The 241,865-nt window shown below is 54.7% G+C and overlaps 4 protein-coding genes across 20 annotated transcripts; all 4 read left to right on the forward strand.

The window, feature by feature from the left end:
• The first annotated feature begins 21,566 nt into the window (after positions 1 to 21,566).
• On the forward strand, positions 21,567 to 90,550 carry OSBPL5 (oxysterol binding protein like 5). Of its 12 annotated transcripts, none has more exons than XM_082409652.1 (22): positions 21,567 to 21,690; positions 59,417 to 59,573; positions 60,812 to 60,894; positions 67,075 to 67,155; positions 67,427 to 67,528; positions 68,586 to 68,846; positions 70,266 to 70,350; positions 72,316 to 72,487; positions 72,883 to 73,075; positions 75,071 to 75,255; positions 75,868 to 75,949; positions 76,548 to 76,646; positions 77,070 to 77,166; positions 78,151 to 78,249; positions 83,553 to 83,650; positions 84,130 to 84,219; positions 84,311 to 84,447; positions 84,881 to 85,066; positions 85,304 to 85,430; positions 87,042 to 87,183; positions 87,621 to 87,723; positions 89,437 to 90,550. In XM_082409652.1, exons 2-22 carry the CDS (start codon positions 59,438 to 59,440, stop codon positions 89,573 to 89,575), a joined length of 2,697 nt encoding a protein of 898 aa, XP_082265778.1. In that variant the 5' UTR covers positions 21,567 to 21,690; positions 59,417 to 59,437; the 3' UTR covers positions 89,576 to 90,550. The 12 variants fall into 12 exon arrangements, with proteins under 12 accessions (XP_082265778.1, XP_082265783.1, XP_082265779.1 ...); XM_082409657.1 differs by having other exon boundaries at positions 68,643 to 68,846; XM_082409653.1 differs by lacking the exon at positions 87,621 to 87,723.
• A 2,265-nt stretch (positions 90,551 to 92,815) lies between these two features.
• LOC309636514 (tumor necrosis factor receptor superfamily member 10B-like) lies at positions 92,816 to 105,664 on the forward strand. 2 transcript variants are annotated; one of them, XM_082409691.1, is made up of 10 exons: positions 92,816 to 92,968; positions 94,063 to 94,150; positions 95,038 to 95,166; positions 96,434 to 96,551; positions 98,032 to 98,111; positions 102,846 to 102,944; positions 103,306 to 103,344; positions 103,456 to 103,481; positions 104,329 to 104,628; positions 105,379 to 105,664. In XM_082409691.1, the coding sequence occupies exons 1-10, from the start codon at positions 92,915 to 92,917 to the stop codon at positions 105,430 to 105,432; spliced, it is 987 nt and encodes a 328-aa protein (XP_082265817.1). In that variant the 5' UTR covers positions 92,816 to 92,914; the 3' UTR covers positions 105,433 to 105,664. The 2 variants fall into 2 exon arrangements, with proteins under 2 accessions (XP_082265817.1, XP_082265818.1); XM_082409692.1 differs by having other exon boundaries at positions 96,437 to 96,551.
• Positions 105,665 to 112,726: 7,062 nt separating this feature from the next.
• CARS1 (cysteinyl-tRNA synthetase 1) lies at positions 112,727 to 160,943 on the forward strand. Of its 2 annotated transcripts, XM_082409665.1 has the most exons (23): positions 112,728 to 112,829; positions 121,208 to 121,456; positions 125,540 to 125,631; positions 126,504 to 126,592; positions 127,058 to 127,154; positions 127,571 to 127,669; positions 128,504 to 128,653; positions 139,577 to 139,717; positions 139,917 to 140,005; positions 141,589 to 141,710; positions 145,380 to 145,492; positions 145,905 to 146,033; positions 146,291 to 146,420; positions 146,503 to 146,606; positions 146,990 to 147,087; positions 147,261 to 147,450; positions 147,969 to 148,037; positions 150,213 to 150,294; positions 156,298 to 156,378; positions 156,926 to 156,993; positions 159,498 to 159,557; positions 159,954 to 160,037; positions 160,632 to 160,943. In XM_082409665.1, exons 1-23 carry the CDS (start codon positions 112,805 to 112,807, stop codon positions 160,764 to 160,766), a joined length of 2,496 nt encoding a protein of 831 aa, XP_082265791.1. In that variant the 5' UTR covers positions 112,728 to 112,804; the 3' UTR covers positions 160,767 to 160,943. The 2 variants fall into 2 exon arrangements, with proteins under 2 accessions (XP_082265790.1, XP_082265791.1); XM_082409664.1 differs by lacking the exon at positions 121,208 to 121,456 and having other exon boundaries at positions 112,727 to 112,829.
• Positions 160,944 to 171,543: 10,600 nt separating this feature from the next.
• Positions 171,544 to 238,249, forward strand: NAP1L4 (nucleosome assembly protein 1 like 4). 4 transcript variants are annotated; one of them, XM_082477695.1, is made up of 18 exons: positions 173,799 to 180,200; positions 180,439 to 180,516; positions 194,010 to 194,040; positions 194,488 to 194,546; positions 203,329 to 203,428; positions 206,314 to 206,455; positions 214,527 to 214,613; positions 216,065 to 216,196; positions 219,888 to 219,959; positions 223,541 to 223,599; positions 223,895 to 223,910; positions 224,428 to 224,567; positions 225,776 to 225,921; positions 228,152 to 228,198; positions 228,603 to 228,722; positions 231,313 to 231,342; positions 231,787 to 231,843; positions 237,135 to 238,249. In XM_082477695.1, exons 1-18 carry the CDS (start codon positions 180,125 to 180,127, stop codon positions 237,171 to 237,173), a joined length of 1,431 nt encoding a protein of 476 aa, XP_082333821.1. In that variant the 5' UTR covers positions 173,799 to 180,124; the 3' UTR covers positions 237,174 to 238,249. The 4 variants fall into 4 exon arrangements, with proteins under 4 accessions (XP_082333824.1, XP_082333823.1, XP_082333821.1 ...); XM_082477696.1 differs by lacking the exons at positions 223,541 to 223,599; positions 223,895 to 223,910 and having other exon boundaries at positions 173,801 to 180,200; positions 228,152 to 228,174; XM_082477698.1 differs by lacking the exons at positions 173,799 to 180,200; positions 180,439 to 180,516; positions 223,541 to 223,599; positions 223,895 to 223,910 and adding an exon at positions 171,544 to 172,181 and having other exon boundaries at positions 228,152 to 228,174.
• The last annotated feature ends 3,616 nt before the right edge of the window (positions 238,250 to 241,865 follow it).

The raw sequence follows: 241,865 nt of genomic DNA on the forward strand, positions 1-241,865 counted from the left end.
CTCAGACCCAACAGGAGGCTGCACAGTGAGGGGCCGGCCAGACACCCCCGGGGCCTGAGCCGGGGAGAGGTCCCCGTCCTGGGCCGAATCCCCAGGGGTCTACAGGGGTCAGGAAGAGCACAGCTGCAGCTCCTGCTGCCCCTGAAGTTTGGGAGCGAGCAGGATTCCCAAGGTCCACCAGGGCAGCCTGGTAATGCCACTGCCGTGTCAATGCCACAGCCTAGTGGACTGACTGACTGCCAGGCCACCGCCCCGCAGCCCACCTGCAGCGCGGGCGGGGCTCCCAGGGGCCCCTCCAAGGCAAACAACAGCCAGCAGCCTGGCCATTCCCCGCGGGTCTGGCGGCCCGCACACCCTGGGACAGCAGAGGCCACAGTCACAGAACTCAGCGCCTCTTGCCGCGCCTGGGGGCTGACCCACCGCTGGCGCCGGCGCCCTGCAGCCCTCTGCAGCCACAGGCCTGCTCTTTGCCGTCCTTGTCAGGCGTGTGAAGGGGAAAGTAGGTCGGGCCGCCTCCTGGCACAGACAGGGCCTGTCAGCTGCCTTAAATTACAGCTCACCCCACCCAGCCGGCGAGACCTGTCCCCTCCTTCTCTTCCTGCAGAGACTCTCACTCATTCTTCTCCACCCTGACGGGGTTCCCTGCAATGTCCAGAGGGCACGGGACACAAGGTGTGGACCATTCCCCCACTCCTTGGAAGCCAGCCCCCTCCCCTTCTCGAGCAGGGGGCGGTGAGGGGAACACCCACCAGTGGAGGTCAGCACATCAACGTGGAAGTCATGAGCGTGCCAGGCCCCCGGCCCAGGGCTTCCCACACACGCCACACTGAACGTGTGGTTGACCGGCCTCTGCAGCCACATTACAAGGCAGTGGGAGGAGGACTGGAGAACCGCACGGGCTCCACGCCAGCCTGGAGCAGCCCCCCCCCAAGTCAAGACGGAAAACCAGCAAAACCACCACAGAGAGCTGGGGGGTTGGAAGGCGGACCAAACAGGAGGCTGCCAGGAGGCCTCCCTGGAGGAGGTGGGTGGCCCAAGGCCTGCAGATCCCAATAAGCCCCCACCCCTTTTCTCCTGCACCTGAGACGATTCCGCTTTCCTCCAAGATGGAAAAGGGGCTCTTTCTGTTTGGCCAATCACAGGCCACGGGGTCAAAGGCCAGAGTCACTCCTGTGCCACCAGCATCAGTGCCCTTGGGACACCTGCTCTCCACCTGAGACCCCTGTCAGAGCCCCGGGATGCCTCGATCTTCCCACCTGCACGATGGGTATGTATTAGTTTCCAGGGGCTACCGTAGCCGAGCACCACAGATGGCAGCTTAAACAATAGACATCTATCCTGTTGCTGTCTGGGGGCTGGAAGTCCAAGACAAACGACAGGTAAGGTTCCTGTCGTAGCAACAGGACATCTGCAGGGTTGGTTCTTCTGGTCCAGGCCCCTCCCCCAGCTCCCGGTGGTTTGCTGGCGATCTCTGTGGTTCCGTGGTTTGTAGAGGGATCACCTGATCTCCACCTGGTGTCCCAGACTGGCTGCTTCCTGCAGGAGAGCTGAGCCGGCAGGTGTTAGTTGCCTCCTGGTCGTTCAGTGGGGCTCCCCTCTGCCAGACCCAGACCCATACACCCACAGGGGGACTTCCGGCCGGTTATAACAAAACCAAAAGACTCGAGCCCTTTGAGAAGCCCCTGGGTGGTCCAGGCTCGGGCCACCGTAGCCCTGGACACCGAGGCAGGACCAGCCTTCCTTGTTCTTGGCCCAGGGGATATGCCACGAGTTTTTCCTGCTTCCCCATCTCTCCCCAGAACATCTTCCTTTCTTCCCAGCAGGGGTCACCGTGGAGCAAGGGTTTTGTCGCATCTCCACGTTTCTGGTGCCAGCACGGGGAGAGGTGGACTGACGGAGGGATGGGAGGACAGGTGTGGGGAGAGCTGAGACCCGAGCTGTCCCGGCTGGAGCCAGAGGCTACCATGTCCACGATGTGACCGCCCATGGATGGGGAGCTGGGGCAACTCTGTGAGTTAACGAGTTAATGAGGATCGCTGTGAAGGACCAGCACTGGGGCTTTCCTGCATCCTGACCGCTAGGATTAACGGAACGTTAATGGAGTACCTCCTGCATGCCAGGCACAGAAGCCCGCCCACCGGCATTCCCTCACTTCACCCTCCTAAAGACCTGGACAAGAAGGTGTGATTAAAATCTCTACAGATGGGGGAGACTGAGGCTCAGAAAGCCTGAACAAACTGCTGCATTGTCTACTAGACCGGCCTTTCTCCACCCCCTCTCCACAGCTATTCTTTTTGGGGGGAGATGGTGATCATACATTCCTTTTGGATCAAAATGATTCAGCTTTTGTTCCCCAGTAAGAATGCAAAGCTTCTTAATGAAAGATTTGCGATAAGCCACTAGCAATCACTCACACCCTAGTATGAATTAGGAGGATGTGCTGTTAGGACCAGTTTGCAGCAGAACAGGAATCAGAGCAGTGGCTATCCAGAGGCCCTTAAGCATAAACAGGGAACCCCATCCTGGATTTCAGAGGGGGCTCTCTAGGTAAAGGGTACACCCTGCAAGAGAGCCCCGGAAAGCAACAAAAGCCCAGCTGGCTGGCCCAACAGAAAGAGGAAAGTCCACCCTCAACCCTGCCCACCATGGGACAAGGAGTAGCTGGCGTGGCCGCCGAGCTGGGCCCCTGGTGCTGCCCTAAACATTCCCTACACTCCTGTCTCCAAGGGGCCTGGGCCACCCTAGTCCTCACAGACACACATGCCCTCAAAGGAGGCCATCTCCATCCCCCAAGGCCCTACACCTGGGGCTGGGGTGCAGGTGACCTGCGGGAGGGCCCCCTTCCTCCCACCCCTCTCGCTCACCAGAAACGCAGAGGCCTAACCTCCGGTGGCGGGAGGGCAGGGCTAACAGTTCCAACAAGACCTCTGCCCACCTTTCCTTCAGCCTCCTGTTTGTCAGAAAGGATCTCACGGAGGGTCCCTACAGATCTACCCTGGTCGGAAAGTGCTGGAGAGACCACATGGGCGGGTGGGAAAGGGTGGAGCTGGCCGCAGGCCTGGGGGCCTCCCTCCCAGTTGCCCGGTCGGGGCCCCCGGCCATGCCCCCTTGTCCACACGGCATTGGGGCAGTGTGGCCCCCAGAGATTCCAGGGCAGTGACTTTCTGGGGCAACAGACCCCCGATGGGTCCCTTGACTCCTCCATGAATTCCTCCCCGCCTCAGGTCTGGAGCTGAAATCCCGGTGGCCCCCAGGGGTGGCAGAGATTACTACTCAAGTGCTTTGCTCCAAGTGACCTATTTATCTGGTAGAGAGGCAGGCGTTGGTGCATGTGTTGGGGACAGGGGCCATGTGCCCTCACCCACTGGACTTCCTGCTTCTGTGAAAGGAGAGCCACCGGGCCATCCCCCCTCCCCTGCTCCTTCCATTCTGAGACCCAACCCTCTGGGGGTCGGGGAGACTTCTCAGCCCAGAGCCGGAGTGTCCAGCGCTCGGTTCCCTGGGCTGTGGCCCCGGCTCAGCGGAGGAGCCCACCACGGGAGCTGAGTCACTGAGGTCCTACCTGCCACGTCTGGGGGGGGGGTTGGGGGCTGCCCCAAGGGACCCAATTCATCCTTGCAAGTTCTCCACCCCACTGTGCATTGGCCTCACCTGGGGCGCTTGTAAAACTCCTGAGGCCGAGACCCTGCCTGCCCCACGGCCAATTAAACAGGAATCCCCGGGGACGGGAGGGAGACCCTCTCCCTCTGCAGCTCGGGGAGTGGCGGGGGGATGGTCTGGGCCGCGCCTGTAGAAGGGGTTGAGGCTGTTGAGGGGAGGGGGCTTTATGGAAGGAGGCAGGGGCTCCCAGAGCACAGGAGGCCGATGACCCGACTTGGAAAACAGGCCGAAAATAAGGAGGAGGGGGCAGAAGCAACCATGGGGGTTGGGGGGCTCTAGGGAATAGCCGGTCAGTTCCCACACAGGCCACCACCCTGCCACATCCCACCTCCCCTCGCCCCCTTGCTCAAGGTCCGAAGACCCCGCTGGTTGCCAAGCTACGGACTGAGCCAGGTCCCTGAGGGAGGAGGGGAGACCCAGTGGGGAGGCAGGTGCTGGGGGGCTGCTGCACAGCTAAGAGGTGCAGAGGTCCCCCTCCCCGCCCCACGTGATCCCCGTGCACGTGGATGCTGGTGCCTGCCCACCCATGGAGGGCAGATTCATATTTACACAACAGGCGTGGACAAATGGAACAAAACCTCCCCAACCAGAGCAGGAGGGTAAAAACTCCCAAGGACACTGGGGTCCCCTCCGCTCTTCCCCATGCCTGCTGGACACTGAGCCCTTCAGACCCTGACAGACAGACCCAGACAGACAGGCAGCTGCCTCCCTGGGGCTCACAGCCACATCCGCTCAGCTCCAGGAGGCTCGGGGGAGGTGACTGAGCTGGGGGATGTCCAGGAGGGCTTCCAGGAGGAGGCGAGGCTGGAGCCAAGTGGGCTGAAGGAGGAGTGGGCTTACTAGTAGAAGCGGTGCAGGCTGGGAATTGTGTGGCCCTGTGGAGGGGGGCACCAGGTGCAAGCAGGGCTGAGGGGCGTGCCCTTCCAGTTGTATAATTCATTTTCCCTGAGTGTTCTTGGCTCACGTGCAAACCAGCCCTGGAGTTTAAGCTCCACGCTCACACCCCTTGGCTTCATTCTAGGAGCGGCAGGTTCCCAAACAGCTCTGCCCATTCCCTTCCTCTCTCAGAGCCCCGCACGGTGCTTCCTTCCAGAACCTTCTCTTTCTGGTCAGCTGCCCTCTGGATCCCTGGACCTTAGGTTGACTAAGCATAGGATACTGACACCCTGGTCCCCTCCAGAAACCAGTGGGTCTCCCCAGGGACCCTGGAATCTGCATTCGGTGGCTCTGTGCTGGTGGGCCCCCAGATCCTTATAACCGAGGCCGCATCTCTGCAGCCCCACGTGGGAGCGTGTCTGGTAACCAACGGGCATCAGCCCTTCTGAGGAAGCCAGACCGGTGGGTGGACACAGCTGCCCCACCAGGCCTCTGCCCATGTGCAAATATTTACCAAGGTGGGTACGCAAAGACCCCCAATACTGCCCCCACCGCTGATCACAGATGCTTGTAGTAGAGCCTAGGGCCTCGTCACACTTTCCCAAGGTACGGAAAATTTCCACTACTTAGAGTGAATAAAACTGGAGTTCTTATGGTTAAAGCAAGGGAGCAGACCCTACATTGGCCCACCTGGCCCAGCCCAGCCCTCTCTTTATTCTTTTATGAGTACATCCACAGTCTTCAAACACTAATGTAGCAGATGAGCTAATTTTTCTGTATGATTTGCCCATTATGTTATAAAATTGCCGTCTACTCCAAAAATTGCATTTCACCGCACAGGATAACGTCTGTAAGTGGCCTGTCCTTCCCGTCTCCCAGGCAGTGCCACTCCCGTAGACTTGACCACTCATCACCTCTCGGCAGCAGCGGTTTCCAAGGACGACCCAGCAGCCCGAGGCACCTGTCACCCACTCCTCTGTGGGGAAGCGGATGCAAGAGAGAGACCCCGGGCAGCTAGGCACGGATGCTGGGGTCACGGTGTCTCCAGCAGCCGATCTCACTGGGGATTTCAGGCTGTGCCATCATGTTCGCCTGGGCCAGAGGTAGCTAGCACTTTAACTGAATTTTGAAGCCCACCGCACCGCCACCAAGATGCGTGGCAGTGCCTGGGCCAGCCGTCCTTGCCCAGTGACAGGACAGAACCGCTTACCCCCTGGAGCTAAAAGCGATTGACCAGGCAGGACGACAGCAAAGGAGGCCACAGCAGACGCACAGGGTGTCATCATCAGACACAGCTGCAGGGAGGCGGCGACGGGGCCCAGCCAGGTTCCCAGTCTCCTCCGTGTGCCCTCAAAGGACCTTGCCGAGGACCACCCTACTGGACCCCCCCACCCCTACCCAGGCCTGAGATCCACACCCGGAGGTACACGGCTCTGGCTGACGCCTCCCAGGGAGCTTTTCCCCCTCGCCCCTCAGGAAGGCCCCGATGGTCCCCCTCCAGGCTCACCCGCACGCTCACTGTGTTGCGGGTTCTCCAGAGAAGCAGAAGCAGTGGGATGTGTGTAGGTCCGCGTAAGGGGACACCAAGTGTAGGAATGGGCTCACGCGGTTCGGGAGGCCAAGTGTTGCATCATCCACTGCAGTGACGTAATACAGCCCGAGCCTGAAAGCCCGCGAACCAGGAGGCCCGGTGTCCGAGGGCAGAAGATGGACATCCCAGCTCTAGAAGAGGGTGACTCCGCCTGTCTCCCACCTTTTTGTTTTATTCGGCCCCGATGGATGGAATGACGCCCGCCCACATCGGTCAGGGTGATGTCCCCTCAGGGCGCAGAATCAAATGCTAATCTCTTCCAGAAACACCTCCCAGACACACCTAGAAGTCATGTCTTACATCGCATACGTACATACATTCCTCCAGCCAGGGGTCCCCAACCCCGCGGTAGCAGTCCGTGGCCTATTAGGAACTGGGCCACACGGCAGGAGGTGAGCGGCAGGCAAGCGAGCAAAGCTTCATCTGCGTCTCCCCATCGCTCGCATTACCGCCTGAACCGTCCCGCCCCCGCCCCTCCCACCCGCCGTGGAAAAACTGCCTTCCGCGAAACCGGTCCCTGGTGCCAAAATGGTTGTGGACCGCTGCATCGAGCTATCTGAGCAGCCCTTAGCCCAGTCAAGCTGACACATAAAATCAGCCTCAGGGTGGGCATTTGTGACATCTTTTCTTCCCCACCTCCCCCAGCCTAAGAGCACCTTGAGGACGCAGCTGTGTCTCGCTCCTAAGTGTGTATAGAACAAAGAGCTCATGAACAAAGGAACGAATGAGCACGTGAGTGCGTGAAGATGTGCCACGATGGTTAAACGCATCACGCATTCCACGGCGTCGTGTATGGTCTCCATTTGCATTTCCCTGATGACTAGCCGTGTTGAGCATCTTTTCACGTGCTCATTCGCCATTTGTATATCTTTCTTGGAACAATATCTATTCAAATCCTTTGCCCACTTTTTTAAAATTAATTTTTTTTTTTAATTTATTATTTGGCTGCGTTGGGTCTTCGTTGCTGTGCACAGGCTTTCTCTAGTTGCAGCGAGCGGAGGCTACTCTTCGTTGAGGTGCGTGGGCTTCTCATTGCGGTGGCTTCTCTTGTTGCAGAGCATGGGCTCTAGGTGCGCGGGCTTCAGTAGTTGTGGCACGAGGGCTCAATAGTTGTGGCTCGTGGGCTCTAGAGCGCAGGCTCAGTAGTTGTGGAGCACGGGCTTAGTTGCTCTGCGGCATGTGTGATCTTCCCGGACCAGGGATCGAACCTGTGTCCCCTGCATTGGCAGGTGGATTCTTAACCACTGAGCCACCAGCGAAGTCCCCTTTGCCCATTTTTGAATCAGCTTTTTCCTGCAGAGTTATAAGAGGGTTTTTTGTTTTTTTAATCTATTCTGGATATTAATTCCTTATCTAATTTGCAAATATTTTCTCCCATTCCATGGATTGCCTTTTCACTCTGTTGGCAGTGTCCTTTGATGCACAAAAGTTTTTAATTTGATAAAGTCCAGTTTATTTTTTCCTTTCATGCCTATGCCTTTGGTGTCATATCCAAGAAATCATTGCCAAATCCAATGTCATGAAGTTTTTCCCCTGTTTTCTTCCAAGAGTATTATAGCTTTAGCTTTTACACTTAAGTCTTTAATCCATTTTGTGTTAATTTTGTATATGGTGTGAGGTAAGGGTCCAACTTCACTCTTTCACATGTGGAGATCCGGTTTCCCAGCACCCTTTGTTGAAAAGACTGCCCTTTTGCCTTTTATTTATTTCTTTTAAAAATTTTTATTGAAGTCTAGTTGACTTACAATGTTGTATTAGTTTTAGGTGTATAGCAAAGTGATTCAGTTATACACAAATACATATATATTCTTTTTCATTATGGTTTATTATAGGAAATTAAATATAGTTCCCTGTGCTCTACAGTAGGAACTTGTTGCTTATCTGTTTTATATATAGTAGTTTGTATCTGCTAATCCCAAACCCCTAATTTATCCCTTCCCCGCCCCCTTTCCCTTTTGGTAATCATAAGTTTGTTTTCTATGGAAAAGACTGCCCTTTTCCCCTTGAACAGTCTTGGCACTCTTGGTGAAAGTTTTTGGACCATAAACGTGAGGGTTTTTTTCTGGGCTCTCTATTCTAGTATGTTGGTCTATGTGTCTGTCAGTACCACAGTATTTTGATGACTGTAGCTCAGTAGTGAGTTTTGAAATCAAGAAGTGTGAGGCCTCCATTTTGTTCTTTTTCAACATTGCTTTGGCTATTCTGGGTCCCTTGAGATTTCATATGAATTTTTGGATGGATTTCTCTATATCTGAAAAACAGCATTTTGATAGCATTGCGTTGAATCTGTAGACTGCTTTGGGTAGCATTCACATCTTAGTGGGTAATTCCTTTCTGCCCCGGACCCCTTCCACCTGCTAACCGGGCACAGAGTCTGAAGGCAGACAGGTCACCGCGGAAAAGCAGATCAAGGGCTTTTCAGAGTCCAGACCTGCGCTGCCCATCAGAGCAGCCACTGGCCACACAGGGCTGTGTAAACTGACACCCTCATGAGCTAAAATTCGGATGTTCAGAGGCACGAGCCACTCTAAGCATCCGGCAGCCCATATGGCCAGTGGCTGCCACCTGGCTCACATAGCGTATCAACATTTCCCTCATTTCAGAAAATTCGGTTGAACGGTGCCATCCTAGATGTTTTTAAGTGGCAAGAGGCCCGAGGCAGAAATGTAAAAATCCCAAATCTGAATGAGCTGAGATTGTTCCCACAAAATAGGGCCACAAATAGAAACCAAGGCCACTGTGGTCAGTTGTGGGAAAGCAGAGCCACAGTGCTGGACGGGTGTCGACTGCGGGGAACATGTTAGGGAGTGGAAAGGAGAGGGTGTGATGGGGGCTGGTGGTGTCTGGGCAGGGCCTCCCCCCCAGCCCCCTCCCACCCCGAGTCCATCAAGGCCAAGCCAGCAGCTGCAGGCCCAGCCCAGCCCCTCGTGCAGCCACGCCAGGAGACCCAGGCCCTGCCCACCCCCCACCCGAGTAAACACTGTCCTCGAAGGCCCCACCTTTTTCTTCAGCAAATGGATTGGTGAGGAGCCCCCCTTTCCTCCTGTGCCCCCCCAGGCCACCACACGCCCCCTCCTCCTGGCCAGCAGCAGGAGGTGTTGACAGAGCTGGCCTGTCCCAGGACCCCCCCTACCCACACCCCTGGCACCGCAGCTCCGGAGAACAATGCCTGGGCAGGGCCTGGGCAGGGCCTGGCCACCCGGCCTCGGCTGCTTATACCTGCCCCTGGGAACGGAGCCAGAGTCCGAGCCAGGGCCTCCGGGAGGACAGCCTCACGCACACACGGGGCCAGAGTCCTCTGGAGAGGGCCGGACAGGGGGCCCCTTGGGCCTGTGGTGACAGGGGAAGCTCTCCTCCCAGCCCAGCACGAGGCCATGGTCATTTCCCTGCCAGGCACCCTCTCTCCAAGTTCCAGGGACCTTGAAGACACCCAGCATCCATGCTCATCCAGCTCCCGCCCTGCCCTCTGGAGGCCACCGGCAGCCCCCCAGGCCTGCTGGCATCGGCAGGCACCCTTGTCCTGAGCTGGCCCGACGGCAGGTCGCACCAGCCTCGGCTGCTAACCGACGTCTCTGGGGCCCACCCCCAAGTCCTGGGAGCCATACCTTCGAGGGCTTGGATTCCCAGCCCCACCCTGGCAACGAGACCCCAGGCACACCAGGAACAGAAGCGTCTCTGGACGGGGCCAGGTCTAACCCTACACACACTGAGCCACCGCCCACCTCTGTGCGCACCAAGCCCATTCACACACACATCCCTTTAATGTACAGGTTGCCTTTCTTTACTTTCAAGTCGGTGCTTACCATGTATATATACCTTTTTCAATGCCCCATTGATATGTTTTTCTGAGGTGTGATTATATTCTGTAAAGCTCAACCTTTTCAGTGTGGGTTTTGGTAAATGAATACAGTTGTGTATCCACCACCACAGTCAAGATAGAGAACAGTTCCAACACCCCCAAATTTCCTGGCGTCTCTTCATGGTCAGTCCACCCCCACCCCCAGCCCCTGGCAAAACTGATGGGTTTTCTACCCCTAGACTTTTGCCTTTTCCAGAATGTCATATGGATCCTACAGTGTGTAGACCTCTAGATCTGGCTTCATTCACCAAGCAGAAGGTTTTGAGATTCATCCATGTTGTTGGTGTATCTGTAGTTTGTTCCTTTGATTGTTGAGTACTTTTCCACTGAATGGACGTACCACATTTTTTTTACCCGTTCGTGTTAAAGAACGTTTGGGTCGTTTTAGTCCTGAGCGATCATGAATGAAGCCACTATAACATTTACACACAGGGTTTGGGTGGATGTAAGTTCTCATTTCACTTGGGGAAACACCCACGGGTGGAACGGCCTGGTCCCACGGTCAGTGTATGTTTTCCTTTACAAGAAATGGCCAAGCTCCTAGCCAAAGTGGCTCTACCGTTTTGCATTCTCTCCAGCAATGCGTGAGGGTCCTGCTGCTGCACATGCTGGCCAGCAGCAGGGATTTATTGTCTGTGGTGCTGGTGGTGGCTGTAGTGGTAGTTGTAGCCATTCTCACGAGAGGCAAGTGGTATCTCATCGTGGTTTTCACCTGCAGTTCCCTAATGATCAGTGATGTTGAGCGTTGTTTCACGTGCTTATTTGCTTATTATCTTCCTTGGCAAAATGATTGTTCAGATCTTTTGCCCATGTTTTATTGGGATGTGTATTTTCTTAGTATTACATTTTGAGAGTTCTTTATATAATCTGGATAGCAGCCCTTTATCAGGTATGTGTTTTGCAAACACGTTCTCCCTGTCTGTGGCTTGTCTTTGTATTCTCTTAACACTGTCTTTGAAAGAGGAGAAGATTTTCACTTTGAGGAAGTCCAATTTATCATTGTATTCTGGTACGGATTATGCTTAGGACTATTATATCTAAGAAACCGTTGGCTAACCCAAAGTCACAAAGATTTTCTCCTATGTTTTTTCTAGAAGTTTTATAGTTTCACATTTTACATATAGGTCTATGATCCATTTTGAGTTAATTTTTGTTTAGGGTGCAAGGTATGAGTCAAGGTGTGTGTATGTTTGCATATGGACATCCAATTGCTCCAACACCATCTGTTAAAAGAATTATCTTTCCTCCATTGAATTGCCTTTGCATCTTTGTCAAACATCAATTGACCATATATGTGTGAGTCTGCTTCTGGACTCTCTATTCTGTTCCATTGATCTCTGTGTCTATTCTTTTGCCAATACTGTACAATCTTGATTTCTGTAACGTTAGAGTGAGCCTTGAAATCAAGTAGTGTGAATCCTCCAATTTTATTCTTTTTCAAAATTGTTTTGGCTATTCTAGTTACTTTGCCTTTCCATATAAATTTTAGAATCAGCTTGTCAATTTCTACACCAAAAAGTCCTGCTGGGATTTTGATTGAGATTGCATCGAATCTATTGATCAGTTTGGGGCAAACAAACATCTTAACAATACTGAGTGTTCAAACTCGGGAACATGAAACGGAGCAGGACCCTATGGTCCTTGCCCGCCCTGCACCCCATGTCCTCAGCCTGTCTTTTGTCTGTGGAAAAAATTCAGCCAAAGAATAAGTTTAATCAGAGAGGCGAGAAAATGCAGAAACAAAGGAAAACAGTCAAAGGAGACCAAATAATAATAATTTAGTCATTAAGCAAAGTCATGGACCTTTAGTTCCTCCTCAGGGGCTAGAGATAATATTCTGAGCCGTATCCTGTGAGCTGACTTGTAGATCTGAAACGCCCACAAGGTGGAAGAAGTTAACTGCATGATGACCAGGCTGTAGCCATGACATAAGCTGCCACAATTCCGAGATTTGGCCTCAAGGAAATGGGAACTAACTGACCCTGGAACTGAAGACTAACTGTACTTAAAGCAATCAAGATGACGCTAGTCAGACCACCTCATGATTAGTTTCAAGACGACTGTCAGAGCTGACCGTGCTATGTCTGCATGTAGCCCCCTCCCTCTGCCTATAAAAGCTCTTGCCCACTGATTGTCTGCGGGGCGAGTTGGCCTTTGGACAGGAGTCCACCTTCGCCTTCCCTGCCCCCCGGTTGCCAGCCCGCAAAATAAAGCAAACTTCCCTTTCCACCAACCTTGCCTCTTTATTGGCTTTTGAGCGGCGAGCAGCCAGACCCCACTTTTGGTTACATAGTATGTCTATCCATTTATTTAGGTCTTATTTTATTTCTTTCATCAGTGTTTTGTGTTTTCAGCAGATTTTTTGCATATTTTATTACATTAAATTTAAGTATTTCATGTATTTTAGTGTTATTTTAATGGTATTATAGTACTGATTTTTTATTTATTTTATTTTACTTCCAAGTATTCATTGCTAATACATAGAAATACAGTTCATCTTTGTATATTGACCTTGTATCCTGACATCTTGTACGACTCACTTACAGGTTTTTTATCTGTCCTTTAGAATTTCCTACACAGACAAATGTGTCATTTGTGAACACAAACAATTTTATTTCTTCCTTCCCAAGCTGTATACATTGTATTTCCTTTTATTGTCTTATTGCACTGGCTAGGACTTCAGTATGCTGTTGAATAGGAGTGGATAGAGTGGAGATCTTTACTTTGTTCCCAATCTGAGGGGGGAAGCATCGAGTCTGTCACGATTAAGTATGATGGTAGCTGTGGGTTTTTCACAGATGCCCTTTATCAAGTTGAGGAAGTTTCTAATACTAATTTTCTTAGAGTTTTTATCATGAATGGATGTTGAATTTTGTCAAATGCTTTTCCTGCATCCACTGAGATGATCATTTGGTCTTGCTTCTTTGGTCTGTTGCTGTGGCAAAGTACACTGATTGATTTTCAAATGCTGAAGCAGCCTTGCATTCCCGTGATGAGCTCCAGTTGGCGATGCTATGTTTTCCTTTTTATATGTTGTTGGATTGGATTTGCTAATAGTTTGTTGAGGATTGTTGCATCTATATGCATGAGAGTTCATAGTTTCACTCACCTGTGAAGCACCTGCCTTGAGCAAGGTGTGGGGAGACCCACTGGGGAGGAGGTCAACTCTGACCTTAAAGAGCTCATGTCTGACCCCCAGGGTCACACGGATTGTCTGACCTCATTGCAGAAGATGATGTGGCTCAAAAAGGAAAATGTGCTTCCCATCGGCTATCTCTCTGGAGTCTCAGTACTCCTTGAGAGCTGGGAGGTACATTATCATCTAAGGACAAGGTGGGGGTGGAGGGGACTGAGGCACCAAAAGATCAAAGACATCTAGCTGGGGGCGGAGCCAGCGAGAACCCCGACTCCTATCCCAGCCCCTGCTGACTTAACTGCCTTTGACTGGAAACCTCTGTTGTGAACTGAATGTTTACGTCCTCCCAAGTTCATATGTTGAAATCTTACCCCCCATGTGATGGTTTTAGGAGGAAAAGAGGTCGTGAGGGTGGAGCCCATATGAGTGAGATTAGTGTCCTCATAAAAATGACCTCAGAGAGCTCTCTCTCTCTCGGCTGTGTGAGGATACAAAGAGAAGGCGGCAGTCTGCAACCCAGGAAGAGAGCCCTCACTTGACCCTGACCATGCTGGTACCCTGATCTCAGTCTTCCAGCCTCCAGACTGTAATAAATACATTTGCTTAGAAGCCACCTCATCTGTGGTATATTGTTATAGCACCCTGAGCTGGCTAAGACACCTTCCCTCCCCATCCCTAAGGCCATAGGCTTGGGTGGATATCTGTTTTTCTTACTTTCAAAATATATCTGAATCTACCCACCTCTCCCCACCTCCGCTTCTACCATCCTAAAGTAAGACTGGACGACACAAAATCTTTCTAAAAGACACCCTGCCTCCATTCTTGAACCTCTATATCCAGAGACATATTTTTAAATCAGATCATAACATTCCCTTCTCGGAACCCCCCTGCAATGTCGTTTTCATCACAATCAGACTAAAATAAAACTCCACACATGGCACAGAAAGCCATGCATGAGGGGCCCCTGCCAGTCTCCATGGCCTCACCTGGTACCCCTTCTCCCTCACTCTACCCCCTGGCACACTGACCTCTGGCCATTATGTGAACACACCAAGCTCTTGCCTGGGCACCTGCTATTCCTCTGTCTGGAAGATGCTCAGCCCCGAGGTGCCAGGGTTCAGTCCTTCACTCCGCACAGGTCTCCTGCTCAAAGGTCCTGTTCTCAGAAAGTCCTCCCTAGCCACCCTCTCCAGAGAGCCCCCAACATCCCATGCCTCCTACCAGCCCCTTACACGACTACCTGTACTTCATAGCATGGGTCAGAGCAGGGGCTGCCTTGCTAGGGTCTGCCTTCATGCACTTGTTTTCCATCTTTGTTTGTGAGCAACATGCAGGCAGGTGCCTTGCTTTCCCATTCACAGTGGACTCCCCTGTGCCTGGAACACTACTTAGCACTTAAGATATGTGCCATCAATATTCAGTGAGGGAGAGGAAGGATGGAGGGGCCCACTGGGAGCATCCCAAGTCCGAGAGACAGAGCTGAGCGGTGGTAGAGGCCATGCCCATCTCTGCCGTCTCCTGCACAGGCCTGGCTCATCCCCCCCCACAAAGTCTCAGTCCCAGCAGCCTCAGTCCCACACGGAGGAGGGGGGCCATGCCGATGGGGGCAAGCATTCATCTGGTGGCCCTCTTGCAGGCACTGGGGCAATGTTTTCACATGCAACTCACCTGCACCAAGATGGGCGTTATTTCAACGCTTGCTCTACATGACTGAGAGGATTAAGATAGTGTGGACAGGCACCTATCCCCGTGCCTGGGGCTTAGTGGGTGGTCAGTAATCGTAACTAGTATCGTTACAAATATTCCCGACTAGCAACTAACAAGTGGGGACTAAGCAAGCTTGAGCAACTTCCCAGGGTGTCCATGGAGCCAAATAGATTGGAGTTCGGAGCCCGCTCTGTCAGGCGATTTTGTTTAACTTGTATAAGCCTCAGTTTCCTCACTTGTAAATATGGGTAATGATGCCGACTTCATAGAGGTCTCTGGCAAGTGGAGATAATGACTATATATCACTTACTACAGTGCCTGACACATAGCAGATGCTCAACCAAGGGTAGATGTGATCGTGATGATAATGATGGTGATGGTGGTGGTGACACTGGTGGCGTTTGTGGTGCGGTGGTGATAATGATGGTGGTGATGGTGATGGTGATAGTGGTGGTGACAGTGGAGGTGGTGGTGATGGTGGCCATGGTGATAAAGATGTGACAGTAGTAGACCAACAGGTGAGGATGGCAAAGCCTAGATTCACACCCTGTTCTGACTCCACTCCTGTTCCGGCTTTTTCTGGAATCTTTTTACTCCACCTTCTGGCATCCTCTACATCAGTGGTTTCCAAAACTTTTAGTCTCAGGATCCTTTCCATTAAAAACAAAAATTATTGGGGCCCACAAAGATTATTTGTTTCTGTTGCTTAGTCTACCAATATTTACTCCAAGTTTTAAAAAATATTTATTTACTTATTCCTTTAAAAAGAACAATGATAAGCCCATTATGTTGTTAACACATTATTTATGAAAACCAACTCTCTATTCCAAAGTAAAAATATTTAGTGAAAAGAGTAGCATTGTTTTACATTTTTTGAGTCTTTTTAACGTCTGGCTTCGCAGAAGCCAGTTGGATTCTCACATCTGCTTCTGTATTCCATGTATTGCAATATCACACATATGTAGCCTCCAGAAAGCTCCACTGTTAAGTTGTGAAAAAATAAAGGTGAAAAAGGAAAATAGCATCCTAGTATTTTGCTAACAGGAGCTTTCATGTCTTGGACCCTCGCAGGGTTTTACGCTCCCACTTTGAGAAGTGCTGCTCTAAGACCCTCCAAATCGAGTGGAGGCGTTCTCAGCTTCAGGTGTCCCGGTGTTCCTGCAGGGCGACAGAAGCGCCCCGGAGCCCACGCATGCCCCAGTGCAGACTTGCCATGTGACCTGGGTGATGACCTTCCCACCTCAAGCTCTTGGTCACCTTTGCATAATATTGCTGGGCTTCTCCGAGTTCTGCCTGCTAACCAAACCCAGCCCACAAGAGGGACTGGTTGGTGGCCGGTGAGGGGGAGCAAGGTCTGAGACCACCGCCAGACCCAGCCCTGGAAATCTGCAGAGCATCCATCCAGGACGAGTTTCCACATCTTGAGAAGAAAGGGCAGCGTGGCTGCTCCGCACGCAGGTTCCCGAAAGCAGATCCTGCCGCGGAATCTTTTCCTTTGTTTCCGTGGCATCAGGCAGCAGCCCCAGGCCCTCCCCCAGATACCGGAAGGGAGAATGTGCCAGAGTCCCCATGGTCCTCCCAAAGTTAGGCTGGAGAGAGCCAGCCCTCAGCCCCAGTGTGGGCTTGCCAAAACCCTACGCTTCGGGATGCTCCAGGCGGGCTGGAAAGGCAGCCCCCGGCCAAGGCTCAGGGCTTCGGCTCCGGGGGAAAGCCCTCACCGCCCTACCATCCTCTGTAACTGAGGGCAGGGGACAGGCTTCTGGCTTGGGGCTCAGAGACAGGAAGGGGCAGAGCCTGGATCAGCTGTAGTCCACAGCTTTCAGGACCCCCGAGGCTGTGTCCTCAAACAAAGACTCAGAACAAAAGCACTTAGAACAGGGAAGAAGTTCAACAAACTTTGGTCTGGCTCAGCAAAGCAGACCGCAGGTCTTCAAAGGGAAAGCAGATGCAGGATGCCCGAGGGTCCCTGTTGCAGTGGGCGAGTCGTGTCCCGCAAACATACATCCGTGTCCAAACCCAGTACCTGTGCGTGTGACCTTATTTGGACATACGGTCTTTGCAGATGTAAGTAAATTACGGACTTCCATACGAAATCCTGGATTATCCTGGTGGGCCCTAAATCCAATGACCGTATCCTTTTAAGAGAAAGGAAAGGAAAATTCGAGACAGGGACACACAGAAGTAGAGGACTGTGTCAATGAGCCAAAGAAGGGGGTTGGGTGAAGAGGGGCCGGTGTCAACTGAAAAAAATGCACAACCTAAAAGTAGAGAACTGTGTTTTATTTGGCGAACTTGCTGAGGACTTAAGCCCAGGAGGCAGCCTCTCAGATCGCTCTGAGGAACTGCTCTGAAGAGGCAAGGGAGGAACTAGGATGTACAGGGGTTTTTGCAGCAAAAACCAGGTGGCAGGAACATCAGAAGACTGCTGTTAATGAAAGAAAAACCAGACATCTCAAGTTAATGAATTTAGCGCTTTTCTATGCATGGGAAGATGCAAGATTCTGGGCTCATCGGAATCGTTCCTCTGATGGCAGCTCAGCTCTCTGGGGCCAGCATCCTGCTTTTCTCCATCCTGAGTCCCCTCAGGGTGCACAGTCGGGCGGCTGAGTGGCTGACAGCTTGGTGGCTGCGACACCCTTTGTTTGCTGATATGGCAGGCGACATTCTTTGTCCACACCACGGGAGCGAGCTGCCCCTCCTCTCCGGGGAATGTCCACCTCATTGGACCTCAGGGCATTCCCCAGGCACGTCACCCCCCACTCACGGCAGTGCCTACCACGGCCCACGCAGGAGGGCTAGAAGCAGAGGCTGATGGCCCGGATTTCACCTCCGTGAGCACGGGGAGGTCTGGGTGCAGGCACGGTGGCATGTCCGATGGCATCCGGCACCATGCGTTCCCCACGGCCACCCAACAGCCACTTCAGTGCTTCCTGTAAAGTCCCTGGAGGACTTGCCCTGTAAATAACATCTTCCTGTCCCTCTAGGTAGGAGATCAAGTACTGGGACCACGAGAGAGGGAAATTCCATGTCTTTATCTTTATTTACCATCAGGGGTTTGCCTGAATCAGGGGTTTGGATGTGACCTTCTGGAGGACAGGTGTGTGTGTGCATGTGTGTGTGTGTGACACAGAGAGACAGAGAAGCAAAGAGACAGGGAGAGAAAGAGACAGAGGGGAGAGAGAGACGGAGCCATCAGGCAGCCGGCCTGCTCAGGAAGCCCCAGCCCGGTGTCCACGTGACTCAGAATTCCAAAGGGAGATTCTCCAGCTGAATTGCACAGGTTCCTCTGAGAAAGAACAGAAAACAGCCACTGCTCGGTCCCCACACCTGGCTTGGTGACTCAGCCCGGGAAGACATCACCAGACAGCGTCTCCCCAGCCAGAGGCGGAGGGACAGGTCTGGGAATGCAATGCCTCCCTGTGGGAGCTGAAGCCACAGGGTCAGGGCTGGAGGACGGCTCTTCCCCACGTGCCCAGCCCCGAGCGCGGGGAGGCTACAACTCCGGGCGTTTAGTCCTGCCTTGGCCACTCCCCAGCGGCCTGGCCTGGAGGCGGTCACTTAACCTCCATGGGGCGGGGAACGGTGACCCCGTCACCAGGCGGAGGAGGGGACGCAATCCCGCAGGCGCAGAAAGTGGGGACACGGTGCCCGGCACAGGACGAGCGATGGATAAATGCCGCGATTGTTTTTACGATTAGCTGCTGTGCTCTGGAGACCTCCACATACCCCTCGTGGGGAAGTTATCTCAGCCCTGCTGCACAGCTAAGGAAACTGAGACCCGGGCGCTGAGATGTTCTGGAGTTGTCCCTGAGAGTCTAGTCACACCACTGGGATGGATTTGCCCTCGGGCCAGCAGGCGACAGCGGGCCCAGGCTCACCTGCCCTGGCTGAACCCCTGGGCCACCCTGCTGCCACTCTGGGCCCAACTAGGAGTCGGGGATCCGGCTGCATCCCTTACTACTTGGGGCTCAGTTTCCTCATCTGAGAAACAGGAGAAATAGTCACTGCTGCTTCCGTTGGCTCGGCAGGTGTGAAAGCACCTGGCACCTGCCTGGCTCGGGCCCCCCACCCCAGTGGACCTGCCCAGCCAGCGCTGGCCCTGCAGGGGTCCGAGCCCCCCCAGCCCACCCGGGAGGCGCCCTCTCTGAGACGGGCGTGTGTGTTCCAGCATGTGCTGGCTTCCCGCCCTTCCCAGTGAGGCAGCCGGTGCAGCAGAAGGGGCAGGGCCCCCCAGGGGTTCCCCTCTGAGCCTGTGGGTCTTCATTAACGGAGTGGCAGAGCACAGAGGCTCGGAGCACGGCTCTGGAGCAGGCTGCTGGGGGATGACTTACTTTCGGCTCTGTGCCTCTGTTTCCCCACCTGTAAGATGGAGCCTGTCAGGACCTGCCCTCTGGGACTGTGGGGAGGATTCGAGTCCATATGTCTAGAGCCCCTTGCCGTGGAATCGGGGACAGGGCGGGGGATCCCTCAACAGGAGGCTGTGGGTCTCCCGCAATCCCCACGGACCGACCACCCAGAAGTAAGGAGCGACCCTAGCAGTGACAAGTGCGCTCACTCCAGAGCAGGGTTTCTCGGCCTCAGCACTACTGACATTTGGGGCCTGATCCTTCTCCCTGTGGGCCACTGTCCTGGGTGTGGATGGGTGTTCAGCGGCCTCCCTGGCCTCCACCCACTAGATGCCATTAGGACCCCCAGCTGTGACAACCAAGGATGTCTCCGGACAGCACATGATGTCACCTCCAGAGGGGAGGCAAAACTCGCCCAGCTGAGAACCACCGTTCTCCAGACTTGGATGGAAACAGTCTTAACTTTAATTGTATTCCGCCTGAGAAAGAGTAAAGTTCTCTGTATTTGCAAAGGCACTTAAAAAAAAATCTTACCTCTCACAGACAGATCGTATGAATTATCATAAATTCAGAACCGAGTGAGAAGCCAGTGGCTATACTTCAGAAACGGTACCAGCCACTTCTTCCCCTGGGTTCACTCGGGGAGCCCGTCCTCCCACCCCGGGGACTCACGGCAGCCTGCAGGGTGAGATGCTCTTGTGCCCCGCCCCCCTTGACAGGTGAGGAAACCTAAGCACAGAGCTTCACGAACTTGCCCAAGCCCCGGCAGCTCCTAGGTGGTGAAGCCCACCCAGTGCGTCCCCAGAGCCATCACCAACAGCCCCCGGCTCTGCCCATCTCTGTGCCTTTTCTGTCCCATCCCTGCACTTGGCCACGTGTCCATTTGACCTCAGCAGTGTCATTTCAAAAACTCAAGCTCGCTTCAAACAGCCAGCATCAACAATGACTGGAAACTTTCCCTACTTTGGCCCTGAGACCTCCACCCCAGGGGACAGAGGCTTTGTTTTCTCCCTCAAAGTCCCTGTGGATTGGCCCTGACAACCAGCCATTGGCCAGGCTGCCAGCAGCCGCATCCAGCTCCGTGCAGGGGCTTCAAAGGGCATCCAGGCAGGTCTCGTTGGCCCCGCGTTGCACAGACCCTCCCCTGAAGAGGCGGAGGGGTCCCACCCTGGCCCTGAGCATCTTGTCTGAGCAGTTCTGCATCCAAAGGCCTTGCAAGGTGACTGTGGGGTGGGACCGGTCCTGGGGGTGAGCCCAGAGCCACCGAGGCAGCACACCCCACCCCTTAACCCGGGGTGCTTTGACGCCCTGGGGGAACCACCACCTGGCCCAGTGGGGTGGGCACGATGCTGAGGTTGCGGGCAGTTTGGTCCAGGGCCACCACGCGGCTGGCTGTGGCAGAGCTAAGGTAGGACTTCCTGCAGCCGCGCCCCTGAGAGCCTGCTCCAGCTCGAGGGGCTGGAAGGGGCCTCCCTGGGTGGCCCCACGCCCCGCCTGGTGGTCAAGCTGCACCCCGCTGACCACCAGTCTCAAGGGCTGCCCTTAAGGTACTCTCCACCCAACATAAGGTGCTGGGGTTCCGCTGAGGGTCAGTCCTGCCCCTTGGTCTGGGATGCCTGGCAGTGGGTGGGCCCAGCTCCAGCTGGTCTGCCCCTGGGGAACAGTGGCTGGAGGAAGCCCCTGCAGGCTCTGCAGACCGAGTCCCAGGGCACCTGCCTACAGGCGGGGGGCTGGGGGAGAGCCCTTACCTCCTCGGCTCCTACCTGCGGATGTTTGGCGGAATTAGAGTGTCTCATCTATACAGGAAGGCTTCAGGGGTCTAAAAAGGTCCCTGGGGGCAGGAGGGGTGAGGGGAACACACAGGAGGAAATCCACAAGAAGGTGGGCTCCTGGCCAAAAAAGAAAAATCCTGAGAAAGAGGTGCAGTGAGAAACATGGGTGTGGGGCAGGGGTCCACACGTGGGACCAGGACAAAGGGCTCGGGTTTCTGGGTTTCCTCTTGCGTTCTGGTGGCTTCCACCTGGGAGAGAAATGGTGACAGTTTCTTGGGCTGAGAAAGAGAGGGGGTCCCCCCCCACTCTGGCTAGGGTGGGCTGGAGGCCTGCAAGAATCTGTGATCATGTGCCCTCCCGCACCCCTAACCCATGGAGGCTGACCCCACTCACCACGGCTCGCTCACCCCGTTTCCGGAGGAACGTCCGACCCCCGGGCGCGCCGCGGTGCGCGGGGGCCGCAGAGCGCGCCAGGAAGAGGGCGGCGAGGCAAGGCCGCGCCAGGCAGGGACTGGGGTCCCGGCGCGCCCGCTCCGCTCGCCGATCCCGCCCGGGTTTTGCGGCCGCCGCGCCCTCCGCCCCTCCTCCCCGCCTCCTCTCCTCCCTCCTCCGCTCCCTCCCTCCGCTCCCGCGGTTGGATCAGTCTTCTGGCATTTCCTGCAGCCGGGCCGCGCCGCCAGCTGAGCCCCCGCGTGCCCGGCACGGCCCGGCCCGGCCCGGCCCAGCGCGCCCGGCTTCTCACGGTAGGAGCGCGGCTGGCGGGCAGGGGGCGGCGGGGGATGAGGAGGGGCGGGGAGGGGCCGAGGAGGGGGCGGGGAGGAGGCCGCGGCCGAGAGGGCCGGGAGCGTCCAGCGGGCCGCAGGGGGGGCTGCTGAGGGGGCTGGGGGAGCCCCGCGCCGGAGTCCGCAGACCCCCGGGACTGGGGCGTAGCCCGGACGACCCCGACGGTAGCCGGTGCTGGGGAGCCCCGACCCGGCCGGTCGCTCGGGGAGCCCGGGGTGATGCGGCGGGCGGGTTGGAGCGCGGGTGGGGCCCGAGTGTGGGGAGCGGCGGGAAACCGGGCTCCCCAGTTTTGGGGCTTGAAGGAGCGGGGAGGAGAGGGAGGTTGGCTGGGTCTGTGTCCCCAGCTCCGCCCAGACCCAGGGGGTCTTGAAGGGGCAGGGTCTGCGGGAAGGGGACCTGCTGCCTCTGGATGGGGTCTGGGATTAGCGTCTGGCCTTCCAGCTTGGGGCTTGGTCTGTGTCCACAGAGTGAGGGGCTGCGTGAGCTGAGGGGGAGGACCTCTGCTGTCACCCACCCCCCGGACCCTCCATCTCTAGGCCACTGAGCCCCTAAGATAGGGAGCCTTGGAAATTGTTCAGGGGACGTGAGTCTACATGAGGATACTGTGCACTTGAGGATTCCTGCGGGTCAAGGGACGGTGGGATGTGGGGGTAGCGGGCTGTCAGCAGCCCTGGGGGCCAGCCACTGCCACTTGGAACCCCCAAACTGGGCTGTGTGCTGTCGGAAGACCCTGGAATTGGGATTCTGAATGGCTCCTGGGGGTGTGAACAGGTCCCACCATGGGGAGGTGGGCTTCTCTGCCCCCGCTCATCCTTGGTCTGAGCCAGGCCCAGCCCAAGCAGCTGGTTGGATTTCTGCTCTTGTGCCACTTGGGGGTCTGTCTACACCAGAGATCTTTTATATGTGTGTCTGTCTGTCTGCCTGAGCCTTCAAGGTACCTTTCACACCCTGTGATGTTCCCCCAGGCCAGTTCCAGAGGCAGGCCCGGGCTGTCACAGCCTGGGCCGTGGGCACAGCCTTTGGGTTGGATGTGTATGCCCTTGGGTATGTGTGTACCAGGTGGATCCGGGCCCCAGACAGCAGAAACCCTCCCCTCAACAATGGCAGGCTGAGTGGTTTGTCGGGTGGCTTTTACCCACTTTCTTGGCTGTGTGAGGCCTTGCCGCTCCTTGAACTTGACAGGCTTTGCAGGCAGCTGGCAGTTCAGGGGCGTCAGGCTTCAAGCTCCAGATCCGCAATCCCATTGTCTGCTTGCACGCGTGTGGGGCAGGGCCCGGGGTGCCAGGAGGGTAGGCACTGAGTGTGTCTGTCTGGTCTGTCTTGCCAGCTGTGTTTAGAGATGGTGACAAAGCAGATGGGCCAGGCAAAGGCCATCGAGTCCGGGCCTCGTCCTGGGGAGGGTGCTGTGCAGATGTGGACCCATGGGCGGTGCTTCCTGGACGCCAGATGGAAGCCCCTCCTTCCTGGGCCCGGCGGTCAGGCTGGCCTGAGTTGGGCCAGGGATCAGCTAAGTCTCCAGAGGTTTGCTCCCGGCTCTTTCCAGAATGCCGACTGCAGCCCCTCCCCTAGAATGGTCGGTACTGTGCTCAGAAGTTCCGGGATCAGTTTCTCTCCTGAAATCTCTCTTCCTGGAAGCTCCCTGAGCTGTGATAGTCATCTGACAAGCTGCACTTGGGGGTGGGAAGAAGGACTGCGTGACAGGCCAGTGGTTTGAAGACTGTGGTGTGTCTTTGGCAGCTGTATTTGGGGGACTTGCACTTTCTGCTGATTCTGTGCTTAAGCCCGTGTGGGCGCACATGCATGCCTGCATCGTGCAGACACACACATACAATGCACAGGTAGACGAGAACTCACCCCAGGTGATGGAAGCGTGCCTGCCCCCCTTCCCATTCATTCAGGGGGCAGGTGTGTGGCCACAGCTGGGAAGCAGTGTAGCTCACGGTTACGTGGGTGAGACCTGAACCCCAGGACTGGGGGCTGTGCAGGGGCGCATGGAGTGTGTCAAAAGGATCCCCGTCGTCTGGACTTGAAGGGAGGTGTCGAGTGCGGGTCCCACCGTGGGGTCCACGGGTCGGGGGAACCGCCTGGCGGCTCTCAGGAGGCGGAAGCCCAGGTGGGCGCTGTCAGGGGTCGGGGGCCAGGGGTTGGGAGGCGCAGAAGGACGGTGCTGTTCCTCGCGACGGTCACCAGGCGTGCCGCTCGCGGCTGTCACCAAGGAACGGAGTATTGCTGTCCGTGCCGGATTTGCCCCATGAACCTGCAGGTCGAGGAAACAGAACTTAGCACGGGGGATGAGCTCTCCGTGGGTTTGTGGCTGCCCTTGGTGGCTCGGCAACCTTCACCAGCTCCCCAGCCGTGTGAGCAGATAAACGTCTCCAGGGGATGGTCGTGGTGGTTGAGGACAGAGGACTTGGACTTTGGATTATGTGTCCTCTTAGTGTCACAGTTGCTCCAGGCCAGGGCTCCTGTGTGCCCGTGGGTGTGAAGTTGGCATATATTGGCGTCCATGCTGAGGGCAGTGGGCACCCGCTGTGTGGTCAGGACCTGCCCCATTGAAGGCCAGGGCTTGGATGGGACTGGGGTCTGGGACACAAGGTCTCTGGCTTAGAGTTCTCTGTCCAGTGAGGTAGCTGGGGAATAAGCTGTCAAGGTTAAGAAATGCTGCAGGACCGAGATGTGGGGCTGCCTGGAAGTGCCCCAGGAATACCCAAGAAGGGAGTCCCTGCGCCAGCATCACAGACCCTTGGGATTCAGAGAGGGCGGCTCGAGGACCATTGGGAGGGGCCTCGGAACCACCGGGCCAGGCCCCTGGGGAGGTGCAGGGCCATCAGAGAATTGCCAAGGTTATCTGGGTCATCCAGCCAGTGAGAGACCGTTGCCACCGCTCAGGACATGAGCCTGGTTGGCCTGCTTCAAGGGACTCACAGGGCCTTTGTCGAAAACCTCAGAGCCAGTACTTTGCTAAACTCCCAAGCCCACCTCACACCCACTCTTCTCTCCAGACTGGCCTCTGCTCCTGACTGGAGCCTCCATTCGAAGGTGCTGGGTTTCATTTTCTTAGCCCTGTGATCCGTGCATTTCTAGAACCATCTCCATCCTGTATCTGTTCAGTCGAGTGGGCGGGCGCTGTTGGCACACGGGTCGTCCTTCACTCATTGCCTGGATGTCTGCTCGGGGCTCTGTCCCCCGGGCCTGGCACACAGTAGATGCTCATGTGAAGCTGTAGAATTGCCTTCGCCCCGGGGATGCCCCATCCTGCATCTCCCTCCGGGTCTGTGGACCTCACCAGCATTGACAGGCAGGACACCTGACCAGCCCGTGCCCTCTGTCCTAGATGGATAGATGTGAGAGTGTGCAGAGTGGCTTACCTGGGAGGAACGCCTGATGTTCACTGGGCGAATGGAGGTGGCCTAGACTGTCCGGGCCCTCTCTGGCCCTGGCTGGGATGAAGGGCTGCAGGGGGTGTCCGGGCCTCACAACGGAGCAGCTGCCCCTATCCCAAGGAGAGGGATATTTTACAGGCTTAATGAGCACATGAGGAGGGGATTTGGGGCCGCCCCGTCCCACAGGCTGCTGACCCTTGTGACCAGCTGGGGGTCACTTTCCCTTGTCCAAGGCCAAGGAGGGGTGGAGACGGGGAGTAGGCAAATCCCCAGGAAGGCAGAGGGAGGGGATGGCCCAGCAGGGACGGGCCAGGCTTCTGAACCAGGAGGGAGGGAGGCTGCCCGGTCCTCGGCCAACAGTGGGCAGGGGCGGTGGCTGGCTTGGCCACAGCCATCATGAACCCGTTTTCAGTGGCTTCCACTCGAGGAAAGGCAATCCGCCAAGGGGAGGGATCACGCGGCGTTATTGATGTGCCCGCCTATTGGGGTGAATGCGGCGCAGGGGAGGTGGCTTAAAGGGCCAGGCCTGCGCGGCGGCGCAGGAGTGGGGAGGATGGGGCGGTGGGGGATTCGGTGCCCACCTATTGGGGTGAATACGGCAGAGTGCATTAAAGGGCTGGGGGTCTCCCTGGGGTCTGTCACCGGGGCTTCGCCGAGGCTGCTAGGGCGGCTCCAGGTGGCTGTGTCCTCTCCCGCTTCCCCAGGAGGCCAGAGGGAGGGTCCGGAGGGTGAGCAGCTGGGACAGGAAGGCCGACTGCCTGCCCTGTAGGATGAACCTCATCCCCGCCCACCCCACTCAGGAGTCACCCAAATCCAGCCCGGGGTGGGGGGAGTGCGCACTGTGTCTGAGGTCTGCAGACTTGAGGACCAAACGTTCTGGGTCAGAGAGACCAGGGACAGGCTTTTCGTTATTTACCGACATGTTTACCGAATGTGTTTTTATCCCTTTGCTGCTTTCAGAGACAAGAAGGGTCTCTGGACCCGGGGTGGGGCGGACTTCACGGTCAGTCCTCAGCCACCCTTGGGGTGACACCCAGGGGTCGGGGGCCCTTGCAGGTCCTCCCATGGGCCCTGGGCTTGTGGGCTCCTCACCGCAGCCGCAGGAGACAGGGGATGGGGGCAACCCCACGCCTCCCAGTTGGAACCTAAAGGCCAGTGTGACATCTGGGGCAGGGCTCTGAGAACGTGGTCGGGGTGGCCGTGGACAGAGCCCCTGCCCGTTCAGGACGCCTCTGCGTCCACCTCTGCAGTGGCCCTGACCGAGGCCCTCTCTGGGTCAGCACTCAGCCCCCCAGAGCGACAGGACAGGCTCTTCTGCGTAACCCTGTTCCCGAGGGGAACCTGGATGCCCACCTCCCCCTCTGCCGGCTCGGCCTGGGCTGAACTGAGCAGGCCCCTGGTGCCCTGGTACAGGCCTGGGGCTGGAGGATGGTGCAGAGGCTGGCCAGGGTCTCAGGCATTGATGGTGTCAGGGATCACGGTGGATTTGGAGGCCAGGCCAAGGAAGCGGCTCAGGGATTCTTAACCCCAAGTCCTGGGGCCAGCAGTTTCTCTACCCCCTAAAGCTCTGTTTCCCTCTCTGTAATCTGGGCCCACAGCAGTCCCATGAGAAGTCACGAGACGGGTGACCATCGGCCCCGTGTTGGTGACTCTGGCTTAGCTCCTTGTGGGTTAGGAACCAGACCTCCTTGTAGGCCCGAGGCCAGGCGCACGGTAGGGCCTGGGGGTGCTGGGGAGGGGAGGGGGAGCTGGGGCTTCACATTAAAGCCCAAAGATGAGCTCAGGTGGAGTGAGAACCCCACCCCCAGGACTGAGAGCTCCAGCCCCCAGCTGACCTTTAGCATGTGCCCATCTCCTGGGCAAAAACTGACCCACAGAAAGGGGCCTCGGTCCTGATGCTTTGTTCTCTGGCTTCAGAGTGAGTGCAAACTCTCACCTGAGCCCTCTCGTCTCCCCTGCCCAAACAAAGCTGAGGTTGAGGTCCAGGGGCTCACAGGGTCCACCCAGCTCCCATTAGAGAGGCAAGGAGACTGCAGCCCAGAACACGGCAAGACCACCGTGCTGTCCTCACTGGGCCTCAGTTTCCCCATCCGTAAGGCTCCCCGATCCCTGACATCCTGTGTTCCACATTCCTGTGCCCCCCAGCCAGGTGGTGATGGGGCAGGAGCTGGGAGGGAAGGGGCGTCCAGAGGCCCAGCTCATTGCCCGAGGCCCAGGTTCTCTGGAGGTCTCAGGTCCCCAGCACCTGCCCTTCCAGCTGTTTTACAGCCTGAAGCTACACAGCAAGTTTTTGGTGGTTTTTTTTTTGAATTTTTGAATTTTATTTTATTTATTTTTTATACAGCATGTTCTTATTAGTTATCTATTTTATACACGTCAGTGTATACACGTCAATCCCCATCTCCCAATTCATCCCACCCCACCACTTTCCCCCCTTGGTGTCCATACGTTTGTTCTCTACATCTGTGTGTCTATTTCTGCCCTGCAAACCGGTTCATCTGTACCATTTTTCTAGGTTCCACATATATGCGTTTATTTACGATATTTTTCTAACTTACTTCACTCTGTATGACAGTCTCTAGATCCATCCACGTCTCACAGCAAGTTTTATACGGAAAAAAGTTTCCACCAATTTTTAAAAGTGTGAAAGCCACAGGAATTCTCTGGCGGTCCAATGGTTAGGACTCCACGCTCTCACTGCTGGGGCCACAGTTCAATCCCTTTTCGGGGAACAAAGATCCTGCAAGCCACACAGCACAGCCAAAAAAAAAAAAAAAAGGGTGAAAGCCGCAAGACTGACGGTTGGAAATCTCTCCCCCTCTCCCTCAGGCACCACACATGACTTCCTGTCACCAAAGCGGCTGCCTGCTGCTGGTCCCTCACCCCTGCCTCCCTGCAGTCTGCCCACACTGGCCACCCGGCGTGAACCCTTTGTAGAACCTGGTGCCACTTCTGGCATCCTCCGCCCCCTCCTCCTGGAGCAGAGAGAGAGCAGCCCACTTTGAAGGAGCCCTCGCCCACTCCAGCCCACCCACACTGTTTCCGCTTTGGGCTCCTGCAACAGAGCACAGGTGGCCCCTGCTCTGAGGCCTCCATGCTGCCTCTGGACTGCAGCCGCCCCTGAAGGGCAGGACCCCTGGAAGGGCAGAACCCGAAGGGTAGGACCCCAAAGGCTGCCAGGAAGAGACCCAGCCCTTGGTCCCACGAGGCTGGGTTAGTTTGGGTTTGCAAGAAGATGACACCTTGACTCAGAATGGAAGACTTCAGCCCCACTGTGCGATCCTGAGAGTGAGGCCGCCCGGGGACAGGGCCTGGTGGCTGATGCATTCCAGTGGCCACTGTGGGTCAACCTTGCTGGTCAGCAGGCTGGCTCTGGAGGCTCCCAGGGAGGGGGGTAGAGGCGGTCCCCTCCAAGGGGCAGTCTCAGTGCTGGGCCTGGCCATTGGGACCCCCTCCATGCCCTGCATGCAGCCGTGCAGCTTTCTCTCCCTGGCAGTGGGCATCTACCATCAGCAACAGCCAAGGCCCGTCCTGCAGGAGAACCTTCCAGCTGCCCAGAGCTGGCCAGGCTGGGCCGGGTTTCCTTCGCCTCATCAGAGGGGAGAGTTTCTCAGTCTCGGGGCAGGGCCCTGCCCTCTGCTCTGCTCTCCCAGATTGTCAGGCGCTCACCCTGATGTGACTCAGCACCTCTGTGCCTTACCATATGCCGATCCCTTGCCTGGAAAGCCCTCCCTCGGCTCCGTCTCGGGCGCTGACCCTCGGGCACAGTGGGGTCGGCAGCAAGCTGTTGTGCAGGGAACACCAGGCGCCTGGCCAGCGCCGCCCTGGCCAGCACTTTGTCTGTGGGCCCTGCATGGGTCCACCTCACCCCTTATCTGCCCTTCTTTTTTTTTTGCTAGAAGATACTATATTTAATATTTTAAAGATTTTTTTAAATTGAGGTAACGTTGGTTTATAACAGCATGTAAGTTTCACGTGTGTATATAATGTGTACATTGTATTTCGAGCTCTGTATACACTACAACGTGCTCACCGCCGAAAATGGTCTGCATCCGGTCCCATCCTGTTGATCCCCTTTACCCATTTCGCACCCCCGTGCCTCTCCCCCCTACCAACCACTGCTCTGTTCTCTGTATCTACTTGTTTGTTTGGGTTTGGTTTGCTTTGTTCGTTCATTTTGGGTTTTTTGTTTGTTGGTTTGTTTGTTTTTTGGATTCCACATGAATGAGATCCTACAGTATTCGTGTTTATCCGTCTGACTTGTTTCACTTAGCATAGTGCCCTCGAGGTCCATCCGTGTTGTCTCAAATGGCAGGATTTCGTCTTTTCTGAGTAGCCTTCCGTTGTGGACACACCACTTCTTTGTCCTCTCAGCCCTCTTCTCACGGGCTGGGGTTGGGTCTCCAGGCGGAGCCCCAGGCCAAGCCCTCGCCTCCTTCCACTTGCTGGGAAAATGTCACTTGTTTTCCTGGCAAGTCAGTGAGCTGCTGCTTCTGTTTGTTTGGTTTGGGTGTTTCGTTTTTAGGCGGAGGCAGGCGGGTCGCGGGAGCGCGTTAAGCCAGATGCCCGAGTCTGTAAACAGCGCCCCTGGAAAAGTGCTCCTGACCTGCCGTGGGGGCTCTGGAGCCACCCGTCTGACCACATGGACGCCGAGTGGCGTGGTGGTTAGAGCGTGGGCTCAGTGGGAGTCCCCCCCAACTCGGACACGTCACTAGCCAGGGGGCCCTGGGCAAGTCCCTTAAGCTCCAGGCCTCAGTTTTCCCATCTGTGAAATGGGCATGGCAGCGCCGACCTCAGAAGCAAGAGGAGGATATGTTTGAAGCCCAGAGCCGGCCCCCAGAGATGCTGCAGCCTCCGGCCCTCATCTGGCCAAGGCTCTGCCAGCAGGGAGGAACCATCTCCTTATCACTGATTAAAGCTTTGATTAATGATTAATGAGTGGGAAAGATTTACACATAGAAACCACAGAAAAGAATAAAACCGATCCCGCCTCATCAAGGTCCTGACCTCTGGCTCTGCTTGCTTCAGGCTGGGAGCCCAAAGTTCCAGCGCAGGACAGGCCCCTGACCGCCCTCCCCCCGGGGGTTGCCAAGCTGACATCCCAGCGTGTTTTTGTGCTTTTGCTATATATGGATGAATCCACAAACAAATACAGGACCCTTTGGCTCCTTGACAGATGTCGCATGACTGCCGCTCTCCCTTCACGCCCCTGCTTATTTCCCATAACTTCGGAGTCACAGAGAAGTAGCAAAAACCCATGTACGCAGCCTTTTGCAACTTCTTTTGAGCCATGCAGTTATGAGTGCCTATGCCTCGTTCACTATCCTTATTTTCTATAAATAAGTCAGGACTTATTTCCACTCTTCTGTCGAAGGACGTTGGGTTGTTTCCGTCTTATCCCTGGAGCATGTCCTGCGTTGGGTCTCCTGGGGCACGTAGACGGGTGCTTCTCTGGGATATTGGCCTGGGGTGGGTTCTCGGGGTCCCAGGGTGAGCATGTGAGCAGCCCACTGGATGTGGCCAAGCGGCTGCCACTGATGCCCCAGCACACATGGGGGGAGCCGGCCTTTCCACTGGAGCAGATGGAGAAGGAGGGCACCCAGTGAGCGAGAAGTAACAAAGCTCCAAGCACCGGCGTGGGGTGGGGCGCTCTTCCCAGGACCTGGCCCAGGTGGCTGGGCAGGGGCCGCGTCTCGCGGTAGGGCGGGTTCCTTGGCTCACCGTGCTGCCTGGGGTTGAGACGACCTTTCTTAGCCAGTCCGTCGACTCTCCTGGCCTTGGGGACCCGCCTGCTGTGTCAGTCCTCTTGAATCCCACTGGACGGACGTCTTTCTCCCCACCTCTGCCTGGGCTGCAGGCTGAACATCGACTCCCAAGGGCACGCGGAACAAAGATGTTTGCCAGGGTCTCCCAAGGGGTCGCTCAGCGACCAGCACGTTCTGTTCATTAAAAACAAGAACTATATGTAACATGATGCCTGTAGTTGAGGACTCTATTGTATAATTGAAATTCACTAGGAGAGTAGAATTGAAATGTTCTCACCAAGAGAAAGTAAATACGTGAGCTGATAGATGTGCTAATTAACTAGGTGGGAGGAATCCTTTCTCAGTGGAAGTGTATCAAATCAGTGTGATGTACACTTTCAATATTTTACCGTTTTATTTGCTGATTATACCTCAATTAAGCTGGAAAAAGAAATAGGCTGAACCTGAGACAGCAAGGGTTCGGGAGGGTGGGTCTGGCTGAGGATCTGCAGGTCCTGCCTGGAGCTGGTTAGAGCACAGAGGTGCCCAGCTTGAAACACAGCCCCACCCCCACATGCCAAAAATGGGGCACAGATGGCAGCCAAGTCCCAGACCACGGTATTTCCACGTGGCTGTTACACAGAAGCAGATCACTGGCCGGAGGGCTGCCGCCTGGTTGTCTGGTCTCCTGGGGCCTGGGTGCAGAGACCATTGGTGATGCTGGTGCACCAGCCCTGTGGGTGCTTGGGGCCACCCTGGTCCACAGCCACCAGCTGGAAAGTGGCCCAGGCAGGATTTGGGCCCTTCTGCCTGGCATCCGTCCTGGGAGAGAAGCTTCATCTCCTCCATCCCCCAGGTACGGCCAGGGAGATGCCCCTTTTCCCAAGGGTGCTGACCCGTCCATCTCGGGGAGGCCTGCTTATGTGCGTGTATAGGTCAGCCAGGGCTGCTCTAATAAACACCATAGCCTGGGCGGCTTAAACAACAGACATTCATTGTCTCCAGTCCTGGAGGCCGGAATCCCAGATCCAAGCGTGGGCAGGGCTGGGTCCTCCTGAGGCCTCTCTCCTCGGTGTGTAGATGGCCGTCTCCTCCCTGTGTCCTTACAAGATCGTCCTTCTGTGTGTGTCTGTGTCCTGATCTCCTCTTTTTATTTATTTATTTATTTATTTGGTTGCGCCGGGTCTTATTGCGGCTCGCTGGCTCCTTAGTTGCAGCAGGCGGGCTCCTTACTTGCGGCACGTGAACTCTTAGTTGCAGCATGCGTGTGGGATCTAGTCCCCTGACCAGGGATCGAACCCGGGCCCCCTGCATTGGGAGCGTGGAGTCTTATCCACTGCACCACCAGGGAAGTCCCCTGACCTCCTCTTCTTATAAGGAACCCAGTCCTGTGGGATTAGGACCCACCCTAGTGACCTCGTCTCACCTTAATCACCTCTTTAAAGACCCATCTCCAGAAACAGTCACATCTGAGAGACTGAGGGTTAGGACTCCAGCAAATGAATTTGGGGGACACAATTCAGCCCTGACAGTGGGTAATGGGGTGGCCATAACCTTGGGCACCCAGCACAGTGGGAGGGCTCATCAACAGATTCCTGGGCTGCGATTCTATTTTTATTTCCTGTGAGGCCCACGTGTTTGCAGGGAGTAGGATTTTAAGGCCATCAGAGCCTTTAACACCCATAAATGTGCAGAAATGTTTTCAGATTTCATGCCCTTGAATCTTGACTGTTTTATATCTGCCCGGGCACCCTTGGCCAGCATTTTCAGCGCGTGCACCTGGGATGGAGCCAGAGGCCCACACCACACGGTACGAGATTCACACACACAGACCCAGTTGCGCTTCCCTGGGTCTGAGCGCCACCTGTGGGCAGGAAGTCCAATCAGTCGAGTCGTGGGCGTTTGTAGGGTCAGCACGCCTGTGGCCGTCAGGTCCTGCTGCCCTCTGGCCTTCCCACCTGACAGGCCATCCTCTCCCGGCCACAGCCTCCCAGGCCCAGATCAGTTTCCCCATCACCATTGCCCGCTGTCCAGTTCAGCAGACACCCTCTGCGGTGGCCCTTGGGAAACCAAATGTGGCCTTTCCTTCAGGCTGGGTGGGCAAGGGGCACTGCAGCAGTGGGCCATTCGTTCTGACGCTCACAGACCTTCCTGTGCCAGCAGCTGTGTGCGGAGTCCTGAGCGCTGGCCGAGTCTGCCCTCCTGCCCTGTCCTCTACAGCGCTGGCGGGGGTCCTTCCCAGGGGTCCCCTGCCCCTCCCTGTTACCAGACCTGATGGGTGCCCGCTGGGCGCCGCGTAGGGCCCGTGGAGACTTCCACCCAGAACTCAGGAGCAGGTGCTCAGCTGTTGGTAGCAGGTGCTGTTTCAGGAGGTGGTCCCAGGGGTACCTACTAGGCCTGACCTTATGGGCTTCCTACTGAAGTTCCAAATGCAGCAGAAAAGGGAGGAAAGACTTCTTCCACGCCAAGTGGGTCCCTGAGGGGCTTCCCCCATGTGCGGCCACCACCAGCCCCGCTGAGCGCCCCGCCAGCTCATGCCCCCGCCGTCCACCGGAGCTGCAGGCTGGGCTGGTGGTCAGTTTTTAAACTACAGTTTAACAAATAATGGGAGAAAGACACACAGGCAAATGACTCCCCTCCTGCCTGTTCATTATTTTTAAACTGTGTCTGCTTTTCAGTTTATTTTTAAATCTCGAAAGCACAAGGAACATGCTGTTTATCTCCGGCAAGCCTGTTGTCTCCGACGTGACCATTCATCACTTCCCGGCCAAGTCTGGGGCATCCTGCCTCTGGCCGGGCCCCAGTTGGCCTGCTGGGCAGGAGTAACCCCCTGGAGCCCATGGACCCCGGACGCCCGCGCCTTCAGGCCATGGGGGCCTCTCCCTGACCAGGGCAGCTTACCCGGCTCAGCACCTGACCTTTAAAAACCTTATCGTGTTCAGGGGAAATCTTTCTACAGTGCTTTACCCACATGATGCCTTGCAGGCTTAAGGTATAAATGAGAAATAATTTAACCCTTTTCCTGGCGACTTGGGTCATTATACGATTAATTTTTTATAATGCTTAACATTTTGTTGAAGGCTCTTGAAATGATCTAGCTCCTTTAATCTTTTTTTTTATTATTATTTATTTATTATTTATTTTTGGCTGTGTTGGGTCTTCGTTTCTGTGTGAGGGCTTTCTCTAGTTGCGGCAAGCGGGGGCCACTCTTCATCGCGATGCGCAGGCCTCTCACTATCGCGGCCTCTCTTGTTGCGGAGCACAGGCTCCAGACGCGCAGGCTCAGTAGTTGTGGAGCATGGGCTTAGTTGCTCCGCGGCATGTGGGATCTTCCCAGACCAGGGCTCGAACCCGTGTCCCCTGCATTGGCAGGCAGATTCTCAACCACTGCACCACCAGGGAAGCCCGCCTTTAATCTTTAAAACCACCGTATGTGGTACGTCCTGTTACCACCCCCGGTTCACAGATGGGAACGCTGAGGCTCAGAGAGGTGAAGAAGCCTGCCAAAGTCACCCCCCGCCCTCAGTGTGGTACATGACAGGCCGGGGTTGGAGCCAGCTCACCTGATGGCGCTGCTGTGACACCGAAGCCCTGGAGGGATGCTTCCTCGTGCAGGGCTGTTTGTCCCCGTGCTAGAAGGCCCCAGACACCTTTTCTTAAACTTCTTGCTGGAGGGGTTGCCAGTTATTTCCTTTCTTAAAAAAAAAACTTGTTTCTGCTTCAAGTCCAACCTTATCTAGGCTGGACTAGATGAAGGAGATTGTTAGAAATGTGTGCAAACCAAGAGTGAGGAGGAGCTGAAGCAGGGCCGAGATGTGTCAGGGAGTCGTGGGCAGAACTGTAGCCGAGATGCTCTGTGATGCTTCCCTTCGCGGCTGCTGAGAGGCTTGCTTTCGTCTGTGCTCTGCATCTCGTTCAAAACCCAGTAGGGGGGCTTCCCTGGTGGCGCAGTGGTTGAGAATCTGCCTGCCAATGCAGGAGACACGGGTTCGAGCCCTGGTCTGGGAAGATCCCACATGCCACGGAGCAGCTAGGCCCGTGAGCCACAACTACTGAGCCTGCGCGTCTGGAGCCTGTGCTCCGCAACAAGAGAGGCCGCGACAGTGAGAGGCCCGCGCACCGCGATGAGGAGTGGCCCCCGCTTGCCGCAACTAGAGAAAGCCCTCGCACAGAAACGAAGACCCAACACAGCCAAAAATAAATAAATAAAAATAAATTTAAAAAACAAAAAAAAACCCAGTAGGGCCCCTCCGGGTTGTTAGCAGTAACCGATGGGTATCAAGTACCCACTGGAACCCAGAATTTCGGGGTATAGGACAGGCACCCCCTCTGTTCAAACTCAGGACAAGCTGTGAGGTGCCTGGCAGTGCCATCTTCCAGTGTGAAACCAGGGCTTAGAGACGGTCCATGCCTTGCCTGCTCCGCCAGCTGGTGAGTCCAGAAGCCCCTCGCAGGTCGGACACTGGGTGCCCCAGATCTATTGAAAGGCAAAGGAAGGGAATGAGGGGGACCGCAGATTAAGAGACTTAGAAGGGGGACTCGCAGTTGGACCCTCGGGATGCACCCTGGATGATGAAATCGTAAAGATGAAGGTGAGGGTCTGGGAGGGCCGGCGGCGGGGCCGTGGCCGGAACTCGTGCCGATGGGCTCCTGGGGTGACTGGGCAGTGCTGGCTTCTGACCTGGGTGATGGTGGCAGAGTGTTTGTCTAGAGAAGCTCATGAAGCCGAACGTCTGTGTGGTTTTCTGTATTTACATTTTATTTTATAATAAGTGAAGCTTATAAAAGAAGCTGCTCTGGGTGGAACCCTGGGAACGGGACCCGTGACAACCCAGGCCAGGTCCCTGCTCTGGGTGAAGGGACCGCAGGGGCCTCCTGACCAGGATGGGACCCTCAGAGCAGCTTCCCGAGTTCCACCTCTGTGGTCCAAAACCATCTATACTGTTATTTTAGAACATGGTTAAGTCCACCCACTTATTTTTACTTAAATAAATGTGTATCTAAGAGAAACTTTAAATTGTTGCTGCAGTTAGAAAGTCTTCCTCACATGTAATAAATAGCAGGTAATATAAAAATGCACAAGCGAGCGCGAAACACCAAATTGTACCATCGGTCGCTCTCCTCGTTTTGTCTGCAGTAGCTTTGTGCCCGAGGCTGCCCTGCTTCTGTTAAGTGGAGAGATTCGCGATGATGGAGCTACAATGAAGACCCAGACTTCTCTCCCTTGACACCGTCAGGAGGCTGGAAAGAGAAGTGAAAACAGAGACGCTTTCCCACTGAGACCAGTGGTGACTAATGCACCCCTGCATCACCTGGCTGCATCCGGTGTCTGCCCACGTTTTAGAAACGTGTGACGTGCTTATTTCAGGTCTGGCTCAGGACGCAGAGGGGGCTTCAGTGGCCGATTCGAGGGGCTTTGAGAGCTGGCTTTTTCCTAGGAGTGGGCAGGGTGGGACGGAGACCCTGCCGCTTGGAGACTGGGAGGTGACCTCAGCAACGGGGCCGCCAGGGTGCCCAGCGCAGTGTCGCCGCGTTGCCTGGAGACCCCTCCCCAGGGACGGGCTGGCATCTGCCGAGTCGTGGGCTCTTCTCCAGGGAACACCGGCTTCCTCTGTTGGGTTCGTGCCGGGATGGTGTGCCCCCCCCCAGCCTCGCTTCTCGTGGGGGACAGACAAGGCAGGGGCTGGCGTGGACGTGCCCCAGGTGGGGAACAGGGAAGAGGCGCCCAGGTCAGCTTCACTCGAGGTCTGCACAGTCTGCTGCGTGGAGCAGTCACTGTCCTGCAGTTTCAGCAGTGCCCAGGGGCACACGGTCCCCTCAGCGGCGTCCTTGAAGTGTCCACACTCACCTTTGGTTCAGGCCAGTCTTGAACCCCTAGTGTGAGTGTCCGGGGCGGCTGTAACAAAGGACCACTCGTGGGACAGCTTTTTTAAAAAAATATTTATTTATTTATTTGGCTGCGTCGGGTCTCTAGTTGCGGCACGCAGGATCTCCGTTGCCGCGTGAAGATCCCGCACGCGGGGCGGCTTTAAAACGACAGAAACTTGTTCTCTCCCGGTTCTGGAAGCCAGATTCTGAAATCGAGGTGTGGGGAGGGCCCGCTCCTTCTGAAGACTCTGGGGGAGGAACCTTCCTGCCTCTCCCAGCTTCTGGGGAAGCCGGGCATCCCTGGACTTGTGGCCGCGTCCCTCCAGCCTCTGCCTCTGTGGTCACCTGGCCTTCTCCTGTGTCTGTGTCCTGTTCTCCTCTTATAAGGACACGGTCACTGGACCAGGGCCCACCCTGCTCCAATGCAGGCTCATCTTCACTCGGTCACATCTGCAGAGACCCTATTTCCAAAGAAGGTCACCTTCACAGGTCCCAGGGGTTGGGATGTCGACATACCTTTTGGGGGCGGGGCCACATCCTACCCGCTGCACCCAGGAGTGGGTGGCCACGGTGGGCAGTGGCCAGGAGCTTGCTGAGACTCCTGGAGACTGGTTGAGAGCTGGGCTCTGACTGACCGAACGGTGGGAAGGAGAGGGGATGGCACTCCGGAGACACAGGGGTGACATCACGGATGTGGCCACGTTGTCCTCCCAGCGATCCTGGATGCGTGGTCATGGGGGCTGCCTTATTATACAGATGAGATCGTTTGGGCCTCTGGAGAGGCAAGGACCACTCGGGTGCCTGGCTGAGCTGGGTGTGACTGCTGGGGAGACCTCCCCGCCAAGGGATGGGACGTGTCCTGCTTCCCCTGGACCAGCGTTTGTCCAGTGAGCTCTCACAGCACCCACACCCGCGGGGCACAGGTCGCTGGACCCCGGCATCAGGAGGTGGGACATCGTGGTCCTTGGCCTCCTGGCCGCTGACCTGCCCCTGAGACATGAGCCCCTCCAGGCCCACAATTCCCTGGGTCCTGCTGAAGCGGTCAGCCAGGCCTGGGTGCACCGGGCATGCCCACCCCCGGGCCAGGTCCTTGTTTCGCGCTCAAGGGCCCCTGGTTCCTCCCCTCCTGCGAGGCTCTCAGCGGGTCCCAGGCCCTGGGGAGTGAACCCGGGGAGAGCAGCTGTGCTTGTGTCACCTGTGTTTACCTGGGAACTGAAAAACACTCTTTCAAAAGAGCCTCTTAGAAGGCAAAAAAAGTGCCAGCTCCTTCCCTGGGGCCCTGGGACTCTGGTTCCTGAGGGCAACTCCTGGCTGCCTGGCTGCGGGTAGGAGCTGCCCTGGGCACGCCTCTCCCTGGTCCTGCAGCCCTTTCTGCCCAGACCTGGGGCGCTGGCACCCCGGGCAGCAGGGACCACTCAGGAGGCTGGGGTGACACTAGCGGGGGAAACGGCTGCTGATCGTGTTCAGAGGCCTACGTCATCGTGTGGGGGGCAGGGGGTGAGCACTCAGGGTGGAAAAGGGGGACAAGGACCTCGCACAGTTGTGTGCCAGCACCTGGCACTTAGGGCACACGCGGCAGGGCCCAGTGACCAGGCTGGCGGTACCCCAAGCTGCCTGGCGCCCGGCCAGGGCAGTGACTGCCCATTGACACGTCGGCGAGAGCCGGGTTATTTTGATGATCAAAGAGGAAGAAAGGGAGCAGGGTTGGGGGCTGCCCTCACCTTGGGGGCACACGGGCATTCCCGAGGGCTCGAGCCACCCGACCCGTTGGCCATCGGCTCTGGTCAGCGCCTGGCCTCACCTCTTGATGGTGGGGTTGCCCCCTAGGAGGTCCCAGAGGACGTAAACCCAGGAGCCTGGGAGAGGCTGCAGTGCGCGCCCGACCAGAGTGGGTACAAGCGTGCTGTTTGGCCGTGAACCATCCGTACGGGCTGCGCGGGCTCCGAGCCGGCTGACCGGCCACCCGGCAACCCAGCGGGCAGGGCCGAGGAGCGGGGTCCTGGCGGCGGTGGTGTTGGGGAGGGGAGTGACGAGGGGCTTGCTGCCAGAGTTCCCTGCCCCAGCACGTGTCACAGCGCCGTCCAGGCCACATGTCAGGGCAGCCTGCTGGAGAGGTGGTCTCCGAGGGGTGACCGCCCCCAGCCCAGGCTGGGGGGAGCTAAGGGCAGCACCCAGGCCCCCGCCCCCAGCCTCTGCCAGGTTCCCGGCTCGGGGCCTCTGGTGGGGTGTTGCTGATCTTGGGGGGCTGTTGTGAATCAGGGGATACGCCCTGGACAGCCGGGAGACCCACATCATCAGGCCGGAGCCTCTGAAAGGCCTAGGGCAGGGCTGAAGGGCCCCAGGCTGCTCTGCAGTGGGCGAGGCCGGGGGCCCAGCCGCTGGGGGTCCACGCTCTCTGGACGCTGCAGCCCACCGAGCGGCGGGCACTGGGGACCCGCGGCTCTTCTTCCTGCTTGTTACGTGGCTAACTCTGAATCTGGATCACCTCGAGGCTCTAACCTTCCGCGTTTCGGGGAGGGCGCTCTGGCTTTTCCCCGGGGTGCAGCCTCTGATCGGCTGGCTGTCACCTTTTCAATGTCCTCAGAGGCACCTGGCTTGTTTTTAGTCTTTTAAACTCTGAGCCTTGTTTGGGGGGTGGGGTGAGGATGAGACTCTAATATTATGTGAATTTCTTCTCTTGCTTCAAGGCTTTTATTAAATTCTCCCTTTAAGCTTTCAAGAGAGAGCTTTGAGCCTCTCCCTTTTGACTCTGTATCATGGAAAATGTGAAATACGAAGGCGGAGAGGACGGCGTAACAGAGGCTCCCTCGACGCCCCGCTGTCCCCAGTGCCGACCCCGGACGGGCGCCGCTGCACCTCCTCTCCCCGAACTCGGGTTTAAAATAGAGCTTCGTGCTCACCTCCTGACCTTCACCCCCCCCACCGCATCCTCCTTCTTTAGCCGCCTGCCTTCATAACCGCTGTCAGAGCACGTGTTCAGGGTGGAGGTGTCCCCAGGTTCCCCTGCAGGTCTGTCTGTGCGGGGTTTCCAGGACAGGGCCCCGTGGCCATCCACACACCGCGCTGGGGAGCAGAAGGCAGTGGGGAAGGTTCTGGAAGGTCACACCCACCCCGGACACCCCCGTGACCTTGAGGAGCTCCTGGAGGGGTCAAGCCCACGTTACCCAAAGACCCTCAGGAGAGACTCCAGGCGCTGTTTCCTCCCTGCCTGGCGGAGTCCCGGGATGGGCCTCTGGGCCGTGCGTCCGCAGCCTCTGCCTCTGCTGTGCTGCCCCACATCCCCCCTGCCCCCAGTCTGTTCATGGCCCCTTGGAGCAGCTCTGAAGGTGGAGAGGTCACTTCCTTAGTCGGCCGAGTCTGGTTCCTGAGCGCCTAATGTATACACATCCCACTCGGTCAGATCCCCCCCACCTCCGTCCCCCCCCCCCCCCACCCAGGAGCATCACCGTTAGTACCTGCTACCTGCCAAATGCTCCCTGGGCACTGGGGCTGCAGGGACAAGCCGGGTGCCCCACCTGGGGTCCTGCCCCCAGGAATGGAGGAGATGCCGCAGCAGAGGTTCTGAGACCTGGGCGGGGGGGTGTCGTGTGAAGAACAGGAGACGAAGAGCAAGGATGGGGGGAACAGCCCAGGGGAGTGGCCCCAGGCCAGACACCGGCCCTGCCAGGTGCGGGGAGCTGAGGGCCTCTCGGTGAGGCTGGGGCGGCCGTGGGCGTCTGGAGAGCAGGCTCCGGTCCCCTCCGGCCTGGAGGTGGAGGGGCCATGCAAGTGGGGGGAGCATGGGGTTGTTGGCTTCCAGAGAGGGGGTCCAGCTGGGCAAGAGGGACCCCAGGCCTCCCCACGCTCCTCCAAGGCCCTCGGGCCACCTGACCTTGCAAGACCACGTTCCCCCGAGTTCCCCGAGTCCGGGACAAGAGCTCCTCCTGTCCCCTTGGAGGCCCAGCATCTCTTGCTTCTTCTTGTTTATTTTCGGGCTGCTGACAGCTCTGCTGGGGGCGTGCTCCGCAGTAAAAGTGGCGCGCGCTCTTCGTGGAGACGCAGACAAGGCAGAGAAAGTCGCATGGACTGATTTGCACACTCGTGGGTTGACGGTTTCCGTCACCGCGTCCTGGAGTCGCTGAGGCACAGCCCACTCCTCGGCATCCCTTTCGAGTCCGCAGCGTGGTCTCCGTGGCCACGTTTAGCATCCGCTGCACCCACATCCCCTCGTTTACTTGGCACCTACCTGTCGACGGGTATTTTCACTCCTGAAAATAGCCCTGCAGAGCGAATCCTCCCACGTGTCTCTTGGCACAGATATTGATTATATGGATTTTACGCCCCATAGTAAATTTCTGGAAGTCGGATCATTAGCTCAAGGGACGCTCGTGCTTGACACTTTGATTCACGCTCACAAACGACCCTCCAAAGAGGCTGTGTGCCTGGCCCTCCCTCCCTCCCTCCCTCCCTCCCTCCGTCCATCCTCAGGGCTGTGTGCTCATGGGGTGTCCGCTGGGCTGACCCACAGGGCACAAAGGAGCAGCCTGAAAGCAGGGTGCTTCCCGCCGACCAGCAGACCATAGTCTGTCACCCTGGGCCGGCCTCGGTCTGTGACTGGCCCTGCCTGAGCACTCAAGGTCAAGTCAGGTTGACCAGCAGGGGCAGGAGCTGTGCTCAGCCCTTGGGGACACAGCGTGTAAAACACATCCGACCCCGAGGGCTGCAGCCGAGCGCCCCCTCCTCCTGGGACCTCTGCCAGGATCACCTGGGCCCCTCCAGGCCCCTGTCCAGCCCTGCCCCTGGAGCGGGCCTGACCAGGCTGGCCAGACCTTTGCCACTGGAGAAGGAAGGCTTTGCTGAAGCTGCCCCGAGGGCAGGCTGCCTGAGGCTCGGCTGCAGGACGACACCCGCCCCACCCCGTGCCCTGGGGACCCCGCGAGTCGTACACCTGGTCACACACGCCCGGCATCTGTGCAGAAGCCACCTTTCCTGTGACCGCGACTCATTTTTCTCACTTTAGAGCTGCGGGGAGGGCTGTGCCCGTGGAGTCCTTCTCCCTGAAAACTGAAGCCTGGGCAGGATCCCCAGGGGCAGAGCTGGGGCCTGGACCCGCCCCACCACCTGGCCTCCCCCAGCCCCGGCCCGCCGTGCGTGCCCGTCCCCTCTCTGAGGAGCACGGTCCTTACTCATCCCTGGGCTTTGCGGGGCACTGGAGCAACAAGACCCCTCTGTCCTCAGCTGAGCCGCGTCTAAACTCTCAGCTCCCCCCGCAAAACAGGGGCGCGGGGGACACATGAGCAATAGAGGTGCCAGGCCCCCTCGGTTTATGGGCTCCACGCCCCTGATACTCTCGCGGTCCGTGCTTCTCTGTGCCAGGCCCTGCAAAGGCCAACGCCATCCTCTCCCAGGCCTTGGAGGGACCCCAAGATCAGCCCCCTTCCTGAGGAGAAACCTGCCTGCTCCCCATCACCACATGCCGGCGGCCCAGCGGTTCTGCTGAAGACACATAACCCAAAGTGCAGCGGAAGCTGAGGGCCCAAACCAGCCAGACGGTGGGAACCAGCCAGACGCCCTGTCCCCGGGTCCAGCAGCCATGCCCGTCGGGGGCCCCGGGCACCATGTCGCTGCAGCCCAGCCCCCTCTCAGGCTGAGGTGGCCACTTATATCTTCTCTCCCCTCCCTTGCAAGGGCCCCCAGACCTTTAGAGACCCCTTGCCCCCCTCCTACAGGGCACACTGCTCACCTCCCGGGCCTCCACCAGCTCCAGATGTCCGTCCGGGGTTCCCCGATGTAAGCGTCAGTTAGAAATGATCATCGGTTGCTCTGGGCTCTGGGGCCGAAGCTGCTGGGGCTGGCGTGACCCAGGGGGGCAGCGGGGACTCCCCAGACAGCCCTCAGCCCACCCGAATCATCGGGGAGCACCGCTGGGCAGCGTGACTTTCCTCCAGTTATGACACAAAGAAAGCATGTGATGGACCACCGCTCGTTCCAGAAGGGCCACAGGCCTGGGTTCCATTCAGACCCCGTCAGCCCCGGGCCCCCCTCCCTGCCCAGACCTCGCCTGTAAAATGACACTCGATTCTTGCCGGGTCGGGGTGGGGGGCTCGAGTCTGTGATAGTGCCTTGAGAAGTCGGCCCCCGAGAACACACCCCTCGGATGCTCGGGCTCCGGGGGACACGGCCCTTCCCAGCCTCGGGGTGCCCACCCGGTGCTGGGCCGGAGCCAGAACAGATCTTCGCAACCCTCGAGAACCCTGGTGGTCCAGTGGTTGGGATTCCGCACTCCCAATGCAGGGGGCCCCGGGTTCGATCCCTGGTCAGGGAACTAGATCCCACATGCCGCAACTAAGACCCGGCGCAGCCAAATAAATAAATAAATACTAAAAAAAAAAAAAAAACAATAGGAAGCAGCAGTTGGGGGCAGGACCAACTTGCTGGAAGGCTCAGGGTCGGGGGGTGACACCAAGCTGAGTGCTGGGGCCGGTGCCAGGTCTGGAGGGGGGTGTCGGGCAGCGGGGAGGCACCGCTGGCCCAGGGACCCGGGAGACCAAAGGCAGGGATGCATGAAGCTGCCTGGCATTTGGGACCTGGTACTGGGGCTGCCTGCATGGCAGGAGAGCTGCCACCTCCCGGGAGCTCGCTGGGGGCTCCATGGTGGAGGGGCGGGGGCGCAAGGGTCTGAGGCTTCATCCGGGGATGGAGCCCTAGAAGGTTAGTCAAGGGGGTGACAGGGTAAAAGGTGGCTCTGCTGAGGGTGATGGGACGGTGGGAGGAGCTGATGGGTGTCGGCCTGACCCAGGTGAGCAGGAGGGGCAAGCGGAGGGGACAAGGGGACGAGGACCACTGGGACTCCTGCAGGCCAAGGGGAGCACTGCGTACCTTCCCGTGGGTGGCCGCAAGGTGCTGATACGCCTCATCCCCACCCCAGGTCTCTGCTGGGCTGGGTGCCCCTGAAACTCCCTGCAGTGAGTTGAATGGTGACCCCCAAAAGATATGTCTAAATCCTAACCCCCAAAGCCCTGAATGCATCCTTACTTGGATTTAGGAATTTGCAGGGGTAGTTAAGGGAAAGGTCTTGACCGAGGTCATCCTGGATTATCTCGTGGACCCTAAATCCAGTGATTTCGGAGAAAGGGAAGGAGAGGGAGGTTTGAGACATGGACACGCAGGGGAGGCCACGGGAAGACAGAGGCAGAGACTGAGGGATGTTTCTGTAAGTCACAGAGTGCTTGGGGCCCCCAGAAGCTGGAAGAGGCAGGAGGGAGTCTCTGAGGGTGTGGCCCTGCCGACACCTTGATTTCAGACTCTGACCTCCAGAACTGGGAGAGAATCCGTTTCTGTTGTTTGAACTGCCCAGCCTGTGGTCCTCTGTTCCGGCCGCCCCAGGACACTGATGCAGCCCCTCTCTGTGGAAAGCTGTTAATTCTCTCCAAAAAGCCTCAGGACCAAGTGAAGCTGCCACTGTCACTGGCCACCTCTACAGTCAGCAGGTGACAGGGGACAGTGGCTGCTGTGACCTCTAACCTCCAGAAGGAAGAAGGCCCTTCTGGGTCCAGCCCTGATGGGTAAAGCCACCAGTCCTTCTGTCTCCTTGGACTGGCCTTCACTGGCTGGGGGGCAGAGGGGGGATGTCAAACCTCCTCCCCAGTCAGAAAGGACAGCCTGGAGGGGATGGCCCTGTGGTCTCAGCATGTGGGCCCCTCCCACACATCAGATAATCCAGGAGCCTGACCTCTCCTGGGGCCAGGGAGGGCGCCGCCCGCGGGGGCTGGGACGGGGCTGTCTGTCGAAACCAAGGGGAGGTGTTTTAGGGCGAATGATGGGGCCCAGAGGGAGCGCCGACTGGCAGGCTGGGTCCCCTGGGGCGTCCCCGAAGGCAGGCATAGACAAAGGGGCAGCAAGCTGCCTGGACAGGTATCTGTAAAGCTCATCCCGACCCAGAGGGACACGTTTGACCCCGAGCCGGCCTCCGAGCGGTCGCTGTGTCCCCCGTCACGCTCGGTCTCACTTTTAGCTGTCACTTTATGCTCACGAGGCGCCCGATGCAGCTTCACGCTTTAGAGCTTGTCATTTCATGGCGTGACCAATGTGTCAGGGGACAGACCCAGATTTAGGTCTCAGAGCTTGGAGGACAAGCCCTGCCTTCTCACCTCTCCCACAAGGCCATTTCTCAGCCCCAATGGCCCCGGGGAGCCCTGACCTCGGGGGTCGTCGGGGGTCTCTGGACCCTTCTCCAAACCTCAGTATCTCCACTGGACAAGGCACGGTGGCAGGACTCGGGCTGGGCGGCCGCCGCTTCAGTGTCTGGAGAACGGATCAGGCGTGCTGACTACACACCTGGTGAGAGGGCCGTGGGTCCACTCCACGGAGCTCAAGATTGACCGGAGGCTGGCAGGGCCCCTGGCCACTGTGATTATGATCAATGGAAATGTGATAAGTCCTGAAATTTTGACTTTTTTTTAAAGAAACAGCGTCCATCATCACTTCTGCACAGTGCCTTCTAGACGGTTCCTCTTAATGAATTCAGCATGAATTCCTTTTCATGTTGAATAATATTCCGTGGTATGGATGGACCACAGTTTGGTTAGCCATTGATCAGCTGATGGGAGTCTGGGCTGCTGCTGTTTTTTGGACATGTGTGTGCACGTTGCTTGTGGATATAGGTTTTCATTTCTTGCTTGTTTCTCTTTTGGTCTCTTTGTGAGCCCTTGGCATTCCCCCCCAACCCCAATGTCTCGTGGTTCAGGCTGATGTCACACTGACACTTTGGCACCAGGAAGCCGGATGCTCTCAAGTGGGGTTTGCTTGGGCCCTGACAGTGGGCTGGAGGGTCCAGTGCGCAAAAGGGTCTGGAGGCAGGGCCGGGGGTCCGCAAGCTTGGTGACCACATCCCTGAGATGTCAGGTCACCTTCCTGGACTGTCCCTACCGTGGCAGGACAAGGAGGGGGCCCTCGGCCCAGTGCCAGCTTGGTGCTGCCCGACTGGCAGGGCCACTTTCTCCGCCAGGCACATGACAGCTGACGGAACGGGTTTCCCCAGAAACCAGCAGGGAGTGGCAGGTGGAGGCTGTGACTGGGAGGCTCACAGCCTGACTTGGGGGTCACTGGGTGGGGGGCTGCCCCTATTGGTTAGCCCAGAAGGGCCTGGAAGGCAGGGCTTCCATCCCCGCCCCAGCAGCTGCCCGCCCAGCGGGTCAGCGGTGAACAAGGCCTTGAGCTGGAGGCTGGAGGGGCGCCAGGAGCCGTGCAGGAAGACCCCGTGGGCTCCAGCCAGAAGTGCAGACAGCCCCTCCCCGAGTTAAAACCTGCGGGCTGGGCTGCAGGAGGGCCAGGGCGGCGGAACAGCGCAGAGTAGGTGCTCACGGATTGGGCTGCAGGGGGAGTGGCAGGAGAAGCACAGGATGTGGGGGAGAGAAGGGCGGCCCATCCCCCCAGAGGGGTCCTGGGCTCTTGCAGGTGGCGGGGCCGGGAAAGCTGGGGACATCGCGAGGAGGCAGTGGGCTTCCCTGCTGTACGGACCTGCAGCCCAATAAACGTTCTCTCTCCGGAGTTCCTGTTCTGGCTCTCAGGGCAGTCCCAGCAGATGTGGGCAGCCCTTCCCCTGGGGCTGATGCCGGGCGGGGGGTCGGGGGGCAAGCACGCCTGCCCCGGATGAGCTGGGAGTCAAGGGGGCGGTGCCACCTGGCCACATGTCCCCGGGTGAGTCAGCTCGCCCTTGGGGCCTCAGTTGCTGCATCTGTAAAATGGAGAGAAGGCGGGAAAACGGAGCACTGCAACGCTTGCGGTCTTTTTTGCTTCCAAGACCTAGGATCTTCCCAGGCCCTGGACAGGGTTGGAGGCCGGCAGGAGGGGAGGAGGGGCACGGTGCCTGCCGCCCACCTGCTGACTCCTCAGTGCCCTGCAGGACGCGATGCAGGGGTGCGTGCGCCCTGGGGGGAGCTGCCGCTGTGTGAGGATTGGGACCGTCCAGCAAGAGGGGAGTTTTCAGTTTATGCAAGGATTCGCCCTGGACATCAGAGACGCCAGGCCCCCTCCTGCCCTCTCCGTGCACTCAAGTTGTGACGAAACCCCCCAAAACCCGACTCCTGGAAGCCTCGGTGAGCCCTGCACCCCAGGGCTATGTAAGAATGAGCTCCAGCCCTACTGGAAACCCCACTGGGCCAGTGCTGGGTGGGAGGGTGTCGGGGGTCCATGTCCTCCCCCAGTGCAGATTCTCCTGGAGGAAGCCGGGTGCCGGCCATTCCCAGGTGAGCAGGAAGCCCGGGGTCTTCGCCCTCTGGTGCTTGGGTCCTGAGAGCCACGTCCCATCCTCGCCAGGAGCAGTCACGACAGGGGCGGTGTCCTCCCACTCAGTGAGTCCCCCGGGGCTCCCCGTGAGCGGGGAACCGGCTCGTCTGAAGGCTCAAGGGGAAGCGGTTTCCCCTAAGCGAGCAGGCTGGGCGCACAGGAATGGGACCAAGGCTCTTAAGGGTCCCGAGAGACAGGTCATTCCCAGTGAGGTTCTGTTTCCCCCTCCAGCCTCGAGGAGCAGGGGGGGCGGCCCAAGGATGCTCGGCTGTGTCCGGGGCAGAGAGGGTGCCCCGGCCCTGGATCTGGAGCTCGTTTCCTTCAGAGGAGAGATTCAGGGGGAACAGTTAGGAAAGGAGGTTTCGCCCTCCATCCGGACGAGGCCAGGGAGGGGTTTTGTGGAGTCCGAAGCCAGTTGGGCATTAAAGAGGAAGCGATAGAATTGTATGTTAAGCCAGGTGGCGTGGCTTCTATCGTAAGTGTTGTTTGTTTTTTTTTAAATTTCGGACTTTTTTAAAAAATCGAAGTATAGTTGATTTACAATGTTGTGTTCGTTTCAGGTGTACAGCAAAGTGATTCAGTTTTACACATATATATTCTTTTTCAGACTCTTTTGTGCTATAGGTTATTGCAAGATATTGAGTAGAGTTCCCTGTGCTATGCAGTAGGACCTTGTTGGTTATCTGTTTTATATATAGTAGTGTGTATCTGTTAATCCCAAACTCCTAATTTATCCCTCCCCCCCTTTCCCCTTTGGTAACCATAAGTTTGTTTTCTCTCTGTGAGTTATCGTGTGTGTTGTAAATAGTTGGTTCTTGGCATAAGTTCAGTTATTTTAACCCAGACTGTGATCACGCTTCTCTGTCTCAGCCCTCCGGGGGCTACAACGTCGACACCAAATAAAGGGGTGGCAGCCGCGTGCCGGGCTGCACATCCTATGGAGCGTGGGAAGCAGGGAGGCGGATCTGCTTCCCTGAGATCACATGCTCAGTTTTCCCACACGTTGTGCAAAGTCTTTTCCACCTGCAGTGTGGCCGAGGCTGGTTTGGGACAAAACTGGGGTATAATTACTGCACGGCGTCTGCCCGCCCGGATCCCCAGGGCCGTCGAGCAAACCAGCTGAGGAGCTGGCCACGGGCCCAAGCGTGCACACCTGACTCTCACATTTGTGTTCCGTGGCCCCGTGGCGGTGTTCGCAGTCACACTGGTCTTCCCAGCTCTGTCGGGAGCCCACCTCTCAGCCTCAGTCCCCCAGAGGGCTTTGGTTTCCCCATGGACAGCTCCCCGGAAAGGGGACTGCGCTGGCTCTGTCCGGCCCCACGCCAAGCCTTCCCCGGCCCCGGGCATCGCTGCGCTCCTGATGTCAGGCTTATCTCTTCAGGGCTCCGTGCTGCGAACGGTAGTAGTTCATGTTTGTTGGTGCTGCTATGCTAAACCCTCTGCGAGCCTTGTCTCCACAATAACCCTACGAGGGGTGCTGTCATCAGCCTGTTACAGACGAGGAAACCGAGGCACTGAGTAGGTGCGTGGCTGGTCTCCCCACCCCGTGGTGCTGCCTCACCGCCGGCTACACCCGTGCTCTCATCACGGGCCCCTGTGCTGTGTAGTCAGTGATCATAGCAGGAGGAGAGGGCAGCCTGACGTCCGGGTGTGTCGGTCAGGGTTGTCTGGTGTGTGTACCTGTAGACGTATAATCTATATGTAATAAACATGTATGTATATATAGAGAGAGGGAGAGACTTATTGTAAGGAATTGGTTCGTACCGTCACGGAGCCTGAGCCGTCTGAAGATCTGCGGGTGGTCGGCAAGCTGGAGACCCAGGGGCGCTGATGGTTTACTTCCACCCCAAAAGCCAGCGGGCTCGAGACCGAGGAAGCGAGCGGATGCTTCAGTTCAGGTCTGAAGGCAGAAAATATCCAACACCCCAGTCCGAAGGCATCAGGCAGGAGAAATTCTCTCTTAGTCGGGGAGGCTTGGCCTTCTGTGCTATTTAAGCCTTCAGCTGATTGGACAAGGCCCACCCACACTGAGGAGGACCATCTGCTTCACTGAGTCGACTGATTTAGATGTCAGTCTCATCCAGAAACACCCTCCCAGACACACCCAGTATCGTGTTTGACCAAATGTCTGAGCCCCCATGTGGCCCAGTCAAGTGGATGCATAAAATTAACCAGATGCCCTTCTTGTGACCTCCTTGGTCTCAGAAACGAGGTGCCCACGGCCAACCCTGGGCTGCCGCAAGCCTGGGGGATCAGGGAGCCGGGACGCCCCAGCCAGGCCCCCAGTCGCCGGCTCGATGCTGTACAGCATGGTGGGTGGGGAGACATTGCCCGTCTCTGGGGGTCCAGGCTTTCTGGGTCCTCGGTGCCCCTCTCTCTGGTTGGGGAGGGCCCCGAGGCCAGGCCGAGCTGGTGGACACCGTGTGGGAATTATGCTCCGTTTATGTCCCAGAACCAGCCTTGGGCACAGTCCAGCTGGGGTATACTTCACGCGACTTGTGGGAAAAGCGGGCATTAGATTTCCGTGGACCTCACGCACCCGAGAGCACAGGACCAGGGGCTGCTGAGAGTGGGTCCTGCGAGATCAGGCCCTCATCTCCCCTGAGCGAGCCAGCGTGCGCCCCCGACCCAGCACCGAGCAGCCGGGGGCCAGGCTGGCTGGCATTTAAGATGACCCACCAGCGAGCCTGTGAAGGTGGCACGTGAGTGAGGACACCTTTTCTTGGCGAGAGGAAGGGTTTCTCCGCACTCAGAATTGGCCCGGGTCAGCCGGGCTGGGGTAGGAGGGAGGAGACGGAGGCTGCATCCCTCCCGATGAGGCTGAGTTCCTGGTGCTCGTGTGGGGTCCTGAGCAGGTTTGGGGGCACCCTGCCGCGCCGTGCTTCAGCCTTCTCAGCCAGCAGACCGGGCAGCCACCTCCCTGCAGGAGCTACAGTGTTGCCTGCTCAGGTGTGGCCAAGGTGCTGGATTAGGGGTGCCTGACCCAATTCCAGGGACGCTGCAGGGCTGGGGCACGGGCAGGGGCTGGGGGCGAGGAAGGCTTTGCTGCACCCACGCCTCCAGATCCCACCACCATGACCTCTGTGGGAGACCTGAGCCTTTTCAGGGGTGGGGGCCCCCCACCCAAGTTGCGGGGGGGAACACCGCTGAGTCTCTTAGGGAGCTTCTAGGTGCTTTCAGGAGCCCACCCGCCTCCGCGCTCGCTCTGCCTTTTCCTGGGCTGTGAGCGCCTTACCTCCCCTTCCCCAGATGGCGGTTGTCTGAGCCCCACGTGAGCCCCACCCTGCCCGGAGCTCACACCATCAATCACCCGAGGGACACAGAGGAGAGCTGGGCTGTGTGCACCCTCCCCAGGTGGCACCACTCCCCGGCGGCACCGCCCTGGCCCTTCACGGAGCATTCCTTTGGGCCACCCCTTGCTGAGACGTGCAGGGCAGAACCCAGCAGTCTGACCAAGGAGGGCCCACTGGAATCACCCCCTCCCTTTTTCTGGGGGCTCACTCTCTGTTAATACAGCCCAAGATGGTGGGTGTTGCTCAGGGAACCTGGGCCAGATTCTCCCCTGCGGAGGGAGATCCTTGACAGAGATGCCCTGAGGTAGACCCCCGGCTGTGCCCATTCCCACCTTGCAGAGCCCAGGACCAATGCCCCCCTCCGGGGACCCCCAGCAGGCTTCGGGCCCACCCATCCGCTGGCAGCCCTCCTGGCCTCGGTTCCTTCTGTTTACTGGACGACTGCTCCTCCAGGGGCTGCCGCTCTCACCTACCTAGTTTTCAGGCCCACTCAGCGCCCACCCCAGGGCCACCAGGGCAGGAGCAGCTGCGGAAGGTCCCATGGGGGGAGCAGGGGGTGGGCAGGGGGAGAGGCTGAGGCTGGAGGGGTCTGGAGGGGAGTGCAGGCTCACTTGAGCCCCTAGGATCCCCTCAGGGTCGGCGATGACCCACCACTTCCCCTCTTCTCCCAACCCCCTCCACGCCCCTCCCTGCCCGCTGGGAGGGAGTTTGGGCCACAGCAGCCCCTGGCCCACTTGGTTCTCCTTTTCTTGTTGGAATTTCCCGCCCAGGCTCGGCCCTGCAATGAGGGAAGACGGGCAGCCGTGGGGTCCAGATGGCGGGTGCCCATCTGTGGCCGAGTGCCCCCCAGGGCAGCCACCTAACTGCCGTCCGTCAGCCGCCATCACCCAGGTAGGCGGCGGCCTGTGGGGCGTCTCCCGGGCGAGGGGTCACGCAGGGCAGAAGCCCCACTGGGAGAGCCAGGCCACAGGGGGTGTCCGGGAGACATCAGCACCCCTGGGAGAGCCCCCCAGCGTGTGGAGGACTTCAGGTCAGCAGCCAGCCCCACAGCACAGGCAGTGACTCGGGCATGCGGTCACTCCGGGGCCCAGATCCAGCTGCCTGGTTCAGATGCTGGGCCTGAGGGTGGGCAGCCCCGACCCTCGACCCTCGGCAGGCCCATCTCCTGGGGTCTCCTGCCCCCGCCCCCCACGTCGTCCTCCCCACTGCCCTGCACTCCCTCCTGGTTGCACATCACCCGCCCTCTCCCCACCCCCTCCCCGTCCCAGGGCACTGCGGCCAGGATGCAGTTTGCGTCAGAAACTCAAACTCTCATTTGGGACAGGTGGGCGGGCAGGGTCTGGGTAGGACAGGGTGGGGTCAGGCCTGCAGCGGGGACCACATCCGATCAGGCCACAGTGGCCCGGCCTTCCTAGAACTGGGCGGGAGGGGCCTGCTGCAGAGGAAGTGGCAAGTGGGCAGTGCCCAGGCCAGCCGATCGTGGTACTGAGTGTGCCAGTTGGCCCCGTGTCGGTCAGGAAGCCAGGTGGGCGGGTGCCAGGGCCTGGCCCTTCCCACAGCCACGTGATCTGGCTGAGTCAGCCGAGAACACCCAGGCAAGGCCTTGAGCAGGGCAGGCCACTTCCTGCCCCTCTCCGCAGGGCTGAGCCACTCCGAGGTGGCCTGTCTGGGAACTGTCTCTCTGGGGGAGACCCGACTCCCACCACCTCCCCCAGGATCCCGTACCCACTTCCTTTCTGTCCCTGCCCTCAGCCATCTTCAAGGTGCACGGGGACTGGGGGCTTGAAGCTGTGCCACCTCGCGGGGACCCGGGCATGGTTCAAGCCACTGGACCTCAGGCTGGTCTTTTCTGCTCTTGGGACCTCTTTAAAATGAGATCTGCATCTTTAAAATGGGATCATGAGATCTGCTACCCTCACCTCTCCGATATCATAAGAATCACATCAGGTGGAATAATGCATATGAAAGGGCCTGGGACGCGTCAGGGGTCCATCAGCACAGGTCCAAAGTTCTGAACACTGGTCTGGACCCGTCAGGGATGCGCCCACATGCCAGGGTGTGCTGAAGGGGCTGCTGCTCCCATGGGGGCTGCTCAGGCTGCCCAGTTTGAGCCCCAGATGCTAGGTCCAGCTGGGGGACAGTAGCCAGGACATGTTTCTGGACCCTCATGAGGGTCCTCTTGGCAGGGACTTCATGGTCACTAGCCTTGGGACCTTAGCAAGTTTCTGGAATGCAAATGTGTGGTGTTGACATGATGGTTGCTGTCCTTTAACTGATGGCTACTGTCCTTTAACTGATGGCTGCTGTCCTTCCCTGGGATCTGCTGACCTCTCCATTGGGTGTGCAGACAGAGAGCCAAGCAGGTGGGTTCACATTGCTTCATCCCTGAGCTTATCTGTGATTTCAGAGCATTTTCCCCCTCGCCTTTTACAATCCGTTTCGTTCAAGCAGAAGTGAGTGCACTGTGAGTGCAGGCACATTGGTGGTGGCCGGGCTGCAAGTGCCTGCTTCTCCTGCACCCACCAATTAACAGAGAGCACCCCGTGGCCCGAGCCGCATCTCCCCTGCCCAGGAACCCTTGCCCTCCTACCCTCTAGCACAGCTGGGCCAGTTGTGACACTCAGCCACTGGTGAGAAAGCTAACCAGGCAGCCAGGAACTCACACTGGGTTCACCGTCTCGGCCTCTGCAGGGGACTTTGCCACCCCCACTCAGAGGAACCCCCCCTTTACAAATAGGGGCTCAGAGACGAGCATGGCCAGCTGAGGCCACAAAGCCATTACAGGCAGGGCTGGACCTTTTCCCAGGCTCAGAATCGTCTCCCCCACCTCCACGCCTGCAGGTGGGATGCGAAGTGAGTCCGGGATTCTGTTGGATTCCTTCTCAGAGCCTCAGCCCTTCCCAACGAGGGCTGCAAGCGGCTCAGCGGATTCTGGCCCCAGATAAGCGGGCTGGGCATCCTGCCTGTGCTGGCTGATAAGGCACCAATGACCTTTCTTTACAAAGATCACATTGTTCTGGCCCGAAGGTGGGCCTCTGGTGGTGGAGGGAGGGGACAGCGTTTAGAGGCAAATAACTGCTCAGAAGGCAGCTTCCAGTGGGGGAGGGGAGGGGCAGGGTGGGCTCTGTGCAGCTCTCCAGGCCTTGATGTTGGCCAGGCGGCCTTGGCCCGGGACAGAGAGCTTGTCACCTACCAGGTGCCCGAGCAAGTGCTGGAACTCAGGGACACAGGGCTGGCCCGGGCAGGGCCGAGCCTGACCTATACCCTGTCTACTCTGGGCCAGCACCACGTGGGACCCGTCTGCCCCCGACGCTGGGGGACCTTCATGCCCCAGAAGGGAAATGGAAGCCGAGGAGCCTGCCCAGGCCGTGCAGGGTGAGGGCGGCCAAGCCGGAAGTCGGAGCTGCCTCCCATCCTGTGCTCCCCTACCTGTCCCCCTCACCTCCCAGGTGGCCCGGGAGTGGCAATGGGGCAGGAGGAAGTGGGGAGCCCTAAGGAAGGGGACCAGGAGGCACCTGCGGTTGACAGGACGGCTCCTGAGCCGGGGTAGAACTTGAAGGTCACCTTGTCCAGCCCCCTGTTGCCGGGCGGGGATGCACCCAGACACCACCTGTGGATACGTCCCCGCTGTGGCTGCAGGACCCTGACGGCTACTGGCAGTGATGTTTCACTGAGGCCCCCGTGGTGCCCATCAGCCCGGGCATTCTGCATCCTCGGGGTGCAGGCGGGGCATAGGAGTCTGGAGCAGGCTGCAGGGAGGCTGCTGGGACTCAGAGGACGCCGGGGAGGCGGGTCCGGCCCTGGATGCCCGGACAGCCGCCACCTTGCCCGGAGCAGGGCTGCAGGAGGGGCCCCTGCCCTACTTGCTCTGGGCCCCCAGGGCTACTCCCTGACCCGCGACAGCCCTAGCCCCTCTCAAGCCCCCTTGCCAATGTGAGCTAATTCATTCTGGAAATGCTGCCTTGGCCCTACAGGTGCCCAGCTTGAGTGGGCACCCGGGGGTTCAGGTAGTCGAGGAATCAGCTGGGATGTGCCCCACAGTGGAAGCCCAGCCCGGCAGGGAGTTACCGCATGGCCCGAACTAAGACACGAGGGGTGTGTGCCTCGGGCCCCAAGACGGGCAGACGTGCTGCCCCCAAGAGGGCTCTGGGACCGGCATCTCCGCTCAGAGCCGTGCCTGGCGTCGGGCAGTGAGTCTCCACCCCAGGCCCAGGTTCTAAGTGCTTCCTTTCCCAAAGGTTTGGTGCCTGCCCCCCTCCTTCCCGAAAGGCCCTTCGGGGTCTGACTTTGTGGCGGCCGAGAAAGGCAGCCGCACAGGGTGAGCCAGGGTCAGGGTTCCCTCTGCGGGGACCAGCCGGGAGGAGGAGGGGTAGAAGGCCAGCCCTGCCTCACCTGGAGCTTCGCAGGCCAAGGGGTGGGCCCGCCTGGCCGCCTGCCTCGATGGGGAGGAATGCTCCCCGGCCGCTCGCTCAGACAGACAAACCTGGCGCTCCCAGCGGCAGGGGGCTTGTCCCCAGGGGCACGTGTGCCTCCAGGGCTGGGATTCCTGCTTGCTGGGTGGGCCACGAGGGCTCCCACAGCAAGCCACAGCCCACCGTCCCCCAGAAGTGCCACCACTGCCAGGGCCTGCAGGAAGCTGGCCACATCTGCGCCCTAAACCCTGCAGGTCAGCGTGGGAAACGCTGCCACGCCTTCCCAAGCCCCGAGGCTGGCTTGGTCTTGGGTCTGAGCAGGGGCTGCAGCGGCTTCCCTGCTGAGCTCCAGGCCTGCAAACCCCTCCCCCGAGGCTTGGCCAGGGCTGGGCAGTCCCAGGCCACAGACACCCAGTGACCTTCTCCCCAACCGCCGCCCCTCCTCCTGCTTCCTGGCCTCCACTATGAGCTCCCCCTTAGGGGGCCCAGGGGTCTCTGGGCTGGGGCCCCCCTCTTGCTGAAACACCCGAGGCTCCCGCACAGGGATGTCAGGGCCCCTCACACTCAGGCCCCCTCACATGCTGTGTTGGGGACCGTCTCACTGTGTCGGGGCGCCCTTGGGCTCCTTCCTCCAGGCCCTGCAGTGTCCCCTCAGACACCTGGACTTCATGATAATAAGGACCAAGTGAAGCCACAGCCAAATGTCAAATCAGCCTCGTTTATGGCAGCGGGGGAGGAATTTGGGCAACTGTAGACTGAGGGCGAGCTGTGTACAGACGAGCATCACCCCAGTAACCAAGGGTAACGGAGGGGTGTTACTGTGGTCGGGGCACAGGCCAGCCGTCAGAGGTTGGGGAGGCCAGTGAGAGCAAGGCACATGGCGGCCCGAGACGGCTCAGGCGGGCAGAACCCAGGCTCCAAGGGCCCAGGGCTGGGCCCAGAGAGAGCGTGCCCTGAGCCCTTGGGCAGCTGGAGCCCAGGCCGGGACAGAGGGAGAGAGCTGCCCGCCGTGGGTGCGGTCCCTGGTTGCTGGCTCAGCCTGGGAGTCTATTTCCTCATCCACCTGTTCTTCTTTCCCTCCCTCCATCCTCCCTCCATCCTCACGGACTGGCTCCCATCCTCACGGGTCTGTGCTCCCTGGGCTACGAGCCTTCGGCTTTCCCTGCGGGGTGCAGAGCAGCAGCCAAGGGCATGGTCAGCCCAGCATCAGGTTGGCGGTCCTCCCGGCTTGGAGCCTCCAAGGGTCCGCAGACCCGCCAGGTGCCGGGTTCCTCCTGCCTCCTGCCGGTGCCTGGAGGGCAGGGCCTCAGTCCTCGGCTGCACCAGGCGTGGCAGGAGGCCTGGGACAGGAACCCTCACCAGGGTTACCGTGGAAATCGGCCCCCAAGCTGACGCTGGCCAGAGGTTCCTCCCCTAACCCGCGGAGAAGGAGGAACGAAGCCCAGGGGCGTTTGCTCTGCTGCCTTCATTCACCCCGGGCTCTGGGGTCCCCAAGCCCCGGAGCGGAGTGGCGCTCACGCCCGCTGCAAGTCCCTGCTCCCGGCCCTGGGGAGACGCAGCAAACAGGAGGGACAGTGCTGTCCCCTTTCCTGGAACTTGCATCCTGGGGTGGAAGAAAGTTGACACAGAAGAAGGAATGCAGGAGCGACACTCCAGCAACTTGGACTGTTCCACGGGGATGTGGCATTGTGTGAGACAGAGGGGTGGCAACCTTCTGGGAAGTGACATTTGAGCAGAGAGTGGAATTTGAGAAGGACCCAGCCACACGGACGGACGGAGATGTGGGCGAAGGCGTTCGGGGGGGAACGTCAGAGCAGAGGCCCCAGTGGGCACGGGCTCAACATGTTCAAGGAACATAACGGGGGCCAGTGTGTCTGGGGCAAGTGGGTGACAGAGCCAGGCAGGGAATGAGGTGGGAGGAGCGGGCAGGGGTCCTGGATGGCCTGGAAAACAGGGACACGGAGACAGAGGCCGGACTGTGCTCTAAATGCAGTGAGGAGCCTCTGGCGAGAGGGGCCCTGGATTTAGCTCTGAAATGAACGAAGCAGCATCTCCCCCTCCTTGACCCCAAATGAGATCACAGACAGCAGCCAGGGGTGGGCATTGGGAAGACTGAGGGGCTGCGTGTACACCCTGAGGCCTTGCCGAAGGAGAGGGGCCACCTCGCTGTCCGAGTGAGTCAGAGGGGGGCCTTTGGGGGCCCGCGCCTGGTCTGGGGTGTCAGGACACAGAGGGGGTATCCACGGGTGCACGCCGGCACTGCACTCGGATTGGTGGGTGTCTGTTCTGGACCAGCTCTTCAGCCATTTGGATGTCACCTCTGATGTGTCTGATTATTGGGCAAATAGGAAGGAAGGGGGGACGGGAAATCAGGCTGCTCTGCTGACAAGAGAGATTTATGGAGGAGGGAGGGAGGAGAGTTTTGATGGATGGATGGATCGATCGATCGATCAATGGATGGATGGTTAAATGATTGGATGTTCGGGTGGATGGATGGATGGCTAGGAGGTTAGATGGATGGACAGATAGGCAGGTGGGAAGATGGGTGGATGGATGGATGGATGGATGGATGGAAAGGAGGGAGGGAAGGTGGAAGGGAGGATGGTATATATGAGCAGATGGTGGGGCTCACAGACTAATGAGTCCCACTGGTCACTGGTTGTTAGCTGTGCTGGGGGAGAATAAAGGCAGCCAGTGACCTCTGTGCCCTCCCCACCCTGCCCTGGTAGAGCCGGGGCACATGGCCAGATGGGAGAGCTGAGATGTGTGGGCAGGAGCCCCTCTCCGTGCCCCAAGTTTGCAAGACTCAACCCCTAAGAGACATGCAGCTCCAGGTGAGGGAGGCCTACCTGTGTCATTCCTCATCACCCGTCCTGGGGCCCCCAGGGCAGGAGCAGGTCTGACTCACCTTGGCTGCCAGCCGGGTGCTTGGAAGATCTCAGCTACATGAGTAAGAAGGCGGCGGACCTCCTCTCAGGTGCTGGCTCCCTGGCCTGAGACACACCTGGGGAGTCAGTGAGTGACCACAGGGACTCTGCAAGCAGGGCCTGGGCTTCCAGACGCCCGCCCCCTCCTCCCCCGCAGTGGGTTTGCTAGAAGCTAAGCTGAACTGGTGAGAGGGGGGACCCGGGCCAGGATTGAGAATCAGCCTACTTGACTCAAGCGCAGCCGTCGCCAATTAATAGCTGTGCGACCTGGGGCCAAAACTCCCAACCTCTCTGAAACCAGTTTCCCCATCTGTGAAATGGTAGAGGTAACAAGCTTAGCCGGGTGACACGGTAGTGATTAGAAAGGGAGGGGCCCCTGGGCCCACTGCAGCCTCGGAGCCCCCCTACTCTGACCCCTGGGCAGGGAGCACAGAGGAGTTCCTGGGGCTGCCGACAGAACCCTGGGCCACCCTGCCCACTCCTGAAGCCCCGCCCGGATCCACTCGCCCACCTGTCACAACAGGAAAGGCTCTGTGTGTCTGCTGCCCCGCCCAGGAAGGCCCAGGGCCAGGGGAGAAAGCGGGGACTTTGTCCTGGGCTTGGCAGGAGGCCACCGGCCCACCCGGGAGGCGGCAGGAGGCACCCCTGGGCCTGGAGAAATCGGTCACTGGGCCTTTATGCAGCACGTCCTCAGGCAGTGGAAAGAGCCCAGGATTCAGAGCCGGAGTTCCTGCTCTGCCAACGTCTGCCAGGCCGTGACCACAAGGCTAGGCCATCAACTCTTGGAGCCATGATTTTCTCATCCATAAAATGGGCTGACGTCGGTGGCGCAGTACGGTCCACTGGGAGCTGCTTGCCCCGGCCCCACTCGGGGTGGGGCTGCAAGGGGGCAGGAGAGAGAGGGAGCTGCCTCTTTCCTGATCTGGGCAGACCGGGGCAGTGGCAGGGCTTGGGAGGGCACGGCAGGCACCTGAAGGACTGGCCGTCGGGCTCCCCCCGGGCTGCTGCTTCTGTTGGGAGCGGACGCTGGTTTGGGCAGTGCTGTGAAGCAGGAAGGTGATGTCTTGGGCGGAGCGTGGACTCGGGTGCACCTCACCATAAGCACACCTGCACTTCCTCTCCGAGTTAAGGTGCTTTGGGTGCAGGTATCAGAAACCCAGCCGAGGAGCTGAAGCAGGGGAGGGCAGGAGGCGGGGTCTCGAGGCGTCCTTAGGCGGGATGGGCAGGCCAGGTTCAGGAACGGCCCCAGCCTCCTGCCAGCTCCCCCGAGAGCTCTGTGGCCGCCTGTCTGGCCTGCCTGTGTCCCCCTCTCTGGGCAGCTCTTGGTCCCCTCCCCCGCGTGCACAGAGCTCCATCCCCTAGGGGGGGAGGTGTGGTGGCCCGGCATGGGTCAGGGGCCCACCTCAGCTCCATTTCACCATGTCCAAGGTCCTACAGAGCCGACTTAGTGCCGGGCCGGGGGGGCAGGGGGTCCTGCCACACCTGTGACAGCCAAACTTCCAGCGGGGCTGGTCCGGGCCTGGCTTCTGACATGGGCCCTGGAAAGCCTGAGCTTGGCCGTGCAGCCTTCCCTGGGTGACCTTCAGGCCCCTCGGGCCCTCGTCCCATTTCTGAGACGTCCCCTGAGTGGGGACCTGACTGTAAGACACGGTGGCCCCGGCCACTCGGCCCTGACTCTCCGGCGTGTCTCTGGTCCCCTCGCCGGGGCGGGTGCCGGATGCCCACCTCCAGGCCCCAGGCTGCCCCGGCCTCGGCGTGAGGCGTGACCAGTGCTCTCCCCTCCTTCCTTCCAGAAGCCCCCCAGCGCCCACGCCATGAAGGAGGAGGCCTTCCTGCGACGACGCTTCTCCCTGTGCCCGCCCTCCTCCACCCCTCAGAAAGTCGACCCCCGGAAACTCGGCCGCACCCTGCTCTTGGGTGGAGAGAATGAGCTCGACCCTCTGGGTCCAGGTCAGCGTCCACACGGGAACCCGGTCACCTGGCACGTGGGCCACGGGCGGGGACAGCTGCCGAGCCTGGGCCCTCCTCAGCTTCGAGGCCCAGCTGTGTGGCCTCGGGCAGGTCCCTTTCCCTCTCTGTGCTGTCCCGGTTGGGGAGGGCGGGCGTCGGCCTTGCTGTGCTCACACCCCAGCCCCTGGTGCCTCCAGGTCAGGATGGTTCGCCCCTAGTCGTTGCTCCTCCACTTCCTGCAGGGACCTGGCAATAAACCACCAGCCACAGGGAGCGGGCGGGAGTGGCCGTCGGGCGGCCTCAGGCCTCCTCTGAGACCATCACCGTCTTCTTCCTGCCCGTGAACCTGAGCTTTAGAAACCTGCTTCAAAGCAAACGGAGCTATATGGAATCTAAAAAAAAGAAAAAGGTTCTGAAAAACCTAGGGGCAGGACAGGAATAAAGATGCAGACGTAAAGAATGGACTTGAGGACACGGGGAGGGGGAAGGGGAAGCTGGGACGAATTGAGAGAGTGGCATGGACATAAATACACTACCAAGTGTAAAATAGATAGTTAGTGGGAAGCAGCCGCATAGCAAAGGGAGCATCTAGAGGGGTGGGATAGGGAGGGTGGGAGGGAGACGCAAGAGGGAGGAGATAGGGGATGTATGTATATGTATAGCTGATTTACTTTGTGATACAGCAGAAATTAATACACCATTGTAAAGCAATTATACTCCAATAACGATGTTTAAAAAAAAAAAAAACCGGAGCCAGGCATGGGCAGCCGCTCCCCCCAGGGTCGAATCCAGACCCCTCACGCCCCCCTCCCTCCCCTCAAGCAAGCTGGAGAGGAAGCCTGCCGGGAGGGGCGCGGGGACAGTGTCCGGCCACCTCCCTCCGAGAGCCCAGCACTGGGGAGCAATGGAATTCCAGCCAGCGGATTTGGGGCGTGGGGGGAAGCCAGGCGAGGTCTGGGTACCCTGAACTGAAAACAGGGGGCCTGTCTTACAGACCCCAGAGGACGTGCCACACCAGCACCCAGGGCACCCGGGCTCCTCCCAGCGGTGACACCCCCTCATGACGCTGGCTGGTGTTGATTAGCTCTCTGGTCCCGCAGCCACCGCCTGGGCTGGCTTCCTGCCCCACCCAGGCCAGCCGTGCCCGGTGCCCGTGCCTCGCCTGCCACACACTGGGCAGCGGCGGAGGGGCTGCCCGGCAGCGTGCCCCGGTCCTCATGCCGGCCACTCTCTTGCAGGGAAGGACATGCAGCCCAACAGCCCATCGCCGCCCAGGGATGAAGGGCCGCCGACCCCAGGCTCTGCCACGAAGGTGCCACCGGTAGGAGCCCGGCTGGGGGAGGACCCGAGGCAGGGAGCCTGCCCTGGGGACGATGGGAAGTGGCTGGAGGGAGGGGGCAGCAGGGCCGCCGGCCGAACCCAGCATTCCCAGCCCTTGGCTCTGAATCAGGGAGGCTGCTGGGGCCGGGGACGGAGTCACAGAGCTTGTGAGTTGTTTATCAAAGCCGCCTTCTTGAGTAACACAGGTCGGGGATGCAGGGCCCGGAGAAGGCTGGGGCTGCCAGGGGGCCTCAGGGACAGAAAATCATGGTAAAAGGAGGCCCCGGGCTCTTCTGTCATAGGGAACCCACCCAGTATGAGCGCATCCGCCCTCTGCCTTTGTCTGTGCTGTGCCCTCCACCCGTGCGCCCTCTCCAGGGCAGCGCTGAGTTCGGGGAAAGGGCACGCGCACACACAGATACACACACAAATGCACATACAGACACACACATAGATACACATACACACACAGATACACACAAATGCACATACAGACACACACAGATACACATACACACACAGATACACATACACACATAGATACACACACACAAATGCACATACAGATACACACAGATGTACACACAAATGCACATACAGACACACAGATATACATATACACACAGATACACATACACACACAGATACACAAATGCACAGACACACACACAGATATACATACAGATGTACACACACACACAAGTGCACATACAGACACACACAGAGATATACACACACAGATACACACAGCTGTACACACACAAATGCACATACAGATACACAGATACACACATGCACACACACAGATGCACAACATACATGCACACACAGATGCACACACACATGTACACACACATAACACACATACACAGAGATGCACATACACACAGATGCACACACATATACACATACACAGATACACATACACACAGATGCACACATATACGCACAGATATACACACACAGATACACACACACACACACACACACATCCCACGTGCTTCCCAGCCCAGCGCCTCTCAGCTGGGGCCCAGCCGTGCACCTCCAGGCAGAAGCTCTGGTCCAGGGAGGGTGTGGGGCCCCAGGTACAGGTGCCCGGTTGTAGACACGCCCTTCCTTCCCCCGAGGGCCTCAGGCCAGGGGAGCCACGGCCCCCCGGATTGGAGGCCCCGGTTCTGGCGGTGCGGCTGGGGGGCTGGGGGCACATAGAGGCCAGTTCTCCCCACGCTGGCTGCCCCGCGAGACCCAGAGTGACAACTGCCTCGCTCCTCGGGGACCCCATGCCCTCCTCTGTCAAACAAGAGGTGTGTGGCGGTCCTCACGGTCTTCCTGTGTCTGCTTCCGGCGAGGAAGAAACCAGACCTTTCATGGGTCCCCCCTCAACCAGCGTTTCCCCGCCTCAGTCCCCAGGGCTGCCGGCTGCTGGGAGAGCAGTTGGAGCGCCTGCATTTGTGTGTGTGGAATTTTTTTAATTAAAAATTTTGTTTTACGGTAAAATACACAGAACAAAATTTACCATCCTAACCATTTTTAAGTCTACAGTTTAAGTACATTCACATTATTATGTCACCATCACCACCATCCATCCAGAGAACTTTTTCATCTTATAAAACTGACACTCTGTCCCTATTAAACACTCGCTTCCCACCCCTCCCCCAGCTCCGGGCCCCCGCCGTCCTACTTTCTGTCTCTATCAATGTGGTGACTCTAGGGACCTCCCATGAGTGGAATCACACAGTATTTGTCCTTTTGTGTCTGGCTTATTTCACTTACTATAATGTCCTCATGTTCATCCAGGTTGTAGCTGGGTCGGAATTTTCTTCCTTTTTAAGGCTGAATAATATTCCATTGTGTGGCTGGACCATACTTTGTTTATCCAGTCATCTGTCTACGGACACATTTATTTTTCTGAGACACAGATTTATTTCATGAAAACATGGTTCTTCCTTCTACAACCCAATAAAACATTAAACCCAATAAAACCATAGCAAATTGTTGTCAGGAACACTCAGTTCAAATTTCAGATTTCACCCATTCAGAAATGATGTCTGGGCATCCTCTCTGGGCAAGGCCCACACCGCTGTAGGTGCTGGGGATGGAGTCGTTGGATAAAACAAAGTCCCTCTCTCCTGGAGCTTATGTTCTAGAGGGAAGACAGGCACCAGACAAAACAAGTAAAGTCTAGAACACGTCAGAGGCTGAGGGAGGAAAGAAAGGACAGCTCTGGACACCCCCAGGTTCTTTTTTTTTTAACAATTTTTTTAAATGTATTTATTTATTTATTTTTGGCTGCGTTGGGTCTTTGTTGCTGCGCGCGGGCTTTCTCTAGTTGCGGTGAGCAGGGGCTCCTCTTCGTTGTGGTGCACGGGCTTCTCATTGCGGTGGCTTCTCTTGTTGTGGAGCACGGGCTCTAGGTGCACGGGCTTCAGTAGTTGTGGCACGCAAGCTCAGTTGTTGTGGCTCTCGGGCTCTAGAGTGCAGGCTCAGTAGTTGTGGCACACAGGCTTACTTGCTCCGTGGCATGAGGGATCCTCCTGGACCAGGACTCGAACCTGTGTCCCCTGCACTGGCAGGCGGATTCTTAACCACTGCGCCACCAGGGAAACCCACCCCCCAGATTCTTAAGAGCGACTTGAGACTGTTCTAAAAGGCACAGCTTGGGGAAAGATACAAACTCTAATATATATGAGATAAATATAAAGTATTTAATATATTAATATTAGATATCATATACAATATAATATAGCATGATACAGTATAATATCATGTAGTGTATAGTAACATATCAGATATGTAATATACAAGCAGTTCTTTATGTATATACTCACACATATGTGTATATATATTATATAGTTTTTCCATGAGATAAAATTCAAATAGCACAAAATTAACCATTTTTGATGAACAATTCAGTGACATTTAGTGCATTCACAATATTGTGCAGCCATCACCTGCAGCCAGCACTCTGCTTTACCTCTCTACGGATTTGCCTATTCTGGACATTTCATATAAACGGAGCCATGCGATGTGTGGGGTTTTGTGCCGGGCTTCTCTCCCTGAGCCCCACCCAGGCTGTGGCAGGTGTCAGTGTCCCTGGATGGATGGACCACAGTCGGCTTGTCCACTCATCAGTGGGGGGACATTTGGGCCGTTTCCACTTTTCCGCTGTTGGGAACAGAGCTGCTACGAACATGCGTGTACAAGTATCTGAGTCCCTGTTTTCAGTTCTTTGGGTTTATATCTCAGAGTGGAATTGCTGGGCCATCATGGTAACTCTGTGGCAAGATGGAATTCTAGAAAATTCTGTAGTTGACTTTTGGGGGAAGTGCCGAACTGTTTTCCACAGTGGCTGCCTGTTTTACTTTACAGCCCCACTGGCAGAGTAAGGGTTCCCGTTTCTCACATCCTCAACAACACTTGTTTCTGTTCTTTTTTAAACGCAGTAGGTGTGAAGTGATGTCTCAGTGTGGTTTTGATTTGCATTTCCCCGATGCCTGATGGTGATGTGCATCTCTTCACTTTCTTATTGACCTTTTGTAAGTCTTCTCTGGAGAAACGTCTTTCCAAGTCCTTTGCCCGTCTTTGAATCAGGCTGTTGTTGCCTTTTAGTTGCTGAGTTGTAAGAGTTCTTTCTATATTCTGGATACTAGAGCCTTGTTAGCTATATGATTGCAAAAGCTTTCTCCCATTCTGTAGGTCGTTCTAAATCACTTTTTTAAAGGAATTTTTACGTTTTTGGTCAGACTCCCGCGTTCATGGTTCTGAGCAGCGTGCCTCACTGCTGGGGGTGCTGCGTTATCGCCCGCTGTGCCTTGAGGTTCAGTGGCCCTTGGGAACGAGCAGGAGGGGCTGGTGGGCCTGGGCGAGGTCCCCAGCATGGCTCTAGGATGCAGGCGTAGGGGCAGTGTCTGCAGCGCTAGGCAGGGGCCACAGTGACCCGGCCCAGTGGGCCTGGGGGGCCCCAGGAGCAGAGGGTCGCAGGGCACAGGCACTCCATCCCGACCACCCCCCAGCCCCACCGTCCCCAATTGCACCTCTCTCTTCCTCTGTTGCCCCAAACAAGCTCCTTTCAGCCGCATCTGGTGGAAAGCTGGGCGGCAGGGAATTGGCAGAGGGTTTATTCATTCATTCATTCATTCATCCATTCATCCAAGATGCTCACCGAGCTCCCAACTGCTGGTGCCAAGGGGATGCTGGGATGAAATCAAGCCCAGTGGAGCTCTCGACAGTAAGCAGAAACGTCTGTGTGGCTGTAATTGCAGGAGAGGCTCAGCCGGCCAGGGGTGGCTGGTGTCATCAGGGTCTGAAGCCAGCAGGGTGGGCAGAGCCGTCTTCCTCCCGGGGAAGCAGCTCAGCGGGGCCTGAGGAAGGAGCAGGGGTGGCTCAGCAACAGGGAAGAGCATTCAGGCGGGGGGAACAGCATGTGCTAAGGAAGCTGGGGGCACCAGGCGCAAGAATCCCAGCTGCCCGGGCGCTGGGGGGTCAGCCCAGCCCCAGAGGCCTGTCACCCGGGCTCCTTCTCACCACTCCCGCTTCAACTCAGAGGCTGCTTCTAGAGCAGAGTCCCCCAGGCGCCTCGCCCCATGTCCCTGTCTTCCTGGGATCCCGAATGTCCTCACTTGTCTCAGAGAGTGCACTCAGAGTGAGACTGCCCGAGTTCAGCCCCAGCTCGGCCCCTCGCAAGCTGTGTGACCTCTGGCAGGTCCTGAGCCTCTCTGTGCCACAGCCCCCTCACCTGCAGGGCGTGGGTCTCAAGAACGACTGAAGCTGCGGTGGTTCCCGTGCACACACATGCTCTCGAACCCCCTCTCTCACCCCCCTGTTCCCTGGGGGTGGCCTGTCCCTCTGTTCTAACCCCAGCACCCGAGGCCATGCCTGGCACGTAGTGCCGTGGGGACAGCCGGTCCCCGGGACAGTTCCGGCCGCAGCCCTGCCCCTGGCTCTGCAGCCTCAGGGGTCACTGCACCTCTCTGTGCCTCAGTTTCCTCATCCATCGGATGGGGTAGTAACTGGGCCCGCCTCCTGGGTGGTCGTGAGAGGTAGGTGAGCAAAGGCAGTAAAGACCTGAGAGGACCTGGCGATGGCGGAGTGGTCAAGAGCGTTGCCGAGACTGCTCACCTCGCGCAGGGAGGGAGCCGAGGGCCGTTGGCCTCTGGTCCTGCGGGCCTCCCTCCCTTGCCTGGAGGCGCGGGGTGGAGGCACTCAGCCCGGAGGACGAGCAGGGCAGGCAGATTTCTGCACAGGACCAGAAAGGGAACGTTTTAGGCTCGGCGGCCACACGAGCTCTGTCGCAAGAACTTGCCGCGGCCGTTAGAGCCAGTGCAGCCACGACAGCACGCCAACAGTGGGCGTGTCCGGTGCCACGATAACCGGATTGGTGGATGAGGAAATCTGAATTTCATCATTTTCACATCTCGCGTTGATTTTTTTTTTTTTCCCATCCCCTTAAAAATGTAAAACCCGGGACTTCCCTGGCGGTCCTGTGGTTAGGACTCTGGGCTTCCACTGCAGGGGGCGTGGGTTCAATCCCTGGTCCGGGAACTAAGATCCCACAAGCCACGCAGCATGGCCAAAAAAAAAGTAAGCCCCATTCTGGGCTCACAGGCTCCACAGAAGCAGGCCCGTAGCCTTTAGTCCTGGCTTTTTCTCCCCACTCCCCGACCCCGGCCTCAGTTTCCCTGTCTGTTAAAGGACCGAGGCCCCATCCGCTCCCAGATCCCTGGATGCAGCTGCCCGGTGGGCCTGGCCGGCTGCGCCTCCTCCCTGCAACCACCGGGGGGCTCGGGAGAGGGCCTGGGCATTGCCCCACCCAGCGGCTGCTGTCAGGGCACTAGGGATGGGGGTCCCCACCGCACACGTGCGCCCTCCCTGACCGGAGGCGGGGCGCCAGGTGGTGGCTAAGATGGACGCCTCCTGGGCCCCACGGGAAGGGTCATTGCCATGTGCCCAGTGCAGGCCCCCAGGGAAGGGGTCCGCCGCAGACACGCCCCCGGTGACCCACCCCAGCTCGTGTTCACGTGCTCACCTCGTGAGGCCTGTTCATCCCCCCGGGGCAGGGAGGGGGAGGGACGCCTTTCTCCCACCTCCTGCTTCCTGCGCCCCGGCACCACCCCATCACCCCCTCACCACCGCACACCTGTCCTCTTCTCCCCTCCTCCAACAACTTGAGTCTCTCTTGCAGGCGGAATACAGGCTGTGCAATGGGTCCGACAGGGAATGTGTGTCCCCAACAGCCAAGGTCACCAAGAAGGAAGCTCTCAAGGTAGGCCCAGGCCTGGGGAGGGGGCACGGTGTGTCGTTTGTTGGATGAATGGGCACCCCAGCCAGTGAGGCCACACCTCCACCCCAGCCTGCCAAAGGGAGGGGGACAGACTGCGCCCTGGCCACCTCCACACCCCCTCTACCTGTCCTCTCCCTGCCCCCCTCTTCGTCCCCCGGCTAGACGGTGGAGGCCCTCACGAGTAGAAGGCCCCCCGGGGAGGGCCAGCCCAGGGCCTTCTCCCCTGACCCACCCGCGGGTGCCCTGGGCCCAGGCACAGAAGGAGAGCTACCGCCAGGAGAAGAAGCGCGCCACCAAGCAGCTGCTCAGCGCCCTCACAGACCCCAGCGTAGTCGTCATGGCCGACAGCCTGAAGGTGAGCATGTGTGTTTCCCAGCGTTGGCCAGGCTCCCTCGGGAGGCCTCCCCCAGGGACAGCGCAGGGTCGCCGGCCACTCGGGACACGGTTAGGCATGCTGGCTGCTGCAGATTGTGTCCTGGGGCTGCCCTGACGAATGACCACAAGCTGGTGGCTTACAACGACCAAAGATGATTCCCAGGTCCAGAGGCCAAAGTCCAAAACCAAGGTCCTGGCAGGGCCAGGCTCCTTCCCAAGGCTCTAAAGGGGGGTTCTTCCTGCCTCTCCCAGCTTGAGGGCCCCAGGCATCCCTGGTCTTGTGGCCGCGTCCCTCCAGCCTCTGCCTCTGTGGTCACCTGGCCTTCTCCTGTGTCTGTGTCCTCTTCTCCTCTTATAAGGACACAGTCACTGGACCAGGGCCCACCCCGCTCCAATGCAGCCTCATCTTCACTCGGTCACATCTGCAGAGACCCTATTTCTAATTAAGGTGGGGGGCCCTGACCTGCTGGCGGGGGTCCCAGAGTGCCCATAGAGCCCCCTGCTGGGATACAGGAGGGAGGTGAAACTCGGGCTTTGGGAGGAAGGACCGGGGTTGGGGTCAGAGGTCTGTGTTCAGACCTCACTGAGGCAGCGGGAGATTCCCTCGCTCCCAAGCTTCGGTTTCCCCCTCCGTACAGAGGGGGTAGAGCTGCCGAATCCCGGGGCTGCCGCGAGGGGCAGAGGAGACAAGGGGACCAGGGAGCCTGGGCGTCTACAGAGCCCTGGGCCCACGTGGCTCCTTTTTTCTGCTCCACAAAATTATGAATAAAAAATTAAGTACAAAAGTGAATATTTAGGATGAGAAAAGAGATGATCACAGGTTTCAAAATCACAAAGCTGACAGTTGCAACAGTCATGTCCGATTGCCAGTTCCCCCCAGGGCCCTGGCAGGGCCTTGAACTTGAGCTCCGTGAACTTCACCAGTAAATCTGGCTACAGCATCTTCCTTTGGATTCACCATCATTCAGAGTTCCTGTTAAACACTAAAGAGAACTCTGCCCGGAGCCCAAAGCCCTGTGTATCTGCCCCTCCCCCAGCCGTCCAGATGCCCCTGGGTCCCGGGCAGGCATGGACGGCAGCGCCCCTCCCCCCAGATCCGCGGGACCCTGAAGAGTTGGACCAAACTGTGGTGCGTGCTGAAGCCGGGGGTGCTGCTCATCTACAAGACGCCCAAGGTGGGCCAGTGGGTGGGCACGGTCCTGCTGCACTGCTGCGAGCTCATTGAGAGGCCCTCCAAGAAGGACGGCTTCTGCTTCAAGCTCTTCCACCCACTGGACCAGTCCGTCTGGGCCGTGAAGGTACCGCAGTGCGAGCCCTGGGGCTCGGGAGGGCCAGGCAAGGAGAGAGCCCCCAGGGGCAGGTGGCTGTGTGGGAGGAGAGCACAGATGGGCAGTGAGGAGGCTCATCCTGGGGCCCCAGCGGCACGGAGTCCAGAAATGGGCTGACAGTTCCAAGGGTTAAGTCACTCAGTGGCCAGGGGATCAGATGTGGTCACTGGCCTTCTATGTGGAACACGTGCGGAGGTTGGGGGCGCTCAGGGCCTGGGGGCCCCATGGGATGAGATCACACCTCGAGCCCTGTCCAGAGCCTGAGGAACGGGGCCATGGGAGGGCAGCTGCTCTGAACCCAGACCTCACGCTCATAACCTGGGGGCTGCCCAGACCAGGACCAAAGGAGGTCAGGTTGCCAAGTGAAATCCTTAATGCCCAGTTAAATTTGGATTTCAGAGGAAGATCAAAAAGTTTTTTTAGGGACTTTCCTGGTGGTAAAGAAAGTCCGCCTTCCAATGCAGGGGACGCGGGTTCAATCCCTGGTCGGGGAACTAAGATCCCCCATGCTGCAGGGCAACCAAGCCCGCGTGCCACAACAAGTTTTTTTAGGGACTTTCCTGGTGGTAAAGAATCCGCCTTCCAATGCAGGGGACGCGGGTTCAATCCCTGGTCGAGGAACTAAGATCCCCCATGCCGCAGGGCAACCAAGCCCGCGCACCACAACTAGAGAGCCCACGCGCTCTGGAGCCTGTGCGCCACAACTAGAGAAGCGAAAACCTGCATGCCACAACTAGAGAGAAGCCCGTGCACTGCAATGAAAGATCCCGCATGCCTCAGCGAAGATCCTGCGTGCCACAACTAAGACCCGACACAACCAAAAATAAATAAAAATAAATAAATAATAAATAAATCTTTTTTTAGAAAAGTTTTTTTAGGATAAGTATGTCCCAAAAAGAAACGAAATTGAGTTATTTGTAGTGAGGTGTATGGACCTAGACTCTGTCATACAGAGTGAAGTAAGTCAGAAAGAGAAAAACAAATACTGTATGCTAACACATATATATGGAATCTAAAAAAACAAAAAAGTATGTCCCAAATATTTCATGGGGTATACTTATACTATATATGTAATTTTTCTGAGATTCAGATTTAACTGGGTGTCCTGGATCTGCACATGCTGATTCTGGCCACCCTAAAGTGGGGGGCTCGGAGCTGGAGAGCCAAGGGTGGGACCACCAGCTAAGAAGAGGGACAGAGCACCCCGCCCGTTCACCTCTCTTGCTGCCTGCCACGTCTGCGTGGCCAGGGGCCTGACCCTACCTAGGGGTCCTGAGGCCCCGGAAGCATCCACGCGTGTCTGACTGTGGGTCCACATGACCGCACGACCTGTGTTTCCACCCATCCCTGGCCCATCCCTCGGGTGACGCTGGGTCTCTGCCTCTCCAGGGCCCCAAAGGTGAGAGTGTGGGCTCCATCACACAGCCCCTCCCCAGCAGCTACCTGATCTTCAGGGCCGCCTCCGAGTCGGACGGTAAGTACCTGCCTGCCCTGCTGGTCTCCATGGTGACCCCACCTGAAGCACCCCTCCCCTTGGCGGGATTTAGGCCGGGTGTATGGGGCCCCGGTTCGGACCCCTCCACCGCCATCCAAGGAGGCAGCCTGGTGTCAGGGGACAAGCCCGCCATTCACCAGCCCCCTCTCTGGAGCGTCAGTCTTCCCCGTGGGCAAAAGATGAACCGTAGCACTGTCTCCCCAGTTGCTATGTGAATCTGATGACCTTATTTAAAAGCAACCAGATAACAGTTACTGGGTGCCAACCACGTGCCAGGCACCACTGAATCAGCAGATACTACTGTTACCATCCACGTTTAACACATGCAGAGATAGGTTGGGTGAACTGCAGATGTGAAAGTGCTGGAGCTGGGGACGAAGCCCGGTTCCCAAATCAGCGCATGTGTTTGGAGCGCCCTCTAGTGGCTGCCATGAGTAAACGCGGCTGCCCACACGCATACCCACCGCCCCATCGCCAAGCCCTGAGGGCCGGCGCCTCCCAGGGATCTGGTGTAAGACTCCCACCCCACCAGCGGTCCAGGGCAGGCAAGGCCCTGCCCGAGGCAGCCTGGCCTGACCACTGGGCTCTGGCCCTCCCGGCTGGGAGTCTGGGGCAGGCGGCCGTCCCTAAGGTGCCACGCCACCCCCTGGTGGCCAGATGCTGCATCCACGCTCCAAGGGGCTGTCCTGAGTCGCTTGAATGCCACCCTCATTTCCCCAGCCCCCCACTCGGTGCCAGGCCCCTCGTGGGTCCTGGGATGGGCTGGGCAGCTAGTGCTCCCATGGAGCCTGCTATCTAGCGCGGGAGAACACCAGCAAACCAGCAGACAGGGCCAACTGGGCTGAAGCATAAGCTGAGTCCCTGATGGGGTGGGGGGCCATGGTCAGGGAGGAGGGGCGTCCACAGCCCCTGTGGGTATCAGGGTGGGCTTCCTGGAGGAGGAGGAGGAGGAATGGGCTCAAAGGATGCATGCTATTTAGGATGTCTAGTCCCTTGTGGCAACCACAAAAAACGCACGTCAGGGCCCCAGGCCCCACTCAGCAGGTGTGGGTTTCCCAGCTCTCGCCTGCGGGTTCTGCTCCCATGAGCTCCCCACCTTCCACCGCCATAAACTTTCAGCCCTGGCTGAAAGTTGGAAGCTTGGTATCCAACCAAGCCTGCAGTGAAACCCCCCCGCAGGACGCCGGGTGTCCTCCTGAGAACCAGGAGCCACCATCTCTGCAAGCCCCTCCTCCGCGATCCCCAGCACGCCCCTCCCAACGCCAGGCCCCAGGGATGCACCACAGAGTTAGGGAAGGAAATTCACTGTCTCCAAGAGGGTCACACTTTAAAGGCTTGGAGAAGGAAAGAACCGAGTTCAAGGTCCTTTAATCCCAGGTCCAGCCCGCGGGTGGCGCACCAGAAGGGCTGCAGGGCGCTGAGGACAAGGGCTGGGGGCTGGAGGCGGCCGGCTCTGTCCACCCCACCCTGCCTCCCCGCCCGCCTGGCCCTCCCCTCCTCCCGGAGCTCTTCCAACACCAGGGGCTGCCTCTCTGCGGCCTCGGCTCAGCAGCCCCTACCCTAGCCTGCCACACCCCCTCCTGCCCTGTGCTCCAGGCCAGGAAAGCCCTCAGCGCAGAGGCCCCCTCCTGCCCCGACCTGTGGGGGCCAGTTTCCATCAGGGAGGGCCCTCGCCCTGACGCCAAAAGTGGGAGCTCGCAGGGCCTCTGGGTGCAGAGTGGCCTGAGCTTGCTACGCGTATGACCTTGAGGGGGTCACTTACCCATCCTGGCCTTAGCCCTTGTCTGTAATGTGGGTGACTGACAATGTGCTGGGGGGGGGGTCCGGCGGGGGGCTCCTTGTTGAGGAACGGAGGGACGGGGGTGGGCAGGAGGCTCCCCAGTGCGCAGTGGGTGCCTCCCCAGCTGGGGGCTGCTCATCGCCCCCGCCCCCCGCCCACTACAGGCCGCTGCTGGCTGGACGCCCTGGAGCTGGCACTGCGCTGCTCCAGCCTCCTGCGACTCAGCGCATGCAAGCAGGGCCGCGACGGGGAGCCCGGGTCCTCGCCAGACGCGTCACCCTCCTCGCTCTGCGGGCTGCCCCCCTCGGCCGCCATCCACGACCAGGACCTGTTCCCGTGAGCAGGGGCGTGGCGGGCAGGGCCCAGCCCCTCCCGGGAGCCTGCTGGTGACTCCTGGGCCCGGGCTCTCCCTGGCACCACCGCACGGGGTCTCCTTGTACGTGGGGAGGAGATGGGGGGCAAACGCCGTCGAGGTCTGGCTGCCCAAACCCCAGGCCGGGAGGCAGGCCTCCTCCACTCGAGGTGGACCGGGGCGCCTCAGGGTGTTCGCCTGTGAACTGGGGCTTATAGTGTCAAATGCCCATCGCTGAGGCTTTTCAACACAAGGATGGCGCTGAGGCGCCGAGCAGAGAGGGGTGCCCCGGGGGAGGGTACTGGGGGGTGTGCCCAGAGGTGGGCGTGCCTGGGCGTCACCTGTGACCAGCAACCCACGGGCGCCATCCCCCTTCCAGACTGAACGGGTCCTCCCTGGAGAACGACGCTTTCGCAGACAAGTCAGAGAGAGAGACTGCTGGGGACTCGGATAAGGAGACCCAGGACCACAGGCGGAAGGCGCAGAGCGGGAGTGACCAGTCGGAGGCCCCGGGGCGCCCCGTGCGCAGGGGGACCACGTACGTGGTGCAGGACCGCGAGGAGCTGGGGGAGGTGAGAGCCCGCCCTGCCTGGAGCTCGGGCGCCGCCCGGCACCGCTCCCCGCATCCCTGAAGCAGTGGAGGCAACGCCTGGCCGTCCCCTCGGGGAGAGCTCGCAGGGTCTGCTGCACCCAGAGGGCCAGGGAGACGGGAAGGCCAGGATGGCCGGGACCTGGGGAGGGCCGCGGGGCTCTGGCGAGGGTGGTGGGAAGGCCACAGGGGAGTTTCAGGTGGCGGTCTGCCGGGGTCCAGGTGAGACTTTCAGAAAGTCCAGGGGCAGAGGTGGAGCCGGGGACCCGCTAAGGAGGAGCGTTGTCTGGACAAAGCTGATGGCGCCCTGGACCTGGGTCGGGGTGGGGAAGGGAGAAGGGGTTCAGGGCGCGTCCAGAGGCAGGCGGGCAGGAGCCAGCCTGACGGCGATGCCACCCGTGAGACGGGCGCTCGGGAAGAAAGAGCTGGTGGCTGGGGGTGGGACCAGGCTGTGTCCCAGGCTTGGACGTGCAGGGGAGACGCTGCTGCACGGGAGGGTCTGGGGCTCGGGGGGCCGTCGGGACATAGGGCTTGGGTGGGCAGCCCAAGGGGCCCAGGGGCCCAGGCACCCCAGCCTTCAGAGGCTGAGCACAGATGGGGCTCCGCAGAGGAACCCTGGGAGGCATGGCAGGGAGGGGAGGGGAGGGGTGGTCTCAGGGGCAGCTGTGCTGGGAGCTGGAGCAGGAGAGACAGGGTGACACGGGGGTGGTGGTGACCTTCACCAGGGCACTTTCGGTGGAGAGGAGGGGCAGAAGCCAGAGGGGAGGGTTGGAGGGAGTGCGGGTGGGATGGGGGGTGCAGGGGATTCCCAGCTGCGGCAGCTGTGCGCGCCCCGAAGCTGGCCTGGACATCAAAGCCGGGGGCCACAGCCTCGTGGGGGTCAGACGTGACCGCTGCCTCTGGGGGCTTCCCCTCCCCTCGGTGCCCAGGCGAGCTGTCCAAGCGAGCGCCACTAGGCCTCCGCCACAGCTGTGCAGACACAGAGAGGCAGAGTGACTGCCTAAGGTGGCCCAGCAGGGTGGTGATGGGCCCTGATGCAGGGCTGGCTGCTGGCACCCGATTCTGCTGCCTCCCTGGGGGGTCAGGGGACGGGGATCCACAGCCAAGTCTAGCCACACCCCAGGCCCGAGGCCCTGGAGCCATAGACCGGGGGGGGGGGGGGTGGTCCACGGGGAGGGGAGAGGGGCTTGGCGTTGGCCCGGGAACTGCGGCTCGATGGCACTGCCCGAGACTGGAGGGTCCCCGATGCACAGCCCTGCCTGGGAGCAGCTGCCCCACCAGCCAGCTGTCTTTAGACAGATGCAAGGCGCTGTCTGAGACCATTCTGCCCACCGAGGGTTTGCTGCTTGGTGTGGCCTGGGAGATGGAGCCCCCCACCCCCCGCCCTGCCTCCCTGTCGCCCTGCCCCCTCGCCCCCTGCCCAGGCAAAGCCCAAAGCTCCGGGGCTCAGTCTCTCTGTGGCACGTGTTTGGAGCCTCGGTGGGGGTTAGACGTCTCAGGGAAGAGAGGAGGGGTCCAGGGCGGCCCCCTCTAGCCGTGCGATCCCGGACAAGTGAAGACCCCCTTCTGAAGGGGGTGCAGGCCTGAAGCACCTGTGTCACCCCATGAAGACAAGATGGGCTGGGCGTGGGAGGAGGTCTCCTCGAGCACGTGGCACCTGCTGCCACGGCACAGATCATGCAAAGTCCACAGACAGGTGTCAGCAGCCACGGTGGATGTGCGCCAACCGCGGGGAGGGCCCAGGTCGGCCAGGAACAGAGGCAGACGGGAGCCGGCCTGGGCCAGCAGCTGCCCCTCGGGCCTGCTGGCAAATGCAGGGCTCAGGTGGGGCTGGGACAGGCCCGCTGGGTGTGGCGGCCCGGCCAGGGGGTACGCCTGGCCGCCCCCTCTAGCCGGAGTCGCCGCACCATCCCGCCCGCCCCTCCAGGCTCCCCGCCCGGCTCTGGCTGCAGCCTGACCGCGGTCCCTCTGCCGGCAGCTGGGCGAGGCGTCGCAGGTAGAGACGGTGTCTGACGAGCACAAGAGTCTGATGTGGGTCCTGCTGAAGCAGCTGCGGCCGGGCATGGACCTGTCCCGCGTGGTGCTGCCCACCTTCGTCCTGGAGCCCCGCTCCTTCCTCAACAAGCTCTCCGACTACTACTACCACGCCGACCTGCTCTCCCGGTGAGCGACGGGGAGGTGCCCAGAGACCCCCCAGGCTCCCTCAGCCCCTGCCTGCCCCACAGAGTGTCCTCAGGGTCCCCAGGAAACTGTCCCTGAAGCCTCTGCCTCCAAGGGGCCCGGCCTCCATGGGAGGAGCTGGTGAACAGGGAGGGCGGGGCAGCCCCACGTCCAGTCAGGGCCACCGTCACAGGTGAGCCCAGCACCTTCTGGGCACCTGAGCCCTGGCATTGGCGCCCTCAAGCTGAACAAGGCCGAGGTGGGAAGGCGGGCTGCAGGCTCAGCAGCCCACGCAGAGGGAGCTGGGTGAGGGCGAGAGCATCCCGGGGGCTTCCTGGAGGCGGCATCCTGCCAGCCTCGAGCCAGCAGCGCCCTCTCTGCCCCAGCACTGGAGCCACCCTGACATTTTCCAGTTCTGTGGAAAACCCGATTCCCCGGAGTGGTGGGGGAGGGTGGGAAACTCCTCCTTTTTGGGGGCTGGGCAGCTGGGGAGGGGCCTGGGTTTTCAGCAAGTGGATGGAGGTTGAAACAGAAGGAGAGAGGGGGCTGGGAAAGGGCGGAGGTCGGCCCAGGTTCCCCGACCTGGAGTGAGGGCATTCCCCCACCCCATCGCAGGGCTGCCCTAGAGGAGGACGCCTACAGCCGGATCAAGCTCGTGCTGCAGTGGTACCTGTCCGGCTTCTACAAGAAGCCCAAGGTGAGAAGCACCGACCGGGGAGGGCGCAACTACAGCCCAGCCCTGCGCCCTGGCACCCGACCCCACCCAGAGTCCGAGGCCATCCCCTACCCCGCGTGACCCTGAAGGATCCTGGTCGTCCCCACAGTGGTCCCAGGTCCTCAGAGATGGGGGACCAAGCCCTGACTTCCCACCCAGGGAAGTGACTGAAATAGCAGGGCTGGAGAATTTGGGCTTTAACCTGAAAGGTCATTAGAAGCCACAGGGGGCTTTGAGTGGACTGTGCACTGGCTTCCCCTGAGGTCCGGGGAGAGCTTGATGTGGTTAGGGTCTCACGTGCCCCTCAGAGCCAAGAAGTGGACAGGGCACTTCGTGGGCCGTCCCCCCAGAGTGTAAACCAAGGGTGAAGCATAGTCTCCCCAGAGCAGGAGTGGGGCGCTGTTCCCAGATGCCGGTGGGAGACTAGACATCCCTTCTAGAGACCTCCTCCCTGCAGGTGCCCGGGGCTGTGGGCAGCAGGCAGCCCCTCTCGTTGTCCCTCGGTCCACACCCCGTCCCAGCTGGCATCTGTGCCCCACCCCCAGCTTCTCACACAAGCCTCTTTGTTCACTGCCTGCAGGGGATCAAGAAGCCCTACAACCCCATTCTGGGGGAGACCTTCCGCTGCTGCTGGTTCCACCCCCAGAGCCACAGCCACACCTTCTACATAGCTGAGCAGGCAAGGGCCCCGGCCACCCTGGGCTGGCCGCTGGGCTCTGCAGCGGACGGGGCCCCGCAGTGGGCAGGGGGCGTCTGACCCCCAGGCACGTTTCTGGGTGGCCCCACCTTTGACCACTGGAAGAGCTCTGGCCTCACTGCCGCCGGCGGGCATTCTCCCAGGAGGCGCAGGCACCACCTCGGCTGTGACAGCAGAAAGTGTTGCCTTAGGGCGGGGGACAGCGCCTCCCATTTTCCTGGGGGGATGCGGGGATTGCAGCCAGCTCCCCCCGGGGCCCCAGGACTCAGGCCTGGCTTCCCTGGACGTTGGGGATGAGAGATGGGGACTGCCCTCACGCCTGCTCCGGGGACTGGGAGGGATGTGGTGGGGGACCGGGCCTGCCTGCTGCTGGGGCCGTCGCAGGAGCCGCCTCTCCACCCACAGGTGTCCCACCACCCACCCGTGTCCGCCTTCCACGTCAGCAACCGAAAGGACGGCTTCTGCGTCAGTGGTAGCATCACAGCCAAGTCCCGGTTCTACGGTGAGGGGGGCTCCCCTGGGCCTCGAGGAAATGGGGGGAGGACTGACCTGCCGGACTCGGTGGTCACCAAGACCTCCCCCGGTGGCCATGTTCGTGTCCCTCTCCGCCTCTCCTAGCCAGGGACCACGAGGGGTAAAGTGCTCAGAACCTGGGGTCAGGCAGAGCCCTCCAAAGCCCGCTCCCCCCGGCCTCTCATCCCTCAGCCGTGGAGTTTGCACGGATGCTGGGAGGATTGCGAGAAAGAGCCACATGAAGGTGCCACCTAGAGCTGGCTGTCCAGTTCAGCACCCCTGGCCACATGTGGCTATTTTCATTGATTCAAATGAAATAAACCTTAAAAGGCAGCTCCGCAGTTGCTCTGGCCACAGGGCAAGTAGCTACATGCTGCATGGGATAGAACAGTTTTATCATCACAGGGCATTCTGTCGGGCAGCAGCCCTCGAGAGCCTGGCACCGTGGGTCTGTCTGCATTTTTCCGTCCTGTCGACCTTCGTATTGTTCTCACTGGTGGGCAGGTGCTCTGAGTGCCTCTGTGTGCCCAGCAGACTGCAGAGGGCGTACAGGCTCGGCCCACCTTTTCCACCCCTGTGCTCCCGTCACTGACTGTGGCTGTGACTCTCAGCCCTGAGCGGGCCGTACCCGCTCTCCGCTGGTGTTTACAATCAGAGCAGAGGCCCTAGTTTGAAAAGGTTCGAAGCCTCCACCCTAAGAATCCCTGCTTTTTAGTAAGTGAAATAAACATGAACACATGGCAACTTAGGTAACTCCTCAGGATGAATGACTTGTACGACCTGGACGGGGCCTTTACAGAATCTGAGGCTCAGAGAGGTTAAGCGACCCACCCACAGTCACACAGCTGGAGGTGCCTGGGACTCTTTCCACCTGTTGGAAGGGATCTCAGGTCCTGTGACTTGGGGTGGAGGTGGGGGCCCAGGTCCCGAGGGTCCGTCTCATCTCACTGGTCCCACTGCCCCGTCTCTGCAGGGAACTCACTGTCAGCTCTGCTGGACGGCAAGGCCACCCTCACCTTCCTGAACCGGGTGGAGGATTACACCCTTACCATGCCCTACGCCCACTGCAAAGGTGAGAGGCCATGGTACCCCCACCCTGGAGGGCAGAGCCCAGGCCAGCTCCCTCGGGAGAACACCCTGGTTCTTGTCTATTTGAAGGTATCTTATTTGACCCTCATTTTTCCATGACTTTTTAGCTGGGTATGGAATTCCAGGCAGACTGTCCTCCTCTCCTCTTTGGAAGCTTGTTACCACCTTCTGATTTCCACTGTGGTTGGTGATCAATCCGCTATTGGCCTGTTTGTTACATGGTCTGCTTTTCTCTGTAGCTGCTTTTAAGATCTTCTCTTGTCTTTGGTTTTCTGCAATTTCACTGTAGTAGTTCAAGGTTTGGATTTCTTTTTTTTTTTCCACTACAATGCTGTGTTAATTTCTGGTATACAGCAAAGTGATTCAGTTATAGGATTTCTTTTTTATTTTTTAATTAATAGACTTTCTTTTTTACAGTGGTTTTAGGTTTACAAAAATTTCAGCAGAAAGTGCAGAGAGTTCCATATACCCCCCCATCCCAACACACACACACACACACACACACACACACACACACACACACACACGGATCCCCTACTGTTAACGTCTTGCATTGGTATGCTACATTTGCTACAATTGGTTAGCTGATATTGACACGTTATTATTAACTTAAGTCCATAGTTTACATTAGGGTTCACACTTTGTGTTGTATAATTATACGGATTTGGACAAATGCATGTTTCTACCGTTACAGTATCACAGAATAGTTTCACCACCCTAAAATTCTCTTATGGTTAGACGTGAATAGATGAATTCACCTGTTCATCCCTCCCCCCCCCTCCCCTCAACCCCTGGTAACCGCTGATCTTTTAACTGTCTCCATAGTTTTGCTTTTTTCAGAATGTCATAGAGTTGGAATCACAGGGTATGTAGCTTTTTCAAACCTGCGTCTTTAAGCAATATGCTTTTTCAAACCTGCGTCTTTAAGCAATATGCATTTAAGATTCCTCCATGCCTTTCGGTGGCTTGACAGCTCTGGATTTCTTTATTTCTTCTATTTGTAAGGGCTTTTGTTTGTTTGAACTTTTTAAGCAGCGATTTCATGGTTTTGATCAAGTGTGGAAGTTTTTAAGCCATTATTTTTTAATCCTGCCTCACTCCAATTTCTCAATTTTTTTTCTAGAACTTCAGACATTCTGTGCCCTGCATCTGACATCTTTTATGTCTTTGTGTTCTAGATAAGTTCTTTAGAGCTACCTTTAACTATGATTAACCTAATATTTAACTCATCCACTGAGTTCAATTTTGAAGTTTTGGATTTTTTTCCCCCTAGAAGTTCTACCTGATTCCACTTCAAACCTGCCTGTTCTTTTATACTTGTATCTTGTTCCTTGATCAAGTTCACAATTTCTTCTCATAGATCTGTAAACATCATAAACGCAATTGTTTTCTATTCTCTATCTAGGAATCCTAATATTCTAGCCAGTTTGCCACTGTGTCCCCACTGCCCACAACAGTGAGATTCTGGATGAACATTTGTTTAGTGGATGACTGTATATATTAAGACCTTGAGATCCTAATTCTGCTGGGGATTTTCGCCTATACTAGGCTGTCATGTATAGTAGGCTGTTTCTGGGCCACACAGGAAGTTTCAATTTGAGTCCCAAACTCACCTTACAAATTGAAGGCCCGGGATGTAGGGGGTGGGGATATTTTTAACCCCTAGAGCTCTGCCCAAAACAACTGTTTCTTTTTTTTTTTTTTTTTTTTTTTTTTTATTTATGGCTGTGTTAGGTCTTCCCTTCTGCGCGAGGGCTTTCTCTAGCTGCGGCAAGCGGGGGCCACTCTTCATCACGGTGCGCGGGCCTCTCACCGTCGCGGCCTCTCTTGTTGCAGAGCACAGGCTCCAGACGCGCAGGCTCAGTAGTTGTGGCTCACGGGCCTAGTTGCTCCGCGGCATGTGGGATCTTCCCAGACCAGGGCTCGAACCCGTGTCCCCCGCATTGGCAGGCAGACTCTCAACCACTACGCCACCAGGGAAGCCCACAGCTGTTTCCTTGACTCTCCTTTTGCTGAGAGTATAGCGATGTGAGAGTCCCAGTTTTATGGAAATGTCTCGGAACACACTTTCCTTGTTGCTCTGGCCCAAGCCCCTCTGTCCTGCACCCCACTGGACACCAAGGGCTCAGGTCAGCAAAGTCCTCTCTGCTTAGAGGGCAGATGCTCCTCTTCCTCTTTCTCCCCCTCCTCCTTCTCCCCCTCTCCTTCTTGTTTGTTTTTTCTCCCAGAACATTGCCCTTATTTTCTGGCATGCCTATCTGTTCATCAGTGCATTTAAAAGAGCATTACTTTTTCTTCAACTTTTTTTTAATTGAAAACTTCAAACACGTGTGGAAGGACGGTGACCCCCCCCCCCCTCGCAACGTACCCAAAACACAGCGAGCACCAATCTTGTTTCCTTTATCCCTGCACGCCTCCCACCTCATTCATTTGAAGTAGATCACAGATATCACGTCATCTATGCGTTTCACAGAGTGTCACTAAAAGATAAGGATTCCCCTTCTTAACCACAACCGCGAGACTATCATTACACCAAAAATTTTAAAAAAACAAACAAAACTCAAGGCTCTTTCCCTAATACCATCAGACATACAGTCAGTGTTCAAAGTTCTCTGATTGTCGTAAATAAATGTATGTTTACATACGTACATACACACGTATGTTACGATTCACTTGTTTGAACAGGATTCCAGATAAGGGTCACGCTTTGTGCTTGGTGTGAACCTCCACCTTTTTTTCCCTTGCACTGTATTTGTGGAAGGAGTAAGGTCATTTTCTTGTGGGGTTTCCTCTAGTCTGGATTTACTGGCTGCGTCTGTGGTGTAGTTGAACGTGTTCTCTGTAAACTGGAAGCTGACCTCGTCCCTGGAGGTGTGATCACTTTCAGGCACAGTTTTTCCAACAAGACAACAGTAGGTGGCTTCCCATCTTCCTGCCGTGAGGTTCGTGACGTCGGGTTGGCTCCATGCCTGTGATCTTACGCGGCGTGGATTCTCAGCTCCTGGTCCCTCTAACCTGGTGACGGTCCATCGCTCCTTCATCCAGCCAGCAGGCAGCCTCCTGCAAAGAGAAACTCGCCCTCGCCTGCCATGTGCTTACCCACTAGGCCAGTACCTGTAGGATAAATGCCAGAGTTCTTCAAAATAGTAATGAGTTTTCCTTCCCCTGCCCCTGTCTCCTCCAAAGGGGATCCTTGGTGAGGTCGTTGTTGCTTTGAGTATTATTTGATCAGAACATGCACGGTCGATACAGAACATTCCAGCTAGAACTCTACCGCTGCTCCTTTTGCCATGTCGGCCAGCGGGAGCCCTCAGATTGGCCCCTGTGTCCTCTGTACCCAGCCCGAGTGGCCTGCCTCCTTTTGCCGTGACCCCGGGAGACCCGGACGTCTCCTGCTCTAGACCTTGAATCGGGCATTTCTCCTGGGAGACCCAGGTTCCTCCCAGTAGGTAGTGGTATTTAGACACCATTGTCTGGAGACGAGGTCTGCTTCCTACGAGTGGTTTGATCATCGTTTCTAGGGCTTTCGTCCAGTGAGCTGAAGATATAATCTTTTTTTTTTTTTTTTTTAAGATTAAAACAGGTGAGTTCGCACTGACATTTCCAATCCAGATTCAAGACAGCGGGTCTTTTTACGCCCCATTCACCTCACGTGTGAAATGTCTCCCCCCACGCCGGAAAGCCGCTTTCCGTGACCTCACCACGCTCGCTGTTTGTCCTGGCACCACACACAGCACTCAGAATGACACTCAGCCCCACCAGCAACAGGGCGATGGCTGAAGGCAGCATGGGCTGTGATGCCTGTGCCCCTTCTTGTCCTGAGTCGATCCCTCTGGGATCTGTAAGGTCATCAGATATACCCCTCTGGGATCACGCCCACTCTGGTCTTCTCTTTCATTTCACTTTGGATTTTTAGGAATTGCTTTTTTAACTTCGTTTTTTAAATAATTTTGTAAATGAAATATGTACCTGGTTCCAAAGTCAAAACTACACAACAAGGTATAGACAGCTCTAGGGTCTCTCAGACCTCCTCCCCCACCCCCCACAGCAGAGAATCGGGCCCTGCACACCCGGCCCTGCAGCTGCTTCTCTGACTCCGCGTTGGTGTGTCCTGGAGAGACACCAGAGCAGCTCAGAGGCCCGACTCCCTTCCGTGTAGCTTTTCCAGCCTGTGCACAGGGGGATTTGGGGGTGATTCCAGCCTTTCTGCGATTTCAGTTAGCTTGTCTTTTTAAATTTTTTTTTTAATTAGTGCTAAATCTTTTTTTTTTTTTTTAATAAAGTTATTTATTTATTTTTGGCTGCGTTGGGTGTTCGTTGCTGCACGCAGGCTTTCTCTAGTTGCAGCGAGCGGGGGCTACTCTTCGTTGCGGTGAGCGGGCTTCTCACTGCGGTGGCTTCTCTTGTTGTGGAGCAAGGGCTCTAGGCGCGTGGGCTTCAGTAGTTGTGGCTCACAGGCTCTAGAGCACAGGCTCAGTAGTTGTGGTGCACGGGCTTAGTTGCTCCGCAGCATGTGGGATCTTCCCGGACCAGGGCTCGAACCCGTGTCCCCTGCATTGGCAGGTGGATTCTTAACCACTGCGCCACCAGGGAAGTCCTTTTTTTTAATTTTTGAAAGACTTATTTTATCCCACATCTCTAAGTGTTTTCAAGTGAGAATGAGCCTTTCTTTCTTCCTTCTCCTTCCTTCCTTCCTTCCCTCATTTCTTTTTTTCTTTTAGAGTAAGCCCTCCATAGGACCAGAAATAGAAGACTCATGCTTTCCTTCAGTAATTAAAAAATATATGTATTAAGTTAAAAAAAAAATAAAACCACGTGGGCCCGTCCTGGGCGCAGCAGTGAGCGGGGAAGATGCAGGCACCCACATCGGGGCAGGAACCGCGGAGCGGAGTGACAGACCTTGACGAGGGTCTCCCGGGGGCAGTAGGGCTCCTGGGAGCCTGGAACAGGGGCTGCTGGAGAAGGTGACCTAGTAGAGGGTGGGGGTGTCTCCCAGACTTAGCAACTCGCATGAGCAAAGGCCCTGGGGCCAGAGACCCTGTTCGCTGCGGGGAGCTGGTCACTGCGGAATCAGGCCCGGTCACGGGCTCTGCTCACCTAACAAGATTCTCCTCCTCCTGGCAGCACTGCCCCCAGAGCGCCTGCCCCCTCCCTGCTCCCATCTCGCCCTCCGGGCCCTGACAGGGGCCTCCCCGGCTCAGTGTTGCTGGGTCAGGACTCGGCAGAGGTCTGGGGGCTCGGCTGGCCCGAGGGTGGCCCTGACCCCCCGATGCGGCTGTGTTCCAGGCATTCTCTATGGCACCATGACCATGGAGCTGGGCGGCAGAGTGACCGTCGAGTGTGAGAAGAACAACTTCCAGGCTGAGCTGGAATTCAAGCTCAAGGTAGCACTGGCCACAGCACCTCGGCCACCCAGGGGCCTTGGGGGGCGTGGGGCTTGGGCCGGGGAGAGGCGAGGCCTTGGGGGGCCCCCTCCTGCCCTCTCAGTGCCCCAGGGATGGTTTCCTGAGCAGGTGCACATGGATGAGCAGCTCCTGGCTTCCCTGTAGCACAGCGGGGCCCAGAGAGGGGAAGGGGCTGCCCACAGGCCACACAGCAGAGCTAGGACAGGCCCAGGCCCCTTCCCCACCACGGGGCACAAAGGCCTGGCGGGGACCCAGCACCCTTGAGCTCAGGCTGGGCCGTGGGCGAGGGTGGCCACCTCCAGCTTCAGTCCCGTCCCAGCCGGCCCCCCATGCACTGGGGCTGGGAGCTCACCTCCCCGCCGTGAGGAAGGGGCCCCTCCTCCCCAGCTCCACGAGGGGGGCGTGGCTGCCGCCCTCACCGGCGTCGTGAGGGCATCGTCTCGGGTGTGTCCCCGCAGCCCTTCTTCGGGGGCAGCACGAGCCTCAACCAGGTCTCCGGGAAGATCACGTCGGGCGAGGAGGTCCTGGCACGGCTCACGGGACACTGGGTGAGAGGCCGCCTCCGGGCAGGCGCGGGTGGGCCCGGGGACAGCAGTGGCCACGGCCGGCACCTCTGACCCGCCCGGCCGTCTGGGGCAGGACAGGGAAGTGTTCATCAAGGAGGAGGGCAGAGGAGGCGCCGAGCTCTTCTGGAACCCGAGTGAGGAGATCCGCGGGCAGCGGCTGAAGCGGCACACGGTGCCTTTGGAGGAGCAGACAGAGCTGGAGTCGGAGAGGTGAGGCCCGGGCGCCGCAGGACCCCTGACCCCGGCTGGGGTGGCCGGGCCGGCAGCTGCTGTCTCCTGGATGCACGTTCCCTGGATGTCCCTGGCAGGGAGGACGGACCTGAGTGGACCCTTCTTGGCAGAGGACACGTCCAGCCGTGGGCAGCTGGAGGGAGAGCAGGGGAGGCCTGGGGAAGAGCAGGCTCCGGGGCAGATGACCTGCAGTCCACAGGGAGGGCCCTGCTGGTGGCAGGTGTGCGTCCAGCGTAAGAAAGAACCGTCTCAGGGTAAATCAACAGTGCCCAGGAGACCCGGGCACCCTGAGAGGCAGTGAGCTCCCTGTCACTGGAGGCAATCAAGTGGAGGTTGCTCTGAGGCTCCCCTCTAGCGTGAGGGGACGGGACTGCCCAGGTCCCCCAGCTCAGAGCGTGTGCTCCGCTCGCAGGCTCTGGCAGCACGTCACCAGGGCCATCAGCGAGGGTGACCAGCACAAAGCCACACAGGAGAAGTTTGCCCTGGAGGAGGCACAGCGGCAGCGGGCCCGAGAGCGCCAGCAGAACCTGGTGCCCTGGTCGCCGCAGCTGTTCCAGCTGGACCCCGCCAGCCGGGAGTGGCGCTACCGATACGAGGAGTGAGTGCTGGCAGAGAGCGGCCTGGGCCCCGCCCTGGGCTGGGTAGCAGACCCCCGCTGTCCTGGCCCTGGGTGATGGGGACGGAGGGTCACACAGGGGCTGCACACAGGTGCAGGCAACGGTCACTCCCCTGAGGGTCTCCAGTCCTGCTGGGAGGCTGAGGGCTGGGCCGGGATGGGGCCCCCTCACTCCGAGGGCCACCGCCCCTGCCAACGGACACTCTCTGGACCCTCCAGCCACAGCCCCTGGGACCCCCTGAAGGACATTGCCCAGTTTGAGCAAGACGGGGTCCTGCACACCCTGCGGCGGGAGACCATGGCCCGCCAGACCACCTTCCTGGGCAGCCCGGGGCCCAGGCACCAGGTCAGCACCACCCCCAGGGCCCCTGCTGGGTCCCTCCAGGTGTGACCCCTTGCCCACCCTCACACCCACCTGCCTGGCCCCCCTCCTCTGGGTCCCCCACCCTGGCACACTCTGACCCACGTCCTAGCAGGGTCTCCTCTGGCATCCCCCTGCGTCCCTGCCCCGCCCTTCCCTGCCCAGCATGGGGCCTGGATGCCTGGATTTGCAGGACACTCAGTTCCCAGGGCACCCCGGTGTTCAGGGCACTGTGCCGGAGTGTATGGTCCTGGCCCATCACCCCCCAGAGCCGCCCTCTGCGGTGCGGGCAGCACGTTATCCCATTCCACAGATGAAAAAAATGGAGGCTCAGGGCAGCCCAGGGATTCGCCCAAGTAGGAGGAGGAGGCGGCGCATTTACCCAGATGCCTGGGCCTCAAAAGTGTGGGAGAGAGGGTGGGAGGCGCGGGGGAGGGCAGGTGAGAGTGCAGGTGGGAGGTTCCAGGAGACACAAGGAAGGAGAGCTCCAGACAGAGGTGCCTTTTGAGGGAAGCCTGGAGTGGCTCCCACCACGTGGGCAGGTTCCACGTGTGGAACAGCACCCGCTACACCAGCTGGGCACCCACTGTGCACACGGCCGGGGGGCACGGCCCACCCGGGGCAGGGAAGGGCGGACTCCCCATCTTGCCCAGGGGCCCCAATTTTCCCAGCAAACAGGGGCCACAGTATCTCACCAGCCACGTGTGTCCCACCCACCCTTCCGCCACATCCCGCGGCCCCTCGGCCTAGACCAGGTGGCCCCAGCCCCTCGCACACGTGTCCACCTGACATCCTGCATCCTCCTCCTTCTCTTCAGCCCTTCCAGTTGGCTCGGGCCCCACCACACCCCTAAACCTGTCCCTGCGGCAAAGTCCACCTGGGTGGACTGCCCCACTCTCCATCTCTGTCTGCACCTCCCATCGCTGACCCCACCCCCCAGCGCTGACCCCACCCCCATCAGTGACCACACCCCCAGCACTGACCACACCCCCATCTCTGACCCCACCCCCAGCACTGGCCCAACCCCCCATCGCTGACCCCACCCCCCATCTCTGACCCCACCCCCCATCACTGATAACACATCAGAGCCACAGGGCCCTAATGCAGAGCGTCCAGGCACCATCCCGGGCCCATCTGTTGGACACAGGCCTGCTGTCACCTGGCCACTCCTGTACTCAGGGGGCTTGTTTGAGGCCGGCCAGCCTGGGGGTCCCTCCACGCTGGGGGAGCCCTAGCTGTCAGCTCACACACTGAGCGGGTCCCTGGCCCCACCCCCATCATCTCCGCATGTACTGGGCAGGACCTCGTGACGGTCCCCAGGCCGCCACAGAGGGACCAGCAGTCTGCATTACCCCTGAGGACACTGAGGCCCGGGGGGAGTGAGGCTCTAGCCCAGGCAGGGCAGGGCCAGACCTCCTCTGTGCACCCAGAGCCAGCAGTTCCCTCCTCTGCCGGCCACCTCCTCTGGAGCTGCCCTGGCATAAACCCACCACCACGTCCCCAAGGCCAGCGACACCCCAGCAGGTCGCCGAGGGCACAGCGGGCGCACGAGGGTGCGGGTGAGCTCCCGGCCACAGCTGCTCCATCTCCCTCCAGGGGTCTGGCCCCGACCGGCGGCTCCGCAAGGCCAGCGACCAGCCGTCTGGCCACAGCCAGGCCACCGAGAGCAGCGGCTCCACGCCCGAGTCCTGCCCGGAGCTCTCTGACGAGGAGGAGGAGGACCGTGACTTCGCTCCGGGTGAGCCCGCCTGGGCCACGCCCTCTTCAGGGCGGGCGGAGAGAAGCCCAGGGGCAGATGGGGCTGCGGGAGGGGGCGGGGCTCCCGAGTCTGCACTCAGGGGGCGGGGCCAGTGCGAGGGGCGAGGCCGGGCCCTGTCCACCTGTCTGTGACTCTCCGGGTTGGCTCCTGCCTCTCTGCCCCCAGCCCTCAAGGGGGTGCCTGTCTCCCCAGCTTGGTCCCCGCCTCTGGGCTAATCAGAGGCCAGCTGAGCCCGGGGTTCCCTCTGGAAACATCCCTCGGCACCACCTCCCTGTATTATTAGCTTCACCTGAAGGCTCCTGTGAGGTGGGACACGGCCCCAGGACCCCACCTGCCGGCTCCCCAGACATCCCCGCTCATCCTCACTTCTCCCCCACCACCCCGTGTTCCCTTGTCCGCCGGGTCCTGCGTCCCAGGCTGCGAGAGCCCGTGCCCTCGGTGTGGGAAGGAGGCGTGGCGGCTGCAGTTGCTGCACGAGGGGATCCTGTCCATCCGGGAGGCCCAGCAGGAGCTACATAGGTGGGCCACGCTCGGGGGTCCAGCCGGGGCTCCGGGTCAGAGAGCAGGAGAGCCAGAGCCGGCGGGGGGTGAGGGGAGGCGTTCACCTGCACTGTCACTTGGGCTAGAACCCTCAGGACTTCAGGCGGTCTGGCTGCTGGGCGAGGACAGGGGACCTCCTGGGTTCTGCCCTCTGCGAGGGGCGGGCAGGGCAGAAAGCGGCGTGTAAACAGGCTGAGCCGGCAAGGAGGATGCTGGGCCTGGCGGGGGTTGATGGAGGCCAGGTGAACCAGGGCAGGGCTGCCCGTGCTTGTGGCCGGTGGAGCAGACGGAAGCTGGAAGGAGGTGCTGCCAGCACCGGCTCCCCCGAGGATGTCTCCTACCGCCCTGCGGTGGCCCCAGCTCCGAGAATAGTGGGTCCTCAGGCACAGCTGGGTGAGTCATCTCGGGGAAGACTGGGAACACACTGTTTCGCTGGCACCAGGAGGCAGAGCCCTGCTTGCCAGCTCTGCCCCAGAGCCAGGCTCCTGGCTCCAGCAGGGCTGCAGGACGCCTGGCCTGTGGGACCTCGGGCTGTCCCTGCCTCAGTCTGCCCATCTGTGAACTGGGGTGACAGCAGGGGCCCTGGGGCAGGAGGAGGATGGCGCAGAGGGCTGAGCTCTGTGCCTGGCACCCCGCGAGCACTTACCCAGCTGTTAGCATCGGAGCCGCCCTCGGAAGCCTAGAATTTCGTGCCTGTGACCCACCCATACGTGGCATAGAGGCGCTTCCCACCTGTTTAGCACCCCACTCCACTGCAGGCTGTGTGGGGCCCAGAGAGGGAGAGGAATGCTGTCTCCATGGTCAGGGAGGGCTTCCTGGAGGAGGATGCAGGTGGGCGGGGAGGAGCTGCAAAGGGGGAGAGCAGAGGTCAGCACGGAGAGCAGAGGCCACCACAGGTGGGCCACTGCCGGGAGAAGGGCGAGTCAGGTGAGGGGGCGGAGGTGGTGGAGCTGAGCCCAGAGGCCGTGGGAGCCGGGAGGGTCGGGGTGGCCATCTAGCACCACAGAAGACTAGCTGCAAGGCAGGTGGCCGGGAGAACCGCCGGAAGCTTCTGCTGAGGTCCAGACACACACTGACGTCAGAGTCCAGGGCGGGGCTATGGGTTTCCTGGGCTGCCATACAGAGTACCACAGGGAAGCAGCTTCAACCACAGACATTTACCTCTCCCAGTCCTGGAGGCTGGAAGTCCAAGATCAGCGCAGGGCTGGTTCCTCCTGAGGCCTCTCTCCTTGGCGTGTAGACGGCCGTCTTCTCCCTGTGTCCTCACGGGGTCGTCCCTCTGTGTGTGTCTGTGTCCTGACCTCCTCTTCTTATAAGGACACCAGTCCTACGGGATTAGGGCCCATCCTAGTGGCCGCATTTTACTTTATTCACCTCTTTAAAGGTCACATCTCCAAATACAGTTGCATTCTGGGGCGCTGGGGATCAGGATTCCAACAGAGGACTTTGGGGGACACAGTTCAGCCCATAACAGTGGAGGTGGGAGGGAGGATTTAAGAGGCCCAACTCCCCCAGCCTTGACACCCCCCCCCCCCGCCTCCCTGGAATGTGTGCCCAGGAAGCGCAGTGCAGCCACTGTGCCCTGGGTCCCTCCCGTAAATGAGCCCTCCACCCCCATGTGCACCCCGGGGCAGGGATGCGCCATCCTGCCTGGGCTGGCCCTGGCTGAACTGCGGCGCCCTATCGTTCCAGGCATCTCTCGGCCGTGCTGAGCTCCACGGCACAGGCCAGGCAGGCACCGGCCCCAGGCCTCTTGCACAGTCCCCGCCCTTGGTTCCTGCTCTGCGTGTTCCTGGCGTGTCAGCTGCTCATTAACTACATCCTCAAATAAGAGCCCTTTGGGGACGGCGCGGGCATCGCCTGCAGAACTCGGGCGGCCCCAGCCTCCTTCCCAGGCACCTAGCACTTTAAGCCAGCCCCGTGGAGGCAGAGACTCAGCGAGCACGGCCTCTGTGGACAGAGGGGCCCACGGCGGCACAACAGCAGGAGGGACCTGGGGAGCCACACGGGGTCCTCCCGGGGAGGCGCTGGCCTTACTGCTGAAGCCAAATGCCACATTCGTTGTGCACTGCACTCCCTGGTGACCTCGTCCCATCATCCCCGGTCAGCCTCAGGGGACTGATGGCGGAGGGGCAGGAGGGCCCGCAGGGCTCTGGATGTTGTTCCCCAGCAGGGGTGAGTGGGGGGCTTTGAGGAGCAAGCCGGGACCCCAGGTCGTCCTTGGGCCTAACACACAGGCCATCCCTTCCTGAGACCCTGCCCACAATGGCCTGGAGGGGCCACAGGTGGGCTGGGGGTGCCAGCTGGGCTACTTTGGAGAGGGCGCTTGGGGCTTTATTCTGCCTTTGTGCTGTTTGGACCGAGCCCAGTTCGTATACCTACAGGACCCGCCCCACTTCCCTCAGCCAGGACGTGCCAAGCTGGGGCCGGCACATGTGAGCACGGCGTGCCTGGGGGCAGCGTCCCCGGCCTGGAGCCTGAGTTGGACACTTTGCTCAGATTGATGCACGGTCTTCCCCTCCCACACGTTTTTAATAAACGCAATCGCAATATTTTAGGCAGGCTGCAAACAGCGCCTGGCGTCTGGCCTCCATTCCTGTGTCAAATGCCAGGGTGTGTGTGTGTGCGTGTGTGTGTGTGTGTGTGTGTGAGCATCTGCACATATAGATACACACGGAGCCTTAAACTATGTTGTGGCGGTGTCATCTGAGCTGATTGTCCAGTTTATGTACCCATGTTCTTGCCCTCCCCCAGTTTGGGGACATGTCTTTGCTCCATCCCTTGAAATAAACAGACACACATATTGTGTGTGTTGTCTTCTTGGGGAACTTCTGGAAACTGGCGGGGGTGGGGTGTCTTTCAGGGGAGAAACTCAATGCCAGCAGAAGCTGTCTGGGGCTGGAGGGGCCCAGGGAAGGCTCCGAGGCCCTGAGGATGGAGGGAGGAGGTCCGTGGAGGATGGGGGTGCAGTTTGCAGGGAGCAGTTAGAAGCAGCCCACCCTGCTGAGCCAGCGTCAGGAAGCTGGGGTCCTGTCAAACAGCCGCTGAGCCAGCTGAGGACACGGGAGGGGCGCTGCCCACCGGGGCCTCCAGGGTGGCCCTCAAGCCCATTTGGCCCGGTCCCTTCTCCACAGTTACAGCCCCCTCCCTGCCCTGCTGCCCCCAGCCCAGCCCTTCAATTCCACTGTGGCCACCATTCCCGGTGCTCACAAACACCAGGGCCAGGTGAGTGGGCCTCCCTTTTCTGGGACAGCCCAGGATGCCCCTGAAGGGGAGGGTGGGGACAGCTGACCGCAGACACCACGCACCACAGTACGGGGAGACTGCAGCCCAACCCTGACAGTACGTGAAGGATGAAAGACACGGAGAGGCCGCAGGACAGGATGGACTTGGACTGGGGCCGAGGAAGGGGCAGGTGGGCACTGCCATCCCAGCCCTCACGCCTGCACTAGGCAGACGGGACTCCCGGGATGCCGCATCGAGGGCAGTGCCCCTAGACTGGCTCTGGATCCCCATGTGGCTGTCACTCCCTGCTGAGGGTGGGTGCTTTCCAGGTGGAAGTATTCTGCACCTTGTTACTGAGGCAGGCTGCTCTGGACCGGAAGCCCTGGGCCACCTGCCTTGCACCCTGGCCCCTTCAGAGCCAGGCGGGGCCACCCTGCTGCAGCCCGATCCACCAGCCCCTCCAACCCCCGGCCCCTGCAGCCTCGGAATCTCCTCCAGAATTCTCTTTATGTCCTTGGTAGGCCAAGAACTACTCTAAATAACAAGGAAAAGAAAGCTGGGTGGGCATCGTCCCAGGGGAACAGGTGACCAATGCCCAGAGAGGTGGTTGCAAGGGCATCACGCAGCACCTCCGTGCAGTAAAAACCTGGACAGGTTTCAGGGTCCATCAGCCAACTCTTGGGTGTCCAGATGCTGGTGGTTAAATCTAGAATGATGTAGGGTCCAGAGCTGGGCCTCCCACCCTCACCTCCACTCAGCACCCATTTCCCCGCCCCATTGACAGTGTGCCTGGCTTGGCTCCCGGGGCATCTGGGCGGGAAGAGGATGTTGCAGCTGGACTAGGAGAGTGGAGGCTCAGGAGGGCCTGTGCTAGGGCCCCACCTCACCCTCTAGGAGACCCAGAGCAGCAAAGAGAGAGGCCGAGGAGATGCACTTCCTGGGGACACGGTGACAGTCACCTCACCTTGTCACCTCCTTGGGTGCACAGCCAGCAACCTCTAGTAGGAAGAACTCCTAGCAGAAGCGACCTGGGTCCCAGGCAGGGCTGAGGGACTCAAGCAGCTGAGCGGGCCCCCTGGAGTATGGGATTCCGGGTGGGGGCGGGGGACGTCGGAGGAGGTTTCGGAGATGAAGGGGCGCGAAGCCCCCTGTGGATGTGCCTGGGCTGTATCCTGCTCTCCCCACGAGGGAAGGGTCTCCTCCCCTTGAATCCCTCTCATCCACCTCACCCGCCTCCCTCATCAACGTCGCTCCCGCGAGCAGCTCAAAAGATGCTGTGGTTGCGGCGGGGAGGCAGAGACAGACGCTCGGCGTGCGGCGGCCACCCGAGCCCAGGTCGGAGCCCCTGGGGCATCTGGGGCCGAGGGCGCAGGAGGAGCGGAGGGCGGGGGGGGAACCGGCGGTTGGCAGTGTGCTCGCCCAGGAGGGGCTGGGGAGGGGGGCGTGGCAAGCGAGGCGCTCCGTCCTTTCCTCTGCGGCGGGATCTGTGCAGACACCCTGCCCTCCCCCGCCCCCTCGGAAGCGACTGGGCAACAAGTTAAACTTGGGGGGAGGGCCGGGAATGGCCGTCCCGGCGGCGCCGAAGCCCGAAGCCCATAGGTGGCCCCGGAGCGGCGACGGCCTGGGCTGAAGGCCTGGACATCCGAGGCGGGAGGCGCGGGGGCCAGGGACGCGCAGGACCACCGGTCCCAGACGTCTCCTCCGCGTGGCCGACCTACGGGAATCCGGGAAAGCGGAAAGTACCGGTTCCAGCAGGGAGGCGTGGCAACTGGGAGGCGGAGCCCGTGGGTGGGGCGAGGGGAAGGCCGTCCCCCCCGCGGTCAGAAGCTCCCCTCCGATTGGCTGTGAAGTCAGAAACTCCTCATCGAATGGGACCCGGGGGTCGACGGGTAGTCACGCTTGGAAGTGTGACCGCAGTTGTCCGCTCGTCCGCAGAGGCGTCGCGATGGTGCCCCGGGAGCGCGCTGTCCTGGCGGTGCTGCTGCTGTTCGCGGCGCAGGTGGGACGGCGGCGGAGGGTCTCCGGGGAGGGAGGACTCTGAGAACGGTAAGGGGGCTGTGGCCTGGGCGCGCGTCCGGAACAAGGATGACGCGGGCGGCGGGACATCCCGCATCCGGATTCCCATCCCGAGCAGGTCGCAACGGGAAGTTTCCTGCACCCAAAGGCCCAGGCGGGGCCGATCCCGCTGCACATCCTTGGTGACTGAGCGCGGGGAGCCCCAGTGGAAGGAGGTGGGGGGGCATGCGGAGGGGCGGGGCTGCGGAGGGGCGGGGCTGCGGGCGGGCTGAGTGTGTGTGTGTGTGTGCACGTGTGTGCACATTCAAATATATAATACAAAGATGTACACGTTCAGATACACATACACACTCAGATCCCCGTTCCCAACCCATAGACAATATCCTTTCTTTTTTTTTTTTAAATTTTATTTATTTATTTATTTATGGCTGCGTTGGGTCTTCGTTTCTGTGGGAGGGCTTTCTCTAGTTGCGGCGAGCAGGGGCCACTCTTCATCGCGGTGCGCGGGCCTCTCACTATCACGGCCTCTCTTGTTGCGGAGCACAGGCTCCAGACGCACAGGCTCAGTAGTTGTGGCTCACGGGCCCAGTTGCTCCGCGGCACGTGGGATCTTCCCAGACCAGGGCTCGAACCCGTGTCCCCTGCATCGGCAGGCAGATTCTCAACCACTGCGCCACCAGGGAAGCCCAGACAATATCCTTTCTTAACACAGTCTATATGCAACAGGTGAAAAAATTAACTATAGACTAGAAAAAATCAAATACTAAATTCCAGAGGATTACTACCACAAAGGGTCTAGTTCTGACCATGCAAATAAAATAGGCGTCCACCATCGAAGTAGTCAACAAATCCACATGCATTTGGGAACTAAAGAACATATTCCCCCCAAATAATACTGCTGTGTATCGCGAGTGGAACAGCACGGAGATGCTCCCCCGAGGAAGCCCACCCCGACGAGGGAGGCAGTGCTCCGGGTTGGCGGGTGACTGCCACTCCTTGTTCAGGGGTCTCCGTGTCTGCTTCCATCCGGAGCAGAGGCATCTTTTGATAATGCCAATCTTCTCTTTCTGATTGAAGGTGACCATGGCAACCGGGGAGACCCGGTGTAAACCGGGCGAGTATGAGGTTACCGGCCTTTGCCGCTCCAGAAAACTCTGCCCGGCTGGTGAGTCTGGGACCACTTACAGAGCCTTCCGGGGCAGACCCCTGCCTGGGAGGAGGGAGGCCTCAGTCCCTTTGAGCAGAGCTGGGGGCTGCCTGTGGGGTGGGAGGGCCTCTCCTGGGCAGCTGCCCAGTGCCCCACCTCTGCACCCACCTTGGGGGCTCTCGTGTGAACAGAGTGGTGTGTGCTTGTTTTGAGATGGGTGAGGTGAGTTCAGCAGGGCTTGGAGGACAGAAGTGGGGATGTGTGCCCAGGCTGGACACGCCCACCTTCCCACCCGCACCCCATCCACACTCAGGTGTGCCCACGTGATCAATGAAAGTCCCTTCACGGCCTCCTCTTGTAAGGGTCCAGCCACACACCTGTACCATCACCATGGGCATCATCCACTCACACACACCTGCACACGTGCCTCATTTTATCCGGGCAAGTGTGCCTTCCGGGCTCCTGGTTCAGAGACCAAACGCCCAAAACCTGGACACTCAGCCCGTATCCTCCCCACACACGCCTGCACACCCACCAGTACACACACTACATACAGTTATGCACACACATCCATGCATTCACATGCACACCTACGTGAACCACATGTAGGAAAGAAAGGGACACGGTTGGTCCAACATGAAATCTCGTGACCTCTGCCCAACATCCACATACTGCGTGGCATCAGTAAAAGCCAAGGGGCAATTCAGGTCCCCGGTTTCTGGGACACCTGTGGCCTCGGATCAGTCCAGAATGTTCCAAGGAGAGGGGTGGGTACTGTGCAGGCGGTCTGGCCTCCAGGTGCCTTGGGACCTCCTCATGCAGAGGCCTCAGAGACCAGGCGGGGTCTGCGGCAGAGCAGGACAGCCCTGGACACCCACCTCCCCTCCGTGTACCACCTGCCACAGGCCACTACGTCAGCGAATACATAGACCAGGACCACAGCATCGGAGACTGCAGGGAGTGCGAGTCTGGAACCTTCCGGGCCCACCCCAGTGAGGAGAGCAGCTGCGTGCCGTGTTCCCAGTGCCGGGAGGGTGAGTGGGCTGCCGTCCAGGCAACGTGCCCCCATCGACTGGCCCTGTGGGAACCTCCCCAAAGGAAATGATCACAGAGGAACACGGGGATCGGGCTGCCAGAGCAGGCATCACAAAGTGCTTGTTTTTATCATGACGCTGTGTGTATTGGCTAAAGAATCAACCTACAGGTCATTAGGATTTCAGAGTTGCTATGTGTAAGGACGATATACAGAAGTTCTTCTAAATCTCTGTATATCGGTGACATTGTTTTTTAAAATGTAATTGAAAAATACCACTTGCATTAGCAAAAGAAAACCAAACAAACAAGATTCTTTGGAATAAATCTAGCAAAGCATGCATAAATGTGTAAGTGAACAAACAACATTTAAGGAAATCTAAATATGGAGAGAAATACCACAAGAGAGTAAGCAAGAAGGCTCAACGTTTTGTTGGGGGTTTTTTGGGCCGCACGGTGTAACTTGCAGAATCTTAGTTCCTGACCAGGAACTGAACCTGGGCCACAGCAGTGACAGCGCCGCGTCCTGACCACTGGACGGATAGGGATCTCCCTCAGTGTTTTCAAAGTATCAGTTTTCCCAGGAATGGTTCTTAGATTTAGTGCATTGCCAATGAAAATCCCAACAGAACGTATCAACTTATCATGCCATACACCTTAAGTAGATACAATTTTTATTTTTAAAAAGTAAACTATCCCAATAGGAGATTTTATAAAAGTGGCTATGCTGACAGTTGCCAAAACAGCTTCCTTCTTTCCTAAAGGGGGAAAACAAGACAGCACACTGGCTCCCCCAAGTACTAGGGCTCTGTACAGAGAAACAGTTCAGCAGTGTGATATTCACGTGGGGGTGGACAGTGGGCCCCGTGGAAATAGCCCCGTAGATGTGAAATGTGGGGTGTGGCCCCAGGACCGAGCCCGTCACAGGCGAAAGGGCGGAATCCCCCCGCGATGCTGGGAGAGACCCTTCATTGTCCACACCGAGCAGAGCTGTTCTGTTCTTCGTGGGGCAGACGAGATGGGCAGAATGATTTGGGGGTGTTCCTGAGCAGTTGGCCCTGTGCCCCAGCCCAGATGGCTGGGGCACCCACGGGCCCCTCCACAGACGCTCCAGATGCAGGGGATGAGGTCTGGCTGGTCCCCGTCTCCATCCCTGCTGGGGAAGGAGGGGGGTGAAGATTCTGAGGCTTTGACTGTGAACCTGGACGTGGCCGGCGTGGGCGGGACAGAGTCCAGGCCCCGGTGACTGACCCTCGGCCTTCTCTCCAGCAGATCAGGAGGTGGTGACTGAATGCTTCCCAACCAGCGACCGGCTATGCCAGTGCAAGCAGGGCAGCTTCTACTGCGACTCCAAGCACTGCACGGAGAGCTGCTTCCGGTGCAAAAGGTGTTGGCCTGGGGTGTGTGAGCTGAACAAACAGGCCTGGGCGTGGGTTCCCCTCCTCCATTCACTGCCTGTTTGGCTTTGGGCCACTTATTCTTCCGCCCCCTTCCTGGAGCCTCCGTTTTCCCGTGTGTAAAATGGGGCTAATGGTAGCACCTGCCCCATAGAGGTGTCCTGAAATTAAGTCAGACAAGTCACCTGGATGTTTCCACCTGGTGACGGACTGGAGTCAGTGCTCATTCCTTCCTTCAGGTGTGATCATGAGCCCCGCTGTGGCCTGCAGGTCATATGGCAGGCCTGGCGCCCCCAGCCATGGTGGAGACCGTCCCAACACCTATACAGTGACAAGCCCGTGAGGGACAGAGGGGATGCTAGAGACAGGTCTCTAGAGCAGAGGCCCCGTGAGGGAGGGAGGGAGGAAGCTCCAGGCAAGGAAAACCACAGGCAGAGAGGACGGGAGTACCACGCCCTGAGGCAGGGTGGGATGCCCACTGTCACCGTAAGAGTTTCCTGGGGCTGCTGTAACAAAGCACCACAAGTGGGTGGCTTTTAATAAACAACAGAAATGTATTCTTTCACGGTTCTGGAGACCAGAAGTCCGAAATCAAGGTGTCAGCAGCCCGTGCTCCCTCTGAAGACTCTCAGGGAGGAATTTCCCTCGCTTCCTCAGCTTTCCATGTTGCCGGCAGTCCTTGGCGCTCCTTGGCTTGTAGACGCATCACTTCAATCTCTGCTTCCGCCTCCAAGTGGTCTTCTCCCTTTGTGTTTGTGTGTCTGCATCTTCACGTGGCCTTCTCTCTGCCTGTGTACAATTGCCTTCTTGTAAGGACGCTGGTCATTGATTCAGGCCCACCCTGATCCAGTATGACCTCATCTTAACACGATTACATCTGCAGAGACCCTGTTTCCAAATAAGGTAGCATTCTGTGGTTTCGGGTGGGCATAGATTTTGGGGGGGCTTTGGGGAAGACATTTACAGTGGTAAAGCCACTTGTAAAATTGCTCACATTTGTAGACTCTTAAATACAACTCAGACCATGTTAAACTGTTGGCTCGGGAACCGGACAAGTCCAAAGTAAGGACTGCCCTCAGGTCTGGTTTGATCAGGGCTCTGGCTTCTCTGGACTTGCTTGCCTGTCCCCTTCTCCATGAGCTTCATCTTTAGGCTGACTTCCCTCTTGGTAGAGATATGGCTACAGCAGGTCCAGTCCTCATAGCCACACACATCTCTCTCCGGGAACAGAGACAGAGGGAGGCCCCTCCCCTATATATCAGAGAATCCCCAAGCTTTATTCTCATTGAGCCAGTTTGGGCCAGATAGCCCGGGAAATGCCAGACACTGATGGCCTGAAGCCTGGTGGGGCAGCACAGGACGCGGGGCCGGTCCCTCTAACCCCTGACCGGTGGGTTTTAAGAAGGATGCTTTGGGCCGGGCCTGGGCGGGGAGAAGTAATCCGCAGGGTTTCTTTATTCTTCCTCTCAGGTGTGAAGACAGCACCATCCTTCAACCCTGCAACGCCACAAGGGATACAGTTTGCACCGTAAAAATTCATCCAGAGGCTGGTAAGGGTCTGATTCTGTCTCTTAAATCCATAAAAGTAAAAAGTTGAGGCTCTGTGGGCCCTAAGGTCCCTGTTGTCACAACTCAGCTCTGCTGCTGTTGCTTGGCTGTGTGTGAATAAAACTTTATTTATAGCAGTGGGCAGTGGGCGGGATTTGGCCCATGGGTCACCGTTCATACACTCCTGTCTTGAGTAAACAAATAGAATCCTTGGGGACAAGCTGTGGCTCTGCCATCCTTGTCCCCATGTTGGGGCCGTGTCGGCTCAGGCACTATTCTTTTTTTTATTATTGAAGTATAGTTGATTTACAATATTGTGTTAGTTTCCGGTGTACACAAAGTGATTCAGTTTTATATATATATATACATACACATATTCCTTTTCAGATTCTTTTCCATTATGGTTTATCCCAGGATACTGAATATAGTTCCCTGTGCTATACAGTAGGACCTTTTTGTTGGTCTATTTTATATATAGTAGTGTGTATCTGTTAATCCCAAACTCCTAATTTATCCCCCCCTCATCCCCCCTTACCCTTTGGTAACCATAAGTTTGTTTTCTACGTCTGTGAGTCTGCCTCTGTTTACTAAACATGTTCATTCGTGTCGTATTTTTAGATTCCACAGGTAAGTGATTTCATGCGGTATTTGTCATTCTCTCTCTGACTTACTTCACTTCATGTGATCATCTCTAGGTCCATCCAGGTCACTGAAGATGTCTTGCCCATTTTTATATTCGGTTGTCTGGGGTTTTCATTTTCTTATTTTTGATGATTATTTATAAACATTGGTAATTATTTATAAGCTTGGGATACAAGCCCTTTGTATTGGATATCTGCACCCACCTCTGCCCCCGAGGGTGCCTTTTTACTCACTTTATGGGGTCTCTTGTGGACAGAGGTCCTTCATTTTTTTTTTTTTTTTTTTTTAAGAATGTTTTTGCTTATTTCTTTTAAATTTTATTTATTTATTTATTTATGGCTGTGTTGGGTCTTCGTTTCTGTGCGAGGGCTTTCTCCAGTTGTGGCAAGTGGGGGCCGCTCTTCATCGCGGTGCGCGGGCCTCTCACCATCGCGGCCTTTCTTGTTGCGGAGCACAGGCTCCAGACGCGCATCCTCAGTAATTGTGGCTCACGGGCCCAGCTGCTCCTCGGCATGTGGGATCTTCCGGGACCAGGGCTCGAACCCGTGTCCCCTGCATTGGCAAGCGGATTCTTAACCACTGCGCCACCAGGGAAGCCCCGGTCCTTCATTTTAATGAGATCAAGTTTGTGGCTGTTTTCCGCTATGGTTGGTGCTCTTCCTCTCCAGGGTGAGAAATCTCTGCTCACCCGGAGAGAGTATTCTGTTATGTGACCTGCCAGCAGCTTCGTGGTCTTACCTTTCTCTTTTTCACTCTGCATGAACCTGGAATTGGTGTTTTGCGAGGTGTGAGGTAGGGGTCTAGGTTCAGTGTATGTTTTCCCACTGCACATATCGACCACCCCGTTTTGTGTTTTGAAGACGATCCCTCCCCCGCCCTCAGTGTTACTTGGTCATAACTGAGCGCCGTGTCCATCTGGGCTTCCTATCTGTCTGTTCTGGGGCCAGTGCCACTTTCCTGCCAGCCTTGATGTTGGAGCTGAAGTCCCCCTTGCCTCCTTCCACAAGGTCATCAGGCCACCCTTGGACTCAGCACATCCACTGAGATTTAAAAATCAGCTTGTCAGTTTTCTTCTGTTTTAAATAACAGGCAAGGACCTTTTTTCTTTAAATTTTTACTGGAGTACAGTTGGTTTACAATGTGTTAGTTTCAGGTGTACAGCAGAGTGAATCAGTTATACGTATACATATATCCACTCTTTTTTAGATTCTTTTCCCATATAGGGCATTACAGAGTATTGAGTAGAGTTCCCTGTGCTATACAGTAGGTCCTTATTAGTTATCTATTTTATATATAGTAGTGTGTATGTGTCAATCCCAGTCTTCCAGTTTATCCCTACCCCCCTTACCCCTGGTAACCATAAGTTTGATTTCTGCATCTGTAACTCTGTTTCTGTTTTGTACATAAGTTCATTTGTACCCTTTTTATAGATTCCACATATGAGTGATATCATATGATATTTGTCTTTCTCTGTCTGACTTACTTCACTCAGTATGACAATCTCTAAATCCATCCATGTTGCTGCAAGTTGCATTATTTCATTCTCTTTTATGGCTGAGTAATATTCCATTGTATATATACCACATCTTCTTTACCCATTCATCTGTTGATGGACATTTAGGTTGTTTCCATGTCCTGGCTATTGTAAATAGTGCTGCAGCGAACACTGGGGTGCATGTATCTTTTTGAATTATGGTTTTCTTCAGATATATGCCCAGGAATGAGATTGCTGGATCGTATGGTAGTTCTATTTTTAGTTTTTTAAGGAACCTCCATACTGTTCTCCAATATGGCTGTACCAGTTTACGTTCCCACCAACAGTGTAGGAGGGTTCCCTTTTCTGCACACCCTCTCCAGCACTTATTGTTTGTAGATTTTTTTGATGATGGCCATTCTGACCGGTATGAGGTGATAGCTCATTGTAGTTCTGATTTGCATTTCTCTAATAATTAGTGATGTTGAGCATCTTTTCATATGCTTTTTAGCCACCTGTATGTCTTCTTTGGAGAAATGTCTATTTAGATCTTCTGCCCATTTTTCGATTGGGTTGTTAGTTTTTTGATATTGAGCTGCATGAACTATTTGTATATTTTGGAGATTAATCCCTTGGCAGTTGCTTCGTCTGCAAATATTTTCTCCCATTCTGAGGGTTGTCTTTGTGTTTTGTTTATGGTTTCCTTTGCTGGGCAAAAGCTTTTCAGTTTAATTAGGTCCCATTTGTTTATTTTTGTTTTTATTTTCATTACTGTAGGAGGTGGCTCAGAAAAGATCTTACTGTGATGTATGTCAAAGAGTGTTCTGCCTGTGTTTTCCTCTAAGGGTTTTATAGTATCTGGCCTTACATTTAGGTCTTTAATCCATTTTGAGTTTATTTTTGTGTATGGTGTTAGAGAGTTTTCTACTCTCATTCTTTTACGTGTAGCTGTCCAGTTTTCCCAGCACCACTTACTGAAGAGGCTATCTTTTCTCCATTGTATATTCTTGATTCCTTTGCCATAGATTAGGTGACCATAGATGCGTGGGTTTTTCTCTGCACTTTCAATCCTGTTCCATTGATCTATAATTCTGTTTTTGTGCCAGTACCGTACTGTCTTGATTACTGTAGTTTTGTGGTATAGTCTGAAGTCAGGAAGCCTGATTCCTCCAGCTCCATTTTTCTTTCTCAAGATTACTTTGGCTATTCGGGGTCTTTCGTGTTTCCATATACATTGTAAAAATTTTTCTTCTAGTTCTGTGAAAAATGCCACTGGTAATTCGATAGGGATTGCATTGAATCTGTAGATTGCTTTGGGTAGTATAATCATTTTCACAATATTGATTCTTCCAATCCAAGAACATGGTATATCTGTCCATCTGTTTGTGCCGTCTTTGATTTCTTTCATCAGCATCTTATAGTTTTCTGAATACAGGTCTTTTGCCTCCTTATTCCTAGGTACTTTATTCTTTTAGATGTGATGGTAAATGGGATTGTTTCCTTGATTTCTCTTTCTGATCTTTCATTGTTGGTGTATAGGAATGCAAGAGATTTCGGTATATTTATTTTGTATCCTGCAACTTTACCAAATTCATTGATGAGCTCGAGTAGTTTTCTGGTGGCATCTTTAGGGTTTTCTATGTATAGTATCATGTCATCTGCAAACAGTGACAGTTTTATTTCTTCTTTTCCAGTTTTTATTCCTTTTATTTCTTTTTCTTCTCTGATTGCCGTGGTGAGGACTTCCAAGACTATGTTGAGTAATAGTGGTGAGAGTGGACATCCTTGTCTTGTTCCTGATCTTAGAGGAAGTGCTTTCAGCTTCTCAGCATTGAGTATGATGTTTGCTGTGGGTTTCTCGTATATGGCCTTTATTATGTTGAGGTAGGTTCCCTCTATAACCCACAAACACTTTTGAAGGCTATTATAACACCAGAACAGAAGGCAGAATGAGGAAGGGCCTGATCAGAGAATAAAGAAGAGCCTTTAAGCAGGACAGTGGCACCACATGAAAGACTCGCTCCTTCCTCCTCTGTCCTTGGTGACAGATTGCATCAGGATGGCCGAGCGTCCATGGCTCTGATGGGCCCGCCCCACCCCCCGTGTCTGTGCGTCCACGGCTCCTGTCGGCGCTGGGAGCTTAGCCGGGTGAGACGGAGACACCCCAGTGGTCACGCCAGAGGTCTCCCCAGGGTGGACCCTGCCCTGTCCCTTGGGCCAGCGTGGCCCGGCCCTACTGCCATGAGGACTGGCCATCCACTCCCTCCTCCCAGCCTCCTCCGGGCTCTGCCTGCTGCTGACCCAGGAGTAAATCCTGCAGCTGCGACCACTCACACCTGAGCCCCATCCCAGGATGCCAGGGCCTCTTGCTGCTCTGCTGGCAGGTCAGACCTCCTGCTGCTTCCAAGGACGTGAGCAACAGCCCAGGGCCTCTGAGCCCAGGTCCTGTCTGAGCCTGTCGTGCCTTCTGCTGGGGAGGTTCGTGGCGACAGTCATCGAGAGAGCACTTCGGGGCCTGGAGAACGGCGGTGCTGCCACCACGCCCGAGAGCAGCACGTCACTTGGATGAGGTGAGCGTGCCTGACCCTGCGACAGCATTCTCCGTTTTGCCTCCTTGCAGGAAACCTAAAGTGGTTGTGGATCCTCCTTGCTGCAGCTGTGGTCCCTTCCATCGCCATGGCCATCATCACCGCCACCTTTCGCCACTATAGAAGAAGAGGTAAATCAGAGTCACGTTGATCCTTGAGGAAACCGGGTCAGCAAGAGCGTCAGGAGCTCAGAAACGGGGGCCTGGGGTCAGTGGTTCCTGACGGGAGCCTCTCGTTTGAACACAGCTCTGTTCGCTTTCCATCTCGGGGGGCCCCGCGTGTGTCTGAGCTCGGAGCCGCCTGCTGCGTGCTCCCCGACGTGCAGGGCTTGAGACCAGAATCGCAGGCGGCTGCTGGGGACGGGTGTCCAGGGTGCCGGGGGCCGGGAAGCCAGGAGACACGGGTGCAGCTCCAGCCAGAGGGTCTTGGAGGAGGCGGTCCCTGGGTGCTAGGGAAGCTTACCAAGTAAGTGCCCCTCCTGTGTTTTCCCAGCTGCGTGGTTTTTCCAGTCGGTTGTCGGTTTTGTGAAACGTAAGTCCACTTTCTTGACCTTGAATTCAAGGCATTTCCTCTCCCCACAGAGGTCGCTGTAATAGTTAATATCAATTGTTTTCAGTTCTCTCTCTTCTTTTTGATTTGCAGAAAATCCAAAGGAGCCAGGCAGCCCTGTAAGTATCACCCTGGGATTTGTCCAGGGAAGCCCCAGGAGGTGGAGGGGTGGGGGGCAGCCCCAGGCCTTCCCCACTGCGTCCACACTTAGCCTGTGCAGTGGTGTCTGCGCCCACCTTAGCAGAGCCCTGGAACATGTGTGCTGGAAGACTTAAATTCTGCTGAGGCACAGGGGACAAAAGGCTTTCTTTTGTTTCTTTTGTTCAAAAAGAAAAGGTTGTTCTTTTCTTTTTGTTACTATAATCATATCCCAGGGCTGCTGAGACAGATCCCCGTAGACGGGGGGCTTAAAACATTAGGAGCTTACTGTCCCACAGTTCTGGAGGCCAGAGATCCGAAATCAAGGGGTTGGCGGGTTTGGTCCCCTTGGGGCTCTAGGGGCGGGTCTTTCCTTGCTTCCCCTGGTTGGGGCTGGACTTGCTTGGCGCTCTTTGGCTTATGGGCGCGTCACTCCAGTTTCTGCTGTCTTCACACAGCCTCTCCCCGTGTGTCTCTGAATCTCTCTCCTTTTAAGGGCACTAGTCATAGGATACCGGTCCCACTTTTATCCAGTATGACCTCGGCTGAAGAGACCCTATTTCTAAATAGGTCCCATTCACAAGTACTAGGGATTAGGATGTGGATATATCCTTGGGTGCCCACCATTCAACCCACCACAGGCTTCTCTTGGGATCCCCCAAGGAGTCGGTGGCAGAGCAGGGACCTGACCCCGTGCAGTGTTCCTCTCTAAAATTGCACAGGCCTTGCTTACCTATCAGACAGTTGGCATTTCTTTCCCTAAAAGTGGCTTGGGAAGGGCCTGTCCTGCAGGCTCCTGTCACCAGAAGAAATGACTTTGTTCCTTAGTCACCTAGAAGCAGCCAGCCCAAGGAGATGCAGATGCCCATTGACCTTGAGAGGGGCCAACCAGCCCCTGGTGTGGAGACCAGGCCGCTGTCGGAGGTGGAGGACTCAGCCCTGGCGCCCGAGGCCAGGACCCGCCTGGGGCCCTCCAAGGACGCTGGGGAAATCTTTGAGCTACAGGGGCTGGGGGCCGGAGGAAGTCCAGCAGCCCCAGAGCAGACACTACAACAGACTCAAGCTCCCGAGGCCCCCAGGCCCCCAGGCCAAGCAGAGGTATCCCCTTCCCTCCACAGCCTGGAGCAGGTAAGTGGACCGTTGGGAGGGTCTGAATGATGACCAAGGCCCTGCTCGCTGAGCGCTTGCTGCGTGCAGGGCTCTGTGTGGTGCTCTTGCGGAGTTCTTGTCTGAGTTTCCTGAGGCTGATATAACAAAGTCCCACAGCCCAGAGGCAGGGAGGGGGGTGTTTAAACATCAGACTTTTATTGTCTCATGGTTCTGGAGGCTGGAAGTCGGAGATCAAGGTGTCGGCAGGGTCACTTCCCGCCGAGGGCTCTGAGGGAGAATCTGGTCCAGGCCTCTCCCAGCTTCTGGTGGTTTCCGGCAATCTGTGAGGTTCCTTGGCTTGGAGAAGCATCCCCCCATCTCTGCCTTCATCTTCACGTGGCCTTCTCCCTGTGTGTGAGTCGCTCTCCAAATTTCCCCTTTTTATAAGGACCCCAGTCATATTGGATTAGAGGCCACCCTAGTGACCTCATCTTAACTTTATCGTGAGCAACAACGCTGTTTCCAAATACGGTCACGGTCACAGGTACTGGGAGGACTTCAGAACCTTTGCGGGGACACAGTTCAACCCATAACCTTCCCCAACCCTACCTGCTGTCTGAGGGTGTAACAGGGAAGAGCCAATTCTGACTCCATGTTGGATCTGTTTCTTTGACTTTAGCCTTTGCTTTTCATTGCTTTTGTTACTATAATCATACATAATGGCCTGCCTCAGGGAACCCTGCCCCTCTGCCTGAAAGTTAAACTAAAGTGCCTCTGTTCATCTCACAGGAAGACAATCTGACCCTGCCCACCTGTGAATGGCTGCAAGAAAGAAGAAATTAATGCATCCCCTCCTCAAGGATGGTCATTCCAGGAGATGATTTGCAAGACTGATGGTCCTCTTTACTTCCCCACTGCCTCTCCCTCTCTATTCTGCCTTTTTACTTTACTTCCCTGTCTGATTCTATAAAAGAAACTGGAATCCAGACCCTGATAAGGTGGTTATTTTGAGACATAAGTCTGCCATCTTCTCGGTCTGCCGGCTTTCCGAATAAAGTCGTATTCCTTGTCTCAACACCTCGTCTCTGACTTATTGGCCTGTGTGCGGTGAGCAGCACGAGCTTGGGCTCGGTAACAAGGGGACCATGGCACCAAGGGGGGGCAGAGGCTCAGCGTGTGTCCTCGCTGGGCCCCGGGGCTGGGAAACAGCAGGACCGAGGAGGCACAGCCCGCTGGTGCTGGACCCTGCCGCCTCCTGCGCTGTCAGCAGAGCTGGGCCAGGCACCTCCTGGGTGCCGGGCTTGGCATCTGGAGAACACGGGGCTGCAAGGGCAGGGTGTGGGATGGATCCTGAGATGGGTGGGATGGTCCCCGGGTGGGCCGTGTCCAGCCGTGCACAGCAGGAAGCGACGGTTCCCATCCTCCGCTGTGGGGCTGCTGGGGGCTTTCCCGAGTGGGTGACACCTGAATGGGGTTTGACGAATGATCAGACACCCACTAAGTGGCCCCGGGGGGAGGGCCAGGGTTGCTGAGTGATGAGGAACCCTAAGGCAGGGCAAGGTCAGGGGTTGAAGAAAGGGGAGACTGGGAGGAGATCGTGGACCCCTGGGCCACCCTTGCACAGCCACGGGGCTTGAGAAGTCCGGAGACTGTAGGTTCCATGGGTCGTGCGCCCTTATGCATCACTTCAGGGAGCCGGCCTGTGACTTTTGTCGGATTCTCCAGGGCTCCCGAGACGAATAAAATGCAGAAGTTGGTGCCCCTGCCGAGGGTCAGGTCAGGGTGACGTGCTGGTCCCTGGGTGTCCCTCCGGGGCTGTGCTGTAACAGGGCAGCTGTTCGTACCCTTTTTACCAGCCATGGGACGGAGCGGTGAGTCCTTGCCGGCCGTGGGCGGAGGCAGAGCTGAGATTTGAACCACGTGGTCAAGCTCCTGGCCTCAGGCCCCGGCATCTTGAGGAACGCCTGGCCTCATCCAGGGAGAACCCCGTGCTCGTGGCAGCTCCTTCAGACGGGTGGTCAGCTTTCATCTGTCTGGTGTCCTGTCCATGCTCGGATTTCCCTGAACTAGGAGGCTGTGCGGATAAGTCACTAATATTTGTCCACAGTGCATATCTGTAGACCTGTGTCCTCTCCATTGTCTTATCCAGAGAGCAGGTCACCGCCAGGTGACATCGTTCAGCTGTTACCCGCACCCCCCAGGGGAGAAGGAGCAGGGCCGGGGTCTGGGAAGAGTCAGGAGCACATGCAGAGCAGCAGGGACCCCCGCCCGCCCAAGCAGGGGCAGCCGTGACAGCACGGTGTCGCCCGCACGCCCAGGCCGTGTCCTGGGGGAGTGTGACCCAGAGGACACGCTGGGCTGTGAGCTCCCTGCTACCCATGGGGGGGATGGGGGGGGGACTCCCCACGGGCTGACTCAGGGGTCTTCTCATGTTCATAGAGGCCCACCGGCCCCCACCCACGGCTCCCGCAAGAAACCAGGTTCTGGTTCTATTTCAGTAGAATTCCTCTAAGAGGCCGCACAGGTTTCTGCTCCTGGACCCATTTTATTCTCTTCTCTCTGCAGGAATGTGAACAAAAGTATTTTTTGAAGGACGTTTCCTGTGATGGTAAGTAGTCTAAATTCTTCATTTTCTTTTTTTATTTGTTAACCTTTTTTTTGTTATTTTTGTTAACAAATCTTCTCGTTTATTTGTTTAGGCTAAATCTTCCTAGTTGGGACTTCCCTGGTGGTCCAGTGGCTAAGACTCCATGCTCCCGATGCAGGGGGCCTGGGTTCGATCCCTTACTGGGGAAGTAGATCCCACATGCCACAACTAAAGATCTCGCATGCTGCAACAAAGATCCCGTGTGCCGCAACTAAGACCCAGTGCGGCCAAATAAATAAACATATATTTTTTAAAAGTCTTCCTTCTTTGACATGAAGGCTAAGGCCTAATGTCTTTATTTTCGAGACGGGGGACCACCTGCCTACCCGAAGCTTAGGGAACTTTCCTGTGGACTTGAGATCCACTTTTTCACATTCACCAGTGACAGTAGAGAAACAGACATTTGTCAGATATAAGTTTTGTGGGGTTCATAAAGACGGATTGGATGTTGTTTTTATTTTATTATACATTCCTGTTTTTAAGAGAAAGTATGAGTGGGTGATAGGAATACTTATCTAACCCTAGATCAGTGGGTCCCCATGGCTGGGATGCTGTGGGTTTAGCGGCACAAAAGTCAAGATTTATCGAGCACGTGCTGCGTGCCAGGTGCTTTTTATAATCTTATTCTAACAGCTCTGGGAGACTGCCCCATCTTACAGATTTAAAACACGACAATCCGAAGCTCAGAGAGGCTACAAAACTTGCCCCAGGTCTCAAGGCCTAACCTGGTTCCCCCCACTGATGCCAGGAGGCCTACCCGTCCTGAGCACCTCACAGCCCGTGGCTGGGTGGCGTGTGAGAGGGGCAGGGCAGGGCGGACGTCAGCAGATGCTTTATCCACAGGGCTTCTGACTTGCCTGGGGTTCCTTGGTTCCTTCTCCCAGGTTCATTGGCTCCAGTAATGAATGAGCAACAGACGTGTCAAGAGACACAGCAGGTCGTGGCCAGACCTTGGCCTCCTGGCCCCTGGGCCTGGTCCCTTCTGTGGGATCATCTAGGCTGTCACAGGGCTTCCCAGGTCGTGGGCCGTGGCGTGCTGCCTGGTGCCCAGCCCTCAGGGCAGGTGGAAACACCTCTAGGACCACGCTCCCGGGAGCCGAGTTACAGAGGATGCTCCACGGGGCCTTCCAGGAATGTAAACGAACTCTCCCTTTTTGCTTTTATTTTTTTCAGCCATCAATAAGATCTATTGTGAATTCAGACATGAGGTTCCAGAAAGTAACTGGAAGATGTTATGGGGTTTACTGGACTTGAAGAAAATGACGAGATATGGGAACCGCAACATCCAGGAAATTTGGAAGAGCTCCTCAGGCGGAGGAATGGGCTAGGGAGGGACATTTCTGTATTTAAACTCATGGCTGCCCTCCATAACATGGAGCTACATATATGTTTGCAAATTATAAACAAATTGGTTGAAGAAGGTATCTTAGGTAGGCATGCAGAGACCTCCCAATAAACTCTTTTTTTGACACAGGGCTGTTATTTTACGCAGTGTCCTGGATGGGTAGGATCTGAGCTGCTTTTCCAGTTCTGATCCCATCAGAAACTTCATGAATCCCAGATGGAACTGCAGTCCTTATCCAAAAGGATTCTGTATAAACTTCCAATGGGGACATCAGCTCTGCCCACAAGCAAAGGTGCTTCTCTGTCAGGGGCACTGCCTGTGGCCAGTGTGGCAGAGATGGGATCCCAGGGGACTGCTGATTGCACTGGGTGGGCTCACGTTCCTCGGAGCCTCTCCCCAGGCTCTGCGGCCAGGAGAGTTTGGTGGTTGTCTTTCTGCCCCCACCAACTCCTTGATCTCAGAGTCACTGTGATGTCTGCATGACCTAGGACAGGAGTAGAAAGGGGAGAAACTATTGGTCCCATTTCTAATCTGAGCTCATCATTTTGATTCTACAAAGTGTATCCCCCAGTCTGTCCACTTCTCACCACCTCCCCCATCACCTCCTGGTTCAAATCTCCAGAGTCACTGTGATGTCTGCATGTGACATCACACTTGATCTCAGAGTCACTGTGATGTCTGCATGTGACATCACACTTGATCTCAGAGTCACTGTGATGTCTGCATGACCTAGGACAGGGCGTGGCATCGAGCAGGTGTTCCACGGATAGGCACGAGGAAGTCGACGACAGGCAACCCGCGGGCCACTCTGAGCAGTCAGAGACACTGGTCCATACCTGGCACTGGGACCAGACTATCCCTATCAAAAATGTGCAGAAGGTTCTGCTCAGTATTCTGTGATAACCTATATGGGAAAAGAATCTGGAAAAGAATGCTTACATGTATAACTGCATCACTTAGCTGTATACCTGAAACGGACACAGCATTGTATATCAACTATACTCCAATATAAAAAATAAATTAAATTTTAAAAAATAGGCAGAAGAAAACACAAAACAAAACAAAAAATGGGCAGAAGACCTAAATAGACATTTCTCCAAAGAATACAGATGGCCAATAGGCACAGGGAAAGATGCTCAACATCACTAATTATCAGAGAAATGTAAATCAGAACTACAACGACGTTATCACCTCCCACCGGTCAGAATGGCCATCATCAAAAAGTCTACAAATAACAAATGCTTGAGAGGATGTAGATAAAAGGAAACCCCCTTACACTGTTGGTGAGAATGTAAATTGATGCAGCCACTATGGAGAATAGTATGGAGGTTCCTTAAGAAACTAAAAATAGAGTTACCATATGATCCAGCAATCCCATTCCTGGGCATACAACTGGAGAAAACTCTAATTCCAAAAGATACATGCACCCCAATGTTCACAGCAGCACTATTGACAATAGCCAAGACATGGAAGCAACCTAAGTGTCCATCGACAGAGGAATGGATAAAGAAGATGTGGTATACATACAATGGAGTATTAACTCAGCCATAAAAAAGAATGAAATAATGCCATTTGCAGCTACGTGAATGGACCTAGAGATTGTCATACTGAGTGAAGTAAGACAGAGAAAGAGAAATATCATATGATATCGCTTATATGTGCTATCTAAAATATAATAGAAATGAACTTATTTACAAGATGGAAACAGACCCACAGACATAGAGAACAAACTTGTGGTTGGCAAAGGGGAAAGAGGGGAGGGATAAATTAGGAGTATGGGATTAACAGATACACACCACTATATATAAAATAGATAAACAACAAGGACCTACTCTATAGCACAGGGAGCTATATTCAATATCCTGTCATAACCTATAATGGAAAAGAATCTGAAAAAGAATATATATATGTATGTATAATTGAATCACTTTTCTGTACACCTGAAACTAACACAAAATTGTAAATCAACTATACTTCAATTAAAACAAAAAAAAACCCCAAAATACCTAAGACTATCCCTCTGCTCTTGTATCTGAGGATAAGATTGGAATGTGACCAGGCCCCAGCTTCCTAAACCAGGACTAGCCAGGGTGGGGCATGGTGACAGTCACAGAGACCTTTTTTAAGTATCTGAAACTATTTTTTTAAGGAATGGATATCATTATAAACTTTTGGAGATAATCATAGATTTACATGCAGCTGTAAGAAATAATATGGAGAGATCTCCTCACCCTTTACCCAGTTTCCTAAAATGCTAACATTTTGCACAATTATGGTACAATATCAAAGCCAGGATAACGACACTGACACACTGAATATACCCAAAATTTCCATCATCACAAGGACCCCTCATGTTGCCCTTTTTTTTTTAAAAATGTTGCAACTTTTTTTTTTTTAACTTTTTATTTTATATTGAAGTACAGTTGATTAACAATGTTGTGTTTGTTTCAGGTGTAGCCACATCCACCTTCTTCCCGCATTAACTTCTGGTATTCACTTGTCTTTATTTCTATGATTTTGCCATTTCAAAATGCTAAATAACTAGAATCACACAGTATGTAATGTTATGAGATTTTTTTCTTTGCATTTAGCATACTTCTTTAGAAAAGTAGCTTAAACTGTTAAAGTTTTAATGCCAAAGATACGCTTTTGCCAGAAAGTTGTACAATTTAGCAATACTTGCTTTTATACTCTTTCTTTACCTAATAAAATTTCCATCCTAAGCAGTGTGTCTTTTCATTCCCTGTGTGTGCACAAGCTTGAGTGTGATGTCCTTGGGAGATGGTATCTTACACAGAGGAAGGCACAGGCCCCGAGGATGTGATCTGTGGGCTGAGGGACTCTAGAATGGGGATTAAACGCCAGAGAAGCCTCTTCTCCTGGTTTGTGTTATTCCCCCCGGGGCCTCTGTCTCTGGGAACAACCCTGTCCATACAGGGTGTGTGCCCCACCCTGCCCCCCTTTCTCACTCACCCCAAATATCATCAGTCCTTGGAAATGCTCACAGACCAGCTGCTTTCTTCCACCCAGCACCAAGTGTCTTCAACTTCAAGTTCATTATTAAAGGAAATGCCATAACCACCAGTCTCTCTCAGGACAGAAACGTGGGTGTCATCCCCGGCCCTCACCTCCCTCACCACCCCCATCCCAGCATCTGCTGCCCCCACTGGCTCTCCCAGATCTGCCTGCTCACCCTGCTGGTCCAGGGCACCGTCTCCTCTCCTACAGACTATCGAAAAGGCTTCCTGTCAAGTCTTGCTTTCCTCCTGGCTTTCCCTAATCCGCTCCACGGCCACACAGCAGCTGGAATGAGAGGTCTACAGCACAAATCCAGTCAAGCCTGCTGGGTCTCTGCCATTCTTGACTTTGCTTACAAGATGCTTCAAGAAGCGCCAGCCCTAGCCTTTGCCCCAAGCCCCATCTCTCTCCAGGGCTGCTCCAGCCTGCCTGCCCTGCAGTCAGGCTGAATTTCTCAGTGGCTTGCTCTCTGTTGGTGTCACTTGCAGGACAGTACCCTCTGCATGGAATGAACTTCCCACCCATTCCCAATCCCCTCCTCTAAGCCTCCTTCCAACTGGTCCTCCCTCCCAGGACCCTGGGAGGCCCTCTCTGATCCCCAGGCTGGGGCTGGTCGCCACACCATCTGGTGCAGTGCTAACTTAAACGCCCAGGCATGAGATGATCTGTCTTTAATGCAAGTCTCCCCGCAGCGAGACTGTGCCTCCGCCCGGTGCCCCGCGCTTGGGCTGGTCCCGGGTCTCGTCCCCTGTCCCGACACGGAACGCGTGAACCTGGGATGCTCAAGGGTAGCGGTCCCCAACCTTTTTGGCACCAGGGACCGTTTTCGTGGAAGACAATTTTTCCACGTGAGTGGGTGGGTGGGCGGATGGTTCAGGCGGTAATGCGAGCGATGGGGAGCGGCAGATGAAGCTTCGCTCTCCCGCCGCTCACTTTCTGCTGTGCGGCCCGGTTCCTAACAGGCCGCGGACCGCTAGCGGTCCGCGGCCCGGGAGTTGGGGACCCCTGCTCAAGGGCACTGGCCGCAGCGCAGTAGGAACTACAACTCCCAGCATGCCCCGGCCTGCGGCGTCCCGAGCCCGCGGCGGTTGCCTAGCGACCGAGCGTGTCCCGGAAGGCGGCCAGCTCCGGCGGGACTTCCGGGGCGGTGGTTGCGTCAGATTCTGGAAAGCTGTCGGCGCGGCCGCGAGTGCGGCATTCCAACGATGGCAGGTTCCTCCGCGGAGCACGGTGAGTGCGCGCGGCGGGCGGGCCAGCGGCGGCGACCCCGGGCCGAGGGGCGGAGGGGCCACCCGGGATCTGAGGGGGCGCCGGGTCCCTGAGGGGCGGGTCTGAGGGCGCGGCGCGACCCCCGGGCCCCCCCGCCCGGCAGGCCCCGCTCCTCCAACCTCGCGGGGACCCGGCTCCGGCCCCGGAACTGCCGAGGCCACCCCGTCCCCAGCCTCGGTCCCCTCCTTGGGTCCTCCAGGTTCCATCGCGCCTCGACCCCGGGACGTGGCCCTGCGTTTCCCCCGCCGGTCCCTGGGCCGGACCTCGCCCCTCCTGTCCCCTGGACTTTGGGGGACAGGCACAGCCCTAGGGTTGTTTTCGTTTCCGCCCAGCGCGGGCAGCACCCGGGTTGGCACTTAGGAAAATGGGGCCGAGGAAGCAGGGTACGCGGACATACAGGAAAGGGCTTGGGGTTTTACGAAGGCTTTCGTCTGCGGCTGCAAACAGTGGCCATTGGGACCTGCGTGGTCACAGCGTTATTGCCCCACTTTATTGCCGCCTCCGAGGTTCCGTGAGCAGCTCTGGCTCTGCCCACCAGAGTCACTCGTGTCGCCAGCCGGTAGACACGCTGCCCACAGGCAGACTCCAAGGAGCGCTGGGCCCTTGCTCCCCTCCCTCAGGCAAGATTGTAGGTGCCGGACAGACCGGAGGCTGTCCCTGGATTCCCGAGTCTGGAGCAGACTTTCTTCAGGAAGGACTCTCAGTGTGTAGTTTTTATTCCCCGGGCTGCCGGGTTTAAGCTGTGCAGGCTTCCTGGAGCCCTGTGATCCCTCTTGCTCCTGGGGTTCCAGGCGGGGAGCTCTGACCACCTGGGTAACCCAGTGACGTGGGAGGCCCCTGATGACACGGCTGCTGTGGTACCCACCTTCCGGGCGCCCCGCATTCCACCCGACAGGTGTGCCTGGATTGCAGCACCATCTCTACGCACCTGGAGCCTCGGCCCTCGGCCCTCAGAAGTGCACCCAGACTCCTGTAAAATAGCAGCGTGGTTGACACCCCAGTCTTCTGAGCGAGCCGGGCTGGGGACCCACCTCTGCCCCTTCCTCACGTGCAGCAGGGTAACACGTCCTTGCTCAGAGGATGTAGTGAGCATTAAAGGGGCTGGTAGAGGTTAAGGGTTTAGAAGAACACTTGGCATGAAATGGGCGCTGTGTCCAGGTTGAAAGCCCAAGCTTGTTTCTTTTCTCTCTTCCTTCCTTCCTTCCTTCTTCATTTGTGAACACAAACGACGTATTCGATTTTTGGGTTTTGGTGTTTTTAATTGCTTCAGAACTTGAGGTTTTCAGAGCCTTGGTAAGAATTGGCCTGTTTCTGGAGATTGATACCAGAGTTCTGGATATTCTTGGTTTCCGGGTTCTGAATGCTTTTTATTCTCAAGGTTGGATTTATCGAAAGTGACCATCTTTCCAGACTGTTTAAGGAGACCCTCGTTTAGAATATTCTTCCCATTTCTGATCATCTTCCTGAAGTTCGCTCAGAATGTCCATTTGGTTCCCTGCCGCCGGGGTTAAAGCTTTTCCTTTGTAGCTTGAACGTGCGGCCTGTTCCAGGGCCCAGTTTTTTTAGAAAGACGAGTCTCATCCCTGAGGACCCCGGGGTGGATGGAGTGCGTCTCAGAGGCCTTGCCCTGCAGATCAGGCCCCTTTGGTGGCTGTGTGTTAGGTCAGATTTGCAGTTTAATTTTTTATGCAGTTTAATTCAAAGGTTCTTCGTAATAACAATACAGCTAGCTTTTTTTCTTAGCATGAGTCTGCGTTAAATACATCTGCGGGGGGCCTGTAATCCTCAGAGCAACGCTTTGTGGTCGATACTGCCCTTATCTTCCTGTGCAGGCAAGAATCCTGAGGTTCAGAGAAGTTAAGTGATTTGTCCAAGGTCACACAGCTAGCCAGGGCCTGTGTGACTGCAGCAGGGATGTTGGCTACTCTGCCTTGCTGCCTTTGATGACTCTATTCAGATGAACACCAAGCGCCCCAATTCCAGAGTGCATCAAGGCAGACAAGAGGAGGGAGCTGATACGCTTTCCTGTATTTCCCAGAGAAAAAATGAAATGTACGTATTTATAGACTACAGACGTTTGCTCATCCCTGAAGCCATGTCTCCCGGTATTTACATTTTAAGAGTTGTGAGAGAGAGTGCCCTCGGGGGGAGATTAAACCGTTCCCAGTGTCCACACTGCTGTCCCCGGGCAGTGGTGCCGTCTGATCACCTGTGTGTCCTCAGGGCATCAGATCATGATGCTCCTCATGACCCAAAAATCCCACGTGAAAGACTCACATCTGCTATTTCAGTGGGAAATTGCCCCTGAGTGGTTCAAAATAATTTCCTTAAATAGATCTGTCACTTTATTTATTCAGTAGCTGTGCTTCAGGCACCGGCTCTGCCGGATGCCGCTGGGCATGGAGATGCAGCATGCCTGGAGGAGAGTCTCGGCCTTCCTGGGCCTTCCGTCCAGCGGGGCCGGGTGGCCGGAGCCCAGAAGCCCAACACCTCCCCAGGTTGCATGGGCCATTCCTCTCTTGGTCACTTCCCGGTGTGTGTGCTGCCGGGTGGCCTGAGTCTGTGGCAGTGGTTCAGGGCCCAGGCCCCTTCCCTCTAAGGCTCCACAATCTGCCCCACGGGCAGGGTGGAGTGCAGGGAATCACGCTGGAGGCCCTGCCGGGCCAGGTCTGGACGCTGCAGTGGGCATTAGCCTGCTGGCCAAGCCCAGCCACGGAGCCCCGAAACAGAGGGCCCCTGTGCTCTGCTCCTGAGGGAGGGCCTGGCTGCAGGGCAGGTAGGGAGCCTCCCGAGAGAGGCTGGAAGCTGATCCTGGAGAAAAAAGGGGAGCGGGAGTCCTGGCAGAGAGCACCTCGTGCACTGAGACCTGAGGACCAGCAGCGTTGCTTTCCAGCAAGTTCCTGAGGCCAGAGGGTGGAGGAGGGCTGGAGGCGGGCCACGGGACCAGGTCTGCAAGGGCCTTGAGCACATTTACGGAGTTTTGGTCTTGTCTTTGCGTTCTGGCAAGATATCTAACCCCCTTCCCCGCGTGTACCAAGGCAGGGAGAGCAGGAAGAACCCAAGACGGTGGTGACCGGTGGCCTGGGCCAGTGGCAGTGGTGGGTGTGAGAAGTGGACAGTCTGGGGAGGACCGGGGCAGGTGCTGGGCTTGCCGCGGGATGGAAGAAACAGCCACCCAGCTTCAGACCCAGTGGGGAAGGCGGCTGTACCGTTCCCGGACTTGCACCCAATTGGAGGGCGAGACGTGGTGCTGGTGAGCAGCCTGTGGACAGGTGGCAGCTGGGCCTCCGGGGCTGGTGCTCAGGACAGAGGCGGCGCTAGAGGGGCCTGTGGGAGGAGGTCCTGCGTTCCGGGAGTGGGTGGCATTGCCGCCAGGTGCGTGCACCTGTCTCCTTTATGAGATTCGTGTGGGGAGGGGATGCATTCGTTCGAGAAGGCTTTTCCAGTCCCCTTTCTGAGAGCCACCTGGGCAGGCTGGGAAGCCCCACAGGAAAGAAAAGTGGGCCTGAAGAGGGACCCAGGGGGAGGGGCCGCTGCAGAGGCGGGCCAGGGAAGCTGGAGGAGCCTTTGCAGAAAGGGCCTGATCCACAGGGCTGGGTGCCGCCGGGGCCTCGCGAGGTGTGGACCCGAGAGGCCTTCAGCAAGTGCGGGAGGGGTGCAGACCCCCGCTGCGCCCGGCCTGGGAGCTTAGGAGGAAGGCAGACGTGCGCTGAAGGGGCCTGCGCTTCAGCAAGCCGCCTGGGGGTTCTTAGCAGCTGAGCTCTGCACCCGCCCCACCCAGGTTCCGATTCCAAAGGTCTCAGGTGGGCCTGGAACGGGCGCTTCCAGGAGCTGGCCCTGCTGCCACTGCGCTGGAGCCTCACTGAGCGGGAGCCTGGCTGGAGCGGAGGAGGGGGCGGGAGAAAGCAGGCCGCGGCTGTCGTCCAGCAGGTGTGAGTGCTGATGGGAGGGAGCCAGGGGAGGTGACGGCTTGGGGTGAATTCGGTTCCTTACCTGGTTCTTGCGTTCGTGCGAGATCAGTAAGCCTTTTCTGAACTGTGAAGACCACGGTCCACATTTAGGGCCTTCCCACACGCAGAAGGTGTGTGTCCTGGGATGCGTTTCTGGATGGACCTGCGGTGGACCTGGCGGTGGGCATGGCACGTGCGTGGGGCTCCCTGGGGAGGTACAGCGTGGCCAGTGGGCGCCCTGCTCGGGAACTATCTCCTCTCATTTTGGCATCACGGGCTGATAGCCAGACCGCAGTCTGGCCCAAACCCAGGGCCACTTGAAAGCTGACCAGTTTTTAAATTTGTTTCCTCAAGTTACGCTTAAACGCAGCTGCCACAGTGACCCCATGACTGTCCCCCTCTGCCCTGCGGGCTCCCTGCTCCAGACGGGGCTTTTTAAATGCGTGTGTGATCCCTGGGTAAACTCCTCCAGGGCAATTACAATAGTAGTAATACAGGAGCGATTAAAATAATAGTAATGGCAACTGCTGTGCACTGGCTGTGTGCCCGGCAGTATTTCAAACAGTTTACAAGTGTAATTTCACTAATGCTCAACAGCTTTACCAGGCTTGTGTTGTGCGAGCCTGATTTACCCTTGAGAGGAGCCCGCCGGGTGAGGGAGGGGTGCAGACGCCGCTGAGCCCTTGTCCCCTGAACTGCTTCATCAGTGCTTTAAAGCCATCGTGTTGGTAGAATGTTTGACGTGTTTTTCTCATTATAAAAATAACATATGCTTATTGTAGAAAGTGTGCACAGCGAAGAAAAAAGAGGGACATAAAATGCCCTGTGAGCGCACCCCTCCAGGGTAGCCAACGTCAAGGTCAGGCAAGTTCCCGGGGTCTCTGTTCCCTGGAGTAGTTCCGGACTGAGGGAAGTCTGTCTGTCCAGTGCTGTCCTGGGGGTAAAGGGGCAGGGGGAGCTGGAGACCACACAGCTTCTCAGAGAGGGGCTGTCACCTCTGCTTCCTTCCTCTCCCTCCTGTGTCCTGGCATAGATGGCTGGACCAGAGAGATGCTCGGAGACGGGGAGAGGGAGCTTGGAGGGTCGGTGTCGGGTGACCAGCTGCCGAAGGACGGCCTGGCCCACTCCGGGATGTGTACCCCCCCACCGCTGCCCCCACCCCGGCTCTGTCCACCCTCTGGCAGGTCCTCTGACTTAGCTTTCGTGAACTGAATTTTCTCCATCACGAGAAAGGAGCACGCTTCCCGACTCCTGACAGGCTGGCAGGGCTGCTGGGGAACTGTGCCAGGTGCAGTAAAGTTCCCTGGAAGGAAGACTCCGTGCCAAGCAGTTTATGTAGAGTTAGGTTTCCCGGTGCCCAGGGCCGCCCTGGCAGGCGCTGCTTCCTTCTCCCTGGGTGGGAGAGAGCTGTCCTGTCAGAGAGGGGTGGGGGGCACAGACCCGCCTGGCCTTCCTTCACCGTCTCAGAGGGGATCTGAGCCCTCGGGCTGGGTCTTTAGGGCCAGCCGCCTGCTCCCGGGAAGGAAGACGCGCTGGTGGGCGCTGCTCCGGGGCCCTCGTGGGCTCCCCAGGGTTCCCACCGGCGCCTTGGGCGGGAGGGGCCGCCTCTGTGTCTCTCTTTGCTTCCTCTGACACTTCCAAGAACTGGAGTGGAAAGTAGCTGCTTCTCCTTGTAGGTCAAGCGTGGAACAAAAGCAGCGCCCCCTGTAGGTGTGCGCCCTGGGGCAGCAGGGCTCCAGCTGAGCCCGCCACAGGGGTTAGAAGCCTTCTTAGACTCAGCCGGGTCCCCACCCTGGTTCCTGTGTACCGGGCGCTTCCCGGGAGAGGGCCTACGAGGCCCCGGAACGACAGGTGATGCCGGCCTCCCGCGGGCAGGCCCGCGCTTCGAGGTACATCTGCCGCCCATCCATTCGTTCAGCAAATTCACTGAGTGTCTTCAGAACGTTCCAGGCTTGGTTCTAGAGGCCGAGCATATGCTGAGTGAATGAATCGGATAAAATCCCGGGGGGTGGGGCAGACAATAAAGGAAAGAAAGCAGGGAAGTGTGTCAGTGTTAGAAATAAGAGCTGTGGGGAAATAAAGCAGGAAGGGGTCGCGGCCCCGGGGGGCGGGGGGGATCACTTGGAACAGTGCCCGGGAGAACCCAACAGAAAAGGGGACACCCGTGGAGCCCCGAGAAAGGGAGGGAGGCTGGCTGTGTCTGGGGGAGGCTTCCAGGCAGGCAGGGTGGGGGGCATGAGGGGCGGGGGCGGGAGCTGAGGTCCGAAGGGTGTGGCGGCCCTCCTGGCCGGCGCGAGGACCACTCTTGGTGGGACGGGGGGTCTAGAGAAGGAGCGTGGGCCACTCTGGCCACGGCGCCCTGCGGAGCCCGGATACCAGCGGGGGCGCCTGCATCCCGGGGTCCAGGCAAGAGAAGGGCTGGGCCTGCCATGGCAGTTGGGGTGAGAGGGCTGGGTTCCGGGTACGTTTAAAGGTGGAGGCCTGCAGTATCCAAGGGGGTGGCCCTGGGTGTCCTGAGGGTACTTTGTAACGGGCAGAAGGGTATTCCAAGCCGTGCGCCTCAGGCCCACCCTGGGCTGGCGTCCCCGCGGTGCGGTGGGCAGGGAAGCAAGCCGGTCTTCCTGGAAAGCCTGGGCTTGAGAGCCCAGGGAAGACGTTTCCCTGGTGCCCACGCCTTTCCTGGGGATGAAGAGGTCGGGGTTCAGGAGGTCCCCGAGAAGCCAGCCTCCCGGAGGCTGGGCCCTGGACGGTCGCAGCCCCTCCCTGGGGCACCTGAGGACGTCAGGAGATGCTGCCGGCTTTGGTCCTTCTATTGGCTCCTTCCGTGTCGCCCCCGTGCCCAGGAAGGCAGCTCCGGGGAGGCCCTGATGGAAGGGTTTCCCGCGGTGGAGACGGTGCAGGAGGGTCTCGTGTGCACAGCTGCTTCCCCACTCGTGTGCTCTGCTGTCTGTTTGCCGGCGTCCTGTGGGCTTGGTCGGGGCGAGGTCCCTGTTTTTGTGCCAGGCCTGGCCGGTGTCGGCCCACATCTCCTCCCTGCTCGGAGCCGTCCCGCCGTGGGTCCAGCACGGTGACCCAGGGACCTCGTGGTGTCAGGCAGCTGGCTCCGAAGGGCTGCGGTGTCGGGGTGTCTGCCCCATTCCCAGGGAGAGTGAGGAGCCGGGCTCGTGCTGTCCCACTCGGAGCCGACTCCGGGGCTCAGGGTGTGTCTGTGTGGAAGGGAACAGGCGCTGGGCCCTGTTCACACTCGTGCACTAGGACTAGGGACCAGGCTCCCTCCTGCAGCTTCAGGGGCTGGTCTGCGCCCCTCCCCCGATCTCCTGCTCCGCCCCACCAGCCAGCAGGTGATGAACGCGTCCGGAGGGTGGCTGGAGCAGTGATCAGGGACGTAGGGAGGAGGTGAGGGTCTCAGGGGGAGCAGGAGGGGCAGGAGGGGCTCAGCGGAGTCAGTGCCGTCTGCCGGCTCTGCCTGCTGGCTGGTCCTCACTCAGGCTGGGGTTCTGTCCTCCCACATCCTTCCTGATGATTCCAAGGCAGAGGAGTGGCCTCAGGTCCCTGAAGGGGGGCAGGCCTGTGCCAGGTGCTGGCTGGACGGTTGGCCCCCTCAGGCAGGCATTTCCGCGGGTGGGGCCGTGGTCCTCCCAGGAGCTGGGCCTTGGCCGCTAGAAGCCTCACCGGTGCCGGGTTTGGAGAGCTCTGCAGTTCTCACGCGCCACCCATCGCCCACCCAGGGGCTGGTCAGCATCAGCCCTCCTAGCACCCAGTGCACAAAAGGGTGTGTGCGTGTGTGTTTCTCTTTTTTTTTTTTTTTTTTAAATTTTTGGCTGCATTGGGTCTTTGTTGCTGCACGCGGGCTTTCTCTAGCCATGGCAAGCGGGGTCTACTCTTCATTGCGGTGGCTTCTCTTGTGCCTAGAGCACAGGCTCTAGGGCTTCAGCAGCTGTGGCTCGCAGTCTCTAGAGCGCAGGCTCAGTAGTTGTGGCGCATGGGCTCAGTTGCTCCACGGCATGTGGGATCTTCCCGGACCAGGGATCGAACCCGTGTCCCCTGCATTGGCAGGCGGATTCTTAACCACTGCGCCACTAGGGAAGTCCCTGTGTTTCTCTTTAATTGAGGTGAAAATCACCAACGATGAGATTAACCATTTTAAAGTGTACAGTTCAGTGCATTTAGAACATTCACAATGTTGTGCGACCATCCCCTCTGTCTAGTTCTAAAACATTTTCATCCCCAGATGGGAACCCACTGGCAGTCACTCCCCACTCCGTCCCCCAGCCCTGGGCACCCGCCCGTTCTGGACATTTCCCAGCCGGAAGGGTGACCCTGGGACCCCATTCTCTGGACTCACCCAGGCCTCCAGCCCCACTGACGCGTGTGCCTCTGTCTTTGCAGCTCCCGACTACAGGTCCGTCCTGAGCATTAGTGACGAGGCAGCCAGGGTGCGGGCCCTGAACGAGCACCTGAGCACGCGTAGCTATGTCCAGGGCTTCTCCCTGTCCCAGGCGGACGTGGACGCGTTCAGGCAGCTCTCAGGCCCTCCCGCCGACGCGCAGCTCTTCCACGTGGCTCGGTGGTTCAGGCACGTGGCCGCGATCCTGGGCAGCCCCCGCGCCCCAGCCCCGCCCTGTGGGCTCCAAGCAAGTGAGTAGCAGAGCGGCTCCCCGGCCGTGAGAACCTCCCCTCGAAGTTCTGTTCACGCTCGTGGGCTAGGGGAGCCCACGAGTGTGACCTCCCTCTGAGGTCAGGGCCCTGAGGGTGCGAGGCGCCCACGGGGGAGCCCACGGGGCTGGCGCTTGTCCCCGCACTCAGGCAAGCAGCCTGGGGGGCCTGCCAGCGCCCCCCGAGGGGAGATGAGGGCAGAACGCGGAGAGGTCAGCCCCCGAGGATCACGACCCCAGCGGCTGCTGTAGCAGAGCCTCTGGGAGGGGGGAAGCCCTGTGCCCCTCTCAGGGCCGGCCTTGGCCGTCAGCTCACTCCTGACCTGGCTCGGAGTTGATTGGCTTCTTTTCCTTTATTCTTTCCCTAAGATTGCAGGGTGTGTGTCCACCAGATTTAGAATTATTGGATCTTAAGGAAGTATTCATGAACATGAACTCTTTGGAAACCAGAGAGAAGGTGTTTCTGGGCTTTGAGACAAGACCAGTCTTGCAGTTCTGGCCCCCACCTGTTGGTGTGGTGTGTCTGGACCCCGTCATTTCGGGGGTGCTTCTGGAAAGTCTCTGGGGTGCATGGTTCCTGGGTGGTCTCTCTCCTCCGGTGAATCGAGGTGCTTCTCCCATAATCGCCCGTTCCCTCAAGCGGCTCGGCCTCCCTGGGGGGCCTTCGAGCATGCACCCCCTTCAGCGAGAGGGGTCCAGTGCCGTCTCAGTGGTCCCTGCTGGGCTGGGCAGCCTGCGGGGGCCTTTTCCAGATCCCTTCGGCTGGGACGTTTGGACCGTTTCCCAGCTCCTGCACCTCTGCCTGGTCTCTGCTGGGTTCCCCTCTGTAACAGGGCAGAGGTGGGGTGTCGTTTCTCCAAGCGTCGGGTGTGTTTTGGTTTTCTCGGTGATCCTGCAGCAGACACCCCTTCCCCGGCATAGGTGGGAGCCTTGCTGTGTAGACCGTCTCCTCCCCGTGCCTACAGGCGGTGACCCAGGGGTGTCTGTGGTGGCGGTGCTTCTCTCCCAGGGCTCAGTTGTCCCCCAGGTCCCCCCTCCCAAGGCATGGCCTTCGGAGGTGGAAGTTAGGGTGGGTTGGGGGCACAGCCTCGGCACGGCCTGTCTGGTGTTCCATCCGGGGAACTTGTGGGGAGAGTGATGTAGACACACGTGAGGGAAAGGCGGGTCTCTGGCCTGCCAGTCGGGGGGCCTGCAGGTTCACCAGGGCGGTGAGGGAGGCACCTGGACGGCACCGACAGGACTATTCACCTCCTTCCATTTCCAAGTCCCCCGTCACCAATGCCTCCTGGGGGCTGGCAGGGACCCCGAGTGGCCGGGGACGGCGGGTGGGCTGGCGCCCAGAACCCCCGGAGTCGGTGTCCTAGGCCGTGTCCTGGATGCCAGTGGCCGAGCGTCCGCCTCCCCGCGTCGCTGGCCCGTCTCAGACATCTCTCCAGCCTGTCCTGGGCGGGAGTGCCCCCTCTCCCAGCCCCTCGATCCCCAGCGCCCCGCCGGCCTTCCCTCCGTGTCCCGCTCCTGCTCGAGACCCCCAGCTGGACATCTCAGCACCAACATGCCCACAACTGGCTTGTCACCGTCCTCTGTGCTGGCCCGGCCTAGGTCCCTGTGCCTCTTCCCGTGTCCACGGGCTCAGCAGCCCCGGGGAGCCACTCAAACACAGGAGGTGGACCAGGGCTCTGCCTAAGCCCCTTCCCCACCTCTCTGTTCCTTCTCTCACCCCCTCCCCATCTTGTCGCCTCCTCCCTCTGGCCCCAGCATGGAGGGTCCACTGTGCTCAGGGTTTCGGCCCTGCTGTGCTCTGTGTCTGGAGTTCCCCTCGCCCAGAGCGGGGCTCAGTCCAGACGGCTCCTCCTCCCAGGGGCGCCCTCTGCCACTGGGCCCCCGTCGCCCCCGTCCCCCTCACCCCCCTACACGCCCTCCTGGGAAGGATCTTCAGGGCCTGCCCTTCGCTGAAGAAGGCGTGGGTCTGTCTGCGGCTGGGTGGGGTCTTCAGGGATGTGAACCTCTCTGCCGCCCCTCCTCCGAGGCTGAGGTGTGCGCTGCGCCCAGGGGACCGGGGACCTGGCTGGCGCACCTCCCTCCATCTCCCCTCGGCACCCTCCCTGCCTAGAGCCTTGCTCTCAGGGCGTCCCTGAGCGGCACGTGCAGGTTGTGTGGTCAAAGGTCAGGGGTTTGTTTCCCCACAGCAGCCACGTGCCTGGGGCAGAGCCGGGGCAGGACTGGGGGTGCTAGCGAGCAAAGGCCTGCGCGGTGTTTCAGACAAACCAGAGGAAGGGCAGGCGCCTCAGGAGGTCTGTGCCGGGGTTGGGGAGGGTACTGTCAGTGCCGGGCGTAGGGGCGGGGAATCGCGGAGGGACCCTGGTGAAGCTTCCTTCCTGTTAAACCGGGGTAGCACCTCCCGATCTTCCCCTTTGGCAGATGGGGATTGTGTGTGCCGGTTTCCTTGAACTGTCGCCGGCTGTGTGGCTGTAGCCACGCTTTGGGGAGCAAGAAAGCCCGGGTGTGACCTGGTGTCCTGGACAGTGTCCCGCTGGCCGGGCTCCCTGGCTGCACCCTCAGCTGTGTCCTGTCACTGCCGTCTTTTCGGATGAGCCGTCGGTCCCACGGGCCCCGAGCCCCTCACCCTGGCCCCTGGCTCAGGGCGAGCACGGTGGTCGTCGGGCTCACATCAGGGTGTGGGCAGCTCTCGCCGGCGTCCCCTGTTGTCCCAGGTGGCAGCTCTGTCTTTGTGTCGGGAGCCGGAGCATCTAAGCAAGGGGAGGGGTTGATGGAGTCATAAAGGGGCAGGTGGAGCGTCATCAAATGGTTCGCTGCGTTCACAGTGAGCCCTTAGACCACGCCTGACCTCAGGAGGCATGCGAAGTGTCAGGGGGACTTGGGCTCGGCCACCTGAGAGTTTGCTGGCACTCCCTGGGGTCAGGAGCTGCTGGATAGCGCTGTCTGTCCCCCTCCCCGTCTGCTGCTCCTCCGCCCGCCTGCACACGTGTGCACACTCACACACACACACACCCACACACACAGCCACCTCCCACCCACTTCACCGGTCAGTTACGTGCATCCTCTGGGTGGCACGTGGCCAGGCCCAGGACTGAGTGCTCCGTGACCCGCAGTAGGGAGCAGCGGGTGGTCACCTGGTGGCCACACTGGACGTGGATTCTGTGCCGGGAGGAGGGAGAATCACTTTGCAGACACAGAGGCGGGGGTCGGGGTTGGGGGTGGTGCCGAGAGTGGGCACCTGTGCCCTCAGGTGTGCAGGCGGTGTGCAGCCCGTGCTGGCTCTGGGAGAGGGCTGCGGAGCACAGCTGGGTTCTGGGTGCAGGAGCAGCGCCTTGGGGGTAGCTGGAAGGTCACCAGATGCCCCGGGCGTGTGAAGACTCAGCTTGGTGGCTCTTCCCGGCCCAGGGACGGAGCTGCACCCCGCCAGGCTCTCGGGGCGCAGGCTGTGTGAGGCCTGCCCTTCGTCCAGCGGGAGGCGTGGGCAGCAGGGGCAGGGGACGGGGTGGGAGGAGGAGGAGGTGGGGCTGCCGGGTGACGCTGATCGGAGGAGGCTCGGCTCCGTGAGCCCCTGACCTCCGCGTGGGGGGGGGGACCCGGCGCTGCTCCCAAAGGCCTCCGGGGCCCACGTGGAGCCCTGAGTGCCGCCATCAGCACCGTGTCCAGGACCGGAACTGCGTGGGGAGCCGGCCGCTGGCCCGCAGCTGTTTCCATCCTGACCTGGCTTCTGCGCCCGGAGGTGGCCCACGTCCCGTGAAGCCTCCACGGAGGACGCGCTCCTGGGGGTGTGGCCAGCTGCGCTGCGGTCCAGGCGTGCGGCCAGCCCATGTGCAGGGCCCGCGCCTCCCGTGCGCCCTCCGGCTGGGTCGGGCGCCTTGTGCTGGGCGCCGGCGGAGGGGAGGCTGGGTGTCACGGGCCTTCTCCCGCCCCGTGGGGTTGGGACTGTGGGATGCGCCGCCACTCAGACGTGAGCAGGCAGAGAGGGGGCAGGAGCGCTGGACGCGGGTGATGCTCTCAGGGTCCAGTTTCCCCTTGTCCCGCGGGTGACCCAGCTGTGCTCTCTCCCTGGCAGGCAGAGGCCGGCGCACGCAGCCCCCGTGGTGTCCCCCAGCCGGGTCCGAGCCGTGCCAGCTCCGCCTGTACAACAGCCTGACCCGGAGGAAGGTAGGGGGGCCCGGGGGGCAGGGGCGGCAGCTCTTAGGTAGTCGGCGAGCGTCCTCTGTGTGGCCGGGGCAGGGCTGTCCTCGGAAGCACACCTGGCACGCCTCAAGGGGCCTGCCCGTCGGCTTCCTGGCTCTGGCTGTGCTTGGGGCCAGGCCCGAGTATAGATGCTCGTGGCTTTTCCGAGCCAGGCCAGGGGCCAGCGTGCTCTTGCAGGGGACCTGTGGTGGCAGCTGGTGTCCCAGTGCCAGCCAAGCAGGGCCTGTTGCTGTCGGGGGCCCAGCAGGTGTGGGGACGAGGGCAGTATCGGCCGGGGTCGCCCAGCAGGGCCAGTGGCTCCAGAGATTTTGAAAAAGACTCCGGCCGAGGGCTCGTTGGATTGCCGTCAGCGAGCGCCCTGAGCAGATGGGAGCGGGCCCCCCAGCACTTAATTGGTGACAGCGGCCCCTGAACTGGTATGAGGCCTTTGGGCCGTCGGCGGGAGGCCTCGCCCTCTAGGCCGGCTCCTCTGGGAGTGCGGACCCCCGGGCATCTGTGAAAGGAAACCTCCCCGCTCACGTCGTTCCTGGGGGCAAAGGCTGGGCAGTCCCTGCGCTCAGCACGGGGCCTGGCTCGCAGCAGGTGCTTGATGAATGGACGCTGCTCTTGTCAGAGCAGCAAAAGCAGGAGCGTCCGTCTCCTTGACCCCCAGCTTGCGTCCACGAGTGGGATCCCAGGGAGGAAGAGGCCTGCCCCCATCCCAGACGACTGTGACTTTCCCGTAAAACTAAGCAGTCCTCGTGGAATGTGTATGAACCATTTGTCTCTGGCGGCTGTGGTCCTGCACGGGGCCTCCTGCATCCTTTGTGACGGTCATTCCTTCATTTCCAACCAAGGACGTGTTTGTACCTCAAGACTGGAGGAGGGTGACGTGGTACTGCTGCGGGCCCACCGTCTACGACGCCTCCCACATGGGGCACGCCAGGTAGGGCTGCACCTGGGCGCCGCTACAGGGCCCCAGGCTCTGAGAGGAAGCTCAACGCCCAGCTTTTCCTCTTATTTTCAAGAAGAAAAATTTTCATTCCGTCAGTACTACATATTCGCTGTAGAAAAACTGGAGAGACCAGATAACCAAAAAGAAAAAGCCCGCAGCCCCGATGTTACTCTCCTGGACTCTGACCGATACTTTCCTCCGTGCGCCTGGCAGTTCCTCCTCATCCGGGGCTCTGGAGGTGGGGGGAGGGGTGCCCGGTGCTGGGATCCCGGACACCCAGACCCGTGGCCAGGGTGCAGTGCCCCCTGCCCCGCAGTCACGAGTGGGGTGGGCATGAGAGTAGTGGCTTTGCGGGGAAATGCTGGGGATCTTTTTCCTTGTACGTGTTTTAACTGCAGAGCCAAGGTGATGTGCGTGATGTGCCGTGTGGAGAGGTTTGTCTTTTCATTGCTCTAGGTCCTACATCTCCTTCGATATCTTGAGAAGAGTGCTGAGAGATTACTTCAAATTTGACGTCTTTTATTGCATGAACATCACAGACATTGATGATAAGGTAAAGGGAGTTTTCAAGGTTAAATTTTAAATACAGTGGATGGTACGAGGGAAGAAATGACTTTGGGTAAGTTAATAAAGTAACGTCGGCTTGAGTGCCCTCAGCCCAACACGTGCTGTTTGAATCCCCTCCGGGACTTGTATCACGGTTTATGCAGATGATGTTGTCCTGTATTCAGCTGTTTGGATGCTGTTGGGAAACCTGGGGAAATGTTAATAACAGCCGGTGCTCCAGGGAAGGCGCGTGCTATAGTGTCTGGCTCTGCCGGGAGGCCGGGCCTGGCTCAACATGTTCGGACAGTCCCGGCGTCGGTGGCGGGGCGGTGTGTGTGGGTGTGAGCTCGGGCACCGCCCGGCGCTCTGCACGGGGACCCGGCAGGTGCTGAGCTGACCCCCATTTCCCTCCTCTGCTCCCAGATCATCAAGAGGGCCCGGCAGAACTACTTGTTTGAGCAGTACCGGGAGAAGCAGCCCCAGGCAGCGCAGCTCCTGGAGGACGTGCATGCCGCCCTGCAGGTGGGCCCCCTGCCGCTCCTGGGTCCCTACGTCCCCACGTCCCCGTCCCGAGCGCAGGGGCTGTCCTCGGCGCGCTTCACAACGTGTAGGCTCATGACGTCTCGGTCGCGGTGCTCCCCTGGCCCACGGGGAAAGCCGCCAGGACAGACGCACACGGGTGGGTCGGGGGTAGTGGGTGACCGTTGTTGCCGCTTACGGGAGAACATCAGAACCGGTCACAGCAACCTGCGCCGACTTGTGAATCTTCCACGTGGAGCTCACAAGCAAATGACACATGTGTGACCAAGACGCAGAAGCTGTGCTAAGCTTCTCAAATGGGTGGTGCTGGAAAGTTCTGGCATTATTTGAAGAAATGCTTTCCAATTTAATATTTTTGTTTTGAATAAACAGTATTACAAATGATGGTGTCATAGTGAGGTCAGGAAAAGGCATTTTCTTCTTTTTCATAATTGTTATCTTTAGTAATTGCAGTAATGATTGCTGTTGTGCTTTTGATGTTTTATCTCTGGAAGAAAAACGTAGGAATAAAATTAGGGCTTAGCAATCCTCTAGGCGGACGAGGCGGGCCCACTGGGCGGTGGCGCCTTCGTGGTGGCGGCGGTGAGTCCCCAGGTGACACCCGCGTGTCCCGGGCACGGCCTTGGGACGCTGCCACGCCCGGCTCACTCAGAGAGACGAGGCAGCGCAGGACAGCCTGGGCCGACACTCCGCGCACACAGACCTCTGGGTCGCCACGGGCAGTGGGCAGAACTGGCCCCTCGTGCGTGGAGACACTGGGGACACGGGGCACTGCTGAGCGGGCGTAACAGCTGTGGCCTCTCCTCACGCTCGCAGCCATTTTCAGCGAAGTTACGCGAGACCTCGGATCCCGACAAGCGGCAGATGCTGGAGCGCCTGGAGCGCGCGGTGCGGCTGGCGGCGGAGCCGCTGGAGGAGCCGGCGCGGCGCGGCCTGGCGGGGGAGGAGCTGGACGGCCGCGTGCAGGTGAGGCTGAGGTGGGTCCCGCCGGCCCCTCGCCTTTGCCCCCCTGCCTTCCAGGAAACAGCAGGTGCTCTCGGGGCAGAGCGGTCTCCTCAAGGTGCTTCCGACACTCGCCGGGGACTCTGGCCAGCGTGGGCACGGGCAGCACCCGGGGCAGGCGGAGCGAGAGATGCCGGTGGGCCTGAGCTCCGGGGCCGCGGGGCCCCGCTGGGCTTGAGCCTTCCCCGCGGCGGCCTCCGGCCCCTGAGGGCTCGGGGTGCCCGGCCTTCCTCCGGGCCCGACGGCCCGTCTCCTTTGCGCCGGCGCCCCCTGCTGGCCGCCTGCAGAACCGCGGGAAGGACGCAGCCAGGGAGGCTGCGGCCGAGGGCGGCGCGGACGTGTAAGGGGGTGCCCGCCTGCAGGGCCCCCCTCTTCTGGGGCCTGGCGGGGCAGGATGCTTGGTGTGCTTGTCCTGAGCTTCGGGAGGAGTCAGGCGCACGGGGTCTTGGGGACGAGGGCTTTCCCGCGGGCGTGCTTCTGAGACGGGCCACACGAGGTCCCGCCCTCCCTGCAGTGGATGTTTCGGGCCCAGCCGTTTATTTCTTCTCCTGGGAAGCTGGTTACGTTTCCGTGTTACCAACAGTGATGCTGGGAATTCTCTTCCCAACGATTCCAGTAAGGTCCTTTCTATTAAAACTGTGGTAAAATGTGCATAACGTACAGTTTACCACCTTAACCGTTTTTAAGTACATTCACATTGTTGCGTAGACATCACCACCGTCCATCTCCAGAAGTTTTTTCATCTTCCGAAACGGACGCTCTGTCCCCATGAAACACTCCCCTCCCGTCCCCCAGCCCGGGCCCCACCGTCTGCTTTCCGCCCCTGTGAATCTGGCTCCTCCAGGGACCTCACACAAGTGGGATCACACAGTGTTTGTCCTTTTGTGACTGGCTTAATTCACTCAGCAAGCTGTCCTCAAGGTTCATCCACGTTGTAGCCTGTGTCAGAATGTCCTCTCTTCTTAAGACTGAGTACTGTTCCGTGATGTGGGTGGACCACATTTTGTGTGTCCTGTCATCCCTTGATGAACGTTTGCGTTGTCTGTTGTGAATCATGCTGCTATAAACATGGGTGTGCAAGTATCTGTTCGAGTCCCTGCTTTTAATTCTTTTGTGAGTATACCCTCAAAACAGGTTGTACGCCAACTCAACTTTTAATATTCTGAGGCACTGCCGTGCTGTTTTCCATAGAGCACAGGGGTTCCAGTGTCTTCCCATCCTTGTCAACCCCTGTGCTTTTCTGTTTTCCTGACTTTGCAGGACATTTGGTCCATGCCAAGAGGTCCTTGAAATTTGGTCCCATCCAAAACGTCCATCGTTATATCTGGTCCATGCCAAATGGTTTTAGATAGGACCACACTTCAAAGACTTTTTGGTGTGGACCAAACGTCTTATGGACCAGATGTCTTACGTGTAAATGTATCCTCCTACTAACATGCTTCCAGTGTCCTGTTAATTTGCCTATACACCAGCACTTTGTGCTGCTGGATTCGTTCCTTTTTATCAATGGAACGTATACTGTAAAGTGGTAATTACTGTGGTTTGAATTTGCATTTCTCCAACCTCTCCTGAGACTGAGTATCTTTTCACATGTTCACTTGCTGGCTGTAATTCTGCACATGCATCTTCTGCCCCATTTTCCACTGGGCTGTTTGTCTTCTTACTGGTTTGTAAGCATCCTTAGGTTTTCTGCAGACACTAATCCTTTCTTATTTAAATGTGTTGCAAGCACCTTCTCCTAATTTGTGGCTCGTCTTTTCACTTCCTTTTAATAACAGAGGGTCTTAGTTTTAATGTATTCAACTTTATCAGTTTTCCCTTTTATACTTGGCATTTTTGTGTCTTAAGAAATCTTTCTTGCCCTGAAACGTGAATATATTCCCCAGTATTTTCTTCCAAGGATTGTAAAGTTGTACAGTTCACATTTAAGTCTTTGACCCCCCAGAATTAGTTTTTGTAAGTCGTGTGGGTAGAGAGCCAATCCCCTCTCCCCCGCACAAATATGGGCGGCCCCCCTTTCCTCAGCCCCTCTGTCGTGTGTCGTGTCTCAGTTCTGTTCCATAGGTCAGGTATCCACCCTGTGTGAGTCTCACCGCGTCTGTCACTGATGCCTGGAGAGGTAGGAAGCCTCACCTTGTTTTTGTTCTCCAGGTATGGTTTTGTTTTGTTTTTTTTTTTAAGATTGATTGATTGATTGAATTTATTTTTGGCTGCGTCGGGTCTTAGTTGCAGCACGCGGGATCTTTCGTTGCCGCACGCGGGCTTCTCTAGCTGTGGCGTGCTGGTTTTCTCTCTCTAGTTGTGGCGCGCTGCCTCCAGAGTGTGTGGGCTCAGTAGTTGTGGCTCGCGGGCTTAGTTGCCCTGTGGCATGTGGGATCTTAGTTCCCTGACCAGGGATCGAACCCGCATCCCCTGCATTGTAAGGCGGATTCTTTACCGCTGGACCGGCAGGGAAGTCCCTCCAGGTATGTTTTGAATGCTCCTTGCTTGTCGAGTCCCATACAAGACACTGCTGGGGTTTTATTTATGTATGTATGTATGTAAGTATGTATGTATGTATGTATGGCTGAGTTGGGTCTTTGTTGCTATGAGTGGGCTTTCTCTAGTTGTGGCGAGAGGGGGCTACTCTTCATCGCGGTGCACAGGCTTCTCATTATCTTCACGGGCTCTAGGCACGCAGGCTTCGTAGTTGTGGCACATGGGCAAAGTAGTTGTGGCTCTCGGGCTCTAGAGCACAGGCTCAGTAGTTGTGGCGCACGGGCTTAGTTGCTCCGCGGCATGTGGGATTTTCCAGGACCAGGGCTCGAACCCGTGTCCCCTGCGCTGGCAGGCAGATTCTTAACCACTGTGCCACCAGGGAAGCCCTTAAATATTATATATTGAAGGATCATTTCAGAGCTCCACATTTGAATGTGTTGATCCTCTCTATTCTCTCTTTCTATTTCAGAAAAAGAATTTTTAAAGAGTTTATTATTTTAGAGCATTTCAGGTTCACAGCAAAACAGAGGTTTCCCGTGTACGCCCCACCCCACCCCCATACACAAAGAGTCACGCCCACTGTCAGCATCCCCCCCAGAGCGGTATGTTTGTTACAACTGGTGAACCTACACTGACACATTGTCATCACCCACACAACAGTTTACATGAGGGTTCTGTCTTGGTGTTGTACGTTCTGTGGGTTTGGGCAAATGTATAGTGATACGTATCTGCCCTTAGAGTCTTACACACAGTAGTTTCCCTGCCCTAAAAATCCTCTGTGTTTCACCTATTCATCCCTCCTTCACCCCAACACCTGGTAACCACTGATCCTTTTACTGTCTTCATAGTTTTGCCTTTTCTGAATATCACAGAGTTGGAATCATGCAGTATGTGCCCTGCTCAGATTGGCTTCTTTCACTTAGTAATGTGAATTTAAGGTTCCTCCGTGTCTTTTCATGGCCTGATAGCTCATTTCTCTGTAGCACTGAAGGTTAGTTCATTGTCTGGAAGGACCACAGCGTATTTACGCACTCACCCACTGAAGGGCATCTTGGCTGCTTCCAAGTTTTAGCAATTAGGCATAAAGCTTCTGTAAACATCCATGTGCAGGTTTTCGTGTGGACATAAGTTTTCACCTCTTTTGGGTAAATACCAAGGAGCATAACTGCTGGATCATGTGGTGAGAATAGGTTTAATTTTTGAAGAAACCGACAAACTGTCCCCCAAAGTGGCTGCACCATTTTCCATTCCCACCAGTGGTGGATGAGAGTTCCTGTTGCTCCAGATCCTCACGGGCCTTTGGTGTTATCAGTGTTCCAGACTTTGGCCATTGAAATAATGTATGGAGTATCTCGTTGTTTTAATTTGCATTTCCCTGATGACACACGATGTGGAGCATCTCTTGATATTTATTTGCCATCTTTGTGTCTTCTTTGGTGAGGTGTCTGCTAATGTCTTTGGACCTTTTTTTAATCAGGTTGTTTTCTTATTGTTGAGATTTGAGAGTTCTATGTATATTTTGGATAACAGTCCTTTATCAGATGTGTCTTTTGCAAATATTTTCTTCCGGTATGTGGCTTGTCTTTTCATTCTCCTGACAGTGTCTTTCCCAGAGCAGAAATTTTTAATGGTGATAAAGTCCAGCTTATCAATTCTTTTCTTTCATGGATCATGCATTTGGTATTGTGTGGAAGAAGTCATTGCCAAAGCCAAGGTCATCTAGGTTTTTTCCTGTGTTATCTTTTAGGAGTGTTATAGTTTTGCATTTTACATTTAGATCTGTGTTCCATTTGGAGTCTTTTTTTTTTTTTGAAGTGCGTAAGGTCTTGGTCTAGATTCATGGTTTTTGCATGTGATGCCCAGTTGTTAAGCACAGTTTGTTGGAAACTGTTTTTGCTCCTTTGCTCCTTTGTCAAAGAACAGTTGGCTATATTTATATGAGTCTGTTTCTGGGCTCTGTTCTGTTCCATTGCTCTGTTTGTCTGTTCTTTCACCAACACCACAGTGTCTTGATTACGGTAGCTTTACAGTAAGTCTTGAAGTCAGGGAGTGTCAGTCCTCCACCTTCGTTCTTCTCCTTCAATATTGTGTTGGCTATTCTGGGTCTTTTGCCTCCTCTCCATGTACACTTTTTTTTTTTTTAATATTTATCTATTTATTTATTTATTTATTTGGCTGCGCTGGGTCTTTGACGCGGCATGTGTGATCTTTTAGTTGCGGCATGCATGCGGGATCTAGTTCCCCAGCCAGGAATCAAACCTGGGCCCCCTGCATTGGGAGCGTGGAGTCTTAGCCACTGAACCACCAGGGAAGTCCCTCCATGTACACTTTAGAATCAGTTTGTCAATATCCATAAAATAACTCGATAGGATTTTGATTAGGGTTGAATCGAATCTACAAATCAAGTTGGGAGGAACTGACACCTTGACAGTATTAAACCTTCCTATCCCCAAACATGAAATGTCTCTCCATTTCTTTCATCAGAGTTTTGTAGTATTCCTCATGTAGATCTTGTACGTATTTTGTAGGACATATATGTGAGTATTTCATTTCGGATGCTGATGTAAATGGTATTGTGGTTTTAATTTCAAATTCCACTTCTTATTTCCTGGCCTATAGTTTTGTCTTCTTTCCCAGTCAATATACAGACAGTCCCTGACCTCTGACAATTTGACTTAGGATATTTTGGCTTTACGATGGTGCAAAAGCAATAAACATTCAGTAGCAACCATACTTTGAATTTTGACCTTGTCCTGGGCTAGAGATATGCAGTCCAGTACTCTCTCGGGATGCAGGGCACCAGCAGTGAGCCGCAGATCGCCAGGGTAAACAACTGACACACTTACAATTACTCTGTGCCCAGACAACCATTTTGTTTTTCACTTTCAGAACAGTATTCAATACATTACATGAGATATTTCAACACTTAATTATAAAATAGGATTGGTGTTAGATGATTTTTTTCCAACTGTAGGCTAATGTATTCTGAGCACATTTAAGGTAGGCTAGGCTAAGCTATGATGTTGGGTAGATTAGGTGTATTAAATGCATTTTCAGCTTAATGATATTTTCAATTTATGATGGGCTTATAATCCTGTATAATCCTCTTTTTTCACCCTTTTCTTGCTTTATTGCATTAGCAAGGACTTCCAGTATGATGTTGGAAAGGACTGGTGAGAGGGGACATTCTTGCATTATACCTCATCTTAGTGGGAAAGCTTCCGATTTCTCACCATTAAGTCTGATGTTAGCTGTAGGCTTTTTGTAGCTGTTTTTTGTTTGTTTGTTTATTAAGTTGAGGAAGTTCCCCTCTATTCATTCACTGAGAGTTTTTATCATGAATGGGTGTTGCATTTTGTCAGATGCTTTTTCTGCATCTATTGGTATGACCTTGTGATTTTTCTTTTTTAGTCTGTTGATGTGATGATTTACATTAATTGATTTTATAAAGTAGAACCAGCCTTACATAGTCGTGATAAATTTCACTTGGTTGTGGTATATAATTCTTTTTATACTTTTGTGGATTCAATGTGGTAATATTTTGTTAAGGATTTTGCATCTGTATTCATGAGAGATATTGATCTGTGGTTTTCTTGGAATGTCTTTGACCGGTTTAGGTATTAGGGTAATGCTGTCCTCATAGAAGGAACTGGGAAGTATCCTCTTTGCTTCTGTCCTCTGAAAGAGACTGTAGAAAATTGGTATAATTTCTTCCTTAAGTGTTGGTAGAATTCAGCAGTGGATCCATCTGGGCCTGGTGCTTTCTATTTTGGAAAGTTATTAATTATTGATATAATCTCTTTAATAGATACAGGCTTATTCAGATTCTCTGTATCATGTTGTGTGAGTTTTGGCAGATTACGTCTTTCAAAGAATTGGTCCCTTCATCCAGGTTATCAAATTTAGGGGCACAGAGTTGTTTATAATATTCCTTTATTCTTCTTTTAACTTCCATGGGATCTGTAGTGATGTCCCCTCTTTCATTTCTGATATTAGTATTTGTGTCCTCTTTTTTTCTTGGTTAGCTTGGCTTATCAATTTTATTGATCTTTTCAAAGAACCGGCATTTGGTTTAGTTGATTTTCTCTATTAATTTCCTGGTTTCTGCTTTAATTTTTTAAAAAAATATTCATTTATTTGTGTGGTTGCGCTGGGTCTTAGTTGCAGCAGGCAGGCTCCTTAGTTACAGTTCGAGGGCTCCTTGTTTGCAGCTCTCTGGCTCCTTAGTTGCAGCACATGGGCTCCTTAGTTGTGCATGCGAACTCTTGGTTGCGGCACGCATGTGAGATCTAGTTCTCTGCCCAGGGATCAAACACGGGCCCCCTGCATTGGGAGCGCGGAGTCTTAACCACTGCACCACCAGGGAAGTCCCTCTGCTTTAATTTTTTATTATATCCTTTCTTTTGCTTACTTTGAATTTTTTTTTAATTGGCAACAAGCTAACTTTATTTATCTTTATTTTTATTATCACTATTTTTTTGTCTGCATTGGGTCTTCGTTGCTGCGCGCGGGCTTTCTCTAGTTGCGGCGAGTGGGGGCTCCTCTTGGCTGTGGTGCATGGGCTTGTCACTGCGGTGGCTTCTCTTGTTGCGGAGAACGGGCTCTAGACGCGCAGGCTCAGTAGTTGTGGCACGTGGGCCCTAGAGTGCGCGGGCTTCAGTATTTGTGGCGCGTGGGCTCAGTAGTTGTGGCTCGCAGGCTCTAGAGTGTAGACTGAGTAGTTGTGGCTCACGGGCTTAGTTGCTCTGCGGCATGTGGGATCTCAGACCAGGGACCGAACCCACATCCCCTGCATTGTCAGGCAGATTCTTAACCACTGCACTACCAGGGAAGTCCCTAACCATTTTTTTTTTTAAATTATAGTTAATTTACAGTATTGTGTTAGCTTCAGGTGTACAGCAAAGTGATTCAGTTATATATATATATATATATAAATATCTTTTTCAGATTTTGTGGTTCAGTATATATCTGTTTCTATTTTTTTTTTAAATGAGTATTGTGGTTGTGACTTTATTAAAATAAGTTTATTGGCTGCATTGGATCTTTGTTGCTGCACGCAGGCTTTCTCTAGTTGCAGCGAGTGGGGGCTACTCTTCGTTGCGGTGCGCGGGCTCTAGGCGCGAGGGCTTCAGTAGTTGTGGTGCGCAGGCTCAGTAGTTGTGGCTCACGGGCTCTAGAGCACAGGCTCAGTAGTTGTGGCACACGGACTTAGTTGCTCTGCAGCATGTGGGATCTTCCCATACCAGGGATTGAACCTGGTAGGACTTCCCTGGTGGCGCAGTGGTTAAGAATGCGCCTGCCCATAGCACAGGGAGATCAGCTCGGTGCTTCATGACCACCTAGAGGGGTGGGATGGGGAGGGTGGGAGGGAGGGAGATGCAAGAGGGAAGAGATATGGGAACATATGTATATGTATAACTGATTCACTTTGTTATAAAGCAGAAACTAACACACCATTGTAAAGCAATTATACTTCAATAAAGATGTTTAAAAAAAAAATGATAAAAAAAAAAAAAGAATGCGCCTGCCAATGCAGGGGACACAGGTTCAAGCCCTGGTCCGGGAAGATCCCACATGCCACGGAACAACTAAACCCGTGCGCCACAACTATTGAGCCCACGCACCACAACTACTGAAGCCCACGTGCCTAGAGCCCGTGCTCCGCAACAAGAGAAGCCACCGCAATGAGAAGCCCGCGCACCGCAACAAAGAGTAACCCCCACTCACTGCAGCTAGAGAAAGCCCGCGCTTAGCAACAAAGACCCAAAGCAGCCAAAAATAAATCAATAAATAAATTTATAAAAAATAATAAAAAAATAAATAAAAGGTAAGGATCACTAATTTCTTTTTTGACGCTCTTCTTTGTGTAGAACTGAGTTTCTGACCTATGTTATTTTCGTTCTATCTTTTATTTTCTGCATTTTGAGAATGATATGCCAAGGTATAGTATTTCTGGCATTTATCTTGCTTGGAGTTTTCTGCACTTCCTGGATTTGTGGTTTGGTGTCTGACATTAATTGGGGAAATTCTCAGTCATTTTTCCAAATATGTCTTCTGTTTCTTTCTCTCCTCCTCCAGGTATTCCTGTTGTGCATATGTTACACCTTTTGTAGTTGTCCCACAGTCCCTGGATACTCTGTTCTGGTTTTTTTTTTTAATATATTGTCTTACAGTTCTTTTTTTAAAATATTTATTTACTTATTTATTTATGTATTTATTTTGGCTGCGCCGAGTCTTAGTCGCGACAAGTGAGATCTCTCTTCTGTTTTTTGTCAGCCTCTGAGAACAAAGGCTTTTTGGCTTTCAGTTTTGGAGGCTGCTACTGAGATCTCCTCAAGCTCAGAGACTCCTTCCTCAGTCGTGTCCAGTCAGGCCCATCAGAGACGTTCTGCATTTCCATTTAGGCGCTTTCACCTCTAGCATCTCTATTTGGTCCTGCCTTGGGATTTCCGTCTCTCTGCTTACGTTCCCCACCTGGTTTCGCGTGCTGCCTGCTTTGTCCACTAGGGCCCTTAGCATATCGGTCATGGTTGTTTTAAATCCCTGGTCTGATAACCCCAGGATCCCTGCCACGTCTGGTCCTGATGCCCTCTCTGTCTTTTCAGAAAAGTGGCGTTTCGGCTCTCGGTACGCCTTGTGATTTTTTTTCATGACAGTTAGTACGTGCTGTACTGGGTAGAAGGAGCTGCTGTCAGTAGTCGTGTGGTGCGGTGTGGGGAGGACGCCCTCTGTGGTCCTGTGGTGGCTCTCAGCCCTTCAGTGGCCTGTGCCCGTGGCCTGTGGACATTACAGCTGTTTCTCGGCTTTTCCTCCCCTCCCCCTTAGGTGGGACAGGATGTGTGGAGGGACCTGGAGGTGGGCGTTTTCCTCCCCCAGGTCAGTTAGGCTCTGCTAGAACCCCAGCAGCTTACGTTCTGGTTAGCTGGTTCCTCCTGAGGGCAGCCTTGTTACGAACAGAATGCTTTGTCGTATTTCAGAGCAGTTCCTTTTCCTCTCCCCCTGCCGGAAGCATGAGGGGATTTTTCTCCAGCATTTACTGTGAGTAACCGATAGGGCTCCTAGAGGTAAATCTCACAAATTTGTGGGGCCCCAAAGGCTGGGTCGCCCTGGAGTTTTGATCTCAGACTCGTCCACACCGAGCCTCCAGCGGGTGGTCAGTTTCAATTCCGGCCTCCCTGCCCGTCACTGGGTCCCAGGCACTTTCTGCCCCAGTAAGTGGCGGTTCTCTGTACCTGCCCGTCTCTCTCCAGTTCTGGGGGCGGCAGTTTGCCCTGGGCCTCTTTCCCTTACGGATCTAAGAGGAGTAGTTGCACAGCCTTTCACTCATTGTCGGGACAGAATGGCGGCTTAGAAGTTCAGCTCATTTTCTGGTTTAAGCATTTGAGGCCGTAAATTTTCCTCTAAGTATCATTTTTGCTATTTCCTTGTATTTTGACATTATTTGCTTCTGAACGTTTTTTTATTTCCATTTTGATTTCGTGTTTCGAAACCCAAGAATTATCTAGAAGTTTGTTTGATTGGAATCTCATTCTTCTGCTTGGTCATGATCTGTGTCGATACCGAGGGCGGGGTGGGCTTTCTGCCCCTCCGCATGGGGCAGGCCCTGCCCCTGGGCACCAGCCTGGTCCTGGGAGGTTTCCCCTGCTGCCCCCCAGCGCAGCAGCACATGAGGGGCTCTGTTCTGTCTGGGAGCTGCCACAGGGGGTGCCCCTGCCACCGCTTCCACGCCCAGGTTCCCTGCGCCCTCTCCCTCCACCCTTTGGTCTTTGCCTCCGCCCCTGCCAGTGGACCGCAGACCGCCTGCCTGTCCCCACGTCTCTGTCGGCTCCAGTTAATGAGCAGAAACACTCGATTCCTCCAGGGCAGAGCTCCAGGTCCCCCTGGCCTTCGGGGCTCAGGCTGCAGCCCTGATGCTGTCACATCACGTCTCAGATGGACGTTTCTACGTGTGGCGTGAGTGCTGCGGTGACAGGACACGACTCGTACCCATGCTGCACCATTGTGGTTGTAACATGGGACCTTTGGTCGATGGCATGTGGCCGGCAGGGCGGCGTGGCCTTGGAGACCTCCCACCGGGACCGTGGCTCCGCCTCCCGTTGTGAACCTCCCCTCGGGCACTCCGATGTCCAGGCTGTGGGTGAGCACGCCACGTGCTCTCCCACCCCGCCCCAGGCAGCCCCACTGCACTGCTGGACCTCCCCAAGCCCACCCTGACCCTCCGGCGACATGGTCAGAGCTCTGAACTCTCCGGCCTCTTAACCGCCAGGCCATCCACGGGAGCACTGTGGTCTCCTGGGTCTGGGTCCGCGGCCGTGCATCCGAGGCCTTGATTGACACAGATTGAGTGCACCAGCTGTGAGCCTGTGAAACTTGCATGTGTGTGCGGATATTCTATTTCTTTTTCTTCAGGTGTTGTTGGAAGAAGCAAAGGATCTGCTTTCCGACTGGCTGGATTCCATGCATGGCAGTGAAGTGAGCGACAATTCTATTTTCTCCAAACTGCCCAAGTTCTGGGAAGCGGAGTTCCACAAAGACATGGAAGCCCTGAACGTAAGTGTCGCCGACTGTCTTGACCTTGCTGTCTTGGGCCGAGGATCCCCCATGACCGCAAGGCCCTGTGGGATCCAGACCATTTCCTTTTGCAAGTAAATTCAGTTAAAGGTGAGAGTGGGGGTGGGGTGGGGAGGGGCTCCTGGGCGCCAGCAGTGCTGCCGCTCTTCTGGAGCCAGGACTTTGTCATCACCCCCAGGTCCTCCCTCCAGATGTCCTAACCCGCGTTAGTGAGTACGTGCCGGAGATCGTGGACTTCGTCCAGAAGATTGTGGACAACGGTTACGGGTGAGCTTGAGGCCCTGCTCAGGGCTGCGCAGCACTCCAGGAAGGTGTTCCAGGGAGAGCGGCTCTCCTCTGGCTCCAGACCAGGAGCAGGGAGGCGCACGGTTTTGCCGCTCAGGGTGGTGGCGCCCTGGGGCTCCCGTCACAAAGCACCACGCAGCGCGCGGCTCCGGGGGTCCCTGTGTGCGTGCACACGTGCCGCTCGTCGCTCCCTTTGTGTCCCGATCTCTTCTTATAAGGACACCGGTCGTCCTGGATTAGGACCCCACCCTAATGGCCTCATTTTAACTTGATTCCCTCTGTAAAGACCCTCTTTGCAAATACAGTCAGACTCCGAGGTGCTGGGGGTCGGGACTCCAGCACGTGGGTTTGGAGGACACGGTTGAGCCGTCACCTCACCTTATCGGCCGCCGCTTTCCTCTGTGCCACTTGGTTCTCAGCTTCCCAGTTGCTTTGTAAGAGAACCCTCTGGGTTTTCCTTGGTAGTGGCAGCCGTTAAACAACTCTTTAGCGCCATGTCTTTGTTCCAGGCAGGAAGGGGAAGCAAGAGGGTGGTGCTGGCTACACCCAGGCTGTCCCCGAAGCCCCCGGCAGGTTTGGTCACACAGCTTGGGGCCTAGTCCAGGACCTGGGGCCACCCCCGACCAAGGGGCTGGCCAGCACCTCTGCCCGGGCCCGTGGCCTGCCCTGGGGACCACAGTGAGAGATGCTGTAGGGACCACCTGGCCCCTGGTCCACTGGGAAGCTCCCAGTTAAGGCCACGCGTCACCAGGGCCCCAAAGCAGCACGCTGTTGTGCGTGGGCACCGCCAGGTCTTTGGAGACGCAGGCCGCATGGTGTGGGCACTCAGAGTCTTCCTCGTGTCGGGTCCCAAGGCGGGTGAGCTTTATCCTTGCTGGGCCGGGATTTGGCCCCAGGTTACCGTCCTCGCCATCTGCCTGCGTGGAATGCTTTTCAGGTCTCTGAGTCAGCGTTTTCAGAAACAGGCAGCAAGTGGACGTGTGGACGGGGGCCAGGCGTCTGTGTGCTGATGCCAGGCCCCCGCCCAGGAGAGCTGCCACCCGCCTTGCGCGAGGTGAGGCGGGCGGGGGCCTTGGAGCAGAAGGAAGCGCCCGGCACAGGGACCGGGCCGTGGGTTCTCGCGAAGGGACAGCAGCTCCTTGCACCCCCCCCACGTCACACGGTCACCGTGGGGCAACTCCAGACTGCCAAGCTGAGTGACATGGGCAGGGCCATGGCGAGAGGAGACAGGGCATCCCGGCCTGCAGTAATCGCCGTGCTCCCAGGAGGCAGAGGCTGGCGGGCCAGGCAGGTGGTGGCGTGTAGACAGAGGCAAGGGCGACCTTCGGGGTGGTGACACCCAGGTGAGGGGCGGGGCCGGGGGACAGGCTGTCGGGGAGTGTGGGGTCCCTGTCCCGGCCCCTCAGCCCACACGGCAGCTCTGTTTGAACAGCCTCCTGGCTGCCCTGCAGCGTGGCCGAACCAGGGGAGGCTCGCGGCTGGAGCAGATGCCCCGACGGCCTGCGGGTGTCCGGGCCGGCCCGCGCGCACCTCGTCACACCTCCCCCGATGGCTTTGTTTTCCAGCTACGTTTCAAACGGGTCCGTCTACTTTGACACAGTGAAGTTTGCCAACAGTGAGGGCCACTGCTACGGGAAGCTGGTGCCCGCGGCCGTCGGGGATCAGAAAGCCCTGCAGGAGGGGGAAGGTAAACGACCGGCGGCTCGAGGTCAGAGCCGAGTGGAGCCGCGGCCCCACCCCGCACGGTCGGGCTCACCTCGCTTCACAGGGACCGTGGCTTCTCACCTAAAGGGATTCTAGGAGCTCTGTACACTAAGCCCCTGAAATGCATTATTACGAAAGAAACAGAAGAGTGAGTGGCTGCAGTGCCATCCTGAGAAGCGTACAGACCTCGGGGCCTCGGCCATGGGGTTGGACTTTGCTGGTCTCTCGGCACGGGGAGCACCCAAGGGTCGGGTGGGCTGTGCTGGACACCCAGGCGGGTGTGTGGAGAGGAGTCAGACGGTGCTGAACGAGGGCACGCGCACCCACGCGGGGCAGCGGGAGCCTGCGGACGGAAGTCCCCAGGGTGCTTTGGTCGAAGGCGTGCGGCACACCCAGAAAGGGAGTAGACACAAGATTGTTTACTTACCGATCCCAGGAGTAGGGCCGGAGGTGGGCACTGGGCGGGGAAGGGCAGTCCCCCATCCCAGGGCAGGAGCGAGCAGCTGTTGCTTGTAAGGCGGCTGTGGGAAAAGGAAGGCGGACACTTGTGGCCAGAGTCTGAAGCCCGGTCCTTATCTAGAAGTCCAGACTGTGGGTGTGGGCAGGGCTGTCCTGCCGTGAGAAGCTCGGGCAGCAGCTCAGAGCGGCTGTGTTCTCAGCGCAGCCAGTGTGACCGTGTATGACGACAGCCCCAGGCCCATCTTGATCCAGACATTTTAAACAGAGACACAGTGCCTTTTCTGGACCAGGCGGGATTCTCCTTGTCTTTCATAAGTGTTTACTTTCACCCCCTCAGGGAATCGGGGGGAGCAGTGCAGGGGCTGCTGTCACACTGCCGGACACACGCTGTTTATCCACCAGCGTTTCTGGGAGGCACTTTGGCCATAAAAATGTTCATCTTTTTTTTTTTTTTTTTTTTAATTTTTTAATTTTTGGTGGCGTTGAGTCTTCGTTTCTGTGCGAGGGCTTTCTCTAGTTGCGGCGAGCGGGGGCCACTCTTCATCGCGGTCCGCGGGCCTCTCGCTGTCGCGGCCTCTCTTGTCGCGGAGCATGGGCTCCAGACGCGCAGGCTCAGCAATTGTGGCTCACAGGCCTAGTTGCTACGCAGCATGTGGGATCTTCCCAAACCAGGGCTTGAACCCGTGTCCCCTGCATTGGCAGGCAGATTCTCAACCACTGCACCACCAGGGAAGCCCCTTTTTTTTTTTTTTAACCACGAGTACAGTTTTCATATTTTATCGTCCTTACATTTATTTATTTATTTATTTTTTAAGATAAAAGATATTCCTAGTTGCAGCGAGCGGGGACTATTTTTTGTTGCGGTGTGGTGGCTTCTCTTGTTGCGGAGCACAGGCTCTAGGCATGTGGGCTTCAGTAGTTGTGGCGCGTGGGCTAAGTAGTTGTGGCGCACGGACTTAGTTGCTCTGTGGCATGTGGGATCTTCCCGGACCAGGGCTTGAACCCGTGTCCCCTGCATTGGCAGGCGGATTCTCAACCACTGCGCCACCAGTGAAGTCCCTGTCCTTATTTAAATTTCACCATTAGGTATACTTAGAGCATAAGTATATACCAGCCTTATGTCCAGATTTTCAAAATGTGAAGATAAATGGACAGCTAGCTGTAAAGATGTGATGTATTAGACGTTGTAGAAGATATTAAACAAGTAGAGGGTCTAGTGGGTGGTAAACTTCTGTGTGCCCTTGCACGGTCAGCGGCCAGGCAGACCTGTGAATTTCCAGGCTGCGGTTGGAGGAGACACCGTCCAGGACTGAACTGAAGTCCTGGGTTGCTGACAGAGTCTCCCCAGACTTCAGGCCTTAGACAGATTCAGGAGTCTTTGTCAGGACACAAAGGCAGCTTCACTGTACAGGTTACAATGCCGTCATGTATGACTGTACGATGTTCATACGTTTTGATCAAGTATCTTCACCTCAAGGGCTCTGTTCTAAAGAGATATCAGAACCTAAAACAGGACGACACAAACATGGAGGAAAGACAAACCGAGTTAGTTTAACAGCGTGACCATTCGACCCAACGGCGTTTCAGACTCACAGCCGCAGAGCAGGGCCAGGCATCGGAGGCAGACCACTCAGATCATGGGGCGCACGGGGGGAGAGCCATGTCAGGGGACCAGAAATTACACCAAGAGGGGAAGCAGAGGGATCGTGTGGTTTATCTCTCTTCCCTAAAACATCAGGAGCAAATAGCAAGTGTTACCAGGTAGTGACATTTGTGTCAAATGCAGAGTTGGGGAAGGGTGTGTGAGACAGAGCAGATCCTCTGTTACAGAATTTTTCAAAGTTAATTTTTAAAGTTAGATACATTCGTGAGTAACTATGTTCATTATAAAGAAAAGTTTAAAACCTCAAGGTACGTTATCTGTCCAGTAAAGGGTGGGTAAAAGAGAAGGTCCCGGCGCCAGGTCAGATTACGTTTTTGAATAACTGCCATCGCTGACGCCGTGGTTAAAATGCGCACGGTGAGAAAATAGATACAAGACCAGGGTGGCGCTTGTCCTGTTTGTTGGATGTGTCTATGTTCTTCTTACGTGGATTAAAAAACCCACAAACCCACAAATCAAGACACGAGCATGTTAATAGTAGTTATCCCTGCGTTTCCAACTGTGGCACCTTTTCCTGGTTCTTTGTCGTGTTTTCCAAGTATTCTGCGTTTAGTGCCTGTTTCACCGTCACAGTCTTTGTGTTCAGCCGTGCCTCTGTCTGCACTGTGTCCCTCCCAAAGTGGCCTTTTTCCAGTCGTCCTGCCTTTGCAGCCTGGACAGGAGAATGAGAGTCATTCCTGTTCTGGAGTTTTCCAGCAGGCGCCCTGGTGAGGCCCTTTAGGGCCTGAGTGCCGGGCAGAGGCCCCATCACCCAGCAAGCAGCGCCCCCTGCCTCCCCCCTCGGGGGTGCTCTGCCTGCAGGCTGGGCTGACCAGTGGGTGTTCATTTTCAGGCGGCTGATGTGTCCTTGGGCCCAGCACGTGGTCTGGGGAGGTCTCCCGTGGGGCCGTGGATTCCCTTTCTGTCTGGCTTCGTCTGCGTTCACGGGGGGTGGGGGGGTGGGGAGGGAGAGGGGGAGGATCTTCCCAGGAAACTGAACTTGGCCCAGGGAGCAGTGCTCCCTTTCGCTCTTGGGTTCAGACTGGTCCACAGCCTCCTTCCCGCGACTGCCCTGTATGGACACGGGAGGACCAGCGGGTGTCCTGATTTGCCACCTCCAGGCTGGGGAGGCCACACACAGCAGCCTGGTCGCCCTCACGACCCCCAGAACCACAGCCCCGAGGCCCGCCGGGTGTTAGTACCAGATCCCGCCTGCGCGAGCCCGGGTCCCCGAGGCAGGCCCGTGAGGACAGCACCTCACGCTCTGGGCCAGGCGCTGTCGTTGTCCTAGACGAGGGGCCGAGGTGGGGCGGCCGCGGAGGCGGGGGGTGCGGCTCCAGCCCCGGGGGTCGTCGCCCTCGGACGCCGGCTCGTGAGGCCGTGGCTTCTGAGCTTGCGGTTAGGGCTTCGTAACTAGACCCTGGGCAACTCCAAAATCTGGTCACAGTCAACTTGAAAGAGTGCTTGACCAGGTTAACAAACAAGTACCTGAATCGTCCCTGGACCGAGACAATTCCATCCACCGAGTACCCGCCCCCACCGTGTCCGCAGGCGACCTGAGCGTCTCGGCCGAGCGCCTGAGTGAGAAGCGGTCCCCCAGCGACTTCGCCCTCTGGAAGGCCTGCAAGCCCGGGGAGCCATCCTGGCCGTGCCCCTGGGGAAAGGTGAGCACCCGGGATGGGGCGCCCGGGCCGGGGCCGTCACCTCCCTCCCTTCCTGGGGCGTGCGTCTTCCCCTCCATGGCTGGGGTGGGGGCGCTGGACCGCCTCGGAGGCCCCTCCGTCCCGACAGTCTCTGACCCGGGGTACTAGGGGACGGATCCGCCCTCTGACATCCCCTGTGACAACAGTCCTGGTGGCCCAGAGCCGCAGGAAGGGGTGTCGGGAGCGGGGGATTCCTCGGCCTTCGCGAAGCTTGTTGTGAACTTTACAGCCTGGGGCCCCATTCGTCTGCCCGTGTGCGGGACTTGACCCTCGTTCCCGTAGAGCTCAGGGGTTCTGAGGGTCGTGGACAGGGGAGCGAGTCCCGGCCCGTCGCAGGGGGCGGTCAGGGCGCTCACCGCGTTTGGGTCCCTAGGGGCGTCCAGGGTGGCACATCGAGTGCTCGGCCATGGCGGGCACCCTCCTCGGAGCCTCAGTGGACCTTCACGGAGGGGGCTTCGACCTCCGCTTCCCCCACCACGACAACGAGCTGGCGCAGTCGGAGGTAGGGGCCGAGGTCGCCGTCCTGGGCACGCGGGGGGCGGCGAGGTGCTCCCCAGCAGAGCCTGGCCTCCACGTCAGGGGCTCCGAACCGCATTATTTAGTCCGGCTTGCGTGTGAGCAGCCTGGCCCTCGGCAGCACAGGCCTGGATTCACGCCGGGCGGCACTCCTTCTGCACGTCAGGCGCCCAGAAAGTGGCCGGCACCCTCTGTCCGGCCCGCAGCGGCGCCCTGACCCCCGCTCCCGCCCTGTCCGCTCAGGCCTACTTTGAAAACGACTGCTGGGTCAGGTACTTCCTGCACACGGGCCACCTGACCATCGCCGGCTGCAAGATGTCCAAGTCGCTGAAGAACTTCATCACCATTAAAGACGCGCTGAAGAAGCACTCAGGTACAGGGGCCCGGCCGCTTCCGTCGTCGGAGCGTGGGGCGGAGCTGCGCGGGAGGCTAAGGAGCCCCGCCTCTCTCCCCAGCCCGGCAGCTGCGCCTGGCCTTCCTCATGCACTCGTGGAAGGACGCGCTGGACTATTCGGCCAACACCATGGAGTCGGCGCTGCAGTGCGAGAAGCTCCTGAACGTGGGTCCCACCTCCCCGGGGCAGCTCTAGCCCAGCACCGGGGGAAGGGGGGGTGCCCGCTGCCCACGTCCCCCGGGGAGAACAGGGCGCGGCCAAGGCCACTAAGCTCCGGGGGGAGGCCGGCTCCGCGCCACCTTCCCGAGGCACCTCATGTCACGTGTGCCGCCTTTCGTTCAGCCCCACCCGCCGGCTGCACCTCAGGGGCCCCGAAGGCTGAGACCGGACCCGCTTGTCTCACAGGAAAACCTTTCCCTTCCCTTCCTACACCTGTGTGACATTCAGGTCGCACCTGCAGTGGAGGCACGTCGGGAGAACAGCTCTTTCCCAGGTTTCTCTGGGATGGAAAGGTCTGAATGCTCTTAAACGGAATTTTCATATTTTAGGAGTTTTTCTTAAATGTGAAGGACCTCCTCCGAGCCCCCGTCGAGGTAGCCGGTCAGTTTGAGAAGTGGGAAGACAAGGAAATGGAGCTGAACGAGAGGTGAGGCGGCGCCTTCTCTCTGGGGCCCACGGCCGGTCCCCTCAGCACGCCCGCCAGCGGGGAGGCCGGTGGCGCCGTCCCTCCCGTTCGTGCAGAGCCACGCTCAGAACGGGCCGCTCCGGGGAGGTCGTCCGTCTGACGCCCCCCGCCTTCCTCTTCCGCTTCCCGTTCAGCTTTTATGACAAGAAGGCCGCGGTTCACGAGGCGCTCTGTGACAACGTCGACACGCGCACCGTGCTGGAGGAGATGCGGGCTCTGGTCGGCCAGTGCAACCTCTACATGGCAGCGCGGAAGGCCGCGAGGAGGAGGCCCAACTGCGCCCTGCTGGAGAGCATCGCCCGGTACCTCACGCACATGCTGCAGGTGAGCCCCCCCGCGACGGTGCCAGGGCGGGCCCGTGGGTCATGGGAGCCACGCCGTGCTGTCCTCAGGCCCTGCCGCGCCTGTGCCCGAGACAGCAAGCCCCCGCCTGAGACAGCAAGCCCCCGCCCCTGCCCTCGCTCCGAGCAATTTCGCCTTTTGCCTCAGCTTTTCCCCTCCCGTCTGGAGGTTTGAAAAGCACAAGGGCTTTTTCCCACAAGTTGTTTCCCACAACGTGTTGTTCACCACGCCCGCCTCGTGCTGACAAGTCCCGGGTCCTCTGCAGGGGGCTCCGTGGTCCAGCGGCTCAGGCTGGGAAGGGGCTGGAGGGGCAGCGGGAGCCAGGCCTCATCCTGGGGCAGGTGCGGGGGCACCCAGGCCTAGGTTTCTGTCTCTCCCCACCCGGCAAGGCCGTCTGCACTTCCGCCCGCCCCTCCCGGGCGCAGCGGCGTGTTTTGAGGACCGGTCCCTGCCTGCCATCTCTGAGGACCTCTTGTCCTGCATGCTTGTTTCTTCTCTAGATCTTCGGGGTCATAGAGGAGGAAAGCTCCCTGGGTTTCCCCGTCGGAGGACCTGGAACCAGCCTCAGTGTGAGTAAAGCACACCTGGGCCCAGAGAAGCTCCCTGCTGGCCGCCCCGCCAATTTGGTGTTCCCTCCTGGGGCGTCTGAGACCAGCACTAGGTCCCGCCTGCCCTGGGCCCTCCAGCCTGAGCCCCACCTGGCCGAGTCTCAGCCTGGCTGGGGAGTTGGGCACAGTCCGCCCCTGTCTTCACCGCCAGCTGTGTTGTCTTTGTGAGCTCGGTCCCAGGAAGACCAGGCTGCACGGGACGGTCCTCAGCCCCCAGGCAGCTGAGCCATGGCCACGGGGCATCACCACGGCCACGGGCATCACTATGGCCGCAGGGCGTCAGGAGTCCCGCGCCCGTGTTTCCCGGCATGCGTGCACCTGTAGGCAGACAACACGTGGAACCGTCTGTCCAGTGAGTCTGTGCAAGTGAGAAAACTCGCCGGTGGTTGTCAGTGTCTCCTTCGTACTTGGCATCCGGGCAGACACGTGGTTTCTGCTGCGGGAGGACCATCACGTATGACAAGCACACACTCAGGTTCATCTGAGACGCGCCCGCCCTCCTCCCCTGGTCGGGAACACTCTTTAAGTATTTGGTTAGAAGGCACGTGTAAATGCTTACACATAATGGGTCAAGTCCAAAGTAAAAAGGCAAAACCTTTCAAAAGTCCTGTTACCCAGTGAGGGACGGCGTGAGGCGCCCTCTCCTGCGGACGGAGTTTAGGGATGTTTCCCCAGGAGCCGACTTGCACCCCAGAAAACAGAACGCCAGGCCCTGTCCCCGGGCCCCTTGTCAGCCTTGGAAGTGGCTGTGGCTGTGGTGCTTGGTGCTTTTTAGGAAGGAAACCCACGTGGTTGCTTTGTTTTCTCGTGTAAGCAATAGTAGACGTTTATTTTCTTTAAGGAAAAGCACACACACACTAGAAACACCTCGGTTAAGGAAAGTCTGCCTTTGAGCTTTAAAAAAATGCGTCCAACATTGGATGCCTGGTGTTTCTGGCTCCCGAGCCGCCTCAGCACGCCCTTTGAAGTCAGCTGCCTGGAATAAGCGGCCCCGAGAAGGGTGGTGGGTGCCGGCTGGGCCGAAGGACGGGCCCGAGGTCACGCCTTTGAAAGTTCACGGACTTAACTTCCAGACCTGCATTGTTTTAGGAGCAGGTCTTGAACCACCTAGTACTGAGCGGTCCACAGCATGTGCTCGGGTAGTGTAGTCAGCTGGGCCACTGGCGGTGCCGGCCTGAGGCCCTCCTCCAGGCCGACCTCAGGCACGCTGGCCAGCTCCCCTCAGCAAGGCTCCCCTGCGGCCATGTGCGTGTGCGGGCGGGCGCGTGGGGTGAAGAGTAGACACCCTGGAAGTCTGCCCACCCCCACCCCCGCCAGTAGGCGTGTCCTCAGCCCACGCGCAAGATTGGGCCTGAAGTGGCTTAGGCCGCGCTGAGGGCTTGGCGGCCTCACCAGCCTTTGCATTTAATCATTGGGATTTTGGTTACTGAGCTGCCAAATGACTTAATTAAGAGGCACAGAGACCTCGCTCAAAAGTCTAGCAAGGTCTAGATGGTAGATATAACAAAAAAGGTTTTCCATAAAATTGTTATTTCTCTGGTTTGGATTCGCCCTCTTGGGTTTTCCTTTTCCGGTGGGCTTTGCATCCCGTGGCCGCCTCTGTGTCACCGCGGGTGGGTCAGTGTTGCGCACACGTGAGGGTGCATGTGGACAGCAGACAGTTGATGGTACACGGGCACGTGTGTGGCCTCAGGTCGGACCTGAGCACGGCCGGGTTCTGTGGTGCCGGCCCCAGTGGGAGGGAGGCCCCAGCCCAGGAAAACGGCCTCAGCCTCAGAAAACCATCCTTCCTGGGAACGCCCAGTGTCGCCTTAGGGACGGGCTTTTAACAGCCGTGCATCTGCCTGAGACAAGGGGGCTCCTGTGAGCCACTGGGCGGGGCCGCCCACAGGACTCAGGCCGCTGGGGGAAGGGGACCCTCTTACTGTGCTGTCCGCGCCGCCACGCGGGGCGCCCCCGTGTCCGTGAGCCGACCGTCGGGAATGGGCACGCGCAGCCTGGACACGGGTCACGACGCGGTGTCCGCCAGCCACACGTCCCTTGGCAGCTCTGCCCTGCGGCGCGTGTACTGGGCTCTGTCCTTCATGAACACGAGGGCGGCTGGTCTCTCAGTGACTCGAAATGTTCCCTCCTCAGCTCGAGCCCACAGTCATGCCGTACCTGCAGGTGTTGTCGGAGTTCCGGGAAGGAGTGCGGAGGGTCGCCCGTGAGCACGGAGGTGAGGCCGTCACGCGCTCCGTGGCCTGGGCACGCCTGGCTGGTCCTCTGCTGCAGGCTGTCCTGGGTGTTGTAGGGGGTGAGCGGCATCCCTGGCCTCTGCTCACTAGATCCAGGGACCCCCCCCCCCCCAATCAAGTCCTAGTAGCCACACAGACGTCTAGAGGCCAAGTGTGCCTACGGGCAGGGCAGCTGGGCGGAGCCCGGGGACGCTTCCTCACCTCTTTTGTTTGTGGGGCTCGGTTCTGCTCTCCGGGGCGTCCGCAGGGCGAGGGCTGGAGGTGTCCTTGCCCCTGCCCCGCAGAGGCTCCGTGGTGACCGCACAGCCTCTGCTGGGGACGGTTCTAGGTTCTGCTCGGGGCCTCGCCAGCGGCCCTGGGGACTTGGGATGAGCTGGGATCAAACGTGTTGTCTTTGGGGCGAGTCTTGAGCAGTTGTTAAGCGGGCAGTGAGTGGCGTCAGGCAGGCAGTCTGCTTCTTACTCTGGTGGTCTGGACTCACAAATGACCACCCCGGCTAAAACTGACCTTGCAAGGTGCCGGGCCCGGTCCAGCTGCTGTCCTCACGTTGCTTCTTTAATCCTCGTGATTCGACAGAGGTGGGCAGCGAAGCCCCTGGAAGGCAGAGGCCTTGCCTGGGGTCACACGGGGGTCGGGGCAGACCCCCACCGTCGTCGCCTGGTGTGCTGTGCCCCAGTCCCCTGTGTGATGAGAAGTCACACCTGGAGCTCATCCGGGCGGGGCGTCCCAAGGGTGGAGCGGGCAGAGGCCAGACAGGCGGTCAGGGAGCCTCCAGGGGAGCTGCACCTCAGGGAGGAGTGAGCAGGCCCGGGGCCGGGGCGGGCGCGGGCCTGGGGATGGGGTGGCAGCTGGCCGGGGCCGGGGGACGGGGCGGGAGCGGGCCTGGGGACGGGGTGGGAGCTGGCCGGGGACGGGGGACGGGGTGGGAGCAGGCCCAGGGCCGGGGGACGGGGTGGGAGCAGGCCGGGGCAGGGGGACAGGGCGGGAGCGGGCCTGGGGATGGGATGGCAGCTGGCCGGGGCCGGGGGACAGGGTGGGAGCAGGCCCGGGAATGGGGTGGCAGCAGGCAGAGGGCCGGGGAAGGGAGGTGGGAACAGGCCTGGGCCAGGGATGGGGCGGGAGCAGGCAGGGGGCCGGGGATGGGGCGGGAGCTGGCCCGGGCCTGTCCCAGGGCCAGCGGAGCAGGAGGGCTCTACTGACCGAGAAGAGAAGCAGTTTCTCCTTTAGTGCCCACAGTCCATTCAGCCAGGGAGCTCAGGCCTGGCCAGCAGGGATGTGGAATGTGGGTGTGTGACCAGGAGAGGCTTGGGAAGTTGGGAAGAAGTTAGAAGGGCCGGGACGGGCACACGGTCAGAATGGGAGGCCGGCGGGGGGGCAGGAGCCTCTCTGCCACTGGAGAGATGGTAGCCATTTCCTGTCACCGTTTTTTTATTGTGGTTAAATATACACAATGTAGGAGTTACCACCTCAACCATTTCTAAGTGTAAAGTTCAGTGGCTTTAAGTAATTCACATTGTTGTGAACCATCACCCCCATCCATCTCTAGAAATTTCCATCTTCCCAAAAACCTGTCCCCGTCAAACACTCACTCCCCTCCCCTCCCCCACCCCTCATCCCCACCGTCTGCTTTCTGTCTCTGTGGATGTGACTCCTCCAGGGACCTCATGTGAGTGGAATCAGACAGCATTTGTCCTTCTACGTCTGGCTTATTTCACTGAGTGTAACGTTCTCAAGGTTCATCCACGTTGTAGCTTTGGTCAGGATTCCCTTCCTTTTTTTTTTTTTTTTTTAATTAATTAATTTTATTTTTGGCTGCACTGGGTCTTCTTTGCTGCACGCGGGCTTTTCTCTAGTTGAGGCGAGCGGGGGCTACTCTTCGTTGCGGTGCGTGGGCTTCTCATTGCAGTGGCTTCTCTTGTTGTGGAGCACGGGCTCTAGGCGCGCAGACTTCAGTAGTTGTGGCACGTGGGCTCAGTAGTTGTGGCTCGCGGGCCCTAGAGCGCAGGCTCAGTAGTTGTGGCACGCAGGCTTAGTTGCTCTGCAGCATGTGGGATCTTCCCAGACCAGGGCTCGAACCCGTGTCCCGTGCATTGGCAGGAGGATTCTTAACCACTGGGCCCTTCCAGGGAAGCCCCTCCCTTCCTTTTTAAGGCTGAGTAACATTCCACTGTGTGGATGGACCACATTTTGCTCATCCGTTCATCTGTGGATGGATCCCGTCTCCTTTTACAGCATCTCCGAGCCTGTGTCTCTTCTGAGAGCGCCCGACAAGGTCTCCCTGCTCACTGCCCATCTGTTTTCCCCTCCCGTGTCACAGCCCCGCCCCGCAGTAACCAGCCTGATGGATGCAGGCTGCCCCTCCCTGAGCCTTGTGGCTCTGTGGACAGTACACGAGGGGAAGGCTGCGGGCCGCAGTGGCAGGGCACGGGGAGGTGCTGGCAGGGGCGTCCAGCAGGTGGCCACACAGAGACACGCTCCTTCCCTTCTAGCCTGGAGTCAGAGCCCCTTGGCGTCTGCAGGGCTGTGAGGTCCCCGGGGCTAGCACGCTTTGCCAGGTGCCCTGGGAAGGTCGCCCCCGTGGCCCATGTCCGGGGAAACCTGTTTTCCTTTGCTGGGCTCCGTCGTGGTGGTGCAGCTGCTTCCTTCCAGAAGGGGCCCTGCCAGCCGCCGGCCGCCCCGTCTCTGTGCGCCCACCACTGGGAGCCAGTCCACCCAGATCCGCCCATCGCCACTGCTGTCCCACTGCCTCTTCTCCACGGGGCAGCCTCCGCTCCTGTCTGGGCCTCGCACGAGGTTCCATCCCAGCCCCGGACTCAGGAACCACAACTTCAGACCCGGATTTGCACAGCATTGGGAAGACCCCAAAAGCCTTGGCTTCACTCCTGCTGGTATGGCAGGTGGGCGGGGTGGGGGACAGCGTCTTCTGTCTCCATGTACGGGCTTCTCCCCCCACCCCACCCCGGAGGCAAGCTCCCCGTCTGTGCTCTTCTTTTAAGGTCGCGTTAGCTGTTCTGAGACCTTTGTTCCATATGTTTAAGAGTTGGTTTATTGAATTCCTGGAAAATATCCAACTGGGGTTTTCCCTTTAAATAAAAATAACTTATTGAAGTGAAGTTCACGTAACGTAAACCTGGCCATTTTAAAGTGAACCATTCAGTGGCGCTCAGTGCCTTCCCTGTGTTGTGCAGCTACCATCTCCTTCTGGTCCCAGCATGTTTCCACCCTCCAAGGTCACGCCCCCTCCCCCAGCCCCTGGCAACCACCAACCTGCATTCTGTCTCTGGATTGACCTGTTCTGGGCATTTCACATAAATGGAGTCACACAGTATGTGACCTCATTTCTCCGGCTTCTCAGCAGAATGTTTTCGAGGTTGTCCACACTGTAGCATGTGGCGGTGCTTCATTTTTTTTAGGGCAGAATAATCACCAGCTACGTATACCGCTTCCCTTTATCCATTCAGCCGTACGGGTGTTTGGACTGTTTGCACCTTTGGTGAACAGTGCTGCTGTGAACGTGCATGTGTAAGCATCAGGTTGTTTTAGTTGTTTTGGGTACACACTTAGGAGAGGAATTGTGGGATCATACGGTAATTCTGTGTTTAACTTTTTCAAGACCCACCAAAGTGTTTTGCATGGAGGCTGAACCATTATGTATTCCCACCAGCGGTGCGCAAGGGTTCCAATTTCTCCACATCCTTGTCAGCTCCTTTTATTTTCTGTTTATTATTGTTCACAGCCATCCTGGTGGGTTTGCAGGGGTGTCTCGTTGTGGCTTTGATTTGCATTCCCTGATGAGTAGTGACGAGCAGCTGCTTGGCCGTCTGAACGTCTCCTTTGGAGAGTTGTCTATTCAGGCCCTTTGCTCGTTTTTTTTTTTTTAATAATTTTTTAAATAATCTATTTATTTTTATTTATTTATTTTTGGCTGCGTTTTTTGGGTATTTGTCGCTGCGCGCAGGCTTTCTCTAGTTGCGGCGAGCGGGGGCTACTCTTCATTGTGGTGCACGGGCTTCTCATTGTGGCGGCTTCTCTTGTTGCGGAGCACGGGCTCTAGGTGTGCGGGCTTCAGTAGCTGTGGCGCGCGGGCTTAGTTGCTCTGCGTCATGTGGGATCTTCCCGGACCAGGGCTCGGACCCGTGTCCCCTGCATTGGCAGGCGGATTCTTGACCACTGCACCATCAGGGAAGTCCCCCTTTGCTCATTTTTATTTGGGTCATTTGTCTTATTGAGCTGTAGGAGCTCTTTCTTTATTGTGGGCACTAGACCCTTTTCAGAAATGTAAGTCGGGAGAGGGTGGAGGAGAAAGCCAGCTCCTAAAGTAAGAAAAAGGTTTGGAAAGAAAGCCTGGGGGGAAGTTTGAGCTCCGTGGACCGGAGCAGGTCTCAGATGGAGGTGAGGGTCGCTGTCTCAGCCTCGTGGAGGCCACCAAGAGGATGGCACCTGAGGGGCCCCAGGGAGGGATGTCCCTCCCCTGGGGGTATGGCGGGGAGGCGGGGTTGGGCCTGAGGGTGTGGAGGGGAATTGGTGGCAATGATGGCAGGGCCAGCCTGCTTCCCTTCCCGTTACGGTGAGCAAGCGTCTGTTGGACACTCGCCTGGCCGGTGCCCTGGGGTCTCCTGGGGGGGACCCGTCTGAGCGAGGGGCCCCGAGGGGCAGAATGAGGGGAGGGACCAAATATAAAGGGCCTCGTCCCACCAGCCCTGCTGCGGGGCTGGAACAGGGCTTTTCCTTGACTGGCGTTGGGAAGCGGGAGACCGCGCGGCCGGCTGCACGTGTGGCCGGGGCTCGGGCCTCCCCTGAGACGTGCGGGTCATCGTGCATTCATTCATTCACCCGCGAGTGGCCTTGTGGGGCACCGGCACAGTGCTGTGGGAGCACACGGGGTTCTGGGGACACAGTAGAGACAGGACAGGTGAGTGAGTGACCACGTGGGCCGTGGTCAGTGCTGCGGGGAGGGACAGGGCAGGGCGGGAGGAGTCGGCTTTGCCGGCACCAGCAGGAGTTCCCACTGGCCCAGTTCTTAGCCCAAAGCTGAATCTGCTTCACCCTGAGGTCAGGGTCTCAGAGCTGGAATGTCTGGGTGAGCCTCTCCTGACGTCTGCACGAACGTGTTTAGTTGGGGGTGAGCCCATATGGGCTCTTCAAGCCCAAGTTCAAACGGGCTGGCCTCTCCCTGGTCCGGCTGGGCATCAGGCACCCTGGGCGCCGTCCGTGATGGCCGTTACAGGACTATCCCAGGGTCCCCCGAGCTCCTGGGCCTTCACCGGCCCTAACCAGGTGGTGCAGAGGTTAACACTGTCCAGACTTGAAGGCCCGTCAGGCCCAGAGGCCACGCCAGCCGTCTGCTCAGCTCTGCGCCCTCTGGCTGCTTCGTGTGTGCCGCCTCTCCTGGAACAGGCGCTTCAAAGCCAGTGGGCCGGCCAGGCGCCCCGGGCCGCTGCCCGTTCAAGCCCAGCTCCGCGTGGCCACTTCCCACGGCTGGGGCGAGGCTGGCCAGGAGCGCCAGTGCCCAAGGCAGAGTGTCGCCGAGGTGGGGCGTGGGTCCCTCCCCCAGGCCTTTGGCCCCTTCCGATCCCTTGCTGGGCTGGGGCCCTGGACGGTGGGACGCGGCCGCCTCTCTCAGGATCGCCTCGCCAGGGCCGCGGGGGCTCGGCGCTCCCAGGCGCCTTCCCGAGTGACCGGGGAGCTCATTTCTGTGCAGCAGAATCCTAGTGCCCCTGGGCCTGCCGCCCGCAGGGCTTTCCCCAGTCCGTGCGCCTCTGCGGTCAGTGCCCGCCTCTGAGCAGGGCCCTGAGCCGGTGCACAGGCCACGGGTCCAGGGGCTGCTCTGGGCTCACCAGTGGCCGCGACGTCCGTGTCTCGGCTTCTCCTGCGTCCGTGGCCAGTGGAGCAGCCCGGCCCCTCCAGAGGCGCAGGGGGGCGCTCTTCCGTGGGGCCCGGGCGTTCCCGGGCCCGGTGGACTGAACCGCTTCCTCTGTCCACAGTCCCCGAGGTCCTGCAGCTCAGCGATGCCTTGCGGGACGACGTCCTGCCTGAGCTGGGAGTGCGGTTTGAAGACCATGAAGGTGGGTCCTCTGGACGTGACACTGGATCGGGGGAGGGACACAGGGTGGAGATTGCTTTTGAGAGGAAGAACTCCGGGACGGGTCCGAGGACGCTTCGTCTTTTACGTGGTGAACCCCCCGTGATGCGTGGTCCCGGGGGACCTGTAGTTGTACCTTCTTGGGCGTCACTGCCAGCCCCTCCTCTCCTGTGGCCTGACTGCCCGGCGCCCCCGTTTCTGCGGGGCCACTGGCCGCCTTTCCTCATGGCCTGGCACTTGGGAGGCAGCCTGTGTCGTGTGGATTGTCAGCAAGTTTCACAGCTTGTGTTTCGACTTGGTGGCAGTTTGGGCTGCAGGGAAAATGGAAAATTATTGGATTTTAAACCCTCAGACGAATGTCCTATGACTCCGGGTGCTCGCTCTTGAGCAGCAAGGCCTCCCCACGGCACAATTAACGTTTGACCTGTGCGAGCAGGAAGGAGGCCCCGGCTTCTCTCGGGGGCCCTGGGGGCGGGAGTGCTGTGGGCAGCGCTGGGCTCGGCCTCGTCTCACGGCTGTTGGCCTTTCAGGACTGCCCACTGTGGTCAAGTTGGTGGACAGAGATACCTTATTGAGAGAGAGAGAAGAGAAGAAAAGGGTGAGTAAAACCGCAATGACCTGAGCTGGGTGTTTTATTTGTTTTTTGTTTTAAGTTCTTCTTCTTATTATTATAATAATTATTTTTTATTGGCTGCGTTTGGTCTTCGTTGCTGCGCGCGGGCTTTTCTCTTGTTGAGGCGAGCGGGGGCTGCTCTTCGTTGCGGTGCGCGGGCTTCTTATTGCGGTGGCTTCTCTTGTTGCGGAGCACGGGCTCTAGATGCGCGGGCTTCAGTAGTTGTGGCTCGCGGGCTGTAAGCACGCAGGCTCAGTAGTTGTGGAGCGCGGGCTCTAGGCACGTGGGCTTCAGTAGCTGTGGCACATGGGCTTAGTTGCTCCGCGGCATGTGGGATCTTCCCAGACCGGGGCTCGAACCCATGTCCCCTGCGTTGGCAGGCGGATTCTTAACCACTGCGCCACCAGGGAAGTCCCTGAGCTGGGTGTTCTTGAAAATGTAAATATCACTGGAGTTTATATACTTCACCTTTAGGAGTTAGTGTTTATACTCTTATTAAAAAATGCCAGTGTTTATAAACGTCAGAAGGAAAGACTAGATAGGTAACTACTTGGCAGTTTTCTAACAACAACAACAAAATCCAGCTTCTGATGAAGGACCCAGAGTACAAGGGAAGACTTGTCACCTCTGGTAAACTGCGAAGCTGACAGGTGTGGTCATACCTCGCTCTCACCTGAAGTGGTGTCTCCCTGTCCCTGGGGTTGAATGTGTCACAGTCACACCTCCACCCACCCCCGCCCCCAGCACCGTCCTTCTCACGCCTCAGACGTTACTACACCTCCGTGAGCAGGGCTGAGCCGGGGGCTCCATGAAGCGGGACAGTCCCTGCTCTCGGGGACCTCGGCGTCCCATAGAAAGAGAGAAGCAGGAACAGACACAGTACCTGTCAGAAGTGCTGGGCGCAGGTCACTGGGTGTGGGGCCCGAGGGGCCTTAAGAAGAGACCCTGGGGAGAGGAGTTTGGGAGACTGGGAAGGGGCCTCGACAGGTGTCCAGAAGGAGAACTGACGGGTGGGTGGGTGGTCAGGGAGAAGAGTGGCGAGGCTGGCCCTGGGCTACGCTGGGCGCCGGGGACACTGGTGTGGACGCCAGGAGGGGCCGAGCATGAGAATTAAGGAGCCCGGGTGCCGGGGAAGGTCTGGCCGGAGTCAGGCTGGTGCGAGGTTCCAGGAGCTGGGCTTTGACCCTCGTCCATGCATTTTTTGGCCCCTCCCCGCCTTTTCCATCCTGTTTGGTCACCCCCACTGGTGTCATGTCCCCTGGGTCGGGTTCTCCCCATCCTTGGACACCGCAGCGTGTGGGCCGCCCCGGCCTTGCCCCGGAGGTGACGTGGGGCTCACTCCCGCTCTCCCCCAAGGCAGCCCGGGGCGTAAAGGCAGGGCAGTGAACTCGGATCAGGCACCTCTGCCCATGTCTTCACTGGCCGCAAGGCCTTCGCGGGAGGGATTTGCCGTACACCTTCCCTCCAGTAGCTCGAGTTTCCAGCCAAGGGAATCCCGCCCCAGCCCCCGTGTGTGGAGGCACCTGGGACCACGGCCTCGTAGGCTGTCTTCAGCTCCCCCAGCGGGATAAGCACCTCCGGTCTCTAAGTGGAAGAGCAAAAGCCCTCGGCACCCGTCTTCCCACTTCCCAAGCTCTGTGCCGGGTCCCTCTTCCTCCGTCCACCCTCAGCCCCTCCTGCTCTGCTCGGGTTCTCCGGTGACAAGGCGCATCCTGGGGTGGCCCCACCCTTGACCCCTGCTCTCTGGGACCCTCCCTCCGCTTCCCCCACTGCACTGCCCGCACTTCCCGCGTCTCTGGCGTCCCCCCACCCAGGTGACCTCACCCCGTCCCAGGGCCCCTCTGCCACCTGTGTGCCTGTGACCCCCGAGTTCTCTCTGGCCCAGACTCCTGTGTCCAGCCGCCTACCTAAGGGCTCCGCTTGGCCAGGAAGCACCCAAAACCCAAGACATCCAAGAGGGAACGCGTGACCTTCATTCCCCAGACCCGTTCCTCCCTCCTATCCGGGGCACACGCTGTCCACATGGTGGCCCGAGCCCAGACCTCCCGAGGCAGCCTCGGGCCCCTCCTCACGGGCACCCAGCCCAGCCCTCAGGCCCTCCATCCCTCCCTCCCTGCCTCCTTCCTGGACGCTGCGTGCCTGGTGGGAGGTGGGCTCTGGCTCCCACCCGTCTCCTCCAGCCAGCCCCGCTCCCGCCCTCCCCAGGTGCCCGGGCCCCTCAGGGTTGGCCCTCGCCCTGCTGTCCCTGGTCCCCCACCCGACCGCAGCCCCCCACCTGCCGGGCAGTTCTCTGGTCCTTTCTTCATGTTGGTTGTGTTGCAGGTGACCTCACGCATGGTGTCCACTCACGCCCCACGTCCAGAGCAGGGCTGGGTCAGAGCCCAGCTCACGGGGATGGGCGGGGGGATGGCAGGGGGCTTGTCCTGTCCCCCTCCCACCCAAGAGGGGCCTGGGCAGCTCCAGCTCACGGGGCGTTTGCTGTCCCCCAGGCTGAGGAAGAAAAGAGGAGGAAGAAAGAGGAGGCCGCCAGGAAGAGACAAGAGCAGGAAGTAACGTCTGCGCGGGGGCAGGCTCCTGGCGGAAACGCACTTTGACCCCATGCCCTGCCCCCTGTGCCTCCTTGGGACCCAGCCGGGCGCCCCCTCTGCCTCCGTCCCCAGCGGTGCCCCCTCACCACCTCACACAGTGCCCCAGGGAGGCCGGGAGCCCTGAGCAGGGACAGACGTGGCCGCGAGCTCCAGGACGGCTTCTGTGGCCTTGATCCTGCTGTGCTGCGTGCACGGCCGTCCCCCTGTTCCTGCAGAAAACACCTGGCTCCCTCCTTTCACTTCCCTCTGCCCAGCTGTCGCTCCCTGAACCTGGGGGCTGGGGTGGGAGCCGACACGGGGTCGCGGGCGTGGGGCCCCTCATGGGCTTGGAGCAGTGACCCCACGTCTGTGTTCCAGGCGGCAAGGCTGGCCAAGATGAAGGTTCCGCCCAGCGAGATGTTCTTGTCAGAAAGCGACAAGTATTCCAAGTTTGATGAAAACGTAAGAAATCCTGTCTTTCTTTTCAGAACGTTGTTAGACCATTAAATTGGGATGAGAGGGGTTTTCAAACTTGGCTGGGAAGATTCTCTGTCCAGGGTGCTGTTTGCAGGAAGGCAGGCTTGTGTGGGGCTGTTTCAGGTCCAGCACGTGTAGCCCAGTGCCCGGGGCCACCCGTCCCTCACCACGGCCCAGCGGCTCTGGGGCCGGGCGTCGTGGCCTGGGCCAGTTGATGGATTTGCAGGGACTCACCCCACAGACAGTCCAGAAGGGCCATGGCACAGATGTGCCCATTGCTCGAGGGGCTCTTCAGCGTGACTACTCACGGCCGCTTGGCCTCGAGACCCTCAGGCCTCCCTCACTGGTCTTGTACCTATTTGCTCGTATCAGAACCATGTCGACCCTGGTGGGGAACGGTGCCCCTCACCCCTCAGGCAGGGGGACATCCCAGGATGGTCGCTTCCCAGAGGCTAGGACGGGCACCTCGGATCAGTGCGCTGGGTCCAGAGCGTGGCGGGGAGTGGAGGCCGGGCAGGCGGACTGGCCCGGGCAGTGGGCTGGATGCCCGCGGTGACCGCCCGTGCCCTCGCCTTTCAGGGTCTGCCCACACACGACACAGCAGGCAAAGAGCTGAGCAAAGGGCAGGCCAAGAAGCTGAAGAAGCTCTTCGAGGTCCAGGAAAAGCTTCACAAGGAGTATCTGCAGTTGGTTCAGAACGGAAGCGTCCCGTGAAGGCGGGGCCGAGGCTCTACACCACACCGGGGGCACCAGCTCCCCCCGCCCCGGGCACTCTGCCCCCCGCTCTGGGCGTGTTTATAGTGCTCCTCGGGGCCTAGGTTAAGGATTCTGTCCGGAGAGGTCTGGGCCACCTTCGGCTCTGAAACATCAGTAATAAAATCTTCCAAACGCAAGGCCGGGCTCTGTCTGCCGTCACCCTGCACGGTCAGCGCTCACGGGGGCCCGGCCGGGCTGCTTGGTCAGCAGGTCACGACACGGGAGGTCAGGCCACTGAGCGGCTTCAGCCGAGGACTGTCCCCCCCCGACCCTGCCCCCGTGCAGATGGCTGTCGGCTAATCTCTGGTGTGTAGGCGCATTCGGAGGCATTTGAGTAGGAAAAAGACAGGCTCAAACTGGCAGAGCCCGCTGGCGCCGCACACAAAGGCTGCTCGGCCGGGTGCCCGGGTCCTGCTGGGTCAGCTCGGCACCCTGTCTCCGCAGCGATTCCGCGGGCGGGCGGGTGGCAGGGCCGGTTCAGCACGGCTGGCGATGAGATGGGAGGAGGGGGGATGCCAGCAGCGCAGGGCAGCGATGTCCCCAGGTCCCAGCCAGGAGAGCGTGTCCTCACCACCCTGCTCTCGCATTCTTACTCCCGGGGCTGAGAATCCCCACCTGAGCTCCAGGCCTGGACGGAGCAGGGTGGCAGCGAGCCGGGACCGGCTCCACCTGCAGAAGCGCGGGGCCAGGTCAGATCCGCCAGAACCCGCCATGGAGCCCTCGGGGCCGGGCGGACGGGCTGGGAGATGCCATCCGGGTCTCGCTCGCGGCGATGGCGGGGCACAGCGGCCCAGCCGGGGCAGGGGGCTGGGGTCGGGGTTGGCACTGTCCAGTGGTGGCCGCGCTCGCCCTTCACCCCCGCGGCCTGCTCGTGGGAGCGCCACCCCCAGGGCAGGTGGGGAGCAGCCTGCTGGCCGGTACCGGGTGCTCCGGGGGCCCCCACCCAGCAGCCACACGTGGAGCACGACGGCTGCGACCCCACGGGGACAGGCCCTGCATGTGTTCCACATTAAAAAAAATAAACCAGTAAGAAGAAAGGCCCCAAGACAAAGTGGAACAAACCCAGGGCAGGTATCTACCTAACAAGTCACCCCAGCACTTAGTGGCTGAAGTGACAATGACCTTATTATTGACCCTGGGGGTTCCGGGTTGACCGGCTCCTCTGGGCGGGTCTGAGTCAGGGCCCCCCACCGGGTGCGGTCAGAGGGCGGGGGGTCTGTGTGCTCGCACCTGGGTCCTGGGCGGGGGATGCTGGGGTGTGGCCTCCAGGTCGGCGGCCTCTGCGGGTCCCAGGAGAGTTGGGCACCACGTGCCCTTTGGGATCTAACCTCAGAGGTCACGCGGACCCCCAGGCCGCCCCAGGGCCCACCCGCAGACCCCTCCCTGTGACGGCAGTGGCAGGGGGCTGGAAAGGGTGGCAGCTGTTTAGGAAAGCGCCACCTGCCATAAAACCGCAAATCAAACCGGTGAGAAAAGGGCCCCTTTGGTTGATTTGAGAACCTGCCACTTGGCTGCACATCGTTCGGGGGGTGTGTCCTGAGGCCAAAGCCGTGCAGGGAAGTCAAACTTGGTTCCATTGCTGTGTCGCTGGGCGTGGTCCGGCGTGGTCGTCACCCTCCGCGCTGTGCGGGCAGCGGACACGTGCCTCGACATCAGCAGCCCCGCGTTCATCGTGAGGAAAAGCACCAGAGAATCGCGTGCTGTTAAACACGAACGGAGGAGACAACGGAGGAACTGACGCTTGTAAACAGTAGGTATGTCCCGGCCATGCAGGCTGAGAGGGGACCGCCCCGGTGGCCACGAGCACCCCCAGGGCCAGCTTCCAGGCTCTGCGTGCCATCCCCTCTCCTGGGAGAAGCGGCCAACTCCAGGCCGAGGGCGAGCGCTCGTGGAGGCCCAGGGCATCCCGCCACCCTGAGGGGAAGCGTCCCAGACGGAGGGGTCGTGTCAGAAGGACACGGGACAGACCAGGAACACACAGAGCAGCCAGGAGAGTCTCCGGGGCATCGGGCAGAGGGTCACGCGCAGTGAGATTCCAGTGAGATGACTCGAGAGGACAGAACTAGAGAGAGCGGCGTAGCGGTGCCGGGGGCTGGGTGGAGGCTAACCAGGGACAGTCTGGACCCTTCACCCTTCGACTGCAGTGGGGGCTGAGGAATCTACGCCCGTGGCCACGTGACACCAGGGCTGGTGTCCCGGGGTTGATCTTAGGCAAGACGTAGCTGTCAGGAAACCATGTGAAGGGCACAGGGACCCCTCTGCCGCAGCTTCCTGGGAACCTCTCATGATTTCAAAGTGAAAAGCCTAAGGAGCTTCCCCCGGCTGAGTCTGGGACAACTGCAGCCCTGAAAAGAAGGGGTCATTGAAATCCAGGCATCCACACTTATTCTCAAAAGCAAAGAAGACCAAGACATAATAACTTGTCACCACTGGAGCTGACACCTGGTCCACAGACTTAGTTATTTATAAGTGGCAGGATTGGGACTTCCCTGGCGGTCCAGTGGTTAGGACTCCGTGCTGTCACTGCCATGGCCCTGGGTTCAATCCCTGGTCGGGGAACTAAGATCCCGCAAGCTGTGTGGCGTGGCCAGAAAAAAAGGTGGCGGGATTAAACATCTCCCACCCTCCATGGAAACTGTATTTGAGAGCCACAAATGGCCCCACTGAAAGGGGCAGCAGTGCCAGCGAGTAGAAGTGGGCAAAACAGGACAGCTAGAACGCCTCCGTTCTGGGGCCCCAAGTGCAGCCCCGACTCCAGCCAGGGCTGTCAGTGGACGCCGAGACCCCTGCTGAAAGTTGGGAGCTGACGCCAAAGCGTCCCCTCGCAGGTGGCTTGTTGGTCACAGGGGACCGGGAAAGGTGCGCCTGTCACCTTACAACTCGGAGCCCTGCCCATCACCCCCTCCCCCCAGCACTCCGTCTCAGCATCCCCCGAGAGGGACATGTGGGCCTGAGGGGTGCCCTGCAGCGAGGAGCCTGGCCTCACCTGCACAGAGAAGTCTTTCCACTAAAAATACGGAGTAGGTCCTGAACAAAGCTTTTAGACCCATGCTGCCCGGGACCTTGTTAAATCGCAGACCCCGACTCGGATCTGGGTGGGGCTGGAGATTCTCTGCGTTTCCTCCAGGCCCTGGGGTGATGCCCCTGCCACTGGTCGGGGGCCCCACCTGGAGGAGGAGGCCGTCCGTTTCACTTCCTGCTCACCGGCAGTACTGGGGACCGAGACACAGGCAGGAGGTGCCACAGAGAGGCCGCCGGACTCATCCAGAAGGCGGGGCCCTCCTCGGGACTCGGGAGAGATTCGAGAAACAAAACCACCACCTCCTGTGTATTAACCTGGATAGCTTTGAACAAACTGGCCACAGAGACGTTTGGGGACATGTGTGCATGGGCATGGTGTGACGCTAAGGAATCTTGGTGAATTTCGTTCGTTCGATCATGCCAGTTGTGTCCACACATGTCCTTAGTTTGGGACAACGTGGCGTGGTAATTTTCTTCAACAAAGAAAACCGATGAAGCAAATTATACAGATGCTTCTGGTCACACCTGAGTGACCGGCGTCTATCTGTGCCCCAGGTCATCCTCTCTACCTTCCTGTGTTCCAGACTCTTCGTGATCAAATGTTGTTTAAAACATGCCGCCAGGAAACTCTCTCGTCTTTAGTGGACAACCGGGGCGGGTCGCGGCACCTGTGGGAGGTGCACTGGGGGCTCCTGGTCAGAACATCCTCACTGTTCCCTTTGCATTTGGCCTTTGCACCCTTACAAGCTGCGGCAGAACCTTCTGGAACAAGATGGGGTGGAAAACATTTTTAACTTGTAAAATATCAGTTCACCTGTAAAGTGTTCCTTTTGTGTGTGTGCATGAAACCCCTTTCCAGCGTTAAGAGCCAGAATTGTCTTCCTGCTTCTCCCCAAAGAGAAATCTTTCGTGTTTTCATTATTTAAAAAATCACAGATTCACTATTTAAAAATCGAATCATGCAGAAAATTACCAGACTAAAGTAACGACGGAGTGTCCCCTTAAGGCCATCTAGAGCGAGCCTGTAACAGTCTGGGGACAGGCTCCCGACACCTTCCTTCTGAGTTTACAGATAGCAGCCCTCTCTGCACGGAATAGACGGTGGCTATTTTATGATGTCATCTGCTTCTTCCTCCTGTCTCCATGTGTCCTTGTCATTACAGCATCATGACCTGGGGGCCACCACCCTGGGGAGGGATGTCGGGTGCTTCTGGGGCCCCGTGCTCCCTCTCTTCTGCCAGCCCCGGGGGTTCCTCATTGAGCAGTGCCCACGGGAGGCGAGGGGCAGGGCCCCTCCAGGGCCAGGTTGGTTGTGGTCCAGCCGTTTTTGAGCTGGGGGGCTGAAGGAGTCGTCCAGCCCGTCTCTATTTCCTTCTCTGGAGGTGGGGACGATAGTGTCCACCTGGGACATTGCTCAGCCAAGGCCTTGCCATCATTCAGTGGCCCCGAGATGAGGCACAGTCTCTAGGTGGGAAGGAAGACAGGGCGCCCGTCCTCCTGAGCTCAGTCTGGGGGGAGCTCAGGCCGAACAAGGAGCAGAACCCAAGGGCAGGGCCACCCCTGCAGGGTAACCCCCTGCGCTCCCCATGGCCGGAGGGCGAGCCAGGCCAGGGACCTGCGTAGAGGGGCTGTTAACAGGTGTGCACGAGTTCAGAGCCCGGTGGTGTCAAAGTTACGATGGTGGGAAAACGAAAGCCACGAGGTGGCCAGGGGCCTTGGGGCTCTAATCCCAGCACCTCTCAGCCCTGGTCGGTCTTAGCATCACCTGGGGACTTCTAAACAAACTGATGCCCGCTGTGCCTGCCCCGTTCCGAGTTCACTGGGGGCAGCAGGGATTACAGAAGGATGTTGAACAGCACAATGCCGTGGTCCGGGCTCACCAGCACGCCGGTGGGCAGCATGGAGGATGGGGTGGCAGGAGGACGGGCTGTGACCTCCAGCCAAGGGCACGAGGGTGGCCTTAGCCCGTGAAGAGCAGGGACCCTCCTGGCTAGGGAGGAACCAGCCCAGTGGAGGTCCGTTTGCTGGTGCTTCTGCTGTCAGTGGGTAGTCAGAAAGGATCGTGTCCACAGAATAAGAGACGCCAGTACAAGGCTCCAGTGTCAGCAAAGCTTGGGTGTTTGTCAGAATGAAAGTGTCTTGAGGGACTTCCCTGGCGGTCCAGTGGTTAAGACTCTGCCCTTCCAATGCAGGGGCGCAGGTTCAATCCCTGGTCAGGGGTCAGCAGCCAAAAAAAAAAAAGACACAAGTCCCCACATGCTGAGTGGTTTTTTCTTTTTCTTTCTTTTTTTTTTTTTTTTTTTGGCCCATAGCATGCAGGATCTTAGTTCCCCAACCAGGAATCGAACCCGCACTCCCTGAAGTGGAAGCGCAGAGTCTTAACCACTGGATTGCCAGGGAAGTCCCCTGGGAGTGGGTTTTTAAAGCTGATATGGCAAGGCAGGAAGCCCAGGCAGCCAGTGGGTCTGCTGCTGGAGGCTGGGCGACTCGCCCCGGGTCCCTGGGGACGCTGCCGGGGCCTGGGAGGGTGAGGGCAGATCCCTGAGTGGGAGGTGGGCAGTGGGAGGCCACCCCCCCAAGCCCCTCAGCCTTCACATCTTGTAGAGGCTCCAGAAACTCAAGGACACCTGCAGCAGCTGCCCTGTTGTACTGGACTGAATAATGCAACCCAGCAAATCCATGTCCACCCAGAAGTCCACAGTGTGAGCTAATTTGGAAAAAGGAGGCTCTTTGCAAATGTAATTACTTAAGATGAGGTCCCACTGGAGTAGGGTGGGCCCTAACTCCAATATGACTGGTATCTTTGAAAGAAGAGGAGACAGCCATGGGGACAGGCCACGTGAGGACAGAGGCAGAGGCTGGAGGGACGCGGCCACAAGCCCAGGGACACCTGGAGCCCCCAGAATCTGGAAGAGGCAGGAGAGATCCTCCTCTATAGCCTCCGGGGGTGGGAGTGGGGCCTACCTACAACTCGATTTCAGACATGACTGTCCAGAACTGGGAGAGAACACGTTTCTGTTGTTTAAGCTGTGCTGTTTAGGGTACTTCGTTGTGACGGCCCCAGGAAACCAACAGGACCTCCATCCTTGAACCTTCATCCTCTTGAACAAACACGTTTAATATGACTTCATGCTTCATTTAAATAAATCCACTTGTGATTATAATGGGGGGGGTGGCAGGAAAATATAGTCAGACTGCAGGCAGGCGAGGACTGTTGCCTGATTTCACAACAGATACGAATAGAACGTGGTGCAGTTTCCCAGGAGCCGCTCCTCACGAGGCCAGCTGCAGGGGACTCCTGTTCCCGTTTCTGTTGGGGAATCCGAGACTCAGGGCCTGAGAACTGAGAAGACGTCAGACCCAGGGAGGGGGCTTGCGATGGCAATGCTGGCGTCACTCTGAGCCTGGCACCCGCCCATCATGCCCACGGGCAGATGAAGGCATGGCGTGCAGCCTGGCCCAGGCATCACCTTGGGGGCACCTGCCCGGGCTCACCTCCTGATGGGGCTCTCAGGTGCTATCATTAGGGCCGTGAGCCACCCTGAGCTATTTGCAGGTCCTGGAATGCACTATGCTCCCCTCCTGGCCTCTCCTGCTGGTTCTCAGGTGTCAGCTGGGGCACCACTTCCTCCCGGAAGCCTCCCTGATACACTCCTTCTAGTGGTGGGCACGGGGCAGGAGGTGGGGATCAACATGCTCCCCGTCAAGTGCCCGTGGTCAGGAAAGCTGGCAGTGGTGCCCTGATGGTAATAAGCAGGGGAGTGGCAGCGGCGGGATGTTCAAGGAAGGCCCCTCAGAGGAGGTGACTGGACCCAAATGATGGCAGAAGCCCACAAAGGGACATGTGGACAGAGAGGATTTTGAGATCATTCACAACCTCCCAAAAGGGGCCTTTCTGCAGACCCATAAGAGCCCCAAAGGGGGCAGGCCAGGGGGCGTGGATGACCACAGGTGTGGACAGGTGGACTCCACCATCCCAGGTCCGGCCTGCTTTCTCCAGGTGGCGTCTGGGCCACAAGGAGACCCAGGAGTCAGCCCTTCTGGCCCCTCAAAGGGCGGCCCCGAGTGGCCCCGTACTCAGTGGTGGCTGCACCCGTCGCACCAGGGCCTGTGGCTGCCGGGGACCAGATATCACCTGGGGCAGGAGGCAGGCTGAGCCCCTGGAGGAGAGGTGAGCCTTGGGGAGCAGGAACCGAAGGGCAGATTACCCACTCCCCGCCCCGCCCCTGTGTCCTCAGGTGCTGAGTCCCCTGCCCGCGCCAGGCGGCTGGGGTCATCAGAACAGACACCTGCACCAAGGCGACTGCTCACCAGCGCTGTTCCAAGTCTCCCCCAGCCCCATGAAGCAGGTGCTGTTAAGTGTCCCCATTATACAGATGGGGGAACTGAGGCACAGGCTCTCAGCCAGGCCCGCCGGCTGGAATCGGGCAGAGCAAGGATTTGGCCCCAGGAACACCTGCCCCCCTCCCCCTGCTCTCTGCTGCACGGCCTACTGGCCAGGACCACTGCCGGGGCACCGCCTTAGCGTGCTGTGGACTGAATGGCAGCCTCCAAATTACAGGTTCAACTCCAATTCCTGGAACCTGGGCATGTGACATTCAGATACCGGGGTTTTGCAAATGTAATCGAGTTAAGATGAGGCCATTAGGGTGGGCCCTAGGACAGTGATTGGAGTGTCCTTTTAAGAAGAGGACACAGGAGGGCTTCCCTGGTGGTCCAGTGGTTTAGACTCCATGTTTCCACTGCAGGGGGCGTGGGTTTGATCTCTGGTTGGGGAATGAGGTGAGGAGAGGTGGTAGTGGCTCTGAGAATAAGAATATGCAAAACTATGTAATTTTTCATTGAGCAAAATGTCTTTACATACATTCCCTGCACTGAACTGTATTCCCTGGCATCAGAGAACGTTAGCACTAAAAGGCACCCAAAAGATCACTTACCTCCTTTAGCAGATGAGGAAATTAATGTCCAAGAAGGTAAATGTCTTTCTCAAGATCATAAATCCAGGACAGGATGACTCTGTAGATGGTTAATGATTTACGAGGGACAGTGGTCCCAATGTCAGCAGGGAGGGTGAAAGTTACCCTTGACAAGACTTGAAATCACTCCTAACGTACAATATAGCCACAAAGCATCCACAAGTGAGTCCACCAGAACATTTTCCTCTAATAAGGAAACACATCGCTTTTTTCCCCATTGAATCCCAGATGACGCAGTTGGCCTGGTTTTAAGGGGCCAAGTTGCATGGGGGGGAGAAAAAAAAAAGACATTATAAGAAATACCTGGGGAGTAAAATCAACTTAGGAAGTCACCCTGTTACATTCTTTGGGTGAAAAAAAGTGACTTGAATAGCCCATCTTTCTTTTATACTTCTACTTGTCCCCTAATTGTGCTTTTTTTTTTTTTTTTGAATTTGCTTTCCTGAGTGTATGGAGAGGAATTTATATGCTACATTTTTAAAGAATGAAACCTTACTGAATAAGTGACTTAGAAGGTTTAAATGTTTGGGTTTCAGATGGCTGCGATTTCCATTTTAATGTATTAATATCACACACGGGTTGCATGGTCCTTGTCGCGCTTGATGACTTTTGTTACCGTCCCTGCTATAGTTTATTGTGCTGATCATGTTATCAGTAAGTCTTAACCTTAACCAGAAGCAGCCACCAGCAAAACCAGTATCAACATAAACTCCACACCCTAGCCTCTGTGTCTTGGGACTTCTGCAAGAGTAATCACAAAGAAGGAACTATTCCTCAAACCTAAAATTTGGATAACCATTTATACTTAACTGTATACCAAGAGTATTGTATTTGTTCCAAGGCAGCTCAAAACTCTTTGAAAGTGCCTTATAGGAAGTGGGGAAAACGAGTAATCCCATTTTAACAAGAATGTATACAGATGTGAAATAGGAAAATAAGGGATCTGCAAAATTGTTATGGTCCTAGCCTCATGTAGTTTATATTTATTTAATTTTTTTGGCCGTGCTGTGAGGCATGTGGGATCTTAGTTCCCCAACCAGGGATCGAACCTGTGCCCCCTGCAGAGGAAGTGCAGAGTCTTAACCACTGGACCGCCAGGGAAGTCCCTCATGTAGTTTAAAATTAAAGTCTATGCATACAGAAAATATTTGCAAGGTAATTACTAGAATAACGGCAAAAAAAGTCAGCACAGGGAATCCTTTAGATTCAGAGTCATGACTTACTTTTCAAATGGAATAGACTCAGCTAGTGGCAGTTTTGCTTCTAGAGTAACGTGGCCTTGAGAAAACCACTTCACCTGCTTCTATGGATTCATCTGTTACCTCCTGTAGACTCTATGCCATATTCATACATCTCATCTTCCCTTCATTATTTCAGTGGTGACAGTGGCAATCTGGTTTACATCTTAGAACCTAAAGCTCCTTGGACTAAAAAGTCCTAAATAAAAACAGTTGTTAAAAAAAAAGTTTCATGTAAAATTACCCAGGGTCTCAAAAGTCAATGAAAAGTTACCCAGGGACCCTAATGCAGAAGTAATATTTGAATCTTTAGACACAAATGCAGTGAAGTGTGTCAGTAACTAATAAGTTGCCTCCTTTGTAATTCTTTCCATTTTTTGATTTCATATGTCAAAACAAACTCCTTCGCTTAGCTTGTAAGCATAGTAATTAGTGTTTCAGATATTCATTTTTGGAGCACAGAACTAATTAACAACTAACCCTGTTATAACGGGCTAAAATGAGAGTAATGTTTTCCTAATACATAATTGTATTTCTGAACTTGAGTAGGGATATTTTGAGCTGTTTGGTCACATGTTAAATATTTTGCGCTTTTAAAAAGATTCCTGATAATACTTCTCGATTCTTTCCCATGAGCCCTGAATGTAATTCTGATTTTATAATATTTTTCAAAATGATATACAGGGACTTCCCTGGTGGTGCAGTGGTTGAGAATCCGTCTGACAATACAGGGGACATGGGTTCAATCCCTGGGCCCGGAAGATCCCACACGTTGCGGAGCAACTAAGCCCGCGTGCCTAGAGCCCGAGCTCCGCAACAAGAGAAGCCACCGCAATAAGAAGTCCACGCACCGCAAAGAGTAGCCCCAGCTCACCGCAACTAGAGAAAGCCCACGCGCAGCAATGAAGACCCAACGCAGCCAATAATTTTAAAAATATATATAAAATGATCTTCGTCTCCCTTATTGGAAAATGTCACTTCATCAATCCTTTAGCAATTAAACTCCTGCTGTGGCTTGACCGGCGCGGTGCGGCGGGGGGTGGGGGGGAAGGACCCACAGAGACACAGAGAAGGCGGCCATGTGATGCAGCCACAAGCCCAAGACAGCCCAGAGCTCCCAGAAGCTGAAAGAGGCAGGAAGGACCCTCCCCTGGAGACTCTGAAGGGAGCCCAGCCCTGTAACGCCTATGATTTCTGCCTTCCAGCCTCTAGAAAGGTGAGAAAACACAATGCTGTTGTACTTTCTAAGCCCCACGGCTTGTGTCCCTTTGTTGTGGCAACCACAGGAAATTAAAACAGCATTCTCAGTCCTGTTGCAAACAGAAAGGCTGTGGACAATGTCACCCACCTTCCCACCAACTCACTAAAGTGACCCGGGGAAAGGCCGCTCCACTACAGCCGTTCCACCAAGGGCCAGGCCCAGTGGCCAGCTCACAAGCTGCTCCCCCAACTGGCGCTGGTGCAGTGCACCACCTGCTTCAACCCCGAACATCCGGGCAGGGCCAGATACAGTGGCCTCGTGGATATGAGCCTTTATTAAACAGGAGGAGGACAGACCTCCAAACTTGAAAACGCTGGTGCTCCTTTCTTTCGTAGTTTATGCCTCCTCCCCCAGCTCTGCCCCGTCCTCAGCAAAAGCAAAACAAGGTCACTACAGAAAAGTCAGAAAATCCAAGTAAGGCAAGCAGGGATCTCACACACGCCCTCTCAGTACCGATGCGGGGCAGAGGCTGGTCCCCGCCATGTGGGTTACACCGGGGCACCCGCTGGCCACCCTGCGGCGGTTAGCTGACGTTACGTCCTTAACAGCCCCTCCAACAGGAGCCTCTGGATGCTTTCAAACTCCTCCCCCCGCCCCCTTCAAACTTGCTGAAAAGTTAGAACGGGTTTCAGAAGCGACCCCGCTCAAAGAAAGGAAAGTTTCTGAAAAAACGGACAAAGATAATCAAAGACCGCTCAACGGAAGATAGCGCCCAGAAACACAGACTCCCAGAAGCCCGGGCCTGGCGGATGTGGGTTTCCACCGAACTGTCGTCTTACTCAAGCGGTTTTCAGATTAACGCTTTTCCAGGAACTGTAACGTGGGGAGGCCGGGGTCGGTACCCCGGCCCCAGCGGCCCGGCGCTTCCTTCTGGCCGGTGGGTCTGCTAGGCCCGAGCCGGGCTGAGATGCTGGGGACGCGGGCCTGGGCGCTGCCCCGGGAGAGCCCGTGAGTGCGCGGGATAGGGTGGGGGAGGAAGAGGGGACCCCACGCGCCAAGCCCAGCAGGCAGCACGAGCCCGGGGATTTGAGGGGGGGAAGCCCGGGCCATGGGGTCGCGGAGGTCGGCGGGGTCAGCGCGCGCGTCCCTGGGGCTGGAACTCAATTGGGGGGAGGTAGGCAGGGGTCGCGGGAGGTGGGTGGGCCCTGAGACAGCGCCCAGTCCCACGGGGGGCTGGGGAAGGGGGGCTGCACAGGCCGGGGGGTGGACTGCGCCCGAGCTGGGGTGAGCGGTCGGGGTGGGCGGTTGGGATGGGGAATGGGCTGCGCAGACCAGGATGAGTGTGGGGCCGGAAAAGGGATGCACCCGAAGAGAACACGGGAATAGGCTGCAGCAGGCGCCCCCCACGTGACCTCCGCGCGCCCCCCCGCCCCTTAAAGGGGCGGAAGGAACGCGGGCGCGCGCCACGCTGACGTCACACATCCCTATTTGTATCCGGCCCGCGTGTCTCGGCCCCGCTGAGCGCGGCGCCTCCTGGGCGGCCTCCGATTGGCCGTCACCGGCGGCGCCGAAGCGTAGTTGACTTGCGCCGCGCCCTCCCAATCGTAGCCCGCTTTGTTCGCGGAGGGCGGGGCCAGGGGACTCAGCCAATGGGAGGCGGCGTTGTTGGCGGCCACGGCGGCGCAGTCCCGGAGCGAGCGAAACCCAGACGGCTGCCGCCACTGCCGCAGGAGGAGTGAGGCGCGGACGCGAGGCTCGGCCGGGTAACGGCGTTAGTGGCGGCCGGCGGGGCGGGGGCCGGGGCCGGGGCCGGGGCCGGGGCCGGGGCCGGGGTGGTGGGAGCCGCGGAGAAGGCCCGGGGCCGCCATCTCGGGAGGCCGCGGCGGCAGGGGCGGGGCCGGGCCCGAAGCGTCTGGAGCGCCCGGAGCGGCGGCGGGGAGCAGGCGGGCGGGAGCCGGCGACGCGGGTGGGACCGGGGCCCGCGGGGAGCCGGGCGGGGCCCGGGCGGCGGCGGCAGGTGTCGCGCTCCGCCCCTCCCGCGGCGGCCTGAAGGTCAGGAGAGCTTTGTTCCCGCGCGGCTCCCGCCCGCCGGCTCCGCTGCGTCCCCGGGAAGGTTAAGGCCACGGGTCGGGCCGCGAGGACCCGGGCCAACGCGGAGCCGCCCAGGGGCCTTTTGTTTTCGGAACCGGAGCCTTCCCAGGTCTGAGTGACCGTTAGCCGCGGCTGCAGCGGGCTCCAGTCCCGCGTCCGGCGGGTGGGTGAGGCTGCCGCGTGTGCCGGGGCGACACCAGGACCTTGCACGGTCCTGGGTGTTGTCGGGGACGGGCGGCGACGTGCGCCCGCAGCCGGTAACGGACGCGCCGGGAGCCGGACGGGCCCGGAGTGCCCGGCAGGGTGGCCGCCGAGTCTGCGCTACTTTACTGCTTAACGTCATCCTGCGGCCGGGGAAGTGGGGCCGTCCGAAAAGTCTGTGAGTGTCACGGATGGGACGTTGCCCTGCGCGTCTTAGTCCGGCGGTGGTGACAGCAGTCACATCGGTGTGTTTCTACCTGACTGCTGGGCCACTCCCCTCCTCCCGCCTGCCCCCCGATCCTGTGTTTTCCGAATGCTTTCTGTTAGTGATCAGACTTCCCACCGTCCGCAGTTACCCCCGGTCTATCTAAGCCGAGTCCTGCAAGAAGCCTTTGGGCCCCGAAGAAGGCTGTGTCGGGTTCTTGGCGGGGATGCTCCTGCACTCCCCTGCCAGCAGGGCTTTGGTTCACATGCCCCCTCTGTTTTACTTGCATGTCGCTGTAAAGTATAAAAATAGACTTGTGAAAATTCTCAGAGTGAGTTGTTGAACTTAAAAGTTGTCTTTTCAAAAGTTACTGCTTTCTTGTAGAAGTAACTGTATCTCTAAGTGATTAATAGCTGTCCTGCACACCAGGGACTCCGATAATCTCTGCCTGTGTTGACTCATTTCATAATAGTCTAATAACTTATGCGATAAGCACTGTTGTTTTCCCGTTTAACCACTCAGGAAACTTGAGGCCCTGGAAGGTTTAAGTAAAGTGGTGTGTGCAAGGTGACATAACTTGGATTAAAATGCAGGCACTTTTAATTTTGCCCAGCTTTACTGTTTCTGTAGAAGGGATGAAAAGTTTTAGTAAGAAATTGTTTTAATTATTGCACTGAGCCTCACTGAAGTCTAGTTTTCGAGCATCATTGATGCTGGTTGATCATTTCCAGCTCAGAATTCTGTGATTCCACAGAATGCTAAATGCGTCCCATAGTAGAATCTGGAAATGATTTCGGACGGTGATTAACAATAGCTAGAGGGATAAATGATACGCAAATGTAAAATGACCTTTCGAGAAAGAAAGGTGGTGATAGAGTAGGGATATGTTTAAAAGGTTAAATGAGTGACTAAAGTAGAGGGAGATGGCTTAAAAATGAGCGTTACCTATTAGTGGTTAACTTGTTAAGGTAAGAGTTGACAGGAAAAAGAAACCCCAGAAAATGAATTTCTCAATTTATTAGCTGCTTTTTTTTGTTAACGTTTTGTGACAAGGAAATTTTTTTCTTTCATCTTTTGAAGGTAAAGTATTCTATTCTGAGATTTGGAAGGATTGAAGATAAGACTTTTGGTCAATAAAAATACCATTACAAAACTTAATTTCTTATAGAATTATAGTGACAAAGGGGATTAGTTTTATAGATAAAATAGGTATAGGAATTGTGACCTTTTCAAGTTTACTTAGGAACACTTTCACCAGAAGTTTGAGGCCTCTTCTCGTGGTATGATGAGAGTAGTTATTCTCAAAATAATTATAATTATATAAATAATTTCAACACTGTAGTGCTGTCTTAAATACCTGTTATTACACATACATTTACAGTCTTTTTTTATTCCTGGTTGACCCATGTTACTAATTCAGAATGTCTGCGGTTATTTGTGCCTCAGTATTATAAAATAACATCTAAATGCTTCTGTGACTTTTGCATTATTTTTGAAAATACTATATAGAATAGAGATTGGAGAAATTGAATTTTTTGCAGTAGCTGATTTTATCACTTGGCTTGATAGTCTCAGTAAACTGAATTCTGGAACGGATACATATGTTTTAGGGTAGTTGTCCTCTAAAAGTGTACAGACGTCGTAGTTCTGTGAATTGACCATTTAGATTATCAGACCCTTCTATGATATTCTGAGTTGAGAGATTTTAATCTGTATGAGATAGTTCATAATTTTTTAGAAATTGAGTACTTAGAGTTGGGATGTGTTCATCAGTACATGACAGTCTGAATTCATTCTTGAATCTTTAGTTAAAATATTTCCGTTAACCTGTCAGGATTTTGACCAGCCTCTTGATATTGAGAGCATATTAATTGCCTGTATCTGCAGTTCTCTGACCAGCTAGGGTTCAGATTGAAATCTTTTCCTTTTTTCTTTCAGTAGTTGATAGTCTTCTAGCATCAGGAGGAGGTGACCTCACATGTAAATGCGTATGTGGGATAATGAGAGCTCCGAATTACTTATTTTCAGAGTTGCTTTTCTTTTTTTGCTCATTGTCCACAGTTTTAAAATGGTTTAAAACTGTTCTGATAAGCTCATGTTGTGTACTTCCTAAAGTTTCACTGGAGAACCCAGGGGGGTTTTTTGTTTGTTTGTTGTGTTTTTGTTTTGTTTTGTTTTTGATAAGTAGTATCTGTGGGCCAAGGGTGGTTTAAATTCCCAAAGCCCTAAGGGCCATCAACCAGTATGAAACAGGGAAGAACCATCACTGCTCAGAACCCGTGCTCCCAGTGATGGCATTTTGAATAGTCAAGGCAGCATTGAGGAGCGTGTCGGGAGATTGGTCTGGGACTGCTGTCTAAGGAGTGCTTTTTTGTTTTTTAGAGGGAAAGGTGTTCAGGCATCCAAAGTAAAAGGCTCATATTACTTAGTTTGACTATTCTACCACTGGGATGATTTCGGAAGTAGAAAGTAGCTGGTGCGGAATTATTGCAGGAAATTGCTCTCCTCCAGCCTTAGCTTAATTTGCACAGTTTCTCCTAGTTCAGTGAATACTTGCCTTCCTAAACTGCAATTGTGAGGTTTTTCCTTGAGCACAACCCTTATTAATGGGTAGTGAAGAATTTTGTGTTTGACTGTTACGGAATTTTCAAAACAGACGACGTAGGTTTGTTTTCGTTTGACAGCCATTGGTTTTCTACCCTGCCCTCTTCAGAGAAAGCAGGGCTGCTTTACACTGTTTGCCACTGAATTTTAAATTTCATGAGTATTTAGTAACAGGAGAGGCAGTGTATTTCTGTAGTAAGAAAACTACAAAAGATCACTTAATGAACTTTACCTTTTGATCTTGGCCACCCACTGTGTAGCCTTAAATTTCCTTTTAAAAGTATACTGTCAGCTGTTATTAAAGGTGCTTCCATTCTGAGTCTGTGGGACTTTTTTTTTTTTTTTAGTGTATGTACTGTGCATTTTATTATTATCCCAAAAAGCCTGTTCAAAAACAAGATAAGATGATTTCTGTGTAATAGTTGTGTGGTGTGGTAGAAAGATCGACTATACAATTTAAATACGTGCAAAGGGTATAAGTATTGTAATTTAAAACGTTACTTGTTTACCCAGTTATCCAAAGTAGCTTTCAGTGCTTGGCGTCTGTTCATCCACGAATGCCTTCTCTCTGCTAGGCACAGTTCTAGGCACTGGGGTATTTTATTGCACTGAACAAAACAGATAAAAGACCTTGCCCTCAAGTATTTCCACAGTGGGAGACAGACAAAAAAGTTAGACAGTGGTAGGTGCTTTTGAAAACAAGAGTAGAGAGAAGGAATAAGGATTTGGGTTTTAAATAGGGTAGAGAGGGTAAAGCCTTACTGACAAGGTGACAAGACCTTGGATTAAGAAAAACCTTCAAATATTTGACTCATTCAGTCATATACTAACGAATTAAGGACAAGAGAGTGGAGGAGGGAAATTGGAGCTATAGCGATGAAGCACCAGTGTGCCTTGAGTAAAAATATACTGTCTTGGTTAAAGAAGGGAAACTTTTTTACTTTCTTCCTCAAAACTGAGGGCTTGGTCTCTAGCAAGCTTCTGAAAAAACAGTCCACCGTTGTCTCATGGCTATTAGATCTTCTAAGCAGATGTGACTTCCTGTGTCTTCAGAACCTGCTTAGGAGCGGCTAAGGTGTGCGTAGGGTCCCTGACACCACCATGCTGTATACAGGTGACACACGAGCAGATCATCACTCAGCAGTGGTGACCGAATGGGTGAAGCAGATTGCTTGGCCACTGTCTCTTGCCTAGTCCTGTGCTGGGCCCAGGGACTGCTGCGTTGAGCAAGTAGATAGATCTCTGCCTTCATGGAACTTACTCTTCAGTGGGAGGCCAGAGATGGATCATTCATCCATTCTTTTTTCAAAAACATGACAATAAAAAGTTTCAAACATATGTAGAAGTAGTGATTCCCCCATATGTACCTAACATTTAGCAGCAGTAATTAACTATTTGCCAATCTTAGTTCATCTGTAAACATGTAGTATATGTGATATTTAAAATAGATTTTTCGATCATGGCAAAAGAAAAAGTGCATATATATTAGATTATCAATCATGACACATGATTGAAATCAGTTAGAACATAATTCTAAGACCACTTGTTTGAGTTTAGAATCTGGATGCTTTTTTTTTTTTTAACTGCTGAGAGATTACAAGTATATTGAAGGGTTTGTTGATTTACAAGGACATTTTCCATTATTTCAGCTATTTACATAAGTTATCTGGTTGTTTATTTCAGATATGTTTTTCACTTACCTGCTGGCATATCGAATCCAACGCAGTTAACTCCCAATACTAACGAATGCAGTGACAGACTGGATAAAGAATCTCCTGATTAGGGCTTTGTATAGTGGCCAGGTTTTGTGGGTAGAGACATTGGGATGTCCTGTGGGGATATCCTGATTCCTTCTTAGAGCAGATGAATGGCTTGTTTGTCCCTTCTGATGTGTCCTAAGCCAAAGTATGGGCTGGTACTCCTGGAGGATTGGGACCTATACCCTGGGACTGATCAGACTCCGGATCGCCAGCCCTCCGACTTTCATGTGAACCAAGTGATTATGCTGTGGGGTTCATTTAACTGCCACCCTAATGTAATAAGAATTATAGCCTATATTGAAATTCTAAAGTCTTAAATGTAACCAACGTGTTTCTGTTAAGTTCATTTTAATCATTCAGTGATCTCATGGGAAGATATTGAGGACCTCTGACTTAAGACAGGTAATAAATGTATTAAAATTTTTGGTTATGTGAAGGGCGACCATGTTCCCCAATTTACACCTTCTTTGCCTCTTGAGAGTGGCCCGATTTGAAATTATAGGATTACTCTCTAACTGTAGGCTGAATGATTTCAGTTAAAAATTAAGAATTTAAAGTTATATTGGATAACTTGCTACAAAAATAAATTTTTTTTCCCTTAGGAAAATTTTTTTTGTTTGGGGTAAAAATAAATTAATCCATAAATCAGATTGTGAGGTAGCTTATATAAATAAAAGCAAAACTTTCATTTGTGTAATCATGGAAATTTGCATGTCAATCCAGATTTAGAATTATAAGCTCAAAGTTTTTGACCCTGGAAGGGAAACTGAACAGCTGTATTCTTTAGAAATTTTAGAATGTTCTTTTGCCTGGTATTCCTTTCATATTTCAACTTGATTGCCTTTTAGAAGTAAGAGACCCTTTTGATGAGGCTTGGGACTGTGGTTTCATAAAGTTAATATTAAACTCAGTATGCCAACATTTAAAACAAATGGATGATTATATTTCTCAAATCTGCAAATTTGGTAATTCCTTATAACTTTCTATTTTAAGAAAGTTTTGTTAGATAGTGATTGTTAAACAAAAGCAAATAAATTGTGGTGTGGAACTTGAGTAACTGAACTCCAGCTTGTTTGTGATATGTCACCACTCTACATTATTTTTTCTTAGCTAAGGGTAGCAATGTTTAAACTAACTCGATTTGTTGGTTTCATATCAAGCAATAGATAGGATAATTTGTAAGCATATTGTGGTTATAAAAGTGGAGAGAGACCTGGAGTAGATCGTGTACTGGGCACTTCCTGTGTTTAATTCCATCTTCACAGCAGCCTCTCAGGTAGGTCCTTTCTAGTTCATGGATGTTGAAACCGAGGTTATTACACAGCTAGGAAATGATAGAGATGGGATTCAAACCCGAATCAAAACCATATTGTTTATAGTGTGTGTGCTTTGTTTCAAACGTTGAGTTCTGGGTTTGTGTTGTTGTTTTGATTTCAAAGTATTTTCTTTTCTATTGTTTAAACTCTATTGTTATTTTGTTTGTTTTTCTTTCTTTGATTTAGCTCCTTTTGGGGGCGGGGAGAATGTTTTGTTGGGTTTAACTTAATTGCTTTGTCATCATGTCACTGAAAATAGGATCATTGTATTGATGGGATCTTTTAAATTGGAGTGGTGTCATTCTGTGGGAAAGTGAACCTCTTTGGCCTCTATTTTGCAATAGAGTGTTTATTTGTTCACCAGGTATTTATTATGTCAGATGCTGTTTTGGTCCCTGAGACTGCTACATAGTGAACAGAATAGAAGGAGTGCTTTCACACTCTACTTCTAGACAGTGGGTTTCTTGGGAATGCTGCTGAACTGCAGGATCCTGACCCTGACTGAGCTGTTGATTGTCATCTATTCCAGCAACAGTAACAGTAATTTTGAATTGAGCAGGTGGAAGTGGTGGCAGGAAGTGAAGTGGTTGGTGGTGGTAGGGAAAGGTCAAGAGGGTCTGGATCTGAAATGTGAAAGGATTTTAATTTAAAATGGAACCAAAGGATATGAACGGGTAGCTCTCATGCATGCACCCTCAGGAAGATGAAAGTTGAAGACTGTGAGACTGATTTCCCACAATTGCCTGCTTTACAGAAGATTGAGACTTATCCTCTAACCAGTGAGTGTCTGCCAAGACTCTCTCTCCATCTTCAAGTCAGTGAACTTGCTGCGTGGCTCCTAACTGGATTTTCCCCTTTTGCACTCTTTGCCTGTAAAAGCAACCTGCCCTAAACCTTCAGGCTCACCTGTCACTCACTGCAGTTTAACGTGTCCCAAATTGCAGTTCTTCTGTTATTCCCAAATAAACTCGGTTTCTGGTAACTTGAGCTTGCCTTAGTTTACCTTCTTTCTTTTAGGTTGCTATTACATGGTGTCAGAAGTGGGATCCAAAGGCGATACCCACCAAGGCGCGGCAACCCCCAGAGTTGAGCAAGGTACCCACACTTGAGCCCTTTGTGCTCTTCACTTTCGCAAGTTGCCGTAGCTTGGTTAGGCAAGTCTCTTCTTGGATCTCAAGCTCCCTTGTTTTGGTTGAGCTCTCCGGCTTTATTTGGGATCTGGATAGGGACAGATTGTCCTTCTGGCGAGTACTCTTTTGTTCTGAATCCAACAATGGGATACGAATCATCTAAATGTTCTAAAGGTGGCTCCCTTTGGGAACTCTGATGTGTTTTTGTTTTAAATATTTATTTATTTATTTATTTGGTTGCACTGGGTCTTAGTTGCGGCAGGCGGGCTCCTTAGTTGTGGCATGCGAACTCTTAGTAGTGGCATGCATGTGGGATCTAGTTCCCTGACCAGGGATCGAACCTGGGCCCCCTGCATTGGGAGTGCGGAGTTTTAAACACTGTGCCACCAGGGGAGTCCCTCTGAGGTGTTTTTTTATTTAATTAATTAATTAATTTTGGGCTGCATTGGGTCTTCGTTGCTGCGCGTGGGCTTTCTCTAGTTGCGGTGAGCGGGGGCTACTCTTCATTGAAGTGCGGTGGCTTCTCTTGTTACAGAGCACGGGCTCTAGGGCGCGCGGGCTTCAGTAGTTGTGGCACGCGGGCTCAGTAGTTGGGGCTTGCGGGCTCTAGAGTGCAGGCTTAGTAGTTGTGGCACACGGGCTTAGTTGCTCCACGGCATGTGGGATCTTCCCAGACCAGGGATCGATCCCGTGCCCCCTGCGTTGGCAGGTGAACTCTTAACCACTGCGCCACCAGGGAAGTCCCATCTGATGTGTTTTATTGTGATCTTTCCTCATAGACATTTTTGACTAAATGGACCAGCCTTACTAAAGATAACTTAGAACTCCAGCGGCCATTACAAGGAACCTTTGATGTCCCCAAACTTGTTTTTCTCCGAACCAAGTTAGAAGACCATGGTTACCAGATTAAACCATCCACATAGGGTAGTTATTTTAATTGTTATCTGGAGGCTTCTAAATGGGTTCAGGATTATAAAATTGCCTCCTTACCAAATACCGTTTCCAAATTGAAGCAAATAAGCAGCTAAAGGTGGATTTTTAAAATGTCATTGGCCTCTTTCTTGGTGTGAGCTGAGGTCCCTCCTACCCTTACTGCTCCATCTCCTTTGTGTCTCTCTCTTTGCTGCCTCCTTATCCCTCCCCTCTCTCTGAACTTCCTTCCTCTCCGGTCACTGAAACCTCACCTGCCAAGCCCTTTAAACCTCCCCTTTCAAAATCAGACCTTCCGAGGGCCCTGCTAAACCACGGCGAACTCCCTGTAGCCCACGCGCAAAGGTCAGGCCTAGGGCTACCACGGCGAACTCCCTGTAGCCCACGCGCAAAGGTCAGGCCTAGGGCTACCACGGCGAACTCCCTGTAGCCCACGCGCAAAGGTCAGGCCTAGGGCTACCACGGCGAGCTCCCTGTAGCCCACGCGCAAAGGTCAGGCCTAGGGCTGCCACGGCGAGCTCCCTGTAGCCCACGCGCAAAGGTCAGGCCTAGGGCTGCCACGGCGAGCTCCCTGTAGCCCACGCGCAAAGGTCAGGCCTAGGGCTGCCACGGCGAGCTGCCTGTAGCCCACGCGCCGAGGTCAGGCCTAGGGCTGCCACGGCGAGCTGCCTGTAGCCCACGCGCCGAGGTCAGGCCTAGGGCTGCCACGGCGAGCTCCCTGTAGCCCACGCGCCGAGGTCAGGCCTAGGGCTGCCACGGCGAGCTCCCTGTAGCCCACGCGCCGAGGTCAGGCCTAGGGCTGCCACGGCGAGCTCCCTGTAGCCCACGCGCCGAGGTCAGGCCTAGGGCTGCCACGGCGAGCTCCCTGTAGCCCACGCGCCGAGGTCAGGCCTAGGGCTGCCACGGCGAGCTCCCTGTAGCCCACGCGCCGAGGTCAGGCCTAGGGCTGCCACGGCGAGCTCCCTGTAGCCCACGCGCCGAGGTCAGGCCTAGGGCTGCCACGGCGAGCTCCCTGTAGCCCACGCGCCGAGGTCAGGCCTAGGGCTGCCACGGCGAGCTCCCTGTAGCCCACGCGCCGAGGTCAGGCCTAGGGCTGCCACGGCGAGCTCCCTGTAGCCCACGCGCCGAGGTCAGGCCTAGGGCTGCCACGGCGAGCTCCCTGTAGCCCACGCGCCGAGGTCAGGCCTAGGGCTGCCACGGTGAGCTCCCTGTAGCCCACGCGCCGAGGTCAGGCCTAGGGCTAGGGGCTTCCCTGGGGCCCAGTGGTTAAGACTTCACCTTCATGCAGAGCGGGCACGGGTTCCACCCCTGGTCGGGAGCTAAGGTCCTACCTGCCTCGTGGCCAAAAAACCAAAAAGCCTAAGACAGGAGCAGTATGGTAGCAAGTTCAGTGAAGACTTTAAAAATGGTCCACATCAAGGATATCTTTAAAAAAAAAAAAAGAAAAGCTTAAGGCTATAAGGACTTTCCCAGAGTAACTTGGATCCTCATAGATTTGGTGAGGAATTCAGTATTGTAGTCCTGATTTACCAGCTTGGTCCCTCCAGTCTCTGTCAAACAGTCCACATGCTTGTCTAAGATAAGTCAAGCCCAGCACTGGACTAAAACAACCAGTTGAGAAAACCCTGAACCATCTCTTAGGCTTTCCCCCTGACCCCCCAATTTAAATTTTGATTTATTTATTTATTTTTAATTAATTTTTGTCTGTGTTGGGTCTTCATTGCTGTGAGCGGGGGCTATTCTCCGTTGCGGTGTGCGCGCTTTTCATTGCGGTGGCTTCTCTTGTTACAGAGTGCGGGCTTCAGTAGTTGCAGCATACAGGCTCAGTAGTTGTGGATTGCAGGCTCAGTAGTTGTGGTGCACGGGCTTAGTTGCTCCGTGGCATGTGGGATCTTCCCAGACCAGGAATCGAACCCGAGTCCCCTGCATTGGCAGGCAGATTCTTTTTTTTTTTTAATTTATTTTTGGCTGTGTTGGGTCTCCCTTGCCGTGGCTTCTCTTGTTGCAGAGCACGCCTCTAGGTGCGCGGCCTTCAGTAGTCGTGGCTCGCGGGCTCTGGAGCACAGGCTCAGTAGTTGTGGTGCACGGGCTTAGTTGCTCCACGGCATGTGGGATCTTCCCGGACCAGGGCTCGAACCTGTGTCCCCTGCATTGGCAGGCGGATTCCCAACCACTGCGCCACCAGGGAAGTCCGATCTCTTAGGCTTAAACAAAACCAAGCACCAGCACTTTTATGTGATCAGGCTGGCCGTACAGCCAAAAGCCTGCGTGAAGCCATCCCTAGAGCCTTCCCCAAGTCCGTGGACTGGAGTAAGATTCAGGCATGCCCCCAAAAGCCTGCTGTGTGTGTCCATAGCTGTTAGAGCAGGCTCCAGATTGTTCTCAAGGAAAATTTCAGCCTTCCCACAGATGCTCAATCCACCCAGGTGGCTTTTAATTCCATGTTTGTAAATGACCTAACCAAGGACTTACCTTGTTAGTCAAAAGAACCTGTATAGAATGGGAGACAGTGTCTACCCTGATCTTGTCACTTTGGCCACTCAATTGGCTCGTACCCCAGAAGATGACACCAAAAGAAAGACAACTCCCGCAGATGGAGACTCAAAGCAAATCTGGCCGTTGGAAAAAGGCTTGCTATAAACTGAAATCCAAACACTTGCAACCCTCCAAGAACCAACAGACAAACCCACCCCAAGGGTGTGACTCAGAGGGCACACAGGGACTGTTCCCTGTCCGTCCATTAAATAGCTTGGGGAAGACTCTTCTCCAGATCAGAGACAAATTCCTTACAGTATTAATTGGCACAGGGGCTGCTCTGTCAGCACCCAGCCTAACTACAGCGAAACAATTCCTTTCTCACAGTATTACATACGTTCCAGTAGTGGGGCCCTCACACTGCAACATGTCCCTGTTTCCCAGCCCATACCTTTTTGTCTGGGGCCTTTGCAAAACAAACACCCATTTCTCCTCAGCAGTTTGGCTCCCATACATGTATTAGGATGAGATTTCCTGGAGAAATAGCATGCCGCCACTTTTTCCCTCAAAAGGGAGAAGTATTCCTTCAGTTCAAATCAACACTTAGGAAGATTAAACCCCTTTTTGCCTTTATTACATTGCAAAGCCAAGAAGACCAAGCTTTGGACTTACCCCACTATTAACCAGGTACCCCTCCCCCCAACTCTTTGGGCAGAATCCTCAACAGACATAGGCAGAATTCATAGCGCTTCTCCTATTAAGACGTACAATGCCCTATAAATAAAGAAGTCTTCCAGGACATAAGTTCTATCATAGAAGACTGTAAGGCCCAAGGACTCTTTGTCCCTTGCACTAGTCCTTGTAATAGCCCTGTCTTACCTGTAAAAAACCCAACAGCCAAGGAGGGAGATTTGTGCAGGACCTTTGGCAATAAACAGCATTGTAATTCCTTGCCACCCTGTCACCTGTAATCCCCACGTGCTGTCGGTGTTCATCTCTACTGGAGGCAGCTTTTTCACTGTGGTTGACTTAGGCAGTATGATTTTTTAGTATTCCTGTTGGTAAATAGTCAATATCTTTTTGTCTTTACCTGGGAAGGACAACAGTATACCTGGACAGTCATGCGTCAGGGCTTTACTGAGCTTCCTCTTCTGACAGATTTTAAAGGCTGACTTAAATGATGTAGAATTTTCTGGAGGCACCACCTTACTGTAATATGTAGATGATTTGCTTCTTTGCTCGCCCTCCCAAAATTTCCACAAAGACGTTGTTCACCTGTTAAAAATCTTAGCCATTAAGGGATATAAGGTCTTGAAGGAAAGATTGCAATTTGTCCAAACTCATGTTTGATATCTAGGACATTTAATCTCAGAACAGAGACTACACCTAGATCCCGATAGGCTTCGAGGCATTTTAAACTCTCCAAACCTCCAAACCAAATGTCAGTTACGGGGTTTTCTTGGGCTAGCTGGTTATTGTTGCAACTGGATTCCAAACTTCTCTTTAATGATTCTGCCCCCCATATGCCCCCTTTTGTTGTTGGCTGTGCCACACGGCACATGGGATCTTAGTTCCCCGACCAGGGATTGAACCCGGGCCCCCTGCAGTGGGAGCCTGGAGTCTTAACCACTGGACCATCAGGGAAGTTGCCCTATATGCCTTTCTAAAGAACAGCAAACCTGATCTCATTGTTTGGGATATCCAAGATCGTTTAGCCTTTGAAGGAAAGTTTAATAAATCCACTGACCCTTGAATACCCAAATTATCAGCTACCCTTTTCCTTATTGTATATGAGAAGGAAGGGAATGCCCTCGGGATATTTACCCCAAAACATGGGGCAGTCACTGATCCCTGGGTTACTACAGCCAACAGTTAGATCCTTGGCCTGAGCATATGGCATGGCTTAGAGCTATGCCTGCTGCTGCCCTCTTAGTAAAGGCTACCATCTTTGCACCTCACACCGTTGAGGCTCTCTTGAGTTCACACCACACTCAACTCCTTTCAGCAAGCCATTTTACCCCCTTTGAAATCTTCTTACTCGCTGCGCCCGCATCACTCCCATTCAGTGTAACAGTCTCAACCCTGCAACCTGTCTTCCCTCCTCCACTGATAAAATTCCCCATGACTCTGACTTTGATGGTGTCATGATGACACCTCACGACTATTTACAAGAAACCTCCTTGATGAATCCTGATCTTACGTGGTTTACCAATGGCTCTCATCTGAAAAATGAAAATGGTAAAATTTTTTTAATATAAATGTATTTATTTATTTATTTATTTGGCTGTGTTGGGTCTTCGTTTCTGTGTGAGGGCTTTCTCCAGCTGTGGCAAGCGGGGGCCACTCTTCATCGCGGTGCGTGGGCCTCTCACTGTCGTGGCCTCTCCCGTTGCGGAGCACAGGCTCCAGACGCGCAGGCTCAGTAGTTGTGGCTCACGGGCTTAGTTGCTCCGTGGCATGTGGGATCTTCCCAGACCAGGGCTCGAACCCGTGTCCCCTGCATTGGCAGGCAGATTCTTAACCACTGCGCCACCAGGGAACCCCGAAAATGGTAAATTTTGTGCTGGGTATGTGAGATTATTGAGGTTGCAGCCCTAACTTTGACTGCTTCAGCTCAACAAGCTGAATTATACAGGCATACCTTATTTTGTTGTGCTTCGCAGATATTGTGTTTTTTGTAAATTGAAGGTTTGTGACAACCCTGTGTCAGCGTCGGTCAGCGCCATTTTTCCAACAGCATTTGCTCACTTCATGTGTCTGTGACATTTTGGTAATTCTCACAGTATTATTGTATTTGTTATAGTGATCTGTGATCAGTGATCTTTGATGTTACTACAATTTGCTGAAGACTCAGATGATGGTTACCATTTTGTAGCAATAAAGTATTTTTAAATTAAGGTATGTACATTGTACTTTAAGATATAATGATATCGCACACTCAACAAACTACCGTATAATGTAAACATTTACATGCACTGGGAAACCGGAAAGTTCGTGTGACTTGCTTTACTGCAATACTCGCTTTACTGCAGTAGTCTGGAACCAAACCTGTAGTACCTTGGAGGTCTGCTTGTATACCCTCACTCAAACATGCATTTTAGTCAAAGGCAAGACAGCACAGCTCTTTACTGATAGTATGCCTTTGTAGAGTGGTGCAGTACTTTGGAATGTTATGGAAACAACAGGGTTTCCTTACTCCCAGTGGAGATAAAATTAAGAATGGCCCTTATGCCCAAAGTCTGTTGGACACCATACTGCTGCCGGCAGCTCTAGCTATCATTAAAGGGCCTGGGCATTGCAAGTCTGATTCACTGGAAGCCAGAGGAAACCACCTCACTGACACCTCTGCAAAAAAACACTTCCTATATGATACCCATAGACCAAACCTTCGTCATGGTCCAAAAGGCTCTTCCCCCTGCAAAGACCTAAGGGAACTAGCCAGGGGAGGATAACAGCCTCTGAAAGAGAAAAGCACAGCTGGAAATCTGAAAGGCTGGCTGCTGGACCCAGGAAGAAAAGGGGCTCTGGTTTGAACCTCGTAATAAGCTGGTTCTGCCAAGAAATCTAAAACTTCCCTTATTGACCACTGTACATGAATTAAACCATTGATCCACTGAGAAAATGGTGACCTTCATAAATCAATGTTGATAGAGAAACATCAGCAAGACCACAAAAAGCGCTTGTCTTGCTTGTTGTACTTGTCAGAAACTGATCCCAAGGAAGCCTGTTTGCACCGCCTCAGGACATTTTAACTCACCAGACTGCTAACGCTCTGGCAGGTGGATTTCATACAGTTGCCCCCACTCATGGGTATAAATATGCTCTAGTGACGGTTTTCATGTCGGACTCAAGCGTTTCCATGTAGAGTGGTGACTCCCTCTTCCATAGCTAAAGTCTTTGTAGAAAAGATCATTCCCACTTGAGGACCTCTGCCGCCCCTGGAACTCCAGGGGACCTACTTCACTGGACGGTTTCCATCAGGCTTATCATCATCAGTCTTCAGGACTGGTTCATGCAAATGTAATTGTAAAGAGCTGGTTGGCTAAGTTAGTTGAAACCCTCCAAATACACTGGCCAAAAGTAGTGCTCTGGTTCTTCTGAATCTTAGATCTACATTTGGGATTCATAAATTCTCACCCTTTGAAATAGTCACGGATGGCCAAAGCATTTAGCCTCTGCTTTCTTTGACCCAACTAATAAAAGGGCACGTACTTCACATTTGCAGGGGTCTAAAATCCATGGAGAATAATCGTGCTGTAGTAGAGCAGTCTTCCTACAGTGTGCTTCCCGGAGATGAAGATGTCAGTTTACAGCCTGGAGACTTCGGCTACTGGAAGAGACCTGTGCATAAAGACTCCCTCCTCCCCCACTGGGAGGACCTCTACCGGGTGTTACTGACTAATCCCTGTGCCACGAAGCTCCCAGAGTTAGACTCCTGGATTCATGTGTCCCATCTTAAAAAGGACCCCAAACCTGAGTGGACCTGCAGCCCAACTCAAGACTGAAAGCTAAGAATTTCTAAGGACTGAAGCAGACAGCTTTCCAGAGATCAGAGATATCCGGCCCAGGCCCGTGAAACCTCCTGTTTCAGCCCATTCTGTATCACTCGGCCAAGTCATGCTGCTAAGGTTGTAATTGTCCTTTCTTTGGCCTCCTTGCCGCCCTCTAGTTTGGCTGTAATGCACCCCTTTGCTCCCACCTTACAAGAACTCTCATTCCACCAACCTTACTGATTGCTGGTGATGATGAACCTGAACTGGAGACCTGGCCATTATCCTTAGAAGGGTGGTGAAACGTGTCTGGCAGAGATACAGGGTTTTCCTTTGGCATCTTTGCGGCTATACATAAATTGGCATCTGACATTACAGCATTCCATTGGGTGCCCCACCCCTAAAGGAATCCCCCTCACTTAAGTCTGGACTCTTACCCAAAACCTTTCCAGTGTTCCAGAAGCATTAATGGGACTGGTGAATCTCTAGGCTACCTCCTGCACCCTTGTAACACTTGTATGTGACTCAGATGGTCACGGGTTCATTCCCCACTGGAATCTAGGAGACTGACGTCTCCTCCAGCATGTATCTCTTTGGTGGGGTAATGAAAATTTTAATGATACAGGGAATGGAAAGCTGATGTGCTTCCTTCAGTGGTGCCTCATGGGGAACTGATCAGAAATCTCTTGAGTGGTAGGAACTAATTCACCCTAGCTTGTCCCTGGAAAATCCCCAGCCTCCATCACAACCTCACCCACAGTGATCAAACTCACCTGTTACTCCAAATATATTGAAATTTAAGATATTCCTCTAACTATCCTCACTGTGCTAAACAGAACCACTTATCATGCGTTGTGTATAAATGACTGATTTTGATCATGAGATGTCTTTTATTCCAAGAAAAGAATATACCCTGTCTTTAGAAAACACTGGTTATTTCTTTCTGTGTGGAAGAAATGCATACTCCACACTTGCCCTAAATGGGAAGTACGCTTGGAGCCATTGTCCTCACTCCTGATGCTGAAGTTGGGAAAACCCTGCCTTCCATCGCCCTTGGGCCCAATCTGGGTTCTTTCTCCTACCATCTTGAGAGAGCACATCGTAGCTGGGATGGATACAATTTTGGGTGGATGCCTACAGATACGCTCATAGTAGATAGAAAGGGATTTGCCCTTTGGACTTTTTCCCTTGGGTTGGAGTAGCAGAACTTGAAAAGGCAGTTAAGAATCTCTTCAAATTCACGGCTGCTACCTTTAATGCTTGTGTCAGAGCTTCTGAATATCAACAAACCCAAATAGACAGCCTAGCAGAAGTTGTCTTACAAAACTGCAGAGCCCTAAACCTCCACACTGCATAGCATGGGGAAACCTGTGCCCTGCTTGAGGAAGAATGCTGGGGGTTTTTTGGGTTTTTTTGGTTTTTTAAATTTTATTTATTTATTTATTTTTGGCTGTGTTGGGTCTTCATTGCTGCACGCAGGCTTTCTCTAGTTGCGGCGAGCAGGGGCTACTCTTCGTTGCGGTGCACGGGCTTCTCATAGCGGTGGCTTCTCTTGTTGCGGAGCACGGGCTCTAGGTGCGTGGGCTTCAGTAGTTGTGGCACACGGGCTCAGTAGTTGTGGCTCGCGGGCTCAGTAGTTGTGGCTCGCGGGCTCTAGAGCGCAGGCTCAGTAGTTGTGGCTCTAGAGCGCAGGCTCAGAAGTCTTGGGACTTCCCTGGTTCTTAACCAGGGAAGTCCCAAGAATGCTATTTTTATGTTAACAAATCGGGAAAAGTAACACAAGAACTGGAAGCAGTGAAAGAGGACTTCCCTGGTGGCTCAGTGGTTAAGAATCTGCCTGCCAATGCAGGGGACACGGTTTCGAGCCCTGGTCCGGGAAGATCCCACATGCCATGGAGCAACTAAGCCCACGTGCCACAACTACTGAAGCCCGCACGCCTGGAGCCCGTGCTCTGCAGCAAAGAGTAGACCCTGCTCGCCACAGCTAGAGAAAGCCCGCGTGCAGCAACGAAGACCCAATGCAGCTAAAAATAAATTAATTTAAAAAAATAATAAAAATAATGAAAGGTGTAAAATCAAACTATTAACTGAAATAGGCCATACCCCTGGGACCTGGACCATTTTTGACCTATTAAATATAGGCAGCTGGGGAAACAGGTTGAGAAGTTTATTCTAGTCAGTAGCTATAATTGGACTTCTGGCCATGGGTATAATCCACATGGTTAAATTTCTGCTGTTTTGTATCAGCAGGCAAATAGATGTATGTACAAAAAAATAAAGATGTTTTTCCTGTATGTAACTACAAAATAAAGGCTTATCCTGAAGGTCAGCTGACCATGGAAACTGAACTGACCACGTCAGAGGAACATAACTGAGGTTCCCCATTTCTCAATTGTTTTGTTCAAATGAGGCCAAGTATCTGCTTGCTGTTTTCCTCTTCCGTGGGATGAGACCTCTGGGGATGGTCCTCCTCAGCTCCGAGGGACCTGTAATCCACGTGCAGCTAATGGTGCCTCTGACTAAGTGAGATACCCACACAGTTAAGACTGACGAGCAGTGCTTTTTGTGAAAGAGTTTAATCAAAAGGGGGGAATGTGGGCTTCCCTGGTGGCGCAGTGGTTGAGAATCTGCCTGCCAATGCAGAGGACACGGGTTCGAGCCCCGGTCTGGGAAGATCCCACATGCCGCAGAGCAACTAGGCCCGTGAGCCACAATTGCTGAGCCTGCGCGTCTGGAGCCTGTGCTCCGCAACAAGAGAGGCCGTGATAGTGAGAGGCCCGCGCACCGCGATGAAGAGTGGCCCCCACTTGCCGCAACTAGAGAAAGCCCTCGCACAGAAACGAAGACCCAACACAGCCATAAATAAATAAATAAACAAATACTTAAAATTAAAAAAAAAAAAATTTATATATGTAAAAAAAAAAAAAGGGGGGGAATGTGAAAGGATTTTAATCTAAAATGGAACAGAAGGATGTGAAATGGAGAATCTCTTGTGCATGCACCCTCAGAAAACATGTACCCTCAGAAAACAAAGATGGTGGGACTGATTTCCCATAAATGCTTGATTTACGAGAGATCGAAATTTATCCTCCAACCAGTGAGCCAGGAATCTGCCAGGAATCTCTCCGCATCTTGGAACCACTTGCTGCATGGTTTTCCCCTTTTGCACTCTTTGCCCAAAGGAGCAACCCACCCCAAGCCTTCAGTGAACTCACCTGTAGCTTGCTTCAGTATGTGTGTCCCGAATTGCAGTTTCTCTTCTGTTCCCAAATAAACTCTTTTTCTGGAAACTGGAGTTTGCCTTAGTTTACCTCCTTTCTTTTAGGTTGAAAGAAACCCCAGTCCACACCTTACTAGCCAGGTAACCTTGGGTTAGTCACCTCACCCTTCCCATCATCAGTGTCCTCTTCTGTGCACTGAGCAGGAGGGATGCACCCTCCCTGCTAGAGTTGCTGTGGGTATAAAATGTGGGAAATTGCCTGTCACATGGGGACCTTGCTAGTACAGGAGGTGTTGGAATTAGGTGTGTGGCTTGATTGGGTGGGGAAAACGGGACTCTGTCCGTTAAGCTGGCAGTGACAGCTGCTGCAAGAGAGAGCAGTTGGTGTGTGTGGTCTACACAGAAGGTGCTGGTGGACATAATTGTTAGACAATGGAGTCTTTAATTATGTAGCCAAATTGTACTTGGTTTCAGTGTGTAACCAGTTTGGCAGTAGGTGTCAGTATCCATTCCTATTCTTTGACCCAGAAATCCTACAATCACAATCCTACTATTGCCGTATAAAGAATTACTTGGGATTGGAAGCCATGTAAACTAAGATGTGTTCATGTAGATGTTATCAGAAGTATATCATGGGGGGGAAACTTCAGTATTTAACAACTGGTAAAAGGTAAGTGTATTAGCTCTTAAAATGTTGTCATCAGATGTTATTTTGAAGACCTGCCTGTCTCATGTTTTCCATTTGTAATATATGAAAAAGCAGAATATAAGCTTGGGAATCGGACTTCCCTGGTGGTGCAGTGGTTAAGAATCCGCCTGCCAATGCAAGGGACATGGGTTCAAGCCCTGGTCCAGGAACATCCCACATGCCGCGGAGCAACTAAGCCTGTGCTCCACAACTACTGAGCCTGCGCTCTAGAGCCCGCGAGCCACAACTACTGAGCCCGCGTGCCACAAGTACTGAAGCCTGCGTGCCTAGAGCCTGTGCTCCGCAAGAAGAGAAGCAACCGCAATGAGAAGGCCGCGCACCGCAACCAAGAGTAGTCCTTGCTCACTGCAGCTAGAGAAAACCCACGCGCAGCAACGAAGAACCAACGCGGCCAAAAATAAATAAATAAATAAATTTATTTATTTAAAAAAAGAAAAAAAAAAAGCTTGGGAATAGCCCGGGTGCGGCTGTATGCATGCAGCAGATTGCGGAGGAGCTAAGCTGGGAGGTGTAGGAATTTGGGTTTCTGTGTGGAGTGACTTTGGACTCAGCAGAAGGTGATGGGGACTGTTGGAGGGTTTTTCCTCCCCTGATTTTCATTTGTTTCCTTAAATCATTTAGTTTTTGAAAAAGATAATGTAACATTTATGTAGTATTTCAAATTTTTAAAGTAATTACGATGTTTTATTTTGAAACAGAATTACCTAAGAAAGATGCACTTAAAACAATTGTAGTTCATAAATTCCAATTGGAGCTATATTTCCTAACTGTGAAGGGTTATTGTTCTTTTCTTTGACCCTGAAGCACTGATTAAGGGGTTTGGGCTTTGCTCAGATACCTAAGAATGAGTTATCGACCAGTTGTCAGCCTGAAACCACCCTTCAGAGGGGGATCTGAAGTGGATTTACTACATCTAGGACTAAGGAAACGTGATCACCAAACCTGACTGTTTTTAGCTCTGCATTTAGATAGGGCTTTGAAATTGTACTAATATCAAGTTCTATTTAAGTCATAAATGTCTTAGAACCCACCTTTAATATTTATAGGTAGAAAGTCACCTAATCTGGAGGTAATCTTTTTTTATATGTCTCGTAAAAGTGGGATCATAATTGAGTGTATTATATGATGTTTTTACACAAGTACTGCATCTTCAGTGTAGAAGTAGTAGAACATACAGAATAAACAAAATTTTAAAATCGTTCTGTGAGTTAGGGTTTGAAAGACAATGTGAGCACCAGTAAATTCTTTGAATTGCTCTAAAATAATTGGCCTAGCATAAATAAATGTTCCTGTTTCTAAAACTTATTGTAGACATAAGACAAGTTAAAATTGATGAATTGTCTTTATTCTGAAGTCTGGTCATTTTAGTGCCAGCAAGAGAAATTTTTTATGAGTAAATGTGCTTGCACTGAAAGGTGTATAAGTTTTTAATTTGATGAGTTTTGACAAGTGTATATATCCAAGTAACCAGTACCCCATTCAAGGTCTTGATATTTCCATCACCCCAGAACAGTCCCTCCTGCCCCTCCTTACGAGGTCCTCGTCCCCCACTGAAAATCACTGTGAAAAGAGTACATTTGAAAATTTTTTTGTTTGTGAATATTTAGTAATGTTAATTCTTTTCTGATTTGTAGGAGATAAAAACATTCAGATGGCAGATAACAGGTAAGCCAAAATGGACTTTGTTTATTGGAGTTTAAATTTTAGTTGGTGAGCAAGAGGCAGGCCTTCTCTCTGTAAACATCATTAGGTGCTCCAGCTGATGGCTCTTTTTTCCTCTCTGTGTTTTTGAGCCCATGAAGAACTTGCTTTAGATGTGAAAAGTGTGTCATATATTGATACTAAAAACCTTTGTGTTTTTAGAGACTGTGTGTGGCTGTCCCACAGAGCCACTGTGGGCACTGTGTCCTAACAGCTTGGCAAGGCGGCTTTTTTTAATAACGGTGAGGAAAGTATTTCATAGGTAACATGTGTGTGTCTGTAGTTGTCTTCTGCTCAAATCTGAAGTTACTGTGGAGACACCTCTTAATATGTTAAGTAAGAAAAACGCCCTTGTGCTATTTATCTTTGAAACTTTTTTTAGAGTAATACTTTTTAAATATATTGTTTTAGTTTTTCAGATGGAGTTCCTTCAGATTCCTTGGAAGCTGCTAAAAATGCAAGTAATACAGGTCAGTTCACTGCACACGGGAAAGTGAACCGTTGGAGAGTTTGCATGCAGAGCAGGGGGGCTCCTACTCAGACCTCGGAGGTCAAGTGAATAGCACAGTGCACCTCTGCCTGCCGCCTCTCACCGTTAGCGCCGGTTACCAGGCGCTCAGGCTTTTTTCACCTGTGCCTTTACTTCTCTTCCCATGATTATTCTGAAGCACGTCCCAGATATCATATCGTTTTGATATGATCATAAATTCATAGATATATTACTCTTTCTCCATTTTCTTTTTCTGAAAAAAATTAATTTATTTATTTTTGGCTGTGTTGGGTCTTCGTTGCTGCGCGCGGGCTTTCTCTAGTTGCGGTGAGCGGGGGCTACTCTTCGTTGCGGTGCTCAGGCTTCTCATTGCGGTGGCTTCTCTTGTTGCGGAGCACGAGCTCTAGAGCGCAGGCTCAGTAGTTGTGGTGCGCGGGCTTAGTTGTTCCACGGCATATAGGATCTTCCTGGACCAGGGCTCGAACCCGTGTCCCCTGCATTGGCAGGCGGGTTCTCAACCATTGCGCCTCCAGGTAAGGCCCTTTCCTCCATTTTCAAGTATTTATCTATACTTGTTTTTCCCTCTGAACTGTTTGAAAGCAAGTTGTGGATATTCTGGCTTTTTCTTCCTAAAACAATTTAGTATACATTTCCTAAAAACTAGGATAAAGTCTCATAACCACAATGCCATTACCACAACCAAGAAATTTAATGTTGGTCCAGTACTATTAGCTAATGTACAGTCATGTTCGTATTTTCCTGGTTTTCTCATCAGTTCTTTTACCGCCTTACCCCACACTCAAATCCAGGGCTGGCCAAGGATCATGTATCGCGTTTAGTTCTGTCCCCTTTATTCTAGAGTTATCCCCCCACCTTTTGTACCCTTCCTCGCAGGGACACATCAGCAGGCTGTGTGCTCCAGCTGTCTTGTAGAATGCCCACACTCTGGATGGGTCTGGTGGTTTTCTCCTCACTAGATTCAGGGTAAATGTCTTGGCAGGACGAGCACATAGGCGACCTGATGGAGTGGGAATGCAGTTAGGCCCGTGACGGGCCTCCCGAGAGTGATGACGTGGTGAAGACAGTGTCTGCCGGGCTCTGCCCTTAGGGTCCTTGTAGTAAGGAAGCTGTCGGGCACCCTGTGGGACTCCTGTTCTCCCTAAGACTCCTACGTAGGGATTCGGGCACCACTGACGATCCTTGCTGAATCCGTGATGACATTGGTGGTCACCAAAGGGTGTTTTTCTAATTCTGTCAATCTGACTAACATATTACATCTATTAAAGAAATACTTCCCTACTCCCCCACTACCCCGTTTTAATGTTACTATAGACTCATGGATTAGCTTTTTATTCAGTGTTAAAATCATTTGCCATCATTATTCTTTTTTTTTAATAAATTAATTTTTTATACAGCAGGTTCATATTAGTCGTCCATTTTATACACATCAGTGTATACATGTCAATCCCAGTCTCCCAATTCATCACACCACCACCACCACCCCCTGCCGCTTTCCCCCCTTGGTGTCCATACGTTTGTTCTCTACATCTGTGTCTCAGTTTCTGCCCTGCAAACCGGTTCATCTGTACCATTTTTTTAGGTTCCACATATATTTGTTAATATACGATATTTGTTTTTCTCTTTCTGACTTCACTCTGTATGACAGTCTCTAGATCCATCCACATCTCTACAAATGACCCAATTTCATTCCTTTTTATGACTAAGTAATAATACTCCATTGTATACATGTACCACATCTTCTTTATCCATTCGTCTGTCGATGGACACTTAGGTTGCTTCCATGTCCTGGCTATTGTAAATAGTGCTGCAGTGAACATTGGGGTGCATGTGTCTTTTTGAATTATGGTTTTCTCTGGGTATATGCCCAGTAGTGGGATTGCTGGGTCATATGGTAATTCTGTTTTTAGTTTTTTAAGGAACCTCCATACTGTTCTCCATAGTTGCTATATCAATTCACGTTCTCGCCGACAGTGCAAGAGGGTTCCCTTTCCTCCACACCCTCTCCAGCGTTTGTTGTTTGTAGATTTTCTGATGATGCCCATTCTAAGTGATGTGAGGTGATACCTCATTGTAGTTTTGATTTGCATTTCTCTAATAATCAGTGATGTTGAGCAGCTTTTCATGTACTTCTTGGCCATCTGTATGTCTTCTTTGGAGAAATGTCTATTTAGGTCTTCTGCCCATTTTTGGATTGGGTTGTTTGTTTTTTTAATATTGAGCTGCATGACCTGTTTATATATTTTGGAGGTTAATCCTTTGTCCATTGATTGGTTTGCAAATATTTTCTCCCATTCTGAGGGTTGTCTTTTCGTCTTGTGTATGGTTTCCTTTGCTGGGCAAAAGCTTTCAAGTTTCATTAGGTCTCATTTGTTAATTTTTGTTTTTATTTCCATTACTCTAGGAGGTGGATCAAAAAAGATCTTGCTGTGATTTATGTCAGAGTATTCTTCCTATGTTTCCCTCTAAGAGTTTTATAGTGTCCAGTCTTACATTTAGGTCTCTAATCCATTTTGAGTTTATTTGTGTGTATGGTGTTAGGGAGTATTCTAATTTTATTCTCTTACATGTAGCTGTCCAGTTTTCCCAGCACCACTTATTGAAGAGACTGTCTTTTCTCCATTGTATATCCTTGCCTCTCTTGTCATAGATTAGTTGAGCATAGGTGCATGGGTTTATCTCTGGGCTTTCTATCTTGTTCCATTGATGTATATTTCTGTTTTTGTGCCAGTACCATATTGTCTTGATTACTGTAGCTTTGTAGTATAGTCTGAAGTCCGGGAGCCTGATTCCTCCAGCTCCGTTTTTTCCCCTGAAAACTGCTTTGGCTATTCGGGGTCTTTTGTGTCTCCATACAAATTTTAAGATTTTTTGTTCTAGTTCTGTAAAAAATGCCACTGGTAATTTGATAGGGATTACACTGAATCTGTAGATTGCTTTGGGTAGTATAGTCATTTTCACAGTATTGATTCTTCCAATCCAAGAACATGGTATATCTCTCCATTTGTTGATATCATCTTTAATTTCTTTCATCAGTGTCTTATAGTTTTCTGCCTACAGGTCTTTTGTCTCCCTAGGTAGGTTTATTCCTAGGTATTTTATTCTTTTTGTTGCAGTGGTAAATGGGAGTGTTTCCTTAATTTCTCTTTCAGATTTTTCATCACTAGTGTATAGGAATGCAAGAGATTTCTGTGCGTTAGTTTTGTATCCTGCTACTTTACCAAATTCATTGATTAGCTCTAGTAGTTTTCTGGTGGCATCTTTAGGATTCTCTATGTATAGTATCATGTCATCTGCAAACAGTGACAGTTTTACTTCTTCTCTTCTGATTTGTATTCCTTTTATTTCTTTTTCTTCTCTGATTGCCGTGGCTAGGACTTCCAAAACTATGTTGAATAATAGTGGTGAGAGTGGACATCCTTGTCTTGTTCCTGGCCTTAGAGGAAATGGTTTCAGGTTTTCACCATTGAGAATGATGTTTGCTGTAGGTTTGTCGTATATGGCCTTTATATGTTGAGGTAGGTTCCTTCTATGCCCACTTTCTAGAGAGTTTTTATCATAAATGGTGTTGAATTTTGTCAAAAGCTTTTTCTCCATCTATTGAGATGATCATATGGCTTTTATTCTTCAATTTGTTAATATGGTGTATCACATTGATTTGCGTATATTGAAGAATCCTTGCATCCCTGGGATAAATCCCGCTTGATCATGGTGTATGATCCTTTTAACGTGTTGTTGGATTCTGTTTGCTAGTATTTTGTTGAGGATTTTTGCATCTATATTCATCAGTGATATTGGTCTGTAATTTTCTTTTTTTGTAGTATCTTTGTCTGGTTTTGGTATCAGGGTGATGGTGGCTTCATAGAATGAGTTTGGGAGTGTTCCTTCCTCTGCAATTTTTTGGAAGGGTTTGAGAAGGATGGGTGTTAGCTCTTCTCTAAATGTTTGATAGAATTCACCCGTGAAGCCATCTGGTCCTGAACTTTTGTTTGTTGGAAGATTTTTAATTACAGTTTCAATTTCATTACTTTTGATTGGTCTGTTCATATTTTCTATTTCTTCCTGGTTCAGTCTTGGAAGGTTATACCTCTCTAAGAATTTGTCCATTTCTTCCAGGTTGTCCATTTTATTGGCATAGAGTTGCTTGTAGTAGTCTCTTAGGATGCTTTGTATTTCTGCGGTGTCTGTTGTAACTTCTCCTTTTTCATTTCTCATTTTACTGATTTGAGTCCTCTCCCTCTTTTTCTTGATGAGTCTGGCTAATGGTTTATCAATTTCGTTTATCTTCTCAAAGAACCAGCTTTTAGTTTTATTGATCTTTGCTATTGTTTTCTTTATTTCTATTTCATTTGTTTCTGCTCTGATCTTTATGATTTCTTTCCTTCTGCTAACTTTGGGTTTTGTTTGTTCTTCTTTCTCTAGTTCCTTTAGGTGTGAGGTTAGATTGTTTATTTGAGATTTTTCTTGTTTCTTGAGGTAGGCTTGTATAGCTATAAACTTCTCTCTTAGAACAGCTTTTGCTGCATCCCATAGGTTTTGGATTGTTGTGTTTTCATTGTCATTTGTCTCTAGGTATTTTTTTATTTCCTCTTTGATTTCTTCAGTGACCTCTTGGTTATTTAGTGATGTATTGTTTAGCCTCCATGTGTTTGTGTTTTTTACGTTTTTTTCCCTGGAATTGATTTCTAATCTCATAGTGTTGTGGTCAGAAAAGATGCTTGATACGATTTCAGTTTTCTTAAATTTACTGAGGTTTGATTTGTGACCCAAGATGTGATCTATCCTGGAGAATGTTCCATGTGCACTTGAGAAGAAAGTGTAATCTGCTGTTTTTGGATGGAATGTCCTATAAATATCAATTAAATCTATCTGGTCTATTGTGTCATTTAAAGCTTGTGTTTACTTACTGATTTTCTGTTTGGATGATCTGTCCATTAGTGTAAGTGAGGTGTTAAAGTCCCCCAGTATTATTGTGTTACTGTTGATTTCCTCTTTTATAGCTGTTAGCAGTTGCCTTATGTATTGAGGTGCTCCTATGTTGGGTGCATATATATTTATAATTGTTATATCTTCTTCTTGGATTGATCCCTTGATCATTATGTAGTGTCCTTCCTTGTCTCTTGTAACATTCTTTATTTTAAAGTCTATTTTATCTGATATGATATTGCTACTCCAGCTTTCTTTTGATTTCCATTTGCATGGAATATCTTTTTCCATCCCCTCACTTTCAGTCTGTATGTGCCCCTAGGTCTGAAGTGGGTCTCTTGTAGACAGCATATAGATGGGTCTTGTTTTTGTATCCATTCAGCAAGCCTGTGTCTTTTGGTTGGAGCATTTAATCCATTCACGTTTGAGGTAATTATCGATATGTATGTTCTTTTTAAATTTTTATTATTTATTTATTATGTTTATTTTTGGCTGTGTTGGGTCTTCGTTTCTGTGCGAGGGCTTTCTCCAGTTGCGGCGAGTGGGGGCCACTCTTCATCGCAGTGCGCGGGCCTCTCACTATCGCGGCCTCTCTTGTTGCGGAGCAGAGGCTCCAGACGCTCAGGCTCAGTAGTTGTGGCTCACGGGCCCAGTTGCTCCGCGGCATGTGGGATCTTCCCAGACCAGGGCTCGAACCCGTGTCCCCTGCATTGGCAGGCAGATTCTCAACCACTGCGCCACCAGGGAAGCCCCCGATATGTATGTTCTTATTGCCATTTTCTTACTTGTTTTGGGTTTGTTTTTGTAGGTCCTTTCCTTCTCTTGTGTTTCCTGCCTAGAGAAGTTCTTTGAGCATTTGTTGTAGAGCTGGTTTGGTGGTGCTGAATTCTCTTAGCTTTTGCTTGTCTGTAAAGCTTTTGATTTCTCCATCAAATCTGAATGAGATCCTTGCCAGGTAGAGTAATCTTGGTTGTAGGTTCTTCCCTTTCATCACTTTAAATATATCATTCCACTCCCTTCTGGCTTGTAGAGTTTCTGCTGAGAAATCAGCTGTTAATCTTATGGGAGTTTCCTTGTATGTTATTTGTCACTTTTCCCTTGCTGCTTTCAATCATTTTTCCTTTAATTTTTGCCAATTTGATTACTGTGTGTCTTGGCATGTTTCTCCTTGGGTTTATCCTGTATGGGACCCGCTGTGCTTCCTGGACTTCGGTGGCTATCTCCTTTCCCATGTTCGGGAAGTTTTCGACTATAATGTCTTCAAATATTTTCTCGAGTCCTTTCTCTCTCTCTTCTCCTTCTGGGACCCCTATAATGAGAATGTTGTTGCATTTAATGTTGTCCCAGAGGTCTCTTAGGCTGTCTTCATTTCTTTTCATTCTTTTTTCTTTGTTCTGCAGCAGTGAATTCCACCATTCTGTCTTCCAGGTCACTTATCCGTTCTTCTGCCTCAGTTATTCTGCTATTGATTCCTTCTAGTGTAGTTTTCATTTCAGTTATTGTATTGGTCATCTCTGTTTGTTTGTTCTTTAATTCTTCTAGGTCTTTGTTAAACATTTCTTGCATCTTCTCGATCTTTGCCTCCATTCTTTTTCTGAGGTCCTGGATCATCTTCACTATCATTATTCTGAATTCTTTTTCTGGAAGGTTGTCTATCTCCACTTTATTTAGTTGTTTTTCTGGCGTTTTATCTTGTTCCTTCATCTGGTACATAGCCCTCAGCCTTTTCATCTTGTCTATCTTTCTGTGAATGTGGTTTTTGTTCCACAGGCTGCAGGATTGTAGTTCTTCTTGCTTCTTCTGTCTGCCCTCTGGTGGATGAGGCTATCTAAGAGGCTTGTGCCAGTTTCCTGATGGGAGGGACTGGTGGTGGGTAGAGCTGGGTGTCGCTCAGGTGGGCAGAGCTCAGTAAAACTTTAATCCGCTTGTCTGCTGATGGGTGGGGCTTGGTTCCCTCCCTGCTGGTTGTTTGGCCTGAGGCGACCCAGCACTGGAGCCTCCCCGGGCTCTTTGGTGGGGCTGATGGCAGACTCTGGGAGGGCTCACGCCAAGGAGTACTTCTCAGAACTTCTGCTGCCAGTGTCCTTGTCCTCACGGTGAGCCACAGCCACCCCCTGCCTTGGCAGGAGATCCTCCAACACTAGCAGGTAGGTCTGATTCAGTCTCCTATGGGGTCACTGCTCCTTCCCCTGGGTCCTGATGCACACACTACTTTGTGTGTGCCCTCCAAGAGTGGAGTCTCTGTTTCCCCCAGTCCTATCGAAGTTCTGCAGTCAAATCACGCTAGCTTTCAAAGTCTGATTCTCTAGGAATTCCTCCTCCCTTTGCCAGACCCCCAGGTTGGGAAGCCTGACGTGGAGCTTAGTACCTTCACTCCAGTGGGTGGACTTCTGCGGTATAAGTGTTTGTGAGTCACCCACCCAGCAGTTATGGGATTTGATTTTATTGTGATTGTGCCCCTCCTGCTGTCTCATTGTGGCTTCTCCTTTGTCTTTGGATGTGAGGTATCTTTTTGGTGAGTTCCAGTGTCTTCCTGTCGATCATTGTTCAGCAGTTAGTTGTGATTGTGGTGTTCTCGCAAGAGGGAGTGAGAGCACGTCCTTCTACTCCGCCATCTTCCCTCATTGTCCATCATTATTCTTTTTAGTGTGCAAATTGTCCCATTTGGCCAGTGGGGTCCCTTTAAGCTGGCTTCTATGTCCTTTTGCTACGTTCCCATCCATTTTGAGTTCTCTCTAGCTTTGTGGCATAGGCGATGTTCCATTTTCCCTTGAACTTTCCTTTCCCCAGACCTGGAATCTACATTTACGCAAGGAGCCCTGTATCTTTTAGTTGGGACAGAGATTTAAAAACCAAAATATAAATGCCATCTGCCATTATTTCTAGACCTTTCAGTGGCCAGAGCTAGAGATGTGTGTTTGTGTATATTTTTAGTATTTTCATACAGTTTTGTATATACAGTTACATATGTTTTATACACATACACAGTGCTTCATGTTAGTGATTGAGATTGTAGTTAAAAGGTAAAATTGAGTGCCTACTTATTGTATTCAGCTTGCCCGCATCACTGTCTTAGAAAAGGCGGGGGAGAACTCTAGGTCTGTGCTGCCTTTTGAGTCGGATGAGGGCCCTAAGTTTGGGTTTCCGTACAGTGTCACTGAGAGGGAACCTTTTCAACACAGAGCCTGTGCCGCGAGCCAGGTGTGAGCCAGTCTGCGGCACAGCTGACCTCCCTCTCAGCATCGTGTTTGTTCTTCGGGAGTCAGTACAGTGTGTGTGAGCTGTCGAGGTTGCAGGGCAGAGGGGCAGGGGTTCCTGGGAGGAGGCGGGTTTGGGCAGGAGGGCAAGGTGGGTGAAGGTGGAGGCAAAGAGGGCCTGCAAGGTCTGGTGCCCCCAGAGAGCTGGTGGGAGTCGTGCTTTCCTGAGCTGGGGCAGAAGTGTGCGCTGATTTACTGAGCCACAGGCACCTTGTCCCCGTCCTCGGCTTCCGGGAGGGAGGTAGACTGCCTGAACTTAGCAAGTGACAGTGTCCTCAGTGGGGAGACTGGGGCTTCTACCGCTACGGTGAGAAGCAGAACTCTCCAGGTACCCTCGGTGTATTTATAACCATCCACTCGGGTGATTAACATAGAGTATCAAATGCCTTTAAAAATAAATATTTTTGAAACAGATGTTCTTAAGAAGCTATTTGCTATATTTACAAATTAAAGTAGATATGCAAAGGTAGTAGATATGTGTTTGTGATTTTCAACTCTTGGTTGTTGTGGGGTGGGTGTATTTTAAAATTTTTGGCCTTGTTTTTTTTTAACTCTTAATAGAAAAGCTCGCAGACCAGGTGATGCAGAATCCTCAAGTTTTGGCAGCTTTACAGGAACGACTTGACAGTGTCTCCCACACTCCTTCAAGCTACATCGAGACGTAAGTATGCCGTGAGTGAGACGACGCAACTTTAAGAAACAAAGAAAAAAACCTCTCCTGGTTCCTTAGACTAGGAATAAGTATGTTTTTCATTCAGTAGACCTTGCCTGCTGAGAGCCAGGCTCTGGGGTCCCGAAGGTGAGTGCTGTGGTCAGAGCCTGGTAGAGGCTACAGGCCTGTGGCCAGGGTAGTGCGGTGTGTGTCAAGTTATGGGCGAGTGTACGGTGCCAGCCTGTAGGGTGAGAGGCCTTCACAGGTCCCGTGAGCAGGCGGACTGGGGCGTCAGCAGGGGGCGGAGGTACAGGCACATGGGGGCAGTGCTTTCTCTTCATGGTGTCTCCTGGTTCGCTAAGAGACCCAGTCCGGCCCGGCTCACCTATGTGAGCCTGCAACACCGAAACGTGGCTTATTTGGACGAGGTCTGTGTCTTGGTTGTATTCACAGAGAACACCATAAGAATGCCCACCCTTCGAGCCCTTGGACCACTCTTCTCGGGGCCTGGCTGTCTTCCTGCCGAGGGCTAAGCTGCTCGGGGCTCCCCTCCTACAGCCAGTGCACGGCTGGCTCTCAGAGCGTCACCCCGCACGCACGCTGGCTGTCCCGCGCGGGGCTGGGGATGTTGTCACAGAGTGGGCACGCTTGGCGTCTGCTCTGCCCGTAGAGAGGGTTCTTCGAGGGGGTGACCCAGTGGGGAAGGTTCTGTGAAGTGTTTGCAGACTAGATCAGTGGGGTGTGGTGATGCTGGGTGCAGGTAGGAGAGCTGAGCATGAGTGGTGATTTCTAGTTTCTGGCTTCAGAAACTGGGTGAATGGGCTGGCATTCGCTGAGAGGAAACGGAGGGGAGCGAGGTTTTGTGCGATAGAGTTAGTTCCACGTTCCGTGCTGTACGTGATGTGCCTGTTGTGGGGAGAAGAACTGTGTGTAGTTACTCTTACTGTTTGGAGGCTGGCTGGGGAGGATATCTGGGTTCAGTTGGCTTAGAGGTCCTTGTATTTTTACTCCATTAGGAAGATTTGAAAGTTCGGACATAACGTTAGGTTGTGTAATTAATGTAGAAAAGAAGTACAGATGTTAATGTATTCAGTGTTATTAAATTCTTACTCTGCTTTTTCCTTGTTCTCTCACTAGCAATAGTTGTAGAACGGTTTCTGTAGTTGGCAGTCTGTGGTGAAGGACCTTTGTCCAAACTGTGCCGTGGGTATGATTATACCAGGACAGGGTCCTTTGTGATTCAAGGCTTTTCCACTACAGTTGACCCTCTGTAGCCATGGGTTCCCTGGGTTGTGCATCTGCAGATTCAACCAACTGCGGATCAAAAATATTGGGGGAAAATTTTTCCAGAAAGTTCCAGAAAGCAAAACTTGAATTTGCCGCACGCCAGCAACTATTTACATAACATTTACATTGTATTAGGTATGGTAAGCAATCTAGTGATGATTTATAGTATATGGGAGGATGTGCTTAGTGTGCAAACACTGTACCATTTTATATAAGGGACTTGAGCATCCATGGATTTTGATATCCATAGGGTTCTGGAACCAGTTCCCCTTGATGGCTGTATTTTCTAAACAGTGCTGTGCTTGGGAGCTGCCTGGTACTGTATACCATTAGACTAATGCCAGCCCTGCCCTTGAGGAGTCAGCCCACGTGGAGGAGGACTCAGAGGGCAGGACCTAGGCCCACCAAGGGGGATAGTGTGGTTCTTTGTGGGGCCCAGGAGTCTGCTCTTTTTTTTTTTTAAATTAATTTATTTGGTTGCTCTGGGTCTTAGTTGCGGCAGGCGGGCTCCTTAGTTGCGGCATGTGGGCTCTGGTTCCTGACCAGGGATGGAACCTGGGCCCCCTGCATTGGGAGAGCAGAGTCTTAACTAACCACTGCACCACCAGGGAAGTCCGCAGGAGTCTGCTCTTTGTTCCAGATTGTGACTAAGGGCTTCAGGTTAAACAAATCATTTTAATGGGTTTAAAATGTTTTTTCCCTTCTGTTTTATAAATGTAAGGCATACAAACTAAAATGTTTCTTAGAAGGTAAAAAGTATCAAAGGGCTAAGGAGCTGGTAGTTGTCTGACTCTCGACTAGAATGCACGCCTTGTCTCTGTCGTCTCTGGTTTTTCCCTCGCTGTGTCAGCAGGAGCTCGTCCTGTGGTGCTGAGTATTCCTTGAGGACATGGTTGTGGACAGGCCCTGTTTCAATCCTGCTCATCTTGGCATTGTTCCCAGTCTTCCACTTTTACAAATAATATATCAGTGGTCACGCCAGCACATAAACGTTTGGTTATTTCCTTAGGATAAAGTCTTAGAAGTAGATGCAAAGAATATTTTCAAGGTTCTTGTTTACCCTTAAGAAAGATGTGTCAATTAGAGGGCCTCTGCCCTCAGCCTCATCAAACCTGGGAATTTAAAAAATTTTCTTCTCTCTTTTATTTAAAAAAATTTTTTTGGCTACACCTCGAGGCTTGCGGGATCTTAGTTCCCCGACTCGGGATTGACCCAGGCCCTCGGCAGTGACAGCGCAGAGTCCTAAGCACTGGACCGCCAGGGAAGTCCCCCCTGGGAATTTTTTTTTAATTGCCAATTTGGTAAGGAAAAGACAGCAGTTCTTTTAAATTTACATTCTTTTGGATATTTTATGAGATTGGACCTTTCTTCCGTGTTTGATTATTTGTATTTTTTGTGAATTATCTTTCAGCTTCCTCCTCCGCCACCACCCTGCTTTTGGTGGGGGGGCGGGGAGGTGGTGTTTGTCCTTAATGATTTTTAGGAGCTCTTTTTCATGGTAAGGGTGTTAATTCTATGTTAACGTTAATTTATTTTAGTAAAAAATAAGCATGCTACCTTATTTTGCAGGCATATGGATGTTTTATTTTTTATTCCCTCTCTTTTAGTTTACCCAAAGCAGTAAGAAGAAGAATCAATGCACTGAAACAGCTTCAGGTGAAATGTGCTCATATAGAAGCCAAGTTCTATGAAGAAGTTCATGACTTGGAAAGAAAGTATGCAGCATTATACCAGCCTCTCTTTGACAAGGTAGGGAACTCTGTTAGTAAATTTAATTAGTATATTTCAGATACTTCTTTAGGCAAAACATCCAGATGTACCCAGTGAATCATTGAATGTTACTCTTTTTATTTTTTTCTTAACATCTTCATTGGAGTATAATTGCTTTACAGTGGTGTGTTAGTTTCTGCTGTATAACAAAGTGAATCAGCTATACATACACATATATCCCCATATCTCCTCCCTCTTGCCTCTCCCTCCCACCCTCCCTATCCCACCCCTCTAGGTGGTCACAAAGCACCGAGCTGATCTCCCTGTGCTATGTGGCTGCTTCCCACTAGCTATCTGTTTTACATTTGGTAGTGTATATATGTCCCTGACACTCTCACTTCGTCCCAGCTTCCCCTTCCCCCTCCCCGTGTCCTCAAGTCCATTCTATATGTGTGCGTCTTTATTCCTGTCCTGCCCCTAGGTTCTTCAGAACAATTTTTTTTTTAGATTCCATATATATGTGTTAGCATACGGTATTTGTTTTTCTCTTTCTGACTTACTTCACTCTGTATGACAGACTCTAGGTCCATCCACCTCACTACAAATAACTCAATTTTGTTTCTTTTTGTGGCTGAGTGTTATTCCATTGTATATATGTGCCACATCTTCTTTATCCATTCATCTGTTGATAGACACTTACATTGCTTCCGTGTCCTGACTATTGTAAATAGAGCTGCAATGAACATTGTGGTACATGACTCTTTTTGAATTATGGTTTTCTCAGGGTATATGCCCGGTAGTGGGGTTGCTGGGTCGTATGGTAATTCTATTTTTAGTTTTTTAAGGAACCTCCTTGCTGTTCTCCATAGTAGCTGTATCAATTTACATTCCCACCAACAGTTCAAGAGGGTTCCGTTTTCTCCACACCCTCTTCAGCATTTACTGTTTGTAGATTTTTTGATGCTGGCCATTCTGACAGGTGTGAGGTGATACCTCATTGTAGTTTTGATTTGCATTTCTCTAATGATTAGTGATATTGAGCATCCTTTCATGTGTTTGTTGGCAATCTGTATATCTTCTTTGGAGAAATGTCTATTTAGGTCTTCTGCCCATTTTTGGATTGGGTTGTTTGTTTTTTTGATATTGAGCTGCATGAGCTGCTTATAAATTTTGGAGAGTAATCCTTTGTCAGTTGCTTAATTTGCAAATACTTTCTCCCATTCTAAGGGTTGTGTTTTCATCTTGTTTATGTTTTCCTTTGCTGTGCAAAAGCTTTCAAGTTTCATTAGGTCCCATTTGTTAATTTTTGTTTTTATTTCCATTTCTCTAGGAGGTGGGTCAAAAAGAATCTTGCTGTGATTTATGTCATAGAGTGTTCTGCCTATGTTTTCCTCTAAGAGTTTGATAGTGTCTAGCCTTACATTTAGGTCTTTAATCCATTTTGAGTTTATTTTTGTGTATGGTGTTAGGGAGTGTTCTAATTTCATTCTTTTCCGTGTAGCTGTCCAGTTTTCCCAGCACCACTTATTGAAGAGGCTGTCTTTTCTCCATTGTATATTCTTGCGTCCTTTAGCAAAAACAAGGTGACCATAGGTGTGTGGGTTTATCTCTGGGCTTTCTATCCTGTTCCATTGATCTATATTTCTGATTCTGTGCCAGTACCATAGTGTCTTGATTACTGTAGCTTTGTAGTATAGTCTGAAGTCAGAGAGCCTGATTCCTCCAGCTCCGTTTTTCTTTCTCAAGATTGCTTTGGCTATTCGGGGTCTTTTGTGTTTCCATACAAATTGTGAAATTTTTTGTTCTAGTTCTGTGAAAAATGCCATTGGTAGTTTGATAGGGATTGCATTGAATCTGTAGATTGCTTTGGGTAGTATAGTCATTTTAATAATGTTGATTCTTACAATCCAAGACCATGGTATATCTTGCCATCTGTTTGTATCATCTTTAATTTCTTTCATCGTCTTATAGTTTTTTGCATACAGGTCTTTTGTCTCATTAGGTAGGTTTATTCCTAGGTATTTTATTCTTTTTGTTGCAGTGGTAAATGGGAGTGTTTCCTTAATTTCTCTTTCAGATTTTTCATCACTAGTGTATAGGAATGCAAGAGATTTCTGTGTGTTAATTTTGTATCCTGCTACTTTACCAAATTCATTGATTAGCTCTAGTAGTTCTCTGGTAGCATCTTTTGGATTCTCTACGTATAGTATCATGTCGTCTGCAAACAGTGACAGCTTTACTTCTTCTTTTCCGATTTGGATTCCTTTTATTTCTTTTTCTTCTCTGATTGTTGTGGCTAAAACTTCAAAACTATGTTGAATAATAGTGGTGAGAGTGGACAATCTTGTCTTTTTCCTGATCTTAGAGGAAATGGTTTCAGGTTTTCACCATTGAGAATGATGTTGGCTGTGGGTTTGTCATACATGGCCTTTATTATGTTGAGGTAGGTTCCCTCTGTGCCCACTTTCTGGAGGGTTGTTGTTGTTGTTGTTGTTTTTTAATTAATTAATTTATTTATTTTTAATTATTTTGGCTGTGTTGGGTCTTCGTTTCTGTGCGAGGGCTTTCTCTAGTTGTGGCGAGCGGGGGCCACTCTTCATCGCCGTGCGCGGGCCTCTCACTGTCGCGGCCTCTCTTGTTGCAGAGCACAGGCTCTAGAGCGCAGGCTCAGTAGTTGTGGCTCACGGGCCCAGTTGTTCCGCGGCATGTGGGATCTTCCCAGACCAGGGCTCGAACCCGTGTCCCCTGCATTGGCAGGCAGATTCTCAACCACTGCGCCACCAGGAAAGCCCAGCGGGGGCCACTCTTCATTGCTGTGCGCGGGCCTCTCACTGTCGTGGCCTCTCGTTGCGGAGCACAGGCTCCAGACACGCAGGCTCAGTAGTTGTGGCTCACGGGCCCAGTTGCTCCACGGCATGTGGGATCTTCCCAGACCAGGGCTCAAACCCGTGTCCCCTGCTTTGGCAGGCAGATTCCCAACCACTGCGCCACCAGGGAAGCCCCTGGAGGGTTTTTATCATAAATGGGTGTTGAATTTTGTTGAAAGCTTTTTCTGCATCTATTGAGATGATCATATGGTTTTTCTCCTTCTATTTGTTAATATGGTATATCACATTGATTTGCGTGTAATGAAGAATCATTGCATTCCTGGGATAAACTCCACTTGATCATGGTGTATGATCCTTTTAATGTTCTGTTGGATTCTTTGCTGGTATTTTGTTGAGGATTTTTGCATCTATGTTCATCAGTGATATTGGCCTGTAGTTTTTTTCTCTGTGACATGTTTGTCTGGTTTTGGTATCAGGGTGATGGTGGCCTCATAGCATGAGTTTGGGAGTGTTCCTCCCTCTGCTATATTTTGGAAGATTTTGAGAAGGATAGGTGTTAGCTCTTCTCTAAATGTTTGATAGAATTCGTCTGTGAAGCCATCTAGTCCTGGGCTTTTGTTGTTGGAAGATTTTTAACCACAGTTTCAATTTCAGTGCTTGTGATTGGTCTGTTTATATTTTCTGTTTCTTCCTGGTACAGTCTTGGAAGGTTGTGCGTTTCTAAGAGTGTTTCCATTTCTTCCATGTTGTCCATTTTATTGGCATATAGTTGCTTGTAGTACATGATCCTTTGTAATTCTGCAGTGTCAGTTGTTACTTCTTCTTTTTCATTTCTAATTCTATTGATTTGAGTCTTCTCCCTTCTTTTCTTGATGAGTCTGGCTAATGGTTTATCAATTTTGTTTATCTTCTCAGAGAACCAGCTTTTAGTTTTATTGATCTTTGCTATTGTTTCCTTCATTTCTTTCTCATTTATTTCTGATCTGATCTTTATGATTTCTTTCCTCCTGCTAACTTTGGGGGGTTTTTTGTTCTTCTTTCTCTAATTGCTTTAGGTGTAAGGTTCGGTTGTTTATTTGAGATGTTTCTTGTTTCTTGAGGTAAGATTGTATTGCTATAAACTTCCCTCTTAGAACTGCTTTTGCTGCATCCCGTAGGTTTTGGGGCGTCATGTTTTCATTGTCATTTGTCTCTAGGTATTTTTTGATTTCCTCTTTGATTTCTTCAGTGGTCTCTTGGTTATTTAGTAGCGTATTGTTTAGCCTCCATGTGTTTGGTTTTTTTTACATATATTTCCCTGTAATTGATATCTAGTCTCATAGCGTTTTGGTTGGAAAAGATACTTGATATAATTTCAGTTTTCTTAAATTTACCAAGGCTTCATTTGTGACCCACGATATGATCTATCCTGGAGAATGTTCCATGAGCACTTGAGATGAAAGTGTATTCTGTTGTTTTTGGATGGAATGTCCTATAAATATCAATTAAGTCCATCTTGTTTAATGTATCATTTAAAGCTTGTGTTTCCTTATTTATTTTCATTTTGGATGATCTGTCCATTGGTGAAAGTGAGGTGTTAAAGTCCCCTGCTATGATTGTGTTATTTGTCAATTTCCCCTTTTATGGCTGTTAGCATTTGCCTTATGTATTGAGGTGCTCCTGTGTTGGGTGCATAAATATTTATAATTGTTATATCTTCTTCTTGGATTGATCCCTAGATCATTATGTAGTATTCTTCTTTGTGTCTTGTAATAGTCTTTATTTTAAAGTCTATTTTGTCTGATATGAGAATTGCTACTCCAGCTTTCTTTTGATTTCCATTTGCATGGAATATCTTTTTCCATCCCCTCACTTTCAGTCTGTATGTGTCCCTAGGTCTGAAGTGGGTCTCTTGTAGACAGCATATATATGGGTCTTGTTTTTGTATCCATTCAGCCAGTCTGTTTCTTTTGGTCGGAGCATTTAATCCATTTACATTTAAGGTAGTTATCGATATGTATGTTCCTATTACCATTTTCTTAATTGTTCTGGGTTTGTTATTGTAGGTCTTTTCCTTCTCTTGTGTTTCCTGCCTAGAGAAGTTCTTTTAGCATTTGTTGTAAAGCTGGTTTGGTGGTGCTGAATTCTCTTAGCTTTTGCTTGTCTGTAAAGGTTTTAATTTCTCCATCAAATCTGAATGAGATCCTTGCTGGGTAGAGTAATCTTGGTTGTAGGTTTTTCCCTTTCATCACTTTAAATATGTCCTGCCACTCCCTTCTGGCTTGCAGAGTTTCTGCTGAAAGGTCAGCTGTTAACCTTATGGGGATTCCCTTGTATGTTATTTGTTGTTCTTCCCTTGCTGCTTTTAATATTTTTTCTTTGTATTTAATTTTTGATAGTTTGATTAATATGTGTCTTGGCGTGTTTCTCCTTGGGTTTATCCTGTATGGGACTCTTCTGCACTTCCTGGACTAGATTGACTATTTCCTTTCCCATATTAGGGAAGTTTTTAACTATAATCTCTCCAAATATTTTCTCAGTCCCTTTCTTTTTCTCTTCTTCTTCTGGGACCCCTATAATTCGAATGTTGGTGTGTTTAATGTTGTCCCAGAGGTCTCTGAGACTGTCCTCAATTCTTTTCATTCTTTTTTCTTTATTCTGCTCTGCAGTAGTTATTTCCACTATTTTATCTTCCAGGTCACTTATCCGTTCTTCTGCCTCAGTTATTCTGCTATTGGTTCCTTCTAGAGAATTTTTAATTTCATTTATTGTGTTGTTCATCATTGTTTGTTTGCTCTTTAGTTCTTCTAGTTCCTTGTTAAACGTTTTTTGTATTTTCTCCATTCTATTTCCAAGATTTTGGGTCATCTTTACTATCCTTACTCTGAATTCTTTTTCAGGTAGACTGCCTGTTTCCTCTTCATTTGTTTGGTCTGGTGGGTTTTTACCTTGCTCCTTCATCTGCTGTGTGTTTCTCTGTCTTCTCATTTTGCTTAACTTACTGTGTTTGGGGTCTCCTTTTTGCAGGCTGCAGGTTCGTAATTCCTGTTGTTTTTGGTGTCTGCCCCCAGTGAGTAGGGTTGGTTCAGTGGGTTGTGTAGACTTTCTGGTGGAGGGGGCTGGTGCCTGTGTTCTGGTGGATGAAGCTGGATCTTGTCTTTCTGGTGGGCAGGACTGCATCTGGTGGTGTGTTTTGGGGTGTCTGTGACCTTATTATGATTTTAGGCAGCCTCTCTGCTAATGGGTGGGGTTGTGTTCCTGTCTTGCTAGTTGTTTGGCGTAGGGTGTCCAGCACTGGAGCTTGCTGGTCGTTGAGTGGAGCTGGGTCTTAGCGTTGAGATGGAGATCTCTGGGAGAGCTTTCGCCGTTTGATATTACGTGGGCCCGTGAGGTCTCTGGTGGACCAATGTCCTGAACTCTCCCACCTCAGAGGCACAGGTCTGACACCCAGCTAGAGCACCAAGACCCTGTCAGCCACATGGCTCAGAAGAAAAGGGAGAAAAAAAGAAAGAAAGAAAATAAACTTATTAAAATTAAAAATAAAAAATAAATTATTAAAAATAAAAAAATGTTTAAAGTAATTTAAAAAGAAGAAGAAAAAAAGAAGAGAGCAACCAAACCAAAAAAGGAATTCACCAATGATAGCAAGCGCTAAAATCTATACTTAAAAAAAAAAAAACAAAAAAAAAATGCTCAGACAGAACCCTAGGACAAATTGTAAAAGCAAAGCTATACAGACAAAATCACACAAACAAGCATACACATACACACTCACAAGAGGAGAAAAAGGAAAAAAATATATATATATATATCTCTACATATATTAAAAAAGAAGGAAGACAGCCACCAAATGAATAAACAAATCTACCAGTGATAATAAACTCTAAATACTAAACTAAGATAAACATAAAACCAGAAACAAATTAGATGCAGAAAGCAAACCCCAGGTCTACAGTTGCTCTCAAAGTCCATCGCCTCAATTTTGGGATGATTTGTTGTCTATTCAGGTATTCCACAGATGCAGGGTACATCAAGTTGATTGTGGAGATTTAATCTGCTGCTCCTGAGGCTGCTGGGAGAGATTTCTCTTTATCTTCTCTGTTCGAACAGCTCCTGTGGTTCAGCTTTGTATCGGCCCCGCCTCTGCGTGTAGGTCGCCTGAGGGCGTATCGCTCAGACAGGACGAGGCTAAAGGAGCAGCTGATTAGGGGGCTCTGGCTCACTCAGGCCGGGGGGAGGGCGGGGTACGGAATGCGGGGTGAGCCTGCGGCGGCAGAGGCTGTCGTGATGTTGCACCAGCCTAAGGCGCACCGTGTGTTCTCCTGGGGAAGTTGTCCCTGGATCACGGGACCCTGGCCGTGGCGGGCTGCACAGGCTCCCGAGAGGGGAGGTGTGGATAGTGACCTGTGCTTGCATACAGGCTTCTTGGTGGCGGCAGCAGCAGCCTTTGCATCCCACGCCCGTCTGTGGGGTCCGCACTGATAGCCACGGCTCGCACCCGTCTGTGGAGCTTGTTTAGGCGGTGCTCTGAATCCCCTCTCCTCGCGCACCCCGAAACAATGGTCTCTTGCCTCTTAGGCAGGTCCAGACTTTTTCTCGGACTCCCTCCCGGCTAGCTGTGGCGTACTAGCCCCCTTCAGGCTGTGTTCATGCAGCCAACCCTAGTCCTCTCCCTGGGATCTGACCTCCCAACCCCCACCCGTCCCGGTGGTGAGCAGACAAGCCTCTCGGGCTGGTGAGTGCTGGTTGGCACCAGTCCTCTGTGCGGGGAATCTCTCCGCTTGGCCCTCTGCACCCCTGTTGCTGCACTCTCCTCCGTGGCTCCAAAGCTTCCCCCTGCCCACCTCCCGTCTCCGCCCGCGAAGGGGCTTCCTAGTGTGTGGAACCTTTTCCTCCTTCACAACTCCCTCCCAGAGGTGCAGGTCCCGTCCCTATTCTTTTGTCTCTGTTTTTTCTTTTTTCTTTTTTCTTTTGCCCTACCCAGGTACGTGGGGAGTTTCTTGCCTTTTGGGAAGTCTGAGGTCTTCTGCCAGCGTTCAGTAGGTGTTCTGTAGGAGTTGTTCCACATGTAGATGTATTTTTGATGTCTTTGTGGGGAGGAAGGTGATCTCCACGTCTTGCTCCTCTGCCATCTTGAAGGTCTCCCCGAATGTTATTCTTTAAGCCCCAAAACTTAGAATCTTAAGCTATAAAAGCATCCAGTTTTCAGTCTTTTTATACACATTATTTACAAGTTCACTGTCTTTACTCTCAAGTTTCTGAGTAACTGAATGTAACGCTAAGAAGATCTTGTTTTTACTTAGAGAAGGGAGTTCATCACTGGTGATGCTGAGCCGACAGATGCAGAATCCGAATGGCACAGTGAAAACGAAGAGGAGGACAAGTTGGCCGTAAGTTTTTTTAATGAGTGCCGCTTGTGTTCTGTTTTAATGGTGTTAGAAATAAGATGGTTTTGGGTGGTGACCTAGTGGTTAGGATTTGGCGCTTTCACTGCCGTGGCCTGGGTTAAATCCCTGGTCTGGGGAACTGAGATCCCGTGCAGCGCGGCTGGTGGGGAAAAAAAAGAAATTTGATGGTTTTCTTTTACAAAGAAAAGAGCTCCTAACAGTAGGTGTGGCTTCAGCCTTAGGTTGGGTGTTTAGATTTCTTTATGACAGTGAAACCGGACAGCTTGGTTCTGTTAGTTAATGCGGTGAGCCAGACACAGTCCCCTTTCTCAGCCGTCGGTGGCACCTCTGCACAGTGGTGCAGTGAGATAAGGGATCAGGGGAGTGGAGATTAAAACATCAGAAGAAGTCTTAGTCGAGAGAAAGCAAAGACCCACAAGGGAGAGCACCGCTGTGTCTAGAAGGGCAGGTACTGGAGGGGGTGGGCTGTGGAGGGGAGAGCACATTGGAAACACCCATGCCACCCTGCTCGGGGACCAGCGGTGACAGTGAAGTAGCCCCAGGGCACCTCGCCGCTTACATTGCTAAACGGTCCTTTTGGTGACGTGCCCTGTCCATCACCTGCTCGCAGCCTTTTTTGGTGACGGGTATCATACCAGTGCCACGGAAAGTCCCAACACAACAAGGTGAACTTTGTTGGCCTGATTTTACACTTGGGAGTGGCTTTTCTATCCTATAGTGTAAACTTCCGGGTTTTATGTTTTTGTTTTTTTAAGTGTATGTTAGTTTTGGTAGCTATATATCTTTCTGATCTTTTAAAAACATGTAGAATCTGGTGTAGTTGAAGCCATGCCTGTGGATCAGTATAGTTGTGAATCAGTTCTTCATTGTGCGAGGAAAATCTGCCCCTGTTAACTTAAAAAGCCCCTTGTGATCATGTCCTCCTAAGAATCACATGTCAGGCCCGTGATGTTAGAAAAGACTACCCTCCTCATGGCCACGTCGCCTTTCTCGTCACCCCCCTGATGTTTGCATGGTGCCTCTGTCCCGACATCTCCGTATCCTTGGACATGCAGCTTGTGGGGCAGTTTCTTGGTGCGGGAGATCCTGGAGCGTCCCTCTGGTGGTGATTATCCCAGGAGGGGCAGCGAGCCAGCGCTGGGCAGCCTTCCCCAAGTCGGGGGGCACTGTATCAGCTCTGCAGCTCTTTCCCCTTGATCTAAAATTACATCCTGGAGTTACATCTGGCTGGAGTGCCTTAAATGCTTTGTTCCTCAGAGACGTTGGAAATTGTGATGGGCACAGTGGTCTTGGAGATGCAGTTTCAAAGAGCAAGGGTTTTTGATAGAAGTTTACATGGGATTCTGAAAATATGGTCTGTATTAAGCCATTCAATTATTTGTAAAGTTGTTGCTTCATGATAAGTATCCAATTTTGCATCTTTATTTTTCTAGGGAGACATAAAAAATAAAGCAGTCATAGCGGAAAAAGAAGAAGCAGCAGCAGAAGAGCCAAACCCAAAAGGAATTCCAGAGTTCTGGTTTACCATCTTCAGAAATGTAGATATGCTAAGTGAATTAGTTCAGGTAAGCACACAGGCACATTCCCACTTTATAGAAGACATTATTTATTTGTGCACTTTTAACAGCATGTCTAGCAGTTGTTGATTGTGGGTGGAAAGGCGCCTTCTGTGACCATAACTCAGAGGAGTCAGGGTCCCCGGGAGGCCTGGCTGCAGCTGGAGCCCCCGTGCGCCCTCATGTAGCGGCCCTCTCGGAAAAGCCTGCCACACGGAACCTCAGCCAAGCTTAGGGTCGCTTTGCCTCTTGTAAAGTGTCTGTTGTCTCACCCCAGGAAGCATGTTAACAGATTGCAGACCCTTCTCTACCTCACAGTGATGTGGACAAGTGAGAAGAGTGAGGACGAGGGGCGGGAGTGGAGGAGTTGATACTGAGCGGTGAAGTGTGTGTGCGTGCGTGTGTGTGTACACATGTACCCATGTGTGCGTTTACACACAGGCGCACGCTCGCTGGCACGCGGTCTTCTGTTTTGATTGATTTTTGAAATTTGAAATGGGCCTGTTGTGCCGCCTTGCTAGTTGTACAAATATTTAACAAGTTGCTAATAATTTCTAATCATTTTCCTTGAAAAAGTCTTTTTTTTTTTAAATGGGAATGGCCAAACTTTCTTTGTCTTGCCTTGTTGAGCTTTCTCTAATGAAATGGTGAACCAATTAAAAGGTAACAAATGTGACTCTCCCTGAGCTGAGTTATGGTAGAAGTTTCCAGAATTCAGAAATAGGTACTGCTCAGAAGTCCACAGAGGGGGTCATTTCTGCATTTGGACTTATTCCAGACGGGTCAGCACAGTGCTTTTATATCAGAGCACGGCCACAGGTGGCGTGCAGCTAGCTCGCTCTACTGCAGTTTGCAGAGGTTTCACAGCTGCAGTTAGAATGGTTCCAGAGAGTTGCTGCGTTGCTGTGTCTGCTGCCTGCCTTGTTGAGTGCTTATGTGTAAGCCAGAACTGAAGAAAAGGTGGAGGGGATGAGTTTCTTACTCCGCTTCCAGACAGGGGGAACATTTAAAATACATGACTTAACAATAGCCTGTGTTTTCTTGTCTCATATGAAAAGGTGCGGTTTAAGACTGCTAGACCATTGGGAATTCCCGGCGGTCCGGTGGTTAGGACTTGGCACTTTTACTGCCAGGGCCCGGGTTCAGTCCTTGGTTCGGGAACTAAGATCCCATAAGCCGAGCGGCATGGCCAAAAAAAAAAGAAAAGAAAGAAAGAATACTAGACCAAGAATACTAGAAGACTAGAATGCCATGAGCCAGAAATTTATTGGGAAAATTGAGTAATATATGCTAGAACCAAATTCTCACCCTGCCTGTATGTTAGTCACTTGGGCAACTTTTAAAACTAAATAGCAGCATCAGTGCCTCCCCACCCCCAGGTCAGCGAGAGTTTGAGGTGTTGTAGACGCTCTCTCATGATTCTGATGTACCCCCAAGGGTTGAAAATCCCCATGCCGGCAGAGCAGATGGAGAAGGGTGTGTGTACCTGTCACTGGGACGTCTCGTGGAAGTGCAGGCTCTGAGTCAGTAGGTCTGGGTGGGGCCTGAGGATCTTCGTTTCTGATGTGTCCCCCAGGTGACGCCCGTGTTGCAGGTTGGGGGCGCACTGTGAGTGGTGACAGGGGTGTCATGAGGTAGGCTTTTTGGTGCCAGTTAGGCGACTTGATTGGGAGACCTGGCTCCCGGTGTTGCCCGGCCAGCCAGTTAGTAACCCAGGGATGGCGCTGCTGCTTTGTCTGTAGCATGTCTTTGGTTTGGGGGGTAGTGGTACGGTCAGCTGTACTTGAATGAGGTGTCTCTTCCCGTTCTCCCCAACACCTCTGTCTTAGCGTCAGTGCTTCAGTATTTATGCCACACAGTGTCTCGCTGCTTTTTGTCTTACAGTTGTAAAAAGACGTGTCATTTTTTGAGTACTCATTTAGTATGCAGAGAGTGATGAAATGTGGTTTGGGCCGTTTATAACCTGAAGCAAGTAATGGTAGTAGGTTCCATTTTGGTCAGACGTTAAATCCCAAAGGTGGGCTTGGCTGTAGGTCCTTGGGTTCTCTGTTGGTGGTGGCCAAGATAGGTCCAAAAGCAGAGTTTTGAAACTTAGGGAGAGCAGCTTTAAATCAGTCCCTGAGTTGCTTCCACTGTTGGCCCTGAGTTTTGAGCCTGCTAACTTAGGGCTTTCCGTTCTGGTCTGGGCCATAGAAGGTCCTTGGCCCTCAAGGCGTGCGGCTCTTAGAGGAGATCTAGAACATGATGGCCGTCTCCTGGCTCTGGGGTGGTACCAGTGGGTGCTGCTAGTTTGACTGCAGTGAGCTTGAAGATCCCAGTGCCGTGTATTTGGAAAACGTACTGGTGATACGTTCGCCTTGGCGATTCTAGAACTAGGCATACGTGCTCAGTCAGTGATACACGTGATCTTGGAGCCAAGTGTTTTCTGGTTCTAGAATTTAGGATTTGACATCTCAGACTGATGTGGCCTTCTTTGAAAACTGTTTTGGACTTACTTTTTGTCTAGAGACTTGGAAGGTGCCTTTGTTACTGCTTTTTTTTTTTTGGTTTGTTCTATGCAGGCAGACCTCGGAGACATTGTGGGTTTGGTTCCAGACCCCTGCAATAAAGTGAATGTAGCAGTAAAGTGAGTCACATGAATTTTTTGGTTTCCCGGTGCGTCATAAAAGTTAGGTTTACACTATACTGTAATCTATCTATCAAGTGTGCGATAGCATTTTGTCTCAAAAATGTACGTACCTAAATTTAAAAATACTTCATTGCTAAAAAATCCTAACCATCGTCTGACAATGCAGGGTTGTCACAAACCTTCAATTTGCAACAAGAACAACAAAAAAAACAAACCAGAAAACCCACCAAAATATCTGTGAAGCACAGTAAAGTGAAGTGCGTTAAACGAGGTCTGCCTGTGATGTAGAAAGAATTTAAAATTGGGAAGTTGGTAGTTATCAGGCTCAACGGAACCTCAGGAAATCCTTTTGGTCCAGTCCCCAGACTTCCAGGGTGAAGTGACTGTTTCACAAATAAAGCACCTCTCGTGAGTATGTGGTCACTGGGTTTCAGGTCCTGTGATTTTTTTTTTCTGAGTTTTTCTCAGTTGGCCTTTCTCAAATGACAGGCCCTGGTGAACTTCTGTGTTTGCATAACGATGACTCGTAAAGGCATAGAGCCATCGTTAGAAGCTCTTCCATAGTGCCTGCCATTAGGTCTCAGACTTGCTTTGTGAGTGTCCTTGACTGTGTTTGTTGGATTTGGGATATTTATCGCCACGTGCCCTAAGCGGGGGGAATTGGCTGCCAAGGTCAGTAGCTTGTCCCGGCATTTCTTCTGATTCTCTTAGGAGATGCTGAGGACCCACAGTCTTAATTGATGGCATTTCTGACCCCGTCTGTACTGGCAGCTGGTGGGGCTGTGAAATCAGTCAGGGCTCTTGCCCCTGGCAATGAGTGCGATACCCTTCTGCCTTGGCATTGGTGGTTACCAGTGCTCTGTGCCAGACAAAGGTGGCACCTCATTGCTGCCACTCTAAGACTGCTAATGACTGAACAAATTTGGGTGGCTTCCTGGGAGTGACAAGGACAGAATTCCAACAGGGCTAATTATCCAGTATCTAGGAGTAGATGCAACCGTGACTCAGTGAGGACATGTGTGCTGCCTGTAAAAGCTCACCAGAACTTTCTTTTCTTCTCTTTATGCTTAGGAATATGATGAGCCAATCTTGAAACACCTGCAGGATATCAAAGTGAAATTTTCAGACCCTGGGCAGCCTATGGTGAGTACTGGTTGTTTGAACTCCTGGCTGGTGTCAGAAAGGGTCAGGCCACTAAGGGTAAAGGGCTTGGAGCCAGAAATACACACCCGGCCACTCACTTGTTGGGTCACTGGAGTGAGACGCGTATTCTCACATCGCGTCCCTGGGCCTCACCCGGCCGTGTGCACAGCCGGACAGTCACTCAGTCCACCAGCTGCTCGGGGGCAGACGCGGGGGCAGGCGCAGGAGGGGACTTCTTGGACGTGGCGTCCGCTGTGCCATGCTGTGGCTTCTGGGATAGTCTGTTTCCTCTGTCAGATGGGGTGATGTCATCCTTCTCCTGAGTGTCTCCCAGGTTTGTGAGGATGGACTGTATGTAAAACAGGCTGCAAAGGATGGTTGGTACGTATTCAAATATAAGCAGCACTTTAACAGAAATCCAAGATACTAGTGAAGGAAATGGACTAGGTTTTACCTTTAAGAATAACTGCACATAGATAAGACTGAAAAACTGTTTCCCTGCTCTTTGATTTGTCTTGAAGCACATCTTTCCAGAATGCTTGCTCTCGTGGGCTGCCTGCCGGTTAGTGAGGGGAGTCTGACCTAAGCCAGCCTGTCCTCTTCTGTGAAGCAGCCTTGAGGCGGTGATGCCTGAGCTGGGGTCCTCGGGGAGCACTGTTCGTGACCGCCCGGTCTGCCTGTGGCTGGTGGGTTCCATTCCAGTGCCACAGCAATTTCAGCACCACACAACTGACCGCCTGCCTGGTGGCTCTTGGTTTCAGGTCTTGAAGACACAGTGCCTGAGGGCTGTGGGGCTGAGGCCCGGTCTCTTCCCCCTTCCCCACCACAGAGCGGTGTGAGGGGGATTCCCTCTACCTTGGCCTGCGGGTGATGCCTGCTGGGGGCAAGGGGTGGGGGCGCACACACCTGTATCTGTCCCTTTCCTGGTCTGCTCCACTCTGGAGGTGACATTCGCATCCCTCTGCAGCTGGGGTGTGGGCACCAGCCGGAGTGATGCCTGTTCACAGGTTGGGAGTCACTCTGGTAGCTGAGGGAGCCCCTTCTTTCCTTCCGCACCCACGTTATTGCAGTGCCTTCCTCTTGTCGATTTCTTCCCAGTAATCGCTCCTCACCTGTGCGAGGCTTGGCCACAGTGTCCCCTAGAGGCCTCCTGTGGCAGAGTGCTGTGGTTTGCTGTGATGGGTGTGAATTCTCTTTCCCTCTCTGTGTGTGTGTGTGTGCATGCGCGCGTGCACGCGCACACCTGTTTGATGATTCCCTTGGTCCATTCCCTTTCTTCCTCAACCCATTTGTCTTATATTTTCCTTGGTCTCTTCCATGGCTAATAGACAGGCTGGAGCCCTAGCTGTGGTAGACTCTAAGCCATTGTGAAAGTCATATGTGCTTGTATAAGAAAACTTAGAAAGTACAGAGAAGTGTACAGAACGCTCTGCACTCTGTCTTTTAGAGATAACTATTAGCAGCTTAGTGAATTCACCCATAGTTTGCCCTTTTTAAACTTATTATGAAATGGGGGCTTCCCTGGTGGCGCAGTGGTTAAGAATCCGCCTGCCAGTGCAGGGGACACAGGTTCGAGCCCTGGTCCGGGAAGATCCCATGTGCCGCGGAGCAACTAAGCCCGTGCGCCACAACTACTGAGCCCGTGCACCACAACTGCTGAAGCCCGCGCTCTAGAGCCCGTGCTCCACAACAAGAGAAGACACCGCAATGAGAAGCCTGCGCACCGCAACGAAGAGGAGCCCCTGCTCGCCGCAACTAGAGAAAACCCGCACAGCAACAGAGACCCAACGCAGCAATCAACCAATCAATCAATCAACAAATAAATAAATAAAATGTCTAAAGAAAATAAAATGAAACCGCCTTACTTCAGAGTGAAACACAGCCAGGGTGTTCGCCCCTCCCCAGGGTCACTCTTCAGGATCACCGTGTTTGTACCTCAGCAGAGTGGGGTCCTAGTGTGTGGACAGTGTCACGCTGCTCTCTTCACCTCATGCAGGCCCCACGGGGTGGAAGACAGTTGCTGCATCTGTGGGCTATAAAAAGGTTCAGCATTCCCCAGAATATGCCCCTGCCGCCACCACCCCGTTATAAGTTGTTGCACCGTGATCAGCTTACTTGAGCCCCAGGCTTTTGCTTACGTTTCTGATGATTCCCTCAGTTAGGTTCCTTGTAGTGTCATTACTGGGTCGAAGGAGACAAACCTTTATAAGGCCCAAAGGTGGTCCAGTTCACACTCCTGATGATGCTAGTAGTATCTTTTTATACTTTTCTTTTTGGAATAATAACATTTTTTGGTTTCTTTCTATTTTGAAATAATGTCAAGCTTAGAGCAGCGCTGCAGCAACAGTACAGAGAATCCCCACATGTCGTTTGCCTGGACTTGAGTCGTCTGCTTTGAGCACGTGGGCAGCGTTGCCTGGGGCCCGCCTCCCCTCTTCTCAGCACAAGTGTCGGCAAAGACAGTAGCAGCCGTGTTTACTTTGCTGGGCAGAAGAGATGGAATTTTACACTTAATTGCGAGTGTGACTGGGCATTTGTCATATGTTCATGGCTGACCTGGCTGTAGGGGGGTGTGAATGAGGTCGCCTCGTCCTTGGGCCCTTTTCTGTTGGACTGTTAGATACTTTCTTTAAATCATCCCCAGTTGTGTTTGACTCATTCTTGACTAAAGAGAGGCCTAGGGAAAGAAGGAAAAGTAGGAAAATATGAAGAAAGGAAGTAGCACCCTTGGTTTGGAGAAATGGCAGGAGAAGGAAATGGGGAGAGAGAGAGGAAAATAAATAATTCTGTCCATATCTATATGGACGTAATGAAGGACGGAATAGAACAGTGCCATTCGTTAGCCCAGCCCAGTCCCCAAGGTGGCTCATCCACACCTGTGGTCACCACCCTCAACAGTTCTCAAGTAATAGCAGTCTCCAGTGACTGAAGTCCAAGATAAAGACCGGGTTTATGGGGCCTGGGGTCAGACTCCGGAGAGCCATGGAGAGGGATTCCACCGACGTTCTGATCCCCACAGCTGCCGTCCTGCCCTCGCCGCACTTCGGTTTCGCCAGACTAGTGACTTGTGCTCGTTGACCTCCCTTCCCCTCCAGCCCACACCACGCTGGCAGGGGTCAGTGGCGACCTGGCCAGATCCCTGACATCCCTTCTGAACACTGGCAGGACCGCCTCCTATCCTCTTGGCCGCTTGTGTCTGTACTTTCCAGGCCCTTGTGGCCCTTCTCTTCCTCATCCCCCTCTTGGGAGAGTTTTTATTTCACTTCCCCTTGTGGAAGTGGTTTGTTTTTAGTCTTCTTAATTTTTTTCTCAACTGGTGGTTGTACCATTACAATAAAAATAGAAATAGCTAACATTTAGCAAGTAATGCCTGTAAACCTGGCCCCGTTCTAAGTGCTTCCATAGATTAATCCTCAAGTGAACTCATGGAGAGAAAGGGTTGTTTATTCCATTTTGCAGGTGAGGAAACGAAAGCACAGGGATGTTGAATAGCTTCCCAGAATCACACAGCACTGACGGGCAGAGGCTGTCCAGACCCGGAGCCGGTCCTTCAGACTGTCTCTGTTATTTACTTCCCCCAGATTGTCTTGTCAGAAGGGCTGAGGTCAGTACCTTTGCACATGCTGCTGCATCCATCCAGGTTTCTTTCTGAAATAGGACGCATTCCTCAAAACAGAGTTATTGGGTCCCAGAATGTTTTTTATTTTGTTAATTTTTTGATGTTGCCAAATTGCCCTTCACAAAGCCCTTTACAGTATATGAGTGCCCCTGGCTTCCCAAAACACTTGCCAGTACCATGTGTTCTTTGGACATTTTGCCCAGAAAGGGGGCGTCTCATTTTATTTTTCATTTATTACTGTGTGCACGAATATCTTCTGATTTGTTACTACTGCTTTGTACACCCTTTTGTCCATTCCTCCCATGCGTGTCTCTAGGTCTGAAGAGTGCTTTGTGAGTGAAGGGTGAACTTGTCCTTGGTGTGGTTTGACGAGGCCCAGTCAGTGCCTCCCCTTCTCTCCCCACGTGGAGTCTCGGCCCTTCCGCTGCGCGGCAGAGAAGGAGCTGCTCCGCCCAAGAGAAAGGAGAGGGAGACAGGGCTGTGCTGCCGCCCTCTGCCTCCAGACCCCACCCTGCTGTGCTCTCGGGGAAGGGAGGGTGAGGCAGCAGCGAGAAGCCACACTCCTCAGGAGAGCTTGTCCTCCCTGGGGGGGAGGTGGCAGGGCCCTAAGGGTGATGGCTGTTTGCCCGCCTGCCGCTGTGCTTTCACTGCGTGCCGGCGGTTTTGCAGTCAACAAGTTCTTGTTATGTGGCCACACCTGTTGAGCTTTTCAGTCATGGTTTCTGCCTGTGGTGTCATGCTTAGGGAAGAGCTGGGTTCCAGTAAGTACTGTGTGATTCATAAAGTCGGTCGCTAGTTATTCATAGATTTTAAGTGGTGCTTAGCCCGAGTTTTTGTCTTTTTTTCCAGTCTTTTGTATTAGAGTTCCACTTTGAACCCAACGACTACTTTACCAATTCAGTCCTGACAAAAACATACAAGATGAAGTCAGAGCCAGATAAGGCCGATCCCTTTTCCTTTGAAGGTCCTGAAATAGTTGACTGTGACGGGTAAGGAAATGCCATTTCAACTTCTTTTTCTGAAACAAAAGCAGGAGATGGTTTTACAACTTTACAAGTAAGATGGAAGTTAGGAATAAAGCAGAAAGCCTTTAATCTGTTTAGAAGCCCAAAAGACAAAGATTGAAATTAAAGAGTCTCTCTGGGAATATGATGGCTGGCACTGGGAAATGTATTAATGTGGTTACGTGGGCCAGGGTTTGGGGTAGTGGCCCAATTTCCTCGTTTTAATGAGGGCATTGGGATCTCCAGTCACCTTAAGTGAAGCAGTGGTCATTGAACTAATAAATTCCTCTCAGCAGGTATTTGTTGAGTGAATGAATGAGTCAGTACAGGGCAGCACTGGCCTCGGTGGGGCCGCATGAGTGTGGTTGGCCTCAGGACTGAGCACCTTGGTGATTGCAGCCTGTGGCCCACCAAGGAGAGTGGCTTGGAGTTCATGCCTCTTGGTTGGTTTGAGACGGTTTGGGAAATTGTTTCATTCTTGATTCAAACAATTATCCTTATTCACTGAACCAAGTACTTATCCTGATGAATCTCCCTGTGTGAGTAATACAGAACTCTGTTAAAATCCTGCTGGACTGAAATGGCCAGAGTCATGTAGATTGTTTCCCACGGCCAGGCCATCGGGTGAGAAGGCCTGCCTTCCCAGGCATGTCCTTGAGCAGACGCTATTCAGACACTGCCAGGGCTTACCTGTTGATTCAAGGTGATTCAGAGCGCGGTCCCCACCAGGGGCCGCTCGGCACTCTTGGAACCCTTGTGTCTTGCTCCGGTCACCAGTGTTTGCGGTAGCCACCTGCTTGCTTTCTCCAGCTTGTCCCACTCGCGTAGTTAGTTGTCTTGAGAATTCAGGCGCCTGAGTGGATGGCTTCCTGTGCGCTGTGGGGTCTGTGAAGGGGCAGCAGGTGACAAGCCCTTGAGCGGGCATGGTCACGGGAAGAACGTTGGAGGACCCCTGCGAGACGTCTGGGGGTTAAAGCTGTGCAGCTGCGGGAGTTGCCGCGCTGACAGCCTGCCTGGCGGCGCCCTCCGCCTTCACTGGCCTTCACGCGAGCTCACCACGTGCCGGGTGCTTGCTCACAGGTTGTTAAGTTGTTTTGGGGTTAAGCACAGAGCTGTGATTTGCTTGCTGGGCACACGCGTGACCAGTTTTTCTCATGGAGTGTGTACCCGTGATCACGGTCTTGTCCCTGTAGGTGTACCATTGACTGGAAGAAGGGAAAAAATGTAACAGTCAAAACCATCAAGAAAAAGCAGAAACATAAGGGCCGAGGCACCGTCAGAACAATCACCAAACAAGTCCCCAACGATTCCTTTTTCAACTTCTTCAATCCGCTGAAAGGTGAGTGGGCTGGGTTGTGACTCCAGGTTACACACAGAGTGACTGTTAACATCGGGAAGTCGGTTCTGGTCCTCGGGCGAGCGCTGGGGGGCGGGGCCACGGGTGCCTGTCCTGGCAGGAGGGTGAGCCCGAGGCGGGGGCGGGGGGAGGGGTCAGCACAGCTACAGCCTGCAGGGCGTCGGCCCACCCCTCCCTCTCAGGTGGGTTTTTGGTTTTTTCTTCGAGCCTTGGTATAGAGCACAAGGGGTTTGGGAACTAATATATTGTGACAAACACAGACTTAGGACAGAATCATAGCTTGGACGCTTGTTCTCTGCTCCCACCCCTCAGTAAAAGAGAGATGGAAGTAGTAATGGCTCAGCCGCTGGTTTTGAGGGAAATTACTTGGAAGTCTTCACATAGTTTCCTAATCCTGAGAATTCGAAGGTCAGACCCGCTGGCAGCGTTAAAATATGGATATGAGGGGAAAACATTTTCTCTTTATTTTCAGTGAACAAAAAACAGTTGGAAATAAATGCCAGCCCTGATCTAGGTAATTGGTGGCCCTTTGGGTTGTCTGTCGGGGGCCACGGGGTGGCTTCCCTCTTGACTCTGACCCTCGTGCCGAGTCACCAAGCTGCCCATCACCATTCAGTCCGTTGTTTTTCACTGTTGTGGCTGTTGTCTGTGACTTGTCTTTGAACCTGGAAGATGCCAATGTATATCAGTTCTGGGGACAAGAACAGCCATAAATGTAGTTCTTAAATTTCCTTTTTTGGGAAGATGCCTTTCAGAGCCTCACGTGGGCATATGGGGGGCTTCCTGTATGAATTCACCGTGAAGCAAAGGGGCTTTGGTTCCTAAATTCAGTGGCTTTTTTGGAAGTTTTAAATAATAACAATTAAAATGGAATCAAGTGGACTCAAGAATTTGGGGGTGATTTTGGGGGTTCTAAAACTGCATTGTGTGGTTGCACAAGTCTAAAAATGTATCAGACGTCATTGGATTGTATACTTCAAGTGGGTGAATTTTATGGTATATCACTATTTTTAAAGTAATTGAATAAACGTAATATCAAGTGATATGCTCTATGAAAAGGAATAGAGGATGTCAGTGGTGGGGGTGATGGAGTGGTCAAGGAAAAAAATCAAAATTGCTGAAATGCTTTTTGAAATGAAGGAAATAAAAGGTGGCTAGTCCAGCACGCTGTTTGGCTTTAATCCTACAAAGCTGGTCCAGAAGTCAAACGAGGAAGTCCTTGTGCTGCTGGCTGCCCCTGAGGCCAGGGTCCCCGAACCTGCGTCTTGAACAGCGGCTGGGGCTCTTACAGGCCGAGGCTCGGGCCGCCCCGCCGCCCACGGGGGGCGGTGCTCGCACCAGCACCTGCTCCGCCGCGGCTGAGATGGCACGTGCCCCTCTCTGTGCTGGCCACGGAGACAGACCTTGCAGCAGAGGGGCGACAGGGAAGACACAAAGGCAGGGTGAGCCCGGCAAAGGGGACGCGACGCCTGGCGAAGCGTCACTGGGCTTCACTGAGCGCGGTTTTAAGTCTGTGTTTTCTTGGTTCCGTGTTGGGCTGTAGTTCGGCACCAAGGTCTGTAGGGCCGTGGGTGCTGGAACCGAATCTCAGCCCACCTTTTGTGTGGAGCGCGGGCCTCTGCTGTGGGTGTCGGTGAGTAACGTCGCCCTGCGCGCTGCAGTCTTTGCGGGAGGAGTGGCTCAGCACGACTCTCTCCTTCCCCTTTGCAAGCAGGCAGGGGTGCAGCTTCGACCTAGCTGAGATGCGGCGCCTCAGTCACACTGAGGACTTACAGCCTTCAAGTGCTTCCTGTACCTCTACCGAAACGTCACCTGTAGTTTTGTAGGACACGAGTTAAAACTCCGCTTAAAACACAAATGCCCTGAAAGGCCACAGTCTGGGCAGCCGGTGCACCTTTCCATCTGCTGATGCTTTAAACGTCTGTAAAGTCTCTTCTGAAAGTGGCCTTCTCCAGCTGGGCCTGTGAGCCTCACTGGCTACCAGCCTTTGGCCCTTGATTGGGGGTGGGGGGAGGGCAGGGGGCCTGGCGGTGCTGGGGCCAGCTTCAGCCTGCAGCAGGCGGGGGAGGGGGAAGCCGGCCATGGGGAGGCACGGCGCTTAGGCGATTTCTAGTGAAGTGTTCCATTTTATTTGTCAGCTGAGCCTCCTGTGTGGGCTTTAGAAGGTTTTGGTTGTCGATGTAATGCAGATGTGTTTTGTCTTTTCTTCTAGCATCAGGGGATGGAGAATCACTGGTAAGATGTGTGGTTATCAAAAAAGTATGTTGTTTTGCTGTTAAGGTCCTTGTTTCCCGAGTATTTTGCTACTTTCTTTTTAATCTGTTATTACTGCCTGAAAACCAAGGGTGAATTTGTATTCACTGCACCGTGGGGGTGGGACAGAAGCGCGCGTTCTGTGGGTGGACCTGAGGGCAGGCGTGTCCTTGAGCCTCACCCCCTCGCACGTGTGGCCCTGTGCGGCCCCTCTGGGCCCTACGCTTTCCTGCCATTTGGCTGCAAGGGTTCCTTTAACGTGGCCTAACCTCAGAGATGCCTGTCACCCAGCAGTGCCCGCACTGGGTGCTTTATAAGCCCAGTCACCGGAAGTGGGGGGGTCAGGCATGGGCGAGGGGATGTGACGCTTACCCCACTGAAGCAAGTTAGCACTTCGCTTTTCCCCTCAGGATGAAGACTCCGAATTCACGTTAGCTTCCGACTTTGAAATTGGACACTTCTTCCGTGAGCGGATCGTGCCGCGCGCTGTGCTCTACTTCACGGGGGAGGCCGTAGAGGACGACGACAACGTAGGTGGCCTGTGGGGGCCGCCGGGGTCAGAGCGGGTGCCGGCTTGGGAAGCCCAGCCGAGATTTTCATGACATCCTCCACCAGGTCCACGGGGCACTGCCCTCTGGTTTGGAGGAAATAGACTGGGCAGGGAGATGGCAGAGGCGGGAGAAGCAGGTCTTTCTGAGGCATCTGAGCACCACGCGCCCACGTGGGCCCGGCCAGTGACGTGTTTCAGAATGTCCTCTAAGGACCCAGGGGTTCGCTGCTGCACGCGAGGTCTGTGGCTTTGGGTGACTTCTGAACGTGAGGAAACTCCTGTTCTCCAAGCGATGGCCTGCAGAGCCGAGTCGTGCTAGCACGTGGCATATCGACCCCAAAGAAATAGAACCCCACGCTCCACGGAAAAACAGCCCGGCTGCGCAGGCCACCTTCCCCTCTGCTTGAAGGAACTCGCCCTCCCACAGTCAGAACTTGGGAGCAGGACCCCTGAGCACAGCCTGGCCAGCTGCCCCGGGCTGTCACCTGAAATGGTTCTCCATCGTGACCAAGGCCCGGTTGCCGCGAGCCCTCTTGTTGTGTGGAGATAAAGGTCTGTCCTGTGGCGTGTTGCTGGAAGTGTGCTTGGATGCTGTTTGCTCGCTTGTGTTGAGTGCTCTGAGGTTCCTTTCTGGCGAGGTCTGTTGCGGCTGCTGGGCAGGCCCCAGCTGCTTCGTGCCCTCCTTTGTGCTGAAGGCCCCCACGCGGCGGGAGTGGGCCAGCCCAGGGCGTACTGGCTACATCGCCTGACACTAGTGAGCTGCTCAGGTGCGGTCTGTCCCTCCCCGGGCGGGGAGGTACTTGTGGGAATCCGGGAACACGGACACACACAGCACAGCGCAGTTTGGAGTCATCTTAGCGCTCAGGTAGTTGCTCAGACTTAAGTCTAAGGAAATGCTGGTTATGCAACAAATTCTGGACCAGTGCTCTCCAGTAGCACCTCCTGTGATGAGGGAGCTGTCCTCTGCTCCGTCTGCTGCAGCAGGGCTGGCACCACGTGACGCTGGAAGATTCAAGGTACGGCCCTTGGCAACTGAGGAACTAGGGGTTGGATTTATCTAATTTGACCAAAAAAGATCTAGTGGCTACACACAGTGGGAAACTCATCTCTAGACCAGTGGTCTCAAACTTTTTTGATCATACACCCATCAGTTTAAAAACTTAATTATGCAGCGCGTATATATTTATAGTACAGGCAGCATAGCAGCTCCTGGTGAGCAGGGCAGCGTGTTTGCCTGTAACATCCGTGTCCATGTTCATTCACAATGCCTTCGGTGCAGGTACCGCAGGTTCGCAGTGTGGTCCCGGGGCTCACGTCAGCCTGCGTCTGCTGGAGCCCTAGTTCTGCCGGTTCCCACGCGTGGACCGGGGTTGGTGGTAGTCACTGCAGCTGCTCCTCAGGCTCCTGGCAGAGGAGGCTCGGTGGCACTGGGACAGAGATGAGTGCAGCGACGGCAGACATGCTGGGGGCGATGTGGACACTGGGCATCGTTCTGGGGTGAAGTGGACGGAGGAGTCCTGGTTTTGTCTTCCACACTCACGTGGGTCACCTCACTCGTCCCACGGGCTGCACACCCCACTCTGGAGCCTCTGCTCTGCCCGAGTGTGAGATGCCCGCACAGAGCTCGCTCAGAAGATGGGGCCAGGGTGAAATGATGGACTTTGAACCTCAGAAAATGGGCACTTGAGCCTGTGTGAGGCTGGTTCCAGTGCGACCTGAAATGCTGCAGTGAGAGTCTTGTCGGCTGCAAGACGCTGAAAGGTCTTCTTTGTCAGAGGCCTGGAGGAAAAGGTTCCAAGACACGGTCAGATCCCAGCCCGACCGCACCAGGCCCTGCCAGCACTGTGCTCTTCTGAGTTCCGTCTGAGTTGTTGCTGACGAATAGGGGGCGGGGGGCTCCAAGAAGAAAGGTTTATAAGAGAAAGCTTGCTGAATCTTCGTATGTCTGTGTCGATGCAGCCACCAGCGACGAGGGTTGTTCAGTTTTGTTTGGCTTTTGATAGCAATCTGATATTCGGGACTTGGCTGAGAGCCTGGCCAGCAGTGTTTTTGGACACACAAGACATTGAATTGAGACATTCATTCAGCTACAGTGTTGGAGTTTCTCCCATGCACACTTTTTCTGACTTACTTTAAAGATTAAACACCAAGATTTTATTACATTTCTAAATACAGATTAAAGATTTCCCCTTGCCTGAGTTATAAAATGACATTGAAAGTCCAGTATGTGATAAAATTACGCTACTGGTTTGCTTAGATCAGCCAGTTTCCCAGTTGGACCCAGCGCACACCCAAGCCGACGGTTTCCTTTCTTCACCCCGTCCCCATCCGCAGTCTTTGTTTTGAGTGGTTTTCAGATACCTGGTATCCTATTAACAGGGCAGGGCTTGTGAGCCAGCGGCCCCACACTTCTGGCCCTGGCTTGGAGCAGAGCTGCCAGCTCTGCTCAGAGGCCAGGCCACTTCCCGCTCTCCTTAGGCCCTACCCCTGTAGGCGCTTGACGGGCTGTGTCTGCGTCAGGTTGCCACCACGCTTTATAAAACCTAAAAACCTGTTTCCTTTCTTTTCAGTTTGAAGAAGGTGAGGAAGGAGAGGAGGAGGTAAGACATGGTTTACATGAGACATCATTCCCCGAGGTTGCTTTAGGCCTTCTCTGCTTGAGTGGATGGAGGTTATGAAGTCAGGGGACCGCTTTAGACTCGTCTCGTGGGAAGCTGCCTTTGAAGCTTTCAGCCCTATTGAATACTACGGAAAGACACGGCAGATGGGAAGCAGTGTCCAGTTTGACTCTGCAATTGGCTTATGAAAATGCATCTTAGAAAATAACCATTTAGCAAACAAAATCCACTTTTTCAGCAATATGTTTATTTCAGGGTTATCTGCCAGAACAAGAAGTGCCCAGAGGAGGGGATTTAATCAAGTATGGCTAGCAATGATTGTAATTGATTTCCTTCAGAATCAAAGTATTGCTTTATTTGTGGCTGGTGGATCCACAAGAACTTAAGTCCTGTCTGTTCAACTAGCTCTCACTCCTTTTAATGCAGGAATTAGAAGGTGACGAGGAGGGAGAAGATGAGGACGATGCCGAAATTAACCCCAAGGTTAGTTATTTGGGGCTTCCCACACCTGTGTTTGCTACACTGTTGACCTTTTAAAACATGTTCCCCACTTTGAGGTAGTGGTGTTACGAATATGTACCTGTCATTCTCTAATTAGGAAAGTTAAAATGTACCAGAAAAATACTTGAATGAGGAGCTATTTAGACACCTGGTATATAATTTGAGTGTGAAGTATGAATACTAAACTGCTTTCCAATGCTTTCCCAAGCTATATCTTATTTATATAAACTTGTTCAGTAGAGCAGCTTTACATTCCAGATCTTTAATTCTTTTAAGATAATGATTTAACTGACAACATGAATAAACTTTTTTGTTTTGTGTGTTTGTTTTTGGAAAAGGTACAGAGACGGGACCTGGTGGGGGGCTTGTTTTGTTTTGTTAATGTTAGGATAATGGAGTTGTAGGCATAATTTTACAATTGTACATGGGCTGAGAATACTCAAAAGACATGTCTCGATAGCTCAGATAATTTGAAATAAATTAGGAAGCTTTGCAAAGAAAAAAAAAAAAAAACAACCGATTAGGATGAGTGGGCAATCCCATTAATTTTACGCGTGTCTGAGTTTTTACTTACGGTCTCAGATGAGCGTACATCAGGGACTTGCCACTTGACACATATTTTAAATACAGAACTGTTCTAACACTGTCCTGAAGCTGTAATGAGAATTACTGTTGTTTGCCCATGTGAAATTTATAGTTCACTTGCCTCTTAGGACCAGATGTATCACGGGCTGTCAGAATACTAACATTACTTGGCATTGTAGAATCTGTATCTCTATTTAAGTAGACGTTTGTGTGTTGTTTGTTTACCCCCGTTGTGCCCGAAGTGGACCGTGCACTAAGCTGTCAGTGTGTAACTGGGTCTGATCACTTTATAGCACCAGATGTTCCTGTGAATGCATGCTTACAGCAGTAGTTCCTTCTGGGGAAGGATTCGTGGTGGGTTTAAATCCTCAGCGTGCCATGTAGATACTGCCCTGGGAATGGGCTCGGACGTGTTCCTCTTCTCAAAGCCAGCCTGTCCACTGGGGCGTCGCCGTATGGACGGCGCACCTGTGCTCAGTTCCTGAGCTGCGAGCCCAGGGCCCTGCCTCGAGTGGATCGCCCTTCGCTGTGAGGTAATCATAGAACCGTGCCGTGCCCGCTCCCAGGTGTTTGTATCTGGCTGTTCTTCTGCGCTCGGGGGCGCTGACGCACACGTTCACGGTGGGGTTTCTAGAGCAGAGGTGGCTGGTTACCGTGTCCACTGCTGGACTCAAGTGTCCTGTCTCTGGTCACTTGTCTCGCTGACAGCGGCGGCTCTGTTCCCCATTTCTTGTTGTTTCCTCCTGTTGTCCGTCCTCTCTCTCCCCTTGCCAAACCTTCTGTCTCCTCTCACGTCTGGGTTTTCTAGAAGAGCATTCTCACCAAGTGATCACAGATAGCTTAACAGAAAGTAGAGACATGTCAGTACTAAGCCTTCGTGAAGCCTTCGGTCTGTTGTGTTGTTTGGGAGTGGGCGAGGTGCCTGAGGAGGGCCCCTCGGTCAGCCACGTGCAGTCGAAATGCCCTAGTCCTGTCCTCTGGGGTCGTGATGTGACGCTTCTGTTCCTCCGTGTGCACCTCCTCGGAGAGCTCAGTCACATCACAGTCTGTACAAGCAAAGGAAGGTCAGGAAGAACTGTTGGGTATTAAAGGTACAGATCTGGGTGTTGAGGTTTCCCATCTCAAGGTCAGTATTTTTGCAGCCCTTTGTATCATGAGAAATTGTGGCGCTTTCCTCCTGTATAATTTTGTGCATTTCATTTTCCTTCATGCTGACAGTTCCTTTCAATTTTTTTCCCCATTTAGGTGTAATTTTTGTCTGTTAATCATTCATACGTTTCTAGGTAAGGTGGAATTCCATTCATTCCTAACTTCCAAACTTCTGGTCTGTGCTTTGTAACAATGCCATGTCGTTGTGACTCGGTGGCGCGCCTGGCGCGCTCAGCACGTGCTGGCCTGGACGAGGGCTTTCTGAAGAGCAGTGTTTCTGTGCGGGTGTCTGTCGTGTGTGCTTTTAAAACCGACAGAAACCACATCTGGCTCCTACTTGCTGAGCCCAGTGCTTGTCGCTGACCAAGTAGCAGAGATGTAACTGGTGTGAAAGCTTTGTTGACGATGGGGCTGCCCCACCCCCCCACCCCGGGAAGAGGACAGAACAAGAGGGCCCTGGGACCAGGATGCACAGGTCCCCCAGCCATGCTGGCCTCAGCAGGACGAGGTCTGCTGCCTGCTGTGATTCTTCTCGACGTGTGTCTGTTGATTGTTTATACTTTTTAAATTCAGGTGCTGTGCAGACCAGTAGATAATAAAGGGGTAACTTTAATGCGCCAGGATCTTGTGTCTCAGAAGCTGCTGGCACCAGTGTCACGTCAGCGTTAGTAAGTGCTGTCGAGGTTGCTGCACGAATAAGAAAAGGACCCGTTGTAGATCCAAGCGAGCGTTGCAAGTCCCTGGAGCCGCCCTGTCCCCCTCTGGGGGTCATGGGTCCTCGTAGCTCTGCCCCAGTCATGAAGTCCCTCTCCCGTACGACACCGTCGGCTTTTGTGGGGCAAGGGAGGAAGGTGCGAACAGGAGAGCCTGTGAGAAGCCAGGGCGGCGGTGTTAGCATCTAGGAGAGAGCAGGGGCTGCCCGCGCTGAGCTAAGCAGGCCAGTGGTGTGGGAGCGGCTCCTGGGACAGAGCCGTGGTCTGGGGGTCTGTCAGCCCCATGCCTTTGAGGGTTCGTCTGCATCGCCTTCTTGTCTTACTCGGGCGGGCTGGCTTTCCTAGAAGACTAACGGGCAGGTGGGCAGACTTGGGCTAAAGGAAGCATTTTAATTAGATGAAGTGAATGTACGCCTGGAATCTTCTCTGTTTTAAAGGGTCAGATGTGATCATTTAAAATTGTATCTGCTTATTGTCTGATTCCTGCTGCCCTGTGTGTGGGAAGGACGTGTCAGCCAGGCTGGTTCGGCCTGAAGCCCCGCCGCTCCCCACCCTGCCAGTGACTGCGACGCGTCCGTAAACGGTCCAGCCTGTACCTCTGGGCGAGGAGGACTCTTCTGTGGCAGAACCACGGCCGTGCCGTCTCGCCTGTCGTCAGGCGCCCCGTGGAGGGGGTCGTGTCCTGGGCTGTTGGGCAGGCGCTCGGGCCTCGGGCCCCCAGCCCTGAGGCCGTGGTGGTGGCGTGTGCTTGCTGCCGGCAGTGAAAGCCCTTCTTTTCAGTGCCCGCCCGCCCCAGGCAGGGTGTTGACTGTTAGTTTGTGCCTTTGAAGCACTGACTCCCGTCCCTTGACTTCCGACAGCTTCGTGCTGTGAGGCGGAGGGCGCTCGGGTTGAGTGCAGTGTTGCCCTGCCCTCTGTCACAGGCCAATACCGTGGTGTCCCGGCGATGAAGCTCACACGCGTGGCTCCAGGCTTCTGCGCTGGTGCCGCAGCCCGGGAGTCGTGTGTGTGTGTGCACGTGTGGACGCTGGCCCAGGGCTGGGCTGGACGTGGCCCTCGGGAGGCGGGGTGCTGGTGGCAGCCCAGCCCTCTGCTGCCTGGCAGGCCCCACCTTCTGCCTCTTGTCTAAGCACAAGGTCCCCACCTGGCTGTCACCCTCACAACAGCCCTGGTCTTGGTCTTGGCGAGGACCCTTCCCCCAGCGGTCTTCCGCACCCGAGGAAGGAGTTCGTCGTAGACAGACAGACGATGGCTTCTCCTGGTTAAAGACAGATGTGATGTCGCTGAGACAGCACATTGTAAACTGTGCCGCTCTGTATTCACGGCGTCCTGTACGTCCCGCATGTGTATTTACCCAGAAGGATGTAGAGCAGCAAGTCGGCCACCCTGTGCCGCCCGCCCGCCCCGCCCACTATACCACAGCCACGACACCGTCCCACTCCCTCAGCTTCAGCTTCTCTCACCTCCTTCCTTTCTGCAGCTCCAGTTATGGAAACCCACACACTTCTCCCCCTGTCCACAAAAGGCTGCACGCCACTGCCCCGGCCCCTGCCAGTGCTGTCCCAGTCCTGGGGCACCTCCCCAGCGAGTCTGGGGCCGGCGTCTGATCCCCCGGCCACAGTCTGGGCCGCCTCCAGGTCTCCCCTTGAGATGACAGAGTTTGAGTTAGGTCTCTTTCAACTAGGATTTCTGGTCGGGGTATTTGTTTTGGTGCCCAGGCTCTTTCTTCGGCAGTGTTTCCAGTGAGTGTGTGATGGGCCGGTGCCATTAGCCCAGTGCTGGGCAGTGCTGGGCAGTGCTGGGCCGAGACCCAGGCCAGACCTGGAAGTCCCAGCTTGTCCCTGTGCTATTACACTTACAACCAAGGAGCTTAGCCCAGGGCCCCAGATGATTGTTTTGTCTTTATGCACCCTTTACACATCTTTTTCATCCCTTAGATGTGGTTTCCCAAGGAATGCACTGTAGCCCAGCTTATTCCATGCAAGGTGTCAGTTGTGTCATCCCAGATGGTTCTTCTGAAATGTGTGGTGCGGGTTTTTCTTAAGACTCCGTAGACGTGCCAAGTTGTATTCAGAGTAATCTGTCATCTTCACAGCCAAGATCATAGGTTATTGACGAGTAAATCCATTTGCTCAGAAGTCCTAGTGAAATCGTTACCTGTCTCTCAGGCTGTGCTGGCCTCCACACGGAATTCACGGGTTGCTAAGTGGGTTTCAGTGTGTGAGACACAGCCGTCAGATCATGCTGAAGTGAGTCTGCCCCTCGTCTCGCTCGTGCCTGCTCCGAAAGGGTGGAATTCCCAACTGGGGGCTCCTGGGAGGATTGGGGCTGGGCTGTGGAGTTCCTAGTGGCCTCTCGTCCTTTGTCAGGGCGCCACGGGCCAGTGCAGGAGAGGCTTTGCTTCAGGGCCCGGCCTGGGGGCCGGTGTGCTCCAGGCAGCGCCGGGAGCCTTGTTCGCCTCGGGGATGGAAGGGAGCCGGCGCTGCTCCCCGCGTGCTCACCCCAGAGCTGAGGCGCCTGCCAGCTTTGGGGCGGGGGCACTGCTGTGCGTTTAATTACTGTCTGCCACCGGAGGACCTCCCTCACCCCGAGACCCTCCTGCTGAGAATTAGAATGTCTTTATACAGAAAGAGGCAGCCCCGCTGTGACCTTGTTTCTGGGAAGTTAGCTGCTTATTTGTTACTATTTTGAAAGTATATTTGTAGTGGCCATGTTTTCAGTAAGAACGAGTGAACTACTTGAGTCTTTGTTTTCGTTGTTGGTTGGAGATGCCTGGTTGATGGAATTGCTCGGTTCTCTACAAGTCTTGTTCTCTCTCGTTGACAGAAGGAGCCCAGCCAGCCCTCGGAGTGCAAGCAGCAGTGAGGCGCCGCTCGCGCGTGTGGACAAGTGCTTACGCCTGACTTGTTTTCAAGTGCATGGTTTTCACTTTAACTTCTCCTTTTACTTTATTATTTTGCTTAACCTGTACAGTGGCAACTCAGATGCATTTCAGAAATAGGAGGTTTAATTCCAGCACCCTCTGCGGCCTTGGGTGCAGCTCAGTGGACCCGCCCAGCCCTGCCTTGGGAAGGGCCTCGCAGACCGCCGGGGCGGTGGGGTGGGGGTGGATCACTTGACGCCAGGGGCACGTGTCCAGGGTGCAGTTCCAGGGCATGTAGAACCAGTTCACCCCTCCCGCCATCAGACGGGATTCCTGTTTCATTGGAAGAAACCCACATGCAGTTTCCAGTTGTCTCGGGAGAGCCGGCCGGGGTTGGCACCATTTCTCATCCTGCTCGCTCTTTGGTTTTATTTTCCTCGGGGCTGCGGTGAGGGTTGCGGCGCCCGCTGAGCCTGAGGCGCGAGCTTTTGTGGTTCATCTCGTATTTATTTCTCTCTCACGCTTGTGAGGGCTTGGGACGTGAGCTGTCCTTCGAGTTTCTGAGACCCTGTGGGCACCAGAGACCCAACAGGAGTTGGGTCTCCCCAAGCAGGAGTTGGTGGTCCACCCGCATGGAAGAAGGCCCTCCCTCCCGCCAGCCGTGGGCCGGGGCTGGTTCTCGGGACGCATGGGCCACGCTTGGCGCTGAGGACGGGGGTGGGGCTGTGGGCAGAGCCAGAGTTTGCCAGGCTTTGCAGGGAGGGGCTCGGGCAGGAAAGTACAGCTTTCCCACGCAGTGTGTAAAATGTCTTGCTTTCTCGGTAGCTCCCGTTCCTCAGCCTCACATTCATCTTGTCTTAAAAGCCCTGGGTTCCGAGCTACCGTTCTTGGCTGGAATGTGGGTGTCGAGTGTGTGACCTCTGGCCCCGGGGGCATCCACGCTGTGGCCAGGCTGTAGAGCGCTCAGCCTTACTTATGATACATTTGTAACTGAATACGGTGTTTTCAATTTGTACAGACTAGTTAGAATATTCTATTAAAGTTGTGAACTGCGAGCCCAGCGCTGTGTGTGTCTTCATTGCAGGAGGCCCGGCGGGTTGGGGCACTTGGGGCGGGTGGGGCTCGCGGAAGTGGTTGCGCAGCCTCCCGGACGGGGTCTCTGGAGCCCGGGTCTCTGGAGCCCAGGCGTGGGCAGATCCAGGACTTCCGGGCTCCTCCTCTTCTGTTTTGAGTTTGAGGCTTTAAAGCCCGTCTTGAGTTAGGGCTGCAGGCCCACTTCACCGTCGGGGTGGGTTTGGGGTCCCGGGTGGGCTCTTTGCTGCCCCGAGAGAGCATCTGCTCCTCCCCCCAGCAGAGAGTCGTTTCTCCGCGTGTGCGGGGCTGGGCCTTTCCGATGAGAAGGTTCCAGGAGGGACACTTGCTGCGCCATGGCCACGTTCGGCGTGTCTTCTCGCTGGTGCTTTTCTGGTGCTTGCGCCCTCCCTGCTTCCCTTCATTAGCGGGGAGACACCTGGTGCCCGGGCCCTCGCTCCAGCTGCCCATCTGGGGATCGGCCCGACCCGCATGCAGCACAGGAGCTGGTGCCCAGCTTGCCCGTTGCCTCCTGCCGGCGGGGCTGGCTTCTCCCGGGAGCGGCCAGAGGGAGCGCACCGGAGGTCACGAGAAGGGCCAAGCAAGGCTTAGGAAGAAACGTGCTTTCGGGGTGTCCAAGACGACCGTAGAGCCAGAACGTCGTCCACTCCTGAGGCCCCCGGGCCGGCCGGGTCCGGACCCCCACGAGGTGGGCGGTGGTGAGCCTCGCCCGGGCCTGCCCCGACGGCCACCGAGAAGAGACTGGGGCGCCAGGGGGGCCTCGTTCCTGCAGACATGCAACAAAAAGCCCATCCTCGGAGGGTGCTTGGAGGCCTGCGTGCCCCCCACCCAGTCCCCTCGGGGCCCCGCCCCACCTCCAGCGGAGCTACCATCCCTGCTGACCCCGGGCCCTCCGAGTGACCGCATTTAGGACAGCGGACTTGACAAGTACCTATGGGATCAGACACGGTTGCACAAAGTGACGTGCGCAGGTAACTTGCAGGGGGAGAGCGGAGACAGTTTAGTGCTGGGAGCACCTGATCCCGCTGGGCACCTGTCCCTCTCCTGACGGTCACCGGCGGGTGGTGGTGCCGAGTTCATGCCCAGAGCAGTGACCCTGCCTTCGGGCACGTGAAGTGTGCTGGCGAGTCAGGTGAGAGGCTGTCTTCTCGCCGATCGGTCGGGGGCAGTGAGGGTTTGGCAGGTGGTGTGACGAGAGCCTGAGGAGACCGGTGGGGCCTCCGCCCAGCAGTCTGTGGGGCTTCAGGAGAGGAGGTGTGGGTCACCTGTGTGCGAGCAGGTGGGCGGTAGGTGCCGCCGCAGTTTGAAATGGCCAGGGGGTGGGGGAGGCCCTTCCTCACCCCCCAGGAGACACGATGAGTCAGGTCCTGCACCCAGGGACTTTCTTGGCGATCCAGTGGTTAAGAATCCGCCTTGCAGTGCAGGGGATGCAGGTTCAATCCCTGGTCGGGGGACTAAGATCCCGCGCACCACAGCGAAAGATCCCGCGTGCTGCGACTAGATAAAAAGATCCCGACGCAGCCAAATAAATAAACATATAAAAAAAAGAAAAAGTCCCATGCCCACAGTGGGCTTCGTGACCACAGAGGACAAGGGCACCTGCCTGCCAGTGGGGAATGTCCTCTGGGATGTGTTGAGAGGAGCAGAACCTGTATGGTGAGCGCACCTGTGTGTGAGTGCACACCTGCGTGAACACACCTGTGTGTGGGTGCCCAGAGGAGCTGCGTGCCTGGGGGAATACCAGGCTTTGGTGGACCCCTTTCTGCGTTCTCTGTGGGGAACCAGGTGACGTAGTGACCAGACACAGTGGTTTTACATCAGACCAGTGTAAATGGGGGCAAAGGGAGGGATGTTTAGATTGTTCACATTGTGGCATCGGGTTTATTTCCCCCGTGGGTAAGAAGGGTGGGCGAGGGTGCCACGCTCACCCGGGGCGCTGGGGCCTCAGGCTGCCACTCAGCTGTTCTGGGTACACTTGGTGGCAAGGCTGCAGCACGAAGCCCTGAGGCCGTGCCCTCCCCAGCCGTGCGCTGTGGCTCTGACCCCACAGCCACGCACCCTCCTGTTGGACCCTCTGGTGCCTTGGAGCGCCCTGCCTCACCCTGGGCACTCACAGGCTCCAGGGCTCTGTCAGTCCTTGCCACTTGTGCCGGAAGGTCACAGAGCGTCCAGTGGGTTTGCCCGGAGCCGTCAGCCCGGAGGCAGCAGGAGGGTGGCACTCCTGGTGGCCGGCTCTGCCTGGGAGCTGCAGCTTCCTGGGGCCCAGGCTGCTGTCGCCACGGGACCGCAGCACTACCTGCCTGCTTGGCCTCCGTCCCCACTGAGCCTCTGGACTGCTGCATGCTGGGGAGGGCTTCGATGGCCAGGCCTCCCCAGCCCTGCTTCGGGGCCCCCTCTGGGCCTGACCTTCACAATGCTCGTGAGGGGCCACCTCCCCTCCCGGGGCCTCTGCCACCCCTGCCCTCCCCCCTCCCTGCGTTACTCTCCCCAGGCCACCCTTGTTCTGTCGCAGGCCGCAGGGCCTGGTTCGATGCCTCTCCCACAGGGCCTGGGTCTCGTCTGTCACACACGCTCATAACCAAAGGGCCGGGACTTTCCCTGGTGGCGCAGTGGTTACGAGTCCTCCTGCCACTGCAGGGGACACAGGTTCGAGCCCTGGTCCGGGAAGATCCCACATGCCGCGGAGCAACTAAGCCCGTGTGCCACAGTTACTGAGCCTGCGCTCTAGAGCCCGCGAGCCACAACTACTGAGCCCACGCGCCTAGAGCCCGTGCTCCACAACAAGAGAAGCCACTGCAATGAGACGCCCACGCACCGCAACGAAGAGTAGCCCCCGCTCGCCGCAACTAGAGAAAGCCTGCGCACAGCAACGAAGACCCAACGCAGCCAAAAATAAATAAATTTATTTAAAAAAACAAACCAGGGACCGACTCCGGGCCCAGCTGCCGTTCTGAGTTCCCCCCTTTGCCAGCCTCGGCATCCTGACTTCCGGGCGGTGCGTGGCCCTGTGCCCCGGCCTTGGGGAGCAGGAGCTCCCTGCCTAAAGGTGGGGTGACAGCAGTGGTCTGCACCCCACGTGGACTAATCCTTGGCCACAGGAGCCCAGCAACATGGGGCTCTCGAAAGCATCACCTGAGCGGGGCCTTCGATGACGAATCTCTGACTTCCAAACCTTCCAGACCACACGGTGACCACGACTGCCTGGGGGCGGGCCTGGGGCTGCCCGGGGTGCCATCTGGGTTGCCTGTTCGCTTGTCACACTCATCAAAGTCCCTCAGATGGGGACGTTCGGTTGTACGTATGTAAATTATACTTTAATGAGGCTGATTTTTCAAAAGCCCCACAAGTTGGGGTGATTCCACTTAAAACTCTGGTTTTCCCCTTTAGGAGTTGGGAGTTGTGGCACCTAGGGCCTGGGGTGGTGACAAGGCTTCCCAGGCCCCTCCCCCCCCGGCGGCCAGCCTGCTCTGCTGGTTCATGGCCCCGACTTGGTGGGGCAGGGGCCAAGCAGAGACCCAACCCCTCTTTCCAGGGCCCCGCAGTCCCCCCAGGACCAAGGGCTCCCTTCTTTTTTTTTTTTTTTTTTTTTAATAAATTTATTT

This window comes from Balaenoptera physalus (genome assembly GCF_965194825.1).
Source record: "Balaenoptera physalus genome assembly, chromosome: 10".
NCBI lineage: Eukaryota > Metazoa > Chordata > Mammalia > Artiodactyla > Balaenopteridae > Balaenoptera > Balaenoptera physalus.

Coding starts and splice junctions, on each gene's coding strand:
- OSBPL5 (XM_082409652.1), top strand. CDS start 59,438: ATGAAGGAGGAGGCCTTCCTGCGACGACGCTTCTCCCTGTGCCCGCCC. Junction 67,156..67,426: donor CCAAGAAGGAAGCTCTCAAG/GTAGGCCCAGGC, acceptor CCCTGGGCCCAG/GCACAGAAGGAGAGCTACCG. Junction 68,847..70,265: donor AGTCCGTCTGGGCCGTGAAG/GTACCGCAGTGC, acceptor CTGCCTCTCCAG/GGCCCCAAAGGTGAGAGTGT.
- LOC309636514 (XM_082409691.1), top strand. CDS start 92,915: ATGGTGCCCCGGGAGCGCGCTGTCCTGGCGGTGCTGCTGCTGTTCGCG. Junction 102,945..103,305: donor TCGCCACTATAGAAGAAGAG/GTAAATCAGAGT, acceptor GTGTTTTCCCAG/CTGCGTGGTTTTTCCAGTCG. Junction 103,482..104,328: donor CAAAGGAGCCAGGCAGCCCT/GTAAGTATCACC, acceptor TTTGTTCCTTAG/TCACCTAGAAGCAGCCAGCC.
- CARS1 (XM_082409665.1), top strand. CDS start 112,805: ATGGCAGGTTCCTCCGCGGAGCACG. Junction 127,670..128,503: donor ACGTGCATGCCGCCCTGCAG/GTGGGCCCCCTG, acceptor TCACGCTCGCAG/CCATTTTCAGCGAAGTTACG. Junction 147,451..147,968: donor ACCTCACGCACATGCTGCAG/GTGAGCCCCCCC, acceptor TTTCTTCTCTAG/ATCTTCGGGGTCATAGAGGA.
- NAP1L4 (XM_082477695.1), top strand. CDS start 180,125: ATGAAAGTTGAAGACTGTGAGACTGATTTCCCACAATTGCCTGCTTTA. Junction 225,922..228,151: donor CTTCTTCAATCCGCTGAAAG/GTGAGTGGGCTG, acceptor CTTTTCTTCTAG/CATCAGGGGATGGAGAATCA. Junction 231,844..237,134: donor ATGCCGAAATTAACCCCAAG/GTTAGTTATTTG, acceptor TCTCGTTGACAG/AAGGAGCCCAGCCAGCCCTC.